Source organism: Bos grunniens, chromosome 23, assembly GCF_055505025.1.
Source record: "Bos grunniens cultivar Pamir isolate PY7600 chromosome 23, Bosgru_T2T1.0, whole genome shotgun sequence".
NCBI lineage: Eukaryota > Metazoa > Chordata > Mammalia > Artiodactyla > Bovidae > Bos > Bos grunniens.
This window is the reverse complement of record NC_141187.1, coordinates 29,710,171-29,985,096: the sequence shown is the minus strand read 5'-3', so window position 1 is coordinate 29,985,096 and position 274,926 is coordinate 29,710,171. Positions and strand designations below refer to the sequence as shown.

The window sequence follows — 274,926 nt, the reverse complement described above, 5'->3', positions numbered from 1 at the left end:
ATCTCAGTAAGCTGTGAGGTCATAGGATGATACAAACAGAGGAGGACCTGCTATGACTGCTCTCTGGAAGGGTCAGCCAGGCTGCTGTGCAGAGGCAGGAGGTGAAGGGCGAGGGAGGAGCAGAGGAGCCTGAGGGAAACAGCACAGGGTCCAGGCTGGGGAGGCTACTGCTTGTCTGGGGTGTGAGCAGGGAAGATAGTAGTGAGTGAGTGGATTCTTGATTTATTCTGAAAATGCATTTTACAGCACATCCTAGAGGATTAAATCTCAGTTATGAGAAAGAGTGAAGGAGGACTGCAAAATTTGAGATTTGCAAGTAAGCATGTGGGGCACCTACTGTGGAAATGAAAGGACTCTGGAAGGAGCATGTTGAGGAGGCATCATCAGCATTTGGTTTAGGGAGGTGGCAACTGAATTGGGTTACTAGTCTAGGGTTTAGTTGAGATCACTTGACTGGAGAAATAGATGGAAGTGGTCACACCATATAAATGATATTCAAAGCCTTGAGAATAGATGAGGTCACAGATGAGGGGAGAATTGGCTATAGAAGCAGAGGAACAAGGACTGAATCCTGAATCCCCTTTGCTATGGGAACTGATCAGACCACACACCTGAGCAGACGGCACCATTCTGACACCTAGATGGCACATGGAAAGGGGTCCTGAAGGACATGAAGGAATGTCCTTCACCTGCACTCCTCTTAGAGACAGAAGGTCTGGAATAGACTTATAACACAGTTGGTGCTGATCTTCAGATCACACATTTCATAGCAGGAACACAGATCTGGATTCCCACCTGGCTGTGCACCAGCCTCCCTGTAGGCTCGTTCATAATAGACTCCCGGACTCTGAGCCCTACACTCTAGATGGTGGATCTGGGAAGAGTCCTGAGTATTTTGTAACAATCTCAACAAGCAGTCCTGAGCAGACTGGGATCCACTGACGTTAAAGATCAGAGAATGATTAAGGTGGGGAGGGGTCTTAAACACACATTTAAATGTTTTTTTTTCCTCAGAGGAAAAAGACAAAACATTTGGTGCGAGTTACATGTTGTTTCTGCCGTGTGCTATCACCAGGCTGAAAATTTAGGAAGTGATTATCAGCTCGCCATAAAGAGAGTCTCTGAGTTGCTAAGAGAGTAAATCTAAATTTTCTCCACACATGCAAAAGAGGTAATTATGGGACATGATTCAGTTGTCAGACAAAGCTATGGTGGTGATAATTTTGAAGTACAGAAGTGTATCAAATCAACAGTTGTACACCATAAACTGACGCAATATTGTATATCAATCATAATAAAGCAGAAGGAAAAGTCTCTGAATCCTTGCTCTCTGAGTCTTCCCTGCATGGTATTCTTAGGTAGTTCTGGGTAGAAAAAAAGATTTCAAATTGTTCTAAATGAAACAGAGAGAGGCACACTTGTGGTTTTGAGTTTATTTCAGGGAAAACCACTGAACAGCCCTGAGGCCACAGCCAGGAACAGAATCCTCAACCCCACCCTGGTCAGGGCCCACCCAGGAACCCCTTCCCCTGCAGGTGAGCACAGTACTCCTGTTCACAGCACTGTCAGCCCTGATGCTGGACAACGGACCCTGTGGTAGACTTGCTCTCTGCTGCTCCTGACAGCTGGACGGCACACTGCCACCCCTTCCCCGTGTGCCATATGTGCCTAAAGTATTCAGTGCAGTTCCAGTCTCTCTATGGCACCATGTCCTAAGGAAGAGTCCAGCATGTGGTAACCTGCCTGGTGGAGCCTCAGCCTCTTTCTACCTGCAGGAATATTTAGGAAGCAAGGTTTTCTGTCTAATGGAGGAAGCTGTCTGCCTTCCACCAAGATCATCAAGTGTGAAATTCCCCTTATTTGGGAAGAGGGTACACATTCTGGGGTTGGAGAAGGAGAGTGAGGGAGGGGAAAAGAATGACAAATTTCAATCTTTTTGAGCAGTGATCTAGATCAGACTTGGTCTGCTACTTTGTAACCAGTCAGGTTGGATGAATGAATCAATGATGTCTTTCAACTTCTTCTGTGACCTTGCATTATGAGGGCGTTTCTGTCTACTCTAGTTTATACTCTCAGTTAAGCAGAGTGCACTTCGGAATGATGAAATGATTACTCAAAATGTCCTCCAGCTGCCATTGTCTCATTCCAGGCTTAAAAAAGAAGATCTATAAGTCTTCATGGGACCCATACATATATACTGACATTTTATTGCATATTAGCTTTTGTAACTTAGGCAATTTCAAAGAACGTTCAAACTACTACACAGTAACCCTCATCTCACATGCTAGCAAAGTAACACTCAAAATTCTCCAACCTAGGTTTCAACAGTATGTGAACTAGAACTTCCAGATGTACAAGCTGGATTTAGAAAAGTCAGAGGAACCAGAGATTAAAGTGCCAACATCCGTTGGATCACAGAAAAAACAAGAAAGTTCCAGAAAAACATCTACTTCGGCTTTATTGACTATGCCAAAGCCTTTGACTGTGTGGATCACAATGAACTGTGGAAAATTCCTCAAGAGATGAGAATAACAGAACATCTTACCTGCCTCCTGAGAAACCTGTATGCAGGTCAAGGGGCAACAGTCAGAACCCGACATTGAACAACAGACTGGTTCCAAAATGGGAAAGGAGAATATCAAGGCTATATATTGTCACCCTGCTTTTTTAACTTCTATGCAGAGTGAATAGTGAAAGTGGCTCAGTCGTGGCTGACTCTTTGCAACCCCATGGACTGTCCATGGAATTTTCTAGGCGAGAATACAGGAGTGGGTAGCCTTTCCCTTCTCCAGGGGGATCTTCCCAACCCAAGAATCAAACCAAGTTCTTCCACATTGCAGGCAGATTCTTTACCAGCTGAGCCACAAGGGAAGCCCAAGAATACTGGCATGGGTAGCATATCCCTTCTCCAGGAGATCTTCCTGACCCAGGAATCAAATGGGGGTCTCCTGCATTGCAGGTGGATTCTTTACCAACTGAGCTATCAGGGAAGGCCTATGTGCAAAGTTCAGTTCAGTTGAGTCACTCAGTCATGTCCGACACTTGCAACCCCATGAATCCCAGCACTCCAGGCCTCCCTGTCCATCACTGACTCCTGGAGTTTACTCAAACTCATGTCCATCGAGTCGGTGATGCCATCCAGCCATCATTCTCTGTCGTCCCCTTCTCCTCCTGCCCCAATCCCTCCCAGCATCAGAGTCTTTTCCAGTGAGTCAACTCTTCGCATGAGGTGGCCAAAGTATTGGAGTTTCAGCTTTAGCATCAGTCCTTCCAATGAACACCCAGGACTGATCTACTTTAGAATGGACTGGTTGGATCCTCTTGCAGTCCAAGGGACTCGAAAGAGTCTTCTCCAACACCACAGTTCAAAAGCATCAATTCTTCGGTGCTCAGCTTTCTTCACAGTCCAACTCTCACATCCATACATGACCACTGGAAAAACCATAGCCTTGACTAGACGGACCTTTGTTGGCAAAGTAATGTCTCTGCTTTTGAATATGCTGTCTAGGTTGCTCATAACTCTCCTTCCAAGGAGTGCTGCTGCTGCTAAGTCACTTCACTTGTGTCCGACTCTGTGAGACCCCATAGATGGCAGCCCACCAGGCTCCCCCATCCCTGGGATTCTCCAGGCAAGAACACTGGAGTGGGTTGCCATTTCCTTCTCCAATGCATGAAAGTGAAGTGAAAGTGAAGTCGCTCAGTCATGTCCGACTCTTAGCGACCCATGGACTGCAGCCTACCAGGCTCCTCCATCCATGGGATTTTCCAGGCAAGAGTAATGGAGTGGGGTGCCATTGCCTTCTCCATTCCAAGGACTAAACATCTTTTAATTTCATGGCTGCAATCACCATCTGCAGTGATTTTGGAGCCCCAAAATATAAAGTCTGATACTGTTTCCACTGTTTCCCCATCTATTTCCCATGAAGTGATGGGACCGGATGCCATGATCTTCATTTTCTGAATGTTCAGCTTTAAGCCAACTTTTTCACTCTCCTCTTTACCTTTCATCAAGAGACTTTTTAGTTCCTTTCATTTTCTATCATAACAGTGGTGTCATCTGCGTATCTGAGCTTATTGATATTTTTCCTGGCAATCTTGATTCCATCTTGTGCTTCTTCCAGCCCAGCGTTTCTCATGATGTACTCTGCATAGAAGTTAAATAAGCAGGGTGACAATATACAGCCTTTTCGTGCTCCTTTTCCTATTTGGAACCAGTCTGTTGTTCCATGTCCTGTTCTAACTGTTTCTTCCTGACCTGCATATAGCTTTCTCACGAGGCAGGTCAGGTGGTCTGGTATTACCATCTCTTTCAGAATTTTCCACAATTTATTGTGATCCACACAGTCAAAGGCTTTGGCATAGGCAATAAAGCAGAAATAGATGTTTTTCTGGAACTCTCTTGCTTTTTCCATGATCCAGCGGATGTTGGCAATTTGATCTGTGGTTCCTCTGCCTTTTCTAAAACCAGCTGGAACATCTGGAAGTTCACAGTTCACGTATTGCTGAAGCCTGGCTTAGAGAATTTTGAGCATTCCTTTACTAGCGTGTGAGATGAGTGCAATTGTGCAGTAGTTTGAGCATTCTTTGGCGTTGCCTTTCTTTGGGATTGGAATGAAAACTGATCTTTTCCAGTCCTGTGGCCACTGCTGAGTTTTCCAAATTTGCTGGCATATTGAGCGCAGCACTGTCACAGCATCATCTTCCAGGATTTGAAATAGCTCAACTGGAATTCCATCACCTCCACTAGCTTTGTTCATAGCGATGCTTTCAAAGGCCCACTTGACTTACCATTCCAGATGTCTGGCTCTAGGTGAGTGATCAAACCATCATGTTTATCTTGGTCATGAAGATCTTTTTTGTACAGTTCTTCCGTGTATTCTTGCCACCTCTTCTTCATATCTTCTGCTTCTGTTATATCCATACCATTTCTGTCCTTTATCAAGCCCATCTTTGCATGAAATGTTCCCTTCGTAGCTCTAACATTCTTGAAGAGATCTCTAGTCTTTCCCATTCTGTTGTTTTCCTCTATTTCTTTGCATTGATTGCTGAGGAAGGCTTCTTATCTCTCCTTGCTATTCTTTGGAAATCTGCATTCAGATGTTTATATCTTTCCTTTTCTCCTTTGCTTTTGCTTTTCTTCTTTTCACAGCTATTTGTAAGGCCTCCTCAGACAGCTAATTTGCTTTTTTGTATTTTTTTACATGGGGATAGTCTTGATCCCGGTCTCCTGTACAATGTCACAAACCTCCATCCATAGTTCATCAGGCACTCTATCAGATTTTGTCCCTTAAAACTATTTCTCACTTCCACTGTATAATCATAAGGGATTTGATTTAGGTCATACCTGAATGGTCTAGTGGCTTTCCCTACTTTCTTCAATTTAAGTCTGAATTTGGCAATAAGGAGTTCATGATCTGAGCCACAGTCAGCTCCTGGTCTTGTCTTTGCTGACTGTGTAGAGCTTCTCCATCTCTGGATGCAAACAATATAATCAATCTGAATTCGGTATTGACCATCTGGTGATGCCCATGTGTAGAGTCTTCTCTTGTATCATTGGAAGGGGGTGTTTGCTATGATCAGTGCATTCTCTTGGCAAAATTCTATTAGCCTTTGCCCTGCTTCATTCCGTATTCCAAGGCCAAATTTTCCTGTTACCCCAGGTGTTTCTTAACATCCTACTTTTGCATTCCAGTCCCCTATAATGAAAGGGACATCATGCAAAATGTTGGGCTGGATGAAGCACAAGCTGGAATCAAGATTGCCGGAAGAAATTTCAATAACCACAAATATGCAGATGACACCACCCTTATGGTAGAAAGCGGAGAGGAACTGAGGAGCTTCTTGATTAAAATGAAAAAGGAGAGTGAAAAAGTTGGCTTAAAGCTCAACATTCAGAAGACTAAGATCATGGCATCCAGTCCCATCATTTCATGGCAAATAAATGAGGAAACAATGGAAACAGTGTCAGACTTTATTTTGGGGGGGCTCCAAAATCACTGCAGATGGTGACTGCAGCCATGAAATTGAAAGTTGCTTGATATTTGGAAGAAAAGCTATGACCAACCTAGCAGCATATTCAAAAGCAGAAACATTACTTTGCTAACAAACGTCTGTCTAGTCAAAGCTATGGTTTTTCCAGTAGTCATGTAGGGATGTGAGAGTTGGACTTCATAAAGAAGGCTGAGTACAAGAAAACTGATGCTCTTGAACTGTGGTGTTGGAGAAGACTCTTGAGAGTCCCTTGGAATGCAAGGAGATCAAACCAGTCAATCCTAAAGGAAATCAACCCTGAATATGCATTGGACGGAGTAATGCTGAAGCTGAAGCTCCAATACTTTGACCACCTGATGGGAAGAACTGACTCATTGGAAAAGATCCTGATGCTGGGCAAGATTGAGGGCAGGAGGGGCAGGGGATGAGAGAGGATGAGATGGTTGGATGGCATCATCCACTCGAGGGACATCAGTTTGAGTAAGCTCCAAGGGTTGGTAATGGACAGGGAAGCCTGCTGTGCTGCAGTCCATGGGGTTGCAAAGAGTTGGGTACGACAGAGCGACTGAACTGTACTTTTGTGTTTCTTTGTACATGCATTTGCTGGGGAAAGTATCTATGAAATTGATTAGTTACATGTGACCCACACAGAAGTCTTTTAAGTACTAGTTTAGACACCAAGCTATAATCTCTAGTCCATGAAGACTAATAATCCAACAGTCTTAGCAGATCCATGATGTGATAAAAACGCTCATCTTTTTCCTGGCAATTACCAGTCTGGGTCAAGATAAGGTAGTTTACTTGCTTATGCTCACTTTCAACGTCTGTATGTTTCTTACTGTGAGCTGATCACAAGCATTTCCCAAACCAGCACTGGCTCACAGAAGACATAAAGTATCATTGGTTTGTGGGCTTATATTCGGGCAACTACCTGGTGCCAGAAAAATAGCAGGATTGACAAAATAGGCTTTGGAGATTCCATTTTAGGTAACATGGTTGGCCTGGTTTTAAGGTTTATGTGGCCAGTGAAAGCAAATAAAAATAATAGATTAAATATAAAAAGCTTCTGTAAGTACAGTACTAAGAGAATAAATATAAATATAATTTAGGCAAAAAATAAATGTGGGCAATATTTCAGAGGGAGTTGTTTTCACCCTTAGGGCATTAGCCAAATCTGGAAAAATCTTACCTTTGGTTTACTAAAGCTTATGAGCTGTAATAGGAAATGTAACCCAGAGCTTGCTCATGTAGGGAGCATAGGTGACATCCCCTCCTTGAAAATCCAGAAACCAAGATTCATATCCTCGGAGAGGATGTGGAGAGTTTGGAAGCATGGAACCTACTACTGGGAATATAAAATGGTGTTGGAAAATACTCAGCCAGGACAGATTATTAAAGGCAATATTGTGTCCTGGGGATAATGAAAGAAATTAATGTCATCCTCAAAGAGTTACAGGATATAAGTGTGGTGGTCACATCATATCCAGTTAATTCTCCACTGTGGTTCTTGCAGAAACTGGCATGATAATTGCCAGTGACAGTGAGACAACTGTAACTCTCAACCTGGCTACTTTCTTTTCATTTCCTACCTTTATGTTTCTACCTACAAAGTTTTCTCTTTTAATTCCAAATAACCTGGAAGTTTGGCCTAGTATTTTTGGAACATAATTTTTCTCTGGATATATGAGGAGTGAGACCCAGAGCCTTGGACTTGAACTCTCTATTGTTTTGGTCTCTGCATTTCTAGCCTTAGTTCTGTGAGAAGCCATGTGGTCAGATGATCCCAGAGTCATCCTGTGCTTGGCAGGTCTAAGGTGCTCCCAGTGTTCCCTCCTCTGGGAGCAATACCTCTGTATAATACTCACTTTAGGAACATAAGCTGGACTAGTGACTCTCTGGTAACATTTAGGAGATTAATAAACATACATTTTGGGATCACAGGGCAAAAAGATATGAGGGACCCATGGTCAGCTGTCTCAGGACTAGCTGTGCAGGCCAGGCTGGGGAAGCAGAGATTCCACAAGGAGGATAAGTGACCTGCATTCCTTTCCCACCTGAGAAGTTCCTCCTCTAGGTCTCAGCCTCCACAGGCCCTGCGCTCAAACAGGAGGACAAGGAGGAAGAGACCATCAGCAGAGATTCTCATCCTGTCTGGAATGTGAAGGAAACTGTCTGTAAAGAGGACAGGAAGGAACATGAAGAGACAAACGCCCCCAAATGGATACCTGGTGACCAAACCCTCCCCTGTCAGACCCCACAGCTGGGAAGATGAGGAAGGTAACATCTCCAGGCTCCCTGTGCTGCCCCCCACCCCCAGCCCAGCTCTCCCTTTCCTCCAGCTCACAGTAATGTCCCGGGAGCCAGGGGTGACACTATAAATACATCTCTGCTCATCTCCCAACACACCATCATGAACACACACTCTGAGAATCCTGTTCTCCCGATATGTATTAATTCACTCTGTGCAGCCGAACCCAAGTAACACTGGTCTCACACACTGGTGTGTGTCTCCCAGGACAGTGAGGCAGGGAGTTCCAGGGCTGCTAGGGTGGCCCTGCAGGGCTGCTTGGGCTTCCCTGGTGTCACATGGTAGAGTCCGCCCCCCTGTGCAGAAGACTCGGGTTCAATCCCCGAGTTGGGAAGATCCCCTGGTGAAGGACATGGCAACCCACTCCAGTATTCTTGCCTGGAGAATCCCATGGACAGAGGAGACTGGAGGGCTACAGTCCATGGGCTTGCAAAGAGTCAGACACGACTGAGCGGCTAACACCTTAACCTTAGGGCGGCCCTGCACACGAGGTTGTCCAGGCATCCAGGTCCCCGGGACCTTTCCTCTCTCTCTCCCTGGGACCTTACCCTTGTTGGCATGGACCGAGGAACCCAAGACCACGTTCATGGTTTGGGAGCAACCAGGGAAAGCAGGAAAGGAGGAAAAGTTTCTTCCCTTGAAAATCAAAATTCAAAAACTTACATCTGCCTCATCATATTGGCGAGAATTTAACCATGAGGACAAGCAGCCTCAGAGAGATTGGAGAATGAGTATATTTTAAATCTAGGTGACTTTGTCTAGGAAAAAATTCTATTATTATGGAAGATGAAGGATTTTTGCTATACGTAAATGTTTAAAATCATCAGTGGAGAATCATTATTATCAATATCTTAAACTGAATTAGATTTGTATTTTAAAAATAGAATAGTCTCAGAATATATTGCTAATTGATAACAAAGTTGTAGATAGAATGTATGCAAAATACCATCTTACAAAATGGACTCTCTCTCTAGAATACTGTCTAAACTGTAACACTTACCTTGTTCTGGGAGGGAATGTGGAAAGATTTTGGATGGGATGGAGGAGGAAATTTACTTTTCACTGTAACCCTTTATGTCATATGAACTTTTTAGACTTTATGCATGTATGAGTCAGTTGAAGAAAACCCCACACTGATTTGCTCATCATTTGTTATGTAGTTACTAGATGTCAGGCTCTGTACAGGGTCTCAGTGAGTGACACACCAAGGGATTCACAGCAGGGTGGAATGAGATGTAAATGCAACCTAGTCTATAATGAGTTGTTGGGAAACAGCTTCCAGGAGGCAGGGAACTGATGGAGAACCTCCTGTGTGCCAGGAGTGGCGCCCCCTGCTGGGAACATGAAGAAAACTGAGGACTATGCTCTGGTGACCTAAACCTCCCACCCTGATGAGGATCCGTGCCAGCCCATGACTTCCCCAGACCCCTGCTAATCTCTGTTGTCCTTGTGTGGTAAGTGAGTAAGGTTCACGAAGGAGATGAAGAGGCAGGAGGCTGGGGTCCTGGGCTCTTAGGACTCAGGGCAGAAGAGTACTCTTCGAGGCTTCAAAGGGTGGGAGGTGTGTGATGCCTGGAGAGGAGGGGTACCCTCCTTGGTGTCCTTCAGTGTACGTCTAGAGAGGGAGAAGGTCATTTTCCTGCCTCTGGAAAATGTTAGGGGGACCCCTGGCCCCCACTCATGCCTGATCTCCTTGTCACCCTTGTGGCCTCCAGGCTCCACTCCAGGTCCTGTCCTTTGATCTCCAGGAACCACCTTCATAGCCACCAGCTGGGCAGATCTTTTTCCCAATCTGTTGGGCCAGTCTTTCTGACACAGTGGTGCCACTGTTATAGCAAATAAATGGACAATGTCCCAGTAACCTTGACTGTGAGCTCAGGATGAGATTTCCCTTCCTTGAGTCTCCCTGCCCCACTGCCGCCCCCAGCATCATGTATGGGGGTGTGTGAAGTGGGGACTGAGGTGGAGGTATTTCTCTGGAAGAAAGGAATTCCTGTAATCTCCTGTGCTCTCTCCTTTTCTCTTTTTCCTTCTTCCACCTGTACTTGAGTCACAGCATACTTGGAAGGATGTGAGAGCTGGACTATAAAGAAAGCTATGTGCTAAACAACTGATGCTTTTGAACTGTGGTGTTGGAGAAGACTCTTGAGAGTCCCCTGGACAGCGAGGAGATCCAACCAGTCCATCCTAAAGGAAATCAGTCCTGAATATTCATTGGAAGGACTGATGCTGAAACTGAAACTCCAATACATTGGCCACCTGACGCAAAGATTTGAGTCATTTGAAAAGACCCTGATGCTGGGAAAGTTTAAGGTGGGAGCAGAAGGGGATGACAGAGGATGAGACGGTTGGATGGCATCACCTACTCAATGGACATGAGTTTGAGTAAACTCTGAGAGTTGGTGATGGACAGGGAGGCCTGGCTTGTTGCAGTCCATGGGGTTGCAAAGAGTCAGACACAACTGAGTGACTGAACTGAACTGAACTGATACATGTAATTTCAGAAAAATACCGAAAACATAAGTATAGTTTACCACCAGAATACAGAGCTAGCACCTGTGTGTTTATCATCCAGGTGGAAAACAGAGCCTCTACCAGCACCCAGGCCCGAAGCCCCTGTGCCTCTCCCCACTCAGACCCCACCTCCCTGTGTTCACATCTACTCAGTGACCCTCCCCCACCCTCTCCTCTCTGGTTCCTACCTCCCACGCCCGTGGCCTCCATCCCACAATGTCAGTGTTTCCTGCCTCTCCACACTTCTCCAGGAGCCTCCCCACCTTACAGGCACTTTGGGATCTCCTCTCTCTCTTCTTTCTCCCCTCTCCTCCTGCATCCTAGGAATGGAGGTTCCAGAGCTGATTCCCCAGAGGAAGAGTCTGTAAGTGTGGCAGTAGCCAGTAGCAAGGTCCCATCCCTTGATAATGAGGACACCCTGTATGTTTGTGGGCTCCACCCTGGACCTGGCATTACGGCCTTGATATCTGATCCTCTCTGAGGCCAAAGTCCTTGGTTATTTAATGGGGAGAGAAATGTCCATGTCAGCGCGTATTTTGGGTGAAATTCCAACTTTGATTTTGACACCGAATGGACACCAGCTTGTGTGCACAGCACTCACCCACTGCTGGGAGCCTAAAGAGAGCCTGGGCAGGTCTCTGGTAAGGAGGTCAAAGGGGAGCTCAGGTGTCCAGTCATCAGCCCGGTGGCCACACTGGGTCATGACCACTGTTTCCTCTCCAGTTCTGCACAGGGAAGGCAGAGGATGCATTGTGGTCTGAGTCAGAGGTGGCTGCCCTGGTCCAGTGAGGGGGTGAAGGTGGTTTCTGAGCAGCTCTGGGGTCAGGCTCGAGGGTACAGCAAGGATTAGAGGAGAGGAGAGCGCTGGAACCCCGCCTGTATCTCAGTTTTCCATCTTTTCTCTCCATGTCTCCTCTCTACAGCTCATTGATGCAAACATCCTGTTGCTGCTGCTGCTAAGTTGCTTCAGTCATTTCCGCCTCTGTGCGACCCCATAGACGGCAGCCCACCAGGCTCCCCCATTCCTGGGATTCTCCAGGTGAGAACACTGGAGTGAGTTGCCATTTCCTTCTTCAATGCAGGAAAGTGAAAATTGAAAGTGAAGTCGCTCAGTCATGTCCGACTCTTATCGACCCCATGGACTGCAGCCCACCAGGCTCCTCCATCCATGGGATTTTCTAGGCAAGAAAACATCCTGGAAAGTTGATAATCGCTTCTTCCATTTCCTGTTCATTTCTAGTTGATATAAAATGTGCTTTCATTTTAGTATAGTTTGAAATTTACCAAAAAGTAGCAAAGTTAGTAGAGAGTTACTATATAGCCCACACTCTGTGAGGACATTTTATGCCACCATCATACAGTCCTCACAGCTGATGATGACCAATATTGATACAGTGTTACTAAACTCCAGAATTTATTTGGACTTCATTAGTTTTCCTTTAACCTGATCCAGGATCCTATGAAAGACACATATTAAGTCTGAATTGTGTCTCCTTCAGGCTCCTCTGGCTGAGACAGTCACACAGACTTCTTTTATTCTTGATGACTTTGATGTTTTGGGGAGTACTGCTCAGAGACATAGTAGAACATCTTTTGATTTGACTGGGGCAAAGGGTTTTGGGAAGAGGACCACAGAGATGAGTGACATTCTCCAGTCACCAAAGGTACACACTGTCCACTGGGATATCACTAATAAGTTCACTTCATCACCTGGCTAAGGTACATTTCCCAGGTTTCTGTGTGAACTTCTATTTTTACTTTCCCACTCCTCACCCTGTGATCTTTAGAAGAAAGTCACTATGTGCAGCCCACACTTAGGGGCGCTCTGATATGCACATTGGTGTACAGTTCAGCTCAGTTCAGTCGCTCAGTCGTGTCCGATTCTTTGCCACCCCATGAATCGCAGCATGCCAGGCCTCCCTGTCCATCACCAACTCCCTGAGTTCACCCAAACTCATGTGCATCGAGTCGGTGATGCTATCCAGCCATCTCATCCTCTGTCATCACCTTCTCCTCCTGCCCCCAGTCCCTCCCAGCATCAGGGTTAGGTGTGTGCAAATATAAGTTTTCAAATGAGTTGGAGAAAATACTAGATTCATCAGTGGACAGGATGGAGAGTTTCTGGGTAGCTTCCTTAGAAACTGCTGACTCTCATTTCTCAAGGCTGCGCTGCTTCCTATTCCTGCCCCAGTGAGTGAGGGTTTCTGCTGCTCTGCGTCCTTCTGCTGCTCCAACCTTGGCGTCACCAGTTCTTGGACTGTAGATGTGCCATCAGGTGTGATGCACGTTACTGTCTTTGTAATTTACATTTCCTAACAACATAAGATGTTTAGCATCTTTTCATATACATTTCCATTGTTATACCTTCTACAAGAGGTGTCTGTTCAAACTTTATTTTTAAAGACTTATTTTCATTTTGTTGAGTTGAAGACTTCTATGTATATTCTAAAACACGTCCTTTATCAGATATGTGAATTTACAATAATTTCTCCCAGGCTGTGGCCTGACCTCTTCTACTGATCTAACAGTATTCATTAATGAACAGTATACTTTTCTGGAAAGAAAAATGAGAAATTTCTAACTGCACTTGTTTCTGAGTAGAGGACTTGAGTGAATGGGGAATGAGGGGAAGAACATGGATTATTTATTTTTGTATATGCTTGAGTATCTCTTCAATTCTCTTGTGTGCTGGTAAATAATGCTTTCAAAAATTACATGAAAATCCCTTACATTTGTAAGCACTTGACAGATCACCCTCAGCTCATACACTAGGATGTACATTCTGATCCTCTAGCTGGGCTGGAGCTCACCTCGCTTCTGTGTTATTCTCCTGTTAGACATAAGTCATCTCACAGAAGATCAGCATCAGACAAGGACATCTGAGTGCATGACACAGAGAGACAAAACAAGAACACGACAGCATTCTGTACAAGCTCAGACCAACCAGGCAGCACGGTGCGCCTCACCGTGGACCAAACCTCTCCCTGTGCTGATCCAGAGACCACTGCTTCCTCCCAGTCACAGCTGTATCCTCGCTCTAGTCTGCCCTCCCTATAGCAGAGGCTCACTGAGGTGCCCAGGCATAGAATTGCCCCCACTTCCTGACCACACCCAATCTAGAGTGAGCCAGTCTCGCATAGACGCTTCTCAAAATCAAAGCCCACATCCTCTATATCAGCGGTCCTCAACTTTTTGGCACCAGGAACTGATTTCATGGAAGACAACTGTTCCATGGATCAGGGGTGGGAGGAATGGTTTCAGGATGATTCAAGCACAGCATTTTTATTGTACACTTTATTTCTAATATACTATTGGCACTGATCTGACAGGAGGTACCGGGCCAAGCTCAGAGTTTGGGGACTCCTGGCTGTATGTGTTCTAACACTTTTCAAGGACACTACCTATCGTCTCTGATACTGTGTAATCTCCCTCGCTGTATCCAGTATAAATCCAACTTGATTGCCCACAGATTTGCTTCTGATGGTCTTTGGCTGAAGAACATTCAGACATGTTACCTGTTCGCCAAAAACTTTTAAGTATCTCCATTGGAACAGGGGCATATGTTTGTAGCCTGTGAGTGTCTGATTGACATAGGAAACATTTTTCTATTTTGATGGCTTTTAATCTTTGGGTCCTAAAACTCTTCATTCCACAAGTATAAAAAATTCATGTATATTTTTGTCTAGGAGAGAGGGGTCCAAGGGTGAAGAGAAGCAGAACGGATTGAATTTGGGAAGAAACTATAGCAGAAGCAGTAAGTAAAAAGTAATAAGGTGGTGAATTCTAATATTCTTCTTTACAACTTTCTAAGTATGTACAAGTCTTACAAAGTATTGATATCTGTTGTGTTCAATGAACACTTTCTTTTGGGCTACCTGAAGACTTCTGTGTCTCCTTATGTTTACCAGGTTAAGGAAAACACCAAGAGATCAAGGATTATATATAGTGATGAGCAGTTTTGAACACTTACAACCTTAAGGTGATAAACCATGGTTTGGCTAATGTCTGAACACTCTATCTGTTAAAATACACATTAAAGAAACTTTCAGAGCACGCTGTATTTAAAGATATATCTAAGACCTGCACAGACAAATCCATAACTTCAATATTAAGATTATTTTAACGTGCATCAACCTATGAGTCACACAGTATCTTTTAGGGGAAAGAGACAGGAGATTAATTAACAACATTCTACATATGCACTGACCAATATGCTAGCTAGTAGCCACATATTGCTATTTAAATTAAATAAAAGTGCTCAGCACAACAGTCACTTTAAGGTGCTAAATAGCCTCATGTAGCTACTGGCTACCTGACTGGACAGCACAGACATAGAACAATTCTTTCAGCACAGGATGTTCTGTTGGAATGGACGGCTCTTCATTATTTGTGGGCCTCGAGTCAGGTGCACTAGACCACGTGAGTTGAAAGGGCCAATATTATTTTTCTTAGACACTATGTCAGATTTCTGTCTGGGATATGAATACACATTAAGCTGGTGTGTAACAAAATCAAACTAGGTTATGAGTGGGTCTGGCCCCTTCAGGTACAAACTGTTCCCAGTTCCTAAGGGGAAACACCTGTCCCCCCACCTTCCTTCCCAGATTGAGGACACTCTCTGGCATCACTTTCTAGGCGGTAAGTTCTCTCCTAGAGCAGCCCAGGCGCAGGGCCCTCAGTTAAGTTTGGGGAGGCAGGGAGTCCAGCTCAGGAAAAAGCATTTTCCAAAATGAAGAGGAGCCAAAGGCAGGGATCAGTCGAGAGACGCCCTGGTTCCTTCAGAACAGCAGTTCTCAGAGTGTGGTCTGTGGAACCCTTGATGTCACTGAGACCCTTTCATGAGATCCCTGAGGTGAAAGCTACTTTCATAGCATCACTCAGATATTATTTGACTTCTCACTGTGTTGACATTTGCTTTGATGTATAACAGCAGTAATGGAGACTATGGTAGCAAACTTAACTAGTAATTATTTCCTCAAAACTTTCTTGCAGAAAAAAACAAAACTAATAATCAGGTTTGCTTTAAAACATCCAGAATGACACATTAAAAATTCTTATCTGTCCTTAATAACCAAAATGGAAAAAAATACGAAAAATAATATATCTATACACATGTATAAGTGAATCACTCTGCTGTACAGCACAAATTAACATTATAAATCAAATATCCTTCAATAAAATAAAATTTTAAAAATAAATGAAAAAATGCTTATGTTTCCTAATCATCAGTCTTAAATACACGTTTTAAAAGTATCTTCTGTGATGACATGGAAAGTACACATCGAGCACTTCTACTACATTTCAAAGTCCTATGGCCCAAGAAAAAACTGTGTGATCTGAACTACCCTCTTTTTCACAGAAAACAACTGTTATTGAAAGAATGAATGAGCAGAAACATCTGTATAATTTAGTGAAACAATCTATTACTTTGTAAAAATCTTATATTAGTATTAGAGATGTTCAATGAGCAAAATAGGCTTATGGATTTTAATGTAACAGAAGAGAAAATAGTCAATGATATTGTTTCAGGTCCACTGTGGAAAACCCTTTGAGAAACTACAATTTGTACAGTTTTAGTTTTGTATCCAAGATGAACACCCACAATTATCTGGAAATATTATTAAAAAATACTACTCCTACCTATGTGCAGACTTTTTCACTTTCACAGACTACCGTCAAAATAACAGATTCAATGCAGACGCAAACCTGAAAATCCAGTGGTCTTCTAGTGAAAGAGACAGGAAAGAACTTGGGAGAAATGTAAAAAGCTCTATGCTTCTCACCACCCTGTTTATTCTGGGAAATAGTTATTCACATTAAACACATGGGTTATTAATATTATTTAAATAAACAAAAATGTTTAAAGTATATTATTCGTAGTATGGAAAATATGCATAGAAGTGGTCACATAATACTATCCTTAGGGTGGTCACTAATTTGTAAGATTATGTAGATATTTTAATCAAAATCACAAATAGCCCCAGAGCTAGGACTCAGGGAGACAGTGGGACAAAGAGCTCTTAGAGGGGAGTTCAGTTCAGTTCAGTCGCTCAGTCATGTCCAACTCTTTGTGACCCCATGGACTGCAGCACACCAGGCCTCCCTGCCCATCACCATCTCCTGAAGCTTGCTCAGACTCATGTCCATCGAGTCAGTAATGTCATCCAACCGTCTCATCCTCTGTTATCCCCTTTTCCTCCTGCCTTCAATCTTGCCCAGCACAGGGGTCTTCTCCAATGAGTCAGTTCGTCCCATCAGGCAGCCAAAGTATTGGAGCTTCAGCTTCAGTATCAGTCCTTCCAATGAATATTCAGGACTGATTTCCCTTCAGATCGACTGGTTTGATCTCCTTGCAGTCCAAGGGACTCTCAAGAGTCTTCTCCAACACCACAGTTCAAAAGCATCAATTCTTCAGTACCCAGCTTTCTTTACAGTCCAACTCTCACACATGACTACTGGAAAAACCACAGCACCATAGCTTTGACTAGATGGACCTTTGTTGACAAAGTAATGTCTCTGCTTTTTAATATGTTGTCTAGGTTGCTTGTAGCTTTTCTTCCAAGGAGCAAGTGTCTTTTCATTCCATGGCTGCAGTCACCATCTGCATGATTTTGGAGCCCCCAAAAATAAAGTCTGCCACTATTTCCATTGTTTCCCCATTTATTTGCCATGAAATGATGGGACCAGATGCCATGATCTTAGTTTTCTGAGTGTTGAGTTTTAAGCCAACTTTTTCACTCTGCTCTTTCACTTTCATCAAGAGGCTCTTTAGTTCTTCTTTGCTTTCAGCCATAAGGGTGGTTGTCATCTGCTTATCTGAAGTTATTGATATTCTCTTGGCCATCTGATTCCAGCTTGTGCTTCATCCAGCCCAGCATGTCACATGATGTACTTTGCATGTAAGATAAATGAGCGGGGTGACAATATACAGGCTTGACGTATTCCTTTCCCAATTTGGAACCAGTCTGTTGTTCCATGTCCAGTTCTAACTGTAGCTTATTGACCTGCATACAGATTTCTGAAATAGGCAGCTCAGGTCGTCTGGTATTCCCATCTCTTGAAGAATTTTCCACTGTTTGTTTTGATCCACACAGTCAAAGGCTTTGGCATAGTCCATAAAGAAGTACATGTTGTCTCTCTTGCTTTTTCGATGATCCAGGGGATGTTGGCACTTTGATCTGGCTCCTCTGGCTTTTCTAAATCCACCTTGAACATCTGAAAGTTCAGGGTTCGGGTTCTGTTGAAGCCCGGTTTGGAGAATTTTAAGCATTACTTTGCTAGCGTGTGAGATGGGTGCAATTATTGGGTAGTTTCAACATTCTACCTAGCAGGAGGGGAGGGATCAGGGCAAAGTCCCAGGTGCCTGGAGGGCAAGCCGCTCAGGATCTCAGGATCAAGGGCGGTGTCTGGGGCTGGAACGCTCCATGTTGGGGATTCCTTCTCCTCGAGTTTCACTGAATCTCTCACAACTTGTGTTTAGCCCAGCTGCCTGGACCCTCATGATGCGGCTCCAGTTCTCACTGCCACTAGGTGCCCGGTTTCTAGAAAAACCAATCAGCGGATCCCGGTTATAAAGTCTCCACCGACCCGCCCAGACGCTGCTTCTTCCCAGACCCAGAGGATGCGAGTCATGGGGCCGCGAACCCTCCTCCAGCTGCTCTCGGGGATCCTGGTCCTGATCGAGACCCTGGCTGGTGAGTGCGGGGTCGGGAGGGAAGACCACTGTGGGGAGGGGCGAGGGGACCGCCCGGGAGTCTAGGGCACTACCCCAGGGAACCAGAGACCCCGACGCCCCTACCCAGACTCGCCCCCTCCCCGGGTCCCATCCTGTCCCTCCCTTGCATCCCGACCTTCTTTTCTACCCCTTTCAAAGTTCGGACAGGTTTTCGACCGCTTCCATCTCGCTGGCCCTACGCCTCCTCCTCCCTCCCGGGTCCGTCACCTCGGACCCGGGACCCGCGCCGGGAGGAGGTCCGGCCTGGTCTCACCCCTCCCCGCCCCCAGCCTTCCACTCCCTGAGGTATTTCTACACCGCCGTGTCCCGGCCCGGCCTCGGGGAGCCCCGCTTCATCATCGTCGGCTACGTGGACGACACGGAGTTCGTGCGGTTCGACAGCGACGCCCCGGATCCGAGGATAGAGCCGCGGGCGCGGTGGGTGGAGCAGGAGGGGCCCGAGTATTGGGATCAGGAGACGCGAAAGGCCAAGGACGCCGCACAGACTTTCCGGGCGAACCTGAACAGCCTGCGCGGCTACTACAACCAGAGCGAGGCCGGTGAGCGACGCGGGCCCGGGTCCGGGTCACGACCCCCATCCCCAGGGACCGGCAGAGTCGCCCGAGTCTGCGGGTCCGAGGGTCACCCCGACATTGCGGAACACACCCGACCCCCACCCGGGGGGAACCGGCGGGGCTTGACCCGGTTTCATTTTCAGTTCGGGTTTAATCACCGCGGGTGGTCGGGGCGGGTCAGGGTTTCACACCCTCCAGCTGATGTACGGCTGCTACGTGGGGCCGGACGGGCGCCTCCTCGGCGGGTATGAGCAGTACGGCTACGAAGGCAGAGATTACATCGCCCTGAACGAGGACCTGCGCTCCTGGACCGCGGCGGACACGGCGGCTCAGATCTCCAAACGCAAGGTGGAGGCGGCCGGTGATGCGGCGCGTGTGAGGATCTACCTGGAGGGCCGGTGCGTGGAGGGGCTCCGCAGATACCTGGAGAACGGGAAGGAAACGCTGCTGCGCGCAGGTACGAGGGGCGCGGGGCCGCCCTGATCTCCCCTCGGGCTGGAGCTGGCTTCCCACGAGGAGAAGAAAGTGGTGTCCCTGTGGGAGCAGCGCCCCAGGTTCTTGTCCCGAGAGCGAGGAAATCCGCCCGGGTTTTCATATTCTGTACAAGACAGTCACCAGTGGCCCCACTTCTCTGAAGGACAATCAAGGAATCCAGTGTCTTTGACGAAGAAGCAGGAAACAAACCATCCCTGAAATAGCTGGTCATCGGTGCCCTGTGACGCTGGCCGCCATCTTGTGATCCATGACTTTCTCTCTCAAGGCCTGTTCTCACCCTGAGAACCCCCTGACTTCAGCTTTCCTGAGTCATTCAGCCTTCACCAGACTCAGGACCTTTACTCTGTATTCTCCCCCTCACATTTTTAGAGCTCCTATTCTAGTCTCTCATTGGAGAAATTTCCAAGGACTAACGTAGATCATCCCTGATCTCTGATTTGAGGAATTTATCTAGCTCTTGTGCTGCTTTTTTCAAAACCATGCTCCTAAACGTTCCATAGCTCAGAGGGTAAAAAAATTTCATAATAAGTCTGGGGATCTGATGTACAGCCTGGTGACTATAGTTAATAATAATTCTGTATTGTATACTTTAAAATTGATCTTAATCATTCTCATTACCCCTGTCAAACACACACACACATAAGGTAAGTTGATGAATATATTAATTAACTTCACAGTGTACATATATATCAAAGCAACATGTAGTACACTCTAAATGTGCACAATTTTTGTTAAGTATACCTCAGTAAACTGGGGGAAAAAATCACTGTTCTGTCCTTTCTCAGGATGGTCACATGATGCTGCTTCAGTGACCCATGGAGGTAACACAAACTATGACTTTTCTGATTCTTCCTCAGACCCTCCAAAGGCACATGTGGCCCATCACCCCATCTCTGACCGTGAGGTCACCCTGAGGTGCTGGGCCCTGGGCTTCTACCCTGAGGAGATCTCACTGACCTGGCAGTACAATGGGGAGGACCAGACCCAGGACATGGAGCTTGTGGAGACCAGGCCTTCAGGGGACGGAACCTTCCAGAAGTGGGCAGCCCTGGTGGTGCCTTCTGGAGAGGAGCAGAGATACACGTGCCGTGTGCAGCACAAGGGGCTTCAGGAGCCCCTCACCCTGAGATGGGGTAAGGAGGGGGATGGGGCTGGAGCGTCCTCTCAGATAAAGCAAGAGCCCTTCAGGACTCAGTTCAGCAAGGTCAGGACTCAAGCCTGAGGTCAGGGCCTCTTCCCTTGCCTCCACAGAACCTCCTCAGACCCCCTTCCTCACCATGGGCATCATTGTTGGCCTGGTTCTCTTCGTGGGGGCTGTGGTTGCTGGAGCTGTGATCTGGAGGAAGAAGAACTCAGGTAGGGAAGGGAGGGAGGGATCTGAGTTTTCTTGTCTCAGTGGGGGTTTCAAGCCCAGGTAGTTTACCTGCCTGTTACTGGAAAGTATGCCCACACACGCATGGAGTCTGGAGCTGATGCTAACATTTTGCTTTTCTAAAGCATGTATGAAAATGAAAGAGAAAATTTTCACCTTCCTAATTCCAGTTAGGGACCAGGTTTCCAGCACTTGAAGGTCAGAGGGAGGTCCTTGCTGAGGACAGACCTCCAGGAGGGCAGGTGGCCCCGTCCTTACACGTCTCCCTTCTCTGTGTTCCTGATCCTAGCATGAGTTTTGACCACAGTTCCAGAAAGTTCTCTGGGGTCCAGGACTAGGGGTTCCTGTAGGGTCTCATGACTCAGCCTTCTCCCGGGCCTCTCACGTGATATTTTCTTCTCACAGGTGAAAAAGGATGGACCTACACCCAGGCTTCAAGTAAGTATGGAGGGGGTGATTCCTGAGACCCTTGTGAGGGTGCAGACAGGAGGCCATGGGGGGCTCACCCTCCTCAAAGTTCCTTCTCTAGTTTCTCTCCTGTGGGTTCTGACCATGTCCTGGTCTTGTTCCCCACCAGGCAGTGACAGTGCCCAGGGCTCTGATGTGTCTCTCATGGTTCCTAAAGGTGAGACCATGGAGAATCTAAATTGGAAGGGGGATTGGGGCAGAGGGGACACATTGGGCAGCAGAGATCTTTTAGTGGGACATGTGGGCATGTGGGGGGCTGTGGAGAATGTCAGCCCTTACGTGACTGACCTGAACTGGTTCCTGATTCTTTTCTCTAACAATGTGAGACAGCTGCCTTGTGGGGACTGAGTGATGCTCGGTCCTGCTTTGTGACATCAGATCCCCTGACCCCTCTTTCTGCAGCTGCATCTGAATGCATCTGTGCTCCTATTAGCATAACATGAGGAGATGGAGAGACTGGTGACCCCTGCCCACTGCGCCCCCTCCCCACCCTGAGCTGTGTTCTCCTCCCTGTTGGACTCCCGTGTTTCGGCAGAGGTGGGGCTGGGCCCTTTCTACCTTTGTCTTAACTTCATGTTGTGCTGAGAAATACTGAAAATAAGAATCTGGATGTGAATTTGTTTTTTCTAATTCATGTCATGAGGGTTGATGGGTTAATAAAGAAAAAGATTCTTAAAGTTTGAGACAGGAAAACAAACGGAAGCACTGAGAATCTTCCAGCATCTACATGTTTGCTGTGCTGAGTCTGATGTCAGTGGGACCAGAGAAGGATACGAAGAGGTATGAGCCCTCTCCAGTGAGTCCTGAGTCTTTTGTGGGCTTCAGAGTGGTCACTGGTTGGATGGGTCATCTTCTCTGTTTCTTTGTCCTTTTCCCTTCAGTAGAAACTTGTCCCACCAGAACCTGTGATCACAGGGACTCACAGGCAATCCGGGAGCTCAGCCAGATTGGGAACAACTGAGGTCAGTGATCAGAGAGCACTCGAATTGGAGAGGAGTCTTAAATCCACACTTCAGCAATTGTAGTTTCCTGGGAAGAAAAGGGCTAGAGATGCATGTTGGTTTCTCTACCCTGAGGTACATAGCCAGGTGGAAGACTGAAGAAGTGTTATCAGCTCAAAATAATGAAAATCAATGAATCCTGCTGTTTGAAACTATTACCTAAATGGATTTCTCACTCAATCCTTAGTGTAAACAACGGAATACAAATTTTTCTGTTACATAAATGAGAATTGTGTATATGTGTACTCATTTCATTTCAGGAAAAGCCACAGAATAAGCTTGAAGTTACACAGCCAGGAACAGAATCCACAGTCCTCCTAGGTGGGGTCCCACATTGGACCCACTGGCCTCAGCTGAGCGCAGATATCACAACTCACACCACTGAACCCGAACTGGGCTGGGACTGCTTTCATTACTTCTCTTGGCCAATGGGTGCCACCTTTGCCAAATGCATTCTTCACTGTTGCAGCTTATGTCACCACACCCTGAGCCAGAGTCAGTATGTGGTCACCTCACTGTGGACTTATGCTGTGTCCACCTGCAAGAATGTTGGGGAAGCAAGTTTTCCTCTCATATGGAGGGAGGTAGTCTCTGCCTTCAACCAGGGCACTTAAAGTCTGGGATTCCCCTAACATGGGAAGAGGGTACAGTTAGTAGGTGTGGAGGTTGGGAATGAGAGATGGAAAAAGAATGACAAATGTCATTTTGGTTTTGGCTGTATTTGAACATTGCTACGGACCAATGACTCTTTGTGCCTCCCATTTCTCCCCTTTTAAATGTGTTTGAGGCTTCCCTGGTGGTCCACTGGTTAAAAATCTGCCTGCCAATGCAGGGAACATGGTTCAATCCCTGTTAGCAGAAGATCCCACGTGCTGTGGAGCAACCGAGCCCACTGGCCACAACTACTGGAGCCCACATGCTCTAGAGCCTGTGCTCTGCAACGAGAGAAGCCACCACAGGGAGAAGCCCCCGCTCTCCACTACTAGAGAAGGCCTTTGCACAGCAATGAAGACCCGGCACTACCAAAAATAAATAGATAATTCTTTTTTAAAGTGTATGAAGGTTATGCCCGTCCCACCATTGTACATTAGACATGATACAAAGGGCAAGATTCCATTATTTTATATGGCAGACTAATATTCCTCTTACATTTTCATATCTGTTCAATCATTGATGGGCACTTAGGCTGTTTCTATATCTTGACTACTGTGGTAAGCAATACTTCAGGCACATGGGGGTGGACATCTCTTTTCTCCCCTCTTATCAAGCTCCCTTTAATTGTTAACACAAAAATTTCCATGTTTCATAGTAAAACTGGCCCTGCACAGGTGTCTGATGAATGACCTTTTGACAACAGAGCCCCCTTTCCCCGTCATGCACCACCATGTTTTAACATGGGTCCCTGAAGAAGCAAGTAATTCAGATGCGGCTCTGAAGAGCAGATTACCTCACCTCTTTCGTGCCTCCAATGTCCTTTTCTCACGCCGAAGACCACCCTGCTTGGGGGATAGGGTGGGGGAGGAGGAGACAGGCATTTGGCTTGTAGGATCTTATTTCCCCCACCAGGGATTGAACTCGGGGCCCTTAGCAGGGAAAGTGCTGAGTCCTACTCACTGGACCACCAGGGAATTCCCCTGGCCTGCTTCTTTGTCCTGGAAATATCGCAAGCCCCTGGCCTTTGGGGAAGAAAACATTCGATCTGTCCTCCCGTCACCTCACTTGGCTGCCTTGTGACTAAATCCTTTCTTTGCTGCCAACCTTGGCATGTTGCAGTTTTGGCTCACTGCTAACTGGGCAGATGAACCTGTCTCAGTAACATCCTCACTTCCAGGAGGGCTCTAGGCTTTACAACCTTGCCTTCTGCCTCCCACTTGCCTTCCAGATAGCAGCAGCGGAGGGAGGTGCAAGCAGAAGGGCTTCCTTTAGTAGAGGCTTGACTGGGTGGGGCGGGCGGGGCATGGCGCTGGCCAGTCAGAGGCACCTGAAGAAGAGCTTGGGGCCTCGGTCCAGGGTGCACCCTTGGGGCCCAGCTGGCAGGAGGGCATCACGGTCTTCAGCAGAGACAGCTGCTGCACCATAATCTTGTTCCAGACGCCCAGGCCCAAGGACCTGGACAGCACAGCCTGACGGTGGAGGAAGCTGAGGCCTCGGGACAGATCCCGGAGGGCAGCCAGGAACTCCTCCAGGCCAGTTCAACTGATCTCAGGGTGGGCAGACAGGTGAGTGAGACCAGTGAGGAGCAGAGACGGAGACATCTGTTCAGAGCTCTTCAGGCCACGTTGCCCAGGTGGTTTGCCGACAGCTTCAGGTACCCCAGGCGCAGCCTTTCCAGATCAGGTAGCTGACCAGGGTCCATGAGGCCTGGGTCACTCTCACTAGCAGCTACAGTGCTTAGCTTCAGATGCAGGAGGCTGTGGGCCGGCAGGCTGCTCAGGGCCTGGGCTAGGGCAGTGGCGCCCAGGCCATTGTAGGACAGAGCCAGTGTCTTCAGGCACTGGGTGTCTTGGAAGGTGCTGCTCAGGGCCACCTGGTGGTTCAGGGAAAAGCTGGGGCCTAAGTCACAGGCTTGGAGGTACACGGTGCTGAGCGAGCGGCAGACCCGCAGGATGGAGGCCAGAGCCTGGCCACAGCCATCCCACCAGGAGTTCCCCTAGCTGGTGGCAGACGGCGGCCTCATCCTGCAGCTGCTCACTCCTCTATGCTCTAGCCTTGGTCTTGCTCAGCTGGCAAAACTTGTGGTCCAGCCTCATACTCAGGGGTTTGTTCACCCAGTCGCCCCACCCGGGGTTCTGGACATCCCACGTTCTCCATCGCCATGGCTGCCACATTTCTTTTTGAGTTAGTGTTTTCATTTTCTTTAGATAAACATCCAGAAGTAGAATTGCTAGATCACATGGTAGTTCCATTTTTAATTTTTTGAGAGATCTCCATACTGCTTTCCATAAGGGCTGCTCTAATTTTATATTCCCACCAACAGTGCATAAGAGTTACTTTTTCTCCACATTCTCGCTCACATTTGTAGAAGACTTTAATTATCTGGTGTATAATTATCCAGGGTATCTGGTGGCTCAGACGGTAAAGCGTCTGCCTGCAATGCGGGAGACCCGGGTTGGATTGCTGGGTTGGGAAGATCCCCTGGAGAAGGAAATGGCAATCCACTCCAGCACTCTTGCCTGGAAAATCCCATGGAGGGAGGAGCCTGATAGGCTACACTCCATGGTGTTGCAAAGAGTCAGACACGACTGAGCGACTTCACTTTCACTTTAATTAAAGTTCAGCTTATCAATTATTTCTTTCATGGATTGTGCCTTCGGTGTTGTATCTAAAAAGTCATTACCATACCCAGAATTCATCAAGGTTCTCCTATATCACCTTCTGGGTGTTGTATAGTTTAACATTTTACATTTAAGTCTATACCCCACTTTGAGTTAATTTCTGTGAAGGGTGTAAAGTCTGTGTGAGACTGATGTTTTTTCATATAGATGTCCAGTTGTTCCAGCACCATTTCTTAAAGAGGTTATCTTTCCTCCATTGCATTGCCTTTTGTCAAAGGTCAGTTGACAATATTTATGTGGGTCTATTTCTAGGCCCCTTATTCTATTCAGTTGATCTACATTGTCCCTTAGCATCCACAGGGGGTTAATTTCAGGGCCCCTCAAAGATACCAAAGTCTGTGGATGCTCAAGTCCCTTTTAAATGATGTCAACTGACACACATCTTCCTGTGTACTTTAAATCATCTCTAGGTTACTTCTAATCCCTGTAATAGGATACCTGTAACTGCTATGGAAATGTTTGTAAATACAATGTAAATGCTATGTGAATAGTTTCCAGTGTGTAGTAAACTCAAATTTTGCTTTGGGTAACTTCTGAGAATTTTTTTTTTTTCATGTTGGGGGCAGTGGTTTGCCCTGTTTCCTCTCTTTGATGAATTCTAGAAGAACTGGTAATTTTTCAGCTCATTCAGGTTTTTACTTGTCTTAAGGACAGATAGGTGATTTCCAAGCTGCTTATGTGTAGAACTGAAACCAGAAACTCCCCAAAGATCTTTTCACGGAACTTCCATTTTCCGTTTCTAGAAAAGATGGGCTATAGTATACGGACAAATCCTTCCACTGAAAAGAGGTAAAACTACTATGTTAAACTCAAAAACCATCTTCTTAAAAGCATCAACGAGTTGACAAGATAGTAATAAATGACTTAGCCTCCCAAAGAAGGGAAAGATCCTGCTTGCCCTTCATAGAGAACAGTGTCCTGGAAATGGAGAAGCAGCCCTGTAAGTTTATTGCACCAGAGTCCAAACAGGCAATCCTGCACTTCCAGCTGTTCGCCCCAAGTCCCTGATGTTTTCACCCATCTGTCTTCCCTTTCAAACTGTAAACCAAGTTTTTAAAATTCTGATTATAATGTATACGGAAATTCTATAATATATATGGTAACGTATGTTCACTATAGAAAATTTATAAAATGATGAAAATAAATGATAATAAAAATAGCTGTAGCCTTCACACTTGGAAATACTCTGTTGTATTTTCTTCTAGTTTATTATATAAACTGATGCTGCCCAGGTGCCAAAGCTCTAAGTTGACGGGCACAGATCTCAGTGCCCCCAAGCTCTCTGTCTATATCTCTGCCTTCCAACCAGTGATGATAGATGGTCCTGCACATACCTAAGGTCACCTCTCAGCTTGAGCATAAGATTGGGCCCCTGCTTCCCCCAATAATCAATTTCCTGGTCTCTACTGTATTATTCATTCTTACATACAAATGTGCTGTAATATTAATACCTCTCATTAGAACAAACAAAATGAAACCAAATAAATGAAAACAAAATGGTCCCATTAAAATCCACCACTTGATGCCATATCCCCCTCCAACCAGTGCCCCATTTCTATGACTTTCCTTATAGAACAATACTTGAGTCCATGCTCTCACCTACTGTGCTGTCTTTTATTTTTATCAGATACATATATGCACATATCTTGAAAAATAAATACCACTACAAGGCCTGTTAATGGAAATAAGTGAGTGAGTGAAAGTCACTCAGTCGTATTCAACTCTTTGCAACCCCATGGATTGCAGCCTCTGTCCGTGGAACTCTCCAGGCAAGAATACTGGAGTGGGTAGCCATTCCCTTCTCCAGAGGATCTTCCTGACCCAGAGAATGAACCCAGGTTTCCCGCATTTAATGCAGATTCTTTGCCATCTAAGCCACCAGGGAAGCCTCCCAATCTTCCATACATCCCATTTCTGATCCCAGAGCCAACCTCTTTAACTTTGTGTCCGTTCCTCTTATTGGTATTTCTGTTCCTCTAAATAGCACATTCAGAATACTCCTTCTTTGTTTTTGTATGTGTATCCTTTTAGTGAATTAGCTCTCTTTAACATACCACAATCCTTCAAATAGTTGTTTTATAATTTTTATTAGCTCAGTGTTCAGTGTCTACATTATTATGACCATATAAACAAATGCTACTCATAGCTAAGCATTTAGTAGACTGTGATAATTTTTCTCCCTTGAATTTTTAAAAACATTGTTCTGGAGTTAATAAATGTCTTATTCCTTCATTTGCTTAGTTTCTGTTGTATTGATTATGAAATCACTCCCAAATTTCCTCCACAGCCTAAGTCCTTATGAATATATTCAAGCACATCAGATATTCTACCAACTTCGTCTCTTTGCACAGACTTTCCCATGGCCCTCGGTGCTGCCACATGGGGACAGGTTCCCTGCTCGCCTGGGCATGGCTGACATTCAGAATCTCCTTCACCTCATCCCAGACTGACCTCTGCCTCTCTTTCCTACTGGCTTGCCCTGTTGCCTGGATCTCACATATTCCTCTCTCTGGTGTTCTCAAACACTTTCCCTTTACTCCATCTAGTTAGTATCCTGAGAAAGGGAACATGTAAAGAAAAATATTGAAACTAAATATCTAAAAAAAATCCCCTGGAGAAGAGCATGCCAACCCACTCCAGTATTCTTGCCTGGAGAATTCCACGGTCAGAGGATCTGGTGGGCTACAGTCCATGGGGTCTCAAAGAGTTGGACACAACTGAGTGACTAGCACATACACACACACACACACACACACACACACAAATATCTAAAAATGTCTTCAGGCCACTAGCACTTACATAGTGACTTGACATAGAATTCTGTGTTGGAAATAATTTCCCTCAGAATTTAGAAAGCATTGCTTCAGCATTTTCTAGCTTCTCCAGAGCAGATTTTTTTTTGCCTCTTGAAGTTTTCAAAGTCTCTTCTTTTTAAAAAAATGTTACTTACTTTATCTTTGGTTGCGCTGGATCTTCATCGCTGTCCAAGGGCTTTCTCTAGTTACACGAGCGGGAGGCGGCTCCTCTTGTTGTGGAGCACAGGCTCTAGGCTTGCGGGCTCAGTAGTCGGGGTGAGCATAAGGGCGAGTGGGCTGTGTAGTTGCGACACACAGGCTCAGTAGTTGTGGTGCCTGGGCTTAGTTGCTCTGGGCATATGAAATCTTCCCAGACTAGGGCTCAGACCTGTGTCCCCTGCATTGGCAGGTGGATTCTTATCCATTGTGCCACCAGGGAAGTGCTCAAGGTCTCTTCTTTGCACCCTTTGCACCAAAATTTCACCTGTGATATATCTTTGTGTGGATCTGTTTTCATCTTCTGTGCCGAGAACTTGGTTGGGACCATTCAAAGTATAAACTTTTGTCTGTCAAACTCTGAGAAACTTTCTTGAAATTTTAAAAATATTTGCTACTTTCCATTCATTTTGAAACTTATGTTCTTGATGTGTTGGAATCCCTTGCTGATAACCCAGAACGCTTATGGTTCTTCTTTCCTTCTTGCCATTTCTTCTCCATTTTGTAGCACTAAATGGAAGTACAACTTAATTTTCTAATTCTTCTATTAAATTATTTATTTCTATGATCATATTTCTAATTTCTAAGAGTGCTTTCTTCTTCTCTGTATACAATAGTATGTAATTCTGGTCTTTTTTCATATGCCATATCTTTTTTGCATCTTTTATATATTATTGATTATAGTCATATGGAATCCATTAGGTCTCTTGATTATCTTCTTTTATGATTTCTGCTGAATGTTCATTTCCCTTATGACAGTTAAAGCACCATATCACCAGGGTCTTACCCTTGCTCTTCCTTCTGTTTCTAGGAACTAGCAGATCCTGACCCACTGGAGGCCTCAAAACATATCCTGGATGATGGACTTTAGTGTGGCTCAGGCAGTTAAGCCACATTGCCACTTGATGTCCTCCTGACTTCTGAACCTAGCAGCCTCTTATCATAGAACATTCTGGAACACTGCAACAGTTCACTAGCACGGGGTACAGAGTCATGCCTGCTACCTGATGGACAGGGAACTAATGGAAAATAGGTCACAAAGGTCTCTGAGGGAAGATATCCTGGGTTCAATCCCAACCCCAACTCCACCACCTCCTTAAACTCTCTCAGTACAAAATGATCACAAATTGGGTGCTTCATGGGTTTGCTGTGAGGATACAATTTGACCATGTAAATCACATGGCCTTATTGCCTGAGACATAGTAAGTGTTCCTTTATCCACAGTTACCATTGTTATAATGGGCTGTCCTGGCAGCTCAGACAGTGAGGAATCCACCTGCAATGTGGGAGACCTGGGTTTGATCCCTGGGTGAAGAAGATCTTCCCTGGAGGAGGAAGTGGCAACCCACTCCAGTGTTCTTGCCTGAGAAATCCCATGGGCAAAGAAGACCGGCAGGCTACAGTCCATGGGGTCACAAAGAGTCGAACACGACTGAGTACACCATCATTATATTGACTACAGCATTTAGAAAAGTTCCACTCTTTTGCTTGTATAAACCACAATTCAGGAAACATCGTTAAACACATATTAATATTTTTGCAACATGTATGATTATCTTCTTAGGATAAATCCTTTTCAGGAATTTAGTTACTTCTCCTTTTTGCTTTTTTTCTGGCCACATCATTTGGCATGTAGGATCTTAGTTCCTCAGCCAGGGGTTGAATCCATGTCCCCTGCATTGGAAACAGGGCCTTAACCATTGGGAAACCAGAAGAGTCCCAGGAACTTAGTTATTTCTGCATCAAAATACAAGCACACTTAAACTGTAGAGATGATTTGCAAAAGTGCCCTTTAGGAATTTTACACTACTTTGGGTGGGAGGGAGGCTCAAGAGGGAGGGATATATCTATATACTTATGGCTGATTCACCTTGTTGTACAGCAGAAATCAACACAACATTGTAATGCAATTATCCTCCGCTAAAAATAATTTTTTTAATACTACTTTATTTCAAAGTTGAAAAAAGCCTAACTGTTTATTAAAATTTAATATACTCAATTCTTTTACTCCCCCCTCCAAATTCTATACTTCAGGATAGAGATAAGCAAAGGAGTCTGTATTTTAGATAGCTTTCTGTGAGTGGTTGAGAAAGTGGGCTTTGTACTTACCACACTTAATTTTATATTATATAATGTTTTGGTGGGCTTCCTTTGTGGCTCAGCTGGTAAAGAATCGGCCTGCAATGTCGGAGACCTGGGTTTGATCCCTGGGTTGGGAAGATCCCTTGGAGAAGGGAACAGCTACCCACTCCAGTATTCTGGCCTGGAGAATTCCATGGACTATATAGTCCATGGGGTCTCAAAGAGTTGGACACGACTGAGTGACTTTCACTCACTCAATCTTTTGGTATCATTTATATTTAGACCATATCTACAGAATCTAATATTCAATTACTCAATTAAATGTTCCCTTTACTTCTTACTTTGCAACCCTATAATATTCTAAGAGTAAACATAAATTAATAGAGTTCGTAAGAAGAGGAGGAAAAAAGAGATTTTGTTTCCCCCAATACTATGACCAGTATATTTTTCCTTATACTGACAATATCCTCCTCATTCACTTTCATCCCTGACTAACTGATCTATTTTGTTTTATTCCATTTCTTAGTCCACATTTTCATTTTTGTTCACATTTATTGCTAATATATTTGTTTGACATTTAACCTATGTTACATGTCAAAGAATTTACACAAATAATGGTGCAAGATAAAGGAACAGCTGGGAGCAGGAGATGTATAAGTACAAGTGGGCAAAAGACAATATGATTGAGAACCACAAGAAACAACAGATAGTACATAAAACTTCAGTATTTTAAATTATAAAACATAGAAAATAAAACAACCCAGATACTTTGTGTAAAGATAAAAATGACAAGCTTGAAAATGCCATCACGGAGCATTAAGAATCAGATTTACTCTCTTGTCTTACACAATGACGAATCCAGATAAACATATGAAACAACAGTATTCAGACCCTGGACATCAGGCAGCACAAGCATTGTGACTTCTACAAATAAGAAAACGAAAGCGGCAAGGCCTACAATTGTCCAGCTTCCTTCCTGGAGAGAGCTTCCAGGACACAGTGTGGGAAGGGAGGAGCCCTAAGAGAGCCCAGCAGTCCCAGTGAGTTAAGGGGACAGAGTTGAGAATTGCAGAGACCAGGATGTTAGAATTAGCAGACAGTGACAATAAAAGTTACTATAGATTATTATAGGACTTCCCTGGTGGTCCAGTGGTTAAGACTCTGCCTTCCAATGCAGGGGGCACGAGTTTGATCCCTCGTCAGGGACTAAGATCCCATACTTTGCACAGTGCAGTCAATTAAAAAAAATTACTATAAATGTACTCCTTATGTTCAAAAAGTTATACCAGAGACATGAAAGATGTTTAAAAGATCACAATTAAAATTCTAGAGATGAAAATGTCTGAGATAAAAATACACTGGATGTGTTTTGGTAGACTGGTAGATTATGGTAGATGTGTAATGGTAGATTTGACATTGCAGAAGAAAAGATCAGTGACCTTGAAGACATAAACATAGAAACTTCCAAAAATTATATGAAATAATAATTATTAAAGTGTATTATTAAGTTTGGAATATACGTTCAAGCAATATTATTCATAACAACCAAAACACAGAAATAACCTAAATGTCTATGAATGAATGAATAAATAAAAGGTGATATATCCACATAATGCAATATTATTTGACCATGGAAAGGAATGAAGTACTGATTCATGCTACAATGGGGATGAACTTTGAAAGTATTTTGCTTTGTGCAAGAAGTCAGTCACCAAAGATTGACATTGTATTATTCCATTTATCTAATGGGTCTGTTTCTTTGAAGAGTCAGACAGGACATGGTGACTGAACAACAATGGGTCCTTAATAAGTGAATCTATAAAGACAGAAAGTAGATTTGTAGTTGCCTAGGGCTCAGGGAATGCTGGATGGAAATGGGGATGACTGCTGAGAAATAATGGATGTGTGGTGATGAAAATGTTTTTGAAAATGTTTTTGGAGTGATGAGAATGTTCTAAAATTGATGTGTGGTATTTGTTGCATTAGCTCTATGAACATAATAAAAACTACTGAGTTTAAATGACTGAATAATATATGTGAATTATATCTTTAAAAAAAAACTGTTCTAATGAAAGTGATGGCTCAATTAAATGAAATATAGATGCCAGAACTGCCATGGCAGTTTGTAGAAAGAAAGATGAAAAGGTTCAGAGAAGGGGGCATGCTAGTCTGAATCTACGCTATAGAACTGGAAAACACACAGGTGACTGTTTCCTTGGAGAGACCCAAAGGGTACTGTTTATCAGGCAATAAGGAATGCACAGGTAAGGGGAGTATCAAGCTCATTGTGTCTGTCCTTGGTGAGCTGGGGCTGACTGTAGGAGATAATATCACAGAACTTAGCATTAATGTCTCCTTAGCATTAGTGGGGATAATAAGATCCCAGAAAGCCAGAGGACAGGTGACAGCAAGTAAGAAACAAAGTGAGCAGAATTGTCAAAATAGCCATCATTGTCAGAATTGAAACCAGAGAAATTCTGACTGTGAGGAATTTTGGAAATGGGTAACAGACTATTATACTCCTTGGGGCAAGATAGAAGGGCAGCTTACAAGAGTGTTGCCTAATATTTGAACCAGTAGAAGAATGACAAATAAGCTGAAGGCTGAGATAAACGGCCTCAACAGAAAGTTATGATTCCTTGACCAGTTTCCAGATCTGAGCCATATCTCAGACCCAGAATCCATTAATTAGAGGCCCCCATAGTTTCTGTAACACTATAGCAGGTGTGGTACATTAGTAATTCCCCAAGTCCTTCACTAAAGGAATCAACGGCCACAATACACTGAAGAAAGAAAATGCCCAGATCTTTGCTAGGCTTATTAGACACAGAGTCCAATTTGACACTAATTCTTAGGGAACCAAAGCAGCGCCATGGACTCCCATTAGAAGAGAGGTATGAGGACTCAATGGACGTGAGTTTGAGTGAACTCCAGGAGTTGGTGATGGACAGGGAGGCCTGGCGTGCTGCGATTCATGGGGTTGCAAAGAGTCGGACACGACTGAGCGACTAAACTGAACTGAACTGACTGATACAAGGACCGGGAAACAGTTTGTGTCCTGTCTCAGGTCAACCCATGTCTCAGTGGATTCTCTGTGTCCACACATCCCCCGTTATTATTTCCCCAGTTTCCAAATGCGTCATTGGAATGGCCATGTTTAACAATTGCTGGAACCTCACATTTGTTTGACCTGTGCAATAAAAGCTTGGTAATAATATAGGCCAAGTGGAGGCCCATGAAATAGCCTTTGAACCTTAGCCAGGATAGAAAATTAAAACAATTTTATATCTCAAGGGTAAGAAAGTGCTTAATACCTCTCTTGAATACATAAGGGATGTGGGGTGGAGTGTGGTCCAAACATATTAGCAGTGAATTTGCCAGTCCGGTTCTAGCAAAAATTGGATGGATCATGGTAGATGACAGTGGACTTCTAAGAACTTAACTCGAATTAGCTTAATTGCAGCAGATATGCCAAATGTGAATTTTTAAATTAATTTATTTTTTACTGCACTGCTGGGCTTTTCTCTAGTTGCGCCAAGCGGGGCTTACTCTCCATTTGTGGTGCGCGGGCTCCTCATTGTGCGGGTTTCTCTTGTTTCAGAACACGGGCTCTAGGGGGCGCAGGCTCAGTAGTTTTGGAGCATAGGCTTAGCTGCTCCGCGCATGTGGGATCTTCCTGGACCAGAGATGGAACCCACGTCCCCTGCATTGGCAGGTGGGCTCTTAACCACTGGACCACCAGAGAAATCCTGCAGTTGATTATACTGTTACTCTTCCATCCTGGAAATATCTCGGATTGATCTTGATCTGGGCTGACTTGTATCCCAGGTAGGATTCTTTCTGCCCTTGCTTCCAACAGAGCATCACTCAGAACTATTATCCAAGGGCTCACATAGTAATGTAAGTATAGAGGTTATACTTCTAGTCATTGGAGCTGAGTGATGGAGAGAACACTAAATTCTACTGGGCCCCCATTAAAAATAACAATATTTGCCTTTTTGGAGGTTCTAGCAGGGGAGTGCAGCTACTCGTGATACCCTTGACCAAAGACCGGCCCTCTTCTATCAGGGATGGTCATCTTATTTGGCCATGCATGCAGCTTCGAGAGGGACACACATGGAGCAATGAGGGGGGAAGGAGACTCCCACCTAACCAGCCAGATCAGCTGAATCAACCCTGGCGATAAACGAGGTGACAGATGTCGGAACTGGATTGCCCTCACATCCAAAATAATATCAATATTCACATTATTGTGGCAGGACTCTTTCAGTCACAAGTTAATGGTTTTAGCAGAAGAGATTAAATGTGTTGATTTACCTGAGAGGGCAAGGATGGGGCTGACTTGAGACATGACTGGATCCAGGGACTCAAACTTGTCATCAGATCTCTCTCTGTTCTTAGGGAAAGTACCCAAGGTCATCTTTAACCTGCTTCACACTGCCCCGCTTAAACAACTTAAGCAAAAAGATAAATCTCTTTCTCACTGTGTCCATACATAAAGGACCAGAGACAGTTACCCTTGGACCAATCCCTGTTGCTAGGCAGATGTGGTATAATGTGGTTACACCCTGATTGGTCAGGTCTGGGTCATGTGCATCCCTTGGTACATAATAATACTTCCTAAGTTATTTAAGGTCATACTGATTATTAAACCATGTCACTATTAAATAAAAATACCCTTGAGAATTCTTTGGTCCATGAGAAAAATGAGAGAACATTAACTATTAACAAAGTTAGCTTCTTTTCATTTCTTTACCTTTAGTTTCTAGCTAACAACTTTTGACTCTTTTCATCACAAAAGTACTGGGTAGTAAACAGACAGACTTTAAGATCCTCCCCTAAATCTTCATCTTCTGGCATCCATGCCCATGTGTAACTTTTACCCTTAGAGTATAAGCTGTAGATAGTGACTTACTGGTAGCAAATAGAATTCAAGAAGTGGGTGATGGAATATTTACTTGGGGATGACCAGGGACAGGATATGAGGGAACTGGGATCAGTTGTCTCAAGTTCCGTTGTCCAAGCCAGGCTGAGAAAGCAGAAATTCCCAGTGAAAACTATTGTCAAGTGACCCTGCATTCCTTTTCCATCTAAGGAGCTCCTCCTCTGGATCTCATCCTTCACAGTCCCTGCGGTCAGACTGGAGGAGGAGGAGGGAGAGACCACTAACAGAGATTAAACAACAAGGACTGTTGTATATTGGTTTGAAATTCAGACCCCCTCGTTCAGATCTTCCACCTTAAGTGGAGTCATTTTAATCCACTTGTTTACAGCTAAAAGCAAAAAAAATTTTTTTCTTCTAAGTACAGTTGTTTTGATATAAGAATGAAGTAAATTGTGAAGGATGTCATCGTGTCCTCTGCTGTTGACTGACAAGAACTTAGCAGCCCAGTTGCTCCGAGGCTTGCTGGGGACTTACTGATAAGAACATGTGCAGGAACAACTATGACAAAGGGACAGCTGGAATATAAAAAAACAAGAGATAGGGAGGACTATCTGAGAGTTTCAGTCAGGGCAAAACTATCCTTTGTAGATCTAGCTTTCTGAAGTTATTGAGACACTTGCTCCTGCTTTGGCCAAGGCACCCCTTTGGTCGGCAGTGATATCCAACCATGCAGCAGTCTCAAGAAGGAAAGGGACGACAGTTACTGCTCCACAGAGGCCCTCATTATTGGCAGAGACATGAGCCATGCAATGTCCCTGGAGAGATAACCCTCGGAGCAGCCCCCTCCGCCTGCCAACGCAGGGGCCAATGTTCCCTAGCCACACACTCTAGCAAAACCTCTCCCGAGAAACCAAACTGCTATAAAAGATGCACCTCACAGTATATTTGGATATTATCTCTGTCATATTTCCTTGACTAGAACAACAGTGTAATCATTTGTCTGGAGTATGTTATTTCTTTATTAGCTTATTAAAAGACATTATCCTGTATGCTATTGGCTTTTGAAATTATTATGATTTTCACAGTGAACCTCTGTTAAACAAACTATTTTCAAAGACAATCTCGATCTCTGAGCACAATTTGCCGCCTCCAAAACAAATCATAAAACAAACAAGGAATCTGATCTGTAGTGAAAACAGGAAGTGTAGAAACAAAGACTTCCAATCTAGCACCTGGTGAGTCCCAGGGCCGGAAAGATTAGGAGGGTAAGTCTCCAAACTCCCTGTGCTGCACCTGGGACCCAGCTCCTCTTACTTTAATTTAGAATAATGTCCCACCCAGGAGCCCAGTGGTGACACGGCAACTGGATCTCTGCTCAGAACAGATCACCACTGCCACACACTCCTAGGAAGTCCTATTCTCTCAACAAGTATTAATTCAGTGTGTGTAGCAGAAACCCAAATAGTGATCTAGACAGGATGGAAGTCTCCCATGATAGTGAGGCAGGCAGTTCAGGACAGGCAGTTCTAGAGGGGTTCTGGACCATGAAGGTATCTAGGCATCCAGGATCCCTATGATCTACCTTCCTTCTCTGTTTTTGCTGAGGTGGTGCCCTTATTGGGATGACCCAAGGCACCTGAAGGTATTCGTGGCCAAGTGGTTAAGGCGATGGACTTAACCATCCATTGGGGTTTCCCCACACAGGTTCGAATTTTGCCAACTACGGTTTTATCCACACAAGGAAGACCAAAGACTCTCACTTTCATGCCACAATCATCTGAAACCACTTGGCAGTTAGTCAAGTCACTCTTGGGCCAAACAAACTGCCCTCCAGTTCCATTTGGTCTTGGTCATCTGGTGGCTCAGACAGTAAGAATCCGCCTGCAATGTGGTACACCTAGGTTTGATTCCTGGGTTGGGAAGATCCCCTGGAGGAGGGCATGGCAACCCACTCCAATATTCTTGCCTAGAGAATCCCCATGGACAGAGGAACCTAGCAGACTACAGTCCATGGGGTCGTAAAGAGTCGAACATGACTGAGCAACTATGCACAACATACCTAAGACCATGTTCAGGGTCCATAAGCAACCAGGGAGAGCAGGAGAGGAGAGCAGAAGCCCTTTAAAGGCAAAATGGAAAACTTAGTATCTGGGTCATCATATTGATCATAATTTAGTCACACAGACATGGTTAAATTCAAGGAAGGCTGGAGAATGGATAGTTTTTAATCTGGGTGACTTTGTTCCCCAATAAAACTATTATTATGGAATAAGGATGATTTCTGTTACACTTGGTAATTTTTTAAAAACCAAGAATGTCATAATTTTTATTATCTTAAACTACATCAGATTTGTCTGTAAAAAAATGGAATATTTTCAGAATATATTTTAAATTGAAAAACAAAGGTACAGATAGAACGTGTGGTAAAATGACACCTGATTAAAAAGGGAAATCTCCATCTATAACATACAGAAACCAGCAATAGTGGTTGGGTCCAGGAAAAAAAATTGGAAGAACTGTAGATGGACAGGGGAGAAAAATTTACTTTTCACTGTATACACTTTTTATTATTTGAGATTTTTCAACCTTGTGCTTGTGATAGCTTATGGTGAACGATGTCGGATTCATGACCGCCAAAGATTCAACTTCGGGACCAGAGACCAAGCTTGACCACTCGGGGCTCTTGTGTGGCAGAAGTTTTATTACAGTGCAAAGGGGCAGAGAAAGCTTCTGACACAGATATCAGAAGGCAGGCAGAGAGTGCCCCCCTCACTAGTATTAGCAAGGGAATTACATACTTTCAGACCTCCCTCCCATCTCTCTCCCCACCCCACCCTTCAGCCTGTCGCAGAGAGTATCTGTTTGAGTTCTCTGAGTCATACAGCAAATTCCCATTGGCTATCTGTTTTATGTTACAATAAATCTCAAGGTTGTAAAAATTACAACTTATTACAATAAGTCTCAAGGTTGTAAAGATATTAGGAGACCCACTCCTACAACTTACATTTTAGGATAACAGGATTAGAACTTAACAATAGAAAGATCCTACCAGATCCACTCCCATAATATACATTCTAAGATATCAGGATTAGTCAGGTTTTCAGGAAGGAGAAACTGTCCTCAAGCAGGATACATTGTTGTTATATAATCCCAAGTACAGTGTTTAAATTGAGTTGTTTGTTGTGTAATCATCAGTTCAGGACTTAAAGAAAAAACTGTTTTATGTGACTAAGACTAAGGAATGTAGAGAAAAAAAAAAAAAATCTGTCGTTTCCTCCTGGAGAACCCCAGACCTTTCCTGGGTTGCTGCATGAAGCCTTTCTCTAGCTGCAGAGTGAGGGCTACTCTCTAGTTGCGGTGCTTGGGCTTCTCATTGCAGTGGCTCCTCTTGCTGTGGAGCACAGGCTCTAGGCTGCGTGAGCTCAGTACTTGCAGCACACCGGCTTAGTTGCTCCGTGGCATGCGGGATCTTCTTGGACCGCAGATCAAACAGGCAGCCCCCATGTTGCGAGGCAGATTCTTAACTGCTGGACAACCAGGGAAGCCTGTATGTCTTCTTTGGAGAAATGTCTTCTGCCTATTTTCTGGTTGGGAATTTGTTTTATGATATTGAGTTGTATGAGTTGTTTGTATATTTTGTATATTAACTTCTTTTTTTTTTTTTTAATTTTTTATTCCTTTATGTATATTAACTTCTTGTCAATCACATCCTTTGCAAATATTTTCTCCCATTCTGCAGGCTACATTTTTCATTTCATTGATGGTTTCCTTTGCTATCCGAAAGCTTTTTATTGATTTCAGCATGGGAGCTTTTTTCTTTTTTTTTTTAAACTTTACAATATTGTATTAGTTTTGCCAAATATCGAAATGAATCCGCCACAGGTATACCTGTGTTCCCCATCCTGAACCCTCCTCCCTCCTCCCTCCTCCCTCCCCATACCCTCCCTCTGGGTCGTCCCAGTGCACTAGCCCCAAGCATCCAGTATGGTGCATCGAACCTAGAGTGGCGACTCGTTTCATACATGATACTATACATGTTTCAATGCCATTCTCCCAAATCTCCCCACCCTCTCCCTCTCCCACAGAGTCCATAAGACTGATCTATACATCAGTGTCTCTTTTGCTGTCTAGTACACAGGCTTATTGTTACCATCTTTCTAAATTCCATATATATGCGTTAGTATACTGTATTGGTGTTTTTCTTTCTGGCTTCCTTCACTCTGTATAATAGGTTCCAGTTTCATCCACCTCATTAGAACTGATTCAAATGTATTCTTTTTAATGGCTGAGTAATACTCCATTGTGTATATGTACCACAGCTTTCTTATCCATTCATCTGCTGATGGGCATCTAGGTTGCTTCCATGTCCTGGCTATTATAAATAGTGTTGCGATGAACATTAGGGTACACGTGTCTCTTTCCCTTCTGGTTTCCTCAGTGTGTATGCCCAGCAGTGGGATTGCTGGATCATAAGGCAGTTCTATTTCCAGTTTTTTAAGGAATCTCCACACTGTTCTCCATAGTGGCTGTACTAGTTTGCATTCCCACCAACAGTGTAAGAGGGTTCCCTTTTCTCCACACCCTCTCCAGCATTTATTGCTTGTAGACTTTTGGATCGCAGCCATTCTGACTGGTGTGAAATGGTACCTCATAGTGGTTTTGATTTGCATTTCTCTGATAATGAGTGATGTTGAGCATCTTTTCATGTGTTTGTTAGCCATCTGTATGTCTTCTTTGGAGAAATGTCTATTTAGTTCTTTGGCCCAGAAAATTACTAGAACTAATCAATGATTATAGTAAAGTTTCAGGATATAAAATCAACACACAGAAATCCCTTGCATTCCTATACACTAATAATGAGAAAACAGAAAGAGAAATTAAGGAAACAATTCCATTCACCATTGCAACGGAAAGAATAAAATACTTAGGAATATATCTACCTAAAGAAACTAAAGACCTATATATAGAAAACTATAAAACACTGATGAAAGAAATCAAAGAGGACACTAATAGATGGAGAAATATACCATGTTCATGGATTGGAAGAATCAATATAGTGAAAATGAGTATACTACCCAAAGCAATTTATAGATTCAATGCAATCCCTATCAAGCTACCAACAGTATTCTTCACAGAGCTAGAACAAATAATTTCACAATTTGTATGGAAATACAAAAAACCTCAAATAGCCAAAGCTATCTTGAGAAAGAAGAATGGAACTGGAGGAATCAAGCTACCTGACTTCAGGCTCTATTACAAAGCCACAGTTATCAAGACAATATGGTACTGGCACAAAGACAGAAATATAGATCAATGGAACAAAATAGAAAGCCCAGAGATAAATCCACACACATATGGACACCTTATCTTTGACAAAGGAGGCAAGAATATACAATGGATTAAAGCGAATTTCTTTAACAAGTGGTGCTGGGAAAACTGGTCGACCACTTGTAAAAGAATGAAACTAGAACACTTTCTAACACCATACACAAAAATAAACTCAAAATGGATTAAAGATCTCAACGTAAAACCAGAAACTATAAAACTCCTAGAGGAGAACATAGGCAAAACACTCTCTGACATACATCACAGCAGGATCCTCTATGACCCACCTCCCAGAATATTGGAAATAAAAGCAAAAATAAACAAATGGGACCTAATTAAACTTAAAACCTTCTGCACAACAAAGGAAACTATTAGCAAGGTGAAAAGGCAGCCTTCAGAATGGGAGAAAATAATAGCAAATGAAGCAACTGACAAACAACTAATCTCAAAAATATACAAGCAACTCCTACAGCTCAACTCCAGAAAAATAAATGACCCTATCCGAAAGCTTTTAAGTTTGATTAGATCCCAGACAACTGCACTCATCTCACACGCTAGTCTGAGAAGGCAGTGGCACCCCACTCCAGTACTCTTGCCTGGAAAATCCCATGGACAGAGGAGCCTGGTGGGCTGCAGTCCATGGGGTCGCTAGGAGTCGGACACGACTGAGTGACTTTACTTTCACTTTTCACTTTCATGCATTGCAGAAGGAAATGGCAACCCACTCCAGTATTCTTGCCTGGAGAGTCCCAGGGACGGGAGAGCCAGGTGGGCTGCCATCTATGGGGTCACACAGAATCGGACACGACTGAAGCAACTTAGCAGCAGCACCAGCAGCAGCAGCACGCGCTAGTAAAGTAACACTCAAAGTTCTCCAAGCCAGGCTTCAGCAATACGTAAACTGTGAACTTCCAGACGTTCAAGCTGCATTTAGAGAAGGCAGGGGAACCAGAGATCAAATTACCAACATCCATTGGATCATCAAAAAAGTAAGAGAGTTCCAGAAAAACATCTATTTCTGCTTCCTTGACTATGCCAAAGCCTTTGGCTGTGTGGATCACAATAAATTGTGGAAAATTCTGAAAGAGATAGGAATACCAGACCACTTGACCTGCCTCTTGAGAAACCTGTATGTAGGTCAGGAAACAACAGTTAGAACTGGACATGGAACAACAGACTGGTTCCAAATAGGAAAAGGAGTATGTCAAGGCTGTATATTGTCACTCTGCTTATTTAATTTATATGCAGAGTATATCATGAGAAAAGCTGGGCTGGAAGAAGCACAAGCTGGAATCAAGATTGCCAGGAGAAATACAAATAAGCTCAGATATGCAGATGACACCATCCTTATGGCAGAAAATGAAGAACTAAAGAGCTTCTTGATGAAAGTGAAAGAGGAGAGTTAAAAAGTTGGCTTAAAGCTCAACATTCAGAAAAGTAAGACCACAGCATCCAGTCCCATGACTTCATAGCAAATAGGTGGGAAAACAGTGGAAACAGTGGCTGATTTTATTTTTTGGGGTTCCAAAATCACTGCAGATGGTGATTGCAGCCATGAAATTAAAAGACACTTACTCCCTGGAAGGAAAGTTATGACTAACGTAGACAGCATATTAAAAAGCAGAGATATTACTTTGCCAACAAAGGTCCGTCTAGTCAAGGCTATGGTTTTTCCAGTGGTCATGTATGGATGAAAGAAAGCTGAGCGCCGAAGAATTGATGCTTTTGAACTGTGGTGTTGGAGAAGACTCTTGAGAGTCCTTTGGACTGTGAGGATATCCAACCAGTCCATCCTAAAGGAGATCAGTCCTGGGTGTTCATTGGAAGGACTGATGTTGAAGCTGAAACTCCAATACTTTGGCCACCTGATTCGAAGAGTTGACTCATTTGAAAAGACCGTGATGCTGGGTAAGACTGAGGGCAGGAGGAGAAGGGGATGACAGAGGATGAGATGGTTGGATGACATCACCAACTCAATGGACATGAGTTTGGGTAAACTCCGGGAGTTGGCGATGGACAGGGAGGCCTGGTGTGCTATGGTTCATGGGGTTGCAAAGAGTCGGACACGACTGAGCGACTGAACTGAACAGACTAATCTAAGAAAATACTGCTACGATTTATGTCCAAGTATGTTTTGCTTACAGTCTCGTCTATGAGACGTATGGTGTCAAGTATTGCATTTAGTTCTTTAAAACCATTTTAAATTTATTTTTGCATATGTTGTGAAAGAATGCTCTAATTTCATTGATTTATATGTAGCTGTCCAGCTTTCCCATGTGCTGGGAAGTTTTTGATTATTGATTCAGTCTTCTTACCTGTTATTGATCTGTTCAGCTATTCTGTTTCTTCATGATTGTCTTGGCAGGTTGTATAAACCCATTTCTTCTAGTTCCTCCAGTTTGTTTGCTGTATAATCATTCATAGTCCTCTTTCATACTCCTTTGTATTTCTGTGATATCAGCTGCAACATGAAAGAGTCTTGAAAGACAGACACTACGTCCTTCCATGAGAGAGGAAAACTCAATTCCCCAAATACACAGCTGGGAAAGAGAGGCACTCTTAGTCACATAACACATGCTGAGTTGTGACTCTGGACATAATGACACATATTTGCTGGGTGTGTGCACAAGGCATTTGCCAAAGGTGGTGAGTGGCAGTAGTGACATTCAGTTGTCAAGAGCAATAGTGATAGCAGTTCTAGCCACACAGTTGAGTGTCCAGCATCACGGGTGTCGTCGTAACAAAGGCAACTGTGTCCAGCAACAGAGCAGTGGTTCCTGTATGTAACTCAGTTTAGAAAAGCATCAAAAATTTTGTTCCCGAATGTGCTGACTCAGTCCCTGAAATAAAATGAGCCAAGTATGTAAGCATATGTACACACACACACACACACACACACGTTTAAATTAGAAAAACTTAGGATTCCATTGATTGCACCAAGAAGTAAGTGAGAAGTCAATGCAGGGAATAGTTTCAGAGAGTAAGGATTCAGAGACGTTCTTTATGCTGAGCTGATAACCACTTCCTCACTTTTCCACCTGGCTACATATCCCAGAGTAGGGCAAACAACATAAATGTCCCAGCAGATGTCTTGCTTTTTTCTTCTCAGGAAAAAAAACAACTTAATTGTGGATTTAAGACACTTCCCCAACCTGAGCGCTCCGATCACTGACTCTTGTCAGTCGTCCTCAACCTGGCTAAGACCTAAGACTGCTTATAGGTACTGCTGCAAAACACTTGGGCCTCTCCCTAGACCCACCATCTCAGAAAGCTGAGCACAGAGCCCAAGACTTGCTTATCCAACAAGTCTACAGGTGAGGCTGATGAACAGCCATGTGGCAATCCTGCTCTACATTTTTGCTACTAAATGTGTGCTCTGAAGATGAGCAGCATCAGCACCAACCTTGTTATAAGTTCAGATTCTTACATTCGACTTTGGACCACTGGAACTTAATGAGATGTCCGGGGAATTCTCATGCACAGGTAAGTCGGGGACTACCTGGTCTCTGCGCTGTCTAGACGTGTGTCAGAATCGTGCAGTCTGCGCACGTGCGCGATCCGATCAGACTGTATAGGGCTGTGAGGTCCAGGGTTCAGTCCTTGTTCCTTCCTCCTCTAATCCCTCTCAGCAGGTTATAAATAGCATTTATATGGTGTCACTTCCAAAATTATTTCTACACCCAAGACATCTCTCCTAAACTCCAAACATGTGCCCCAACTAACAACCCAACTTGAATTTTCTAACAGGCATCCAATTTCAGCATTTCCTCAACTGAATACCCATATTTTTTTGTTGTTGTTTAGTTGTTAAGTCGTGTCCAACTCTTTTGTGACCCCCATGGACTATAACCCACCAGGCTTCTTTATCCATGGGATTTCCCAGGCAAGAATACTGGAGTGGGTTGCCATTTCCTTCTCCAGGGAATCTTCCAGACCCAGGGATCAAACCCACGACTCTTGGGTCTCCTGCATTGGCAGGCGGATTCTTTGCCACTGAGCCACTTGCACAGTCTGAAAGTCTGGGTGTCCTCTTTCTCACAACTCAGACTTAATCCTTTAGGAAATGCTGTAAAGTCCATCTTTAGATATATCCAGTTTTAGTCACTCTGTAATATTTTTCCCTACCCACATGTGAGACAACCACCAACATTTCCAACCTGGACATTGCACTATTTCTACAGTCTCCACTACCGCCTCGTTCACTCTTCACTTCTCAGCTCTGTCCCCAGCACAGCAGCCAGACTGATGCTTCTAAATAGAAGTCACACGGGTCCCTCTTCTCCCAAAACTGTCTTGGAGTGCTACGTCTTCCTCAGAGAAAAGTCAATCCAATATTCTCAAAGCCACATAATCTGCACACACATGAGACCTCATCTCAGTTCTTCGCTCCACCAGCCACACCTCGTCCTCTTCACTCTTCCTTGAACACAGACGCTCTCCTGCCCTCGTGCATTTTCACTGACGCACCTCTGCCTGGAGAGAACTTCGCCCAGACCTCCTTGTGGGCATTCCCCCATGTCCTTCACATCTTCACTCAGAAGTCACCTTCTCAGTGAGGCCCACTGACCACCCTAGTAACACAGCCACCTTCCCTGTCCCTACAGACTCATACTCTGGGTCACCTTCCTCAGAGCACTCACCAACCTCAAAGGGAAACACTCCCTCACTTACTAGGATCATAATGCACACTCTGCCTCTTCTCACTAGAACAAGCTCCACAGGCCAATAACTCTGCCTGACTTTGGTTTTCTGAAATTTCTTAGATGCAAAAATAATGTGTGATGTATCTGACACAACACATAGATTGAATGATAAGTGGACAGCATCTCTGTATTCTGTTGGGCTCTGTGCAACCTCATGGAATGTAGCCCACCAGGCTCCTCTGTCCATGGGATTTTCCAGGCAAGAATACTGGAGTGGGTTGCCATTTCCTTCTCCGGATCTTCGTGACCCAGGGATCAAACCCAGGTCTCCTGCATTGTAGGCAGACTCTGTACCATCTGAGTCACCAGGGAAGTCCATATTCTAAAGGCAGTATCTTTATTAACCTAGCCTAGGGCCACATGCTGTCTTGCGGCAGCTACAGCACAACATTTACTCTGACTGGTGTCAATGCTGCCTTGCTTTTCTCACAAGTGCTGCTCTCCCTCCCTCCCCCACCTCCTTCCTCCCACAGCAACCCTCCTGCACACCACAGCACACAAACTCATGTCCCACTCGAGAAAGCAATGGTCCTTGACCTATGGGTCCTATTTCCCAAACCACTGCAAATCTAAATTAGACTCAGCTTTATAAACCCATGAGTCTGGATTTGAGCCACCACTAGCACTTCTAGAGCTAAGAGCACAGAAAACAGCCTTGGAAGGGGGGTAAGAGCTGGATGAGTCATTTCTTTAGACCACAGACACTACAGTGAGCAGGGGCCCCCTGAGCCTTGGGGGGACAATGACAGGCAAAAATTACTCCTGCTCCTGTAGAGATGGGGGACACCTAGAGGAAATTAAGACTAGAATCCATATGCAAGAACAAGAAGAAGAGTAAGTCTCTATAGAAATAAAGAAAAAAAAAAAAATCAACACCTAAAAGACGAGGACTGAGAACCAGACCCAGTCCTGAGCCCTGGTTGACCCGGCCACATAAGGTCCTCACTGCCCACAGTCCAGAAGACAAGGTTCAGGTGATGTCTCAGTCCTTGTGATCACAGGTCCTGGTGAGACAAGGTTCTACTGAAGAGACAAGGACAAAGATGTTGAGAGGATGATAACAGCAGCAACCATATCAAAGCCCATGATGCTCTGACTGGGCCCAGGCCCCGTCCACACTCAGCTCCTCACAGCCTTCTCCTGCCCCACCTGCAACAGAGTCAGCATAGCAAACACTCAGATTTTAAAAGGTTCTCAGCACTTCCATTCATTTCTCGCACAATTTAAGAATCTTCCTAGCCTTTAATTAACCCACCAACCCCACCTCATGACAAGAATCAGAAAAAACAAATTCAGGACTCCCCTGGTGGTCCAGTGGTTAAGAATCCGCCTGCCAATGCAGGAGACACAGGTTCCATCCCTGCCCCGGGAAGATTCCACATGCCATGGAGCAATTCAGTCTGTGCGCCACTACTACTGAACAGAAGCCATTGTAACGAGAAGCCCATGTGCCACAACTAGAGAAAGCCAGTGGCAACAACAAAGACTCAGGGCCAAAAATAAATAAGTAAATAGAAAAAATGAATTCATATCCAGATTCCTACTTTCAATAAGGAGTAAGAAGTTACAACTCAGTGTAACATGGAGTTAAGACAAGGATAGAGATTGCCCAGCCCCACCTCGTCACAAAGGAGGAGGGTGGGGGCGTAAACAAACCTTGTATCACTCAGTTCCAGACAAAGCCGTTCTCTTAGACTGTGAAAGAAAATAATCATGAACAAATTCAGGTCAGTCATCATAAAAGGTCATTCCCAATAGCCCCCCGACATGCTCAAATGTCTCATCAAAGAATCTCCATCACCCAGTGTGTCCTCTCTGCCCCAAGTTCTCTCCCACTGGGGGTCCCTTAAGAGTCTCACTTTTAGGATCAGTGAGAGCATCAGAGCCCAGAGCACTGTTGCTGCCTAGAGGAGAACAATCCAGAACCTGGCGGAAGTCCAGAGATGGGGCTAAAGAAGGAATCACGGGGTGGGTGAGCTCCCCCATTGGCTCCCATTTGCACTATTCCAAGGGTCTCAGGGTTTGCCACCAGACCCTACCTATACTTGGTACTTACTTGCAGTCTGAAAGTAGGTTCTATTTTTTCCATTTGTAGAGTGATAATATCCTGTGAGAAGCCAGGCAGAAGACAGGTCATGAGCCGCTAAAGAAACCACCTAGTCCCAGACCCCAGGGAAGTTTCCAGAACTGTGACTGAAAACCCAGGGCAGGACCAAAACCATGATGAAAGTAGGTATGCAGGGCCTGAACCAACCACCTGCCCAGAGGCCTGTCCTCATAGTGACCTTCCCTGACCTTCAATGTCCCCATCACCAGATTCATCATGTTGATACTGGTCTCCATTTTCACATGTGCCTTACAAAGAATAAGTGCAAGCAAAACCCCCAGACTTACCAAGCACAAGTGTGTGGAGGGTACTTTCCAGTAACGAGGCAGGCAAACTTCTACCTGGGCTTGAAACCCCCAGTGAGACAAGAAAACTCAGATCCCTCCCTCACTTCCCTACCTGAGAGCTTCTTTATCCAGATCACAGCTCTAGTGACCACGAGGAGAACCAGGACAACAATGATGCCTGTGATGGGGACGGAGGTCTTCAGAGGTTCTGTGGAAGAAAGGAAAGGGGCCCTGACCTCAGGCATGAATCCTAACCTTGCTGAAGTTCTCCTGAAGGCTCCTGATTACCTGATAATAAGGTTGACCATCCATCCCTCTCCTTACCCCATCTCAGGGTGAGGGGCTCCTGAAGCCCCTCGTGCTGCACATGGCACGTGTATTTCTGCTCCTCTCCAGAAGGCACCACCAGGGCCGCCCACTTCTGGAAGGTTCCGTCTCCTGAAGGTCTGGTCTCCACAAGCTCCATGTCCTGGGTCTGGTCCTCCCCATTGCGCTGCCAGGTCAGTGAGATCTTCGCAGGGTAGAAGCCCAGGGCCCAGCACCTCAGGGTGACCTCACGGTCAGAGATGCGGTGATGAGTCATGTGTGTTTTGGGAGGCTCTGTGGTACACAAAGCAGGGAGGGTGCAGGCCAGGTTTGTTGAGTAGCATCGACTCCAAAGACCAAGCCACCACAACTCCTGATGGCTCATCTGCCAACCAGTGGGAGAAAGGGAACTTCCTCTATCTGAGGGTAGAGGGACCCACAGTAAGCTGAGCCAGCTTCAAGTCAAGGGTGCGGGAACTCAGTCTAACGTTATCCTCCAGGATAAGAGCCCCTTCAAAGGCTCTCGACTCTTGTATCAAGTCTTTGGTCAATGTTTTCTACATACAGGTGTGTATCTAGTGGGAAAGCACCAAAAGGATGAGAAATCTTCAAGACTCTATGAAGCAGCTCTGTGTCCTCCTGAGAGTAGTTTCCTTGGCACTAATAAGAATGAGTGGCTCAGGGAACCTCCCTGGTGGTCCAGTGGTTAAGACTCCATGCTTCCACTGCAGGGGGTTTGGGTTCAATTCCTGGTCAGGGAAGTAAGATTCCAGATACCATGAGGTGTGGTAAAAAACAAAAATAAAAACAAAAACCCAACATTGTGAATCAACTATACTTCAGCAAAATAAATTTTAAAAAATTAAAAAATAAATAATGGGTGGATCAGATGGCACTGCCCAGGAGACTCAAGATAGGAAGTCCCCCCACTCCACATCTATGGCTTGTAGGGAAGTCATCATCAGCACATTGGCCCCAGCCATCCCACGCTAAATATCTCACACCCCTGTGCTGGGTCAGTTCTGGAGGAGATACCCTCACCCACACTCTGCAAAGAAAATGGCCCAAGCTGGGGATGGGGGAAGGGCTGAAAGGCTGGGCTGTGGGAAGTCATTACCAGTGCGGTTCAAGCTCTCCCCTCCAAACGTCAAGTATCTCCACAACCACAGGATGCATTCCTTCTCCAAGTAGTTCTTGTCTCTCTCTATGAAGTTCCCACCGGCCTCCCATTTTTGTTTGGTGTACTGAGCAACGAATGTGGCTGCTGTGTATTGCAGAGGGTCCATATGCAAGCTCAGGTAGTCCTCACCATCATAGCCATACTGCCAGTGCCACGTGGTCCTGCCGTCCTCCAGGAGCTCACAGCCGTAGGTGAACTGGAGGGTGTGGGGGCCTGCCCAGCCCCAGGACAGTGGTGTCAGCCAGTGTCAGTTGGGCACAGTCTGCCCCCAAGGCCTCCCACCCAAGGTTCCAGCCCCCCGATACCTTCCCATCTCTTATCTTCTCCTTAGAGGACATTCAAATTCCATAGACAAACTAGTTTTGCCCTAATAACGATCTCTTTTCATTACAGTCAGTTCTGCTTGAGGAATGGTCTATGGTTGGTTCCAGGAGGTATTGAAAAGGCCATGGATTGGGAGTTACAGATTTGAACTCTGCCATGAACTGTGTGATCTGGGCAAGTTATTCATTCTACATTTATCTTGTATAAAAAGAGGGTTAGATTATGACCTAACAGGTCTCTTCTAGGCTAACAGCCTCAGAGTCTAAGCTCAAGTTCCTGAGAACAGGACCACACTACACAGCATTAACACAGGAGGGGACAATGTACTGAGTAGTTTTCCTTGACAGCTATGGACCAAATTTTATCCCTCCAATATTCACTATGTGGAACCCCTAACCCTTGATGTAACTGTATTCGGAGATACTAGCAAGTAATTAAGTTTAAATGAAGTCACGAGAGTGGCGCCCTAATCCAACAAGGACAAGAGGGGTTAAGGAGCTCTCTCCCTCACTCCATGGGCACACACCAAGGAAAGCGAGAATGTGGCCGACTGCAAGCCAGGAAGTGAGCCCTCACCACAGAGAACCCCGCTGAATCTTGACCTTAGACCTTCCAGTCTCTAGAACAGTCAGAAGATAAATTTCTGGTGCTTAAATCATGCAGTCTGTGGTATTTTGTCATGGTAGGCCAGGCAGACTAATATTCTTACTGTTGTTGTTTAATCGCTAAGTCAGGTCACTTGCTGTTTAGTCACTAGGCTGTGTCCAACTCTTTTGCAACCCAACTTAGCGACGAAAGGACAACAACACAAGATACTAGAGAAAGCAAATAGCATCAACAAGCCCAAACTGCTGAAAAATTTCTCAAATGAATTTCAAAGCCAAATATGAATAAATCTGAGATCACTGCAGCCTGGATTCAGCACACATGCTTCTAAGTTTCCACAGATTCCCAGCTCAAGTTCCTAGTCTAACAAACTTGCATACTATAACTTTATTGTGTACCATCACTCTCTTCTTATACTGTGAGCCCTTGAAAGGCAGAGTCTACATCAGTGCCTGTAAAGTAACCATCGGATAAACCTTTGTTGAATTCATGTTCCTAGAAGGATCAACGGGAAAAAGCTGAGCAGCCTCAGTATTCAGCTTGAATTATACTTCTCACTGGCTTATGCCTTGATTGGGCTTCAAGGCCCTTTACAAACTTGTTTCAACAGACCTAAAGTCTCAAGAGCCATTAACTAGAAATGATTAAATTTCAGTCCATCCCTTGAGCTCACTAAGACAAATCCTACCCCACGACTTGCTCCACCCTAATTTCCTACTGCTTGGAACGTCTTTTATGTTCTTCATAGACCTAAGTAATACATATCCACCTGGTTCTATATAAAGTTCTGCCTCATTCATGAAACTCTGACCACTGGGGTATCTCATCTATGAATCTCAGTAAACTATGGCATTCAAGGAGGTTCCTGTCTTTGACATCTCTGGGTATGCAGTGAAGGGTCAATAAACTTTTCACAGAAGTGTGAGTACCTTCCCATATGAATTATAAGCTCTTTGAAGACAAACATCAGTTTATACTCTTCTGGGTCCCCATTTCTAGCACTCAAAAGATGTTCAGCATATATCCATGACCCAGTAAAACTGCTTAATTAATCTATTAATTATTAATTCTCGTCACACAGACCCTACACCATTGTGACCAGACCAGCTCAGCTTTCATTCTCAAGTGATAACTTGTACATGTTCTTCTGCCCCAGCCTGACCCTATGGGAACACTTGTCAAGAGCCTTTCACCCCTGGGGATTGGTACAAAGTGACAAGCACCACTTCCCTCTGCTTTCTCTGAGGCACCTACTTGTTTGCTTTTGTGCCAGCGCTCTGTTCAGACCATCCTCCTTGGTTTGGTTGTAATATTGCTGTACATTCCTCAGATTTAAGTGGAAAATCTTCATCCGACTTGTGAAGATCTTGGTCTCATCATCAAAGTAACTTGGCTCCTCCCTCAACCAATGAACACAAGACTTTGCCTTCATCTCTTCACTGTCATAGCGAATGAAGGGCTGGTTGTCCACGAAGCCAAAAGCCATAAATGAAGGGACTCCTGGACCCGGTTCAGACACAACTGAGTAGAAATACTGCAGAGAGTGTGATCCTGAGGTGAGAACAAGCAACAGTGGGTCAGAGAGAGCTCCAGAATTTACTGTGTGAGGATCTAGGGAATGAGCGTGTGTCTAATAGGAGACATGGCGCACAACATAAAACAATGAAAAGACAATTACACTCCTCTGCATAAGTGAATATATACAGGGTAAGATTGATTTACTTTAAGGAATTAGCTGGCAAGCCCAAATCTGCAAGGCAGAGCTGCATGTTGGATACCTAAGGAAGACACGATATTGCAGCTTATGTCCAAAGGCAGTCTGAAAGTAGAATTCACTCTTCCTCAGACCTGTCTTCCCCTTAAGGCCTTCAACTGATCAGATAAGGCCTACCCACATTACCAGCTAGGGCAGTAGTCCTGAACCTTTTTGGAACCAGATTCATGGAAGACAGTATTTCCATGGCCCCAGGGTGGGGGGATGAGATCGAAGTGCAAATTTTTAAAAACTGAAGTACAGCTGCTTTACAACATTGTGTTGGCTTCAGGTGTACAGCATAGTGATTCAGTATTCTGAAAAATTGTATTCCATAACAGATTAAAGATCATGCGTATAATTTCCTGTGCTGTACAACAAATCCTTGGTGCTTATCTACTTTACTTAGTTTGTATCTACTAATCCCGTATCCCTACTTTGTCCCTCCTCTGTTCTCTCCTCTTTGTAATCCCAAATTTGATTTCTATGTCTGTGAGTCTGTTTCCGTTTTGTAGGTACATTCATTTGTATTATTTTTCAATTCCAAATATAAGTAATCTCAAATAGTATTTTTGTCTGACATTTCACTAAATATAATATTTTCTAGGTCTAGTCACACTGCTATAAATGGCAGTTAAAATACATACATTTTAGTTTATACATTAATTTATGAAGTTATATTGAACATAATTCCATGTTTATCTGCCAATTGAATTCATTCTTCTGTAAATTATTCATAGCGTTTCTGTTTTTAACAGCATTGTTCTTTTTTCCGAAGAACCTCTGCACTTCTACCCCTTGACATGGGCGCCTCCTCTGATGAATAAAGTCCCTCTCACTGTGAACTGACTCTGACCCCACTCAGATCTAGACTCCATTGAGAAGCACCTACTGAGGTCAGAGGTCATTCCTGAGGACCCAGTGGACATGCAAGCCGGCAGTCCCTGTCTGCTCTCTGCTGATCCCTACTGTGACCCTGCACCTAACAGGGGCTATGCAGGGAGCAAGGCTGTGGTTAGATGTTCGGAGACACTGAACTCCAGGGAGTGATTGTGGAGAGGGAAAAACCACAAAAACAAGAGCAAAAGGAAGACACTGAGCACAAACTCCCCTTTATTCTAAGGCTCAGCCAAGCAGCCATAGCTGGATGACTTTCCATTCAGGCAGAGAGGAAATGTATAAATATGGAAATGTTTACACTGTACTCCTATTAAAGCACTCACACCACTTAACGCCTGCACAGAAACTGTTTCCTAAAAATTATCATTGTGCTGGAGCATTTCCTCTGTGGTCTGCCGTTATTTCTTTAATTCTTTTGATGACTGTATGAAGTAGCTGCTTAAATTCCATGTTAGAGGTGAGAAAACTGAAGCTTAGTAGCAAAGCTTTATTTAGAACCCATTTCTCAAAAAAAAAGAACCCATTTCTCCTCCTCTCTTGCTCATAAATAGGTAAGACTTAAAAAAATTCACCCTGCCAGATATGTTTCAGATATGTCAAGAATTTGTTTCATTTTCCACGAGTTGTTACTTGTTGGTCTGGAAACATTTTACCCAGTAATTAAGTCATGAGTCTGGCTTTCCTTCTGGCTTTCTTGGTACACTTCTAGAGTCTGGAGCGCAATAATAGCTGCTGAGAAACTGTGCTAGGAGACCTGTGGCTGGGAACAATGGTTTTGCAAATAACCTGCATGTAGGAAAATGCAAAAATTGTAGCTTAGTGGGTGGTGAGAGTTTTGCATACTGTCCCTATGGGGTTTTCCTGGATGAGCCATATTTAAACAAACACTTCAGTGAAGCCCTTTCCCCATATGAATAAAAGATGAATGTGTGTGCTACGTTATTTTCTTTCAGTTCTGTCATTAATCAAGCTTGTGATCAATTTTTTTAAAGTTATTTAAAATATTTTATCTCATCTTTTTGGATTTGTTTCTGTAAATTCGTATACTCAACATAATGTACTGCTATAATGGAATATGCACATACTTTGTAAATAAATAAACACACTCTAAATTGTAAAGAAAGATGATCTAAAACCTTGAATACCATCCACACCAAATTTTTGCTTCTGGCTGTGCCTTTGCCCTTCCAAAGACTTTAAAAGTAAAAGCGAAAGTGTTAGTCGCTCCCTCCTGAACGACCGCATAGACTGTTCAGTTCAGTTTAGTTCAGTCGCTCAGTTGTGTCCGACTCCTTGCGACCGCGCATAGACTGTAGCCCGCCAAAATCCTGGGGGATTCTCCAGGCAAGAATACTGGAGTGGGAAACCAGGAACATCTATTCTGAGCAAGACTACAGAATTATGACTTCTGACCTGGTTCAGAGATCTGCCAACTTCTTTCTTGTTTACACTGCTGCTGCTGCTAAGTCGCTTCAGTCGTGTTCGACTCTGCGACCCCAAAGACGGCAGCCCACCAGGCTCCTCCACCCACGGGATTCTCCAGGCAAGAATACTGGAGTAGGTTGCCATTTTTCTCCTCTTGTTTACACTAGCTGCCCTTATTGACAGAGCCCGCACAAATAAGCCAGTGACGGCCTGCACCAAGATTTTCGAAAGTCACCACTAAGCTTCCAGTGATCTGAAAAATTCCACTCTCGGCCGGTTTCAGCTTCTTCCACTCTCCCAGCCCGCCACCCCTCGCTCCCAACTCACGGGTTTGTGTCTCTGGCAGGTATGCTAGGAAGAAATACAAGAGGACAGGGCCCCACAGCATCGCCTTGGCTGTTCCGATTGGCCCCAAGACTTCCGGGCACGGCTGTGGCACACAGCTCGGAGACCACCGGCTTCACTCGAGCTCTGGACCGCATTAGGGGTGGCGCCTTACGGGAACTGAAACCGCTTGAAAGCGCAAGAAATAGTCGCAGTGGGGGGCGGAAACTACTACAGAGCACCAGTCACTCAGCGATACGCTGGTCAGGAACACATCTGCGGAACTGAAGCTGAATTTGGAGAAAACGAAAGCCCCAGCATATGGCATCCCGCATAGCCAATGCCACAGCAAGTCAGCCAGTAGCCCAGGACAGGTCTAGATGGGACCCACCAGCTTGGACTTCAGATCCTAGCCGGGCCTCTCCGCTTCGGAGCCTTGGTTTCTTCCTCATCCAAATGCAAATAAGGTTAATCTGTATTTGGAAATCTACGGAGAAGTTAAGAGTGACTAGCAGGACTGAAGCGACTTAGCAGCAGCAGCAGCAGCTTGGAAAAATGTAGCCATATATATGTTAAGTGGGGGAACGTGATAAACAAATAATTAAAACTGAATTGATAGCCATGTCAAAACAAAAAACAAAAACAAGGAGCATTAAGGAATTCCCTGGCGGTCCAGTGGTTTGGACTAGGCGCTTTCCCTGCTGAGGACCGCGGGGCAAGAAAAAAAACAATTACGTGTTTAGGGAGGAAATCGACAATAAAGACACAAAAATAAGGTTCTCACTTGGGGCGATTTATGGTGTGAACTGCCACTCATTTAAAATGTCCCATTAGGTCCCTCGCGGCGGGCGGCGGGCGTCGGGACTGAGCCGCGCACTCGGATCCGAGGCTTCGCGGTCAACGGCTTCTTTGCGGGCCCCGCCGCAGCCGACCCGGCTCCTCGGTGGAGAGAAGATGGTGGGCCGGAACAGCGCCATCGCCGCCGGCGTGTGCGGGGCCCTTTTCATCGGTTACTGCATTTACTTCGACCGCAAGAGACGAAGTGACCCCAACTTCAAGAACAGGCTGCGAGAACGAAGAAAGAAACAGAAGCTTGCCAAGGAGAGAGCTGGGCTTTCCAAGTTACCTGACCTTAAAGATGCTGAAGCCGTTCAGAAATTCTTCGTAGAAGAAATACAGCTTGGTGAAGAATTACTAGCTCAAGGTGAATATGAGAAGGGTGTGGACCATCTGACAAATGCGATTGCTGTGTGGACAGCCACAGCAGTTACTGCAAGTGTTGCAACAAACTTCCACCACCAGTGTTCCAGATGCTTCTGACTAAGCTCCCAACAATTAGTCAGAGAATTGTAAGTGCTCAGAGCTTGGCTGAAGATGATGTGGAATGAGAAACAAATGTCAACATAATGATCTCAATTAAAACATATTTTTAAAATCTTAACTCAGAAGATGATCGGCTCTGGGGGAGTAAGGGCAGATAAGCTTGTTATGGACTGTCCTCCACAGTGAAGTCTACCAAAGTTAATTTTTACTTTGTGTAGATCCATTTGTCTGTTTTATTTATTTTTCCCAGTGAAGTGTATTTTGATAGAGAGCTTTTCATTGTATAAATACACTACGAATTACTGAAATTTGCATTTTGTTTATTCTTAAAATGTGTGATTAGAATGTACATATAACATCCCATTACTTACATTAAAAATACCCGGTGCTCAGTTTTGAAAGATAGGCCCTAAAAAAAGTAGAAGAAAACTGAAGAATATACTTGTTTTGCTCTACATCAGAAAGTTGGCTGGAAACTTGTGTTGATCAAAACTGAGCATTAAGAGATTATTTTTTTCCATTTAATCTCTTAAATATGTGTAATGTGCTGCTATGCTATAATAACAACTTCACCCCTCCCTTGAAATGTTTTCTTTAAATCAGTGGGTTTGATGTATTCTGGATATTTACCTCCTTGTATTTTAGATACATGTAGTTGCGGATAGCACCAGGAATTGGATGTCTATACATTCTTAATCTGGCTGAGTAAGCTTTACCAGTTAATGTCTGCCCACTTGCCTCATATATAAACTGAGGAAATGAGTGTGCTAATTCAGCTTCTAATTCCTTTGGTTCTGTGCAGCATTTTCAAATCCCTCTTTCTGAGGGAAATACCTGTTTGGGCAGCCAGCCCTTGCGTTTTTTTAACTCTGAATTTCGCATGCTTGCCTGACTTAGTATTTCTGGTTTTTTAAAAGGTATAATGTGTTGATTTTCACTGAAATCATGGTTCTGTCACTACTTTTGTAAATTAACCTGAAACGTAACCTTCACGGTAACTGGGACAATATGCTTGTAAAAGTGTTTGTTCCCTTTTGCTTTTATCCTCAGTGTACCTCCTTAATCCCCTACCAACCCTTATCTTGTATGAGAATAAGGTGTAACTTTGTGGCTGAAGACTTGAATGAAGATAATGGGACCTTTTATTCTCTAAATAGTGACATATTATCTTCAGCCACAGATTAAATATCAGACCTAAGAATAAAGATCCTTGGTACTTAAAAAAAAATAAAAAAATAAAATGTCCCATTAGTCACACTGGCAGTCCTGTTATCAGTACAAACATATATCAAATCATCATTCCTCCACCTTTAATGAATATGTTATAGGTTAATTTTATCTGAAACACTGGGGGGAAAATAAAATGTTCAATTAAAATAAATCCAGCAGGATTACTGTTTAAGCCAGAAACTACTAAGAGGAATTTGGAAGGGGCAGTTCCTTCCCCTGCTCTGGAGGAAATGAGACCACCACTGAGTCAGAGTTGCCTCAGAGTAAGCTCTTTTCCATGGCTTGGCAGTTTAAGGGGAGAAGGTTCAAACCCCCACATTAGGGTTGAGGCAAGGACGTGGAGCCAAAAGAAAGATGAAAAAAACAAAGTACATCGCCTTTCTATCTCCTCCTGGCTTTTTGTCATCTAGAGAGAATTTTTAAAATAAGCCAACCCTGGTTCCTGTTTATCTCTTTCCTCTCATGTTCCTGTAACATAAACAGGAACAAGCAGCACCAACTGTGCTCAGAAATCTCCTTAGCTATATAACCAGTTTCATTTCTTACAAATTCTCCAGGAGATAATTTAGCTAAGCTTTCCACTACTATCAATACTTAACAAAGATTTCCCCCTTTTCTATTTTCCAATAAGATGTTCCTCATTTTCTTCTGAACTCTCACTGGCAGAGTTCTCAAAGCCCTGGTTTCTACCAAGTCTGTTCACAGAAACGTAGGCTTTCTCCAACAGGCTTTTCTTTTGGCAGCGCAGGAAGGCTTGCAGGATCTTAGTTCCCCAACCAGGGATCAAACCCAGCAGTGAAAGCACAGCCAAAAAATAAAAATGTTAGAAGTCTGTCGTGCTTCAGTCCATGGTGTCCCAGAGCTGGACACAATTGAGTGAGTGAACAACATGATATTAGTTATAGGTTTTTCATAAATGCTCTTTTATCAGGTTAAGGAAGCTCCCTCTGTGGCAGACAGACTCTAAGATGACCCCCAACGATCTTCTTCTAATATTTATGACCTTTTATCATCCCCCACCTCGAGACTGTCTCTGGGACCTTTGAATTGTTTCTAACCAAGAGAACGTAGCAGGGACTTCCCTCATGGTCCAGTGTCGAAGACTCAGAGCTCCCAGTGCAGGGGGTCTGGGTTCCACTCCTGGTCAGAGAGCTGGATCCCACATGCCACAACTAAGACCACAGGCAGCCAAATTAAAAACAAAAAAATTTGTTTTTTTAGAGAATATGGCAAGTGATAGGATGTCATGCCTATTATCACATGACCAGAGTCTGTTTTGCTAGCAGACTTTCTTAAGATATCCTGCTGTGCTGTCTTTGAGGAAGTAGCCATGTTGAGAGCCCCATGTGATAAGGAACTGAGGGGTGGCCGACAGGAGCTGAGGCAGCCTCCAGTCAACAACCAGTCAAGTCCCTCAGTCTTATGATATAACCACAGGGAACTGAATTCTACTGATGTCCTCAGTGAGTGTGGAGGTGGATCTTACAGTCAGTCCTCCAGATAAGAACACAACTGACATCTTAATTGAAAAAAAAAAAGGCTTGCAGAGACTCCAGTTAAGGTATGCTTGAAGTCCTGAGCCACAGAAATTATGAGATAACAAATGTGTGTTGATTTGGGGTGCTAGGTTTTAATCACTTATTATGTACCATAGAAAACTACATTTAATCCATTCACATTTATTATGAGTGGATTTGTTTACCATTTTTCATTTTTTCAATGTGTTTCACATCTTTTTCTCTATTCCTTCCCTTACTGCCTTTTATTAAGTATTTGCTATGACCCATATAAATTATTTTGTTCAATCTCAGTGTAATTTTGAATTATAGTGATTTCTTTAGAAATTATAATCTCCACCTTAACATATCATGATATACTTTGGATAAATACTAATTCCAGTAAGCACAGAAAACTTGCTCTGATAAAGTTTTGTGTCCTCTCCTTTGTGTTATCATATATATTACATCTATGTATATATTATAAAGCTGACAATATAGTGTCATAAATACTGATTTATATCAATTTCTTTTAAAGAAGTTGAGAAAAGAAAAAAAACATACTTGAGCCTTTCATTTTAAACTTTGTATTTAGCAGTTCCAGTCCTCTTTCTTCTTGTGGATTCAAATTACCACTTCTGTCATTTCCTTACTCCAAAAGTTCCATTCCCTCCCCCATCCTTTGTCCAATTATTCACATGAATATATATCTGTAGGTGTTATAAGCTCAATACAATAAATTCATTGTCTTATGTAATTTAAATCAGATAAGATAAAAATACATTTATTTTTCATAATTACCTTCATCTTACCTTTCCTGGTGCTTTCTTTCATGTGGATTGGATAATCTGGTGCCATTTCTTTTCAGTCTAAAGAACCTGACTTTAATATTTCTTGTTAAGACAGCTCCATTTTTTGAATTAATGTAATTGGAGGATAATTACAATATTGTGATGGTTTTTGCCATACACCAACATGAATTGGCCACAGGTATACAGGTGTCCCTCCCATCCTGAACCCCCCTCCCACCTCCCTCCCCACAGATCTGCTATTAATACCAATAAATTCTCTCAGGGTCTTTATCTGGGAATGTCTTTGTCTTCAGTTTCAAATCACAGTTTTGCTAGATATAGGATTCTTAATTATCAGGTTACTTGGTGGTTTCTGTGTTTTTAGCTTTTCACTTTGAATATATCAATGCTTTCTGGCCTCTGTTTTTTCTGATGAGAAGTTAGCTGTTATTCTTATTGGGTGTAGGTATGTATATGTTTAATATGCATGTTTTCCCTTATTGCTTTCAAATTTTTCTTTGTCTTTTGTTCGTAATCTTTTGACCTTAATGTGTCTTCGTGTGGATCTCCTTGTGTTTATCTTACATGGAGTATGGTATGTCTCTTGGGTGTACAGATTAATATTTCTCATCAAATTTGGGAAGTTTTAAGCCTTTATTATTTTTTTTTTCTGCTTTTTTTTTTCCTTTCCTCCTTTTCTGAGACTATTATGCATATGTTGGTATACTGATGGTGTCCGACAGTATCTGAGTCTCTGTTCGTACATTTTTTATCCTTATTTCTTCCAGTTCTTCATACTGCATAAACTCTTTGAACTATCTTCAAATTCTTTCTTCTGCCAGCTCAATTCTGCTATTAAGTCCTTCTACTGAACAGGTTTTGGTTTTTGCTTTATATATATGTATTTAAAGACTTCATTGTCTTAGAAAAGTTTTAGGTTTTCAACAAGATTGAGAGGAAGGTATGGAGGTTTTCCACACTTACATCGTCTCCCCCAATTATCAACACCACTCACCAGAATGGTACATTTTTTACCAAGGATGAACCCACATTGACACATCATAGCTACAAAGTCCACAGTTTTCCTTAGTATTCACTCTTGATGTTGTACATACTATGCTTTGAACAAATGTATAATGACATATATGGCTTCCCAGGTGGCACATGGGTAAAGAATCCGCCTGCCAATGCAGGAAACACAGGAGACAGGGGTTCGATCACTGGGTCCGGAAGATCTCTTGGAGTAGGAAATGGCAACCCACCCCAGTATTCTTGCCTGGATAATTCCATGGACAGAGGAACCTGGCAGGTTACAGTCCATGGGGTTGTAAAGAGTCAGACATGACTGAGCAACTGAGTACGCACGCACATGCCATATGTTCATTATTATTACAGCATACAAAGTATTTTCATTGCCCTGAAAATCCTCTGTGTTCTGCCCGTTTGTCTCCCTACCCACCCCACCAGCTGCCACTAGGTTTTCTTGTCTCTGTAGTTTGCCTTTCCCATGTCATATAGTTGCAATCAGCCTTGCATCATTTATACTCCCACCTAGTTCCCCCCAGTAGGTGCAGAATATTTTAAACAAAATTATAAATATATCATTTCACCTGTAATATTTTGACTATATCACTAAAAATAACTTCATAAATTTCATAATTATAATATCATTTCTAAAAATAATAATAATTCTTACCATCATCAAACATCTAGGGCGTGTTCACACTTTTCTAGTTATATTATTATTTTTTCCTTAACAACTGAGGTGTTAAACCAAGATACAAAGAGACATACTTATTGATTTTGATTGCTTTGTCTCCTAACTTACTAATTTTCTCTCTTATGCGTTTTTCCCTCTTGACATTTATTTGGTTAGAAATCAGCCTTCACTCCTACTACAGCTTACCTACAGCTTCCTGTCTCCTCCCCTTTGAAGTCACAAAATTCTAAGTTAAGATACTAACATTTTCTTTGAAACTTTTTTCTCTAATTATTTGGTGCCTTTAACAACTCTGTCTTCAAAGTTAGGTTTCAAGAGTCTAGGAAAACATATCCCTTCATAAGGGGGTTTATAACCCACTATCCTAACTTCATTAACTCACTCTAGTGAGTTAATATTCTCTTTATATTATAAGAAGCAGAACTGTCTGAAAATAACACTGAGCACTCGTGGGTAGCCTGAATAATGAACCTGGGGTTCCTTCTCCCAGTGAGTGGAGCTGCAAGAAGTTCCTTTCTGGGACTTCCCTGCTGGTTCAGTGGCAAAGACTCCACATTCCCAATGCAGGCGGCCTGGGTTCAATCCCTGGTCAGGGAACTGGATCCCACATGCCACAACTATTAACAAGATCCCACATGCTGCAACGAAGAACCAGTACAAATAAATAAATAAAAATAAATATTTTAAAAAAGAAGTCACCTTCTAAGGGGATCAATGGTGTTTTTAACACTTGGCAGAGGAGACTGTAATTTGCCATGGGCCCCCAGGTCTCCAGTTACTGGGCAGTTAACATTTCCAAACACCTGCAACGTATTATCTCCTGCTGCTGCTGCTGCTAAGTCATTTCGGTCATGTCCGACTCTGTGTGATCCCATAGATGGCAGCCCACCACGCTCCTCTGTTTCTGGGCTTCTCCAGGCAGGAATACTGGAGTGGATTGCCATTTCCATCTCCAGTGCATGGATGCATGCTAAGTCACTTCAGTCATGTTCAACTCTGTGCAACCCCAGAGGGCACCCCAACAGGCTCCTCTGTCCCTGGGATTCTCCAGGCAAGAATACTGGAGTGGGTTTCCATTTCCATCTCCAATGCATGCATGCATGCTAAGTTGCTTCAGTTGTGTTCAACTCTGTGCAACCCTACAGACAGCAGCCCACCAGGCTCCTCTGTCCATAGGATTCTTTAGGCAAGAATACTGAAGTGGGTTGCCATTTCCTTCTCCTGTATTGTCTCCCACTACATAACAAATTACCCCAAAACAAGAGGATTGAAACAACTCAAAGCATCTCAGAGTTTCTGTTGGTCAGCAACCCAAGCACAGCATAAGCTGGGTCATCTACTTTAGGGTGTCTACAAGACTGCAATAAAGATGTTGGCAAGAGTGGGGCTCATCTGGACTCAACTAGGAAAGGATCTATTTTCAAACTTACATTTTTTTTTAGCAGGATTCAGTTCCTTGAGGGTTGTTGTACTGAGGGCCTCAGACCCTCACTGGCTGTTGGACAGGGGAAACCTCTCAGTTCTTTACCACATAGGTCTCTCCAACATGGCAGTTTGCTTCATCAAAGACAGTAAAGGAGTTTCTTAGAAAGATGAAAGTCACAGACTTTTATGATCTACTCAAGGAAGCGATGTCTTTTCCCTTCGCCATAGTCTTTTGGTTAGAACTAAGTCACTAGATCCATCCCACACTCAAGGGGAGGGGATTTCACAAGTATGTGAATACCAGTGGAGGACCATTAGAGGACACTGCAGGAGTCTGTTCACCACATCCTGTCAACAGCTGACACTAACCCAGAATGCTTGGTGCCTAAGCAGTTTGTCTCTCCTCATTGATAAGGTGGCTTCCCCTCCCTTTGTTTTAAAAAAGGGTATTTGGCTGCACTGAGTCTTGGTTACAGCATGTGAGATCTAGTTCCCTCACCAGGGATTGAACCTGGACCCTCTGCATCAGGAGCCTGGAGTCTTAGCCAATGGACCATCAGGGAAGTCCTGGTAAGGTGGCTCTTGCACTGCTTGCCTTACGATGAGAGCAGTAATGTGGCAGGATCCCTCCACTATTCCATGCTCCCACCCTGCCTGCCCAGAAGGGTGCCCAGTTTGCTTGTTTATGGAAAGAAGAGGAGGAATGGGACTCGTGCCCTCTTTTTACTTGCTGACGCTGAATTGAAACCTATTTCTTAACCTATAGCATATGGTACTGTGGTTTTCTGTTGAGTCCTGGTGAACAGGTGGTGACCCTAAAGGGACCCACTCTGCATGACAATCACATCTGATTTTCCTCTCTCAGCCTTTTTGCTTCCTGAGTCATTTCACCCCTGAACACTGCTTTCTGGCTGTTTTCATGGCTTCTGTCTGTAGCTTGAAGGACAGATTCTGCCCATCCTTTGCTCACCAGCCAATTCTGAAACCCTAGTCTAAGCACAAGATGTCTAGGAGCATGGTTCTGACATTCTTTATCAACTTTCTTCCACACCACCAGCACACGCACGTGAGTGTACACACACACACACCCGCACATTCTAGTGGGAACTGATAGCTATAGTCCTATGTATATACTCCCTTAAGTACACACATATGTATCTAACAATATATACATCAAACAGTCTTCATGGTTCCCTATACTATTAACGCACAAACTAAATCATGCACTCTTCCTTAATTAGTATTTCCTTTTCTACTAAGTGTAGATAAAATCTCCAGCTTTATTTTTCTATTGTCCACACCATGCAGCATTCAGAATCTTAGTTCCCAGACCAAGGATCCAATCTGTGACCCTGCAGTGGAAGCACAGTCATTTGTTTGGGCAAGGGTGGGCCGGGTGAGGCAGCGGCGGGGGGGGGGGAGCGTTGTTTTCAATAAGGTTTTTGTATTTTTATTTTTGGCCACACTGCATGCCATGTGGGATCTTAGTTCCCCAATCAGGGATCAAACCTGCACCCTCTACATTGTAAGGCAGAGTCTTAACCACTGGACCGCCAGGGAAGTCCACTTAAATTCAGTACGGCACCTGACACACAATAAACACAGAATAGATGTTTAGCTCACTTAATGCTCACAACAACCATAAGTAGTTACCGTTGTTTTGTTTCAGGGTGAGGAAAATGAGACATAGGTGGCAATTGAGGAACTGAGTACACTAATATATTTGACTTACTGGATTAAATATACTAAAATTATTTTCACCTTTTTTTTCCCACTGAATATGGCTACTACAAAATATTAAATTGCACACATATGCATTCTACTTCTATTGAACTGTACTCATCTAGATAACACAAATTATCTCCACACTGCCCACATCTTACTTAATTCAAAATGTTCAACTTTGACTAATTTCAATTTAGATTCTAAATGTATTAATAATTAGGGGTGGGTGCACTATGCAGCTTGTAGGATCCTAGTTCCCTGACCAGGGATCAAACCCAAGTCCGGCACTGGTCTAACCACTGGACCACCAAGGGATTCCCTAAATGTAAATTTTTAATTTTTTAACAGCTTTCTTGAGATGTAATTTACATACCATATAATTCACCCATTTAAAGTGTATAATTCAACACATTTTAATAAATTTACAGAGTTGTTTCAACCAGCACCACAATTTTTGAAGATTTCCATCAGCCCCCAAAGAAAGCCCTTATCCATGACCTTCCCCCACCTAAAATCCCCCAATCCTCTGGCAACCACTATTTCTATTTCCATGGATCTGCCTATTCTGGACATTTCATAGAAATGAAATCATTTGTCATCTTTTGTGTCTGGTTTCTTTTACTCAGTATATTTAAGACTCAACTAGGCTGTAACACTTATCAGTACTTGACTTTTTATTACAGAGGAATATTCTATTGTATGAATATATCATGATCATTGCTTAAAATTTATATTTTAAGGCAGGACAAGAAAACACTAAATTTTCTGTTTGGATCTCCACCCTCCCCTCCCTAACCACATTCTAGAAGTGTGAGAGAACCTCCTCTTTCATAACATGCTATTTTCTAAGTGTGAAATAACTTGCAAGAATGACAGTCAATCCCAGTCTTGCACTAAGCATTTAATAACATCTAGCTGCAAAGAGGAGAGTGAAAAAGCTGGCTTGAAACTCAACATTCAAAAAACGAAGATCATGGCATCTGGTCCTATCACTTCACAGCAAGCAGATGGGGAAACAATGGAAACAGTGACAGACTTTATTTTCTTGGGCTCCAAAATCACGGCAGATGGTGACTGCAGCCATGAAATTAAAAGACGCTTGCTCCTTGGAAGAAAAGCTATGACCAGCCTAGACAGCATATTAAAAAGCAGAGACATTACTTTGCTGACAAAGGTCTGTCTAGTCAAAGCTATGGTTTTTCCAGTAGTCATGTATGGATGTGCTAGTTGTACCATAAAAAATCTGAGCGCCAAAGAATTGATGTTTTTGAACTGTGATGTTGAAGAAGACTCTTTAAGGTCCCCTGGACTGCAAGGAGATCAAACCAGTCAATCCTAAAGGAAATTAGTCCTGAATATTCATTGGAAGGACTGATGTTGAAGCTGAAGCTCCAACGCTCTGGCTACCTGATGCAAAGAACTGACTCATTTGAAAAGACCCTGATGCTGGGAAAGATTAAAGGCTAGAGAAGGGGACAACAGAGGATAAGATGGTTGAATGGCATCACTGACTCAATGGACATGAGTTTGAGCAAGCTCCAGGAATTGGTGAGGGACAGGGAAGCCTAGCGTGCTGCAGTCCATGGGGTTGTAAAGAGTTGGACACAACTGAGTGACTGAATAACAACAAAACTGCAAATTATTACATAACCACCAATACCCAGGCCACCTCATCTGACTTTAAAAATAAAGTGAAGACACTTTCTCATTTTTATTCAGTCTACTTTGTTTATTCAGCCAAAAAGAATCAGAAAAAAACAGAAAGACCATACCCTCCCCTCACTCCACAAGAGCCATGCATTAAAAGCAAGTATCCTAACTCTTGAGGCCCCTTATTAGTGTAATTTCTAAATATGCCCCACCTGACTTCCAAACCTAACCAGCTCAATACTCAAAAGTCATGCTGTTGTTTAGTTGTGTCCAGCTCTTTTGCGACCCCATTGACTATTGCCCGCCAGACTCCTCTGGCCACAAGAGTTCCCAGGCAAAAAGACTGGAGTGGGTTGCCATTTCCTTATCCAGGGGATGTTCCCCAACCCAGGAATCGAACCCACGTCTCCTGTATTGGCAGGTGGATTCTTTACCATGGGCCACCAGGGAAGCCCCTAAAAGTCATAGTAGCATATTAACTAATGTTCATAGCCCTCTACAGTATTCTGTTCCATACCGGTATTCAGTTAGTATACACTAGTAAGCCATCGGATAAGGCAATGAAACCCCACTCCAGTACTCTTGCCTGGAAAATCCCATGGACGGAGGAGCCTGGTAGGCTGCAGTCCATGGGGTCACTCAGAGTCGGACACGACTGAGCAACTTCACTTTGACTTTTCACTTGCATGCATTGGAGAAGTTAATGGCAACCCACTCCAGTATTCTTGCCTAGAGAATCCCAGGGACGGGGGAGCCTGGTGGGCTGCCATCTATGGGGTCGCACAGTCAGACACGACTGAAGCAACTTAGCAGCAGCAGCAGCAGCAGAAGCCATACTGCTTGCTAAAGAAAACAAAATAGCAACTGATAAACAGTAAAATAAGTGATATAAATCCTAACATATACTCATTAGCAAAGTCTAGGTTAACACAGGATCTATCAACAGAGGAGTTCCTGTCATTGCAGGAGACACGTTCATGGTACCAATTGCCAGTTCAGTCACAAGCTCCGTGGCTAGGGTTGTACATTCTTCATTCTACATTTATAAAAATCATCTCTTTGTTAAATCCTCATACTGCTAAAATTCCTAAACAATATATTTTTTGGCTTCTCCTTTGTTCTTATTGTTACTGTACTGCTATTCTTGCAGTAAACAGTTGTGCAGTGTTTTCATATCTATAAATGCCAAGAACTTAAAATATGAGGAATAAACAGAATGAAGTGAGGAAGTCTAGACACACTTTTTTGTATTTATTTTCATTATTTTTGTTTATTTGGCTGCACTGGGTCTTAGTTTCAACCAGGCATCAAACCCAGGCCCCCTGCATTGGGAGCCCCCAGGAAGTTCCTGGATACATTTTTAACATTGCTTTTAAATCTTATAAACATTAATCTCGTGGATCTGAGAGGGAACAAGGAAACAATGACATGCATCATAGTCTGAAACACATGATACTGTACAAAAACTATGACAAGCAGTAATGCCTTTAATACTGTGTAAGATTCAGTTCAAAGTAAATAGTAATTGGCTTTTCTAATACCTAAAACAAATGATTTTGACAAAACTCACCTGTGGCTTATAATTGTTACCAATGTAAATACTGGTTCTAAAGCTGTGTGAAAGTTAAAAGTACTCGACACATTGTCAGTGCTCAGAACTCAAAATTAGCAATGATCACAAAGAATTTAAAGAGTATTATGAATCAGATTCACACAACAAAGTATCTGCTCTAAAACTCTTGAAATAAGTATTATCATAAAATCAACAAAACATTGAAAAGGTGCCATAAGAGTCTTAGTCCAACTTTTTAATTTTACTGGAGTATAGTTGATTTATAGTATTTTATTAGTCTCAGATGTAAAACAGCAAAGTGAATCAAAGTGAAAGTGTTAGTTGCTCAGTTGTATCCAACTCTTTGTGACCCCATGGCCTGTAGCCTCTGTCCATGGAATTCTTCAGCCAAGAATATTGGAGTGGGTAGCCATTCCCTTCTCCAGGGGATCTTCCTGACCCAGAAATTGAACCCAGATCTCCCTGATTGCAGGCAGATTCTTTTACTGTCTGAGCCACCAAAATCCCAAGCTCCTGATTTATCCTCCCACCTCTAACATTTCCCATTTGGTAACCATAAGCTTGTTTTCAATATCTGTGATGATTTTCGTTTTGTAAAAAAATACATTTGTATAATTTTTTAAAATTAGGTTCCACATATGACTGAAATCATCTCCGACTTCTTTCACTCAGTATGATCATCTCTAGGTCCATCCATGTTGCTGCTAATGGCATTCTTTTGTTCTTCTTTATGTCTGAGTAACGTTTCATTATATATACACGTACCACATCATCTTTATCTATTCCTGTCAATGGACACTTAGTCTGCTTCCATGTCTTGGCTATTGTAAATAGTGTTGCAATGAACACTGAGGTGCATGTATCTTTTCTAATTATGAGTTCTGTGGAAATATGGCCAGGAGTGGGATTGCTGGATCATATGGTAGTTCTATTTTTAGTTTTTTAAGGACCCTCCACACTGTTCTTCACAGTGGTTATACCAATTTACATCCCCACCAGCAGTGCAGGAGGGGTCCCTTTTCTCCACTTCCTTTCCAGTATTTATTGTTTGTAGCCTTTTTTTTTTTTAAGAACTAAATATTTTGTATTTTATTGGGTATGTATTCACTTTTTTATTTTACCAATTAAAGTACCCTTTATTGGCATCTTCTCTCTTTTCATGTCCCTACTTTTTATTTTTAATTGGAGGATAATTCCTTTACAACACTATGTTGTTTTCTGTGTTTATAGACTTTTTGATGATGGCCACTTGTCAGAATGGTATGAGGGAATACTTCCCTATAGGTTTGATTTGCATTCTCTGATAATTAGTGATGTTGAGCATCTTTTCACGTGCTTTTTTGGCCATCTATATGTCTTCTTTGGAGAAATGTTTATTTAGATCTGCTGCCCATTTTTTGAAAAGTACTACAGAAGGAGAAAAATGCTAGGTCTTATAAGGTAGGTAAATCCTTTGATTCTTTTGTCTAAACTAGGTATGAACCTTGGGATGGCCTGCTCTGTTACTTTTGCATAGTTACAGAAAAATTAACTACTGTATTCTAAATACAATTTTAAATGCAACAAAATAGCTTTCAATCCTGGATTATGTTGCTAAGAATTATCTGTGAATGCATACTATAGTACTTCACTTCTAAAATTCCCAGGCACTAGAGAATTGAAATTTCTCTATGTGCATGACACAGAAACATCAGTGTTACTGTAAGATTTCACATTACTCTCTAGAATCCTCTAGAGGATTCTGGGTGTGAAGAAAACATCACCAGACGCAAAGTTGAAAACAGCAACAAAGCCCTGAATAGATATGAAGATTCTGTCAGAGGTTCACAGGAGAAGCAAGTAGGGTAGGGGTAAAGGTGGTGGGGAGAACGGGAGAGACTGCGCAAACTGGACTGTATCCAACAGTGCTCTGAGACTACGGAGGGAGAGGCCTGAGTGGAGTCAGGCGCCGCAGAGAAGCCTAGGGAAAGGCCTCTGAGGACCCCTGGACGACAGTGTGAGAAGAGGGGCGTTCAGTGGCGAGAAGAGGGATTGCAGAAGCCAGAGAGGTGAGAACTGAGGAAACTAAAACGTATACCATTTCTTTCATTGCAGAAAAGGGAAGACTGTTGCTACATAGGTCAGCAGAGTCAATAAACGCTTTGTTAAATGCTGATTTGAAAGCAAAAAAGAGGAAGCACAAGAGGGACTAATAATCTTAAGAAAAAAGACGACTATGAAGACAGTAACTCTAAAGGAGTTATGATCAAGACAAAAGATAGTTTGGAACTGGTTATATCTCCAGAGAAATACTTCAGAACTAGCTGTCTGTTTTCCAAGCTATGAGCACAGATTCCTGAAGGGAATACGTCTGTCTTGTTCACTGGTATCCACGTGACTGAGCACAGTGCCTAACATAGTCTTTTAATAAAAGTTTGTTTCTGATGGACTCTCTTTTCAGTATTTTGGGAGTACATGCTTAATGAGTGTCCTCAGTGGTCTGTGGCCCACCTCTGTTAGTACAAAGAGAAAGAGTAATTTCCATGAGCAGTTTGTAAAGATTTTGGTTTCCCTAGAAAGTACTCAGTTTGACAAAAGAGAAGGATTCCTTTGCTTCTTTCATCAGCTAAAAAGAAGACTGTAGAAAGACTTTCTCTCCTCACATTTTAATGGGATCACATATGGAATCCCCAAAAACCTAAGTGCACAAAGATGCAGTTGTCTATTTCTCTGCAAATGGTCTGTTCTTCCTCACAAATCCCCCATCTATAAACTTAGGACCATCCACTGGACAAGATCATCAAGAGCCTTGTAAGCCATTCCAAAGAGATTTAGATTTTACCCAACAGGTGAAGGATAAAAGTCATCATTAAAATGACTGAGTAGTCAGATGACAAGAGTTTTGAGTCAGAAACATCACCAAAGACATAGTACAGAGGAAACACTGGGAGTGGGGCAACAGAGTGAGAACAAATGCTCAGATAAAGGTAGGGAGTCAGCGGCTACTATCTAGGAAAGACCTGAAATGGAACAAAGCAGAAATGGAAGGAGAAGGCTAAGATGTTTTAAAATGTCAGAAACTGGCAATTAATTAAATGGGAGGGATACAGGAGAGGAATAACATAATTAACAAAATAGTGAAGCACTGAATATCAATAGCAAAGAAAATACTCTTTAAAAGAAAAAAAAAAAAAAAAAATCTCATCCTGGTAGTTTCACATCCTGAGTCAGGCTCTTCATCTGAATCTTTCTGTAGTTCTCTGTGGGAACAGGGAGAGGACTTTAGGACTATCACTTTGGGGTCATTTCCTAAGCAGCAGAATTCTTAGGATGAGAGGGAAGACATTCTAGTTTCTCAGGGATTCACTGAGGTGAATCCTCAGGGTGTGATCAATGACAACACTGTGTTGACCCCAGACCAAGGTCTGAGTATGAGAGATACACTTTCTTAAGTCTCTCTGATAGATAAACCCATGAGCTTCTGGACCCTACCTAGTCCTCCAGTCCTAATCTCCTTAATGCTTCATCTGAGTTCAGTCATGCCAGCACCCCTAGAGTAAAGTCTGAGACCTCAGCAACAAGAGAAGCAGAGGTGGACTCACTGAGGCAGCCAAAGAAAAGAGGGAGAAGGAGAAAGACAAAATAACAGAAGATCTGACTCTATCACCTGAGTAGTGCCTTTAATTCTCCCGTGTTTTCCAATAATCAGATCATCTGCCATCTTCTTTTTCTTTTTTTTAATTTTATTTTTAAACTTTACAATATTAGTTTTGCCAAATATCGAAATGAATCCGCCACAGGTATACCTGTGTTCCCCATCCTGAACCCTCCTCCCTCCTCCCTCCCCATACCCTCCCTCTGGGTCGTCCCAGTGCACCAGCCCCAAGCATCCAGTATCGTGCATCGAACCTGGACTGGCGACTCGTTTCATACATGATACTATACATGTTTCAATGCCATTCTCCCAAATCTCCCCACCCTCTCCCTCTCCCACAGAGTCCATAAGACTGATCTATACATCAGTGTCTCTTTTGCTGTCTAGTACACAGGCTTATTGTTACCATCTTTCTAAATTCCATATATATGCGTTAGTATACTGTATCGGTGTTTTTCTTTCTGGCTTCCTTCACTCTGTATAATAGGTTCCAGTTTCATCCACCTCATTAGAACTGATTCAAATGTATTCTTTTTAATGGCTGAGTAATACTCCATTGTGTATATGTACCACAGCTTTCTTATCCATTCATCTGCTGATGGGCATCTAGGTTGCTTCCATGTCCTGGCTACTATAAACAGTGCTGCGATGAACACTGGGGTACACGTGTCTCTTTCCCTTCTGGTTTCCTCAGTGTGTATGCCCAGCAGTGGGATTGCTGGGTCATATGGCAGTTCTATTTCCAGTTTACAGCCACTATGGAGAACAGTGTGGAGATTCCTTAAAAAACTGGAAATAGAACTGCCATCTTCTTTTTCTTCAGGAACCAATCAGGGGATTTCCCTGGTGGTCCAGTGGTTAAGACATTGCCTTCCAACACAGGGGGTGCAGGTATGATCCCTGGCTAGGGAGCCAAGATCCCACATGCCTTGCAGCCAAAAAAACAAAACATAAAGCAGAAGCAATATTGTAACAAATTCAATAAAGACTTAAAAAAAAAAGAAGAAGAAGAAGAAGAGCCAATCAGAACTCAAATCTGCATTCCGGGAAACAGGAATTTTCAGGAAGCCCAGGGGTATCTTTTCAGGACCTTGGAGAGCAGAAGGCAGTTGCTCCTGAGGAAATCGCACATCTCAACATGCAAAGAAGATAAAGAATAAAGGGTAGTGGAGTTACCTATGGAGAGCATACAGGTAAGGTACAAAGACCTGGAACATAAGATCCAAAAGCACCTGAACAACTCTCTTCAGCTGCTTACCTTAAAATGAGGGAATTGAGACTTTTTCAATTTCCTTGGAAGAAACACATACAAAAAGTACCTTTGGTTGATGGTCCTAAAAAGAGCATTACAAACAAGAACCAAAATACCATAAAGGTAAAGAATCACACCCAGGCAGGATAACACAAAGAGCTACCAACTCAAGATTAGTCCTTGGGTCTCCTGACACCTGTGCAGCACTTTTTTCTTTATAGCTGTTGAGTGATTTAGGATCTAGATTCTCCTTCTGGTGCTGCCATACACCAGCTGTGTGACCTTAGGCAAATTACTCTTTCAAGCCTTGATTTCCTTCTTTGAACTAAGGCTTCCCATGTGTCAAGACACTATGAGGTGACGGGAAAACAAAGACAATTTCTGTTCTCAAGTAGCTCCCAGTCTAGTGGAGGACAGATATAAAAACATCAATAATTCAAGAACACTGTAAAAGTACAGAAGTATTGCAGAGAAAAATGTTAGTAACTTGGAAGTGGGAGCAAGATTAGGAGGAATCCAGAAGAAACAACAAATATCTAACTGCAAAGTAGGGCACTAGATTCAGGGAACTGCAAATAACTTAGTTCTGACGGACGGTACGTTGGCAGTGAGGAGAACTGGAGTAATAAAGCCTTCCACATACTGCTGTTTTGGAAGTCAAAGGAGTCAAAGCACTATTCAGGTAAACATTTAGCTACGTACTATGCCAAGAGCTACCCCGTGAGGAAAAAATTCCTTAATTCAACACGCGTTTATAGAATACCATCTATATACTCACTGCACTAGGAGCAGACTCTTCTCCTTTTGGTCCCCTCCCTAAAATACAGCCAGCTTGAAAACCAAGTTCTGCACCCTTTCCTAGGAGGTAAAAGTGCCTCTTCTGTCCATATCAAGCAAGGGGAGTGGAGGAGCGCTTGACAATCCCATGATTCCTCTACTGAAGTGTCACTCAGATTTGAAAAGAGGCTTTGCCTACAGACAGAAGGATGCCAGATATGACCTCTGGTATGACCCCTTGGCACCAAGTAATCGAGCAAGGTGGTACGATGACACAGAGCCAGATGATCAAAAGTGGCAAATTTCCCAGGCTCAGCTGACAATGAGAGCATACATAAAAGTGGTTAGAAAAGTCATCTTTATGTCTATTTTCAACTTCCTCTGCTTAGTACCAATTCTCCTAGCTTCCCAGAACCAAATATGTACATATGAATGAGTAGCAGCCAAGGCTCTATTCTACAATCTGACTAGTCCACTGACCAACTCAATGTCTACACCGAGCACCTCTGGAAATCGTAATGTCGTGGAAACTTCTCTCTGGTGAAGTGTCTAGAGATTCCAGTGAATTTTTAAAAAAGATTTATTTCTGTATTTGGCTGTGCCAGGTCTTCACTGAGGCATGGGATGCTTTAGTCATGGCATGCGAACTCTCAGTCGTAGCAAACGGGATCTAGTTCCCTGACCAAGGATAGAACCAGATCCCTTGCAGTGGGAGCGCAGTCTTAGCCAGTGAGCCAGTGGACCACCAGGGAAGTCTCGACACCTGTGAATTTTATTTCTATTATACTGTACTGGGTTGAATAGTGCCCCCTCCCAATTCATGTCCACTAGGAACCTCCGAATGTAATCATTTTTGGAAATAGGATCTCTGTAGGTGTAATGAAGTTAAAATAAGGTCATACTGGACTAACACGGGTGTTAGTCCAAAGACTGACATTCTTATTAGAAGACGGAGTTTTGGACACAGAAACACAAACACACACACACACAAAGAACACCTTGTGACAGTGGAGAGAGGGAGACTGCCAGGGAACACAGGACTGCCAGCAAACCCAAGAGCTAGGAGAGAGGCATGGATCAGATTCTCCCTCAGAGCCTCCAGAAGCAATCAACCTGACCAACACTGATTTCAGTTTTCCTCCAGACCTGTGAGAGAATAAATTTTGTTCTTCTAAGCCACTAGTTCATGAAACCTTGTTATACCAACCCTAGGACACCAATATATACCCCCCAGAATACACGTTTTCCTCCTACATGCTCTAGGATTTAGGATATTTTCCATCTTCTTGGACAGAAAAGGATAGATATCAATGCTAGTAACTATCTCAGCACATGGAAAGGGGTACTGGTGAGAGCAGCAGAATGACTCAACAAATCAAAACAGCAACTTCACAGGTGATGTAATGGGCAAGGGAATTTATTTCTGAAGGCTCTATAGTGAGACCTTTTAATTTCTGCAGTAGTTTTTAAAATATCTACAAATTCTTTGATACTCCAGAGGGGGAAAGAAGGACAGCAGTTAAGAATTTCTGGAACTCAGTAACACATTAGTCGTGCAAGAGAGGGAAAAACCTCAGGTTGTACATGTTGAGCTCCAGATGTCTTAGTTTCAGGAAAGCGAGATAAGCCAGAAACAAATTTTGAGAATCTTTAGCATACAGATTTGCAGATCTCAAATGAGCTTCTCTGGCCAAATGCATAAGAATGAGCTGGGGAAACACATGAAAACATAGAGTGCCAGTAATACTTAAACTCTACAGTTAAAAATTTACTATTAGTAAGAGACTATGATAGGGGTCTAGATGTAAGAAATAGTCAAATATCAATTATTTCTTCTTTATCCAAGCAATGAAGCACGTGGTTTACTTATTAGAAATTGGGGGGGGGGGGGGGATCTCCATGCATAACAGCCAAAAAAAAAAGATAAAAGAATCTGTTTTTTAAAAATGAGGATCTTATTGAAGAAATAAAACAAGACCTGAATAAATGGAAGGCAAACCAAATTCCTGACTGGGAAGACAATATAAAAAATGCCAACTATACCCAAATTAAATTATACATTAAACCCCTTTCTGTTTAGAATCACAATAGGTTTTTTTAATTCCTTTGAGGGGAGAGAACTGTGAAAAAAAAAAAAAAACTGATTTAGAATTTATATATGGAATACATGTCCAAGAACATCCAAGAAAATTCAATGAAATAAAATCTGTGGTGTTGGTGTAAGAGACAAATAGATTAGAATCAAAAATCCAGAAACAGATCTCACTATGAAACAATTTCAGGTGTGACAAGTGTGAAATTTAATTCAACAAAAACAGGATGATTATTTAATAAATGAAGCTAGCACAACGAGCCATCCATCCAATCCATATAACACACGCTATTCAACAAAAGCCACTAGCCACACGCGGCCACTGATCAACTAAAATGTGCCTAGTCTGAACTGAGATTTGATATAAGTGTAAAATACACACTGGATTTCAAAGACATCGTTTAATAATTGTTCAAAATAAATTATATGTAAAAATAATATTTTTATATAATGGGTTAAGTTGGTGAAATAAAATATACTATTAAGATTAACTTCATCTGTTTTTACTTTTTTTTTAATGCGGCTTGACTGAAAACTTAAAATTACATAAGTATCTTGCATTCCATTTCTATTGGACAGCACTGCTCTAGAGAAAAATAAAGATCTTCCTTTTACATCATATACTTTTAAAAATTTATTTAATTTCTACAACTTTTTATTCATGGAAAATTTCAAGCTACATCATATTCTAAAAAATAAAGATCTAAATGTAAAAAATAAAAAAACATTGTAGGAAAACGTAGGAAAGTAAATTAGAATCTGGAGTCAGACTGGATTTCTTAATGAGGACAGTATGTCATGTGTGGTATGTATGTATAAATTGATAAGCAAAAGACAGACAATGCAACAGGAAAAACAGCCAAAGATTGGAAATGCACAGAAAACAAACCCCAGTAACAAACAAATAACAACAAAAAGATACTCAAAATTACTAAGGAAGAAAAAAAATATGATTCAAATAACCAAACATCTCTTTTCTGGCCAGAAAGAAATAAAAACATAGATAATAACCATCTCTTCTGGGATGTGGGAAACAGGAAAGCTCAAATACTGCTGTCAAGGTAAATGTAAATAATAATAGCCTTCTTAAAAATCAGTATGGAAATATTCATAAAAATTAGTACTACAGCTGTTCCCCATGGATACCAAAATCCACTGATACTCAAGTCCTTTCTAAAGAATGGCAGCTCTCCACATCCACAGATGAGGAGCCCACAGATACAGAGGGCTGATGTAAATTATAGCCTTCAATCCAACCTTTTTCACAGTAATAAATCCACTAGCACATAAGGACAAATGTTCAGAGAATCTTTTAACACTGTTTATGCAGCAGCAAAATTAAAAAAAATTTTTTATAAAGGAAATTAAGTAAATGCCCATCTGCTGAAAAAAAGGCTGGAAAATGTACATTACCTACAGAACAAGATCTGTTATGCAATCATTAAAAACTTTTAATGAAAAATATTAGCAAAAAATTTAAAATATGAAAACATCAACACAGGCTCCACTGTAAGCAAAGAGGTCATCTCATTACATGCTGGTGTGGGCATAAATAGGTACAACCTTATGGCAAGGAAACTGAAAAGACGATTAGGATTTTAAATTTCCATGCCTTTTCACAAAGAAGCTCAGTTTTCAGGAGTTTGTCCTACTAATACAGATGTTATGACAAAATAAAGATACATGTGCAAATATGTCAAATAATTATGTTGTACAACCTAAACTAATACAGTGTTTATACGTCAAGTATTATCAGAGTAAAAATGAGGGAAATAGATATATTACAAGTATGTCCACTATGGCCTTTAATAAGACTTGGGGGATATTCCCTGCCAGGCCAGAGGTTAAGACTTAGCGCGTTCACTGCTAAGGCCTGGGTTTGATTTCCGGTTGAGGAACTAAGATCCTGCAAGCCGCGTGGCCAAAAAGTTAACACCCGGAAAGGCCCTAAATGTCTTATTTAAACAAATGGCTGAATCAATCATATGTCTACACAAAGAAGTAATAATGTAGACTTGAAAAAGAACAAAGTAACTCCAATGTTACTGAACGGGAAAGATAAAAGCCAATGTAACCTATAAAAAGACTGTAATTTAAATTTTTCATAACTAAAAAAAAAAAAAAGGTGGGGAAAAATTAGATGCTTTGCCTTTTTCTGAGTTAGAATTTCAGAAGTATGGACAGCTGAACTCTTTCCCTCCTCAACCTACCACATCGTATATCCGACCTCCACCAGTTTCCTACCTGCAGTGCTGCTGCTGCTGCTGCTGCTGCTGCTGTCGCTTCAGTCGTGTCCGACTCTGTGCGACCCCACAGACGGCAGCCCACCAGGCTCCCCTGTCCCTGGGATTCTCTAGGCAAGAACACTGGAGTGGGTTGCCATTTCCTTCTCCAACCTGCAGTGCTAATACCCGCTTTTCCTCTATATGACTCAGCAGTTCCACAAGATCCTCTATATAAAAGATATAGCAGATATATCGTTCCCTGATATAAAAACAATATTAAAGTGTATATTTAAAATTTTTGAATTATCCTTCACATTACTATTTATTTTTGCATAAATTATAGTAATATAGTAATATTTACTATATAGTAATTATTTTTGCATAATAGTAATAATATTTTACTACTATTATTCCAGCATATTCCTGTGCTGGAAATCCTTTGGTCTAAATCAACACCACAACTCGATGTTATTCCACCTCTCCTGAACTACAATCCCTTTTTTAGACAAGGAATACTTTTTCTTGTTTAAAGAATGTACTTGTATCTTATTAGTATATTCATAATTCTCACGTGATCAAGTTTCACAGGTCATAAAAAATACAAATTTGTGTTAAGATCTCAAATTTTCTTTATTATTTTGTGTGTTATCATATAGACAGATGAAAATAAGAGATCATAGCACTGGGATCACCCTCTTTCTCAATTATTCTCTCTTGAAAAATACCGAGTACTTCTTTATTGTTCTATGTAAGGGCTCAGCAAACTATGGTCTGCCACCTGTGTTTGTACAGCCCACAAGCTAAGAAATGTGTTTATATTTTTAAATGATTGGGGGTAAAATAAAAAAGAGAATAAATTTTCAAAACAAGTGAAGAATTTATATGAAATTCAAACTTCAGTAATGCTCACCATTTAGTATAATCTGATGCAATTTTCATACCACAAAGACAGTATGGGCAATATCTACCCCTGGCCTATGACAATAATGCCCTCTAAACTGTATTTTTATAGTATAATAAACTTCTAAACTATAATTTTATAGTTTTACCTATTCTTCCTCCCTTTTCTTCCGTACTTGGCATGAAAGTTAAGTAGCTCAGTCATGCCCGACTCTTTGCAACCCGTGGATTGTAGCCTACCAGGCTTCTCCCTCCATGGAATTCTCCAGGCAAGAATACTGGAGTGGGTTGCCATTTCCTTCTCCAGGGGATCTTCCCAATCCAGGGATCCAACCTGGGTCTCCCGCATTGCAGGCAGACGCTTTAACCTCTGAGCCCCCAGGGAAGCCCTATTGGGCATGAAGTCCCCTTAAAAATCTATTACTCGAGGCCAACACATTCTTCATACTCCTAGGCAATGTCCTTGCTCCTGATAATTTCCTTAGTACCACATCTGTTTTTACAAACAGAAAGCCAGAGTAAAGTGCTAGCCAACACCTTAAAAGTTACAAATCATAAACCAGAACCAAACCTCACCACTCTCCCCATAAAGCAAGGCTAAAGAGGCTGACCACCTAGTTAGTGGCTTTCACTACATTCGAATTGAGGCAGTCCGTAAAATAGAAAACGTACTGCTTCTAAAATTCCTAACAATCAAATAACAATGGGGTGGAGAAGAGTTAATGTAATTTTATCGAATTTAATCTTCAACCACTGGCTACTGAAAAAAGAAAAGTGAACAAAAAGCAAAGAACAGTGAAGAAAAAGCAGATCAACTGTACTTAGCATGTCTGACTCTAAATCTTCATACCTCCCATATTAGATATTTTCTGCAAGTAAACAAGTTCCTGGCTCCCAGGATGCTCTGAGGTTAAACACTGCACAGTGTTTGTAAACAGCATCACAACTTACACAGGAACAAGCTGGGCCATATGGCCATTTCCCCTCGAAGGGGACACCAAAATTTGCTTATTTCTTTCAGTCAGCATTCTGTATGCCAAATATTGGGGGAAGAGGGGAGGTGGGCTGCCTTTTCTACCAGCCGTGTCTGCGCTTAGAGCACTAACTCCTACCCAGCCGCATCACCCATTTACCCAGCACCCACCCTCCGCAGCTCCATCAACTCCGCACCTCCTCCCAGTCTCATCACACCTCCATCAGCAGACTCTTCCAGCCTCAACTCACCCTCGTCCTCCAAAGTCACAGACCTGCGAAGCTTCCAGCAACAGGAGAGGAAAGTAAGGAGGTAATAACGCAGGAGTCTGGAGTCTCCATACAAGCATTATCTACTCTTGGGGAGAAACTCAAGTCAAAGCTCCCAAACTGGAAAAAGACAGGATTCTCTCGCATTCAGAACCCGAGTTCAAGGCGCGCTCACTGCAGTCGGGCCCCGAGCAAGGAGCCGAGGATGCGAAGGTGAGCAGCAGAGTCGCAGTACCAGCTCTTTCGAGGCTCCCACTCCAGCGGAGACAGCAGGTAATTTCCATAAAGCCCGCCTAGAAGGGACAAGGTAAGGAATATCCGAAGCCCAAAGCAGGACTGAGCTAATCCTTGAATGTTAAAAGCCTAAAACTCAACTAGTCGGAAATGACGTGCCAGCTGAGACCAGCAGGACCGCCACATTATTGGCCGCCGACTCGGCGAGCCACCTTCTCCCGAGACTGGCCAGGAGAGAGGAGAAGTGTAGCTCAAAGTCCGCAACCCGCCCCTGCTCCGCCCTCGACGGCTCCCAGCGCCACCTGGGAACAACCGAGCCAGGCCAGAGTCCGGGCGCGGACCCTGGGCGGGACAGTACCGCTTGCCCCGGCGCCCGTAGGCGCCCTGAGGGCAATGGGCTTCAGCGCTCCGGCACGCGCATGCGCGGCTGTCTTTCTCCAGCGGATTCCTCGGGTCACCTGGACGACCGCATTCCAGCCACCTGCCCCTCCGGGTCTCTTCTTGCCCCTGACTCCTCCAGCTGGTGCTCACCTCCGGCCCCCCGCCTTCTTGTTCGGCAGGCGCCGCTAGGCCCTCCCGCTGTCGCCCGCCTACACCCCAGCTTCCACTGACACGAGCCTCTCGGCGAGGCTTCCGCTTCCGGCGAGTATTGTGTGTCGCGCTGCGGGGCGGGGGCGGGGGGGAGGAGGAAGGAGGGAGGCAGCGCTCCGGCGGCTCCGCGCCCCGCACTCCCGGACCCGAAGCCGGGAAGGTAGGTGCTGTCCCGCCGCCGCGCCGGGACCCTGGGGCCTGCCCCTGCCCGCCGGCTCCGCACGCCGCGTCCTAGCGCCCCGCGACTGCGTCACCGGCCCCCCGCACGTAACCACAGCTGCCTCCGCCCGTTTCAGGCCCGGGCGGACGTTTTGCCGCCCCGGCGACGTCAGCGCGTCCGGCGTTGCTTGGCTACCCCGCCGTTACCCCGTCCCGCTGCCGCTCGCCTCCCCGGGTGAAACTGACGCCGTCACCGCGGGTCTCGGCTGCGTCATAGCGGCGGGCATCCCATCTTCACGTCACACCTTCTCACCTGGACTCGCATCCCTCCCTCCCTGCCAACAACGACGTTTCCTCTCCCCCCTCTCCAGCCCCCCTGCGCCTGATCAGGCGGGAGAAGATGGAGACGGGGGTGGGACCGAGTTGTGGACCACGCTCAGGAAAGGGGCGCAAGGTGGGACCCCTGACAGTGGTAGAAACACAATGAGGACCTCTCTGAAGTTTGTCCTTCTACTGAGACACGAGGAATAGGGGGGAAATGACCCAGGCCTCACTAATGCTGTAGCTCCAAGCCCTCTCCCCATACTTCCCTAACCTTTTCCCCCATCTCTCTCTAACGCTACTTTTTCGCCAGTCTAGATCCATCCTGGTCCCTAACTCAGCATACAATTCAACTCATCTCGGGTGAGGCGACCATCTAATTTCTAGATTAGGAAAAGGGAAGGGGTACTCGTCGAAGTTGGATTCCTGTAGGTAGAGAAAAATCATCTAACTGAACTTCTCTCGTGGTTGAGGGAGAAATTCAGGTCCAAATATGTTATCAGTTCCTACTCCAAATTAAACACTTTTCACGTTTGCCATCAGTATATACAGATACAATCATTGTTAACCCAACTCACTACATGGCCACTTCTCTCCTAACACATAGATAGACGTATTAAATTTTCTTCTGTTGGGTTCCTTAGAAAGAGAGGTTAAGGGGTAGAGAAATGAAATATTTCATGGATAATAGTGGTTATGTTTTAAGGATGGACCTTAAAGAGGACCAACCTTCTGCTTTATACATCTCTCAGGCGCATTTCCAATTCTTTTGAGGCTTCATTAGAGTTTTTGATTGCCATTTTACTTTTCTCTCTTAATTCCCGACCACCCCAGAACCTATTAGTTGAAAGTACAGTATATCCAAGGAATTAGTTATCAACAACTATTTCAAAAGACTCCAGTCCTCACTGAATACTTAGAATAAATTTGTCAACTCTTCTTTTCAAGAAATTATTGCCCTGGGCTCAGTAATAAACTCTTTGGTATAGCTGCTGTAAATTTATCACTTTTACAGCAGCTCCAAACATCCAAATGCACACAAATAGGAAACAGTTGTGTGAATCGTTTCATTCCATGATAAGTGCACACTTCCTCTAGGCCTGGTGAAGGGAAGCATAGTGTCACACTTTTCTGAAGAGAAGAGGTTGTTACCCTTGCCTAACTCATTCCAATATCTACCATTTGAAAGACTGAGGGAACAGTGGCAGAGAATCAAGCTTAGGCTTCAGTGGGCTATTGTAGTAGAACTCTTCTGTAGCATTCAACTTTAAAATATACTTGATTTAAGCAATCTTAATGCTTTGACTCTTAAGGTACTTTTCACTTTCCCATACTCTTTTTTCATCTATTAGAAAAAGATGTCAAACTAAGAATACATTTTTCTGAAACTGTTACAATACTAGTGGAATGAACCTGGATCAGGATGAATACTCTGGGCTAGACTTGAAAGAAGCCTCTGCTTCTAACAAGAGAAGGCAGTGGAGAAAGACAAGACTGAGGGTTGTGTGTCAGTTTGCTCATAGCTGGGAGTCACAATTTTTGGAAATGGAGAAACCGAAGAGATTGACTGGTGGAACAGAAGATGTAAAAATACCAAGACAGTGCTAAATCTGGAGTTAGGATTTAACATGGGGGTAAATGTCAGGCCAGGGATGCAAAAAAATTAACCCTCCCAACTAACTTTTTTTTTTTTTCTCTTCTCTCTTCTTAACCTCAAGTTAAATAATGGCAGAGACAAGTCTCTTAGAGGCCGGGGCCTCTGCAGCCTCCACAGCTGCAGCTCTGGAGAACCTACAGGTGGAGGCAAGTTGCTCTGTGTGCCTGGAGTATCTCAAGGAGCCTGTCATCATTGAGTGTGGGCACAACTTCTGCAAAGCTTGCATCACTCGCTGGTGGGAGGACCTAGAGAGGGACTTCCCTTGTCCTGTATGTCGAAAGACGTCCCGCTACCGCAGTCTCCGGCCTAATCGACAGCTGGGCAGTATGGTGGAAATTGCTAAGCAGCTGCAGGCCGTCAAGCGAAAGATCCGAGATGAGAGCCTCTGCCCCCAGCACCATGAGGCCCTCAGCCTCTTCTGCTATGAGGACCAGGAGGCTGTGTGTTTGATATGTGCAATTTCCCACACCCACCGGGCCCATACCGTCGTGCCACTGGACGATGCCACACAGGAGTATAAGGTAGGGAACCAGACACTTGATTTCAATGCAGGGCAGGAAGGAGGAGCCCAGAGGATGGGAGACTCCCTGGGTAGAAAGTCATAAGTTCCTGAGGGCAAGACAGTCTCTGGTCCTCACTCTGTAGTCCCCTTGGAGCAATGTACTGGGCCGGCAGGGGCGGGTGGGGGCGGGGGCGGGGGGGTGCGGGGCGCGGACAGTGCACATAGTCCCCTCTGATTGGTTGTCCTCAGGCATGAAGAAGAGCAGTAAGAAGTACCCGCCAAATTTCTTTCTTGACTTTTGTAACACATTTGAGTATGTGTGGTCTTAGAATGTACCCTATTTTTCATAAATGAATGAAACCACACAGAGAATCTCAGACTTAAGAAGAACTGAAAAATGGTCTGGTTCCTTCATTCTGTCCCCCTGCTCAGCACACCGCTTATTTACCCACTGGTATTGGGAACAGGTAACATCATTTTAGAATAATCCCAGCCAGGCTAAGCTAAACCAGCCTGTTTTCATCTTCCCCAGCTAATGGGTAACATGACACCTGGTTTAATTTACTGCTGAGACACAGGGTAAATGTTTGAGTAATAGGAACTAGAGATTTTACTGTCTTAGCACTTTATCAAGTAGTTTGCCTAATTATGTTAATGAAGTCTTACAAACAAGACTTTATGGTAGTTCACAGAATAATCAAGATTTTATTTCATTTGCAAGTGGTTAGAGTTGTATAGGAAAACAGATTTAAAAGGATATCAGGGACTTCCTTGGCAGTCCAGTTGTTAAGACTCCATGCTTCCAGTGCTGCAGGGATTCAATCCTTGGTCAGGGAACTAAGGTCCTGCATGCCATGTGGCCAAAAACAGAAGAAGGATATCAGGGTACATAAGGTCACTGTCAGTACAGGCAATTCCTTCAGTTAGAAAATGAATAGGGCTAGGGAAGAACGGAGAGTTGGTGACAACTGGACACAGTGAGATTCAATGAAAGTTTTGCAAGCAAGGAAGGCTTGGAGACAGGCTGGTGGCAGGAGGAGGAACCTATAGGAAGTTGACACTTCATGAGCAAGGGACGGAGTTGGATTAAGAGGTGGTCAGATGAAAGAGGAGAGTGAAAAAGTTGGCCTAAAGCTCAACATTCAGAAAACTGAATGGCATCTGGTCCCATCACTTCATGGGAAATAGATGGGGAAACAGTGGAAACAGTGTCAGACTTTATTTTGGGGGGGCTCCAAAATCACTGCAGGTGGTGACTGCAGCCATGAAGTTAAAAGACGCCTACTCCTTGGAAGGAAAGTTATGACCAATCCAGATAGCATATTAAAAAGCAGAGACATTACTTTGCCAACAAAGGTCCATCTAGTCAAGGCTATGGTTTTTCCAGTGGTCATGTAGGGATGTGATAGTTGGACTGTGAAGAAGGCTGAGCACCGAAGAATTGATGCTTTTGAACTGTGGTGTTGGAGAAGACTCTTGAGAGTCCCTTGGACTGCAAGGAGATCCAACCAGTCCATTCTAAAGGAGATTATCCCTGGGTGTTCATTGGAAGGAGTGATGCTGAAGCTGAAACTCCAGTAATTTGGCCACCTCATGCGAAGAGTTGACTCATTGGAAAAGACTCTGATGCTGGGAGGGATTGGGGGCAGGGGGAGAAAGGGATGACAGAGGATGAGACGGCTGGATGGCATCACCGACTTGATGGACATGAGTTTGAGTAAACTCTGGGAGTTGGTGATGGGCAGGGAGGCCTGGCGTGCTGCGATTCATGGGGTCACAGAGTCGGACACGACTGAGCGACTGAACTGAACTGAGATGAATAGGAAGCAAGTAGTTTAAAACAAATGGATTAAGCTCTGAACATAGGCTGTACCAGCCAACCACAAATGTTGTTCTCCTACTTCACACCTCTCAGGAAAAACTGCAGAAGTGCCTGGAGCCCCTGGAGCAGAAGCTGCAGGAGATCAGCCGCTGTAAGTCCGCTGAGGAGAAGAAGCCTGGCGAACTCAAGGTAAAGGCAGGCAGTCCCATTTGGCCTGCCCTACAGGCAATAACTGAACATTGTTAGTCACTCAGTCATGTCCAACTGTTTGTGACCCTGTGGACTGTAGCCCACCAGGTTCCTTCTCTTCATAGAACTCTCCAGGCAGAAATACTGGAGTGGGTTGCCATTCCCTTCTCCAGGGGATCTTCCTGACCCAGGGATCAAACCCAGGTCTCCTGCATTGCAGGCAGATTCTTTACCATCTTAGCCACCAGGGAATCCCTGAACATTAGCCACACATTATTTAACTGAACATTATTTAACTGAACATTAATGACGCATTATTTAATCCACCATTTTTGGTTTATTAAAAAATGCTCTTCTCTCAAAAACGATGATATTTTATTAAGCTTGATTGTCATTAAACATTGTACTTAAATTATTTGCCATGGATTAAGACTTGAGGAGAAGGATATAAGGGGTGAAGGATTTGGCGAGTTGAGGGAGTTCATGGCCGCTGGTCTCCTTTTCTTTGTAGAGCAGGAAGGAGGCTCTTTGCTGGAGAATGTGGAAGGTGCACTGGGGAGGAAGGATGAAGAACCTGCCCGAGAGCTCCCAGAACCCCCCAGCCACATTAGGACCACATTCTCTTAATTCACATAAGCTCGAGTATGCTAGGTAGTATGGTTTCCTAGAATGTTCTTCCCCTTCCCATCTTCTACCTATAGGATTCTGTCCATCCTAAAATGAAAACCATTTACTATGTAGCCTTTCCTGACCCTTCAGAAATTCACTTTCTTAATTTTCATACAATTTCACATCTTTTCTATAGTATTATCATATTTGTAGCCTGGTATTTTGGTATCTGCCTTATTTCTTCTATTGGATAGTGAAACATGTATGAATTTTAACAGTAAAAATAACTAGTATTTATTGATTCCTTGGCATTAATTCATTAGGTGTTCATGACATTCCAAACTTCAAGTATTGTATTAGTTCTTATGCTTGGTTCTGCCCAGTTTTAAGTTCTAAGAGGTCAGGCTAGCCTTGGCCCCAGTGGAACACAGAGAAGGTACAAGAAAAGGAGAAGGGAGTCCAGCAAAGCATATTAGGCAAGAGTGAACTTAGATACCCTATAGGGTAAGTCTTGTTATCTCCAGTTTACACAGAAGGAAACAGAACTTGAATCAGTGTCTAGTCCAAGATCATACAGCCATTATGTGGCAAAACCAGAGATACTAATTCTGTTGTTGCGGCTAAGTCGCTTCAGTCGTGTCCGACTCTGTGCGACCCCATAGACGGCAGCCCACCAGGCTCCCCCATCCCTGGGATTCTCCAGGCAAGAACACTGGAGTGGGTTGCCATTTCCTTCTCCAATGCATGAAAGTGAAAAGGGAAAGTAAAGTCGCTCAGTCGTGTCCGACTCTGAGCGACCCCATGGACTGCAGCCCACCAGGCTCCTCCGTCCATGGGATTTTCCAGGCAAGAATACTGGAGTGGGTGCCATTGCCTTCTCCGACTGATTCTGCAGGAATCAATAAATATTTATTAAGCTTCCAGTATAGGCCACACCCTGTCTTTGACACCGGGCCATTGATGACCAAAAACACGGTCCTTGCCCTCCTTGAGCTTACTGTCAGGTAGAGAAAATAGAAACAACAGACACAAAAAGCACAGCTGCAAATTCCCAAGAATATGGCAGAGAAACTCAACGTCATTAAAGCCTTCCAGAAGAAATAAATGAGATTTAGGGATTACCAAGAACTAAACAGGTTTGACATTAGTGGGAACACTAGTGTGTGTTTGTTTTTTAACAATGACAACATTTCAACAGGAAGCAAGTATTATTACCTTAGTCCTTTATGCATTTTAAAAACACACATTTGAAATTTTTAAAAGTTGAACTAATTTTGATTGCAAAGGTAAACTTTAAAAAATTATTGTCTTGAAACACTTAAAATCTGTGAAAATGAAGCTTATTCCTAATCATTAGCTTTCCTCTTCCTATTGATCACATTCTTAAGGGTAAAGGATGGAGAAGGAAATAAAAGGTTTAAAAACCTGCTAAATGCTTGAATAGAACTGTGGTGTGGGTTTTTTTTTTTTATGTAAATTATCATTTCAGTCGTCTCAGAAACTGTCACCAATCACCAACTTTCCTTCAGTGACTTTTGAATTCTCTTTCTTCCCTCTCCCTCATCCCCACCTCCAGACCCAATGCCCCTTTTATTTTTTCACATCTATAACCCACTCCTGGGGTGTAAACTGTCAGTCTCTGAAGTGACTTGAAACTTTAGCAGGCTCAGCCCTGAAATCTAAATTTATATTTTATAACAGTCCATTACTAAAATCTTACTGATTCTGATACTTTTCCAGTTTTTCCATCTATGGTTTTTATCAAGTAGATGTCTTGCAGTGTACAAATTATGACAATCTCTAACTTTCCAGTATTTGTGTTTTGCTTGTCTTGACAATTTGCGTTAGCTAGAACTTAAGAGTAAGAGATAGCAGAGCCATCTCTGCTATTAGTACTTGTCATATTATTGCAGTAGTATTACCGCGGTATCTCTGTAATAGTACTTGTCATATTATTGAGTTCTTATGTCTTGAATTTTTTTACTACAACATAAAAGTATGCTTTTTAGAAGTTAATTTAGTAAATAAAATAATTTTTTCAGCATTGGTTTATTTTTTTATCTCAATGATCTTCATCCCAAGGTATCAGTAAGGGTGCTAATGGGGATAGAGCCGTTCTTTACAGAAGGAAATATCAATGGAGAGAAACATGAGTGTCCTTTTAAACTCTTTCCAATGACACTTGAAGTCTGTGAATTCATACACATGGTGGGTGAGGAAGGTATCCTATGCCCCACTGACCCTGTTAAACATAACACCCACCCTCTGTTCTCAGAGACTGGTGGAAAGTCGCCGACAGCAGATCCTAAAGGAATTTGAAGAGCTTCACCGACGGCTGGATGAAGAGCAGCAGGTGTTACTTTCACGGCTGGAGGAGGAGGAACAGGACATTCTACAGCGCCTCCGAGAAAATGCTGCTCACCTTGGAGACAAGCGCCGGGACCTCGCCCACTTGGCTGCTGAGGTGGAGGGCAAGTGCTTACAGTCGGGCTTCGAGATGCTTAAGGTTCGACCTTTGCCCCTGCATAGCCACTCAGGCCGAGCGCAGTCTAGCTTTGCACAGGTCATTCTGTCAGCCTGCAATGCTCACTCCTCCACTCTGCCTCTCTAAATCCAGTTCTTTCTTCCAGACATGCTCAAAGGATTTTTCTCTACAGAAAGCCTTCTCTGATTTCTCACATCCCCTTTTGATCACTTCTGTGTTCTTATGTCTTGTCAACAATTACGTGCTTAATTTGTACCAAAGAAAAAACTCACTTTTTTGAGAGGAGGGCAGTCTAGTCTAAATTAGTGAAAAATCTATGCATTAAAAATTGTGTAAAATGCAGTAACTGTTACTTTTAAGTCCTGGAACTTGATTTACCTAGTGCTCAAAAAGAATAGAAAAATAGTGTGATGACACTTGAAATAATGTATAGTAACATGCTGCTTTTGATATGTAAATAGTGCCTCTAAAATGTTTGAAATAGTCTGTTTTCTTAAGCAAATGAATGGTGTTAGCAAGATTCCAGGAAACATATTTCTTATCTTAGAGATCACATTACCAGCATTTGAATCATTGAGGCTTTGTTGTATATTTACCTGCATGTTATATATTGCTTGGTATTTATTCTCATGTCCTTTCATGTATGTGTGTTCTGCCTTCCACATTAAACTGGGAAATCCTTGGCGGGGCAGAGATTTGTCTTCTTTGTCTTCTGGACCCCAAGTATTCACAAATCAGGATTGGCACGCACTTATTAATATTTATTAACCAATACTAGACAAGGGATACCAAACCACAATGGGAGAGAGTGATTCATTCCTATGCCAGCAGTCTAGAACTATCTCTACTGATTCTCGAGGAGGCAGGTGTGTGGTTGGTACTTGGGGGACAGAGCAAAGAGCAGACAATCCTATCCCTGGCATTAAGCTCCCGGTGTTCTTGAGGAACAAAGACAAACACACAGGAAACTATTTGGAAGTGACATCAATTACCAAGTTTCATGATGACTGAGAGCTGAAGGTGGGGGTTAGGTTGGGAAAGATGTACTCAGATCCCTCTGGAGTTAGTCCCCTTTGCACTGTGACCCTTAGGTTGTCCTGTGCCTGTTTAATAGTTCTAGAACTTTGGGGAGGAGGGGAACCTTTTGCCTGTAGGGCCCTTGACTACCAGGACCAATATTGCTTTCTTTTCTCCTTCCTCTAGGATGTCAAAAGTACCCTGGAAAAGTAAGTGATTCTTGTATCTCTTCGAGTGAGTTAGGTCTTGGCTTAAAGAGTAGGGGTGCAGTAAGGAGCTGGGGGAGTAAGAATGGGAAAGTCATGCAGTGTTTGGGTAGAAAAAGGGAGAAGGGTTTTTGCATCCATGAAGCCAATTACAGAGCAAATGATTGGGAGTACTAGTCTGTTCCCCTTTACCGTTTGAGCATCAGGACTTCCTTGGTAGGGTAGATACCAACATAATGTAATAGAACCAGATTCAGCCTGGGCCTGTGGGTAGAATCATGTCCAAACAAGATGGAAGGAGGAATGGGTTGGGGAGTAGGGGTGATATCTCTTTGCATGAAATATAACAATACCTCCAGAAAGTTCTAAAACTCATTCTTAAGGATTTGTCCAAGGGACCACCTTTCTTTCCATAGATAGGCAAAAGAAAGCAGTGAGTACTTATCTTGAGAGAGGAGAAAGTACAAGGATGAATGATTTTAGTTTCTCCCTAAAGATGAATAGTGACTAAGCTGGAGCTTCCCCTGACCCTACCCTTTCTTCCCCTATCTCCCCATCCCTCCTAGATGTGAGAAGGTGAAGACCATGGAGGTGACTTCAGTATCCATAGAGCTGGAAAAGAACTTCAGCAATTTCCCCCGACAGTACTTTGCACTAAGGAAAATCCTTAAACAGCTAATTGGTGAGTTGTTCCCAAAAGGAAACTAGCAAAGGGAATCAACAGAGAGAAGGAAGTCTTTAGGTCCTACTTTATCTGGACTTCAGTTATCCCTGCTGTCACTTTTCATGCCTGTATCCACATCCACTCCTTTACCTGGCTTCTAATCTCACTGAGTCACAGAACTCAAAGTGAGAAGCCTCAGGTGTCATCTGCTCTTAGTCCCACATTTTGTAAATAGGGACCCAGAGAGGTTAAATAATTTGCCAAAAACTGGTCTCCTCTTAGTCCCACACTTTTCTAAATAGGGACCCAGAGAGGTTAAATAATTTGCTGAAAACTGGTCTCCTCTTGAGAATGAAAGGGAGTCTCATTAATACTTACTCAGAAAACAGGCATAAGCCAGACTGTTGGAGGAAAACAGACACATGGTAACCGTATCGCCAGACTGTAATGCTCTCTTGCTCTGTATCCTTCTTAACATTTTTCATTGTTTCTGGCCCTTGGTCTGTGCCTTGTACTTCTCCACCCAGTGAAATGCATGGTGATATCAGAGGAATAGAGGGAGGACCAGGCAGGAGCCTCAAGCACCAGCCCTTGCAGAGTCAAGAGATCATTACCTGTTTATTTTAGGGCCAGGATGAGAAGCCATTGTTCCCTCCCCTCTCCACCCCCGCCTTAGGTGACACTGAGGATTGAGAAGGTTAACCAAACCATGGGGTTCTGGGGGCTTTCAGGGGGCAGGCTCTGTAAAGGCAGGCTGGAAGAGTGAGGCGGGGGCGTTTAGCTATTCCCATCCTCATCTAGCTCCCCACTGTGGCTTCTTCCGCCAGCGGATGTGACCCTGGACCCTGAAACTGCTCATCCTAATCTAGTCCTGTCGGAAGATCGTAAGAGCGTCAAGTTCGTGGAGACAAGACTCCGGGATCTCCCTGATACACCACGGCGTTTCACCTTCTACCCTTGCGTCCTGGCTACTGAGGGTTTCACCTCGGGTCGACACTACTGGGAGGTGGAGGTGGGCGACAAGACCCACTGGGCAGTGGGCGTGTGCCGGGACTCCGTGAGCCGAAAGGGTGAACTGACCCCGCTTCCTGAGACTGGCTACTGGCGGGTGCGGCTATGGAACGGGGACAAGTACGCAGCCACCACCACGCCTTTTACCCCTTTGCACATCAAGGTGAAACCCAAGCGGGTGGGCATATTCCTAGACTATGAGGCCGGCACACTGTCTTTTTACAACGTCACAGACCGCTCTCATATCTACACCTTCACTGATACTTTTACTGAGAAACTTTGGCCCCTCTTCTATCCAGGCATCCGGGCGGGTCGGAAGAATGCTGCACCACTCACCATCAGGCCCCCAACAGATTGGGAGTGACAGGTCGGGGCATGGGAATCATCAGGGTGAGGCAGGGTCAAGATCTACAGGCCTTCCTTCCTGTGACCTGCTGGAATGTCTTCGTGTCTGCCTGGTTCTGGTTCTGAACCATGTGGGAGAACACCTTGGTTTCCCGAATGGTTTATGTGGAGGAGTAGGTAGGACTGGACTAGGTCGAGAGCACTGCAGTGTCTCCCTCCTGACAGGGTGGAGAGCTGGTCCTCGGGGGGTGGTCTCCCCTGAAGTCCATCGGGTTTGCTATTGCACAAGGACCGGTTGGGAAGGAAGGAGAGACTTTTCCAGAAACAACAAGTCTGTGGAAGGGTCTGACTTGCTCAAACCAGAGAAGGAAACAGAAACCCCTGTACAGCCTTTCAGGGGGTTCTTTGACCCAGAATAGACTTGTTTTTTTTTTAGGAAGATCTCAGGGGTCTTTGTACCTCTAATTGAAATAAAGGTGAATGACAGTTGTTCTCATGGGTCTAGAAGTTGAGGAGTTATTTTCAGGGCAGAGATTGGGCATCAAGAAGTTTAGAACGAAGGTCAGGAAAGAGGGCTAAAGGACCCGATTCCTAGAGACTAATGAAAGAGAGAAGGGTTTCTTCGGTTCCATTATGAGTAGGATTGGCCAGAGGTAGGAATGTGAGGAGGAGGGAGTAGGAAGAAAGAGAACCCAGGTCCCTGCCTCCATCTTCAGCAGGCCTGGCTTGTCGCCTGCTTTCTTGTAGTTGTTTGTTTCCAAGAGCTGTTACCTTGCTCATCTGGAGGGGCAAGATGCAAGAGATCATGCAAGACATGTCTACCCTCTCACTGCTTCCCCAAGGGAACTTGGAAAGGAGAGTCAGGTATTAGAGGAAAGAGAAAAGCATTCCTATCCAAAGCCCTGGCCTTAAAGAATGGCTCCAAGTAGTTGCTCCCAAGTTGTCAGCCTTGTTACCTGGCTAAGGTATCCAAGCCAGACAGGGAGAAAGAAACTGGTGTCTTCCTTACCCTGGGGACAGGGTAGAAGAGGGTAGCATGTTTAGGGGAGAGCCAGACAGGCAACTTCCTTTGGCCTGTGTGCATCTGGCCTGAAACTAGTGTTCATAAGAGCCGGTTTTTTGTTTGTTGCCATCCTTCACGTTTTGCCATTTCTCCTATCAGAGAATGTAAATCATTTTAATGTTAGGGCAAAATAAACAACCTATAGGGTACATATGTTACAGAAAAGGTAACGCAATGCATGCCAAACCAAACTAAAATGACTGGATTATCTGCTACTGGCTAATCAGGGGTTCACAGAAGACTGGGACAAGAAACTGCAGTTTATTGAGGGCATTTCAGCTCCTCCTACCACCTCAACAGGACTTCGTCCAGACTCTCCTCTTACCTTTGTGCCTTGACTGTGGTTCTTTGTGGCAAGATGCTTTGGTTGGTAAAACATAATATGGAACAAAGGATCCACTGAAGTAATCTTTGTGTCCTGTGGTAATTTGACAGTAACCTCTGTTGATGTGTTAGAAACTTGAATGTTAAAAATGCATGTTCCTTGGAGTTCCCTGGCAGTCCAGTGTCAGCACTCCACATTTTCACTGTTGGGGGCCTGGGTTTGATCCCTGGTGGGGGAACTTTAGATCCCACAAGCCTTGTAGTGTGGCCTCAAAAAAAAAAAAAAAAAGCATATTCCTGGTGCTTGCCCTCAGTGATTGATTGAGGTCTGGAGTGGGCCTGGGCATATCTGCCTTTTAAACATATGCCTTATTTGAGTCTGGAGGCCCTTGTGAAAGTAATCTGAGAGGAAATTTCAGCCTTTTCTTTCAAACTGGAGTCCTGATTGGGGCAAGGTGTGGGGGGCGGTAGTTGAGAGAGGAGAGAATTCTCATCCTCTGCTGACATCGCTACCCTCTCCCCATCTCAGGGTTTATGCATATTCTGCCCCTCTACTTCTAATCTCAGGAAGGAGTGGTATTAATTATGAAGCAGAAGCAGGAGGTCAAACAGCAAAGGAGAGGCGGAGATCGAAGGGAGGGATGTGAAGTACTACAGGGGATGTTTCTTCAGGGGTAGGGGATGCTGTTGAAAGGTTTCTGTGCTCACTGCATCTGGTAAGTGGAAAAGATTGGGAGGAAGCTGTGCTTTCTAAGGGCCAGGAGCCCTCTTCCCTCCCTCCACTACCCTCATGATCCTTTCCAGCATCACTCCCACTGGCACCAGTGCCTTTTTTTAAAAAAAAAGGGAGACCTGCTGCTTCTGTCTGTAGGTCTTCCAGGCATCTGCCTTTGCCTTCAGGAGCATAGGGCAGAAAGTCTAGCTGGGTATAAACTGCACCTAACCATCTCCCATTGGAGAAGGCAATAGCACCCCACTCCAGTATTCTTGCCTGGAAAATCCCATGGACGGAGGAGCCTCTTAGGCTGCAGTCCATGGGGTCACGAAGAGTCGAACACGACTGAGCGACTTCACTTTCACTTTTCACTTTCATGCTTTGGAGAAGGAAATGGCAACCCACTCCAGTGTTCTTGCCTGGAGAAACCCAGGGATGGGGAAGCCTGGTGGGCTGCCGTCTATGGGGTCACACAGAGTCGGACACGACTGAAGCGACTTAGCAGCAGCAACCATCTCCCAACCTATCTGCCTAAAGAAGAGTCTTCTGTCCTGACGATGTTTAGGGGTTTAAGACTTCTGCTCAACTAACTTCTCCAGTCTCTGCCTAATAAAATTATTGGCTTGAGAAAGACTAGGGGGAGGCCCCTGGACTCTGCAGGGGCGGAGGGGATTTGCAAATAGTTGGGTCTGTGAGGCCACAGGGTGGCGCCAGAGAAAGGAAGGCTAGAAAGAAAGGAGCGCACATGGCTCCCGGAACCACAATTCCCAGGAGGTCTTGCGCGGACGCCGGGGGCGTGGGTATCCTGGGGGCGGGGCCTGTGGACGGTCGCGTGTGGAGAGCTCGCGCAGCGCGGATGGCGGGGCCGGTGAAGGACCGCGAGGCCTTCCAGAGGCTCAACTTCTTGTACCAGGTGAGTCCACGGCGCACGCACGGCGGGGAGCCCAATGAGGAGAGCCCCCAGTGACGGCTCACTCCCCCAGGCCGCCCACTGCGTCCTCGCTCAGGATCCAGAGAACCAGGCGCTAGCGAGATTTTACTGCCACACGGAGAGGACCATAGCGAAGCGGCTTGTATTACGGCGGTAAGAGGGGTTATGGAGCCCGGCAGGGAGCGGGACGGGGGAAAGACTAGAGAGGGAGAGCGGGCGTCCAGACCACCACCTGCCTCCGCCCCCAGGGACCCCTCGGTGAAGCGAACTCTCTGCCGTGGCTGCTCTTCCCTCCTCATCCCGGGTCTGACCTGCACCCAGCGCCAGAGACGTGAGTACTCCCTCTTGCTGAGGTGGGATGTATGAGGAACACCTGTGGGCTGGGGAGGGGACGGGTAGTGATCCCTTTCTCGAGGCAGACGCGTGCCAGGTGTGGGATTTGAGTCGGTGGCTTTCTCTGAGTTGTTAACTCTACTTGGACAGACAGATCTGGGCAGTAGAAAAATGATGTTGCCCTGAGAGGCGACCTCGCCCGGCCATGATAATAGATGTTATTTGACATCATAGAGGATGATTCCCATCTTCATTCGTTCACTCAAGAATTATTTTTCTGAGATGTGTCAAGGATTTCTCTAGAATCAACATTCTCATTGAAATATGGTCTCATGGGATGGACTAAGACAGGAACAATTAGAATAGCCTAGAAAAATGCTTCGGAGAAGGCGATGGCACCCCACTCCAGTACTCTTGCCTGGAAAATCCCGTGGACGGAGGAGCCCAGTAGGCTGCAGTCCATGGGGTTGGTCAGTCAGACAGGACTGAGCTACTTCACTTTCACTTTTCACCTTCATGCATTGGAGAAGGAAATGGCAACCCACTCAAGTATTCTTGCCTGGAGAATCCCAGGGACAGGGGAGCCTGGTGGGCTGCCGTCTATGGGGTCGCACAGAGTCGGACACGACTGAAGCGACTTAGCAGTAGCAGAAAAATGCTTCAGTTAGGGGAGTAGAATACTAAGTTATTTAAACCAGTGATGGTGAGGTTCATTACAAGAGCAGGGGAGTAGGAGATGGAAGTCCTTGCCATTTGTGAGGCCTCAGGAAAGAAAATGGCAACCCACTCCAGTGTTCTTGCCTGGAGAACCCCAGGGACGGGGAAGCCTGGTAGAATGCTGTCCATGGAGTCACACAGAGTCGGACACAACTGAAGTGACTTAGCAGTAGCAGCAGGAAAGAAAGCCTGTGTTGCTGTCAAGGAACTGAGAGTTCAGGAGGTGGGCTTTGAGGTGGGCAAGGGCAAGACCTGAGGTGGGAGAGGGAAACAGGGCAGATCTTGAAGAGTCTTGTTAAGGAGTTTGGACTTTGTCTTAAAGGGTGCCAAGAAAATGATAGACTTTGTTCAGGGACCTGACGCCATCAAATTTGCGTTCAAGATGGGGAGGGAGGAGAATCCCTACTAGAAAACAATGGAGGCAACACTGGGTTCAGGAGACCTTTTCTTCTCCTAAACCTGGGCACTGTCTTTCTCCCACATGCATTCCAGGCTGCAAGGGTCAGCGCTGGACTGTACAGACCTGCCTGACATGCCAGCGCAGCCAACGGTTCCTCAACGACCCGAGGCATGTGCTCTGGGGAGACCGGCCCGAGGCCCAGCTGGGGAACCAGGCAGGTGAGAGGTGGTTGAGAAAATGGGGGTTAACCCAGGGAGTAGAGACAATGGGTAACAGATAGCTGCAGAGGACAAATGGGTGAGTTTTGGGTTGGTGTGAAAAGTGCCAGTCTTCAAAAACTAATTCTACTCATCTACTTAGATCCCAAACCACCACAGCCCTTGCCAAACACAGCCCACCCCATTCCAGCCCAGCTTTCTAAGGAGAAAGTGCAGCCTCAGAGCTCCAGTCACCCGTGATGGACTCACCTTGTCTTCCAAATAAATTTTAATTCTGCTTAATTTTGTGTAATTCCATTCTGTGAATGTTTTAGCTCTTTCCTGTTTCTGTTGCATTTCTCTGTCACCAGTTAACCTCTTCTTTGTCCTTTTTGTCTTTTGTTTTTGTCATCCTCTTAGTCCCACCATTCAGGAAGATCCCAGTTACCACTTGGCCTTGAGAAGTAACTCTCGTTTCCAGGACCCTGCCTCCCAAGTGCCCCTCCACCCTTGCCTCCTTGGTGCAATACCATGGTTGGAACTCAGGCTCCAGGGATGTTTGCAAGGCCCTGAGCTTAAGATAGTCCATTTTTAGGTAGTTCTGACTGTTGACTAAAGGGCTGGACAGACAAACTGCTGATGACACTGATGCTGTTTTTGTTTTATTTTGTTTAATATCTATTCGGCAGCACTTGAACTCTCTAGCTGTGGCATGCAAGGCTCAGTAGTTGCACCCAGGCGTGGTTTCTTCGTGGCACTTGGGATCTTAGTTCCCTGACCAGGGATACAACCTGCATCCCCTGCATTGCTAGTCAGATTGTTAACCACTGGACTACCAGGGAAGTCCCTGATGCTGTTTTTATTTTATTCTTTTTTAAATGTTATTATTGGAATATAACTACTTTACAGTGTTGTGTTCATTTCTGCTGTACAACAAAATGAATCAGCTATGTGTATACATGTATCCCCTCCCTCGGGAACCTCCCTCCCACCCCCTTATCCCATCCCAGTAGGTTATCATAGAGTACCGAGCTGAGCTTCCTGTGCTATACAGCAGCTTCCTCCTAGCTAGGTGTTTTACACATGGTAGTGTATATATGTCATTGATGCTGTTTTTAACAGAAGAAAAGAAGTTAGGGTGGGGTTGGCGGAGGGAGGGTTCAGATTCTGCAGGCCACTTTGTGTTGGGTCTTTTCCCAATCTCTATTTTCTTCTATAAAATTCTAACAAGAGACACTGTTCAACCTGAACTAATTAAAGTCAAAAGTACTAACAGAAGGACATTGGCTGATATTATACAATAAGTTCTGTAGGTAAACCTTCAGGGTTTTCTTGAGAATCAGTAAACAACAAAAATTGTTTTATTTGATATCCCTGGACAGTTTACTTGAGGACAGAATATCAGACTGACTTCTTTGCTGGATGCCAGCTACTCAGCTTACTCCAAAAGTAGACAAATAAGATTCACTATTCTCAGAATGCAGTTTTCTTTCTTCCCTTTCTCTTGTAAATCTTGGTTGCAGTTATTCATTGCTGCATAAAAATCACTGCATGATGTTGTAGCTTAAAACAATAGGTTATTTCCCCTGATTCTGTAGGCTAGACTGACTGACGGCTTGGCTGTGTGGTTATTCCATTCTGTATGGCATCAGCTGGAATCACTCAGCTGCATTTAGCTGGTGGCTGGTACCTGGTCTGGAAGACTCAAGAAGCTTCATTTGCATGTATGATACCTCATTGCTTCTCCGTGTGGCCTTGCTATGTAGCTGGCTTTGACAGCCTCACAGCTTGGCTGTCTCTGGGTGGCTGGACTTCTTACATGGCTCTGGCTTCCACAGAGAATAATCCAAGAAGACAAGCTCCAAGGTATGAGTGCTTGTCAAGCCTCTGTTCTCATCACGCTTGCTAATGTCCCCTAGATGAGAGTAAATCACATGGCCAAGTCCAGGTTTAGTGTGGAAGGGGCTACGCTGGGGTGTGAATACTGGGAGGTTCACTGATTCCCTAAGGACCACCAGTGTAGCAATCTACCACATCCTCATTTTGCCTTTGTGCCTAACTCATTCTCTCCACTGATTCGCTCACATGTGGATACATTATTTGCTTGGAAAATACTAATCTCCGTGCGAGTAACTATTCTGAGTTATTCTTTAACATTTGTTTCTGGAGATAGTGCCCAGTGAGTAAACTATAGCAGCCAACACAAATGTGTAGCCTGAAGCTACACTCTGTGCAGGCCTGGACCCTTTGTGGCCTCAGCTCACCTTCCTTGGCTCCCTCCTTGTCATTTCTGAGCTGGTTGGTTCGGGCACACTAAATCTGACTCTTGGCCAAGTGGTTTCAAGTGTGATTTATGAGGCCACATGACTGAACATGTCCACAGTGAGATAGCAGTGGGGTTCCTCTCACTAGAGATCATAGCCTCTTCCTCCTCCCAAAACTCTGTCCTTTTTCTTGTTTACTTATTATGACACAATAGTCAATATGTGCAAAAACAGATTTCCTGTAACAAAGAGGAAATCAAAGCCCTAGTATGCAGTAGTCAGCTTTCTTTAATGTTTCTAAGCAATTTAGTAGTCCAAAATCTGTGCTCTTTTAGGACACATTAGATAAAATTAAAGGAGAAGAAACTTATGTCATCACAATTGGTTCAAGAAAACAAGGTCTGAGAATTCCTTGGCAATCCATAGGACTCAGCACTTCCACTGCAGGGGGCACGGGTTTGATCCCTGGTCAGAAACTAAGATCCCATATGCTATGCAGCACAGCCAAAAAATAAATAAGTAAGTAAATAAGGTCTCCCAAAAGCCATAGCAACTGAGACTTAATTATTCCTGAACCTTAGATATGCTTGCTGCTGCTGCTGCTGAGTCATTTCAGTCATGTCCAACTCTGTGTGACCCCATAGACAGCAGCCCACCAGGCTCCCCCGTCCCTGGGACTCTCCAGGCAAGAACACAGGAGTGGGTTGCCATTTCCTTCTCCAAAGCGTGAAGGTGAATTCCCTCAGTCGTGTCCGACTCTTAGCGACCCCATGGACTTCAGCCTACCAGGCTTCTCCGTCCATGGGATTTTCCAGGCAGGAGTACTGGAGTGGGGTGCCATTGCCTTCTCCACTTTTAAAACTGGTAAAAAAAGAGTATTGTCAGGGGACAGAGAGGAGTTGAGAGACTGTTCTGAATTCAGAAGGGAATTCAAAAATTACTTAGGTTCTCAACAAAGGGAATAAATAGTAAATAATTTTAGCTTTATGTGATAAAGTTGCTTTACCTATCAGATGAGATAATATATGTGGTGACACTTTGAAAACTGAGTATTAAGGGAACTACAGTAGAGTTTAATTAGTAATCAAAATTATACTATGGTTGTAATAACAAGCAGCAAAGTATTTTAGAAAAGACAGGTCCTGGACATCAGTGAATCTGAGTTATTGTCCCCATAGTACACATTTGTACATGAGGCAGTTTGACTGTGTTCTTTTCCTAAAGCTTCTTCCAACACTTCTTCCAACAAATGAAGTTATCCAGTTTTCCCACTGGGTATCAAAAAGCCAGGATTTCATGCATTTATTTAATAATTACTTTGTGAGGGCCTACTCTATGCCAGGCCATTTGGTTAGGAATTAGGATATACATCAATGAACAAGAGTCGGAAGTAAGACAAGAAAAAAAAAGCAACGTATGACAATAAATTATGTATTCTAAAGGGATACGTGCAACAGAAAAGGCCAAGAGAGCAAAGAAGCTGTGAAATACAGGTTCCAGGTTCAGTTAGAGCAGCCTAGGCAGGCAGCACTGAGAAGGTGTCCAGCACACTCTGAGGGTGCCTCTTCCATACCCCCTCAGACAACCTCAGACGAGGCTACCTCTGGCAGATCCTTCCCACCTATGACAGCAGCTCCTATCTCAGGCTGAGACTATTATCTGGAAACAAGCCATGCAGGGTAGGCCCAAACTGCCAGGGAGTAATATTCCTGGGAGCAACTCCGAACAGTGAGGGATGAGTATCAGTGGGTAAATGTTCTACATAGTCTCAGGGCCTCCAGCAGAGTGGAGCCCTGATGGCACTATTATTTAGACGTGCCCTCTATATACTTGCCTCCCTCTCTCCTTGTTTTACTCCCTATTCCCTCACCGTAGTTCCTGGGATCATCTTCCAGGTAAACTACCTGCACCCAGGTCTTCGTCACTGAGTTTGCTTTGAAAGAATCCCAATTAAGAGTGCCACTTGAAAAAAAAGATTTGGGACTTCCCAAGTGGTCCAGTGATTAAGACTCCATGCTTCCACTGCACAGGGCCAGAGTTCCATCTCTGGTTGGGGGACAAAGATCCCACATGCCACCAGCTGCAGCCAAAGAAAAGAAAAAGACTTGAGGGAGGTAAAGGACCTAGTTGTTGGTTCAAAACCTCCAGGGCTTCCTAAGTAAACTCTGAAAGCAGCCCCCGTTCACAGAGGGCAGGGAGAGATGAAAGAAAGAGGTAGACCGCTCCAGGTTGGTAGGTGACAGGTTTAAAATAAGCAAGGGAACTTATTATAACAATTGAAGCTTATTCTGGACAGCAACAAGAGAAGTAGATCTCCCTACTCACCCACAAGAATCTTTATTCTATAGAGGCCTTGACAGGCTTCAGTCACGCCTTTAGTCCAGATGATTTCAACCACACCTCGCTCTCAAAGCTGTGTCCTCGGAACAGCTCCCACTGTGGGTACGGTGGGCAGAACCCACACTTGAAAGACAGGGGAGGGCTTCCCTGGTGGTCCAGTGGTTAAGAATCTGCCTGCCAATGCAGGAGACACGGGTTGATCCCTGCTGCTTATGCCGGAGGGCGACTTAGGCCTGTGCGCCACAACTACTCGGCTTGCGGGATCTGTCATAACACTGATGGGTATATCATTTAGCATGCTAGTATGTTACAGTGAGTGTATACCGAGGCTTAAGGTCTACTGGAGGTTGACTTGTCTGCCATCTTGGACCTAGTTGGTTCTGACCAGTTTTTGTCATGTCCTATTGCTGTGTCATTTTTGTAAAGGTTGTGCCCTGCCTCCTTCCCTCCTGTTTCATATCCACTTGTTTCTCTCAAGGCCTCTTGCCTTCCAAGATGGCCCACACTCTGGGGAGTGTGTTTTTCTCTAAATAAATCCACTTCTTTGCTACCACTTTGTCAATTGCTGAATTCTTTCTGTGATGAGACATCAAGAACCTGAGCTTCATTACGTCCTCAGAACAGGTGTGTGATCTCCATCAAAAGATCATGGTTTCAAGTCCCAGTCTGAGTTGCACGATTTCAGTTCCTCACAATCAATCAGTGTTCTGGCCTCTTAAAACAATTGCTGGGACCTCCCTGGTAGCCCAGTGGCTAAGACACCACGTTCCTAATGCAGGGGGCCTGGGTTTCCCTGGTGAGGATACTAGACTCCACATGCCGAAACTGAGAGTTGGCATGCCACGGTAACTAAGACCTGACACAGCCAAATAAATAAATAAATACTTTTAAAAACAATTGCTCATGTAAGAAGCACTCAAGATCTCAAAGTTCTGTCTTGAGTTTTGTCATTTCTTGCATCGTTGCTGTTTTCCTGATGCGTTTCAGCACTTATCTCATTGTGTCTAGTTTAGTAAGCATGTGATTGGTCCTTGACTTTCTGTCCCAGCTGCTACATTTGGGTTCTGCCCTTTCTGTTGTATTATACAAGAATTAGGAAGCATTCCCTGAATACAAGAATTTTCTGTCATCAGGACTGAATATGAATTGCTGTTAATATCTTGGGTGTTGTGCAACCAAGCCTCTTAAACTTGCAAGCTCTCCAGGGTTATCTAAACCACAGTGTCCAATTTCCTCCAGTGTGCAGGAGGAGCTGATAACATCCATTCCAGAGATGTGTTTTTGCCAGAGTGAATGATCCTGAACTGTTTTGAGTTCTGATAAGCATATAGCCAACGTGGATTCCATACTGACTGCAGGAGTCCTGATCTCTTAATATTCTTGCACGAAAAATCACCAGGAGCTATGACTTAGGCATTTACAGGTTTCTTGGGTGGCAGCCTGAACTTGTCTCAGACACCATCAATTTCTTTCTTCTTCTGGCGTTGTTGGGGCTTCCACTTGGCAGAACCTTGCCAAAGCAGGCGAGGGCTATGGACTGGGAGTGGCAACTGGGAGTGACTCCCCCCCGCCACCCCCAGCGAGTAGTAACGGAGCCCCGAGGCACGTGGGTCTGCTTGCAGCTGGCCATGGTGCCAAATCCGTGTCACCAGATTGATGTCGCTGCAAGAATTCCTGGAGTTCTGTACCTGCACAGTCCAGCATTGTGGCTGGTAGGTAGAGGATGTAAAATAACCATTGATGTAAGGAATAAGCGACGCAACGATGTGTCTGAGCTGCACAGCCAGGAAGCCGCAAACACTCCCGGAACACGTCAGGGTCTGGCTCTTGCCCAGCTGCTGAGATTCTTACCATCCATTTCACTTCATTTTCGCTTGGAGGTCCGGCTGACTCCCACTTGAGAGCTTCCACAGGTCTCCCCCTATTGTCATACTTCATAGACCCCTGTACTATCCCCGCCACATGCACGGATTTGGGATCCTGTGTCTTGCAGGTTTCTTGGTTCTCCCAGCTCAGATGTGTTCCCCAAACTTGGGTGTGCCCTTTGCTTCCCAGAGATGTAGGTGTAAAAGAAGAAATTCCACTTTATCCTTTGAGCTTCTTGTGTCTGGGAAGTGTGGGAAGCTGTGGGTTAGTGAGAAACGTGGAGATTCAAGGGACAGGATTCACTGCCCTTATTGTCCCTTAACTCCGGGAGATGGTGGAGGACAGAGGATCCTGGCGTGCTGCAGTCCATGGGGGTCACAAAGAATCGGACATGACTTAGCGACTGAACAACAATTGTCCCTTATTGGAAATTTGCAATATCTCAATAGGAAGATTTTTCCTCAATATAAGGGAAAACGTCAAATTGTAGAAAGAACCAGGAGGAAGAAGAAAGGATAATGTGGTCCAATGGTTCACAAGAAACCTAACACAGTTGAAAAAAGAAAAAAACAAGGAAAAGTGGCTTTCCTGAAGTTCCTCTGCAGTTGGCGTTGGTCACAAGTTGTCAGCGTCCCTCACCCAGAGTCCGCTCCTTTAAGCGCCACCTTGTGGCATCTCCATCCCCTGATTTTGCTCTTATTCTCAGCTGATGTTGCATCCCTGCCCTCATTCCACCTACCACCACTCATTCCAAGTCCACAAATATTTAGCACTCAAACCCAATATACCTAACAGTGCCTCAACCCAGGAGATCCATGTCCCTTGGAACCTCTGACTCAGCGTGGGCAGGCTTCTGCCCAGTGCTGCCCTGGAATCTGGTTCAGCCTTCCCTCCCACCTTTTGTGGCTGCTTCGTCCCAGGCGTTTGACCCTGGCAGGGATGCCAGTCACAGTGTGTGGCCACTGCCCTAGCTGAAACCGTCATTAACTGTCCCTGAGATTCTGCCAAACTTTCCTAACACATTTCTTTGCTTCCAGTCTTCCTCTCCTCCAAAGGCACTGCCAACACACAGAGATTTGTAAAGCAAAATGTCATTTGGTCCTTCCTCTTATAATTTTCAGTGGCCCCCACAACCATTTCTAGAAAACATAGCTCCATATTGCATAGTCTTGAATACATATATAGCAAAAGCTATCGATATGTAGTATACATCTTCAAAGCATTTTAATTGCAGAAAATATATTCCAAAGTCATAGTAAATAAGACTGCAGTGCAATAGGATGTCAATAATTTGCTTCCCTTTAACCATTTTACTTACAAATAATTAATCCTACCAGTAGCAGACTGAATAAAAGCCCCTAATCATATCTTAATACCTGAAAACTGTAAATAGTGCCTTAAATGGTAAAAGGGACTTCCCAGATGTGATGAAGTTGAGGCCCTTGGGGGAGGGTATCATGAATTTTCAGGGTGGGCCCAAATGTAATCATAGGGTCCTTATCAGCTAAGGAAGGAGGAGTCAGAGACAAGAAGGCAATGTGATGATGAAAGAAAAGACTGAAGGGATGTTGTTTGAAGGTGGAGAGAGGGCCTACAAACCAAGAGACGTAGGCAGCCTCTAGAAGCTCTAAAAGGTAAGGGAATGGGGTTTTCCTTAGAGCCTCCAGCGGGAACCAGCCCAGCTCACACCTTGACTTTAGTCCCCTGAAACTGACTGTGGACTTCTGACCTCAAAACCTCCAGACAACTGTGTTTGCCCCTAAGATTTGGAAGACCCAACACAACTTTTCCAATTCAAACATGTGGTTCTGTTCTGATTGGAACAATGCTCTTCCAGGATCTTTCTTTTTTTTCCCAGACTGTTCAGCACAATTTATTTCAAACAGACCCTGTGTTTCAGTGTAGCTGGGAGCAGTCAATTAAAGGGATTAAAGGCAGAAAAGCTACTGCAGCAAAAATATTTTAAGTTTTTGTTCTTGTGCAGCTGTGCTTTCTCCACTTCACAGAAATCGGAATTCCCTCACTCAACACTTTTTCTGGCTGTTGGAATTGAATGGAAGACCCTTCTTTTTCTCCTGTTGTTCAGTCACTAAATCATGTCTAACTTTTTGCAACCCAATGGACTACAACACACCAGGACTTCCTGTCCTTCACTATTTCCCAGAGTTTGCTCAGATTCATGTCTATCGAGTCAGTGATGCCATCCAACCATTTCATCCTCTATCGTCCCCTTCTCCTGCCTTCAGTCTTTCCCAGCATCAGGGTCTTTTCCAGTGAATCAGTTATTCACATCGGGAAGCCAAAGTATTTGAGCTTCAGCTTCAGCATCAGTCCTTCCAATGAATATTCAGGGTTGATTTCCTTTAGGAATGACTGGTTTGATCTCCTCAAAGTCCAAGGATTGAAAGCATCAATTCTTTGGTGCTCAGCCTTCTTTATGGTCCAACGCTCACATCCGTACACGACTACTGGAAAAACCATAGCTTTGACTTACACGAGCCTTTGTTGGCAAAGTGAGGTTTCTGTTTTAATACTTTGTCTAGGTTTGTCATAGCTTTTCTTCCAAGGAGGAAGCATCTTTTTTTCTCCTATGTATACATTTTTTAAAAGAAATCTTAAGGTCACAAAAGATTTACATATTTTCAATAGCTATATTATGCATATGGTCTAAGCATCGGAGTGGGGTTTTTTTTTTTTTTTTGGTCTAAATTCCCTTAGCATGCCTAAAGACCTCATCCTTCTTCCCAGTTTATAGCTGAGCAAATGAAACTTAAAGATTCTCCTAAAACACTGTAGGTTAGGTACTGTCAGAAAAAAAAAATAATTGAACCTTTGTTTCCTATTTTGTTGACCTCTCCAAACAAATCACATTTCAATTCTTGTTGACTTAACACTAGAAAGTATCAGGGAAGTCATTCCATTCTACCTCTTCCTGGTACTGACGAAAGCTCACCCTGGGTAATGCCCTTCCCAAAGTCTAGTGGTCATAAAACTTCTGGTCATCAACTGAGTCAGCAGTTTGATCCATTGTGAGTTAATTTTTGTATGTAGTGTGGAATAGGGATCCAGCATCATTCATTTGCATGTGGATAGCCAGTGGTTCCAGCACCATTTGATGAAAAGACCCCTGTTTTACCCCCACTTAATTGTCTTAATATCTTCTTTGAAAAATCAATTGATCATAAATGTGAGTTATTTTTAGACTCTCAATTCTACTCTTATTTTATTCTTGGTGGTGGTATTATGAATTGTCTTCTTAATACATTTTTGGTTTATTCATTGATACTGTATAGAAATACAATAGATTTTTGTATGTTGATCTTGCATCCTGACAATTTGCTGAACTTGTTTTTAGTTCCAATGATTTTTTAGTGTATTCCTTTGGATTCCTATGCATGAGATCATATCATCTGCATATGGAGATAGTTAATCTTCCTTCTTTCAGATATTGATAATTTTAATTGTCTTGCTTGTGGTAGTTTTGTAGTTTGTGTTTTGTTTTATTGGTTTTTTTGGGGGGGGTTGTTTATTTGATTTGTTTTGTTGCCATGCCTCACTGATTGTGAGATCTTAGTTACCCAATCAGGAATCAAAGGGCCCTCGGCAATGAAAGCACTGAGTCGTAACTGGACTGGCAGGGAATTCCCATTGCTGTAGCTTTTTGAAAATGAAATCATTCTATTCAAAGTGCCCTGCTCTTTGCTGTTTTACATGTACAATATCATCCTGCCAGTGGTATCTCATTATAAGTTTGACTTACATTTCAAATTGGCCATTGTGCTGGTGTCACAAAGTAAACTTTAATACGTCATTTTTAATACTATTCCGTAGTATTATAGCTTCCCTAGTGGCTCAGATAGTGACGAGTCCACCTGCAATGCAGGAGCTGCGGGTTCAATCCCTGGGTTGGGAAGATTCCCTGGAGAAAGGAATGGCAACCCACTCCAGTATTCTTGCCTGGAGAATTCCATGGACAGAAGAGCCCAGCAGGCTGCAATCCATGGAGTCACAAAGAGTTGAACCTAACTGAGCAACTAACACTTTTATCGTATTATGTTTGCAACTACTACCCTATCAATAAATATTTAGGAGGTTTCCTTTATTTATCACTACAGTGAAAGCTCTGTACATATATTCTTACACATATATCCTTACACAGCCGTCCCAAAATCTTTTGATTTTACGTAATACTAGACTGTGGTAGTTAAACTGATTATCTGACTGATGACTGACTGAAATCCCATTTCTACTGTGTATAACTTAAAAATAATAACTATAGGACTTCCCTGGTGGTCCAGTGGTAAAGAATCTGCCTGCCATTGCAGGGGACACGGGTTTGATCCCTGGTCCAAGAAGACCCCACATGCTGCAGTGCAACTAAGCCCTTGAGCCACAACTACTGAAGCCCATGCACCTAGAGCCCATGCTGTGCAACCACAGCGAGAGGCCACCACAGTGAGAAGCCCATGCACTGCAATGAAGAGCAGCCCCTGCTCACTGCAGCTAGAGAAAGCTCGAGCACAACAGCGAAGACCCAGCACAGTCAAAAATTAATTATTTTTAAAAAACAGTAACTACATCTGGAACTCAGGTTCTCTACGCCCAGCTACACTTGATCTTTCCCAGTCTCAGAGTTTCCCTGTCTGCCTACTTCTCTGTCCCTGAAACCGCCCTTGTTCTGCAGTCCAAGGAGTGGTCTGCTCCTTTAGTCCTTGTTCTACTGCTTGTTAGTTTACTTACATCGCTGGAGACGGGAAATAAGGATTTTTATCTGCATTCACTTCAAATCTGGTTATCAAATCTCAATATCAAACGTAGCTCGCACAAGTTGAACTGAAAACATGTTTGTTTTTCTCTTGCCACTACACCCATAATTATACACTTTTTCATACCTTAGACCTACTTAAAGATTTGTAACCATTGTCCAGATAGCGTAAATTCCTGGGCATGCATGCTAAGTCACTTCAGTATGTCCAACTCTGCGACTCCATGGACTGTAGCTCGCCAGGCTCCTCTGTCCATGGGATTCTCCAAGCAAGAACACTGGAGTGGGTTGCCATGCCCTCCTTTAGGAGATCTTTCTGATCCAGAAATTGAACACACATCTCTTAAGTCTCCTGCATTGGCAGGCAGGTTCTTTACCATTAGTACCATTTGGAAAGCCCCTGGGCTCCTCACACCCTACCAATCCAGTCCACCTCCTACCTTAAGAATATGTTCCTGCCGGACCAGTCTCCTTGGTATTCCCCACTCCCCATTCCTTAATTATATGTGCTTCTGGACCTTTGGTCTTTCCAACCTTCTTATCAATTCTCAAGAGTTAGCAGTGACCTCTACTTTCAAAGGTAATGGACTTTTCTGCCTTCATTTCCCTCAGCCTTTCTAGGGTTTTTTACAGGGTACAGTTGTCCTTCTTAAAGTGCTTACTTTCGTCTAAATGCTGTTACTGTAGGCTCATTGTAGATGGGCTGCCTGGCAGAAGAAAGAAACTCAAGTGATTTACTGCCCCTGTGATTCACTTGCTCTTCTGCACAAACAGGCTTTTCTGTTACAGTGACATCATGGTTAATGCCATGTTAAAAGTGGGAGAGATTCAGAATTTGAGATTGTGATTAATGGCTGTGTTTAAAATAACAATTTCATGACCATTAAGGTTTTCCGTAAACTTTCCTCTCTGGTATGCCGTTGTGTCCAATTGAGAGAGAGCTCCAGCTCCATAGACACTGCATAGAGTCCACAGACATATAGATCTGTCCAGGGTGCTGAAAGTCTTAAATCGGCAGGTTCCACCAACTCCATGAATAGTCTTCTTACTGTGGAAAACTGCTCTAAAATAGAATTTATAACTCATAATTTATAGGTTTAGATTATCTGAGTTACTGAACAACCCAGCAATAAGTTGAGAGGACAACATACAGAAAGATCCACAAAAGATTCTCTTATGCCCTATACTGAAATGTATAGAACAAAAGAAAAATAGATGACATGAGTGAGAAGTTAACCTTTAAATTTTTTATCAGACTATAAAGAAATTCAGTATTGTGGAGGAAAGAGATAAAGAATGCATAGTGCTTTGCTGGTAGTAAAATATGATCTCTCCTCCACTTCCTCCCAACCATTCCCAGTGCAAGCAAGGGCCCTAAGGCTGCTGCAATGTCAAAGGAACCATGAGGAGACTCTAACCTTCTGACCTGAGTAGGTTGGTACACTCTAGTGCCCCTCGTGGCTCCAGTACTGGAGTTAATGTAACAAATTGCTTCAAAATTCATCTACTTGAGTGGATTCCCCCCACATACACTTTCTATACCCCTTAGCACCACCATTTCCTAGAAGGGTTGTTCTACACATTGTTCACTGATTTGTTTTTGCCAGCTGGAGAGAGAAAGGATAGAAGGGAAGCCCACCCAGCATAGCCAGAGGGAGGAAGCTCCAAGGACCTACTTGAGATGCACAGTGAGATTTTTCAGCTCTAGGGAAGACATCTCCTGCAGGTCCTTATTTTACAGAGAGTGCAAACCAATGGGAAAGCATAGAGAAAAGCAAAGAGATTACCGCAGAAGATGGAACCATGTCTCTTTTTAACTTTTTAAAATATTCATTTATTTATTTATTTTCAGCTGTGCTGGGTCTTCATTCCTGCACACAGGCTTTCTCTAGTGGAGCTACTGTCTAGCAGTGGTGCACAGGCTTCTGATTTCGGTGGCTTTCTCTTGTTGCAGGACATGGGCTCTAGGGCATGAGCTCGGTAGTTGTGGCACATGAGCTTAGTTGCCCCCCTTCCTGCCCCAAATGTGGAATCTTCCCAGATCAGGGATGAAACCCATGTCCCCTGCATTGGCAGGCAGATTCTTTTTTTTTTTTTTTTTAAGATTTATTTATTTTATTATTAAATAAATTAATTAAATCTTAGAAAAAAAAAGATTATTTTTGGCTGTGGTGGATCTTCATTGCTGCACATGGACTTCCTCTAGCTGCTGCATGCAGGCTTTTTCTATTGTGGCAAGTGAGGGCTGCTCTTCGTTTCAGTGTACAGGCTCCTCATTGCAGCGGCCTCTCTTGTTTTGGAGCACTGGATCTAGGCACATGAGCTTCACTAGTGACAGCTTGTGGACTCAGCAGTTGCAATGCCCAGGCTTAACTACTCTGTGGACTATGGGATCCTCCTGGACCAGGGATTGAACTGTTGTCCCTTGCATTGCAAGGCGGATTCTTGCCACTGGGCCACCAGGGGAATCCTGGAACCATGTTTTGACAGCGAGGTTTCAATGGGGAAGGGGTATTGGAACTTCCTGGGCATTGACTGAGGTTATAAATCTTGACTGGGAGATAGATTTAATAGAATTACTAAATGAAGATTACATATATGTTCCTGTTGTTGTTTAGTTGCTCACTTGTGTCTGAGCGACTCCCTGGGCTACAGCACACCAGGCTTCCCTGTCCTTCACTACCTTCCAGAGTTTGCTCAAACTCATGTCCACTCAGGCACTGGCGCTGTGACCTGGTAGATGCCTAACCCTTTCACTTGCAGTTCCTTCTCCTGTAATGAGACTAGCAATGGCTAGAACAAGAGGTGGATGATGGAAGGGCCCCCGGTGAAGCCAAGTCAGTGCCTATATATGTGAAACCCCAGCCTAGCCAGGTAGAGGGTCTCAATCTCCAGAAAAATAAAATTTTTACCCCAACTCGGGTTTTCCCCCCTCAAATCCCCAAGTGCTGAGGGCCAAGACCAGTTGGAATGTCATCATGAGACTCCTTCTCTCCTTGGCTCTGGGACCTCAGCTTTCCCCTTTCTTACTTCAGACCCCCAGATCCATGATACCAAGTTTAGGACCAGCATGGGTACTGCCGATGTGGGGAAACTTTTGGTCCAGCCTCCTCTGGAGGGCACCCACCTTGCTCTTGGCTGACTTGCTGGGACTAAGGGAGGGAAGAGCCTTCCCTGGTGGCTCAGACAGTAAAGAATCCGCCTGCAATGCAGGAGACCTAGGTTCGATCCCTAGATTGGGAAGATCCCCTGGAGGAGGACATGGCAACCCACTCCAGTATTCTTGCCTGGAGAATCCCCACAGACAGAGGAGCCTGGGGGGCTACAGTCCATGGGTCTCAGAGTTGGACATGACTGAACAACTGAGCACAGCACACGAGGGGACTGGGCTGGGACGGAAAGGGCTGCTGTCATAAAATCTCCCCACTGCAGCCTTACTTGGCTCTGAACAAAGAAAAAACCTCTGGGTTTATCAAGTCACAGTGAAAAACTGCAGCCACCACAAACCAAAACCCCAGATGTTTTAAAGCTGTCTACTTGGTTTCAGGGGCTAGCAGTAGAAGAAGAGCAGGTGAGACCCTGGCCATCCAGTATCCCAGGGGCTCAGGGAACAGTATTCTCCTTCTCTCTCCAGTGGAGGAGACTGCAGCATGAGCAAGCCTGACCTTGGGCTCCGGGACATTCTTATGGCTCCAAATCTGGGCTAGCCAATCCTGGAAGCCCTGCAACTCAGCCAGACCAGATTGACAATGAAGGTGGGTAGGTAGAGCCAAGGTGCTCAGGGACCAGGTAAGCCCAGCCTGGAAGGGCCTGGACCATGTTGGTTGCAATCACTGGGTGGAGCCTTCCATGCCAGGCTACCCAGTCTACCCTCCCTCCATGGCTTGGAGCGGGACTGGGCCAGCTGGGTGCTGTAAGGACAGGATCTGCATTCAGCAGGCTGGAGAAACACTCTACGCTTTGAGGGTCCACACCCAGCTTCCCTGGGAGAGTCAGCGCTGTGACAGGGGAGACAGATGGGGCAGGGGTGGGGGGTGGTGTGGGTGGAGCGGGGCTCTGGCCACACGTCCTGGCCATTCTGTTTCCTATTTCCCAGCCTTTCAAAATAGCAACCTCAAAAGGACTGGGATTCTGCTGTTTCTGTCCAATGCAGGCCACTTTCCCCTTTTACCTGAACATGAGGGTGTCACTTGGGGCAGGCCTGGGTGGAGGTGAGGTTTGAGGGGATAGCATGAGCTCAGAGCTGGGGATTGTCCCCAGCAACAAAAATAAATACTCTTGACCATTGTTGTCAAGATAGACTGCATAAGCTAAATTTAAATTTCTCAAAGATCAGTTCGAAGACAAAAAATGTTTAGTTCACCCATGGGAGCCCCCTTCCACTCTTCCTGTACCTCCTAGCTTCTCAAATAGGGGTCTGACTGGCTGGGGCACTTGGAATGAGTCCTTTGAATGTCCAAAAAACATCTATGGGGACAAGTGAGACTAGACATGAAGAATGGGGAAACTTGGGACTGAAGGGTTGGGCTCCTGGAAGAGATGAGAAACCTCCCCCGACCCCACCGAGGGTGACCAGGCTATGGGCACCACAAGCACAGGAACACCAGGGCCCAGTTGGAGCCTCAGAGGCACAGTTTTATTCTGTATCCGAGCATCCAAGGATCAGCAGCTCTGTCCTCAGTAAGTTCTGGCTGCTCTGGGGGAGAGCTCAACCTGATACTTTATTTCCCTGGAAGAACAAGGTGTGGGACAGACCGCTCTGTGCCCAGACAATGAAGCCTTTGAAAATAGTTACACAGAGAAAAAAATGAAATTCATTTTTCTTTGCCCTACTAACTACAGCTTACCTATTAACTGGTCCCAAGGGAGACAGTGCCTGGACTAAAACTGAGCTTCTGGGTTTCCATCCAGTGCCCCTCATAAAGCCGGGTCTCCCCACCTCTTCTTGGGAATAAGTGACCATCCCCCACCCCACCCGCCAGGGATCTCAGGCCCCAGGCCTCCAATTCAGCCTTGGCATGCCCCACACCCGCCACACTGCCCAAAAGTGGAGAAGCACACCTAGCAGGGATTGTAGCTCAAAAAGCCCTGAACTGTGCTGCAGGGCAGTGAATGCAGAGGGTACAGACAAGTATTGGGCTCCCAGGGACCGGCTGGCACAGACTGTCCTGCAACTCCTCACAGGCCCATTTTGGAGCAGGACCGCCCAAGGAAGGCAGGAGAGGCTATAGGCTGGTGAGTTTGAGGCTGCCTGGACTTTCCATATAACGGGGGATGGAGGTAAGAGGTGAGGAACAGTGACCTTGGCATGGAAACCTAGACCACGGTGGAGTAAGGGAATGGGTGCTTTGGCAGTCTAGCAAGAAAAGCAAGGGAGTGGTGGGGGAGGTGGGGAAGACCTGGACTGCAGACCCTGTCTGCATGTGGGATCTAAATGGTACCCCCTGCTTTGGAAGCATGGAGTCTTAGCCACTGGACTGCCAGAGAAGTCCCTCAGGTGACATTTGAATACAGTACACTGTATATCCTTCATGGTAAATATTCTAAAGACTAAAAGAACAGCAAATAAAAATATTAAATTTCACTTAGTTATTTTATTGTCTGTAGTATTAAACACTAATTTTGAAACTATTTTATGAATATTTTAGGATAAAGCAAATAAATGGCAAGCTTACTAAAATTTTAAATTATCCTGATGAAAGACATAAAATACATCAAAAAAGTTAAATTACACCATTTTTCATGAAAAGAACCAGTACTCCCTGGAGAAATGGCTAATTCCATGTTTGGAGCTTGGGAAAGTAAAAACTGAGCCTGGGACATCGTCATGCCAGAAGCAAGAAAGTAGTCACAGACAACTTTGGAGCATGTCAAAAGGACACAGGAGTCAGCTTAAAAGGGCTCCTACTGTACACATTTGGTACTGTTTGAGAACAAAAGGAATAATGGCTGTGATTGGAAAATACTAAATGGATAAAACCCGGGAACCTATAGGTTTTTTTAAAAAAAGACTAACTTTCCAGTTGATGAGGGAAAGCTCCCCTCTAGATAAATATCTCCTTATAAACAGAGTAGTGGGAGAAGTAGAAAAGCACCATTTTGTAACCCTTGATGAAATAACTCATTCAGGCGAGGGTCACTGTGGATGCCAATTACTGGGTGAAAGTTTTTTAGAATATTTACAGTGTCAGGAACTTCCCAGCAGCCTATTGGTTAGAACTCCAGGCTCTCACTGCCAGGGGACTGGGTTCGATCCCTGCTCAGGGAACTAAGATCCCACAGGCTGCAAGATGCAGCCAAAAAAAAAAAAAAATCAGTGTCAAAGAACCATGCATATAACTTGCTAACTGCAAAGGGGAACACTTTATTTTCACAGGACAGTTATTACACTTAACATCACTAGCTATGGGATGACCTGGTATTATGTGCATTCCAATGTGAAACAATGTGACAAATGCAGCACTTTTGAAGAATTAGTCCCCAAATTGGGTAACTAGAATCTAAATTTTTTAATAAAAAAATATGAGCTAGAGGAATAGTTAAATGACAACACGGAAACAATAAGACAAATCCAGAATGTAGTATATTCTATAGAAGAGACTGGCCTAGTCTCTTCAAAGAGTCAATTTTATGAAGACTGGACTGTTCTGGATTAAAAAGAAAAGGGGAGGGACCTCCTGGCAGTCCAGTGGTTAAAGCTTCTCTCTCCCAATGCAGGGATGCAGGAGTTGAGGGTTCGATCCCTGGTCAGGGAACTAAGATCCCACATGCTGTGTGGTGCGGTCAAAAGAAAGAAAAGGGGAAAGAAGAGGACATAATCACAACAAAGAACAATGTGTGGAACTTGATTCCTGGTTTGTTTCTTTAATGCTGTAAAAGACATTTAAATTGGGAAAGCTTGAATATGATATTAGGTTAGATTAGGAATTCACTGACTTGATGGACGTGAGTCTGAATGAACTCCAGGAGTTGGTGATGGACAGGGAGGCCTGGCGTGCTGCGATTTATGGGGTCTCAAAGAGTCGGACACGACTGAGCGACTGAACTGAACTGAACTCATTAGACATGGTAAGTCTAGTGTGGTTGTGCAAGACATATACTGATGACTTAGGGATGAATGAGCATTTCTGCAACTTGCTTCCAACCAGTTTAGGGGACAAAAAAATAAAAGATAAGTAGACAGATGGATAAACGAGATAGAGACTAGTGGCAAAATGTTAGGATTTGTCAAATCCTTGTATGAGTGTTTGGGTGTTTATTGTCCTTTTTTTCCGTTTGTGTGTTAGACAATTTTCAAAACAAAACATTGGAAAGAATTTTGAATTTTTTTTTTAAAGGAAAGAATTTTGATCTTTTTTTTTTTTTTTTTAACATAGTAACAGAAGACATCATGAGCAGCAGCTCATGAATATTTCTTCTTTGTTCTCCCGTGGAACCAAAGCATTCCCATTTATGATATTTCTGAAGGCACATTAAGAGACATTCAAACTTTATCTCTTTATTCAAGTTTGGCTTTAATAGTTTATTAAAAACTCTTAAATTTGTAAATATTAAAACACTGCTATTTACTACTGATGCAAGAATGACAATGTACTAGCAAGAAAATCAAAGCAGAAGCTAAACTATTTAGAAGCAATAGCAACTCCATAATTCAAAGATAATTTGAACAGGCAATTTTAAAGAGTTTAATAAGGCTCAAAGCAGCCGCTTAGCCTGCAGTGACGCTACCCCACCGGCAGATGGCGCTGCAAAGCGTCTCAGGTACAGCGGGAAGCCCATTTTGCCAATGGCTGTCGCGGTCTCTTATACTTGAACTGATGAGTTCATATTATAATGTATTTTATTAATCATTTTTACTGCTTATTGCAGTTACTCTTATACTACTTACTAACTGGTACAGAAGTGTTTTAACAACTGGTTGAACAGTACCAGTGCAAACCGGCTGAATGTCAGCGCTGTCTCCTCCGATTAGGACAGAAGCCACCAGGCTCCCGTGGGAGGGTAATCCCTGCGCCGGGACTGTCAGTGCCGCCCCCGCCCGCTCTCCAGGGCTTGTTCCATCACTAATCCCCACTTTCCTGCATTTTCAGCCTTTCCTCCTCCACTCAACCCTTCTAAACAGTATGTTAAACCGTTCAAAACTTAAAAGCAAATTTTTTTCTCGATTTTATATACTCTGCTCTCTCCATTTTTCTCTCCTTCCAAACACAACCAAACTTCTTTAAAAAGTATCTCCTTTTCTCCACTGCCTTCACTTCTTTCCTCCAAATTATTCTCAATCCCCTGACATCTGGCACTTCTGATCCCACCTGCCCAATGCAGCTGCTCCCACCAAGACCAGCAAGGCTTCTTTTTACTAAACCCAGTGGACATTCTTCCTTCTTGTCATTAACCCTCAGCAGCATTCACTGTGCCCTTCCTTCTTCCTTCCTTGGCTTTCAGTGCACCACACTTCCAAGGTTTTATCCTGTCTACTGGTTCCTCTTTCCCTGCCCTCCCCCCTGCCCTCCCCCCTGCCCTCCCTTTTATATTCTCCACATTCTTCCTCAGCTCTCAAGGATCTCAGCTACCCTCTTCCCACCTGTATGCTACTGATGCCCAAATCCATCTGCAGCCACACCTCTCTTCCCCCAAGCCCTTTAATTCTGGTTTCCAGTCTTTGTCTGGGATCTCTGCAAAAGTCTCTGACCGCTCTCCCTTTTCCAAACCAGTCTCCACAGTGCAACCAAACTGACATTAAGGCACAAATCTCTCCTCCTTGGTCTTAGGCTTGAAGTTCTTCAGTGCCGCTCTGGATAAAGCCTTCATCTTTAGCACGGCTGATGAGGCCCAGGAAGAGCTAACCCAAGCCTACCTCTCCAGCTTCACCTTTCCCCCCTTGCACCCTCTGCCCCAGCCATGCTGAACCAGTTAGTCTTCCAACTGTCGCGTGCTTGTTCCTATCCTTTGCTTTCCCCTCTGTAATGCCCTTTCCCTCTCAATGCCTGGCTAACTCCTGCTCAGTTTTCAGGCCTCAGCTTGGACCTCCGTCCCTCTAGACTTTTTCTGACTCACCAAGACTGGCCCCTGTTGGGTGTTCCCACAGCAATTCTTTACCACAGACCACTGATTTTTTTTTTCCCCAGTCTTATATAACTTGCTGTACAATCAACAGCTTCCAGCTCTGTCCTCCACTTCTCTCTGAGCAACATCACAAGACCCTTCTACATGAAGCCACCACTACCCCACAGAACCCTGTACCACCCTTCTCACAGCACTTATCACACTTTTGGGGTAATTATTAAATTGTTTTCATATTCCAATAAATTGAGAGTTCCACAAAGGACTAGTTCTGTATCACTTACCACTTAGCAGTGACTGACAAATAGTAATTGTTGACAAATGGACAAATGTTCAATTGGTGAATGGATTCTTGGGGTGATTATAGTTCTAGACACCTTACTTAGTTACAATTCAATACTCACGTACAGCAATTCTTCTATAATTTACATGGTGACATGGAGTAGTATCATTAGTATCTGGCTGTTCTGTTCTTGGAGGATACGGTCTATGCCTGTACTCAGTGTTTTTGTCCCAGAACTCAGCATGCCTGACACACATTGTTTTCAACCAATGTTGTTGATTGTATCAATGATCTACTCTGGACCACACACAGCTACTTTGTCCCAGAACCATGACTGGAAGTCAGTCTAGAAAAAGGAAAGCTCAGAAGAACTTGCTCAACATCTAGATGGAATTACAGCATGAATAAGAAGTACTAGTTTCTGGCCATCAAGAGACGAGACTGGCCAGCTGTGCAAACTCCCAGAGCCTGAGACCTCCACAGTCAAGTGTCTCCATAGTGGATATGTCCCAGGAGGGGTGTGAGCACAGGAGTCCTGGGTATTTCAGAACTGGACCCCTGGTTTCCTTTGTCCCCTTTTAGTCAGTTTCCACCTCAGACACTGGTGTTGGGTTATTATTTACCCTTCTCCTCCCAAATCTGTTTGTTGCTAAGATAGTTCTTTTCCCAGTGTCACTTTCCTACAGAGTACTGATTGGGAAGAATCATTTGCCATCTCTAGCCTCTTGGGGATGTTAGCACTGCTTCCATCCAGGTCTTCAGCATAAAAACCCTCTTCCTTGGCTTCCCCTCCAGCATCAGGTCTCAGCTTTCACCTCCACCCCCAGACCTCCCAAATGCTCCTGGTGAAACTCATAAGATAGAACAAGATAAAGACAAGTGAAGAGAAGTGGCACAGAGACAAGGGCTTAAATAGAATTCTGATTTTTCTCACTTTTCTCTACTTTTTGAGACAATTCCAATGTCCCCATCTCACCTCCAGCAGTAGAGAAGTCCCCTGAGCTTCCCTGACCATTACGAACCTTCACAGGATGCTCAGTAAGGGTCCCCCTTTTTCTGTCAACAGACCTAGCCCTGAGGGTACAAAGTGCAAGATGGGAGACAGGTGGGTTTTTCTCTCCACTGAAACTTTTTCTCTTTTACAGCACATTGTGGGCAACTTTCGCACACATTCACATGCTGTATTTAAACTTTGCGCTGGAATGCAAATTCCAGGGCTTATGTCCTCACTGGCACCAGAGGAGGAGGGAGCTGGAAGAAATGACCCAAATATGGGCCAGTTCACCTCAGCCCCTTTTGCTCCTGGGGTGACTGGGTCTCTGCTGGAATGAAAAGTAGCCTGAGACCCAGAACTGGAACAGAACGCTTTAGAGAGAGGAATCATACGCCCTCTTCTCCTCACCCCTACTCCGGATGGCTAACCTATCAAATAACACTTTTTGCTACCACCAACCCAGACAACATTGTGGCAGCCAATGAACCAAAGCTCATTCTTCCTTTTCTCCAAGAATGAAATCTAGGAGTCCAGCTGCTTGCTTATCAAGGGGGATGTACAGCAAGGCCTAAAGCGCCCTGACTCACAGAAGAGCTGACCTCTGCTGAATTGCACCTGATATCATAAGACAGCCCAGACCATGCACTGGGTCTCCTTGGCTCCATCCCAAACCAGGGTAAATGGGATTCAGGAGGCTGGGTGTGTGTCCTCCCATTTGAATCTAGCAGACCCTTAGTGTTAAAGCTCTATAATGAGACTTAATACTGCACTTACAGGGCTCTTCTGCTCAGATCATAAATGTGCACCCCACTTATTTGCCAGTAATTAAGACTACTCGTACACATTTAATTAACATTTTCACAAGCATCAAGTCTTAGCTAAGTATCTCCACCAACAGGAAGTTCTAGAATTATACCGTATGAGCCCTAAGGATTTGGAGAACATTATACACCCATCTTAATTCAAAAAGTTGGGTGCCTGATTAATGAGGTCTTGATCATGGCCAGGCTGTATATTTAGGTCAGGCCTGTTTGTGCAGCTTTATATGCTCAGTGCTTAGCGTAAGTCTAGACACAGTTAGACCTCAATAAATATTTGTTGAATTTGAATAAATCCTGTTAAAAAATCTCACTTGGAGACATCAGCTGTGACATCTCTTACTGCTGCTTCTCCCAGAAGTTCCTGGTATAACCCAGGACTGACAGCAGGGGGCGCATAGGGGTTGTTCCAACACCAGAGGGACCAAAGGGGACTGGACTTTGACCAGGCCTCAGAAGCCTGAAATGACCTCCCCTCACCATGTTGATGACACAGTTCCTAAGGTACAAGTGGGAGCATGAGCAGAGGGAGTGGTTTTGGGCCTCAGAACCCACTGAATTAACTCCTAAGAGAACTCTTCTTTTGCAAAGAGAATGCACGAAAAGAGAAGGGAGAAGAGCAGCCAGCCTCCCACAGCTGTCAGCCTGAGAGCTGCTCTCACCTCAGTCCATCTAGGGAAGGGGCTACAAAGCAGACAATCTTTATTCACAACTGGGGCGGCAGACGGGAGAGACCCCCGGGTCAGTCCAAAAGCAAAGATACTGGGGAGGTGGGGAGATGGAGTAGGGCAGGGACTCAGCACTCGTCCTCGCCCAGCAGGGCATAAGGGTTTCGGGCGGCCAGGCTGGACCCTGGAGCCGAGGTTGGGGTGTCCTCATCCCCTTCCCCCTCCTCATCCGCATCCCGGTCCTCCTCTCCCTCCTCCTCACAGGAGCTGCTCAGCTCTTCCTCTTCCTCCTCCTCCTCGTCACCCGCTGGCCCCACCCTGCCCTGCAAAACCACCAGCTCCATGGTCTCTGGATGGGACTCCCAGGTGCCTGGGGAACCAAAACAGAAAAAGAATGGTGGAGAGTTTTGAGCAAGAAACTAACGCCAGGCAAAGATGGGGAAGAGGCAAAGACTAAGAATGACAACCATTTTATAGCTGCTGGCATTCATTTGTGCACTCATTCATTCACCCTCTCCTGTGCTGGGCACAGAACAGAAGCTTTGCACACATTAACTCCCATCTTGACCACCTCCTTGCCAGGAGCAACTAAGCACCCTGGTTTTGCAGATTGGAAAGTCATCTCAGACCTACTTAGTCACACAGAGCTGGCCGATGGGGGCAGAATCCGAATCCTCACACAGTGTGGCCACAAAGCCCACACCCTTCTGCCTCTCCTACAGCAGGGGCTGGGGAGGATCACCGGCTGACTGACCTTTCTGCTCATTGTAGCCCGGGGGATGAAAACACAGGCTGAGGCGGCCATCCAGCGCCAGCCGCAGGAGGCTGTTGGCCGCTCTGTACACATCGTTTCGGGCGGCCTTGGCTGTCTTGTAACCACGTTTCTCTGCCCAGGCTGGAAGGAGAGAAGGATGGGGATGGAAGACCATCAACTGGGCCCAGTCACCATCATCCCACACCCCTAATACAGTCCTTCCAGTTTCTCCCAGAATATTCCAGGCCCAAGATCTTGCTGGCCCTGAGACAGGGTCTATGGGTGACCAGCCAGCTGCCCCATCAGGATGGCAGGACCTCTGAGGAAGGACAGAAGAAGAGATAGGGCCAGGGAAGGAAAGCCAGGCACGTGGAGCCCACCTTCACAGATGTCCCAGGCACACCAGGGGTGTTCTGCAGAGGGGTCCTCGGCCTCTGGGTGGCGCAGATGGAGCAGGGCCTGCACGGGGATGCGGGAGGCCAGGTAGCCCACAGCGGTGTACGGCTCCTGGATCTGGGCGATAGGGTAGATCCCCGCCAGGACCTGAGGGGAGGTAAGAGCACTCAGCACCTGCCTCGATCTCCTGCCTTCTCCCCACTGCTGGCCCTCTGCCCTCGTACCTGCAACTGCCTGGGCAGAAGCGAGGGGAATATGAGGCCGGGACAGTCACAGAGCTTCACGGAGGGAGTGAGAAAGTAGGTCTGAAAGTATCGGGTGTGGCCCGGAGTTCTGGAGACACTCACAACCTTCCGGCCTACCAGCCCGTTGATCAGCGAGGACTTGCCCACATTGGGGAAACCTAAGGAAGACAAGGAAAATTAACACTGACAGATCCTTACTCTGTGACAGGTAGGACATGGTGCTGTAGCTATAGATGAATGGGAAACTAAGGCGCAGAAAGGAAGGACAGAAGCGGTACAACGTCACAAGTTACAAACCAGGCTCTGGCCTCCCAGTGCCAGGATCTCCCAGAGGTTTCCTCCACCCCGCTCTGTGGTCTTACCCTGGGCCTGTCACTTCACACCTTCCAAATCCCACCTACAAGCACCTCTCTCTCTGCCCGACACCTCACCTTTCCAGCTCACTTATTCTGGATCCTCTATTCCAATGAGCCTCTGACCCTGACCAACATGGGCTCATGCTCTCACCTCCCTTCTTATTCAACTTAGATTCCACGGTCCAGCGCGACAGCCAGTCCCTTTCAAGGAGCTTCAACTCCCTGGCCCTGCCTCTCCCCTTCTTCTTAGTCATCTGGCAAAACTCCAGCCTCGTAAAATGCAACTCTGCCCGGTCAGCAGCTGACTGAGGCCAGGCAAAGATGCACCCTGGTGCTGACTGTGCTCTCTTTACAACACACTCACGCACAGCTGGTATATCCACAGGTACCAAACTCCGGGGAGTCTCAGGTCCCTTATATAAAATGAAACAGTACAGTTAGCTCTCCCTAGCCATGGGCTCCTTGATTATATTTCCTCTCGAAAGGGGCTGGGGAGACAACTCTCCTTTGACAACTCCATTCTTCTCTCCCCTTTATAATAAAACTCCTTAATAAAACTCCTTAAGACTTGTCTATTTTTTGCCACCACTTCTTCACACCATCTTCTTTGTGACTATAAATTATAACACACACACAAAACATGTAAAACATAAACATGCCTGATGAACCCCCACGTCATCCTGAGCAGAGTGACTCACTTCCTCAGAGGCCCCATCCGTTCCTTCTTGATCATAACCCTCTCCCTGTGCTCATGGGAGCCTGATCCCAAGGGGTACGGAATTCTGCTTCTTCACTTTCCTTTCAGTTCTGTGGCCTGTGAATCCTGAATGGCTGGTGGAGTTCAATTCTACAGCTTTGGAGCCTTTCACAAATGGGATTGTACAGTATGGATGCTGTTGTGTCTAGCTCCTTTCTCATCCAACATTATCATGTCATTCCCCATCCTCTCGTCCGCCACCCTAATCTGGCTTTCTCTTCTCCACCCACAAAATCGCTGATCTCCATGTTGCCCAACTTGCTGAGCAAGCCTCTGTTCTTACCGCTCTTGACCTGTCAGAGACAGTCAACACGACTGAGCCCTCCTCTCCTCTCCAAACTTTCTTCATTTGCCTGTTGGAACACTCTTGATTTCATTCTGCTTTGCCCAGCCTCTAAATACTAGCCTAGTCTCTTCTCCATCTATCTCCTCTCCCATATCTCATCCCATCCCATGGCTTTAATCACCATTTATGTCCACTACTGGCTTCCCAAGATTAAATCTCATTCAAATTCAAATCTCCAGTTCTCTCCTCTAAGCTCCTGGCCCACTGCCTAGTCAGCGTCTCCACCTGGGATATTTAAAAAGACTCTCAAACTTAATTTGATTCCCTTCCCCAATCCCTCCAAATCTGCTCCTCTTCAGTGTTCCCGCTGCTCAGTATAAAACTTTGTAAGTCCTTCTTTATTCTTTGCTTTCTCTTATGCAACCCAAGTGCAACTCCTCAGCAATCTTGTGTTTTCTACCTTCAAAATATATCCTGACCTGTCTCCCCACCTCTGCCTCTGTTCTGAGCAAGTCTCATTTCTCCCCTAAACTGGGACCTCCTCTGACCACACTCTCTGCTTTGTCTTGCCCATCCCTACCATTTACATTCCTTTATCCCCCATTGAGAGCAGAGACAAAGCTCTTAATTAAGAGAAGATTCTCTTTACAACAGACTAAAAGAGTTAAGACCAAGAAGAAACCTGATACTTGCTAAGCTCTTGCTATGATTTATGATGGACTAATTATTACAACTAAAAAACTTAATATGTAAGTTACATAGCAGTGACCACTTCACATCAGGCATCACACAATTTTAACATTTATTGTTATTACTATTATCACTATTTGTTAGACTTTTTTAAGCTCTCTCTATACTCTTCTCCTGCTTCTTCCCATCCATTCTTTTAACTGAGCATCACTGTCCTCATTTTTCAAATCAAAGTCACTGAGACTGAGAGTTGGTAGATCCCTTGCTCGAGATCAATAAGCTAAGAAGGCAAACTTAACTCAGGTGTCCTGTGATCATTCTGCCACCGCAGACAGCCTCCTCTGGCCTCAGAGACCCTGGAGCCTAAAGAGACCTGACCACCTTCTCTATTTCCCAAATACTGAAACCCTGTGCCTCCTAGGCAGCCGCTACTTCCTTACCCACGCAGCCGATGGTCGCCACCCCGTCCTTGTAGCGCTCCCGCGCGGGGCCTGTCGGCTCCATCGCGGAGTCAGTCTGCTGCTCCACCAGGACGGCGGGCCCGTCCTCCTCTTCCTCCTCCTCCCCGGAGCCGTTACCCCAGGTGGCCCCGGCCACATCCCGGGCAATCTTCTCCCGCCAGCTGCTCAGGTCCACTGTGCAGGGAAGGAGAAAGAGGAGGTAGTTCTCCCCAGGGCCGCTGCCCATGATGGCGGAGACAGTGCTCTGCACAGTCGAGGTAAATGGCTCCCTCTGGATCTCGCAGAGCCAAGCTGCATAAAAGCAACATCCCCAGCCTTCACTTGACCCCACCCTGGAATTGGGTGCATTTCTGAGTCTCTAAAAAGCATCAGCAAGACTGAAGGCAGTCAGCCACAGGGGCTCCTGCCTCCCGGCTGCCTCTCTTGTCCTACCAAGTCAGGCAGCTTCTTCTCTTGGCCTTCCCTGTGGCCTCTTGCCTGAGTCGATACTAGAGGGAAGGTATGCAAAATGATTTGGGGCCCTGGGTCCCCCCCACTGGCCCCCATGCCTCGCCTCGAAGGGGCACATACCTTTCCCAGCAGTGATGGCTTCACAGGCTCTCAGCAGCTGCTCTGGCCCCAGAGCCCGAGTCCATCCTCTTCCCTGCCTCCGACTCTTCTTCAAGACTGAGATCAGAGGGTGCAAAAACATGAGCTCACCCCATGGGGCTCAGGTACCCCCTCTCTCCCACCACCCTCAGACCCCAGATCAGGGCCTCCCTTTTGTCCCCTGCCCCGCCTCCCCCGCCACATCTCCCACACTGCCCTCCTCACTGCCCACTCACCGCTGCTAGGGTCCTGTGGGGTGCGGGGATCCCGAGGGAAAGAGGTGAAAAGAACAATGTGGAGTTGGGGATAGTGTTGATGGAAATAATGCTTCCAGGCAACCACGAGAGCTGGGGGGGCCAGATCCACCTTGTTCAGGACAAGCACCAGGGCCAGCCCAAGCTCTCCAGTCACGTACTCGTAAAGTGCTGGTGGGAAATTCACAACCTGGAACAGGATATAAGAGGAGGGAGTGATGCAAGGTCAACCCACAGTTCTCTGCCTGCAGCGCCCTACTCACCAAGCACAGCTTGGAGAGAAGAACCTGGTAGTAGCAGATTCTGGGGCAACAAGGACAGATCAGCCAAACTGAACTAGGGAGACAAAGCAGCGGTGAGCATCACCTGTATGTGTGTCTCTGGGCATTCCCTGTGGGCCCGATCAGGGATGGTAAATAGCTAAAAACAAGGAAGCGGACCTAGCAACGGGGGATAAATGCTAGAATCACTCACAGGGATGAGGGCTGGGATAAAAATCAATATCTAGTTTTACACACACTTCTGTCTGCATGTGTACACAAGCTTATGTGCCGGCATGCACGTATGAGGTTTGCACTGAGCATGCGTAGCTGTTTAAGTGAGTGTGTGAATGCACACGTATGTCTCCGACTACGTAGGGGGTATGTGTACATGTTAATGATCTCCAACCTAAATATCCACACAGACTTCAGACCTCCCTTTCTCCCCCTGGAGAACAACAGTGAAGCAGCACAGTCAGATCACAGGAGAGCCGTCCAGCAGCTTGTCTAGAGCCTTAACCACTACCCTAGCATCCCAAGTGAGGCTGAGTTCTGTAGAGACTCATATGGCAGGGAAGCCCACTTCACAGACTCCCCTGGAGCTCCACACTGAGACTTCCTATTAGCCCTGGTGTGCTAGGAAACAGGAACAGTTTTCCATCAAAGGGTTAAAGAACAGGCGGGGTGGTTGGCCAGAGGAGGAGTGACAGGCTCTGACACTGATGAATAAAAACCGAGTTCCCAACTGCAGACTTCAGCAGGGTAGAGGAGACTGGAAAGGAAGGGATTACCTGTCTGTCTCCCAACTACTGCCTCTGCCCTTTACCCCACCAGGACCTCCCTCCCTCCTGCCCCTTGCCCACCCTCATCCCAGGACTCACTGGATGTCGGATATCAGTAATCAGCAAAACAATATCAGACATCTCTAACACTCGCCACAGCTGCCTCCATGTCTGAAAAGACAAAATCAGTGAAAGAGAACTTGAGCCCAGAGTCACTCTCCTGCCTGACTCAAACCAATTTGGCCATGGGTGACTATGCCCCACTCCTGCCCCCACTCTAGTCTCACCTCCAGATTGTGCTCAAAGTAGCTGAGTTTCTCAGAGGTGTAAGCCCCATGAATCTTCCCAAGATACTCCTGGAAGCTCCGTTCCTCCTGGCTCATCAGTTGCTCCTTAGACATCTCATAGCTCCAAGGGGGACGTCGGGGAAAGTCCAGGACTGAATAATCAAGAAAAAGTCCAAATAAGTTTCAGGATAGTTTCAAGACTAAAGCGTGCATGTCTCCCAGACCCCTTCTTCCTCCCAGTCGGCTCTTACTCTTCCAAACTCCTTTCCCCAGCCCACTGCCTGTCCCAAGCATCCAGGCGCTGGGCTCTCACTCACCAGAGCCGGGCTGGTAGACCTCTCGGATGTCCAGCTCCAGCAGCTCAGCACTGACGGGCTGTAGCACTTGCTCCCGGGCAGCTCTCTTTCTCCTCTCCACTTCCTCCCGGCTGTCTCGCTCAAAATGCAGCCGGTATCTAACAGGGAAGGGACCACAGCATCCATCGCAATCCTTGGCCACAAACTCTTTTCTCCAGACTTCAGGTCTCGCTTCTCAGTCGGCCCTCCCCCAAATCTCTATCGTGCAACAACGGGCCTTCCCTAAGTTTCGTCCAGAAAAAGCCAAACGCTCTCCAGGTTCTGCGGAAGGGAAGATTGTGGCCCGCTCCACAAGCTTCCCTTGTGCCCTAGCGGCCCGTGGAGAACCGTGGTATCCCAGCCCTCCCCCATCTCCAGTTTCAAGCCTCCACCAGCAGCAGCCTGCTTTCCCCCAACGCTCTGACTTCCGGGTAGGCGGGGAAACCTGGGCCAGAGCCCCCCGCCCACTCTCACCGATTTGGGTCATAGCCTCGCGGGCCCAGCCCTTGGGAAGGTTGCTGGTTGAGCCTGCGGATGTGATGGGTCACAGACTCCCCGTCCGAGGTGTCGGTTTGCTCCTCCCGCCGCTCTCGGCTCCCGCTGCGGCTGTTGGAACTGGATCGCAGCCCATCTTGAAGCCCTGCGGGGAGGAGCCGGTGACGCCAGTGCTGGCCAGTTCTCAGGGGCCAAAAGACCCCCTCCCCGGTCGGCCTGGCTCCTCCCCACACTACCGCACTTCTTTTGAGACCCGGCCCTCCCACCTACTCTGCCCAGGACCCTCCCGGATGTGCGTGGGGGGAGGCACTCCTCCTCCAGGGATCTGCGGGGATGGCGCCCCGTTGGAGCTGGAGGGATTCCCCTCCCCCAACTCTCCATCCTTCCCCACCCCTTCCAGAGGTAGGGGGCTGGGGTGAGGGAATCCCCTCCGCGGTCGCCCACGCGCATCGGCACGCGGCCGCCACCCCCTCCCACGCCTCCCAGAGGTGAGGCGGGCACACCCCTCCTTCCAGATGTGCGGGAGTCCGAGCCCCGCCCCCTCCTCCGGCTCCCGCACTGACCTCGCTTCCGCTCCCGCTTGTCCTGCAACTGCTTTTTCTTCTGCTTCACGCTGAAAGGCTTCTTCCTCGGCATGGCCCGGACCAGTCACCTGGCCCGCCCTCCGCCGAGCTCCCGCCGCCTCAACTGACTCCCCCCGGGGCAGCCCCCGCCGCAAGGGCCCGGGACCCTGGAGGGGGCGGGGCTGGAAGGTGACGTCAGCGGGCGGGCCCGGCCGCTGCGCCCGGGCGGCCCGGGTGGAAGACAACGGGGAAATACAGCCACGTCCCAGTGAGAGCGAGGCGAGAGGATGATGCAGGGTAGGCTACCCGCACGTGAGAGCCAGTGGCACTGAGAGGGCGCTGCGGCGGCGAGGAAGGAGGCGCGCGTGGGAGGATCGGGCTAACTTCGTCACGGACGCTACCAACTCGCCTTCAGAGGAGGGGGGACGCGTGTCATCATTACCTTGCGCGCCGGGGAGAAGCTACCACTCACCTGGAGGGGGCGGTGGAGCGGAGGGCGGGTCCTACCACCTGGGGAGAAAGGGGCGTGGACACGCATAAGCTTCTTTACCGATCCTCCAGCTGGGCCTTAGAGGAAAGGCGCGACTGCGCGTCCCGGGAAGGAAGCTGAGTTACTGAACTACACTGGGGGCCGGGTCAGAGGTCTTGAAGGGCGGGTGGCGGTCTGGAGAGCCCTGGGCAGCGCCCTGCTGGGACCCAGATTCCTTGTGGGAACGATGATAAGGAGCAGGCTTACAGATCATAAATGAAAGCGCCGCCGAGGAGAGAAACCCAGATGGGGCAAGGATTTTTGGAGGGAGGTCATAGGGCACCGAGTTGTGCCTGCAGCTGTTACCATAGAAACCGGGGACCGGATATGGCGATCTCAGGATGCGACAGCCTTCTCTTCTCAGGCCTTCTGGCCTGAGAGTCTGTCGACTCTATGGCAGACTGAGAGGAGCAGCCGGTTGTTTATTTTTTTTTCAGCGAGGGGGAGGAGCTAGCAACTTTTTCAAAGCGTTTATAGCAACGCAGCAACGGAAAGGTTTGAGATTGCTGCCCTGCCTGGCAGAGACTGCGGGAGGCGGCTGATGCGAGAAGAGCCGCACAAAGATTCCCCGCAGCCTTCCGGAAGTGAAATGGCGGGAGCCTCAGCCTCAGTGTCCACCGCGCCCCCCGGAAGCGGAAACAGAATCCCAGCGTGCCCCTTCCTCACTGCCCTCCAAATCCCGCTGCAGCCATTGCCGCAACCACGATGCCGAAACGAAAGAAGCAGAATCAGCAGCAGCAGCTGCAGCAGCAGCCCCCACTGCCAGAGCGGGATGAGACTGGAGACGAGGAGGATGGGAGCCCCATCGGTGAGGAGCCCTGGAGGGGTGCGCACATGCCTGTCAGCCTGTCGAGGCGAAGGGTTAGAAGCTGAAAAGATGCGGGGGAGAGGGCTCTAACGGGAGGAAGGGCGCACGCGCTGGGGCGGGGGCTTGGGGAGAAGCCTGTGTGGGATGGAACACTAAATGAGTTCTTTTACTTGAATCTTCAACTTCAAACTGGCCTCTAAACCTTTCTAAAGAAGGGAGAGGAGATAAAGAACTTATGTGCGCAGCCGCAAAACGTCAGGGGGAGAGGGGCCCTAGAGAAATTGCAGATTGCGATGACTGGGATGACAGTTTGTGACCACACTTGTATGGGGAAGGTGGAAGTAGAGCTTTCTGTGAACTCCTTGCGGGTAGGGTTAGGGGAGAAGTATCTGATTGGCCAGTTAAAGAGAGGGATTGGTTTTACCTCTGGAATCACTTGGGATCTATTGGATAGCAACAATGTAAGGGAGAGAGAAAGTTTGTAGGTATCGTTTTCTCATTATACGCCGTGACAGGGCTAAGTCTCCACGTTGCAAATCCTGAAAATGCTTTGGAAATAGATGGGCGTCAGAACCCATAACACTGTTGAAAATATATCTGGCTTTACTGGTTAAGAAATGAGTAATAGAAGGAAAGCATATAAGAACAGGATCATCAGTTTTTTAGTCCATTCTGATGACCATATTTTCATGTCTACTCTTAGGACCACCCAGCCTTCTGGGCCCTCCCCCCATGGCCAATGGAAAGCCTGGTGACCCCAAGTCAGGTGAGAAGAAAGGGGCTCTGATCCTTTGATTGGGTCCTGAAAAGGGAGCAAGGGAGGGACTAAAACCCACAAGGGATTAAGAAAAAAAAAGATCAAGAATTCTGTACTTAAATGAAAAACTCAATGTTATAAAATGACAGTTCTTCCAAAATTAACCCATAGATCCATTACATTCCCACTTATAATCCCTACAATGTTTTTGTAGAAATAAGCATTCTACATTATTGTATTGAAATGCAAAGGATCAGGGTGAGAAATTGCAAAGACAATTTTTTAAGGGGAAGGGCTTACTCTGAATATCAAGACTTATTTTAAAGCTGTAGCAGTTATGACAGTGTGGTATTGGCCCAAAAATAGACATATAAATGAACAGAATGGCATAAAGAGTCCAGTAACAGGCCCACACACATATGGTTATTTCATTCTTGAAGATGGAATTGAAATAATGGCCTTTTTAGCAAATCATGGTAGGTTAATTGGATATTCATGGGTAAAGAAGTAATTTTAGAAAACAAATGTATTTTATAGTCTTAAAGTAGATTAGAGTTTTTAAACAGACAAGCAACACACTAAGCATAAAGGAAAAATAAAGTGAATTACATTAGAAAATATGAACTTCTATTAATCAAATCACACCATTAAGAAGTTAATAGGAAGCCATAGAGTAGAAGATACTTGAAACAAATACAACCAATAAAATCTTGAATTTATAAAGAGTTAAAATCTTGAATATATAAAAAAACTCTCTGACAATCTGTTAGAAAAGTGGGCAAAGGACTAGAACAGCCACCTAATAAAAACTGAAATCTAAATGGCCAAAAACATGAACAAGAACACAGCATCATTAGTCATCAAATAAGGGCAAGATAAAAGCATATAACTTGGAAACCAAACCCTTTGTGTACTGTTGATGGGATTGTAAAGTGGTGAAACCACAGTGGAAAACAGTATGGAGATTCGTCAAAAATTAAAATAGAACTACTATGTGATCCAGCAATTCCACTTCTGGGTGTTCACCCAGAACAATGCAAAGCACGATCTTGAAGAGGGAGTCACACACCCATGTTCATAGCAGCACTGTGCACAGTAGACAGGATATGGAAGCCACCAGATGCCCATTGATGGATGAATGGATAAACAAAATGTGGTATAATCATGTAGTGGAATATGATTCTGCCCCTCAAAAGAAGAAAGTCCTGTAGCAGGCCACAGCACCAATGAACCTTGAGGCTAAGCCAGTGACACACAAAAAAGTGCTGTATGGTTCCACTGATCTGAAGTATATAAAGTAACTAAATTCATACTAACAGAAAGTAGAATGGTAGTTGCCAGAAGCTGGGGGGAGGCGAGGGAAAGAGTTGTTTAGAAGCTACTAAGTTTCAATTCTGCAAGATGAAAAGTTCTGGAGATCTGTTTTCCAACAACATGAATTTACTTAACACTACAGAGATATACACTTAAGTACTAAAGTGGCAAGTTTTATGTTAGTTACAATCACAATTTCAAAACAAAAGACCGCTTTTCACACCCACCAGAATGGCAAAAATGAAAAAGATCTTTACCAAGTGTTGTCAAGGAATAACAGCTTGTTTGTGGTGGTGGTGGGAGTGTGAATAGGAACAACCCAAGTTCTGAATTTCTTAAACATAAGCATACATATACTCAAGGATCCAATAATACCTCTACTACTTATATACTCAACAGAAATACATCCATGTGTGTACCGAAGACTTAAATAAAAATGTTAATAGCAGCATTTTTTTTGTTATATCCCCACACGATAACAAAAACGTGGAATCTAGTAGCATGTCCACCATCAGTAGAATGGCTAAATCAGTTGTGCGTACATGCGGTAGAATACTACACTGCAATGAAAATGAAGGAACTCCTACTACGAGCAACCTGGATGAAGCTCATAAACACTATGTTGAACCAAAGGATGCAGACAGAAAAGAATGCAGACTGTATGATTTCCTTTGCACAGAGTTCAAAAACTAACCTATGGTGCTAGAAGTCAAGACAGCTGTTTGGGGGAGGAGGGTGGGATAGTAGGCGAGGAGGGGCACAAGAAGGTGGGGCTTCTGAAGGGCTAATAAGGCTCTGTCCCTTCTCTAGCCTGTCTTAGTGGAACATAGGTGTGTTTACCTTGGTAATAATTGAGTTGTGCACTTAAAATTGTGTATTTCTGGTGTATATATTGTACTTCAATAAAACGTTTTTAAAACAAAATCAGGGTTTCATTATCTGTATTAATCTGGTCATTGATCATCTTCCCGTGTCTCTCTCTGTCTCTGTCTCTGTCTGTCTGTCTCTTCAGCTTTTCACAGAGGTCCTCCGGGATCAAGGGGACCAATGATCCCACCACTGCTGAGTCTCCCACCTCCTCCCCGGGGCAGAGGCCCAATTCGGGGAGGCCTAGGCCCCAGGTCTGGCCCATATGGTCGTGGTTGGTGGGGGGTCAATGCCGAGCCTCCTTTTCCTGGACCAGGCCACGGGGGTCCCTCCAGGGGAGGCTTTCACAAAGAACAGAGAAATCCTCGAAGGCTCAAAAGCTGGTCTCTTATCAAGAATACCTGCCCACCCAAGGATGGACCCCAGGTTATGGAAGGTGAGGTCCATTTTTTTATGCCTGCACACATTTAATACCCATCACTCCCAGAGCGACCTCATGCCTAGAATCCCCGTGGCTCTTGTGCTTTGGGTTGTCCTTTGTCCTTTTGAAGTAGGAGTAGCCCTGAATGTGTTTTCTCCCACAAGAAAGACTGTCATTCCATAATACCTGGAAATGGTAGCAAGCAGGAAGTCTGACCGCCTTCTCTATCTCTGCTTTTTGTTAGATATGTTCGTTCTTACATTTTAAACTGCCCGATTTTCGCTTGTTCACAGACAAATCTGACCGCCCCGTCTGCCGACACTTCGCCAAAAAGGGCCACTGTCGATACGAGGACCTCTGTGCCTTCTACCACCCGGGCGTCAACGGGCCTCCGCTGTGAGGCCGCCTCCCCACCCAGACTGGAAGGGGTCCCCGGCCTGGCGGCCACGTTCTCCCCTACAGCCCTGTGCTGGCCACGTGAGGCTGTTGCTCGCGCCACCCCCAGTCAGTGACGCCCACCCCCTCACCGCCCCCTCCCACTGGGGGTCCAGAGTTGTGTTCCATGACTGGTGTGCGGCGTGCACTCTTCTGATCCAGCCTCCAGAGACGTCTCCAGGACCATCATTGCTCCATTCAACTGCCTCCTGGCTCCTCTTCCCCCCTCGCCAGCTGACTGCGGAACAGGAAACCTCTTTGGTGCTGTTTCTTGTGCATCTGTCCACCCAGCCCTGGGTATCGCCCTGGATTCCTGAGAGCCCTGGAGCAGTTTCCTACCATTCCCTCCTCGCTGCTTGTTTTTAAGTCCTTTTCGTGTGACACCCCTGCCCCAGCGTGGTCAGCGGCCCTGTGACGCTCACCCGGTTGGCTGACCTGGGGTCAAGTGCGGATGACTGGTGCAGAGTCACTCCCTGAGAGGCCACGCTCCCCGCTCTTGGATCTGGTAGTTCCTGCGTCAGTAGCATGATCCCCACCGCTGTGGTCTGTGGTCACTGTGCTTTGTGAAACTCTGCATTCCCCTGCCTCCAACCCCCGTAGCCTTTCTCAGTGTCCTTGGCATTTTCGTGACTTCCCAACACTAGCGTAGGTTTTTCCGCCAAAATGCGTGGGGCCGTTGGTGCCCCCTAGACTTTCCCCACCTCCCAACGAGGTAGAACTGAAACTTCACAATACCGCCTCCCTGGTCGTCTCACCCTCCCCGTGTTGGTTTCTCGGGATTGACACAGGCCCGAGCGATGTCGTCCAAAGGCTCAGATGGGCCTCTCCTCTCTCCAGCCCATTTTAGTTAGACTGCATCATTGTGAGGCCACCAGCCATTTCATTTGAATTCTGTGAATCTCCACCTGGCCAGCGGGTGGAACTCGGACAGTACTGTCGCCCTCTTCCAGCCTTCTTCCCCTGCATCCCTGGCACTGGTTGTTTTCTGTGAAAACGGCAGTGAACAGGTTCAGTTTTGAACTGGCCCTGAGGAAATGGGTCAGGAGTTGTGTGGGCAAGAGGGAGGGATGAGAGCCGTTGGAGAACTGAGAATGAATTTTTTTTAACATTTTTTTATATTAGTAATAAATGCAGTGGAAACAAGCATTTTCTTTAATCCCTGTGTTGCAGCCATCTCGAAGTGCAGAGGAGGCTGGGAGTCAGTGTATGCTTCATTTAGAATGTTGACAGATGTTTCTCCCGGTCTGAAGAAACCAGCAGGGTCCCCTTACCCCGCAGAGATCAACCAGACCAGCTGCATTATATTCAAGGGCTAAGTTTTGTTGGAGAAAGGAATGGCCTATCCATGAGTCATTTTTAAACATTTTACCTGTGTTTATGGTTATATTTATAGAGTGGAGGTGACAAAGCAATCTTTGAGCAAATACTGGTAGAGTGCCTGTGGGCCAGGCAGCATACGAGACACTGTAAAGATAATGGAGAGCCAAAATCAATGAATTTAAAATCTACAAGAGGAGACACGTTCGTCAAGTCACAAATATGTGTAAAGTACCTGTCAAAAGTGAAGAAGCGAGACGTGGGGGAATACGTAATAACTGGAGTCTGGGGAGGTGACAGCTGAGACAAGCTCTGAGGACAAGCAGGAGGCGAGGTGGGAGAGCAGAATCCAGGCAGAGGTGTTGTTAAGGAGATGGGAAGAGTGGGAAGTCAGGGAGAAGGAAGAGGAGCTAGCACTCAGGGCCGTGCAGGATATAAGGATGTGGGTCATAAGACAAGCCTTTGGTTTTGGGTTTTTTTTAACTTTTTAAATATTTTTTTACAATATTGTATTGGTTTTGACAAATATCTAAATGAATCCGCCACAAGTATACATGTGTTCCCCATCCTGAACCCTCCTCCCTCCTAAGACAAGCCTTTGAAGGGCCTGTGATACCTGCCTTTTTAGGCAGGTGAGTATCATAGATTGGTTTTACAAAAAGATCGCCTTTGTATGGAGCTGACCAGCTTGGAAATGGCATTAGCAAGTTGAGTAGTCTGAGTTGTTGGTATGGACTTGGGTAGCAGAATGAAAGAAAAGTGGACATTTGGAAATAGGTCAAAATGAAAGTATTTTAGATTTTTGAGGGTTGTTGGCTTGCGTAACCAAGTGCTGTTCGAAAAGAAAGTTAGTGGAAGAAACAGGTCAAAGGCCACCAACTTGCTTTTGGAATGGTTAAATCTGAGCTGCTTTTTAAGACATCCAAGGAGAGAGACAAAATAAGTAGTTGGATATACAGATTTGGTACTCAGATTAAAACTGGAGACATTAATCTAAGTTATCTGCATTTGGGTAGTGGCTGAAGCTATGAGCATCGGTACATTCATTCACTTTGTAAATATTAAGCACCTGTGATGGCCCAGTGTATCAGTTTTAAGTTCAGTTGTAACAGAAACCAAAATTAGTCTTAAAGCAACATAGTTTATTTTTCTCACAAATCAAAAGACAGTGCAAAGCATGTATGACAGTCATGCCACCAGGCCCTCAGGTATTCATTCAGAACCCTTGCTCCCCCCACTTCTCAGCACCATGGTTCTTGGGGCCAAATCCTCCTATTCACAGTCTGAAATGAAGCTCTAGCTCACTTATCCATGTTCCAAGCCTCAGGATGGAGGAAAGGCAGAGGAAATTACCTCCAAGCTAACATTCAGCTCTCTAACTTCTATGTCATTGGCCATAAGTCGATATGTCCTGTGGCCTATAATACTCAGCTCCAGCGAGGCTTGAAGAGTACTCTTTATCCAGGCAGCCAGGTACTAACCAGCAAACTCTTGGCCCTTCAGCAGGTGAAAACATTAGGGTAGGGCAAACATCCTCTGCCAGCCCCTCCCTGCTAGAATTAGGGCTAGAGATAGAGAATGGGACAGTAAAAGTGTCAGTGTCCACCAGCCAAGGACCAAACAGGAACCACCTCTAGTTAAACAGTTTAACTGCAGAGATCTTATAAAAGAATTAAAAATGACAGGATTAAGGTTTGTGTTAGGTGATTTGGGGGAAGATTCAAGGAAGAGGGGGATCTAGACTGAGCACTCCCAGGAAGTGGGGACAACTCTATGATTGCATATCTTAATACCACTTTAATACTGTTGTCTCTCAGGGTATATGGGGCACTGGTTCCTGGACCCCTTTATGTGCCAACATCCAAGGATGCTCAAGTCTCTTGGCTAAAATGGTATAATATCTGCGTGAAACCTGCACACATCCTCTCCTATACTTTGTCATCTCTAGATGATTTATAATACCAAAAATAATGTAAATGTCATGTAGATGGCTATAAATTCAATGCAAATGCTATGTGAATAGTTGCAAATGTGCAGCAAATTTAGTTTTGTTTTTTGGAACTTTCTGGAGTTAATTTTCTCTCCTAATATTTTAATTCTAGGTTGCTTGAATCTGAATATGTGGAACCTGCAGATACAAAGTCTCCTGTTGAGGGAAGAGATGAAATATGGCTGAAGCTGTAATCAGCAAAAAAAAAAAAAAAGCAGCCACTCCTCATTTTAGCTGAGAGGTACTTGTTCAGAATTTATGGTTTCCACAGTAACCTTGTTTTTGTCTTCGATTAGACAAGATGATGGACTTTATCTTACTTCATCACAGTCACAGGTTGGCCTTGCCTGACTTGGGTGTTCTGTGAGTTTATGACCAGTGCGAGAGCACCATGGCCTAGATGTGAGGGCCAGACCAGCTCTTAGCAACACCAAGGCCTACATTCCAGGGTCAGGCCAGTTTCCAGTTGTCAGGCACTGTTCCTCAAAAGTAAACAAATGAGTAATTACAGGTTGTGGTTAACGATATAAAAGAATATAAATGGGGCACTATATAGAGAATCATGGTTGGGAGCCAGTGGTGGTTAGGATAGACCTTACTGAAGAATCTGTAGCTGAAATCATCTGGAGGAGAGTGTCAAATGGGAATAGGAGAGGGCCCAGGACTTAGCCTAGAGGACAGCGACATTCAACGGCCAAGAGAAGGACAAGAATGACCTGACGAGGAGGAATGGCCAGAGAGGCGGGGTGAGATCTTAGAATGTGTCATTGTCTGGTTGCTAGCCCTGCGCCAGGTACCATGCTAAGTTCCCAATATGTATTGTCTTATTTAAGCCTCATGTTCATCTAATGAATACTTAGTGCCTACTCTGAGCCAGGCACTGTTTTAGGAGCTCGGGATATATCAGTGAAAAAGGCAACATTTCTGCCCATATGGTGTTTATAGTCTGGTGAAGATGGTAGACAATAAATACGTATATAATTTTAAGAAATACTTTGAGGACAAAGTGAAAGGAGAGGTTGGAGAGTGACAGGTGGAAGAGAGGTCAATACTACAATAGGTAGTGGTTCTTAGAGGAGATAGTCTGTGAATAGAGGCAGAAATTAAGTGAGGAAGCAACCATATGAATATCCTGAGGAAGTGCATTCCAGGCAATAGGGAACAGCAAGGGCCAAGGCCCCGAGGCAATAGTGAGTTTGAGGGATTTGAAGTAGAAATAGCAGGCCAGTGGGTCTAGACTGGGAGATGAGACCAGGAAGTTCAGCAGGGGCTAAATGATACAGAGCTACGGCAAAGCGTTTGGATTGTGTGTGTGTGGAGGCGGGTGGGCTGTGCTGGCTCTTTGTTGTGGGCTTGGTAGCCTTTCAACATGTGGAATCTTAGTTCCCTGACCAAGGTTCAAACTGGAGTTCCCTGCATGAAAAGTGGATTCTTAACCACTGGATCATTCTGCATGTACATGCACCGACCCCGACCGCTCTGGAAGTCCCAGAGTGTTCTGGGAAAATGATTTATGTTTTAAAACTACCATTAACTGTAGGTTGGAAGGATAAACTAGAGAAGGAGAATGACAGCAGGAGAACAGGTAGGAGGCCACTTTGGTGGTCCAGAGGAAAGAGACGATGCAGAGGTGGAGAGAAGTAGGAAGATTTGGGATATGTTTTAAAGTCTCAGTTGATAGCATCTCTTTCTAGTTCACACCAGAAGTCTTGAGGTCATCCTTAGTTGTTTTTTTTTTTTTTTTTTTGGTCACACCTGATGTCTAGTTCATTAACAAAGCCTGCTGGCTCTTTTTGTCAAATATATTCAGAAACCAGCCATTTTCACTACCTCCACTACTATCACCCTGGTTTGAATCTTCACCGCCTCCAAGAGGTCACTCTGCTTCTGCCATTTCTCCCATCTCATGCCCCTCCGTCAGTGTGAACCCAAAGTCATCCTTTTAAAATATAGGTCAAGTCAGGTCACTCCTCTGCTCAGAACCTTGTAATGATTTCCATTTTAGTCAAGAGTAGAAACCCAATGATCTAAAAACCCCTTTCCAGTTCACAGCCTGCTTTCCTTTTCCATGTGCCTCTCCAGCAAGCACACTGCTTCTACAAGGCACCACACTTAGCTGTTCCTTCTGCCAGAATGCTCTTCTGGAAGTCCTTGTGGCCAGAGCTCTCACTGTCTTCAAGAATTTGCTTGAATTTCGCATCACTGAGGCCTCATGAAGTCTATTTAGTGCTGAAACCTGCCTTCCTGATACTTTTTACCTTGATGTATATTTTAACATAGCAGTAACTCCTCTGCTAGAAATGTAAGCAGAGACCTTCATTTTATTCAGTGATATCCCGAAGGCCTAAAAGAGTGCCTGGCACATACTGTGCACTCAGTATACTTTTGAATGAATGACGCCTGAGGCAGACATGGCTTGCTGATGAAGAGCGGGAATGGAGAGAAGATGACCTTTTCGTTTTGGCCTCAGTAACTAGATGGAAGATAGTGTGATTTCTTGACATGGGGAAACCTGGGAAAGATACAGCCTTGCAGAATAAACATAAGAGCTCAGGGACTTCCCTGGTGGTCCAGTGCTTAAGAATCCGCTGGACAATGTAGGAGTTTGCTCCCTAGTCCAGGAGGATCCCACATGCGACAGGGCAACTAAGCCCATGCACCACAACTACCGAGTCCCCACAACTACTGAGCCTGCACTTTAGAGCCTGTGAGCCATACTACAGAAGCCCGTGTGCCCCAGAGCTGTGCTGCACAGCAAGAGAAGCCATCGCGATGAGAAACCTGTGCACGACCAGGAAGAGTAGCCCCAGCTCGCCACAACTAGAGAAAGCCCTCACACAGCAACAAAGAGCCAGTGCAGCCAAAATAAATAAAATTATTTTTAAAAATTAAAAAAGTAAAAGCTCAGTTTTGTGCATATTAATTTGAGATAGCTATAAGAGATCTCTGGTGGGCTGCCATCTATGGGGTCGCACAGAGTCGGACACGACTGAAGCGACTTAGCAGCAGCAGCAGCAGCAGCATAAGAGATCTCAGGGAGGATGTCCAATAAACAGTTGGATTCATGAGTTTAGGGCAGAAATTTGAGCCAAAAAGAGAGATTTGGGGATTTTCATCAGTTTTGGATGATATTTAAAGTTATGTGCATGTGTGTGTGCTTAGTCGCTCAGTTGTATCCAACTCTTTGTGACCCTTTGGACTGTAGCTTGCCAGGTGCTTCTGTCCATGGCATTTTTCAGGCATGAATACTGGAGAGGGTTGCCATTTTCCTCCTCAAGGGGATCTTCCCAACACAGGGATGTGTAATAAGTCTAGACAAAAGACAGTTGAGCCTGGAGGCACTGCAATATTTAGACTTCAGGAGGAGAAGCCAGGAAAAGAGAAAAGGGAGTAGCCAGGAAAGGAAATTTGGAAACAGTAGTGCCTCTGAAGAAAGCAAAAGGAGAAGGGAGTGGCCATCTGTATCAAGTGCTGCTGAGAAGTGAGTAGGATAAAGACAGAGAACTGGCCCCAATCCATTGACCTTGGCAAGAGTGGTGACCTTGCCAGGGAATGGTGAGGACAAAAGCAAGACTGTAGCAGTTTAAGGAGAGAAGGGAGCTGGCAGAGCTATGGGAGCACTTTGGTCCCACACCTATTTAGCGGTAGAATTCGAAGTGTCCCAAATATTGATTTTGGTGGTGATTTAAGATCATGGCATACGGTCCCATCACTTCATGGCAAATAGATGGGGAAACAGTGGCTGACTTTATTTTTCTGGGCTCCAAAATCACTGCAGATGGTGATTGAAGCCATGAAATTAAAAGACGCTTACTCCTTGGAAGGAAAGTTATGACCAACCTAGACAGCACATTAAAAAGCAGAGACATTACTTTGGAAACAAAGGTCTGTCTAGTCAAGGCTATGGTTTTTCCAGTGGTCATGTATGGATGTGAGAGTTGGACTATAAAGAAAGCTGAGCACCGAAGAATTGATGCTTTTGAACTGTGGTGTTGGAGAAGACTCTTGGGAGTCCCTTGAATTGCAAGGAGATCCAACCAGTCCATCCTAAAGGAGATCAGTCCTGGGTGTTCATTGGAAGGACTGATGGTGAAACTGAAACTCCAATACTTTGGCCACCTGATGCAAAGAGCTGACTCATTGGAAAAGACCCTGATGCTGGGAAAGATTGAGGGCAGGAGGAGAAGGGGACGACAGAGGATGAGATGGTTGGATGGCATCACCTACTCGATGGACATGGGTTTGGGTGGACTCTGGGAGTTGGTGATGGACAGGGAGGCCTGGAGTGCTGCGGTTCATGGGTCGCTAAGAGTCGGACACACTGAGTGACTGAACTGAACTGAACATGTCAAAACTTATAGCATTCACTTTGCAGTTTATTGGTTATCTATTGTATTAATATATAAAGTTTACCTTAAGTCAGTTACACCTTGGAAAAGCTGTTACCAAAAAAAAAGTGAACCCAAGCCCCACTGCACTGTGATTCCTGTTTGTTAGGCTACAGTCCCTCGTTTACATCTCTACACTTCGGGATTTTGTGACATATCTCAGCACTAGACCGACAAAGCCTCTTCCTGAGTTAGTGGACTTTGCTTTTCTGCTCCTTACCAATCAGAAAGGACTGGTAACAAGGTAACGTTCAGTTTTGTCTTGTTTTTTTTTTTTTAAAGACTTCATGGAGAAGGAAATGGCAACCCACTCCGGTACTCTTGCCTGGAAAATTCCATGGACGGAGGAGCCTGGTAAGCTACAGTCCATGGAATCGCAAGAGTTGCACACGACTGAGCAACTTCACTTTTATTAAAAAAAAAAAAAAAGACTTCACTCTTTCATACTAGTTGGAAATGATTATGTTCTGTCACTTAGTCATGCGGCGTCGTAGAATCATTGGGGTTCCTCGACTGTCTTAAACCTGCTGTCGCGACCCGAGTTGGCGGGCACCAGCCACGCCCTGTCATAGCAGGCCACGCCCCCAGCAGGTCTCAGGCACGCCCACTACTGGACGGCGCGGCGGGCACGTGGGCCGTCCAGGGGCGGAGTCAACAGCCTAGAGAGCAAGTCTGGTTCCGGGCCCCACGCTAGAGAGCAAGTCTGGTTCCGGGCCCCACGCTACCGGAAGCGGAAATAGCACCCGGCGAAGCCAGAGTTACCATAACTGCCACCGCGATGCCGAAGGGGCCCAAGCAGCAGCCGCCGGAGCCCGAGTGGATCGGGGACGGAGAGACCACGAGCCCCACAGGTAAGGCTGGCAGGCAGAGGAGAAAGAAGGTAGAAAAGAGAAGAGAAAGAAATGTGCGCTGGGTCCTAGGAGAGGGTGGCGGGCGCGAGACTCACCGGGCCGTTCGGGGGGCTACTGCGCATGCGTGCAGTGGGGCCGGAAAGAGTTTGCCCTGGCAGGAGTGCTTTTGGGATGCCGGCGAAAAGAAAAGGTGTCTGGCTGTGAGGCACGAGCTTCAGTAACACCGCGCAAGAGACGGGGAAGAGCGTATGGGGGACTTCCCTTGGTGATCCATTGGTTAAGAATTGACCTGCCGATCCAGGAGGTGCGGGATCGCTGGTGAGGAAGCTAAGATTTCCACAAGCCTCCTGGCCAAAAAAGACAACACATAAAACAGAAGCATTATTGTAACAGATTCAGTAATGACTTTAAAGAGGGTCCGCGTTAAAAAAAAAAAAAACTTAAAAGATTATTCCAAGAAGAGGATATGGTAGGAAGAAGAGATGGGGGAAATGAGAAAAGCCCTGTTTTCTTCTCTTTTGGATATCTCGGCCACACCGTATTCCACAACCGGCAGGAATATATAAGCTGTGCCTCGACCTAGTCTTCCGTGCCAGCGCAACTCGCACTCACCTGGGGTCCCATCTGCTTCTCAAGAGAGGCTGATTCCTTCATGGAGTCGTGCCTAAGACAGCTTTCATAAGACACCTTTTTGACTCAAGTGGAGCAAGAAAGTAGATACTGGGTGTTGGAATGGAGGATTAAGTTTTACTTAAAAACAGCTAATGTTTGTTGAGCCACTTGTTTTTAATTATGCATTGTGCTTTGGAGAAGGGACAAAAAAATATGAAGACCTTCTCCCAGACTTGAAGGTACTTCAAGAGAGAGATAAGATGGATGGAAATAATTATAGTGGGTAAACAGTGACTAATTTTACAGAACTGGAGATGTAGGGATGAAAAGACTTGCCTATGGAGAAGGGACAAGTCTAGTGTAGGGGACAGAGCTTTAGTCAGGGAATGTGCTTGAGAATGCTGTGGGACTAGAGAAGACAGGGGCAACATATAGGCAGATAGGATGGGAGCGTCAGCAAAGCCTCCCAGGAATATGTGATAGCTGAGTTCATTCTCGAAGGATCATTATGAGTTAGCAAGGGGAAGAAGGTTCTAAGCAAGCAGAGGGTACAGTTAATGCAAAGATAGAGATGTAGTTGAGCCTGGCTGGTTCCCAGTATTGTACTGACTTATGTGATGGTATTGAAAAGATGTGCAAGACAAGATACTGAAAGGCTTTATACAGTATTCCAAGGAATTTAATCCTAAAGACGTTAAGAAGGAAGACCCATTGAAGTGCATAGAAATGATTGGAGTCAGGGAGACCATTTAGGAGGCTCTGGTAAAGATCCCTGTGAGAAGTGATAAGAGAGGAAGTCAGGGCATTGACTAGAGCTGGGAACCAACTAAGGGGAGAAGAATTAAGGCTGACATCACTTGAATAATTCCGTGGGTACTAGGCTCTTCATTGAAAGCTGTAATGGGCTATGGGTTGGAAGCAGGAAGAGGTAAGGTCAGCTATTGAATGCTAAACTGGAGATTTCTGAGATGGCAAGGAGTTTGTTCAGTGGCCATGGAGAGAGCGGTAGACTGGGAGTGAGGACACAGGTGTAGTTGAGCTGTTGGATCCGAGGAGTCCCCTAGAGAGTGTCTGGATTGAAGTGAAAAGAGGTCTAAGATGGGAACCCAAGAGAACGTCAACAATTAAGGGAAGACATGTAGGGAAGGAGGCTGAGGAGATGAGACTAAGAAAGGCGAGCAGCCAGAGAAACTAGAGGCAGACCATTAGGATCCCTGACGCTAAGTAACAACAGGAGAGAAGAATGAAAATGATGAGGGAATTAGCATGGAATGTTGCTGAGTAATCAAGCAAAATAAGGACTACAAAAAAACCCCCACAACAACAGCCCTTTTTGAATTGAACAACTAAGAGGATGGTGGCAGCTTTGACAAAAGTAGTGTTCATTAGAAAGTAAGTCAGATTGTGGTATATTCAAAAAGGAATGGAAGACGAGGGCGGGGGCTAGTGTGGACTGCACTTTTGAGACTCAGTGAAGACAAGAATAGAAACAGTAATTGGGTGGGGGGGAGTGTAAGTTTTCAGAAAGTGCCTCACTTGGCTTTGAAATGAAGAACCGCTTCAGTGGTGTCCTTACTAAAGGCAGGAGCCATTGTGGTGGGGTAAGACATGGAGGGTACAGAGTAGCTTTAGCCACACTTAGCCTTTTCCTGCTCCTGGGTGATAATACTTCTCACACTTGAACCAATGGTCAGGAGGCGTGGTTGTATTAGTCCGTGGAGAGAAATTAGTGTCTGAGTCACTTCTGAGTGTTGTCAGAGTGAGCTGATCGCATCATTCCGGCTTGTGTACTACAATGGGTCCTCCCTCTTAGTGGCTTTAGGATTAGAGTCCTCAGAATAGCATATATAGGAAGTCTTTCATTATTTCGCCACATCTTTTCAGTTCCATCACACTAGTCACCCCGTACAGGGATCAGATTTTGAAGTGTGTTCAGGGTGGAGGTCACTGATTAAGCAAAGACAGGCATAAAAGCATGCCTGGGAGTTACCAAGGAGCAGGGAAAAGCCAGTGTCCACAACATGAGTATGGATTAGGGAAAAAGGAGAAGAAATAGGATACGCCCTTCTCGTTTGTGAGGCCCTAAATTATAGGGCTTGACCTTCATTTTATCCACTTTTTGACACTGTAGATGCTCAGCATCTGAATAAATGATTGTTTTGGACTCGGTGGCATTCTGGTCTGAGAATACTTAATGTGGTAGATAGCAGAAGGCTTTGTTTTTGTTTGGGGATGGGGGAAATTAAGTGACTCCAGGAGTGCCTTTGGATAGAATCGAACAGCAGTAGGCGGTGGGATGGTTAGGGGTGAATGTGATGGTAGATAGGCCTAGGAGTAGAGAGAAATCACGAGGCTGCTGGCTGCCTCCCCGTCTTATGTTGGGAAGGAGTTAGACGTAACCCTCCATCTTCAGGGAAAAGGAAAGGAGATGGACAGAAAGGAGAGGCTGGGATTTGTCAGTGAACTTTTTTCAACTTCCCACTTTGCTCCCTGGGAACACGAGCTAAGCAGTGTCTCAGGTCACTCTGAGATGAAGGACCGATGCCCAGTTAAGCCTAACACAGCGCAGTTTGTGCCGGAAGTGCAAGCGGAGCAGGTTCGGCAGAGACCCAGGTGTTTGTTGACTTAGCAGATGGCTTTGTTTTCATGGTCTGCAGGTTCTAAAAATGACATATAATACTTTGTCCTACTTTTCTCCCCCATGGATGACTGGAGTGGGGAAAGGTCTTTCTCTCTCAGTATATCCTGAGTTATTCATGGTACCACTAGCTCAGCTAATTTTGCCACTTAATAACATTGGCATCATCTCTGAAAACTGTCTTACTTCCCACCTCTGCCATCACCTTGTGGATTCTCCTTTGCTGCCTCCCACTAGACCAGCCACGATTGTCTGTCTCATGGGACAGTGTCCAGGGAGGGAGCTAGAAAAACAGTGACTAGGGAGGGTAGAGTCCACTGAGGATTGGCAGGTGAGATCAGGGTGGCTTTGGAATTTGCACATCATCATTTACAACATCTGCTTTAACCCTTCTAGACAAAGTGGTGAAGAAAGGGAAGAAGGACAAGAAGACCAAAAAGACGGTGAGGCAGTGAGGGGTGAGGAGAGGGGACTGTGGTGTTTCCGAGCAGAAGGTGGCACTGTGAAGTCGGTGGGGGCAGGAGGGAGGGGAAGAGGTCTTGTCGGGAGAGGGAGCAAGGTGGGATGATGTGCATGGCAGGTCCCTGGGTACATGCGTGGTGGTGAAGGGCTTGATTGGTCTCTGAGCTGTGTTTACTTAGATCTTAACTCCTGTTGTAGTTCTTCGAGGAGCTGGCAGTAGAAGACAAACAGGCTGGGGAAGAAGAGAAAGTGCTCAAGGAGAAGGAGCAGCAGCAGCAACAGCAGCAGCAGCAGCAGGTACGGGTGTCAGCAGACCCACCACTCCCTGGAGGCATCTTCGGTCCGCCAGCCCCTCCACAGCCCACGCTAGTTCACTCAGCTGACGGGGAGCGCACTCTGGGGCAGAGATACAGCAGTGGCCCAGGCTTCATTCTCTCACCCTGTTTGGCTTTCAGCAGCAAAAAAAGAAGCGAGACACCCGAAAAGGGAGGCGGAAAAAGGATGTGGATGATGATGGAGAGGAGAAGGAGCTCATGGAGCGTCTTAAGAAGCTGTCAGTACCAGCCAGCGATGAGGAGGACGAGGGTAAATGCACTGAGGGGAGATGGGTACCTGGAACCCTTGAGTCAGGAAGAGTCAAGGGTTCATTCCTTGATCTTGGAGTTGGAGTAGATTGAGGGGTGGACATGGCCATTCTCTTTCCCAGCTCACCTCCCCTTGTCATTTCAGTACCTGCCCCAGTACCCCGAGGAGGGAAGAAAACCAAGGTAAGCCATCTGTCTCAGTGGTAGACAGAGACCCCAGGGGTGCAGCCTTGACCATCCTACTGACTTCTGCCCTTTCATTCTCCAGGGTGGTAATGTTTTTGCGGCCCTGATTCAGGATCAGAGTGAAGATGAGGAGGAGGAGGAGGAAAAACATCCTCCTAAGCCGGCCAAGCCAGAGAAGAATCGGATCAATAAGGTGATATGGCTCTGTCAAGTCCCTCCCACCCCATGTGGCACCTCTGGCTACAGTGTGGTGATTCCCTGACTTCTTTTCATGCTTTCAACTAGCTTTTCTAGGCCAGGCCAGTCTTGCTTATACTGTCAGCTTATCCTGTCAAAGTCAGCTTTTTTAAAAGTATTATCACTCCGAAATTTACAGTGATTCTGTTGCTTTCAAACTCAAAATCTAAACCAAAGACTTTGAAGTCTTTGCCCTTCCACCAGGACCCCCCTGCAGGATTGCTTGGGACTTGCCTTGTGTACCAGTCAGCCTCATCACGTTTTAATCCGGCCTGACTGTGTGCTGGAGCCTTTATTTTTTACCACTAAGCCACCAGAGAAGCCTGAAGCCTTTATTCTTTATGCTTTCTCTTCTTCCTAGAACACCTTCTCCAAGCCCACGACCACTCTCTGCTTTCAACATTTGCCCTCTGCAGGAAGCCCTCCAGTGTTAGGGCCATCCCATCTGCGTGGCTCATTTGTCTAACTTGCAGTCCCTCAGCTTTGCCATTATTCTCTTCTCGTCTCTTCACTGTCTGTCTCCCGCTGGAGGCCAGGTTTTTTCTGGGTCTCATTTTCTCCCTGGCAGACTTAGTACAGTTAACTGCTACTCCTGGACTACCTAGAAATTCTTGTCAAGCTATAGTATAGCAGATTAATTTGTGTGTCTGTGTGTGTCTTTTCCAGGCTGTATCTCAGGAACAACAGCCAGGGTTGAAGGGCAAAAAGACAAAGGAGGAGAAATCAAAGGGGAAGGCCAAGGTGAGGGAACACTGGTGGGAGGTGGGCTGGTCTCAAGAATCAGAGCATTACATCTGACCTGCTGGATTTCCCCTGTAGCCTCAAAATAAATTTGCTGCTCTGGAGAGTGAAGAGGAGGAGGAGGATGAAGAGGAAGTAACAAAAGAAAAGGAACCGCCCAAGCAAGGGAAGGAGAAGGCCAAGAAGGCAGAGCAGGTGTGTGTTTCGGTGCTGGGGGGAGGTGGGCTGAGGGGCTCAGGCTTGGTGGCCCTTGGGCCAGGGGCAGGACGTGAGCTGTGACCTGGGGCGCTCTTACTCCCCAGAGCAGAGGTTGGCAAACTTCTGTAAAGGACTTCCTAGTAAACACTTTGGACTTACCACATACAATCTCTGATACATATTTTTCTTTTCTGTTTTTGGAAAGACTCTTCAAAAATGTAAAAGCCATTCTTAGTTCAAGTGCCCTAATTTGCACCTCTTGATCCAGAAGAGGAAGGGACACAGCTGGCACCCTCAGCCCAGGTTCTGGCTCTGCCACTCCCTGTGTGATCTTGAGTACGTCTTGCCACCTCTTCAGGCCTCACTCTTCTCATCTGTGTCGAGTGACCTCTGAGCTCCCCTGTACCGCCAGCACCTGCTAGTTCTCATTCTGTTGGCTCTGCACAGGGCTTCTGGACCTCTGCTTTGCATGTTTACCTGCAGAGAAACTCGTCTGATACATGAGGAAGAGAACCTGTTCCTTTTGTTTTGCCTTCAGTTACAGTGTATTGACAGTTACATAGGTACAGGTACATACACACCTTTACACTTCATGTATACATACGCAGGTACCTTCCTGGTGGCACAGATGGATACAGGGCTACAAGGAAACCAGAGTGGGTATGAGAATGTGAGCACCGCCAAGATATTTCAGGATTCTGGGAGAGAGACAGAGCTGACCGTGGAGCTGGCAGTGGATGACGTGAAGTTCTCAAAGGGCTCCCTTGTTTTTACCATCGCCTGGTTCTCACAGGGCTCAGAGGAAGGAGAAGAGGAGGAGGAAGAAGGGGAGTCCAAAGCTGATGACCCCTATGCTCACCTTAGCAAGAAGGAGAAGAAGAAACTCAAGAAACAAGTAAGACCTTGGGTTCTTAGCAGTCAAAGGCGGGAGAAGTTTTTGTTTTAATGTTTCAAGTAGGGGACATGTGAAGGGAGAGCTTTGGGTGCTGGGTTGAATGCAACAGCTGGAGTAAGGAAACAGTTGTTCTGTGAGCACAGTGTCATGGTGTCTGGTGACATGGGTCTGTGTTGTGGCAACGGGAAAGTGGCAGGCAATGGCCTCAAATGTGATCTTTCCTTCCTTCTCAGATGGAGTATGAGCGCCAGGTGGCTTCGTTAAAAGCAGCCAATGCTGCTGAAAATGACTTCTCTGTGTCACAAGCAGAGGTGTCTTCCCGCCAGGCCATGCTAGAAAATGCCTCTGACATCAAGGTAAGGTGCGAAAGGGCCCCTCCTACCAGCTCAGCCAGAGACCTGCCACTTCTCCCCTTCCCTTGAGAGGCCACGGTGACTGAGGAAGTGGGTAGGAGGAGGAGGTCCACTGGGAAGAAAGCTGGGAGGTATTCTCCACATCTTGAATTCTCCCAGCCTGTGCAAGAAGTTAGAAGAACCAGCATAGGAGTCCAGCTTTGGAGGGAAGCAGGTTGGGACAGGCTGGTCACGCTTAGGGTGTGGACTCTGATTAGAGGCAGTGAATGGGGAGGGGGCTTCCCTGCAGAGAAAAAGGTGCAGCTGCTAGACGTACGGAAGGGAGTTCTCTTGTACTCACTCTTTGCTGACCATCGCAGCTGGAGAAGTTCAGCATCTCGGCCCACGGCAAGGAGCTGTTCGTCAATGCAGACCTGTACATCGTCGCCGGCCGCCGCTACGGGCTGGTGGGACCCAATGGGTGAGGAGAGGAGGGGCTGGAGCTGTGAGAGAGGAGGGGCCAGAGGGAGAAGAGACTTGTTCTGGGAGGCGGCCTGGTCCTCAAAGCTCTCATTCCCCAGCAAGGGCAAGACCACTCTCCTCAAGCACATCGCCAACCGAGCCCTGAGCATCCCTCCCAACATCGACGTGCTGCTGTGCGAGCAGGGTGAGGCTGCTAGTGGCAGAGGAGCTGGTGGCGAGGGGGAAACTCAGGGGCTTGCGAGGGGCTGCCACTGGGGTATGTGAGCCAGCCAAGAACAGAAGAGCCCGTGGTTGTGAAGTTGGAGGGGTTATGTTGGGAGACTGGGGACTGGGAAACGGGTGCCACAGAAGTGGGGGGTGCGGTGAGAGGCTGGAACAAGTGCCGAGAGCTGGGCAGGGTCAGGCAGTCCAGAAACGGAGCTGCAGGGAAGAGGGGGTGGGAGCCTTGCCCCTGGGTGCACCCTGACTGCTCCCCGGCCCCCAGAGGTGGTAGCTGACGAGACGCCAGCCGTGCAGGCTGTCCTTCGAGCGGACACCAAGCGCTTGAAGCTGCTGGAAGAGGAGCGGCGGCTTCAGGGACAGCTGGAGCAGGGCGACGACACGGCTGCTGAGAGGCTCGAGAAGGTAGAGGAGATGGCGCAGGGGACACGGGCTAAGACTGGGGGCTCCCGGGACCCCCCAACATGTGTCCTCTTCTCCCTCCTCCCAGGTGTACGAGGAATTGCGGGCCACCGGGGCGGCAGCTGCAGAGGCCAAAGCCCGCCGGATCCTGGCTGGCCTGGGCTTTGACCCTGAGATGCAAAATCGACCCACACAGAAGTTCTCGGGGGGCTGGCGCATGCGTGTCTCCTTGGCCAGGTGGGCTCCCACCCCCTGCCCTCCCGGCCTCTGCCCACACTTCCGTTCTTGCTGTCTTCTTCCTCCCGTACTGTCTGACTTGTCAGATTCGGGGGGCTTCTCTCCCTGTCTTGGGGTGTGTTCTCATCTGTCTCAGGAACTCTTAGGAGAGATTGGGAAGGAGTGTTCATGGTCTCAGGCTCCACTTAGCAGAGGCTTCTGTGGGTTGTCTGAGCAAGGGTCTTCCTCCCACTGACCCTGCCTTCTGCCGCCCACCCTCTAGGGCACTGTTCATGGAGCCCACGCTGCTGATGTTGGACGAGCCCACCAACCACCTGGACCTCAACGCTGTCATCTGGCTCAACAAGTGAGTGGCTCTGGATTATAGGTTTGTATCGCTGGTCTCCACTCTGCCCCTGACAGCTCTCACCCCAGCCTTTCTCTTTCACTTCCTGCCCCTGTCTGCACTCTAACCTGGAGATTGTGACATTTCCACACTCTTTAAAACCCAGCTACCTCCAGGGCTGGCGGAAGACGCTGCTCATCGTCTCCCACGACCAGGGCTTCCTGGATGACGTGTGTACTGACATCATCCATCTTGACGCCCAGCGGCTTCACTACTACAGGGGCAATTACAGTACGTGGGACGTTCGAGGGCGAGGAAAGGGATAGTTCCTGGAGAAGGGCCTGGGAGGGAGGGACACAGGGATGCGGTGATAATTCTGAGTATTTCAGAATTCTGGACATGACCCCTGCCCCCCCCTTCCCCATCCTGCTGGGGACAGGGACAAGCATTGATGACCCCCCGTCCCCTTGCCCCAGTGACCTTCAAGAAGATGTACCAGCAAAAGCAGAAGGAACTGCTGAAGCAATATGAGAAGCAGGAGAAAAAGCTGAAGGAGCTAAAGGCGGGTGGCAAGTCCACTAAGCAGGCGGTGAGCGCTGGCTCTTCCTGGGCAGGGATCTTCTCAGGAAAAGGAGGGGGGCTCGGACCCTGCCTGCCATTCAAGGCCTCCCGTCCAAGGCTTGGATGTCTCCCTTTTCCCGTCCTGCTCAGGAGAAGCAAACCAAGGAAGCCTTGACTCGAAAGCAGCAGAAGTGCCGGCGGAAAAACCAGGATGAGGAGTCGCAGGAGGCCCCCGAGCTGCTGAAGCGCCCCAAGGAGTACACCGTGCGCTTCACGTTCCCCGACCCGCCGCCGCTCAGCCCTCCGGTGCTGGGCCTGCACGGTGAGCGGCCTCAGTCCTGCCTCACCGCCCCGCCAGGGCTCTCGGGTGCCCTCGGGGGACTCTGAAGAGAAAGTGCTGCTTTTCTTGCCTTCTCAGGTGTGACCTTTGGCTATGAGGGGCAGAAACCACTCTTTAAGAATCTGGATTTTGGCATTGACATGGACTCAAGGAGTGAGTTGGGGGGAGGCTCGGTGCAGGGTTTGGGGTGGGACTCGGGCTGTGGAGCAGGAGCCCCGGGGAGTTTCTGGGGACCTCCCCTCTGACCTCTGTTTTCCCTCTGGCAGTCTGCATCGTGGGCCCTAACGGCGTGGGGAAGAGCACCCTGCTGCTGCTGCTGACAGGCAAGCTGACGCCGGTGAGTCCAGGAGTCAGGGAGGGGCGTGGTGACGGGCGAGCAGAGGCATGAGCACACGGCTATCCCTGGAGGCTCCAATGGGGGAGCCCTCTCTTCTATGGAGAGTTAAATACAGAACTTGTCATGGATGGTTCTTTTCCTTAAGAGGTGCTATAGAGGAGGACAGTTTAGATCAGTCAGGGAGACAGACCTGGAGAAGTGGGCCCAGATGAAGGGCATGCCTCCCCCATCCCGCTTGTGTGTTCTGGTTATATAATCGTTAGAAATTGTGTGAACCAGGGAATTCCTGGCAGTCCAGTAGTTAGGACTCAGGGCTTTTACTGGCATGAGCCCGGGTTAGATCCCTGATCAGGGAACTAAGCAAGGGACAGATGAAAAACAAATTGCATAAGCCGCAGAAAAATCTAGAGATAACCCGTATTAATTTTAATGGATCGTTTTCCTTTTTTTTCCTTACAAGCATATATGTAATTATTTTTCTTAACAAAAGTGGGTTATTCTGTGAATTGTTTTGTAGCTACCTTTTTTCAGATAATGTATTTTAAGCATTTTTTTGTGCCTGTAATCTTACATGCATTTTTCTCATGGATCTGTTATAATTTGTTTCACATCTGTCGTTTAGAACATTTCTGGTTTTTCACTGAAGGACAGTACTATAGTAAAGAGTCTTACTATACTTGTTCATGAATTTAGTTTTTCCTTAAGGTAAATTCCCTAGAATTGCTTTGGGGACTTTTGCGGTATATGTAGTGCTGCTGCTGCTAAGTCGCTTCAGTCGTGTCCAGCTCTGTGCAACCCCATTGACAGCAGCCCACCAGGCTTCCCCGCCCCTGGGATTCTCCAGGCAAGAACACTGGAGTGGGTTGCCATTTCCTTCTCCAATATGTAGTGCTAGGTGGTTGTAACCATCTGTCTGCCCTCCAGGCAAGTGTGGAGAAGGCACATTGCCTCACACCCACAGAGTAGATCTTTAGAAAGGTGTCCTAGATCCTCGCGCAAACTCATTGCCATCTGAGGTGGAACCCTGAAAAATTCTGGCTGGAAGGCGGGGACAGGGTTTTTCTGCTCGTGGTCAGCCTGCTCCTGGTTCTGAATCTCCACTTACCTCCTCGCTTTTCCTCTTGCCTCTGATTTCCTGGCCTGCCGTGGTCCTGTCAGGGACACACCTGTATTATCTTGCTTGGCCTGGCTCATTCCCGGCCCCGTTCTGGTGTTCATTTCCCTTCAGAGTTGGGAGGTGGAGCTGTGGCTCCTCTCCACCCCGCTTACTCCGCCCCACCTTGCTTTTTCCTTGCAGACTCGGGGTGAAATGAGGAAGAACCACCGGCTGGTAAGTGGCTTTGGGAATCAGGTAGTCAGAGGCCCAGAGGAAGTCTGACTTTCATTGACCACCCTCCTCTCCTCTCGGGCAGAAAATTGGCTTCTTCAACCAGCAGTATGCAGAGCAGCTGCGCATGGAGGAGACGCCCACCGAGTACCTGCAGCGGGGCTTCAACCTGCCCTACCAGGATGCGCGAAAGTGTCTGGGCCGCTTCGGCCTGGAGAGCCACGCCCACACCATCCAGATCTGCAAGCTCTCTGGTACTGGGGCCCGAGCAGGCGTCCCCCTCCTCAAAATTCCCTCCCGCACACTGTCCCTCGAGGTGGGAGGGAAGAGGAACCGGGACTCAGGGGACCTCAGCATGCGCGCATGCACTTGTATGCACACGCAGGCGTTCAGGGCTCACCTGCAGACATGTCAGGTGGTGGAAGGTGCAGTGGTTCTCCTTCCCCTTTGCTCCAGGTGGACAGAAAGCCCGAGTTGTGTTTGCAGAGCTGGCCTGTCGGGAGCCCGATGTCCTCATCTTGGTGAGTGAATGGGGCTGCGGGGCGGGGCTGACACCAGGAAAGGTAGGGGTCGTTAACACTTGGTTTCGGTATGCCTCCTCCCCATAGGACGAGCCCACCAATAACCTGGACATCGAGTCTATCGACGCTCTAGGGGAGGCCATCAACGAATACAAGGGTGGTGAGTCAGCTCGGGCCTGCCCTCCTCCTGCCCCGCTTGGGGATGGGACTGTAGGTGTCCTGGGGCTGGGCACCCTCCTCGCAGGTTTTGATTCCCCTCTTCCTTTCTGCCTGTCCTCCATTCTCGCTGTCTTGCCTCGAAGCTGTGATCGTCGTCAGCCACGATGCCCGACTCATCACAGAAACCAACTGCCAGCTGTGGGTGGTGGAGGAGCAGAGTGTTAGCCAGATTGACGGTGACTTCGAAGACTACAAGCGGGAGGTGTTGGAGGCCCTGGGAGAAGTCATGGTCAGCCGGCCCCGAGAGTGAGCTTTCCTTCCTGGACATCCCCTGTCTCCTCTCCACTCGGAAGCTTGCTCTGGTCTGCAGCCGGAGTGGCAGCTGCTCGGGCGTGTGAAAGTGGAGTGTGGTCTTGATGTGACCAGGATATTTGATTGCTTCTTTTTCTCTGAATGACTCGTCCGTTCTGCTTCTCTTGAGATAACTGAGTGGTCCTTGTCCTTGAAGTCCCTCTGTACAGGCAGAGGTGACATTTGTCATCATGGGGTTCCATCCAGCCAGCTCACGCAGCCAGTTGTCTGAGCCTCTGTCCTCACCGGGAAGCCTGCCTCTGGGCCGCCCCAAGCTTCGGGTGCAGCTGCCGTGTGGTCTGAGTGGTGCTGCACTCCTCCGGTGGATTCAGTGCTGACCTAACGGATACCAACAGCTGCTGCTGCTCCTGCCACCCAGGATCTGGTGCCTGCAGTATCTGGTCTGATGGGGGACTTGGGGACAGGAAAGGAATGCTGCTGAACTTGAATCACCCTTTACAAGGGGAAGAAATAAAGGAAAGGAGTTGCCGCCGCCTTGTTGCTGTTTGGAGATTCGTGAGAGCTGGAACTCTTGTGAATCTTGATTTGCTGTGTCCGCTTTTCTAGCAGTGGGTGGCAGCCTGTCTTCCCCACTGGTGCAGGCGGGTGTCACTTGCAGTCTTACCTCACTTTAGGTAGTGCTCGCTGTTTGAGGAGCCTCTCCCTTCCCCCAGCCCTTCAAATGAGTGCTAGGGAAAGGGAGTCCTCCCTTCTAGCTAGGACTAGGACACTCGGGTTTCTCACTATCCAAGCTCCACCCCGGGGTCAGGGACCAGAGTGTCTGTCCCCACAGACACTGTGTAGCACTGTGGGGTATACGGGAAGGGCGCAGACGTGGTCTGCCTTCGTGCATAATCTAGACAGAGAAGACTTAGAAGATGTGAGTGTACAGCGTTGATACAGGTAATTGCCAAATGTGCAGAGTTGTAGATTCTAAGTGGCCTTGAGCTCATAGATGAGAAAGGTTACTCAGAACTTGGTTTTGTGGCAGGATCACTTGAGGGAGGACCTTGAGAAATAGTAAGGCTTTTAACCATGAGCAGGGAGCCATTTTTGAAATGTAGGAAAAAGAGCGGATCTAAGGAAGAAAGAACTGTTTTGGGAGTTAATGAAGAACATGGCTCGTGTGGCCACTTTTTTTATTAGTGTTAGATTGGAGAGATGGGTTTGGAAAGTAAAACCCAAGTGGTTGGTTGGTGATCATTTCAGTGAGTGATGGGTGAGGTGGACTATATAGACTTACAGCACAGGCCCCAGAAACTTCCTAGTGCGGATGAGGTAATACATCCTGAATTAGGATGTGAGAGGGGTGGAAAGGACGGACAGATGGATAGAGCCAGGTGTGTAAATTGCAGAGAAAACAGGTGCATCCAATTCTCAGGGGAACGTGAAGAACCATCTCAGGGCTTCCTGAGGTGGGATGTCTTAACTTTGGGAAGTTACATTCTGGCCGGAAATACTACTGGACTGCAGTTACAAGGTTTATACTGAAAGTTAAGATTTGGTATGAAGATAGTCACAGAGCTAGTACCATCAGGTATGTGTCCAGCCAGATTAGAAAGGATCTTGGAATTCGAGGGAAAAAAAATCAAGGTCTTATGCCAAGTAAGATGTTACATGTTAAAGTAGTCTCCATAGTAAGGTCCTTTGTAAAACAATGAGAACAGACTTCAAGTCCATGACTAACGGAGTGACCTTGAACTTAGCTTCTTCGTACCTGTTTCCTCATTTGTGACATGAAGGTGATAAAAAGTACATACCTCACAAGGTTATTAAGATTTTAGATAAGTATTTATAAAGTGTTTTTTTTTTTTAGTTACATGTATTTCATGCACAACTTAACACTTTGCACTTCAGTTGTTCAGTAGTATAGATGAGATGATATATAAAACAGAGGAATGTTATAAGATGAACACCAGAATTTTGCATTTCAAGTATTTGATGCTAATTTCACTACAAATACTTCAGATACTGAAAGTAACTTCCATCCACAGGCAGAAGTTTTGTTTCCTCAATATATGTACTGTTGTAATGCACCTAAATCTGGACAAAAGAATGCGCTTCTCCAGAAAGGGGAGCCTAATACAGTACAGTGTATGGCTAACCCAAAGCCTGAAAAATGAAATTTCATTAACAAAATTAAATGTTTGTATTCATGACAGTCTTTGTCACCTACAAATCAGGCACCAATGTGGTTCATAATGAGCACTTTGGAATGGTTCAAAAAATTCCTGATTATTCTGCACACCTTCCCAATGAGGAAACAGAGACCCTGAGCTGCCCCTGGCCACCCAGCCTGGAGGAGACTGTTCCTGCGACGGCAGCCCTTGTTTTCTGACCCCAGCACCCTGGGCATTCTCCCTGGGCTGTAGGATGTGGACAGATCCTCACTATTTCTCAAGGTCCTCCCTTACGTGATCCTGCCAAATCATCAGATTCTAGGTAATCTTTCTCTCTTCTGAGCTCAAGGCAACTTAGAATCTACAACGCCACACGTTTGGCAGTGTGGACAAGGTGACCGAAGGATGAGTCCTCAGGGGGCACAAGAGCCAGGACAGGTGTTTTAGGGAAGACTGTCACGTCAGCAATACAGTGGGAAAGGGGAACGCCAGGGAGGAGCACCATGGCCATGAGCGCCGTGGCCGTGCAGAACTCAGAGGAGGCCTGGGTACGTGAGAAGTGGCCCTTGTGAGGCCAGTGCTGATGCAGCAGCTCAGATGCTTGAACTAGCTGCTCTAGGACCATGGTTCTCAACGTGTCCTAGACCAGCAGCAGCAGCAGCACCCAGAGTTTGCTAGAAATGCAAAGATAGGGTTGACACAGAGGTCAGAAGTTACAAGGTTATTTGGGGGGTGGGGGTGGAAACGGAATAAGAAGGAAGAAGAGGTCAGTTGGAACAGGAGAGCTGTGCCTGCAAGGCTTGGTGAAGAAGCAGAAATGGGCACAGTAGCGCCTTTGGAGTTTGTCACAGGAAATGGTGTTAGAGTGGAAGGTAGGGTCGCCTTTAGTGTGAGTGATAAGGGAAGACTTCTCAGGAAGTAACACTAAAGACAAGGCCTGTAGGTGGACAAGGAACCAACTAGATGGATAAGAAAGAGCCTTCATGGAAGGGACCAGAATGTGCAATGGCTCAGAAGCTGGAAAGAGCTGGTCCTGGAAGATGGCTTGAGCTTAGAGCTTGAGCAGCAGCTAGGACACATGAGGCCTTACACACCTTGATAGGGAGTTAGGATATGGTTCTAGGAGCATTAGAAGGCCATCGGAGTGTATGCAGGAGTGTGAATTTTCACAAAATTGTTCTGGCTGCTGGGTAGAGTGGTGGGTGGGGGGTGATAGGGAGAGGAGATGCCAGGAGTGCTGTTAGATATTCCTTTGGGCAGGAGAAGATACCCTCCCTCTTCTAAGAAAGGAAGGGAGATAACGTGAATGCAGATATTTTCAGGTGAAGAGAAGAAGCGGTGCTCACTTGGCATGGGGCTGACTTTCTCAGAGGATTTGGTACCAGAGAGTCAGTAGGAGTTAGGAAGTTTGCCAGCCAGCTGTGAATGTTGAATCAGTGCTAGTAATTTGTACTAGGCCAAGATGGTAGGATTTCATGATTTTTCAACATTAGGTGTACTGCCTGGGAGCAGGAATGGGAGGAAGAATAATGGTGATTCAGAATTGGAGATGGAACCAGTGTGCTTAGGGAAGGGTTGACAGAGGAGTCAAAAGTTAAAAGGTAATTTTGGGGCTGGGGGTGGAAATGGAATAAGAGGAGGAACAGACCACCTGAAACAAGGAGAGATGTGTCTGCAGGGCTTCACTTCAGTCGTGCAGTCGTGTCCGACTGCGACCCCATGAACTGCAGCACGCCAGGCCTCCCTGTCCATCACCAACTCCCGGAGTTCACTCAAACTCACGTCCATCGAGTCGGTGATGCCATCCAAGCATCTTATCCTCTGTCGTCCCCTTCTCCTGCCCTCAATCTTTCCCAGCATCAGGGTCTTTTCAAATGAGTCAGCAAGGCTCAGAGAAACAGAAATGGGTACGTGGGTACAGTGACATGGACCAGATGCTCAAGCTCTCTCCCTGCCTTAAAAAAGGAAACTCTCAAGTGACAGGTTATTTTGGATTTTCATGGAGAATTTGCAAGAAAAATAGCTGAATTTAGTTTTAAAATAGAAAAAAAGGAGTTCTCTTAAAAGGTTTTTGTGGCCTGTTGCAGGAGATGGAAGAAGGGGAGAAGCAGGCAGTCGATGGAACCAGAAGCACAAGAATTTTAAACTTTTTTTCACTTGAGCTGTGTACTTAGTTATTTCTTAGCGTGGCCCTTGTATTATGTCTTCTCAGGTCCTCTCCCAGTGCACAGAGCAATAGGATGACTGAACACTCTCCCAAGAAGGGGCAAAAGGATAAAATAAGCCAGTGCAGGTGGCACGTGTGACGTTTAGGGAATTGCTGTCCTCTTGTGGCCAATCCTGGAAACAACAGCCAAGAAACTTGTGTTCTAGGGCTGTGTCCTTTTAGTGTTTTCCAGATCAGCAATCAGCAACACTTGGGAATATGTTAGAACTGTAGAATCTTGGAATTCATCCCAGACATACTGAATCAGAAAATTTGCTGAACCCCATTCCCAATTCCAATGATGCTGAAAGGTTGGAAACCACTGTTCTCAACCTATAGCCCCAAATCCCCACCCTCCTTTTCCCTCTCCCTGCAAAATGTAATCTAATATAGAATAGCAGAACTTCCTATTTAAAGTTAATCCTCCTCATGCCTCCTGTCTCCCTAGGAGTGTTTTTGTTTTTTTTTTAATATACTTTTTTTCTTCTTGGCAGCACAGCGCAGCTTGCACGATCTTAGTTCCCCAACCAGAGATCAAACCCAGGTCTCAGCAGTCAAACTACTGAATCCTAACCACTGGACCACCAGGGAATTACCATCCCTGGGAATCTTACTCCATCAGTTACGCCCTCAATACCTAGCCTTAAGATCTAAAAATAACTCAGTCTACACCTAGCAGCAGGCCTGTTTCCCTCTACACTGCAGAGCTGCGGGAGTAAGCTGTCTACACTCTAAAATTTTTCCACTGGAGCTGCTCGTCTTGCAAGAATCCACCTGTTTTTCCTTCCTTCCCTCCCTAGGAACTGCTCTTGGATTTTTCCTTCTTCACTTTTATCCCTCCCCTAAGCTAGTCACAGGGCTCTTAGAATCAACTAGACTCAACATGCCTGTACCTCCCGCAGTGGGTGATCTGTGAGCTCTGCCCTCCCCAACGCTGAACTGCACGCCACCTACCCTGTACCCTGTGTGGTATTTATAGTCAAAGCACTCCTTCACCCGTGTTTCACTTACCAAAAACAAAGGACTGAAAACCACTCCAGAGGTACTGATGAACCTTTGACCACAGCTAATAATGGTTTCTAACAGAGTCCAAACACACCGGAGGTTAAATACTTCTCTTTCCACTGTTTATTATTAATGTACAAAATATACAAAACCAAAAGAAAAAGAAAATACTCATCCTCAAATCCATTGTGGCTCTAACCCAAGACCCTGCACAAAACCTAACCAATCCACTGTTTTCATAGAAAACAACTGATGCTGAGACGGGTGAAGGAGAGGACTGGGAGAGGGCAGGTCATCTTATCGAATCCACCCAGGAAGGCACCTGGTGGGGATTCAGAGGTGGCTGACAGGGCAAGGGAGCTGGAGGCCTCACACCTACGAGGTTCCAGGTGGGGACCAGGAGCACGCTCACTCCCAGAGGCAGTGCATGTAGTGTGACTGTCAGGCCCAGCATGCCAGGCTTCAGTTGATGAAAAGCTGGTCTCACTGTTTTACAGTTTCCAGAAAGAGCTGTAGGCAAGGGTGGACCACCACCATGGCCTCACCTCTGCCAGCTACAACTTTCACGGGCTGCAGGTGTGATCTGCCATCACTGAACCTAGCACACTCAAGGCGCAAAACTTGAGTGTCCTTGAAGGTTGCAAAAGTCTCACTTGAGAAAGGACTCAATGTAAAAAGCCTGTGTTCGGGGAGGGGTGGGGACGATGTGTTCCAGAACTCAAATCCAGCCTGATTGAGCCCTCTCAGTGCAGTGGGGTACACGGTACCCCTTTACATCCCCACCCATGGGGAAATGAACGTGGCTGGGAGGATTTCATAAGTGCAGCTGATCCCACGTCAGAGTTCCTTGTGCATGTCGAAGACCCACAGCAGGAGAGCAGAGGTGTTCTCCAGGATAACCAGCTCTAGGTTCTCAGGCGTGAAGGGCAATACTGGAAAGGGGCTTGGGATACAGGGCAAAACTCCTCAAAGAGTGAAGCCAACTGGGTCTCCTCTTCAGCAGTCCAGGGTACAGAATGTGTCCAGTCTCTCTCCTCCCCAGACTGGAGGAAAATATGTACATTGATGCGCACCAGTGATCAGAAAACCCCCAGAACCCAGGCGTGTGGGCACTGAGGGGCCGGCTCCTCATCAGCTGGGGGAAGGGGAAATGGGCCTCACAGAAGCCATAAGAGAGTGGAAGGAGCAAGGCTGCAGTCCACAGGGCGGGGCGGGCGGGGGCCTAGGGCAGGGGCGGCCCGTTGACGCCCGGGTGGTAGAAGGCACAGTTGTTCTCGTAGCGGCAGTTGCCCTTCATCATGAAATGCCGACACACGGGGCGGTTCGACATGTCTGTGGGGATGAGGATGGGGTCGTTAGACAGGAAGGCTCAGAGGCCAGTGCCACTCACCCCCCCAGTCCAAGGCATCCTGAGCGCCGTCTTTCAGAGACCTAGTCTTGGGGGCCTGGGAGAAAGGCAAAAGGGGATGCTGGGAACTGGGACTGAGGTGACCTCATGTCCTGCCTGACATACCCCCAGTAGTGAGGCCTCCCAGAAACTTGTACGGGACACCAAGAGCTGTATGTGGGGGACAGGGAGCAAACTCACCTCCTCCGTGGCTGTGGCCGCCATCATGCCCTCGGTGGCCCCCTCCTCCATGGCCAGGGCCATCATGGCCACGGTGCTCGTGAGGGGGTGGCCCTCGGTGGTCGTGGCCTCGGTGACCAGGGACATCATGAGGCCGGTGGCCATGGGGTCCCCCGTGTCCAGGGCCTTCATGGGGCCGATGGCCACCACCAGCACCCATTCCTCCACCAGGGCCTTCATGGGGGCGATGTCCACTGCCTCCACCCATACCACCGCCGGGGCCTTCGTGGGGGCGGTGCCCCCCACCCATGCTACCACCAGGGCCTTCGTGGGGGCGATGCCCACCACCCATGCCACTGCCAGGGCCTTCATGGGGACGATGTCCGCTGCCACTGTTCATGCCACCACCAGGGCCTTCGTGGGGACGATGTCCACCGCCGCCAACCATGCCCCCACCAGGGCCCCCTCGTCCATTTGGGGGTCCGCCTCCAGAGCGACCTCCTCTGGCCCCCCGGAATGGAGGAGGAGGAGGGGGAGGTTCATTTCCTCCTCGGCCACCGCGGCCTCTATGGTATGGCCCAGGGCCAGGTCCTGGCCCGCCCCGCATCGGGCCACCCCGCATAGGGTCACCCGGGCCATCCCAGAAGGGGTCACCCCCCCGGGGCGGGGGTGGAGGACCCAGGAGACGTGGACCCACCGGCCCACCAGGGCCCCCAGGGCCTCCATGGGGACCTGTTAGGAGGGGAAAAAAAGGGAGAGACAAGGTCAGCTACCTGAATTATACCTAGGGACCACCATCTCCCAACCTAAACCACCCCCAGGTCTAGTCAACCCTGCGCTGTTACCAGGCCCAATCCAGCAGACAAGCCCCTTCTAACCGCTTGCTCTCCACCTACCTGGCATAGGCCCCCCAGGTCCAGGGGGGAAGTGCTGCATGCCCTTGGGGCCCCCAGGACCTCCAGGTGGGAAACCATTGGCTATCGGACCAGGGCCTAAGAGTCCATGTGGCACTGTTGAATAAGGAGTGAAGCAGTCAGCAAGAGAATTCGAGAAGAGCGGCATGATGTCCTCCCGCTTAGGCACGTCCAGCCAGCCCTTCCCACCAACCTGGCATAGTGCCACTCTCTATCCAGTCTTCCCCTCAACACCCGAGCTCCCCCAAGTCCACTGCCGGTCCCCTCGCCCAGGCCCAGGGGCTGGCCCTGAGCATTACCCAGCATCTGCTTGATCTTGTCTGAATAGTCTGCTTGCTTCAGCAGTTCTTCTGAGGGGTGACTGTTGGGGCTACCCTGTAAGGCAAGGACATTGAGGACAAGGTCAACAGAGAAGAAGGGTAATACCCTGAGGCGCAAGCAGATGGGGAGGCGAGCAGAAGGGGAGTGAAGAGCAAGGGAGGCAGGAGAGGGGCAGGAGAGAGGCTCGTACCATGATGGAGGTGAGGATCTCCTGCACGTTGATGCCCCCTCCTCCAGGACCCTGCGGGCTCTTCCCGGCGCCCATGCTCCCCATAAGATTAGCCAGAACGGGAGGCAACTTGGAACCACCTGCTCCATCAGGTGACCCACCGGCTCCCCCAGGTTCCAGGGTCTCAACATATGGGGTCTCATCCATGGAACATTCCTGGAAGAACAAGTGGACAATCGGGACCAACAAAGAATGAAGAGACTGTCTCACATGAAAGAGGCATTAACAATCACAACCTCCATCAGCATGCAATACTCACCTCATCTAGGGGGATGAGCTTTGGAGGGATAGGCTCATAGGGCTCAGGATCCGGCTCATGAGGGCTGTCAGGAATGCCGCAGGCGATAGAAAAAAGTAAAAGAATGACAGTCAAATTATTTACTCAGGCCCTCCACTTTCTTCCTAACCCCCACCCCCTTCTGATTACCTCAAGGGCTCAATACCTCAGGGAGCAACCCCACTCCTGCTCACCTTTCCTTGTTCAGGAAGAGCTCCTGAAGGATCCCCTTCTCCCGCTCAGCCTGGATGTACCGCTCCTGGCTGTTGCTTCCAGGGGTGACGAGGGGCGAGGGCAGCACCAGGGGCCGGGGGCACACCCAGGGCACCTTCTCCTCCATGTTGTCATGGCTCAGACGCCGGGCAGTCTCAAATGCGTGTCGGTCTGACAGTATCTCTCGCTTAGCTGCTTCGCCAAAGTCCTTGATCTTATTCACGTTTACTATCACCCAGGAGAAGAAAAGCAAGAGGGGAAAGTAAGCCCAACCAAGTCCGTTTACCAACCAAGTCCTTCAACCCCACCTCCTACAGAGGAAACTGGATCGCTCACCTCGCTCAGTTTCATCCAGTTCAAAATAGAAATACTCTCTCAGCTTGCCCTCCTCCGGCCACGTCACAGTTTTCCTCTTCCTGCCTTTCCGGGTCAGCTGGCTAGGATCACTGGGACTCTCCACTGGCTTCACATCCAAAGCTCCTGGCTCCAAAGAGGCTGAAAGCAGAAGTGATTTCAGACCAGTCCCTTCCTTTCAAAGAACCCCCAAACCTGATCCAGGTTCTGAACTCACCAGTATCCATGAGCTCTGGGACTTCAACAGGGGGAACTGGGGTCCCGGGACGTTCTGTGTCCATAGTCTCAGGAGGTGCTGGCTCTGGGGAAGAAGGTTTGGCCACGCTTGGTTCTGTGCTTGTTTTTCCTTCAAATGGGCTTGGCTATTGTGGAAGAAAAAGAAGTCACTGGGCACACAGGAAAGGCAAGGTCAAGGCAGGGCAATCAGTTCAGGTTCTAGGAAGGATCCCGACACTTCCTGTCAAGGAAGACCACCTCTGACAACACTCTGCTGCTGCCACCAGTCTACGTCTGAGACAACGTCTCTTGCATCCCCCAAGCGCTCCAAGCTGCTGGGCCCTTCTTTTCCCTGTACCTTTTCTACCTGGTCACTGGCACCTACTGCCCAGTGCCCGTACCTTGGCAGCTGTGGGTGACAGCACCTTCTTCTTCTTCTTAATTTTGATGCCTGGGACAGGAGCTGAATTGAGTGCATCCAGAAAGCCCAGGCCCTCCATAGCTGCAAAAGAAAAAAAACATAACATAGCATCATCAGACCTCTTTATGAGCCTATTCTTACAAAGTCTGGGCAGAAAATTGGTCAATAGAAATTCTGCTGCCTGAATGTTGGATACAATAAGCTCAAGGTGACCAGGAAGCGTATGTAGGAGGATTTGCCCAAGAAATTCTTGTCATTCTTTCTTCTAAAGGCAGGTAAGCCATGGCTCTGGATATGAATCACAGCTCAGGTAAGTGACAAAGCCAGCCCCCACGAACGTGACAGCTGGGAGCACCCCAACCAGTCACTGAGCAGCAAGCCTCCCTAGTCCATCTCTCAAATCACTCCTAAGCCATCCTCTGAACGATTCCCATGGAGGGAATTTCTGAGGTACCCACGTCAAAAGACACCAATAAATCAAATGAAAATGGAGAAAAGCGTTTCATTCCCATGAAGAGTTGGCTCCCAATTCAAAGTACGTCCTCCCACTTTAGACTCACGTTGTGGTGGAATGATCTTCACTTTGATCTCTTTGGTGGCGTTGGGTGTTGTGTTGAGTGGTTTGTATTTCTTCTCTGCTGGCGGGGCAGCATCTCCTGGGGCAGCTGCAGAACTGTGAGAAAGGGAACCGTCAGCACCAGACTTGCCCCTTCCTTCTCCCTCAGGGCCACAGACCCCGACCATTCAGAACCCAGAATGTGCTCCGTACCTCTGACGCTTGAGGGGGATGGGTTTAAGGTTGTACTTGTCAGAAACCACCACTGCACTGGCATTCTTCTTCACGGGCACCAGAGACGGGGTCTCCAGCTCTAGTCCTGAGGGAAAAGACATGATGTTGGAGATGGACTTTGCCCCCTTAACCTTCATCTAGCCGTATAAACCCCCGTGGCGCCTCACCCACTAATGTCCCGTCTTCTACAGCTGCGGCAGAAGTCTGCAGGCCCGGCTGTGTGCCTACCCACAGACCCTCCAGAGGCCAGACGGCAGTCTTACCGGTGGAGCGGAACTTGGCGTGACTGGGCGCTGTGGTGCGGAGAGACTTGGGCTTCTCCCTCTTCTTTTCGGGGGCCTCCTCAGCCCGAGTCTCAGCCTTCACCTCAGTCACCGGTCGCTCAGGAGGGGTGGTTCGACTCTTTCCCTCTTCTTTCCGCTTCTTCTTATCTTTCTCTGTTGTGGAAAAACAGAGAAGAAAAGGATTTTACTTAGACAAAGAGAAAGACTGTCAGAAATAAAAAGCAGGCTATGGGCATGGAAGGCCACAACCCAGTGGGAAAGAAAGAAAGAAATCCAAGGGATCAAGGGCCAAAGAGCTTACCAGCAGGCTGGGTACTGCTCTGGGAGCGGATGACCGCCATCCAGTCGCTGACAAGGACTGAGGCCAATTTCCGGAGTTCTGCAGGTAAGAGAAAGAGGAAATGCCTAAGTAATGTAACATACTGCATGGAGATTCAAGTCATAAAACTAGAAGATGGCAGAATAAACCCGTGCCTATGCTCTTCCCCTACCCACTTATTACAATAAAATCAGGAGAAAGGTGGGCAGAGTTCAAGTATCTGAAGGGCTATTAGATTTAAAAAGAAACTGTATTAGTCTACCTCATCCTAAAGGGAAACTTAATGCAAAATTTCAAGGAGGCACATTTAGATCCTCTTTAAAAAGCATTTTCTAGGCAATCTTTTTTTCCTAGAATGCTGCTAGTGACAACAGCTTTTTAAAAAATCAATTAGATGTTGCAAGAGTGAAAAAAGAAATTGAAAACCAGACCAATTTAGAATGAATGAAACAGTTTATCTAGAGAAAAAAGATGGTCAGAGAATTTAAAGATAAAAAACAATTTATTTCTAAATACATGGGAGAAAAATTTGTTGCCTTTTCTTTCCTTCTGTACTTGGCAAATAACATCTCCTGTCTACAGGACCTCTTTCCGGGCCAACGTTCCAATTATGGGCTCATTCAATGACGAGATTATGGTAGAACATCAAAACAACTTTTCAAAACAGTCACAAAACCGGTAACTTCTATACTTAGTGCAGTGTGAACCCCAATGCATCCCCAATGAAGAAATATAATATCCTAACATGGCAATGGCACCCCACTCCAGTTCTCTTGCCTGGAAAATCCCATGGACAGAGGAGCCTGGTAGGCTGCAGTCCATGGGGTCGCTAAGAGTTGGACACGACTGAGAGACTTCACTTCCACTTTTCACTTTCATGCATTGGAGAAGGAAATGGCAACCCACTCCAGTGTTCTTGCCTGGAGAATCCCAGGGATGGGGAAGCTTGGTGGGCTGCTGTCTCTGGAGTCGCACAGAGTTGGACATGACTGAAGCGACTTAGCAGTAGTAGCAGCAGCAACATCTTTTGGGAGCAACTGATACTATGGTCCAGTGACACAGTTGATAAGGAATGTACAATTTCAGTATCTAAAGTCAGCACAGAATAATGAAGGCAGCGTAATTAAGCCAGCTGAAAGAAGAACCAATACACCCTAGCAGATACTCAGAAGATGGGCAATGATTTAACGGGATTTCTGTGTTATATACCACCCTACAAAACTACTCTGAGATGTCACAAAAATAGTGAAGTGCTCATTATATAAAAGGATGGAAAGCCAGGGAATATTTTTCACTTAGGCAACACAATGTAAGTTACAACAAAATCAAGATCGTTTATCCTGGAAAATGTTCCCAGGGTTTGCTGCTGCAGCTAAATGGAACTACAGCTAGGCCTGCTGAGGCCTGGATGCTCCCACCACACCAAAGCCATAGCCTCTTTCCAAAGGGACCAAACACATCATTGCCCACAGACAAAGAGCAGGCCTATATTCTGATCAGGAGAGCAGCTCTGCTGCAAGACTGTTCACTTGCAGGAAACTAGTATCCTTTGCTCCTGGATTACACCTTGGGTATAAAATCTGGGGTGAACTCTTGGATGGATGTAAATCCTTTTCTTCTCTAAAGAAAAGCCAGGGACTTCCCTGGTGGCACAGTGGATAAAGAATCTGCCTGCCAATGGAGGGAACACAGGTTCAGTCCCAGGTCCAGAAGATTCTACAGGCTGTGGAGCAACTAGGTCCGTGCGCCACAGCTACCGAAGCCCATGCGCCCAGGACGTGTGCTCCACAATGAAGAGTAGCCCCTACTCAACGTAACTAGAGAAGCCCCTGCACAGTAACGAACACCCAACACCACCAAAATAAATACATAAATAAAATAAAAATACAAAAAAGAAAAGCCAGAACTGTATGACCCTTGCCAGGAGCTCCAAAACCCTTTGTCTTAGAAAAGGAAAGAATCTCTTGCTATCAAAGCTAAGACATACCCCAGGAGTCGCGATTCTGCCATGCCCTAACAGCAGGGTGTTTACTGGGAAAACTAGCACATACGTTGTTAGGAAAGGACAGGCCCTCACCTTCATCGTCACTCGACTTGCTCAGCTGCTTCACCAGTTTGGCTGTGTTGTTCTAGCAAAGAAAGGGAGCAACAGGACGGTAAGTGACAGGAGGAAAAGCTGCCCCCTCAGAGCTCACCACCCCCAGACTCACTCACAGTCTCTCAACAGCCACTAACACCGCACACACTCTTTCTCTTATAAAGCCCTGGGAGACATATTCTTACTCTAAATCAACCCACTTAGGTAGATTCAATCACTCCCATTTTACAGATGAAAGAACTGAGGCTTGGATGTACACAGTGCCTCATGTCACACACCTATTAAAAGAGACAGATTTGAACCAAATCTTGATTCTAAATTCCTCTTTTTTTTTAACCATTCTACCTCACAGGTCCAAGACTGCAGCCACATCAGAGTGGATGTGGGGTTTTCATCTGTTAGGCTAAACCAAAAAGGAAGAATCAGGATTCTAAAGACCGAAGGTACCTGCTTGAGATGGTCAACAGTGAGGGGCAGGTGCTGCAGGGTCAGCAGAATTTGCTGTAAGAGGGGAATGTTGTTGGTCGTCTTCGAATACGTCAGCCAATTGTTAAGAAGCTTGTAACCACCGACGTCAATAAACCTGCAGACAGGCAGGAGGATCTGTGATGCCCTTCTTTCGGGAGTACACCCCACCCTTCTTGTCCCCCATCAATGACCAAAGAATTCCATGCCTCAGCACCCCACTTCTAACTACATCTCCCCATCCCAGTCACCCAGGTCCCCACTTACTTGATCAGTACTTCTGGTGAACGGGTCTGCAGGAGAATGTTCAAGTATGTGCACCGACTCACCATCTTTCGTGCCTCCTTCATCAGGCTGTAAAAGAGGAAGTGCAGTTAGAAATGAAGGGTGTCTAATCCGCAAGTGCCCAGACATTCCTGAGAACTTGGGATTCTGCTCCCGGGTGAGGGAATCACACAGGCCCCCAGAAGGATGGGGTGGGTTAGGGGAGATGTGGAAACACCCAGAAGAGTGGAACACAATGGAGGAGACGCACTGAGGTCTCCAATCTGGGGAGGTGGGTGTCCCTGCTTCCCTCACACATAGGACATGTCTGATGCTGCTTCTAGGTGAAAGCCTTTGCCTTCAATTACCATCTCTCAGGACTGACTCAGTCCTAAGTCGCTTTCTCTGGAAAATGTGAGGATTCCTGAAGAAGACATAACCAAACCAAGACTCCTGTCACCCGGCTCCTCTGCTTCCTTCCTTTGCTTGGGACTGTGGCTCTCCAAATATCCAGAGGCCATTAGGGCCAGGGGCCTACTTTACTATCACCAGTTCTAACATAATTGGATTTGAATCCTAGTCCACTGACTCCCACTCCTCAGGAACACACTTCACTATCTGCCTTAAGGATAATCATATTCAGTTCAGTTCAGTTGCGTCCAACTCTTTGTGACCCCATGAATCACAGCACGCCAGGCCTCCACCAACTCCTGGAGTTCACTCAAACTCATGTCCATCGAGTCGGTGATGCCTTCCCGCCATCTCATCCTCTGTCATCCCCTTCTCCTCCTGCCCCCAATCCCTCCCAGCATCAGTCTTTTCCAGTGAGTCAACTCTTCGCATGATGTGGCCAAAGTATCAGCTTCAGCATCAGTCCTTCCAATGAACACCCAGGGCTGATCTTTAGTCGTATTACAACACACAATATCCTCTACTCACAACAAATTCAAAGGGTACACACTCACCTGAAGATTTTCGAAATCCCATCCACACTCTTGACTTCCCCATCTCGGTTAAGGAAACTATCCAGGCCCTTGAGAAGCTCTTTGGGGTCTATGGGACCCGAACCCATGATCAAGGTTTTCTAAGAGGATAAAACAAATACACAGAATAAATGCGTGGCAATAACAGCTCCAACTGCCTCTAATAAATTCCATCTCTACATTTGTCAGATTAGCAGTGACTCGTTATTCAATCTACATTCAACTATATTCACCATTACCCAGATAAGAAAAATCAACACAGACCATTGTTTCCACCAAGAAAACAGCCCTGGCAAGTGAAGCACTGTGTTAACACTGACTGAAGGGATAAGAATTAGACTGGAAGACTGAGGCAGCACCTGTCCTCTTGCTCCAAGTGACATCCTTCCTAGGACAGCTGAACTTCACAATGTGTAACAGGTAAGGTTCACATTCCCAAAACACTCAACTCTCCAAGGCATTTTTGCTTATTATGTATGGTTTCTCCTTAGTTGTTAAAAAATCTACCTTAAAACACACACACCCCAAACTACTAGCTTGAGAAGAACTGGGCCAATCATGGGTGTTGGGCTAAGTGTCTTTCGTGAGTCAATTATTTTTTGTCTTAGCTCACAAAGAGTCAACTGCCAGAGGTGGCAGGATAAGGTATGTTTCCATCAGTAGATAATCGTTCTAAGTTGTAGGTCAAAGAGAAGGAAATAAAACTTGAAACAGATCCTCTCCCCCAGGGGGGTTAGAGGTGGCTCCCAGAAATCAGACAACTGGAGGTAACAAAAATCAAGCAGGTCCTTTTAAGCCTTGAAAAAAAAGATCCCTCATTAAACAAACACTGCACAAGTTTTTATTGTTTCAAAGTTAAGGGCAAGATTACTTTGTGGTTTCAAAAGCAAAGAGGAGGCTCTGATTCCTAACTCCCCACCTAAATCAAACCACCACCCACTATCCCTGAGTAGGGCCTGAAATTAGATACCATGAAGGGAAAAAGAAAGGAACAAATAAAACCAAAAGATGGAAAAATGCCATTAAATTTTAAGTAGCTACTTTAGACCAGGTTAGAAAAGGAGTTAATTAAAAGCTAAACACAGATGTTTTGGGACAGAGAAGGGTAAAGCCATTTCTAGGCCAGAACCCAAGTTCAAGAGAGGTAATTTAGAATCAATATATGGTTCTGATTAGGATTTTTATCCACAATGCCCCTAAACACTGGCTCCTGAGAGGCAGAACAGGCACCTTAGTAATATCGACATCTGGGAAACAAGACACTGGGCAGGAAGGTGGCAAAGTGAAAACAGCCTCCTGCACCCAGTGCAAAGACAAAGACAGGAAACAGTGGCGCTCTACAAAGATGACTATGCTTTCTGCAGAAAGCAGGCTTCTTTTAAGATCACGTCAATTAGTGATATTTAGTCTCAAGCTAAAAGAGAAAAACAAGCATAACAATCTCAACCTTTTACTCTTCCCAACAAAAAAGTCAATGAACTGCTAAATTTCCAGGTCCTAACAACCTAGGCCAAGAAGAGGCAGAGGCAGGGGTTGGGGGTGGCGGTGGAGGAGAGACTTGGTTCCCGAGACCAGAACCTGTGGGCTGAACACAAGGAGCGAAGAAAGGTGAGCACATCTGGGGTAACTGTGCTGCTGCTGATGCCCTGCAATCTCCACAAGGGCAGGTAGAACCTAAGGTCAGAGGAAAAAACATTCAAGTCCAATGCCACATAAATTAGAAGTCCAGAGGCCAAACCCACTGAAGTGGTGACTCTTACACACAGAGACAGACACGGGGATACAGGAATTTTCCCCAGGTAGTAAGCCACTATAAAGTAATATATAGACACAACAAAGGAATACATAAAACAGATTTCCCATGTGCTAGAGCCTGGAAAAGCAAGAGTGACTCCCAAGTAATATATATCATTAAGTAACCAATGATATGCCATTTGACAAAAAGCTTTCTATGTAACTTCATTTCAAACCAATACCCCCTAAATATAGCTAGACCCTCAGATTCAAAGCCAGAGCTGAATACACAGCACCTTGGAAAAGTCCCTTTTGCACCACCAGTTAGGCCAACAGACCCATTTGCCCTACTTCCTTCACACACAGACATAAAAAAACCTGTCACCTGAGCTCAAATGTTCCATTGCTTAAGTGGGTGGGAGATCAGAGAACTTTCTTTCGAGGGAAACCAGTGAGCACACGGAGAAACTCTGTCCAGTGCCTTCTACTAGGAATGGGACCCAGGGACAACTTTTTAATTCCCAATCGTTACAAGCAAGAATAAAATAGCCAAGAAAAGCTAGAAAACAAAGCAGAAGAAATGTTAAACATTCATTTTGTACTAGTCTTCCTATTATTTATATTCTGGAAATATAATTAAACTTATCTCACAAACAATCATGTGGCTTTAAAATCTAGGTGGATTTTCTTATGATGGTTTTTCTTCAGGGAGAATAGCTTTCACTCGCTTAGAAGGACCCCAAGTGGCTTAAAACCTAACTGCCTTATTTTGAAATCAATACATTTAGAAAGAAGGTCCAAGGCACTCAAGTGGAAAGGAAAGAGCCTAGAACTCTGGCACAGGCCTACAGCAGAAAAAGGCAAAGGAGCTGACCAGGAAAGGAGGGACAGTGACCATGTGTCATAACGTATCAGGATCCTGGAAGGAAAGCCTAAGGAAGTTTTCTGGCAACAAAAATAATCCAGGGCACGACATGCTTTGATTTCCTTGAAGGCAGAACATATAGGAGGCTGGTGGGCAAGCAACCTCTGGCATCATCTTTGTCCTAAACCTGGGCTCTCCTTTCGGAGAATGTTGCTGGCAGAGACATGCAGACACAAGGCAATGGGCACTGTTCCACCTTTCTTACCAGAGAGAAAATTAAGTCCAGAAGTGACACCAACTCCTGCCTCCAAAATACATTTTACTGAAGAGTTATCAAATAAGGTGAAAACTTATCTACCTTAGCCAGTTATTCCATACCCATCACCCATCAATCAGAACTGAATTGGTTCAGGACAAAACTTCTATGCAAGTTTAAATTCACTACTCAAAGGAGGAAGGAGTCCAAGTTTAACTTAAGAGGCCTCAGCACTTCTGGAAATGAAGGCCTTTGTAGCTTACATTCCCCACTTCTAAGGCAACTGATGCATTTCCTAGTCTGTCTCCACAGTGAACTGAATTATGTCTCAGGTGATTCACAAGGTTGCACTTCTCAAGTTCCTCCCCTTCAAAATCATTCTTGAAACCTGGTAGCCCCTGCCCTCCTCCAAAGCTTATTTGCTTTTCAATAAAAGTGTAAATTCACTCCCCAACCCAAAGGACAGGGTCCCAGGATACAGCTCTGGCCACAAACTCTAATGATCAGGTTGTCCGACGTTCTCGGGATGGATGTGGGTCCCCTAGAAGACCTTTTTCCCATCTCCCACGTTAAGGCAGATCTTCTTTATTATAATCCCCTGCTCACTAGAGATCAGGAACCCCAGTGGGTAGAATGTTCAGCTCCCAAGGTAGGTATGCTGCAGAGGCACATGGTAAACTGCTTAAAAGATAAAAAACTTGTGGTCAATAGGACATGTGGAAGAGTCCCTCCCACCAATCCAGAAGTTGAATCATTGAGAATCCATACCCAAAACAGTAGCCCTATAGTCTCACCAAGTCAGCACAAAGCAGTTGTACAGAACTGCTTTCCAATTCTGCCTAGACCCTTCACGGCTTCAGGGCAGGACTTCAAAAAATGAAAACTGTATGTAGAGTCTGATTAAGATTTGACTTGGAAAAACTTGAGAGGAAGAAAAAGGTAAGAAAGGGACAAGACCCTTAACACCACCCTCAACTCAGGCATGGTTTTCAAACATGCACCAAATGCTACAGCACTGCCCAAGTTGAAAAATGAGGACATTATTTTCCCACTGTTTTTAAGGAATTTTAGAGGGAAGGAAAAAGAAATTCAAAAAAGGGTGGCTCTTTGGAAAAAAAGAAATGAAGATTGTGAAATTTAATACCAGAAAGGTTTTGCTTACCAGAAACCGTAGCTGGAATCCCCCTGCCTTGAGCTTACACCTGCTGCCTCCTTTCCTAAAGATTCACTTCTCATCTTAGTACCAGTGTACAGGAGCTAAGCAACTGGAGAACTGTGACACAGCACTGAACACAAAGAGCTCACCCCCAAACCCAGAGGCGGGAATAAGGGCCATTTAGAAGTAAGTCCTCAAGTACCCACTCTCCCCCAGATTTCCATTATACAAATCGACCAAACGCAGGAGGCCCAAGGACGGACTGATTCCTGAGCACAAACGGCACATTTCAGGGTCATCAGGCCCCAGCTGTTTACTCCTGTTACTTTCACCATCTTTGTGTCTTTCCCCAGGATCCCCCAACACACACTCACACACACACACGCTCCCGCTAAAGCTTCCAGTCCTAAAATACAGCTGTTTGACTGGTTTTCCACCCCAGGCAACTAAAGCAGGGAAAACTTCCAAGCAGTAGTGATGAGTGAGAAAGGGTGAAAGTAAAAGCAACAGGCTCGGGATCCTTATATACAAAAACTAGAGCTGCCCAAGGAGACAGCTTCAAGATCTAATTGCTACAAGCTTTTTTTTTTTTTTTTCAAGATAATGGTTACAAAAGGTTAAAGAACATAAGGAAAATGGCTTTTCCCGTCTAGCAGCAGCGTGCATGAGGAATCCAGAAGGCATCTGCTCGGGGGCGGGGCTTCGAGGGTGGAGAAAGGAAGAAAGCTGATTACATCACCTTTCAGGGCGGCTCCTCCCCCTTGACCAAGTTTCTAGGGCGGCCCTAAGCTCTGGATGGCAAACGGGGAAGGAAAAACAAAGAAGCTGGGACGCCATTTTGTAATGGAGAAGAGGACTCAAACTTAAAGCTATCCAGGCTCCGCCGGTAGCTCTTTACATTTAAAAACACCTTTTTAGTAAAAAAGAAAAGAAAAAGGCAGCCCCATCCTGAATAGTCTGACCTATTTTGAATCAATAAGAGTTTTGTGAGAATACAAGCAATTAAAATATTTAAAAGAACAATTTTCTGCGGGGAGGAACGGAATTTGCAATTGAGGTTCAACTTGCTACTAACGACCACCCACCGCCCCCCCCCCACCGCATCTTCCCTATAAAGGGAAAGGGGGGGGTGGACTTGGACCCCTCTCAACAAATAGGGTTGAGGTGGGAGGACAGGAGAAAAATGGGTCAAGACACAACCTGCAACGCCGCTTGGAAGACAAAAGGACAAAGAAAGTCGCCATATTGAAGCAGGGAAGAAAAAAAAATTCCTTTTAACGACACAAATCTTTTAGATAGCATTCAATTGCACTAAATGGCTTGTAAAATTAATACGCCTGAATTCCACATTTCCCCAACCTTTCCACCCTCTAACTGTATTCCCCCGACCAGAAAGTATCAAGTTAAAATGTTACTTTTTCTGCTTTTAAATAACCTATGCAATCTGCAACAATTACAAAACATTCTTTACCTCCCCAGCTATCAATCTTGTATGTATTGGCACTAAGATTATATTTTGCCCTGAATTACGTGTCTTGCAATCTTTATTCCTAGATTGCCACCTGAATTAACCACACAAATATACCCCAAGCATATTACATTAAAATTGAGAGGAGTTAACAATCATTTAAAAATATACCCAACTATCACTTCTCTCCGCCCATCTCCTTACCCTGCAATCTTTATGTACAGATTGCTTATTAATCTGGCAAATTGAAAAGCGCCCTGCTTGTCTCACACACAAAGAAGTGGGACTTCTGGGCCACAAGATCCACCATCTTTTGTATGTGAGCTCATTAACCCTTTTGAAGACTGCTAACGAGAGGAAGGTAACCATTCCTCCTTATAAAAAGCAAACACTTATAGCTTTGGCAGTCTGGAAATTGGCTGGATTACCAAGGGTTAACCATCAAAATCCTAACTCGCAGGCCCTCCCTCCACCCTCTCCTTGCCTGCAGCAGAGCAGGGAAGAGGTAGGTGGTAAGGGAGAGAGAACACTGTTTTAGACCCAAAGGCTCTTTTTAATGGAGATTAAGTGACCGGATCGGTCCTTCTCCAGATCTCTATTTGTTCTATGGTCTCATTTCTTCCTCTCATTATTTTTGGTTTCACAACGGGAAACGTTGATTTCTTGTTGCAAGGCTGGTTTTTGAAAATTCGACACTTACTATCCAATTTTTTTGCGACGTCAGCACCTCGGGCTCAGGGGGGGAGGGGATTAAAATTTTGGAGAAAAAAATAAAACAACCAACCAGGACCCAAAACTCAATTATTTGGGGGGCCTCATTGGATCAAAAAATCTCTTTAGAAAAAATAAAGGCCAACTCAGTATTCATATCCCCCCCACCCAACTCCATTTAGGGAGGGGGGTCGTAGAAAAAAAGTTCTGAGTGGATTAAAAAAAGTAAACGCTGGATGAGTGGACTTGGGTGAGTTTGGGAAGGGTGGGTGGTTGATTATTTTTGAAGTTATGTGGTGACGGTCCTTCGGCCACAGATTTCAAGTCCCAGGCAGCGTGGGCTGGTGGGGTGGGCAAGATAGGTGGGAAGGGGCAGAAGACACAAGTGGTTGGGCTGGTGGCTGCTCTTTTCCCTTTCCCCCCTCTGTCTGGATCCTTTCAAGGGCTTAGATGTTGCTGCGGCTTGTTTCTTTTCTCCTGGTGGCCGGCCTGTCTTTCTCCGAGAAAATTCAAACCTGGGATAAAAGGAACACAAGGGAGAAAGATAATCAGTACGGGCTGCTATTACAACACCCAAAAGTACCATTTTTGTTGTCCCCAAACACTTCCATGTCCCACCCCGAACACAGCCGCTTAATACGAGTCATGGCTCTCAACTGAGCCCGCGTTTGACCCGTTCCCCAGGCCAACTCTCCGAGCAAAATGTTACCCACCAACCGACAAAATGGCAACACTTACCTCTAAACGAACCCCAGAATGGCGGCTGCCCGCTCGGGCGGAGTCTTTTATACGAGGACACCGCCCAATGCGCCCAAACGTGCTAGTGAAACGCCCTCTTCGCGAGACAGTATGCGCGAGGCGTGAATTCATTGGTCAACCCGATAAACCACTCACCAGCTGATTGGATATCCAGCCTTAACCTTCGCTCAGCCCCTTCCCCCGGGCACCCTCTTCCGCCTCCTTCCTTGGAGGGGGGTGCCCCCCTAACGCGTGCGCGTGACCAAGCAGCCTAGTACCGCCCTTTCCTCTGCTTCCACCACTTCCGCCCTCCAGAACATCTCTCTCCAAGGGTTGGTAGAATCGGACCGGCGCATGCGCAATGAAAGGATTACGGTCAAAAGCGACTTCAAAATTGCTTAAAACACAGACTCTAAGAATGAGAGTTAAGAGTCATAGTGACTGGTCCAGCAAAAACGCAATTTTAAGGCCGAATTCGATTGTGACGCAGCTGAAATTGCCCTCTCCCTACGCCCGCCCCTCACGCTTCCGTCCTGACGCAGACGCGCGTCCGCCTTTCGTACTGCGGAGTCGTCCTTGGCCCCACCCTACTCTGGTTCCTGGAACATGCGCAGTCTCGTTTGCGGGCTTTCCTGCTTTGCGGGTACGTCAAGATGGCTGCCTCCGTATTGAACGTGTTGCTGAGGCGCCTTCCTTACTTTTCGCCCTTCAGAGGTGCCTACGGAGTTCAGGTAACTCCTTGGGGCACATTTTGTACAACCTCAGATTTGGTTGTACTTTCTCTAGGTCGTCGCTACACTGCCGGGAATCCAGGAACGGATACCCTCCCAAGGGCTTATACATTGGCTGTCAAGGAAACGCTCTGCTTCCACCATCCTCCCCCTTCCCCTCTCATTCCTCAGTACAGCGCGTTTTCTAATCTCGAGACAAGTGTAAAGAGCCAGGGTTGGATGTCATTCTCTTCCCAAGTTTCCGTCTCGGCTGAATAATTAGACGATGGAATGGATTGGACCCCTTGGCCAAACACAAACCAGCTGTTACCTGTATGTGTGTCTAAATCTTTGATGCCCGAGGGTGTCATTGGGTTGTGAGGGACACTAACTACTACCAGCCCGGCTATCGCTCAGTAAAGCCAGAATACATTCTCCCGCCCGGGGGACCAGTTTCTCGGCTCTTTATCTCACTAAATCAGTTTCTTACCAACATGAGAGCATTAACTACTTTGGATTGAGGTTTTCCCTCAGCCACACGTACTCACCACCCTGGAGATTCTTGGTAGGGCAGATTCTTGATGGGGCAGCGTGATTTTGGAAGGCTTGCCCATCTGCCACTCCCAAAAGTGAGACTGAAGAGTGATGAGAGGGGCTACCACAGCGTTAAATATAGACTTGGTAGCTTCGGACATAGCGTTAGGACTCAAGTTTGTTCTGCCATATGGAATGTAGACCATCAACTTTTTATAAGACCGGGCAACTCAGTGATTCAGGATTCAGTTGAGTTGGGAGACTCACCTGTCCTTTACATCCTTTTCGTAGTACACATCTTAGCTCCCAGAAGATAGAAATTCTCCCTTTTTTCTCCATTACACTGAGTTCATTTCAGGAAACACAGAAACCTTATGTGTGCCTGGTTTTTGAGTTGTATTTTCAAATAAATTTGCTTCCCAGTCACCTATTTATCTTCCAGTGTTACCTTTTCTTGCAAGATCCAGCTGGAGGCAGGGATACTGGTTGTTGATGGTGTAGACTTAATAAACCAGTCAGTTCTTGTCCTTGAACTCAGTGTCTCGTTTTCCTTCTGTTGTTCAGTCGTTCAGTTGTGTCCGACTCTGCGATATCATCAACTGCAGCACACCAGGCTTCCCTCTCCTTCACCGTCTCTTGGAGCTTGCTCAAACTCATGTCCATTGAGTTGGTGATGCCATCCAACCATTTCTGCTCTGCCCCTCCTTTAATAGCTTCCCGTCTGTTGCTGATGGTGTAAGTTTAATAAACCAATCATGTTGTGTCCTTGAACTCTTGTCTCATTTTCTCTCTGCCCCTTCTTTTATAGGTTCCCCTCCAGACTCTTTGCACCAAAGCCCCCCCTGAGGATGATTCTTTGCCCCCAATTCCTGTTTCCCCTTATGAGGATGAACCCTGGAAATACCTGGACTCAGAAGGTACTTGTTTATTTTTTTTAATATTTATTACTTATTTATTTGGCTGTACCAGGTTGTGGCTGCGGCATGTGGGATCTAGTTCCCTGACCAGGAATCCAACCCAGGCCCCCTGCATTGGGAGCACACGATTTTAGCCACTTGCCTAGACCACCAGGGAAGTCCCCAGACGGTACTTCTAAATGGACAAGGGGCGTGTCAAGTGAGGTCTGAAATAAGTGGACAGAGACACCTCACCATCATCACCCAGGAATAGCTTGTATGGTCTTTTCATTTCAGAATACCACAACCGCTATGGTTCTCGCCCTGTCTGGGCTGACTACCGTCGAAACCACAAAGGTGGAATACCCCCACAGCGGACTCGAAAGATGTGTATTGTGAGTTTCTGAGGATGGCACATGGATGGGATGTGGAGTGGGGCTGAAGGCCATAGTGACAGAGGCTTTGAACGTCTTCACCTGCCTGTTTCTTTTCTCTACAGCGTGGAAATAAAGTTGCTGGGAACCCCTGCCCCATCTGCCGGGATCAGAAGCTGCATGTTGACTTTAGGGTAAGGAGAATCTTGTCTTCGGTATAAAAACTTAAAGGCTCTTTGCAGTACTAAACGAGATTACCTTAGGTGCCCCATTCTTCATATCCTGGGCCCCTAAAGTCCATTTTGCATTGACTTTCTGGCAATGTGAAAACATTAATCTTTTCAGCTTTTAGTATTTATTTAGTTATGGCTGTGTTGAATCTTAGTGGCAGCACATGGGCTCTTCACTGTGGCGAGGGCATCTCTCTACTTGAGACAAATGGATTTAGTTGCCCCAAGGCATGTAGTGTCTTAGATTAAACCCTTGTCTCCTGCTTTGGAAGGTAGATTCTTAACCACTGGACCACCAGAGAAGTCCCTCCTTCCAGACTTTTGCCTTCTACTGTGGGTTATATATAAAAGATTCATCTCTTACTTGTGAAGTTTTCAGTCTAAATCGGCAAGAGAAATGCTCATTTCTAATGAGAGGGAAATGCCCAAAGGTTCAATTGTATCAATCAGTTACTTCCAGGTAGATTGGACTAGTTTTTTCCTGAGATTTTCTTTATTTTGTTGTCATTGATGTTTGATTGCATGTCAAGACTTGGGCCAGGAGGGCAGATACACGAAACAATGGATAATCTAGTTATTTAAAAAAAAAAAAAAAATCTTCATTGTGAGGAGGAGAGGACTTGTTTCTTGAAGGATTCAGAAACTGTAAAGATGACAGTGGAAAAGTGCTCTTTTGCATTTGCAGTATTAGAAGATAGTAGAGCAGAAACTGACTGGTCATCAGGGAAGTTGGAAGGCATTCATATGTCAGTCAGCAGAGGCAGGTATCTGATTGCTTCCAGGCTTTTTCTGATACAGGTTGTAGAGGAGTCCAGGAGATACTTGTCAATTTCAGCTGTATGTTACTAGTTACCAAAAAAAGGCTGTAATCATTTGATACAATTTATAAGAAATTACTTGACTAAGGGAGAGAGAAAGGTTACAGATGGAATAGTGCAGATGAATCTGCGTGCCATGGCACTCTGCCAGTATACCTGCTTTTCCTTTGGGAGTCTCATCACCTGTGATTAATTGCTGGCTGGGAGTCATTCTAACTATTAAAATCTTTAAAATTGATGTTAACAAATATATACATTACACATAACATACCTTCATATAAGTTAGTCACGTACAAACATATAGCACATACTACATTTTTTAGGTGATTTCAAGGGTTTGCCACCCCGCTGTCCCTAATTTGTTGCATGAAGAGCTGACTTTTGAACGTGACCCCTGCAAAAGAGAATTCTTTGTGAGTCTCAGTGACAGAATGTAGGATGTGCATGTGAAATGGTAAAGAGGCCAGGAAAGAGGAAAAGTTAGTAAGAAAACGTGTTCAGTAAAGGGATGGGGCTGAAACTGGGACATGGTGATTAACCTCTAACCATTTTGCTGACTTCCCTTTCCTCTCTCTTGTTTTTCCACCACTTTTCTCTACAGAACGTGAAGCTCTTGAAACAGTTTGTCTGTGCCCACACAGGTATCATCTTCCATGCTCCATATACAGGTGAGCCCATCATCCCCATCACCACCAGAATAGCTTTTTCTTACAGCACCTCTTATATTTATTAAGACAGACGACAGGTATTTCTTTGATGGCTCTTACTAATGGCATAAAAAGTGGGATGGAACCTTTTGGAAATCTTGATCTAATGGGAATAGTCATATACTGAATAAATTACATATGGACAAAAGATCCAGGTGAGTACTGATATAAGCAGACTATCTAAATGGAGCTCTTAAAAGATAAATGGTGCTGATTGTTTCCTTTCTCTAGGGTCTCTTCACTTTTCTGGAAGGCTTTCTCATAAATTGACTGTTCTTTAATATAATTGACACTTCAGTTAGATTTCCCAAATTTGGTGTAAACTCACCAATTCAAGATTACATCTGTTTATTCCCTAACTACAACCACAGGCCAAATCCAGCTCACTCTCATGTCCATTTATTTCCATACTGTTTATAACTGCTTCCAGTCTGCAATGGCAGAATTGAGCTGAGACAGATGATAATATATGCCTAAAATATATGCCACAGTGCCTATGGTGTATGGCCCTGTACAGAAGCAGTTTGCCAGCCTCTGTTCCAAAGCAAGATAAATTTGCAAAGAATAATCAGAATCCACCCTTTTAGGGGGTGGTAGCCTGGTCAGTCGGAGAAGGCACTGGTACCCCACTCCAGTACACTTGCCTGGAAAATCCCATGGACGGAGGAGCCTGGTAGGCGGCAGTCCATGGGGTCGCTAAGAGTCGGGCACGACTGAGCGACTTCACTTTCACTTTTCACTTTTCATGCATTGGAGAAGGAAATGGCAACCCACTCCAGTGTTCTTGCCTGGAGAATCCCAGGGACGGGGGAGCCTGGTGGGCTGCCGTCTACGGGATTGCACAGAGTTGGACATGACTGAAGCGACTTAGCAGCAGCGGCAGCAGCAGCCTGGTCAGTGGAGTTTGGTTTTTCAAGGAGTTGGTTTTTTTTCTTTGGGCTGCACGTGTGGCTTGTGGGGTTTTAGTTCTCTGACCAAAGGTCAAACCCAAGCCTTCAGCAGTGAGAACAAGGAGGAGCCCTAACCACTGGACCCCCAGGAAATTCCCAGGGAATTTTAAAAAGATTTTTATAGTCAAGCTGTAAAAGGCTGAAGGAACTATTTTGCCACTTTCTCAGATAATCTTCCCCAGATCTGAAATCCTTTCTTCCTTTATTGAATCTTTCTCTGTGGATTGTTCAAGTCAGCCCTTTAACCACACTTTCCTTTTCTTTTTAATATTTATTTTTATTTACTTATTGGGTTGCACCAGGTCTTAGATGTGGCACACAGTATCCTTGAACTTCTAGTTGTGGCACGTGGGATCTATAGTTGCAGCATGCAGACTCTTAGTTGTGGCAAGTGGGATCTAGTTCCCTGACCAGGGATCGAACCCACGTCCCCCGCATTGGGAGTGGGAGTCTTAGCCACTGGGCCACCAGGGAAGTCCCATCACACTTGCCTTTTGAATGGTGTTCTGCTCCTTGTCTTGAAGCCTTTACCATTTAATGGCTTCTCTGTACTACCCAGACCCTCCTAAGTCTTCATCCTGATTCTCAGAGAGCATTCTTGCCACTGAGCAGAAGGGGAAACCAAGGCTCATGGCGAGGTCAGGGGAATGGGGTCATTAGGTAGAGCTGGTCTTCCATAACTAGCCCTCAATCACCATAAGGAAGCAGGTATGTTCTTTATTTACTGTGCCTTATCAAATGAGCTGTGAGTTACCTTTTTTCTCCCCACAGGGGTCTGTATGAAGCAACACAAGAAGTTGACCCAGGCTATCCAGAAAGCCAGGGATCATGGTGAGCATGAGAAGGGGCACAGGGTGGTTTTCTTAGGCATAAGGATAGTGACTTAGGGCTGGAGAGTGGATATAAATCTTCCCAGCTGTCTGAGAAGTAGCACCCAACATGTTCTTCTCAAGAGTCTCTCCTTTCGTCATTCCACTGTCCTTTAGTTTCCTCTCCTGAATCTCTTACCTTGTCATTGCCCTGTCCCTTTGTTCTTTCTCTGCTTCTTATTTTGTAACTGTTGGTCCCAGTGCCATGGCTAGATCATAAGAGCTTTGTATAAATTTTTGACCCTGGGCTCCATGACACTTTTACACAAGTTAGGAACAGGTAGCCCTCTGTTAGGGCAGATGCAGCTTCCTCACCTGGCACAGGACTGCACAGCTTGGCAGGCAAGAGCCCAGGCAGCACGTCAGCCCACACTTGCCCCCTTGGCCAGTTGCCTTTGGGTGGCACACCACATGCATAAATGTACCCAGTGGCTCTGATTGGTCCCTCCTTCTTTTACAGGTTATTTTCCTTATTATCTTTGTTAATCTGAATTACCCCTTTCCTCTCCCCTGGCTTTCTCTTTTATTTTTAACCCCCTAGGTCTCCTCAGTTACCACATTCCCCAGGTTGAACCTCGGGACCTTGACTTCAGTACCTCTCATGGAGCTGTGAGTGCTACTCCACCAGCCCCCACTCTGGTTTCTGGTGACCCCTGGTATCCATGGTACAGCTGGAAACAGCCACCAGAGAGAGAGCTGTCCCGCCTTCGCCGGCTCTACCAGGGCCATCTGCGAGAAGAAAGTGGCCCTCCACCTGAGTCAATGCCCAAGGTGCCACTCACGGCCCCCACTGAAGCCACCTCCACTGAGCAGGCGGGCCCCCAGAGTGCTCTGTAGGTACAGACTGGGATGGGAACAGGCAGGTCTCCTACACAATACTTCATCCTGAAGAGTTGTGCCTACTTTGTGGCCAGTGGCGAGCTCAATCACCAGAGATGATTGTTGGTGAAAGGGATGAATACACATGAGGCTGAGGGAAGGTAGTACAGATTTGTATGGGAAACCTCAGTCCTTGCTGTTGTAAATAGATGGGTTACACATTCAGTTACTATTTCAGACTTGTACCAGCTGCATTTTCTCACAATAAAGCTGTATCCTGTCTCTGGGCTGAATTTCAAATGAATGAATGCTGTGGTGGGGGTTGGGGTTGGTGAGGGAGTGGGCAGTGGGTGCTGCTGTGCGGAGAGGGGTGGTCAGGTTTGAACCAACCCTGCCTCTGGGCTCTTGGGACCAGAAGGCACCTGAAATGAGCAGTTGTACCATTCTCTCTTGATCACTTGTGGCCCCCTATGCCGGAGGCACAGCGTTCTCACTATTGTCAGCTGTTCACTGAGGGGCTGAAAGGTTTGGAGAATGAGACACTAGGCCCCAAAAATGGGTTGCTGTGGCGCCCGCTGCCGTGGGAGGCGAGGATGGGCTGAGTGCTGTTGCTAAGCGACAGCTGGTCTGGCAAGAAGATTGGGGTCTCCGGGGCCAGCTGCTGCGATACAGGCGGATGGTGGAGGAGGGGAGCGCGGGGAGGGGCGGTCCCCTGGGGACCTGCAGGCGCGGCAGGGGAAATACAGATTGCGGTGGGAGGGGCGGAAGTGACGTCGCGCGGGGCGGGTCCGACCGCGCACAATGGGCCATGGAGTTCCCGTTCGATGTGGACGCGCTGCTCCCGGAGCGGATCACGGTGCTGGACCAGCACCTAAGGCCCCCGGCCCGCCGACCCGGAACCACAACGCCGGCCCGGTGACATCTCAAATCTTCCCCACGGCCCTTCTCTCCCGGTTCCTCTTGGAACCTGGTCCAGGCACCACGCCCCCTTCTCGCGTTGACTAGTGACCACTCCTTTCGATGTCCAGGCTCGCCTTTTTGGTGACCTTTGACCCTAGACCTTGTGGGGTTGATCGGGGCTTGAATCTGCCACCTTTCACCGCTTGGCCCACTGTGTGGTCCCAACCGAAGGATATGGTTGACCTGCCCTTCCTGCTTCCCCACAGTAATTTTAATGGAGAAGGGAGTGTACCACCCTGAAAAGACGTGTGGCAAAAGTTTGGGTTTCAGAGTAGGGTGGGAAATAGGGTTGGAAGACCAAGATAGAGGGAGGGCGTGAAGTACTGACCTGGGGTTATGGCCCAAGTTCCCAGGGAGTGATTGCCCAGGACCCTTTAACTCAGTGACTATCTGACTCTTCTCTCTTTCTGTAGTGTTGATCTGCAGCAGCAAATTATGACCATTGTAGATGAGCTGGGCAAGGCCTCTGCTAAGGTACTGGGGAGTCTACATGTGGTAAAGGGGAGGCCTCTGGGGACAGCCGGTAAGGGAGGCAGGGGTCCTTTGGAAGGGACTTGTAGAAAGTCTGCCTTAAAATTCCTGGCAGGCCCAGCATCTTCCTGCTCCCATAACCAGTGCATCCAGGATGCAGAGCAATCGCCACGTTATGTATATACTCAAAGATACTTCAGCTCGGCCGTGAGTGTCAAGTGCTCTTCCATCCTGTGCTTAATTCCTTCCTCCCCCAGCCCCTTTCCCTGTTTTGACTCTACCTCTTCCAAATAGGTGCTCACTACAGTTTGTTATTTTCTCCATCCTACAGGGCTGGAAAAGGAGCCATTGTTGGCTTTCTTAAAGTTGGATATAAGAAACTCTTTGTACTGGTAAGTGTCATTGGAAACTGAAAATTCATATGCCTTGGCTTCTGAGAACAGAAGCGCTGGAGGTCGGAAGGTGGCAGTAATGTTTGAGTCCTAGAAGATCTTTTTAAGTTAAAAATTATTATTGGCTGCTCTGGATCTTCATTGAGGTGCATGCTCTTTGTTGCAATGCAGGGGCTTCTCCTATTTGTGGGGCATGGGCTTCTCTTATTGCTCTAGAACAAAGTTGTGTTGCATGGGCTTAGTTGCCCTGCAGCATGTAGGATCCTAGTTCCCTGACTGGGAATGAAACCCTCGTTCCCTGCATTAGAAATCGGATTCTTAACCACTGGACCGCCAGGGAAGTCCCTAGAAAATCTTTGTTGTTCTTTTACCTCCTAGGATGATCGTGAGGCTCACAATGAGGTAGAACCACTTTGCATCTTGGACTTTTACATCCATGAATCACTTCAACGCCATGGCCACGGACGAGAACTCTTCCAGCATATGTTGCAGGTATTGCTTATCTCTTTGCCAGCTCTTCCCAGAGGCCTTCAGTCCTCCCAGAGGCCCTGCCTCCCATCCTCCCACCCCCACTATGTTCCCATATCCTTCCCAGGATTCCTGTTGGCCTGCTTTCCCCACACCTTCTCCTACCCTAGTCTCTTGTTCCCTGCAGAAGGAGCGAGTTGAACCACACCAACTGGCCATTGACAGACCCTCCCAGAAGCTGCTGAAGTTCCTGAATAAACACTACAACCTGGAGACCACCGTCCCACAGGTTAGAAGTTTCAGAGAATAGATCCCCACTGAGCATTCCCACTGAATTACCTAGTCTTTGGGGGGCAAAGAAGAGGTACCTTCCAAGCAGTCCCTATTCCCCATTGTATAGGACTTCTTTTATACAGCTAAGCTCAGGGTGGGATCAGAGGATACCATCTCTCATCCTGGAGCTGTTTCATTATCATCTCATCTATTTTTATTCTTCATCCTGGACTGTTGTGTACACCTAAAAGCATGTTTATATCCCAAACATAGTAAAAGTAAAGTAAGTAAAAAGTCACTCAGTCGTGTCCGACTCTTAAGGCTCCTCCATCCATGGGATTCTCCAGGTAAGGATACTGGAGTGGGTTGCCATTTCCTTCTCCAGGGGAGAAGTTACTGCTGCTGCTAAGTCACTTCAGTCGTGTCTGACTCTGTGCGACCCCATAGATGGCAGCCCACCAGGCTCCCCCGTCCCTGGGATTCTCCAGGCAAGAACACTGGAGTGGGTTGCCACTTCCTTCTCCAATGCATGAAAGGGAAAAGTGAAAGTGAAATCTCTCAGTCGTGTCTGACTCTTAGCGACCCCATGGACTGCAGCCTACCAGGCTCCTCCATCCATGGGATTTTCCAGGCAAGAGTACTGGAGTGGGGTGCCATTGCCTTCTCCAACCCCAAACATAAGTCAGTTCATTTTCATCTCTTCATTTTCACATAGTCCATTACTTAGTCAATCAAGATTTAATTTAGTAAGGGCTCAGAATAATATACGTTCCCTGTCCCCAGAGAGATTTGGTTTATTTGGGGGGAATGTGGTTTGTTTGTAAGTAGATGCAATATAATGTTGCTAATACTGTCTGTCTATTCAGCATATATTTGTTGAGCACCCAGCAGTATTCTGGGCTTTAGGAATACTTGGTTCAATAAAACAGAAACAAGTCTCTGTTCTTACAAAGCTTATATTCTAGTTGGGCAGACAAACATAATAAACAAGTAGATACTCTTGTCGATAAGCACTCTAGGAAAACAAGAGCAAGTAAGGTTTGGGAATGCCCTGGTGAGGATGGGAATGTGTGTGATTGCAAGTTTAAATGGGATAAGCAGGAAAGGCCTCACTGAGAAAGTGTCACTTGAGCAGTAACTTAAAGAGGTGAGACTATGAGCCATTAATACCTGGAGGGGGAGCATCCCACGCAGAGGAAATGGCTAGTGTGAAGGCCATGAGGTGGAGTGGGCCTAGAAATTTGGCTGGTGTGGCTAGAGCAGTGTGAGTGAGTGGGGAGTGCTGTAGAGGAGATAAGAGCAGTAACAGGGAAAGAAGGACACTTGGGGCCCTGCAGGCTATTGCAAAAACTTTGGCTTTTACTCTTAGTGAAAAAAGGAGAGCCATCATAGGGGTTTGAGCAGAGGGGAAATATGATAGGACTTACTTTAATATTCATTTGGCTGCGCCAGGTTTCCGTCAAGGCTGTGGGGTCTTTAGTTGTGGCATCCGGGGTCTTATCTGTGGCACGTGGGATCTAGCTCCCCTACCAGGAATTGAACCCAGGCCCCCTGCACTGGGAATGTGGAATCTTAGCTACTGGACTCCAGGGAAGTCCCTAATGTGACGTACTTTAAACCAGAGCACTTTGCTTGTTAAGAATACGCAGTAGAGGAGTGAGGGTGCAAGCAGATTACGAAGCAACAATCCTGATGATAAATGGTGGTGGCTCAGACCAAGATGGTGGCAGTGGAGGTGGGAAGGTCAGATTTTAGGTATTCTGAAGTTAAAGCAAATAAGGTTTCTTGACTCATTGTGGAGAAAAAAGAGAGGGAGTCAAGGGTGATCCCAAAGTTGTTGGCCTGAGCACTTGGGAGGATGAAATTACGTCAGCTGAGATGGAAGGTAGAGCAGCTTTGGAGGGGGAAATAGTAGAGTCCACCTTGAGTATGTTAACTGGAGATGTCTGTGGCGAGTTCAGGTTCAGTACACAGTTGGTTGCTCCCATAGTGTTGGGAGAAGAGGTTTCAGGTGGAGAGTTTTCAGCACCTGTACGATACTTGAAAGCAGCGAGACAGGATGAGAATCACCATGGAGTGAGTTATCAATCCAAGGACTTGAGCCCTCAGGCACTCTTAGAAAGTCTGGGAGAGAAGTAGCAGCAAATGCAGCCCAGAAGTGACTAGTGAAGTAGATGCAAAATTAGAAGTGACCTGGAAGGCCAGTGAAGAAACTGTTTGCAGAAGGAAGGAATGGCTCACTGAGTCAGATGCTGCTGATCCATGAGGTAAGAAGAGGTCTGAGAAGTGACCATTGGATTTAGCTGCCTGAGGCCACTGGTGATCCTGACAGGCAGTTTCAGCACAGTGGTGGGTGGAAGCCTGGATGGAGTGAGTTTAGGCCACAGCAGTCCTCAACCTTTTTGGCACCAGGGACTGGCTTTGTGGAAGATAATTTTTCCATGGACCCAGTGGATGTGGGGGAAGGGGGGAGTGGTTTTGGGATTTTTCACACGCATTACATTGATTATGCTGCCGCTGATCTCACAAGAGGCAGAGCTCTGGCAGTAATGGGAGCAATGAAGAGCAGTATAAATACAGATGAAGCTTCGGCTCGCCTGCCACCACTCACCTGATATGTGGCTGGGTTCCTAGCAGGCCATGGACCTGCTGTGTGGCTCAGGGGCTGGGGACCCCTGGTTTAAGAGATTAAGAAGCTCAGAACTGGAGACAGCAAGAATAGGTGACTCTTAAATCCTGGTTTAAGGTCAACAGAAATAGAGCAAGAGCTCGAGAGGGCTATGGATCAAAAGAGTTGATTCTTCTTAGCTGCATAAGAACAAACAGCATAAGAATGACTCAAAATTTGATGATGTCAGAGAAAGTGGGAAGAACTGAGAAAATCAAGAGAACTGCTGAAGCAGTGTTGCTGAGTGGGCTTGGGATGGGATGACAAGCGAGCCTTGGATAGGAGCACAGACAGTTAATCCATTGTAATGAGACTCATTGATGTGCTTACAGAGGAAGCATAAAGTGAGTGCTTACTTGGGTAAAGGGAGACTTGACTTAATCTTGAAAAGTGTTTGTCAGGGGGACAGAAGTGGACAGGCTAAAGTGCTTTTCATGCAGGAAGAAACGAGCAAAGTCAGAGAGGTCTTAATATACTTTTCAGGGCACTGCAAGCAGTGTTTTGTTTGGCTGGAGTGCTGAGCATATGCTTGTTGGAGGCGAATAATGTCATGGTAGACATTACAGCAGGGTCAAGGCAGGAGATAGACAGGGTCTGCTTAGAATGTGCAGGACATCATTTCTCCATTAAGAGGCAGCAGAGAGCAACAGAAGGAACATAGTATCAGTATCTGGCATCAAATGTATTACCCAGGTAACATGTAAGAGCAGGGCAGTGTAGAGTGTATGCATGCTAAATCGCTTCAGTCATGTCTGACTCTGCATGACCCCATAGATGGCAGCCCATCAGGCTCCTCTGTCCATAGGATTCTCTAGGCAAGAATGCTGGAATGGGTTGCCATTTCCTTCTCCAATAGAGTGTATAGACATAGATAGATAGATATACAGTATCATAACGACTAATATTTCATGAGCTCTGTGTGGTATCTACATTGCATTATCTCTGTTGATCCTTGTACATTTCTTTGAGGTAGGTCTTATTGACCCCATTTTGGGTTTATGTAGATTAGGGACTTGACCAAGTGTGCACAGCTAATGTTAGAGTTTGAATTTGAACCCATAGCCCACTCTGATGACTACACTGTATTCCTGACCGACATGCCTCAGCTAGAATCAGGAGTCGGGGGTTTGAGTCCCAGTTCTCCCCTGTGTAGCTACTTAGCTTTGGGCCAGCCATGTCTCCAAGCATGTATATTTCTAGTTTTCTTGGGTATATATCTAAGAGTATTTAAGAGTAGAATTCCTGGGTCATGTGGTTAATCCGATGTTTAACTTTTTGAGGAACTGAGAAACTTTTTCCACAGTGAATGCAGCATTTTACATCTCCATCAGCAATGCATGGTAGCTCTAGTGCCTTGACATCCTCACCAAAATTTGTTATTTTTCTTTTTATAATAGCCATAATAATGGTTGTGAAGTTGTTTCTCTTTGTGGTTTTGATTTGCATTTCCCTTTTGACTAATGATGTTGAGCATCTTTTCAAGTGCTTATTGACCATTTGCATTTCTTCTTTGAGAAATGTTCACGTCCATGCCCCTTTTTAAATTGTGTTTGTTGCCTGTTTGTTCCTGGGTTGGAAGAGTTCCTTATGTTCTAGACACAACACCCTTATTAGATATATGATTTGCAAATATGTCCTCTTGTTTATGGGGTTTCATTTTCTTGATAGGAAATCAATGTCCTATTTAAGAAATACACCATTTATTTCTTAAACCATGTCCGAAGTAATCAAGATTTTCCCTAATGTTTCCTTCTAAAAGTTTCATAGTGTTAGCTCTTACATTTAGGTCTTTGGTCCATCTTTTTCTTGTTTTCTTTTTTATTTTTCTTTGGCCACGCTCCATGGCACACAGAACTTCCCTAACCAAGGATTGAACCCATGGCCCTGAAGTGGAAGTGCAGTGTCTTAACCACTGGACCACCAGGGAACCCCCTTTAATCCATTTTTAGTTATTCTTTGATCCAAATTCAGTATCTTGCATGTAGATATTCAGTTGTCCAAACACCAGTTGTTGAAGAGGCTATACTTTCCCTTTTGAAAGGTCTTCTACTTTTATTGAAAATCAGTTGACTGTTTCTGGACTCTGTTCGTTCCAAGGGTCTATTTGCCTATCCTGTGTTTCTACCACTGTTTTGACTACCATAGCTTTGGAGTAAGCTTTGAACTTAGGAAGTGTGAATCCTCCCCGAATTTATTATTCCTTTGTTGATCCTGAAGATTATTTTGGCTACTTGAGGTCCTTTGCAGTCCAGCTTTAGGATCAGCTTGTCAGGTCCTAAAATTCTGACTGAGTCTGTCAACAAGGACAGGAAGGCTGGCTTTTCTTCCTGCTGTGGTTTTTCTAGCTCAGGGTTCTATACCCAAGTATGTGCTGAGTAGCTGAACAGACAGCTATTATTTCTCTTGTTTCATCTTACAGGTGAACAACTTTGTGATCTTCGAAGGCTTCTTTGCCCATCAGCATCGTAAGTTTTCTCACCTGTGTGTGTTGGTCAAGCAATCGGGGTGAGGGGAAGGAAATAGGTGAATTCTTGGTCCCCCCCCACGCCGCCCCCTCACTGAGGGGCACCGCCGCTTCCTTCCTCACAGGGCCCCCTGCTACCTCCCTGAGGGCAACTCGACACTCTCGTGCTGCTGCGCTCGATCCTATGCCCGCTGGTAAAGCTGCATTGAATGGGTGGATCTGTAGTGCTGTGATGGCTAGTCACTCTGGAGGCCACCAGGAGCTCAGTGTGTGATCTGTGGGCCATTTGAGAGAATTCTAAAGCAACCCAAGTCTCCAGCAGACATTACCCATGGGAGCTCAGTGTATTTTACACCTGGCAAGACTTTAATTAAGCAAGCTCACTGGGAGCCTGTTTGACCGTAGACATTGATGGAGCCTCTTCCTGCTGCAGGCCCATCAAAATAGGCCAGAGTCATGTTCCTCCCTAAACCCCTCAGGCTCTGTCAGCCAGTGAGCGACAGGCAAGTGCAGTCTCCCCTTCTGCTTCCAGTCATAGAAGAGTGACGTGAATGGTCCAAAGCTTAAATACTAATTTCTGAAGATAACACTCAGAATTTGTAACACTTCCAACCAAATAAGGGAGAAACCTAGCCTAGGAGGTACTGAAATGTTGCCCAGGTTCCTCATTCCATCCTCATCCGCACACATGCTCCCTGCCAGGCTGAGTCCTATCCTTTCTTCCTTCTCAAGGCGGAGGGGTGCAGCCTTCTGCTGGCTGTGCAGTGCACACCTGCACAGAAGGGCCCCCTTTCTGAAGGAGCTGCTCTGTGGCTAGTTCTCACCTCCTCTGTGGCCAGGAAACAGAGAAACCACCACCCAGACAACAGTGTCACCAGTGACTAGCATCTACCAGTATCAGGCATGGAGAGGCAGTTCATGTCTGTGACTGGCTTTGATTTCTAAGACCTCCCCTCCGTCTAGCTCCTACTGACCAAAGGCTGTGAGAGGGAGAGAGCCAACAAGGACAGTGAAGACCAGGTCTACAGGGGAGGGGACCCTAAAGCTTAACTGGATCCACTGGGCAGTCTCCTTTGCCACACATGATGGAGAAAGAACCTCTTGAGAGGGAAAGGGAAGGGCAAGTAGAAAAGAGAGGACGCAGAGGCTGAGCTTCGATAGTCTATTAGCCTCCCATTTACTTTCTCTGGTAGCTCCTTTCCAGATGTCTGTGTTTTTTCCTCATCCCTTTTTCCCCCCTAATAAAATGTAAATCTCTTCTATCTTTGCCCTGGAAGGAGAGGTTCTGCCCCACGCCAACCTCCCCTAACCTCTCCACAGCAATTCCTGATTAACCAAGGGCTTTGTCCATCTTATCTAGAGGGACCTGGGGTCCTCGTTGGCCCGGCTGGGACCATTCCTCTGCCCCCGAATCCCAGGGGTGCCTGACAGCGCCCACTGACAGTAAGAGCTTGCCTCCCTTGGCCGCCCTTCTCCTGTACCTCCCAGGCCCCAGAGTCTCCCCCGGATCTTTCCCCCAACTCTGCATTCGGCCTACTCCTTCTGGCTCTCCTCAAAATGCTCCAGCCTTCCCCCCAAATTCCCTTCTGGTGTGATGGCACTGCCACAGAGCTGCTCCCGCGGCGGAGCTGACGTCTCCTTGCCCAGGAGGAACTGTGGTGTCAAGGACCAGAGGTTTGGGGTCGCGGGGGTGGTGGCCAGGAGGAGGGTACACAGTGTGTCTCCCCATGCTTACCTCAGTGTCCTCTCCACTCCCAGCTCCAGCAAGGAAGCTGCCACCCAAGCGAGCAGAGGGAGACATAAAGCCATACTCCTCTAGTGACCGAGAATGTAAGACTGGGCTGGGGGGTCTGGGCCTGGGGCCCTCAACCCAGGGGAAGCATTTGTTCTCTAAGGCTCTGACTTCTCTTTTTCCTTCCCTGATCTTGGCTCTCACAACTCCCTTCCCTGTCCTTTTCCTTCTTTCTCTGTCTTGCTCTGCTTTCTCCCTCCCCCAGTTCTGAAGGTAGCTGTGGAGCCTCCGTGGCCCCTGAACAGGGCCCCTCGCCGTGCGACTCCTCCAGCCCACCCACCCCCTCGCTCCAGCAGCCTGGGAAACTCACCAGAACGGGGCCCCCTCCGCCCCTTTGTGCCAGAGCAGGAGCTGCTGCGTTCCCTGCGCCTCTGCCCCCCACACCCCACCGCCCGCCTTCTGCTTGCTACTGACCCTGGGGGCAGCCCTGCCCAGCGGCGCCGCACCAGGTAACAGGAGCTGGAGAGTTAGGGAGCCTCAGGACTGTCAGACAGGGCGGTTAGAAATGGCAGAGGGCAGTGTAAATCAGAGACATGAAGCATTGGGACAGGAGGATTGGAGACTTCCTAAGACGTTTTGAGAATATACTGGAAGATACCTGTGGAAATAGTCTGGAAATAAATTACAGTTAAGGAGCAGAATAGGACTTCGGGGGAGCCTAGGGATGCTAGTGCCTAGAGGAAGGTTAGAAAGAACGCAGACCCACTGGTGGGAGGGGCGGGAAATTGTGGTTTAACACTTGCTGGGAGGGGGCAGGGTCTCTGACAGCCTGGGGAGCCACTGGCCCCGGCTCAGTGCCTTGTGTGGCGGGAGCCCACCCCGGCAGGCAGGGACTGGGCCTCTCCTTTATTTCTCTCCCCAGCTTTCTCTTCACCTCTGACTTCTCTTTCTGTTTTTCTCTCCCCTCCATTTTCCCTCTCCCCCTCTCCTGTCCATAACATCCTTCCCCAGTTCTCTTCCCCGCTCTGATGAGAGTCGATACTGATAGACTGCTAACCCCCTCCCCTCCCTGGGAGACCTGGCGAAGGTGGAGACCCTTCTCCCTGAGAACCCCAGACCCAGTCTCCCACTGCATCCCCCAGCATCTAGGGGGACTTGACAAGAACCCGTAGGATTCCCTTTACCCCTTTCTTGGACAACTGGGTGGTCAGGGTCCCAGGTGGCCTAACACTTCATAGCTTTTCTTACCACAGAAAGCAGCCCTTCTCTCCTAACTTGGGCTCTGAACACTCCCACAGACAGCCCGATTTGCTGCCAGGCCTCTTGGTTGGGCAGCTCATACTAATTATCCAGAGAAGCACACTCTTGCTTGCTGTCAGATTCTAGAACATCATGGAAAGTCCAAAGGCCTCCTCTGCCAGGGAAACCTTTGTAAAAGAGTCTTGTCCATGGAATAACTCCTGTAGTCCTCTACACTGTCTGCTGGTAGTTCTAATACTGCTTTGTGCTACCGGCTGCAGCTACCCTATCAGCCTGCTGACGCCAGCCACTGAACGAACTCTGCTTCATAGCAGTCCAGTCAGGTAGGACAGGGACTTAGCAGCTCCCCACGGGATCCACTCAACATTGCCAAACTCTTAATCTCCACGTTTCATGTATGTGTTAATCTGTCGGGACCCCTGAGCTGATGTCTGCTGTGGGACTCTAGACTCATCACACTTCTATAGACACTACCACCTCCCTAGGTCCAGGTTCTCTGAAGGAGTCTGTTTCTTGGCAGTAGATCCCAGCCAACACCCTAGGATCACTCTTAGCCAAGTTTCAGCAGCTAAGCCTGAGTTTCAAGGCTCTATTAGCTCCTGGAATACCCTCTTACATCCATTCCTCCCCGGTAGCTAGATATACTGATAGATTCCTGTCTTGTGAGATTGTCTTGATGATGATGGGGGAACTCTTCCTCTGGCCTTCCTCTCTTCTTTCCTCCATAGCAAGAATCCTCCCCTGCTCCATACCCAGGCTATAGAAATCCTTTCCCTCCCTACCCTCTGGATGTGTGCTAGTTCAGGTACCCCTACTGTGTTCCCCCAAATCCTTGGGAGCAGGATCTCCCTCTTTTCTGACTCACTCCTCCTTTTTCTTCTCCCTCTCAGTGTTGTCTGAATAAAGCGTGAACTCTTTTGTGTTTTTTAAATGGACATTTTCAATGAAAAAACAAACAAACAAACCTTAAGGTCTCAGCCTCGTTTGTGCGTCACCCTGTATTTTCCTGGGATCTCAGGACCTCTGGCCCTCTTCTTCACCTCTGAGATCTGCAGATCTTCCAGCAAGGAGGCTTAGAGCTCCCCTCGCAGGATCTGGTGTCTGCCTGTCCCCATCTTCACTGCTGGATTTTCTCCTGCAGATTCTGTCTCCTCTAATGTAGTCACTGGATCCCTCCATGTAGGCTTCTGTATCTATTCCTCCATTCTCTCCATAAACCTTTAGCTCTCCCTCTAGTAACTCCTACTGTTTACCCAGGCCAGCCCTTGCTGAGATGTTAAGATTTACTAACATCTCTAGGAGCCAATTAATTGCCTTCTGATAACAATCCCCTAATTGTTTCTTGGATTATTCTTCTCTAAACCCTTTGATCTCTTTCTCAAGACAATCCTTTTCCTAAATTCAGCCTTGCCACTCCTTCTTCCCCTCTGGCTAAGATATCCCATAATTAAGGTAAACGTGTTTTCCAACTCAAAACATCAGAGCACCTGGTTCAGCAAAATTTTGCCTTTATGTGAATCCATTTTTTGTTTTTGGCTGCACTGTGTAGCTTGTGGGATCTTAATGTCCCAACCAGGAATGGAACCTGTGCCCCCCGCAGGGGAAGCACAGAGTCCTAACCACTGGACCACCAGGGAATTCTCCTGAATCTTTTTATAACATGATTTCGATCACATTTAACCTTACGGTTAACACATTGCCTCAACTAGAAATAATAAAGCAGCAAATTAGGACTGCTCCAGAAAACCTTGGGGTATACAGTGCTCTCCCTTCCCTTTTCTGGGGCACAACTTGTATTAAACCCCATAGGAATGATAACTACCCCCTCTCTGTTCCTGTGCTGTTCTTTTATTCTTCTCCCCTGATTGCTCCATACCCACTCATCTTTCATCCTGTAGCCTCTTCCCCATCATTTCACATTTCTTCTACAGCGGGACTCCCCCAGGGCTGGTAGCCCAAAGCTGCAGCTATAGCCGCCACGGGCGGTTGAATTCCTCATGTCCCAATACAGGTAAGTTACTCATCTCCTTACCCTCAAATCAAATAGGCCATATTCACTACCTACTCTAGCCTTCCCATATACATGCCTGGTATTTCCACAGGCAACCAAGAACTGAAGCAGGGGGAACAGGAAACAGAGAATAGGTGAGGTCTGAGCCCCTTCCCTGCCAGCCTCTCACCACCTCTGACCCCTTTTCTAACATCATTCTCAGCTACTTCCTCCTCCTAAATCTCACTCTCTGAACTGGAAACCAGCTCCTCCCACAAAGCCTTCCACCTAACATCCTACAAGCCTCTTTCCCCATAGGTTCAACTCTGGTGCTTCCGTTTAGCACCACTCTGTGGGGTTTCAGGTTTGGACATAGCACCAATGGTTCCAGCCTCATACCCCATCATTTGTCCTCCTCACAAGAGCCTGACAGACCTTGAAGAAGCTGTGCTCTTAATCCTCACTTTAGTACCCGTGTAACCCACTCTCCATCTCCCTCCCACCTACTAGGTGTGCCATTGAGGAGCAGGTCTTGTCACAGCATGGGTCTGGGGAGGAACCCATGCACACAGTTCCTCCACAGGCCCAGGTTCCACCAGCCCAGGCTTGGACAATGGGTGGGGACATGTTCAACGCCAGGTTCATTCGAAACTTGCATGAACGTCGCAGCACCAGGCCTTGGTGACCGCAGCCCCCTCTCACACCTTCAAAATCATTATTATTTCTATCTCACACAGGACTTAGTCAAAGCTTGCCCTCGCCGTGTATGTATGCATTCATTCATTTATTCATTCTACAGGCTTTTTTTTTTTTTTAAATCAGTGCCAAGTCATTTGTATCTTATTTTTAACCAGAGCAATAAAGTATTTTTTACCACGAGCGTTACTGAGAACTGCGGATGTCGTTATTTCAGTCCCACTCCTCACCCATCAGCGCCCACTTTTGCGCAAGCGTACAGGTGAGAGCCTGAGAACCGTACTCTTAGGCCGCTAATTTACTGCGCAAGCGCCCTGAGGCTGCCTCCGATTCGGCGAGCGCAGGCGCACTTTCTGTAGACCTAGCGCCTCACCGCCTCCCTGGAACCCGCCGCAGTGCGCAAGCGCGCAACATCTCCGTTTCCCTCCCCTCAGCCCCTCACCCCCCCCTCCTTTCCCCTTCAAGAAGCCGGCTCCGGGGCGCGCTCACCCCTGTGAGGAGGCCGGAGGCCGGACACAGGAGACGCTCTCTCCGTTCCCGGAAGATCATGTACCAGCCCAGCCGGGGGGCGGCCCGGCGCCTCGGCCCCTGCCTTCGCGCCTATCAGGCTCGTCCCCAGGTGAGCGCCGAGAGGAAGCGGGAGGGGAGAGGAGGGGGCGGGGAGAGACCCTCCTCAGCCGGCGCGTGGGGCGGAGCGCGCGTCCCGTTTCGCGCAGGCGTACTGACGTCCCACCACTCCTTCCCACCTGTGCGGAGCGGCGCGTGGAGGGGCGAGGGGTCTCAGGGACCGGAGGGCGGCGCTGCCAGCCCTGTCGCGCACGGGACGTCTGTCTCCCGGAACTTGGGGGGCAGGCGGGGTTGAGGCTGGCGCGGTGGGGCGCGGCCGCATTTCTCCCGCGTCTTCGCGGTTACCTGTGTCTGGAGGTGATTTGAAGGACAGAGGGCGGAGAGGTTCGCGGCGCCTCCAGGGAGCCGACCAGACGGACCTGCGGGCCGCGCTCTGCAGCCCACGCATCTTGCACCGGGATAGCGGTCCCGGCGGGAAGGCCGGCCCGAGTGGACCCGGTTCGGGCCCTTGTGCCCGGGCGGGCAAGATGGCCACGCCCCCGGCGGAGACGGCGCCTCCGGGACACCGTCGGGGACAGAGGTACCCGCGCGGCCTGCCCGCCTTCCCCGATAATAAGACCCCTCGGGGGCTCCTTGAAAACGCAGGAGCTCGAGTCAGGCCTGACTTTGAGTTACTTCTGCCTCATCGCAGTTTCAACATCAGTAAATCAGGAGCATCATGAGGTCCATCCAGCCTTTAACAGTCTCCTGGGCTTTTTCGTGTCATTAGAGGAGCCCAAGTGATGAGCTTACATTTATATACTACTTTACAGGTCGCAAAGTTTTATTGACATTTATTATCTCTTAAAGTCCTCATTGTGATTCAGTGTGGCTTCATCGTCCTTATTTATAGTACATTTATGGAAAACTCAGGCTGAGGGAATTAGAGTGCCTAACGTTACATTATAGAATTGGAACTCCAAAGTCTCCTAGTTCCAGTTGGATGTTCTTTTCTCTGCAACAGCCGCCTCACATACTCCTGGAGTTGTGTTAGAGGCCACATCATTTCATCCACAATATAACGAGACCTGTCTGGTGTTCATTCATTTGTTCATTCTTAAGTATGCACTCTTGTGATTCTTGCTGTAAGAGACAGACCTGCCCCCAAAGAGGTTTGGAATCTTAAATCTAAACGTATTTGCTATTTTGGCTAGGTATTTGTACTTAAGTCACAAGAAAGTATATCCTCCTGTTTTAAGCAGAGATGGAAATGAATTTTTCCTCTAGTAATTTGATCTTTTCTGTCAGAAGGAGCAGGTGGATTGGAAGCGTGTTAATGGGCAGAGTTTGGATGGAGGGGCATTAGGCAGCTGGATTCTTACCTTTTTTCTCTTTTGTTCTTCCTCCTCAGGACCAGTCTTCTCCATGGGCTCTACCATTCCCACCCCTTTGGCCTCACTCCACAACCACCACTTCTCCATCTTTGCCTCTTTTCTGGTCTCCCCCACCCCCAAGCCCTCCCACCCGACTGCTTCCCCCAGCTCCCCCACTGCCTCTCCCTCAGGTCCAAGCCCTCACCTCACCATGGGTGGTTCTCCCCCCAGGAAAGGGGGAGGAGGGGCCAGGACCCGAGTTACTTAGCGGCTGCCTGGATGGGCTCAGGAGCCTGTTTGAGGGGCCTCCCTGCCCCTGTCCTGGAGCTCTGATACCTTTCCAAGCCCCTGGAACCGCCCACCCTTCCCCTGCCACTCCATCAGGAGATCCAAGTATGGAGGAGCACCTGGCTGTCATGTATGAGAGACTGAGACAAGAGGTAAGTCCATTCAAAAGTGGCCTTTGTCCAAAATGGGGAGAGATGTAGGTAATTCTTAAAAATAGGAAGTTAGTCAGTCAGCTGGATTGTTTCTTGGAACCATGAGACAGGCATCGAAATATGTTTCAAACATTTCCCAAGGAAAAGATACTCCTCGGTTTGAATTAGGGATGAGATAACCTTTCACTCAGGAATAAGGAGACACTCGATATAGAAAATTGAGGAGTAGGATCATCTTTTCTTTCCTCCTGGATTCATGCCTTCTTCTTCCACCTAGCTTCCCAATCTCTTCCTTCACTCCCACGACTACACTCTCTACTCATCGGATGTGGAATTCATCAATGAGATCCTCAACATGCGTACCAAGTGAGAATCCATTGAACGGGTAGGGCCTTGGGCAGGAAAAGGACCCAGTGCTATTTTCACTTATTAGAGACGGTCCTAAGTTGCTTCTCACCACCGTCCCCAATTCCTCTGTCAGAGAACAGTTTGGTTTTCTGATTGTGTCGTCATGAGATTTCTTCCCCATCTCTTCCTGTCAGAGGCCGGACATGGTACATTCTGTCACTGACTCTCTGCCGCTTCCTGGCCTGGAACTATTTTGCACAGCTTCGGCTGGAGATTCTGCAGCTGACACGCCACCCTGAGAATTGGACCCTGCAAGCCCGCTGGCGGCTTGTGGGACTGCCCATTCACCTGCTCTTTCTTCGTTTTTATAAGCGTGACAAGGAGGAGCTTTACCGGTAAGAGAAGTGAGAAAAGAAACACCACAACTTTCTAATCTTACCCTTTTGCGAGTCTGCAGGCTAGTCTCCTAGACAATCCTCCCATCTACCCTGACTAGACTGCAGGCTCCTTGAAGGCAGGCTTTGTTTTAGTCTACTTTAATATAGAAAAAAATAGGGACTTTGAGTATATAGGAAGCTTCTGAACTCAGTTTCTTCATGTACATTACCTGGCACATAGTAGGGACTCATATACTTAATGAACAGATGAAAATACCTGTCTCTTAAGTTTTGCTTCACAGCCTTGGGTAAACTACTTGGTAAATTTCCAGCACAGAGTAGCATCCCTAGAAATTCTTAGCCTAAGCCCACACCAGTAGTTTCTAAACTTTGCTGCACAGTGGATTCTTGGATTTTTTTTTTTAATCCAAGAATCTTTTTTAAAATATTGGTGCCAGACATCCTGATTTAATTGGGCCCAGGGTAGAACTCAGGATTTTTAAAAGATCCTCAGGTGATCTAACACATAGCAAAGGTTAAGAACTACTAGTTTAAACAAATGCTTGAATTAAAACTTTAGGACCAATAACCCTCTCTCTCAGTGAGCCTCTTTCTCCCTTCACCAGGACCTATGATGCCTATTCCACCTTCTACCTGAATTCCAATGGCCTCATTTGTCGCCATCGCCTAGACAAAGTGAGTGCTAGGGCTGTGGGGGGCGGGGGGTGGTGTGCGGGGTGACAAAGTAGAACATCACACCAGCTACATTAACCTTTCTCGCTTTAGCTGATGCCTTCACATTCACCCCCCGCACCTGTGAAGAAGCTGTTAGTGGGAGCCCTGGTGGCTCTGGGGCTGTCGGAACCAGAACCCAACTTACACCTGTGTTCCAAGGACTGATCAGGAACTGGGGCAGAGGCAGCACTGATGACTTTGCTACGCACAAAAAGAGGCGGTGGAGGCAGCTGAGAGCCTCAGAGCCAGTTACCTCCCCAATTCGCTCTCCTCCTCTACTTTCCATCTCATGCTATGTAAAGCTGCTGTGTAATTTAACTTGTAAATAATAAAATCTACATGAATATATGAGATCCAATTTCCATGTCACTTTTTTCTGAATCTCAAAAGTTCCCCATGGAATTTCCCTGGTGATCCAGGGGTTAGGACTCCACACTCTTCACTGCTGAGGGCAAGGATTCAATCCCTGGTCAGGGAACTAAGATCCCACAAGCCGAGTAGCCAAAAAAAAAAGTTCCCCATAGCTTTACTCTAAAAATATTTTTATTAATAGATATTAAATAAGGTACAGAAGGAAAAGGAGCTGGTGTTAGGTTCTGATTGTTCTGTCCCCTGCTCTTCACCCTAGCTCTTCCCGTGTCTTGCCTATTTTTTTGGGCATTTTCTTAGCATGGGGATCTTCTAGCTCCTTGGCCTTGTAATAGTGGGGCGCCACTTCGAGAAGCCAACTGCTCTCAATCTCCAATACCTGCAAGAGGAGAGAAAAAAATCAGCAAGATTCTCTTTTGTCCAACCTAGATTCTGAGATGTGTGTGATTTTTAAAAAGGTTCTCTTCTTTCCCCTTTGTCTGTAGGGCAAGGGAAATGGGTATCTGGCTCTAATACTCTATATCCCAACACTCTGTTATATGTTGTTCAAGAGCACAAGTAAGCTAACTAAACAAAAGCCTGAACCTAAAGACTAAAATACACTCAAGACAAAGGCCACACCTGCTTTGTTCACCATTATCACTGCAGCCCCTGAAGCACTGAGACAATACATTCAGCACTTAGTGAATGAACAGTTAGATCTTAGCGGATGCTGAGACAGCTTTAGAATGGATGCCTTTCTACCTTATCCTACCTTAAACCAAGTTGCTTTCCTCTTTCTCTGCCAGTCCCAGCAACCTGAACCTGGGTTTTTCGCATGCCAGAATACCATCTCCCACACAAGCCACCTGCCTGGGCAGGCCAAGGTGCCCTCACCTGTCTCATGAACTCTTTGGTGGTCAAGACAAGTTCATGGTAGAGCAGCCAGCGTGGCTGTTCCTCAAAGAGGGAAGAGTTGGGATGAATGAACACCGTCTGCTGCTGTTTGACTGTGCGGTAGCCGCTGCGAGTCAACCGTGCTGTGTGGTAGAAGTAGCCAGCGGTGATGGCCTGGAAGCAGGCGGGAAAGGAAGTCAATGGGAAAGGCTGGCATCCAGGGACCCTCAGCACTCGCTACCTTTTTAGTGCAGGGTTTCACTTCACTTCACTTTGGGAGACCTAAGAAGGTAAGGACCTCCAGTGCCCCAGGAAGAAAGAACAAGGGGAACCCATCTTCCCCAGGGAAAGGGGCACATTCTCAGGTCGCTGGCCCCAGACAAGCTTGCTCCTCAGGAGATAATGGGTGGATGGCAGGAGACTAGACTAAGGAAATGCTGACCTTTCGAACACGGATGTAGTCCCCTTGGCAGGAACTGAGACCAACTTCCACACGTTCCAAGAGCCCCTCCAGCTGCTCCCGCACATCCCGGGCTCGGCGCATGGATCTGAACTGAACAAAGTTCTCATAGCACCACTGGGAAGAGTAACCACTCTCAGCCCACTGTGAAGAGAGAGGGAGGGAAAAAGGGGATGTTAAGTGTATACAGCAGGACCAGAGTCCCCTGTGCCCTCCTCATTCCCATTCACCCAAGCCCAGGGACCTGTGTATAAACATTCAGCAGAACCAGGTGGTCCCCACCAGGGAGGAAGAAGTTGACCCGAGCGTTGTCAGCATGGACGACCTTGTCCTTGGGTCGGTAGAAGATGGAGTTGTTGACAGAGAGCATGGCAGCCACTGTCAGGATCTCCTCTGAACAGCTGTACCTGGGGCAGGAAGGGAGAAACATGAGAGCTCAAAGCAAGACACAGAGGAACAGACCCAGTGAAGAGGAAAGGGACCGCGGTATGATGGATGTCCTCATGCGGCGGCTGCAGGCTGGGCTGACGGCTACAAATCAGAGCGTAGACTGCTTTTGGTGGCAGGGGCAGCAGGATGGGGGTCCAGGAGGGGAGGTCAGGCTGTAGATAAAACAGTAACAGGAGAGACGTGCAGGGAGGCAGGGGTGGGAAAACGTCGTGAGGGTAAGAAGGTGTGCATTACAGCAATTTTTTAAGTTCATGTAATGACCTTTAACTTCAACCACAGCCAAGGGATGGCCTTAAAAAGTGGTCCCCCCACAGCTGCACCTAAATGCTCTAGTCCGAAATGGGAGGAGAGACTAAGTCTCCAAGCCAGCCCTCCCTCAGCACTCCTCACAGATAAAAAGTCTTCCACTTTTGTTCATGCCCCCAAATTTTCTACATTCTTGGCTATCTCACCCATTTGATATCATAACCAAAGACAGGACGGTGTCTGACTGACCCTTGTGGACCTCAAAAGGGCAATAGGAGTTATCCAACAACTTGTTATTAGTTAAAGAATAATGTGGTGGAGAGGAAAAGGAAGTGCACAAAGATGGCCCCAGAGACAGAAGCAGGCATGGCCAGTGTGTGTGCCAGAGGCCCGGCTGAGTCAAGGGCTTACTTCTCAGAGGCCAGGATCATTTTAGACAGCATGGGGTCCACAGGCAGCTCTGCCATCTTTCGACCAGACTAAGGAGAGGAAAGAGAGAGTTGAGGCCACTCCTTCTTCAGGTGTCCCCCTGCCCCTCAAGGGGTCACCCTAGCCTTCCTCCAACCCCAGCCCACTGCCCTCCCACCTCACCGTGGTGAGCTCCCCAAGGTGGTTGAGGGCTCCTAGTGCATAGAGCTGCTCCAGAGCCAGCAGCAGGGTCTCGTATGGCGGGGGGTCCAGGAAATCAAAGTGCATTAGGTCATGGATCCCTGGAAAAGGATGGGTGGGGTTAGGACAGACTCCTTCACATGACCAGTGATGGCAGCCCCACCCTCCCCTCTCAAGAGGACTGGGGAGCCCAGTCACCTAAGCTCTTAAGCAGCAACACGACGTTGCCCAGGCTGGTCCTCTGAATCTCGGGCACCGTGGTTTCCTCCAGCTCGTGCTGGTAAGCCCAGGCGGTATACAGGCGGAAGCACTTCCCCGCAGCCACCCGACCCGCCCGGCCAGCTCGCTGATTGGCAGAGGCCTGGAAAGAAAGGACCGTTTGTCAGGCCCATTGACACTCTGGTGATAGAAAAGAGAAAGGGTGGTATTTCTGCAAGAAATATGGGGGATATGGGTGCAGACCGCTAACCCCCCTGCTCTGAGCTATCCCCACTGCTTCTGAGTTGGCCTGTTGTCCTCCTCGCCCCATGGAGATCCCACTCCGGCCCAGGCCCACCTTGCTGCAGGGTGTGACAGTGAGCGATTCCATGCCTGTGCGGGGGTTGTAGCTCTTCTGCTTACAGAACCCTGGATCCAGCACATAAATGATGCCCTCAATGGTAAGCGAGGTCTCAGCGATATTGGTTGCCACAACCACCTGAATGAGAGGATGTGGGGTCACCCAGAAACTCCACCCACCTAGTTACCCAGAAGTCATTCTGGAAGACAAGGAGTGGACAAACGGGGGCAAAGGAGCAGGAGCTGAAGCAATCTGGCCAAGGTCAGGAGAGGGGAACAGACCAGCAGAGAGGGGAGAGAGACGTGGGGATAAGCAGGGCATAACAAGGAAAGAAAACGAAGAGGGTTCAGCAGTTTTTTTCAGAGATGGGAGCTGAGGGAGTTAGGCTCCTGCCCCATCTTCCCCACTGTTGCTTTCATAATTACCTTCATATGTTAGTTCCTAAAATAAACCCCCTGATGAGTCCCGCTGCTCTACTCCTGCCCCTGGTTACACAGCATCCAGAATGATCCTTTTAAAATGTGAGCCTCTTACATCACTCCCTGCATCCTTCAGTGGTTCCCATCCTACCTGACAATCACAGCCAAGATCTTTTAGGCCCCAAGTTCTCCAGACCCTGGCTACCCTTCCGACCTCATCTCTGAGCACCAGCGCTCCTCACTCCACCCCTGCCCTCACACCCATCCTCCACGTGGGTTATTCCCTCCACTTGGCGCATCTTCCGGATCAGATGTCAGCCTGGCACCCTCCCTTGCCTGGCTGAGGCTCCAGTTTCACACTCACCTCATCAGACAGGGGGTGTCCCTACACCCTAAGGAAAATACCTTCCTGCCATTCTTTCCCCCCAACCTTGACTCCCCTGGATGTGCACTGTACTTCTTCAGAGCCTTTGTCACAAATTGACATTATGTATTTATGTGTTACTTCCTAACCTCTGTTAGTCTAAACTCCCTGAGGCTAGAGACTTCGTTTAGTCCATCACTATATCCTCATCCCTTAGAACAGTTCCTGGAAAGTGGGAGGAGCTCTATAAATATTTGTGGAAAGTTACATCTTTGCTCACAGTCCTTTGATGACCACTCACTGGTCTGAAGTCCACACTCTTCCTCCTGCCATCAAAGGCTCTCTCTAACCGCCATCCCAAGTTGTTTTCAGCTGTCTCCCCTTCCTTTGCCATGTGAGCCTTCCATTAAGCCTGCTAGATTACTCTGACCTCAAACACCCCTTAGGCCTTCCTCTGATACTCCCCCAGCATCTTCCTTAAAGATCCAGTTCAAATCCTGCCTCCTGGCAAACCCAGACCCTCCCTTCTCATTGCATCTCTGCCACACTCACTTTCTGGACCATGCATTTGACTATCTCTCTGTCCCTGCTGTTGTCACCCTCTCCAGCGCCAGCAGTGACGGGCTGGCTGACTGCCACCCAGCCTCGCAGCTGTGCCAGGAAACACGTTGCACAGGGCATGCGCGTTCCTTCCTTTTCACTACTAACTGCATGAACCATAGGGAATGATGAATGTGGGCTTCTCCAACTGACCTTCCGTGCCCCCGGGGGCGTGGGCTGGAAGATCCGCGCCTGCATGTCGGAAGGCAGGTTGGCATAAATGGGCAGCACCAGGAGCTCCCGGATTTTGGAGCCCAGGCGGCGGCAGCGATCCTGGAGCATCTCGCAGGCAGCCTCGATCTCCTCCTGGATTTGGGTCGGGGAGAGCAGCACGGAACCCTGAGTCACGCAGGGCTGACCCGCCAGCCCAGTCTTCCCCAGGATACATACACCAGCCCTGCCCCACATCGCACCTGTCCTGTCAGGAACACCAGGATGTCCCCGGGGGGCTGAGTCACGTGGATCTGCAGCACGGACACCACACAGGCCTCCAGGTAGTCCGCCTCCGGAGCCTGGGCAGGAGGACGCAGGGTCACGGGAGGGCCACCTGCTCCAGCAAACCCTTCCTCTCCTCCCACCTCGACATACACTTCATCCCGGTTCCCCTCAGGACTCTCATCCCATCCTTCCCTCCAAGGCCAATCTCCTCCAAGGCTCTGCTGCCTTCACACTTAAGCCCGCCCTCCCTAAGGGGGCACCTTGGTGTAGAAGATGTCAACTGGAAATCTGCGTCCAGGGATTCGGAAGATGGGGGCGTCATCGAAGAAAGTGGAAAAGCGGGCCGTGTCCAATGTGGCTGAAGCCACCAGGACCTTGAGCTCAGGTCGGAACCGTGCAACATCCTTGATCAAGCCAAAGAGAATGTCTGTGTGCAGGGTCCGTTCGTGGGCCTCATCCACCATCACCACACTGGGGAAGGAACGGGTGCAGCAGTGAGCTGGGGGTGCGGGACACTGGGACCTCCAGAGGAGAGAAACAGAAGAAAGCAAAGAGCCAAAGGGTGAATGTGGGAGGAAGGGGCTCCAAAGAGAGGCCAGTCATCGCAGTTAAGACAGACAACAGAAAGTCAGAGAAGGAGGGGGCTTGTGAGTGTACAGCATCTCCCAGCCTGGGCAGACAACAGCACCCACGATCTAACCCTAACTCTCTGGGCCAATCTCAGTTCTAGGACGGTTAAAACCATAAAGATTCACGAACTGGTGGATAAGTCAGAAGAGAAGACAATGGCCAAACTGGCTGTTGGAAGTGAGAAAACAGGGTGGGAAGAAATGAGACAAAAGCCAGAGATGAAAGGATATGATAAAGGAAGATGCTGAAGGTCAGAAGAGCAGCAGACGGGAGGGAGACGAGGGTGGGTGGCTCCCCTTCCCATGGGAGCTGGGGGAGCTGTGCGGACCTGTAACTTGCAAGGTCAGGCTCAGAGAGGAACTCCCGGAGAAGCATCCCGTCCGTCATGTAGCGCAGGACGGTTCGCTCTGACGTGCAGTCCTCAAAGCGGATGCTGTAGCCGACCTGTTGAGGGGTCCAGGAGTGATGAACAGTTGGGCTGGTGCTCCCGGGAGGGAGGGCCAGGGGACAAGGGCAAGCACCTGGACCGGTGGGGGGCAGGGGGAGCCTGTGGGCAGCTGGGACTGAATCCCAGACCCAAGGGGCTCCCCGCAACCCTCAGTCCCCACAGGTCTCACCTCATTGCCAAGCTTCACACCCATCTCCCGGGCCACTCGGGCAGCCACGCTCATGGCTGCTACTCTCCGGGGCTGGGTACAGGCGATCTTCATACCCTTTTTTGTGTAACCCTGCATGACAAGAATAAAGAGGAGGCTTTCCCTTTGCTAAATATGCAATTCAGAGAAGCTGGAAATGCAGGCCAGGGCAGCAGGAACGGAGGAACAGACAGAAGCTGAAAACCAGACAAAGATCAACAAATAGGATGGCAGACGTGGAGCTCCCTAAGGGTCCTCACCCAGCCCTGGCAGTCCCAGCCCGCTGGGTCATCAGGTTCAGGGCTCTACGAGATGTGAGCTGGAAAAGGACTGACCGACTGGGTAGACCCCAAAGCAAGGGGAACAAAGGAAGGCACAAAAGCAGGCGAGGTCTTTTCAGTCCTCATTCCCTGGCCCTGCAGAGGCCAGGCTGGTGGAGCGCGGGGTCCGCATTCACACCCACCTGCCGTCTATCCATCTCCACCTCCTGCCTACGTGAAGGCACAGCACGCCTCCCAGGCATGGACCCCATGGCAGGAAGTGAGAAGGGAAATGGGGAAAGGGTGTGGTCCTTCCTTTGAAGACCCTCACTACCGAGCAGAAAAGACTAAAGGAGTGAGACGAAAAGGGAAAGCAATGACATAAAACCCCATGAAAAAGAGCTACCAGCACAGCGCTGGTCAGTGGCAACTGAGGGTGTGGCTGCCGTACCTCCTCAAAGAGGTACTGAGGGATCTGGGTGGTCTTGCCCGAGCCTGTCTCGCCTTCGATGATGAGGACCTGATGATTAGCAATAGCGGCCAGGAGCTCCTCTCGAAATGGGAACACAGGAAGGCTGCGGCGCACGGCCTGGATGGACTCCTTCTGCTGGGCCTGAGTGGGGGCGGGCGGGGCCGACGGCTCCTAAGGATGGGAAAGAGGGCTGTGAGCATCAGGGCCAGTGCCAGCCTCCTCAGGACGTCCCTGCGCCCCCTACCCTCACCTCATCGCCCTGGAGCTGAGTGGCCCGGACAAACTCAATGGTCTCCTCCTCCTCCAGCACCAGCTGATACTTGGGCTCCTGGGAGGCAGCATCTCGGGCCCCAAACTTCAGGGATGCTGCCCCGAGCCGGGCCTCCTCCCAGCGCCGCTGCTCCTCCCCAGGGGCGCCGGACTCCTCCTCCACTAGATCCACTGTGCGTGCAGGCTACGGAGACAGGGGGACGTGGAGACAGAGCTGCCCTCTCTGCCCAGCGCCCCCTCCCCAGCCGCTACTGCCACAGAGAAAGGCAAGACAAGGGAGGGCCCGCCAAGCCGCCGCCCTAGTCCCCGAAGCCTTCCCTCCCCTCCGCTCGGGCACCTGGGCTGAAGCGGCGACCCCTCGCCTCACCTGTCCTCGGGTCTCCTCGGGCATGTGGTAGCGATTGGTGGCCTCCAGTTTCTCCTGCTCCCCAGCCGCCCGGTACTCCCGGGCCAGATCCCGCACGCGCCGCTTGTACCTGAGCTCCCGGCGCTCGTGTCGGCTCAGCTCCACGTCCCCAAAGAGGAACTCCTCGTCCGCCAGCTCGGCCTCCAGGTCTTCCAGCTTCTCTCGCTCCCGCTTGGCCAGGTACTCTCGGCGGGATTTCTTCCTCAGCTCAGGGACCTGGGTCAGGCCAGGGCAGTCAGAGCCTCCCCTCGCTAGAAGAGTGACCCCTTTCCCCTGTCCCCTTAAGAGGCACAACCTCCTGGGCAGGCCTGCCCGGGAACCTAAAGATGTGTCCTCCACCGTCCTTCCCTTTTCACTGAACAGCCTAACGAGGAGCCCAACGTAGGGCCCACACGCTGCCTTCCAGCAGCTCGGACGGTCCTTCCAGGCAGCCTCACCATCTTTGCCAATATCGATTCACCAGGATGATTATGCGTGTATTTTCTATTCTACCCTTGCTATTTTGTTCAACCCAGTGTAAAGGGGGAAAACATGACGGCTGACGCCACGATGTGGAGGCAGAGGTCTCCAACTGAAAACAACTGAGACACTCAGAATCCGCCAGGGGCCCTCCCCTGGGGGGCCGAGTGTATCCGGTTGACCAAAGAGTTCATTCGGGCTTTTCTGTAACATCTTATGGAAAACACTTGAATGAACTTTTTGGCCAACTTGATACTTAATTGCTTGGTTTTTTTGTTCCATGATACACTAAAATGGAGTTTATGCTCATGAGCTGATCTGAGTACCACAATCGAATTCTCCTTTGGCCTGACAGGCACACCGCTGGACAGTACCCGCCCTCGCCCCACCATGGGATGTACACACCACCACCCAAGAAGCGCTGCTGCTACAGCTGTTTAATCTGAGTCTAAGCGAGCTGCAAGACCCAATTTCCACTTTAAAGTAAGCACTGGGACAGAACTTAACACCGCAAGATACGGATCAGATAAATCCAGAATGTAGGACATGGTGTACAAGATGAGACAGAAAGCAAGAGAGAAGGGGAAAATGAAACAAACTGAAGAGACCTCACACTCAAATGCAACGCATGAATGCAACTGGCTTCCAGTTTGGAAAAAGCAGTTATTAAAGACATTTGGGGATAACTGAGGAAATCTTATTGTGGGCAGATTCTTAGCTGATCCATGAGAATCATCTTCTTGGGTGTGACAGTGGCGCGGTGTGAGAATGTCTGCAGACACCAGGGACACGCTGATGGCATAAAATGCCACGATGTCTAAAACTTCCGTACGGTTCAAAAAGGACCAAAAAAGCTGCCACTTACACAAACACTGAAAATGCTGCAATTTTTTAATCCAAACAGTCTGGATAGATGTTGTTACGCTATTCTTTCAACTTTCCTATTGGTGTAAATTATGAAAATTTTCATAATTAAAAAAGGAAAGAAAAGTTCAAGAAAGTAAAAATACTACATCAGCACCAAGAGACATCTCAGAAGTCTCTGGCTACAGTCACTTTCTGGGGTGTAACCTGAGATGGATACATCAGGGGAGACCCGATGGCCACTAAGGCATTGTTAAGACACCAAGAGTCTCGAAATTCTTTGGGGGAAATCTAAGTGTGACTTACATGGGAAAGCCAGGCCTTCAGAAAACTGCAACCCTACCGAGGCTCCCCTGTAACAAGTCTAGTGCATGAATCACAAAGGCTCAGTCCCTGTGCAGTGAGAAGACCAACTCTGAAAATCAGTGGGTGATCACAAGGCCCGGGGGAGTGGGAGATGGGGTGGGGAAATGGAGGGATTAGACCGTAGGAAGGTATGTGGAGATGGTGTGCACAAGCTCAGCAGTCAGCACATCCCTGCCCTGCCCCTGTCCTCCAGCCAGCCCCTTGACCTTCCAGCTGCCTTTTGAGTATACCTCTTTAAGTCCCAGGAACAGGGAAATACTCCCTCACTAACATACAGTCTGATCTGATCCTAAGGAGTGAGAGGGTTTCTGGGCCATTTCCTTCCCACTACAGTTTAAGTCTATCCTTAGCTGGCCCCTCAACCAGAGACCCAACACCCCCCACCCCACTTCCTCTGCATCTTTCCTCCCTACCCCTAACCACTCCATCAGGAAGTCTTTCCCTTTGTCTTTCTGGGCACAGGGACTCACCATGGCTTTCCGGTCTTCCTCAGCCATCTTGAGGCGTTTCTGAGCCTCTTCGTAAGCCTAGGAGAAGAAGGCAAGACTGGTCAAAGTCCCCACGCCCACAGCCATTCCTGTCTAGAATCACAAGCATCACTCAGATGTTCCCTAGCACAAAGAAACGTCCCCCCTTCACTGAGGAATCTCTGTGGTTACAGGTTCAGCAGAGAGCCACTTTAGCCCAAAGACCCAAAGAGATAACCAGACTACTGGAGGTGTCCCCTTGTCTTCCCAGAGATCACTATCTGCGGTCACACCCAACCTCAGACCAGATCCAGGGGTCTGCGTGGGAACTGAGGGAACGTGCTGCTCCAACGCACCTTCTTGTCTGACCGCTCCAGGACGTTTCGAGTCCGATCCTTGTCCCGCTGCCGAACCCGCTCGGCAAACGCATCGCGTTCCTCCAGGTCCTGAAGGCGCTCTCGCTCTGTCCGCTCCCACTCATCCTCTGACTCTGGCTTTTCCGTCTGCTCTTTCTTCTCCCTGCAGCCCAGCCCAGAGGATTAACTGAGGGCACTCAGAGGCTTCCCGTCCCATCAACCACCTGCCCCATTCTCTCGCCCCCTACTTCTGACTTACCCTGTCTTCCTCTTTCCTTTCTCAGAAACTTGTTCCTCCTCCTCGTCTTCCTCTTCCGCCTCACGTTTCTTCCTGAGGTGTTTCCGTTTTTTCCGCTTCTTCTGGATACTGCTCCCGGCCCTGCCCACAGTCTCCTCGCTGCTCTCCTCACTGTCCTCCAACAACATATAAGAGCGGTTCTTTTCCAGCAGGGCTCGGGCTTCTCGCTCAGCTGCCCGAGCTGGCTTTTCCACCACTGCCTTCCGTGGGACCTGTCGGGAGAGAGAGGAAAAGTCAAGGGGATGTGAGCAACTCCTGATCTCTGCCCACCTACTCTGCCCGGTTCCTAATTTAAGGAGTAACTGATCTTAAGCCAGCTGTCATTCTCTCTCTTCCCCAAGGCTTCACACCATGTCCATCAGCCCAAATGGGGTCTCTCAGTTTCTAAGCCTATCCCGTGCACCCCCTGCTAGGTACTAGGGATATAGGGATAAAGAGACAAAACTTCCTGCCCTCACGGAGTTTACATTCTCACACCCAATTCTCGACTGCTCAGCCTCTGTTCTCCCCAATGACTAAGTCATTCCTACCCAAGGACTGGACAAGGATTGTCCAGATTGTTTTGCAGAGCCCTGTCACGGGCCGGCACTGTACCAGCCTCCAGAGATACCCTGGTGAACAGATTAACACTGAGCTCCTACCCTCACATCAAGTACATTCTAACTTCATCTTTCACCAAGTGCATATGGGACAGCCACACCAGGTTATCTGCCATTCTCTGAACAAGTTCAACACTTTTAGTCTTACTGTATATTTCTGAGCTCTTGTTCTGCAGGGTACAATTAGATGGTATGAATACAAAGACAAAAAACACAGTCTTGTCTTCCAGGAGCTCACCATTACACCTTTACTCTTCCCCTTTCTCTACCCAACAAATTCCAGAGAATCTTTGGGCTGCTTTTCGCCATCACCGCTACACCACTTCTACCCTCCCACAACACTGCCCACACATCTCTTCTATAGCCTCACTCTTCGAAGGGTGGGTAAGTTTCCAGCATCACCCGGAAACTTGTAAGATTTGTTAGAAATGAAGAAAGGAAGAAACCATCCCAGACCTACCGAATCGGAACAAAAGCCGTGGATGAATCCTAAACCTGTTTGAGAAACACTGCTCTATAGACCCTTAAGCCCTCCTCAATCTTCTCCACGGGAGTGGTCGTCCAGCCCGAAAGTAATAACTGCTTGCAAAGTGAAGTCGCTCAGTCGTGTCCGACTCCTTGCGACCCCATGGACTGTAGCCCACCAGGCTCCTCCGTCCATGGGATTCTCCAGGCAAGAATACTGGAGTGGCTTGCCATTTCCTTCTCCAGGGGATCTTCCCGACCCAGGGATCGAACCCAGGTTTCCCGCGTTGCAGGCAGACACTTTAACCTCTGAGCCACCAGGGAAGCCCAAACTGAGCTTAATTCTCCGTTGGACAGTTTGCCCAAGTGAGCCCAAACTCCGTTGGACAAGTAACCTGGGGGCCCCTCCCCTGCTCCACCCACTCTCCCGCCGCTCCCACGCCCGGTCCCGCCTCTCCCAGCACCTTGTTCCAGAGTCTGAGGGCGAAGTCCCGGGCCGGCCCACTGAGGTCCAAGGTATCGGTGTCTCGCAAGCGCTGCACGAACTCCTCTGCCGAGGCACAGCGCTGCGCGGTACCGATCAGGAACTGGGCCACGTGCCGCTCGCTCAGCCCCAGCACCGAGTGCAGCTCGTCTTGCACCCAGCGCTCCAGCCCCGCCGGTGTCGCCATGGCGACACACGCTCCCTATTCCTGGCCCTGAAAGTGTCTCCAGCTGCCACGTCGGCGGCCGGGCGGATCGGAGGCCTAGAGCTCCAGGATGGAGCCTCTGCTCCGGAATGGAGCTGCCTGAGAACCTAGGACTTCAGTTTCCGATAGTCCAAAGCAATCTTCCCGGACCGCAGAGGCCGGAAGTGGCTGCTCTTTTTCGGCCTACGCACTACGGTGGCCGAGCGAGTTCAAATCTCGCGCAATTGTACGCGAAGCTCGGAATAAAACATGTTCATTTCTTCCCCTACTGAATTTCTGTCGCCCTCTGTTGGTCATTAGTGAATATTACATTCATTCATTTCATTCAACTATATTGAGAACCTTGGAGAAGGCAATGGCACCCCACTCCAGTACTCTTGCCTGGAAAATCCCATGGACGGAGGAGCCTGGTAGGCTGCAGACCATGGGGTCGCGAAGAGTCGGACACGACTGAGCGACTTCACTTTCACTTTTCCCTTTCATGCATTGGAGAAGGAAATGGCAACCCACTCCAGTGTTCTTGCCCGGAGAATCCCAGAGACGGGGGAGCCTGGTGGGCCGCCGTCTATGGGGTCACACAGAGTCGGACACGACTGAAGTGACTTAGCAGCATATTGAGAACCTAAAGTGCCTGGTGGCTCAGGTGGGTAATGGCACCCCTCTCCAGTACTCTTGCCTGGGAAATCCCATGGACGGAGGAGCCTGGTAGGCTACAGTCCATGGGGTCGCGAAGAGTTGGACACGACTGAGAGACTTCACTTTCACTTTTCACTTTCATGCATTGGAGAAGGAAATGTCAACCCGCTCCGGTGTTCTTGCCTGGAGAATCCCAGGGACGGGGGAGCCTGGTGGGCTGCCGTCTCTGGGGTCGCACAGAGTCAGACATGACTAAAGCAACTTAGCAGCAGCAGCAGCAAAGTGCCTGGTGGCTCAGGTGGGAAAGAATCTGCCTACAATGCAGGAGACCTAGGTTTGATCCCTGGGTGGGGAAGACCCCCTTGGAGGAGTAAATGGTAGCTCACTCCAGTATTCTTGCCTGAAGAATTCTATGGACAGAGGAACCTGACCTACTACAGTCCATGGGGTCACAAAGAGTCGGACATAACTGAGAGACCAACACTTCCAATGTGGGCCAGGCACAGTTTTAGTACCCAGGGATATAGCAAAGAACAAATCAGAAACAAATCCCTTACTGAATTTACAGTGGCAGAGGGTTGGGGGTGGGGACCAGCCTGACAGAGACAAGATACATAAAAATATAAAATACTAAGTTATATGGAGCCAAAAATAATGCAAGGTGTGTGTGGGCGCTTGTGGGGTGGGGCATTCAAATTAGAAGATCAGGTCCAGCTTGTTACAGATCAACTGATTAGGAGTGACCTTTGCTAGGACAGTTACCTTCTGCAAGAAGTGAATACAGGTTAGGCTTAATCGAGGACTCCAGGCAGATGAAAACTCAGGATGTGGAGAAAAAGCAAAGGTACCCTCTTTTCTTGGTGCTATCTCATAATGTTATTTTAAAAGATCTGCAAACTAAGAAATATGCAAATTGTATTCTGCTTTTTTTTTTTTTTTACTAACAGCTTGAGAAAGTCACCGGTGGCTGCTTAATTTTAAATAAGCAGAACTTGTTGCTTGACTACTGTCTGGCCTCTGATTCTGCTTCATACTTTTACAATTAATTGGATTTATCTGACACCGTGTTGGGAAACTAAACATTTGTTATTCCAACTAACAGCCACAAGTAGCTCCGAATCATTGACGTCATGAGTGCACTGTTTTCTGTTTCTGAAATGGACTGTGAACACCCCTGGCATCTCAGAGCTTCTTACTTCTGCTTTCCTGGGTCAAAACTAATTATGGTCTTTACCTAATTAGCTACTAATGTGAGTACTCTCCCTCCATACTCACACCTGCTCTGAAGTAGCCTATTCTTTTGACACCTTGCTTATTCCCTTGCTGGGAACATCTCTGGCATGTGTTTAAGATCAATTTTTCTAATACATTTTGTTTTTAATAAAGAAGGACCTTCCTCTAGTGATAGGACTCTATCTGCCATATCTTTATTAGCCTGGAGAACTGGAAAAAAAATCTGACAAGTAAAATGTAAATATTCCACACGTAGAAGATACAAATTCACCGAAACGGGAAAGTGTCCCAGTGCCAACTATACTTGGGCCACAAAGCCATGAATTATCTATGGTTCTTAAAACTTTAGGAATGTAAACCCGTTGTCTATCAGAGGAGACCTTTTTCAGGAATCTGCCCCTCTGTACTATTCTGCAGCAGTTTCAAGAGACTTATTACTTACGGTCTTGAGTCTTGGAGTAAAATCCCCTGGATTAGCCACTTCTAATCATACACTCTCTGGCTGCTTGCCTTGCACTAGGCTTCTGAATACCAGAATCCTTCAATTCAGAGTGTCCTCTGCTTCCAAATTTTTATCTCCTTTCATCTGCTCATTCGTTCATTCATTCTAAAGATAATTGTGTGTGTCTATCAGGTGCCAGGCATGCGGACGCCGCAGTGAACCCAGCTGACTGTTTGTCATCATGGTATGTCCAGTGTGTGGGTGCTCCAACTGTCCTTCCTCACACCAGCCCTAGACTTACAAAAATAATAATTTTTAAAATTACTTTTTAATCATTTAAAAGTATTTATTTTTGGCTGCACTGGGTCTTCAATGCGCATGAACTTTCCCTAGTTGCAGCAAGTCGGGGCTCCTCTTTGCTGAGGTGGCAGGAGGGCTTCTCATTGTGGTGGCTTTTCTCGTTTCAGAGCACGGACTCTAGGTACCCGGGCTCAGTACTTGTGGTACACCAGCCTAGTTGCCCTGCAGCAGGTGGCATCTTCTGGAGCAGGGGTCAAACCTGTGTCCCCTGCATTGGCAGGCAGATTCTTAACCACTGGACCATCAGGGAAGTCCAAAAAATTTTTAATTAAAAAAAAAAGAGAGAAAACAAAACAGGGAGTTCCCTGGTGGTCTAGTGGTTAGGATTTGATGATTTCATCATGGAGGCCCAGGATAAGTCCCTGGCTGGGGAACTGAGATGCCGCAAGCTGAGAGGCACAGCAAGAACAAAACCAAACCAAAGCAACAACAAAAAATCCCCAGTCCCTCTCCTGCTGGTCCTTGGAGAAATCGGTGCCAGGTTCTCCCAGAACCCTCTCTCCATGGCCAGTGCTGAGCTTCTGGTTCCCTGTCATATTTTCCCCTCCCACAGCCATGGCTGCTTCCTCCTTATGGCTAGTAAGAAGGTGAGAGAGGCCTGGAATGAGGAACCCAGAACCCACTCCATCCCACCCCGACCCCATTCCCTTTTTCAAAAGAAAGAGAAGCAGCAGGAGAGTTGGAGAGAGCTCCATTTTATTATAGAAAATAAAAACAAAAACAAAAACCCAGGCAATTGAGAAGAAAGGAGACACAGGGGGAAGAGAGTTGAGGTCCCTCATGACTCACCCCACACCCTCAAAATTCAATTCAATTGTGAACCACCAGGAGGAACAGAATTAAATAACTAGAGGGGGATACAGAGTTAAGATTCCCAGCCTTCCCTCTGGGGGAAAGTGAGACACGGGAATACTGAGCAAAAGTGGAGGAAGCCATACCCCAAGTCCCCCCAGTGCGGGGACTCCAGGGGACAGGGAAGAGGATTCTACATGGACACGCAAGTAGGCGTGGCTTGTAAACCCAGGACTTTGGCAGGTGGGGCTGGGGATGGCGGGGGTAGGGGGCTGTAAACCAGGCTGTAGTCAAGAGAAGCAGCAGGAGCTGTAAACAAAGGGGCAGGGACCTAAGGAACAGGAGGGAGAGGTGCTGGAAATGCAGTGGGGGCTGGGTCTCCTGGGGAGATGGGGGAGCCTCCAAGGGGTGGTAGGGAGTCGAGGAGCGTGTACCCTGCCAGTGGAGATGGCAAGGGTGCTCCATCTCTACCCCCGCCCTGTGAGCTCTGTGCTCCTCCCCAGGACTGCATGGGGGTCTCGGATCACCTAGGAGGCACCAGCGTGTCTGAGGAGGGTGGAAACTGAGCGGTTGCCTCTGCCCCCAGAAACAGGAAGAAGAAAGCGAGGTGGAAGATGCTGGTTGCCCTTCCCTGCCAGGCTCATGCTGAGGGTCTGTCTGTCTGCTCTGAACCTTCTGGGTTCCAGAATCTTCAGTTCCGGGAAGAAGGGAGGTGTATCTCCGTGTGGGAAGAGGGTCACCTCCGGCAAGACTCATCTGTGCGAGAGGGGGCAGCAAGGATAGAGGATGAGAGAGGTTCTCCGCCGCCCGCCTCCCTACCCGCTCCCCACACTGAAGGCCAGTTGGCATGCGGAAAATCTTACAACATCTCCCACGTCCTGAGTGCCTGTTGCTACTACTAGTCATAGCAGCCATCACTCATTTCATTTAGCTTGGATTCTCTGCCAGCCATTCTCATAACTTGTTTAATCTTGCAATAACCCCAGGAGATGTTAAGTTATTCCATGTCCAGCCATAGTTCCTAAGTGCTTCCCAAAAAGTTCTTAACCCTCTCAACAATCTCAAGAGGTGGTTATTATTAACCTCATTTCAAAAATAATAAACTGAGGCCAGAGGTCAGGCAGTTACCCTGAGGTAACACCACAATTAAGAGACATGATGGAATTCAAACTCAGGCCTGTCTGATCCAAATCCTGTGTTAACTACACTGTAGCACTCAGAAAGAGTCCTGGTTTAGAAATGTGGCGATCTTATGTGCCCTTCGCTTCTCAGGACCTCAGTTTTCCCATCTGTTAAAAGGAACTGTGAAAGAGGAGAGTGAAAAAGTCGGCTTAAAGCTCAACATTCAGAAAACTAAGATCATGGCATCTGGTCCCATCAGTTCATGGCAAATAGATGGGGAAACAGTGGAAACAGTGACAGACTTTAGTTTTTGGAGTTCCAAAATCCCTGCAGATGGTGACTGTAGCCATGAAATTAAAAGATGCTTGCTCCTTGGAAGAAAAGCTATGACCAACCTAGACAGCATATTAAAAAGCAGAGACATTACTTTGCCAACAACAGTCCGTCTAGTCAAGGCTATGGTTTTTCCAATAGTCGTGTATAGATGTGAAAGTTGGACTATAAAGAAAGCTGAGCACCGAAGAATTGATACTTTTGAACTGTGGTGTTGGAGAAAATCTTGAGAGTCCCTTTGACTGCAAGAAGATCCAACAAGTCCATCCTAAAGGAATCAGTCCTGAATATTCATTGGAAGGACTGATGTTGAAGCTGAAACTCCAATACTTTGGCCACCTGATGTGAAGAACTGACTCATTTGAAAAGACCCTGATGCTGGGAAAGATTGAAGGTGGGAGGAGAAGGGGACGACAGAAGATGAGATGGCTGGATGGCATCACGGACTCAATGGACATGAGTTTAAGTAAACTCAGGGAGTTGGTGATGGACAGGGAGGCCAGTCCATGGGATCGCAAAGAGTCGGACACGACTGAGAGACTGAACCGAATGAACTAAAGGAGCTGTTGGGCTAGAGTCCCCACCAAGCTCCTTCCAAGCGCCAACATTAAATCCCCCTTCCTCCTGAACCGCAGTGCCCGCTCCGACCAGCAGGCGGCGCCAACGGGACGGCGAAGTCTGCGCTCACCCACTATCAGGGCCTTGGTGCGCAGCCCGCCCTGAAGCTCTGGCTGCAGCAACAGCAGTTCCTCCTCCTCCTCTTCGTCGTCGGCTTGGGCCGCTGGGGGACTCGGGGCGCTGGGGGCCTCAGGCTCCGGGCCCAGCTCTTCTAGCACCGAACTCTCCGAGGGATACTGATACGTGGTCTCCAGGGCTGTCTCGCTGAAGGAGATCTTGAGCTGCGGGTGGGAGAGAAAGCGGGGAGGAGGCGAGGTCAGACCGCAGGGTAACAGGTGCAGGACCACAGGGAGTGGGGACTGGGTTTGGGCACGACTCGCTGACTTTGCCCGCCCCAGCCACTCTGGAAGCCAGTTTTCCTTTCGGTACTCGCTACTCGCTGGCCAATCCCAGATTTCCCCTCTTCAGTCATATCGTTTGAAAAACATTGACTTTGGCCTGAGCTTAGGCAGGGGCCTGGGTAGCAGGAGTAAGGAACCCAGGATCAAGGTTTCTACTTTTAGAGTGTGGGAGGTGGAAAGATAAAGAGAAATTAAAAACCTGGATATAAGTCCTGTGATCAGAACTGAGTCTTTGGGCACCCTGGGGGCAATCAGGGGGGCTCCCCAGGGGAGGTGAGAGCTGTCTCCTGGGCAGGAAGGAGCTGGCTGGGAGGGAGTCACAGGCAAAAGCCAAGACAGGCACATTGGTTTCCAGAGCCTTGATCCCTTGCTGTTCGAGGGAGAACCCAGGACCCTGAACACCAGCCTCTCCCACCTCACTCACTCCTCTCCTGCAGCTGAAGTGAGCTCCCAGGAAAGGGTCTTGGCTCTGACAGGGGAGCAGAGACCAACAGAAAAGCCAGAGGAAGGGAGACTGTCCCCCGAAACCCATTGAGATGATAAGCCCAAGTCCCTGAAAGCAGTAGCTGTGGGGGAGGTGACAGGGCAGAGAGGAAAGTCCAGACAAACACGGGACAGGGGTGGAGAACGCACCAGAAGGGACGTGCAGTGACAGAGACAGGCGACCAGAGGAATCTGGAGGGGGCAGAAAATCCTCGGGAACATACTGGCGCAAGAGCCGGCGAGCCCCAGCTGTTCTCACCACCTTTTTACCCTTCCCCTCTGCCCTCCTAAGAAGCTCACGGGGAAGGGGCAGGGTGGGATTAACTCTGGGAGCCAAAGCGATTAAGGAGACAAACAGGAGGATTCCATGCGAACTGCTCGGAAAGGTCCAGAGGATCTCCTTGGGCCTTCTCTAGCATCCGTTGGGGAACCTGGGGGTTGGGGGCCCTGCATCCCCGAGTCTCTGCATGGACTGGCGTATGAGAAGAGAGTAACCAGGATGGTGGCTGGACAGATGGTTGCTAACAGCTGGGTCCCCATGGGAAGCGAGAACTCAAGAGACGTGTGTGTGTGTGTGCGTGCACGCGTGCACATGCGTGTGTCACTCTAAGCGTCCAAACCTGGCATAGGCCCACCTCTCTGGGAACAAAAGCCAGAACCTGGCCAAGGCCTAGGAGGGGCTCCAATGTGCCCCTCGCCACTCAACACTGCATCCTCCTCCACTCCAGCCACATGGGCTGTGATTTCTTCCAGGCCCACCCCAGGCACTCTTACCTCAGGGCCTTTGCACTGGCTGTTCACTCAGCTTAGAATACTCTTCCCCCAATATCGCCGTGGCTCCCTCCCTTTGGATCATGCTATTATTTGCTCCTCCTACCATCTGGCCCTCAAAGTTCCATTTGTCCCTGTCCTAATTTTTTCCCATAATCACTTAACCACCTTCTAACCTAACGTACCAAAAAGAAAGTTAGTCGCTCAGTCGTGTCCAACTCTTTGCAACCCCAAGGACTATAACCCACCAAGCTCCTCTGTTCATGAAATTTTCTAGGTAAGAATACTGGAGTCGGTTGCCATTTCCTTCTCCAGGGGATCTTCCCAATCCAGGGATTGAATCCAGGTCTCCTACATCACAGGCAGGTTCTTTACCGTTTGAACCACTAGGGAAGCCCTAACCTACCAGAGGATTTACTAATTTGGTTACTTATTTTTGTCTGCTGTCAATAGAAGCATGGAAGTTGCTTCAATGGGTAAGGAAGGTTCCATTCATCCAGACATCAGATGGCGTCTCAACATACCAACCCTAGGGGAACACTCTTGCGGGGTGGGGGGGTGCAGGCCAGCCTGCACACAGTCGACCCCCAGTCCGCGTCTGTGGAACAGCCAGCTGGTAGAATTGAGTGACAGGAACCAGACCCCTTATATCCTAACTTCTCCAAAGGAACCACGTCTACTGCTGACAGGTTTACCCAAACTTCTGGGAACCCACTTCTGTTTTCTTTTCATGTCACCTTTTGAGATACCGAGCTCTGTAGTTTATTATCTGCTCTGGTAAAAGGAGCCATTTTATTTGCTCTCTGTCCATGTTTGTCTCTCTCCCCCAACCCTGCTTCTCTCCTCACCACCCCAACTTCTGACTGGGCTTCTCAGGAATGCACAGCCTTCATGGGGTGTGTGTGTTGAGGGGGGTGGGTACGGATGGGATGACTCACTCACTCCTCTCTCATCAGCTATATAAGGTCACAAGGGGGCTGGGGAGAGGAGGGGCCGACCTCCCAGCCAGAGGGGCCTCTGGGGAAGGGCACGGGCCATGGCCCAACCCCTGGGCTCCAGTGGCAGGGCTGGGGCTTCTTTCCCAGTGCAGGGACACGTTTGATGGAATTAGCCTGCAAACAGGAGTTATTTAGGGAAAGGGGGACAGTGTTAGATGGCAGGGTCCTCCTATCCCTGATCTGATAGGCAGGGCTGGACATGCCCGTCCCTGACGAGCAGGGTGCTGGGAGAGAGGAGGAGGCCTCAGGGAGAGCTGAGGGGAAAGTGTCTGGGCCCAGAGAACTCTGCACTGCTTCTTCCCCACCCCCACCTGAAGCAGCCGCTTCCTTATTCTCTCACCACATCCTGAGCACAGTTCTGGCCAGGCCCATGGCCCCATGTTCGCCACTCAGCCCCACCAGCCTTCCGGCCCCCACCCCAGGCTTCCTGTTTGGGCGATCTGCTTCCGGCTCCCTCACTCCCTGACCTAGGACCTAGGACCTCCCTCACTGTCACAGGTCCTGCCCTGCACTCAGTCCCCGGCCTTTGGGCCCCAGACTTCATGTCTTCCCCTCTTTGTTCCTGCCCAGAGGCACAAGACAGCCTCTACAGTAGTGACTTCTCTGAACATCTCACCCTGGCTGTTCCTGACCTAGTTTCTCGCCCAGCCCGGAGGCAAAAGGGTCACCTAGCAGTCAGCTCAGGACAGACCCAGGGACCACGGCTCTGGGATGGGAGCTTGAGCTTCATGTGAAGATGAGCTGGGGTCTCAAGTGACTCCCGACCTTTGTGCTTTCCCACTGACACCGGGGACACGAAAACCAATCTGAGGATGACACATATGGGATGAGGGCTGGAGCTGTGTTAGATACAGAACTTCTCTTTCCTTGGAGATTTTCAAGCTGGAAACTGGTGTATGGGGCAGGAGTTGGGCCAGCGCCAGGGAAGAAGTCAGCTTGGCTGTTTCCAACTTCCCCGCACCGCCTTTTTTCCAGTTTAACCTCTGACCTTCTGCTGGCCCCAGTCCCCAACCCTGCCCTCGACTCCCATTGTGCTCTCTGCTCTCAGCACAGTGCCTCCAAATTCACTTCTCTTTCTTTCTACCCCAAGAGGAGGGAGAGGCCAGGAAGAAAGGGGAAAACCAACTGCTGAGCCAGTTCTGGGGAGGGAGGGGATGCCCAGGGAGGAAGGACTGGGAGGGAGTGGTGGGGGGAGTATTTTGGAAGAGGAGAAGGCTTTTCTTGTCCCAAGAGAGAAGGGAGCACTGTCTGAAGCTGTGGCCCAGCTGGGGGTGTGCAACCCCAAGGTCACCCACTTCAAATGGCCTCTGTGTGAGTCTCTCCCATGGGGCAGACTCGGGGTTCAAAAGCCTTCTTCTCTCTGCTCCTTGGCCAGCCCCTGTTCCACTCCCCTCCCCCACTATCCTAGGATGTCCCCACTCCGCTCTGCAACACCCCCTTCCTTGGGTCTGTGAGCTGTTCCTCCACTAGCTTCTCCCTGCCATTTCTCCCTAAAACCCCAAACCCTTCTGCCTTCCCAGGCTTCCTACCCCGGCATTCTTTTGCCCACTTTTGCCCTGCAGACCCTGCCCGCGTAGACTCCGGGCTGTGGCCTCAACTCGGGTCTCCCACCCAGATGGGCTGGGCTGGGTCACAGACTCGGGAATGGAAAGCATGGGGGGGAACTCAGAGCCTGAGGGAGAGAAGAGTGAGGAGCCTGGGCACACCCTGAGAGAGACACACCCAGGACAGCGAGCCTGATTGTGGAGCAGGCTCCTTGGGCTGGGAAATGAATGGAAAAGAAGGGCCACAAAAAGGAAGGGCGTGTGTTCAGAGGAGGAAGGGTGGCAGCAGGAATGAACAAGAATAGACGAAGACAAGGATACAGAGGTGTAAAAAAAGGGAGAGAGACAGGAGTCCACAGAGCAGTGATGGTGGGCTGGGCGAGAAGTCTGGGTTGGCTGCTCCCTACCTGTTTGTGGCGCCTTTCAGGGGACCCCTTGACAAGGCAGCTTCGGCTGAGGCGGAGGTAGCCCCCCAGAACCAAGATCTCCTCGGCAGTCGGGTACCGCTTCTTCCCAGCCCCAGGGACCGCCGCGTCAGCTGTGGCTGGGGTGGCTGGAGTGGCGGGGGCTGCAGGGGGCGCGGACCGCCGGGGGTTGACTGTGAAGGTGTGTCCGCTGCGGCGGGGGGCCCCCACCCCTGGCCCTGCCTTCACCCCGTAGAAGAGCCGGCTCATGAGGGGATCCCCAAGGGACTGGGGGGCAGGTGGGGCTGGGGGTGGGGGAGACAGAGGGGCTGCAGGTGGGGGCCGGAGTTCCCCTGCTTCCTCTTCCTGCCGTCTAGAGGCTCCAGTCCCGGCGTCCTCTGGGGAGAGGGGGGAGGGCGCAGAGCAGCGGTCCTGCAGGGCGCCCAGAGGCCTGCTCTGAGTGCCCGCCTCCTCCTTCTCAGCCTCCCCTTCTCCAGCCTCTGCACCCAAAGGCCCCACGTGCTTCTCGGCAGACTCTGGAGTGTCTGGTTTCTGGGGCTGAGGCTCTGTGTCCCTGGGTGTCCAGTCTCGGACCTTCCCAGAGTTCAGGGTCCATTTCCAGCCTTCCAGTGGCCGCAGGCCCCTCTCGCCATCCTCCACAGGACTGGGCCTTTCCTCTGCTCCCTCCGGTCCTGCAGAGCGACTGTCTGGAGCCTCCCTTGTCGGGGTCTCTGACAACACTGTGGTCCCTTCTGGGACCATTCTTGGAATCGGCCTCTCGTCTTTTCTCCCCCATTCCTCTGAGCAGTCTTTTCTTTCTTCTCCTGAACTCGGCCTCCACTCTGATGCCTCCAGTTGTGCCAAACTCTGTCCCTGAGACTCTCTGGGGTCAGGCCTCCATTTACGGGACTCTGTCAGGCCCAGCTTCTGGTTGTCAGACTCTTCGGGGCTCAGTCTACTGTCCACCACCTCTGTTCTCCTGGGGCTTTGTTCTCGGGGCTCTGCCAGTCTCAAACTCCGCTCAGGAGTTTCTCCAGGGCTCAGCCTCCATTTCCGCACCTCTGACAGTCTGGAGCTCCTGTCTCCAGCCTCTCCTGGGCTCTGCCTCCAGTCCCGAGACTCCAAAGGCCTGGGGCTCAACTCTCGAGCTCCCCCTATCCCCAGCCTCTTCTCTCTGAGCCACTCTTCCCTGGACTCTCTTCCCTTGGGGCTGGGATCCCGTGTCTCCCCGGCGCTGGGTCTCCGCCCCCGGGTCTCCAAAGGTCCAGGCCGTCTGTCGGTGAGTAGCTCTTCACTCCGCTGCTGCTGCTGCTGGCGCTCTTGCCGGATAAATCGGTTCTGGTGCACGGGCCCAATGGCCTCCAGGAGGACAGCAGACTCGTCTGGGTTTGGAGGTCCAGCCTCCGTAGTCCCAGGCGCAGGGCTAGGCTCCCCAGGAGACAGACCAAGCTTGGCCCGGCGGCGCTCCAGAAGGCCCCGCTTCCAGGCTGGCATCTGCGACAGCCGCTCCCGCTCTGCAGTCTCACGGCCGCGAACGGCTGCCTCTTCCTGCCGGCGCCGGGCTAGCAGCTGTAGCTTCCAGTCTGGGATGGTGGCCATGGTCGCCTTGGGGAGGGTGGGGGAACGCTGGGGGGCAGAGAACAGGAAGGAGAGGCTCCAGAGGGGCCCAGGAGGTGAGAATGGGGGTGGGGGGAGAGGAAGCAGGGGGAGAGGTGGGACACAGAGGAGCTGAGGGTGAGGACAGTAGGAAAGGGGGCGGCGAGGGGGTGGGCAGAGAAAGGGGAAAAACTGAGAAAGAGAAGAGGAAACTAAGAGCCAGGTGATGGGGTTGGGGGAGGTGGGTCGAGAAGAAGAGTGGAGATTCAGCAAAGAGACAAGAGTCAGATTTGTGGGTACAGGTTACTGGGCATCAGAGACAGTCCCCAGGTTGTGAGAAGAGGGAAAAACGAAAGAAGTTGGCGCGAGGGAGAAGAGAGAAGAGAGGCTAGGGGTGAGCGGGGCAGGATCCGAGCGAGGTTGCCTGACCGCTACCCCAGGAGCGGCGGGAGTGGGAAGCGAGGTCAGCGGGATCCCCGGCGGAGAGGGGGCAGTGGCACCTGAAAGGGTGTCGGGAAGGTGGGAGGGCGGAGAGTGGACAGGTCCAGGGAAGAAGGGGGAATCGGGGGCAGAGGGGCAAGGGAGCTCGGCGGCTGCAGCCGGCGAGTCTCAGCGCGGGCCCCGGAGGTCCGGGCTCCCCTTCCAGCTCCGCTTGAGCCACGCCTCTCCGACCCCCCAGCCCCCACCCCTCCGCCCTGCACTCCGCCCCGGGGCGGGCCAGGGGAAATACCCTCCCCCGGGGACTTTCGGAACCCGGCGATCGGAGCTGCCAGCTCGTTCCCAGAACCCTGGCGTCCACCCCCCACCAACCCTAACCCGGTCCCGGCCCCGCCGCCGGCCTCCCCCACCGGCGATGCCCCGAGGTCCCGGGCGAGCGAGCGCCCCAGGCGTACGAAGCACCGGCTCCACACCGCTTCGCTCCGGAGCCGGCCAGTCTTGCGCCGGGGTCTTGGCGCTCATGGAACCCCGACCTCGCCAGCCGTCCCCACCCGGCTATGACCGCACTGATGGGCAATCTCGGCACAAAGAGAGGAGAGACAGCCCGAGGTCCGCGCCCGGGACGGAAGGGAGGGGACACCCCCTCCCCAAGTCTGAAGCCCCTGGGTCAACTCACACGCCGCGGGGCTCCCGGGGGAGGGGGAGCGAAGGAGCCTGACGTCCGGAGAGAGGAGGAGAGAGGAAGAGGAGGAGAGAGGGATAGAGGGAGATCCGGGGCCGAAGGTGGGGGGGGGGGGGTTCGGGGCGGGGGGGGCGCGGGACGGGGGAAGGGAGGAGAAGGGGAGGGACGGAGACTGAGACCCGGGGGCCGGGCAGGGGGCGGCCGCCGCTTTGTCTGAGGACAATGGGGAGAGGGAAGGGGGCGCAGGGCGGAGCCGGGCGCGGGGGCGGAGCCTCGCTCTCCGGGTCCCCCTCTTGGGGCCTCGGCCCCGGGACTCTTTTCCCGCCGCGATCCCCGGCCCTCCGCGGTCCTTCCCCAGGGCCTCTCACGCGGCTCCCGCCCGGTAACCCTGGACAACCCAGGTGTCCAGACCCCCACCCCCAGCTCGCCAACCCGGGGCGGCGGCCCGTGACTCAGACCCCTCGAGGGACTTGGGGAGGAAGCGGCAGCTGCTCGGAGCCGGGCCCGCCCTTCCCATCTCCTGCCGCTCCTCCCCACGCTTTTGCCTATCCGGGCCAGCCTTTGTTACCGTGGGGGCGCTTGCGGGGCCCGTGGGGAGGGGGCGGCCGCAGGAGCAGGGCTGGGAAGACAACGGTTTCGGAAGCTCGCTCCCTTACCCGAACCTTTGCCCCACTCTTCCGTTTCAGCCCGTCCCCCACCCGGGTCTGCAGCGAGAAAATTGGGAGATTTGGAGGAAAGGGGACCGGGTGCTCCGGGAAGGGGGTGGAGGGCTGGGTCCGCGGGGAGTGGCCGCCGCCCAGCGGTCACCAGAAGGCGCGGCCGATGCCCAGACTCCAATGTAACTCGCCTTTCCCAGAGCCAGCCCTGCAGCTTTGAGAGACACTGACAGACTGCATTCTACACGTAGAAAAACCAGACTGAATTTTATTTTCCTGTAGCGCGAGTTCCTCGGGAGAGCAGGGAGCCTTTAGTCACCTTAGCTAAGAGCGGGAGAAACCGCTCAACTAGGTTCAGGAGGATGGAGCCTAGGGGCGGGGCCTAGGGACCTGGAACGGCCAGACAGTGGGCCTTGGTCCAGCTCCTGGGAGGGAGCTAGACGTGGAGAAAGGATCCCTGAGGCGCAGAGGGTAGTAACAGGGCTAAGGGAGTGGTCAAGCCAGACTCTTCTCTTGGTGAGGAAATTGTTAATGGAGGGTCAAGCCCTGAACTGTAAGTAGAGGGATAAGTTCCCAGCCACTCCTTCCTGGCTGGTGAGAAGTGGCCCTTGGAGTCCAATGGCTGAAATTCAGTATGGAGCTGGAACCAAGGAGTGGAGGCTCAAGCAAGGAAAGGGACCACTCCTTCAGTCCATTGATTTGGGCCTCTGGTCTGAAGCAGTCAAGGCCTGGATGTTAAGGGAATTTGGGATAGGAGGGAGAGAGGAAGTACAGGGCTTGCAACCAGGGTTAACCCCTTACTCAGCCTCCCCATCCTGGGGCCGGGAGAGCAGGTGGAGTTTTCTTTGTAGCTGGGCCCGGAGGTAGCGGAGATCATGCTGGTCCAGTCCGTGAGCCAGGCCCAGGTAGAGGGTAAGGAGGAGAGCAAGGAGCAGGCGGTCAGTGCCCAGGGTGGGTACCACCCATAGCACAGTCAGCAGCTCCACGCACACTGGATGGCGCAGGTGGGAGAAGAGTCTCAGAGCCCGGGGCGACTTCAGGGCCAGAGGCTCGCCCAGCCCCAGCACATGGTAGTACACCTAGCAGAGGGAGAATGGCTTAGAAATGGAGTCAAGCCCTTGTCACAACTTAACTGCCTCTTTCCTCCCCTTCTGGGCACCCTCCTTCTATGACAGGCTCAGGAACCACCCTTCTGAGACTGGGGGTCCCTGACCCTCATCTCTGGCCCATGAACCTTCCCAGGCCCAAGAAGCCCATGATTCCTAGCCTTTGGGGGAGGGCCGGGGGGAGACTATCTTATAAGAAAGGGAGGTGGAAGACAATGGGAGGCAGAGGGACATCCTTGGAGGGGAAAGAGGTATTCTAGAAAGGATCAAATGTCTTGGGTATGGATCTGGGAGCCTCACCTGTTTCAGGCCCATGAGCTCTGCATAGTCGAAGACAAGAAGGATGCTGAAGATGAGGAGCCAGGAAATGACATGGAGGACAAAGCAGAGGAGGGGCACCCAAGTGGCCCACGGCTCAGTCCGAGTCTCCCACAACACAGGACCCCTGGGCACGGGCTCCCAGTACCGCATCACCAGCTGAGAAAGGAAGAGGGACTGGGTTTTCCAGCAGCCCACCCTTGACAGACCCAGACCCAGGGGCTGCCCCCAGTCCAGGCTGGCCGGCTGTTCTCCCCACCTCTATCATGAGCATGTTCACCATGTGGAGGGTGCTGGGTGGGGTCCTAAGGATGTAAGAATGACATGTCTCTACTCTGAGGACTTAGAGAATGGATGAGAGTGACCAGATAGGCACGCACACTAGTCTATGCCAAGCACCCACTGAGAAGACAGGTGAGTACTAACTGGGAAGCTTTCTCTTGAGATCTAGGGAAGTGCTTTTGAAGAAAGGATAAGACTGAAGAGGTGTTAACAAGGCACTCTCAAGCGGGACAACATGAACAAAGTTGCAAAGGTGAGAATGCACACATCGTGCCCAGTGGATAACAAGCAGTACATACTTCTTAATAAAAAACAGAATGTGTGCTGTGAAAGAATGGGAGCTGAGATTAGTCCTGAACACCCTCAGTTCTCCTCCTAAACCCACACTTTATCCAAAGCCTGAGGTTCTTGCAGCTCCAATCAATGACATCCTTCACACATGCTGTTTCCCTTGAGGACTCAGCTGCTAGGGCTTCATACCTGCAAGGCCAGGGCAGTGCATGCCACGTACAGTGACCTCTGAAGGACCCCAAAGTACCGGGACATCCATTCCTTCACGGTCTCAGTTGCCATGAGGCTGTGCTGCCCCACAAACAGTAACAGGAGCCCCAGATCCCAAACCAGCGGGACAAGGATGCTTTGGTCCTGCAGGGCAGCCAGCCATCCCTGGCGGGCATCTAGCGGGAGTTGGAAAAAGGTACAAAAGATCAAGAAGACTGTGGGAAACACTGTCTACCTTCATCTCCTCCTGGGGACCCCAGGCCATGTCCCTTAATGCTTTCAAGAGCCCTATCGCTTCCTCTCTAGGCTTTGCCCACCTCATTTTGCTATTCCCTGTTTCTCCCCTTTTCCCCATGCTTCTTTCAGAGCTGGGGAAGAACATTCCTGTTGGGCAGTCACGAAAGGCATGGCTGGAGTGCCCTTCTTGTTTCAGTTCTCCAAATGCTCCCTCTTTGTAACACCCTCTATAGTCCTCTCTAAGAAGCACTTTTCTGAGAATATTCTGTTCATTGCCCTTTCCCTCCCTCTCGGTTCTCACTCTCCCGCCTCTCCAAACCGCTAATCCCAGAGTTCCTAATTTAGCCCTCCAGTCTCCTCGGCCTTGTCTCGGCGGCTTTCAAGGCTCTAGTTCCCTCTCCAGGACTTCCCCTGTCATTTGTCTCCAAGCCCCGCCCCACGCTCCCTCTGCTCCGGCTCCACCTCCCTACCCTAGAGCTCATCCTCCGTCCCTCCCGCTCACCTGGACTGCCAGACTCCGAGATTCTTCCAAGAAGTGGCCGAAGGGAGGTAAAGCGTACGAACTCCACTCCAGTGCCAAAGGCCAGGATGAAAGAGGCGAGGGCAGCAGGGATCAGGAGCAGTGCAGGGGCCATGGCGAGAAGTGGAGGGGTGGGGAAAGGGGCGGGTTTGGGATTCCCGCGGCCGCAGGCTCCGCCCCGGCCCCGCCCCCAGCCTGGAACCCTTCCTGGCGTGGGGCGGGGCTCCCGCGCGCCTGCGCCGGGTTTCCGGCCGGTGCGCGCAGCTCGCTCACACCCAGCTGCGGAGCAGCTCCTCTGGGTTCCTTTCCCCACCCGACGATCTCCGCGTCACAGAAGGGAGTGTTAGAATCCTGAGTAAGGGATGAAAAGGGCAGAGGTTGTGCAGTCACTCACGTGGGTTGAATCGCAGCTGGGTTACTTTTCTCATTCAAAATGAAGACTATTTCCCTCTTGCGGGGTTCTTGCAGAAATAGCATTATGAACCAACCCCCTTTCCTTTAACAGCTTTGACTTGAAAACAGCCAGAGTCAGAGGTTACAAAGCCTCAGTTAACACTTTAGTAATGAGCGGTGAGAGAACGGAAGACTGTTGACCTAGGCTGAGAACCCAAAGCTCTGAATCACCGATTGCAGCTTGTTAGGTGAAAAAGAGTGACTATTTTACCACAAATTAATGCTTATTCTGTAATGTGTTATAAAGTTGCCTCTCCACTTGCCAAGGGCAGAGAACTTGTCTGTAACACTGAAAGACTGGGTCTAATAATGCCAAAGGTGGCTGTTTTGTAACCATGAGTGTAACAATGTTAAAATATTTGTGATAGAAAACTTTGTTATAGTTGTAAATTTTGTAGTAGGTTAAACTTGTGATAATTAACTACCTATGACTTTAGTCTGAAACCTCATTAGTTTGACTCCACTTACTAGTCAGAAAGCACTAAGATCTTTTGTCCAAAATGTTTTCCTACAGATCTATTTGTAATACCTACGGACGAACATTCACATCTAAAAATCAAAATAAAAGCAAGGTTTTTCTCCACTAAATATCATGTAGCTAAGGACCTAGGCATAAGCTAGTAAGGACCTTAGAGATCGTTAAGCTAATTCTTTCAGATGATAGACGAAACATAGGCCTAAAGAGATAAAGAAAATTTCCTAAGATAAGGAACTGCTAGTCCTGTGGGCTCAGGGATGACAAAATTGCCCAACAGCATGCCACAGGCTCTACATTCCTTTCCACTCCCAGACTCAATACTCCCATTCTCCTCTGAATCAAAGCTGTTGTGAACTGTGCTACCAGACAGCACGTTTCCCTCCTGATTCACTCTCCATCCTGCTTTCTGCCTCCGGAAGCTGTCCTGAATGTACCTCATCAAAGAACATCACAGCTTTAGAGGGAAGCCTCTCTATATAACTGTTCTGTCTTGGCAAACCTTTTGGGTTCACAGGTGGTCACAACAGACCTGTGGGTACTGGGATACTGCAATATTCTTTGTGATTGCTCTACACTCTGCCTCCTAATTTTCACTTCATTAAACGCTCTCCAAATTATCTTGACTGTGCCGTTTGTTGTTAGGATCCTGATGGATTGACATTACACGATGTACTACGTATGAGCTGTAGGATTCATTGGCAGTGTAAGAAAAGATGTCTTCTCTAGAAATTTGAATTGGGGCACTTAAATGTTACCAGTCATAAGTGGATGTGCACATAAGTGGTAAGCGGGGCTATAGAGGCAGCAGGTGCTGTAAGAAATCCAGAACCTCAAGGACTCAGACAGCAGCAGACAATACAGGCCTTTGGGTAGGGCAAGGGGACTACTATTTATCTAGGTCCTACTGTGGGCCACACCCACAATGGCTGTGCTTAATATATAGTGAGGTTGGGTATGTTTAATTTTTTTAATTTATGTTTTATTTGGCCAGCAGCATGTGGGATCTTAGTCCCCTGACCAGGGATCGAACCCATGCCCCCTGCATTGAGAACACAGGGTCTTAACCACTGGGCCACCACAGAAGTCGCAAGATTGGATATGTTTAAAAGCTAGCACAGTGTTTGGCAAAGCTAATGCTGTTTCTACTACACCAAAGTTTTCCAAACTTAAGTATAACTTAACTTGCAGAAAAGTGCACAAAACCAATCTATTTTTTTTAATCGAAGTGAAATTCACATAACATAAAATTAATCATTTTAAAGAGAACAGTCCAGTGGCATTTAGTACATTCATAATGTATGCATCCACCACCTCTATCTAGTTCCAAAGCATTTTCTCTTCACCCCAAAATAAAACCATGAACCTGTTAAGCAATTACTCCCCATCTTCTCTCCCCGAAAGCCCTTGACAAGCACTGCCTACTGTCTCTATGGACTTACCTATTCTGTGTATTTCCAACAGGTGGAATCATACAATGTGACTTTTTGTGTCTGACTTCTTTAACTTAGCATGCTTTTGAGGTTCATCCTCAAAATACTGTAGCACAATTAGTACCTCATCTCCTTTTATGACTGAATATAATACTCCATTGTATGGATATGCCACAATTTGTTTATCCATTCATCTGCTGATGAACATTTGTGCTTTCATCTTTCGGCTCTTGCGAAAGTGTTGATATGAACATTTGTGCAGATGTATTTGTTTGAACATCTGTTTTAATTCTTTTGGCTGTGTATCTATGAGAATTGCTGGATCATATGGTAATTCTATATTTAACTTTTGAGAAACTGTCAAACTGCTTACCACAGTGGATGAATCACTTTACATTCCCATGAGCAATGCATATGGGTTCTAATTTCCTCAAATCCTTATAATCAACCAACTTTTAAGATTTACAAAATAAAACTGCACTACACCATAAGGCACAGAGTGAATATTTATTTATCACAGACATTAAGCCTAGGCTTTAAATTTATAAATACTAGAAAAGCAAGCCAAAAAAAAAAGAGATAAATTGCAGAGATTAGCTCAATGTCAAAGCTAAAGGATGCTTCTAACAAGATGGGGTAAGGAGAAAGGAAAATATTTTAGGGACGTTCCATAACTCCACCCTCAAACTTACTCACTCCAAGCATCTTTTCAAGTTCCTGACACTAAAATTGTTTTCACTATCTTGTACAGGATGAGTAAGAATCCCAGAAAGAAAAGATGAGGAGAAGTAAATGGCTTCCAAACAGGAGGCAGGACACTGTGTGTGCCACAAAGCAATCGGTACATCCGGCCAGCTAAATATGAGCAGTGACTTAAGATATCTGAGCCTGGGACTGGCCAATTTTAAATGGCCATTTAAGAAAACCCATGGCTCCCAATCTCCCTATCTTTGTTTACCAAAAGGCCTGTTTTGGCCCCACGGATGTTCCAAGACAAATCAGATCAGACACCCCAATCTTTTCTAAAGCCCTAAGTTCTTTCTTCTGAATATTTCTAACATTTTCTGTATTGGTCCGGGAGGGAAAAGGGTACCAGGGTGGGGTTTTCAGGTGGATGACATTTCCACAGTGGAGAAGGCAAAGGCCTCTGGCTTGACTTCCTGCTTTAGTACTCCCGTCAGCAGGAACTCGGGTGAGAGGACAGGCAGCCCAACCCGATATGGAACGGCACATCGAGGGAAGTCCTGGGAACATGTGATCACGACCCTCTGAGGCTGGAGAAAGACAAAGAGCGAAAAGAGAAAGTCAGGGGTGAAAAAGAATCCAAGAAATAGGTTCAGGACTCATTGATCACTCTGAGCATCACTAAGATAATACCTCCTGATGGGAAGTCACATGGCACACACTGTCTACGCAGAACTCTTGCCAGAAAGTTGAACCTGAATTTGTTCAAGCTTTTTAAATGAACTATGATTTATAGGAAATACAGAAGATAGAAAAACAAGGTAAATGATATAACAAGAGAGCAAACAGAAAAATCCAGACCATGAGACATCCTAAAGGAAAACTGACCTAGTTTCTGCCAGAAGTCAGTTGCAGAAAAAAGGCTGGGTGGGTTGGGGTGGATGCTCTAGACTAAAAGTGAATTAAGAGATACAGCAATTGTGGCAATACATGGACTTTGCTTGAATCCTTACTTGAACTGTAAAAAGACACTTTCAGATGACTGGAGAAATTTGATTAATGGACTATGAAAGTGACAGAAAACAACTTAATTTTGTTATTGACTAAAAGCGACATGTGATTGATTATACAGAAATGTGCCTATTTCTTACAAATGTATATTTTAAGTATGTAGGAAAAAATAATAATGATGTTTACAGATTCCCTTAACAACCTCAGCGAACAAAATGAAAAAAAAAGAAAAAAAGGGAATGACAGAGCAAATGCAGCAACATCTAAATTAGTCTGTTGAATCTGAGTGATTGGTATACGGAGGTTCGCTGCATTGTTCCCTTTGTGTACATTTGAAAAGACTGTAACTATAAAAAAAACCAGCAGACCTCTTCCCTCTTCTCCACCCGTTTCTTGTACCACAGGACTTCCCCAGCCTCTCACTGCTCCGTGCTGCCAGCTGCACCTCCATTTCTCCTCTCACCTGTACCCATTCTAGCCACCTCTCTAGACCCTCAGCACACCACCCCTACCTTGTAGGACCGGGGCATGCTGGGCAGGATGGCGCCTCCACAGCAGTTGATGATTTCTCCCATCTGAGGTGGCGGTGGCTGGACTCCGGGGGTCACGTGAATCTCATAGCCCTAGGAGGGAGGAAACAGTGGAGACAGTAGATTCTCTGAGAGGCTGTGGACGGCTGGGAAATGGCTGAACCGGGGGTCAGAAGACAGCCTCACCTCCAGCAGCCTTCGCTCCCGAGCTCGGCTCAGGGCCTCCCGAAGGCTGAAGCCGAAGTTCTTCTCCTGCTCAGGATCAGTCACCAAATATTCGTCCGGGGGCAAGAAGCAGCCTGCCTTGCGGGACTAAGGACGGTAAAGGTCAGCACCAAAGCTCAGCCCAGCCCTTCACCCAGCTCTTCTGTATAGAGTTTACAATAGGGAGCTCAGGGAATGAAGCCTTCTGCTTCACTAACCTCATCTTCCTGTAGCCACGCTCCTCCCACCACTTCTTAAAGCCTCACCTGAGCAGCCTTCTCCTGTCACTGTCTCTGCGAGTCTGTCACCATCTCCTGGCTTCTCACCTCATGCAGCCAGGCCAGGGAGAGGATGGGGATGCCCCGGCCCAGGGCACACAGAAACTTGACCGTACGGCGGATCCGATCAGTCACCAGGTGAGAAGCCTCAGCCACTGAGCTGGCCAGACTGCCCCCCAGGGCCAGCACCGTCCTCTCTCCGCGAGCATCCACCACGCCCGTGAAGAGCACCTGTGAAGGGGGTTAGCCTGAGCTGGTACAGCAACCAGCTCCTCCCTCAAATCCCCTGGGTCTCCTTCCGTCCTCCCACATCTCCACCTCCCATGAGGCCCCGTGGCCCGTCTCCTCTACTTTGGGGGCCGTGGACTCCTGGACAGGTTTGGTCCGTCGCAGGCTACGGCTCGGTCTTCCCTGGGACTCTTCCTCTGTCTGCTCTCTCCTTCTCTTGCCTGGACCTGGAATCACTACACCCTGGGGGATTGAGAGAGAACTTGGTGGAAGTTTCCGAGCCCCCAGGCCCTTTCCTAACTTCGTGGCCCCAAGCCCTCTCCTTACCTCTTCCTTCCTCGGCCTTACTGCTGGATTTTCTTCTTCCTTAAGGGATGCTGCCTTCTGAGGGACTCTCCCTCTCTGGAGCCGTTTTTGAAGTGGAGGTGAATGTGCAGTAGCTGAAGGCCTCTTGCGGTTTTGAGAGGCCCTAGGCTGGGGCTCTGGGGTGAAGCCTGACCCATCAGCTGCCTCCTCCTTTGGCATCTGGGGAGTGTGAGGCGGTGCCTCAGGGAGCTGGGCAAAGGCAGGCTCAGGAATGGTGCTAAGGGGCTTGGCTGCCTTCATTGCCCCATGTGTTTGGTTCCTTGAGGAGCGGGAGTTAGGTTCAGGGGGTGTGGTGCAGGGCTCATGAACATGAGCTGTGGGAGACCCATGTTTCCTAGTGGCCCTCGGCCTCAGGCTGCAGTTGACTTCGGGGATGGGGTCAGGGGAAAGAGGCTGTTCTGAGCGGACTGGAGACTGGAATTCAGGGGTAGTAGGAACCAGCACAGCACTTGCTGTAGAAGCCCTTCGTGTCCTGCTTGGACCACCCTGAGCTATGACCTTGGGAGTGACAGGCTGGTCTGTGGGGGAGGAAGGTTTGAGGTCAGGGGCTGTGGGTTCAGTTGGCTGGGATGTCTTGACAGAGGACCTATGTGTTTGGCTCTGAGTGGCCTGAGATGTGGGTTCAGGAGCGACAGACTGGTCTTTAGAAGTAGAAGGCTGAGGTTCAGGGACTGTGGGGACAACTGGTTCCGGGGTCTTGACAGAAGACCTATGTCTTCTACACTGAGTGGCCCAAGGACCAACAGGCTGGTCTGCAGGGGCAGAAGGCTGGAGCTCAGAGGCTGTGGGAACAACTGGTTCAGGAGTCTTGGCAGACGACCTACGTGTCCTGCCTCGAGGGGCCCGAGATGGGCGTTTGGGGGTGACAAGCTGGTCTGTGGAGGTGGAAGGCTGGAGCTCAGGTGTTGTGGTGGTAACTGGATCAGGGGTTTTGACAGAGGATCTCTGTGCCCTGCCCCGAGTAGCCCTAGATGTGAGCTCAGGAGTGATAGGCTGGTCTGTGAGGGCAGAAGGCTGGAGCTCAGAGGCTGTGGAGACAACTGGTTCAGGAGTCTTGGTGGAAGACCTAGGTGTCCTGCCTCGAGAGGCCCGAGACGTGGGTTTGGGGGTGACAGGCTGGTCTGTGGAAGTGGAAGGCTGGGGCTTGGGGGCTGTGGACGTATCTGGTTTGGAAGTCTTGATAGAAGACCTCTGTGTCCTGCCCCGAGTGGCTCTAGATGTGAGCTCAGGAGCAACAGGCTGGTCTTTAGGGGCAGCAGGCTGGAGCTCAGAGGCTGTGGGGACAGCTGGTTCAGGAGTCTTGGCAGAAGACTTAGGTGTCCTGCCCCGAGGGGCCTGAGATGTGGGCTTGGGGGTGACAGGCTGGTCTGTGGAAGTGGAAGGCTGGGGCTTGGGTGTTGTGGAGTTATCTGGTTTGGGAGTCTTGACAGAAGACCTCTGTGCCCTGCCCCGAGTGGCCTTAGCTGTGAGCTCAGGGGCAATAGGCTGGTCTATGCGGACACTGGGTTCAGGGGTTTTGACAGAAGATCTCTGTGCCCTGCCCCGAGGGGCCCCAAGTGTGGGCTTAGGGGTGACAGGCTGGTCTGTGGAGGTGGACGGCTGCAGTGCAAGGGCTGTGGGGACAACTGATGAGGCAGTTACATCAAAGGAACTATGTGTCCCGCTCCCAGAGACCCCAGATGTGGGTTCAAGGGCAATAGGTTGGCCTGTGGGGGTGGCAGGGTGGGGCTCAAGGGGTAGAGAAGAAACTGGAGAGGACCCCTGGGGCCTGACTTTGGGTTCTGGGTGGACAGAGTTCAGCTCTGAGGAGAAGGGAGTCTCTGGAGCTTCCTGACTCTCATTTCGTCTGGTCCTGGGAATAGGCAGTTCTAAAGGAGCTGGAGAGGGAAAAAGGAGGGACTGAGGTGCGGGATGTTTTTGGATCTGAGAGATGAGGGAGTTTGGGAGTGCGGCTGAGGCTTCAGGCGCTGCAGGAGGCAGACAAGCATCTGGGGATTCCTGATCACCCTGGGGAGAAAGAGAAGCCCGTGAGGAAGAGGCAGAGAGAAGGGAGAGAGGACTTGGATAGTGTTCTCAATACTTGTTCAGACAGTGTGCTCATGGCACTTCTCTTTCTGTCTGTTCCATTAGACTGGAATTAGAATTCGAATTTTATTAGTTCCATTAGAACTGGAATTTCCTCTTTCCCAAAGACCTCGCCCCAAAAGGCCATATATGGACAATAGTAATAAAGAGGATGGTTGGGAGAAAAAAGGGAGGGAAGGGACATGAAAAAAGGAACGTTCTGAGACGGGTAGAGGGAGACAGAACTTGGGAAATAGATATGGAAAATAACAGGTGTCAAGTTAGACAGACAGAAGCTAACTAAGGAGCAGTGAAAATGGAAGAAAAGTAAGAAGAAAAGGAAAGGAGTAGATGAAAGCAAGGTCAGGGGAAGGGGCCGTGCAGGCAATGTAGAGATGACCTGTGGAGTGGGGTGGGGGTAGAGACAGCAGTTCTCACCCTGGAAGCCTTCTCAGCAGGTGGCATCTCGAAATTCAAGTCACCTGGACAGAGGGAAAGACAAACAGCTGAGGTCTAAGCAGTGAGTCACCTAGGAGTCAATTATCATAGGGATGTGAACCACTTTGGGCTCCCCTCTACCTTCACTTACCTCTCTGCTGCCTCCTGGGGCTCCCTGGGGCTCCCCTTCCTCCACCTGCCTGGCTCCCAGAAGCTACTGGATCTGAAGTAAATCCCTGAAGGTCTCCTGCCCCTGCTCCAGGCTCTGATGGCGGACCAGAGGCTTGGACTTTCTGGTCCTGGCCCCCTGCCTCTGTCTCCCTCATCTGTGGGCCTCTGTCCAGTAGCTCTTGGGGTCCCTTGACTTCTAACCCACCTACCTCACTCTCTCTCTCTGCTACCAGTTTCCCTGCTTCACTCTCAAATATTTCCCCTGCGAGAGTCTGCTTTTCTCTCTCTTTCTCCTGTGTTTCCTTGGGTGTCTCAGTTTCTAACTTTACAATCTCCATTCCCCTTCCAGTACTTGCACTTTTCACTGTTTTGTCAGATTCTTGGCTCTGAGTATCTCTAGCTAACACCTGATTTTGTTCTCTACCCTGTATCCCCCCGATTAATTCTTCCTCTCCCGTCACATCTTCCCTCTCTCCTTCCGAGGGCAGTTTCTTGGTTTCATTCTGCGGTGGCCCTCCCTCAGGGATCACCCTCTCTGCTGTTTCTCTTTGGGTACCCATGTCTTTCTCCACAGTCTGCATCCCTCTGCCTTCCATCCCCAGTGCTTCTGCATGGACTGGGCTCTCTGGATGTTGCTCTTGCTGTGCTGTCCTAGATGGAGGGGGGCAAGATGCACGGGTGTCAAGGAGGGTGACAGCGGTTTGGGTCTCGGAGGCCTCATACTCTCTCGGACAGAATGGCTGTGTCGCCAAGACCTCCCATGCCTCATTCAGGGAACCTGGAAGCAGAGTCAGAGAGAGAGGGATGCAGGTTGAAGAGGTAACAGCTTGAGAAAAGATTAAGACAAATTCATGCATAATAAATTTAAGTGAGTTATTAAAGGAAAGCTGGGAATAAGGAAGAGAGCCATAACATTTCACTGGTGGTCCAGTGGCTAAGACTCTGAGCTCCCAATGTAGAAGGACCAGGCTTGATCCCTGGTCGGGGAACTAGATCCCACATGCCACAAGTAAAGAGTCCTCGTGCTGCAACTAAAGATCCTGTGTGCCGCCGCTAAGACCCAGTGCAACCAAATACATAAATTAAGATAAACTTAAACTAGTTGCTAGAGTAGTTGCTCTCTGGGTCTGACTTAATGTAGCGTTCTTTTCTGACGAGATGGAGGAACATCAGCAAAAAAATGTCAAAGGCTATAAAGACAGGTACAGAGAGGGGAAATACGGATGCCAAGTTGAGGGCACGGAAGAGGCGTGAGTTTCTCATACCTGTGGCCTGGGAGCTGCAACAGGAAGGGCCAGGCTCTTGGGGCAGAGTAAACAGGAAGGCCTGGGTGGGCTCATCCTCCATGCTGGGGGCTGCTGCACAAAAAAGCATGGCCTGAGCACTGCCTCTCCACAGAACTCTGAGGGCCCATTCCCAGTCTTCTACGCTGCCCATGCCAGCCTTGACATCCTTCAAGGACCACCAGTCTAATCTCCCAGCTCCTGCTTGTACCAGTATCCACACAACACAGATGGCCTCACCTTCCAGGCTCTGATTCTCTCTGTCTGCAAAGCACTGGGTAGCTGGTAGGTCCAGATCTTCAGAATCTGGTGGGGAGGAATGCAGGATAATTAAAAAACCGAGGTGATCCTAACTCCTTTTTTATAGTTCTCTCCACAGCCCCAATCCTATGCAATAGCTTGAATCTGTGTCTCCCCAAAAATTATGTTGAAACCTAATTTCCAATGTGAGGGCATTAGGAGGTGATTGGGAGGTGACTAGGTCATGAGGGCGCAGCCTGCAATGAATGGTATTAGTGCAGGCTCAGCCGGGGCTCAGTGATAAAGAATCTGCCTGCCAATGCAGAAGACACAGGTTCAAGCCCTGATCCAGGAAGATCCCACATACCCTGGAGCAACTAAGCCTGTGTGCCACAACTACTGAGCCTGAGCTCTAGAGCCCGTACTCAACAAGAGAAACCGCTGCAATGAGAAGTCAGTGTACTACAACTAGAGAGCAGCCTTGGCTCCACATAACTAGAGAAAAGCCAGCGCAGCAAAGAAGACCCAGAACAGCCAAAAATAAAGTCATTTAGAAAAAATGAGAGAAAGACTCCAGAAAGCTCCCTTGGGCCCTTTTGCCATGTGAAGACATAACGAGAAGACGGCTATCTGTAAGAAGGAAGCAGGGCCTCGTCAGACACTGAATCTGCTGGTGTCTTGATCTTAGACTTCCCAGCCTTTAGAACTGTGAAAAATAAACTTGTTGTTTATAAGCTACCCAGTCTATGGTCTTTTGTTATAGCAGCTCACATGAACTAAGATATGCTAGAAGCTAGAAGCATTCTTTATCGCAGGCCTCCAAGGAGGAAGAAAGGCCAGCACTTACCATGGAGGCTCTCTCCAGAGTCTGTGGCCCTATTCCCATGTGGTTCTTTCTCCCTTCCTGTGGTGGTCTGGGCCCCCTCTCTCTGTGGCTGGGGCTCCCGTGGAGTGCCTGTATCCACCACCGGATTTGCTAGGTTTTCCCTTGAGACCGGGAGAAGGTCCTGCTCCCCTGGTGCCATGGATGACCCACCCTGGGTCCTGGTGGCAAGTGTTCTGTCCTGTTCAGGAATGGCTGCGGCCCACGTGGTCCCAGCATCTTTTTCCGCCGGAAGCTGGCTCTTTCTGACACCAGCTGCTGCTGAGGATGTGTTCTCCGCATCCAGCTCACAGTCCCCAGCTAGAGGAGGCCGGGCTTCCTCTAGACGCAGCACGGGGAGCTGTGCCGGGCCCCCTTCTGCCTCCGCATCGGTGTGATGTGTCCACACTATGCCTTGTACCTGATGTTTCTCCGGAAGTGCAACAGCTGGCCCCAGTGGGACCTCGTCCTCCACTTGTGCAGAGGCCTGGCTTCTCTCCAGGTGGACCCCCGGAGAGCTCTCATCTTTCTTCCCCTCTGTATCACTGTCCCTGGGAGGATGCTGGCTCTTTTTTGAATATTCCCTGTCCATGTGACCCTTGGGAACCATTCCCCTCCTTCCCACTGGGAGCCCCTCTTCCTCCACATCTGTGTCACTGTCTCCCCTAGCAGAGGCCTGGCTTCGCTCCAGAAGGGCCACTGGTTGGGCCCTGTCCTCTTCTGCATCTGGATCTCGGTTCCACTTACCAGCCTGGCTCTCTCTTAGACGTGCCAGTGTCAGTGCTGCCGAGACTTCTTCCTCATCGTCTGTATTGCTGTCGATCACCATGGAGGCTTGGCTTCTGTCCAGGGGGGCCTCTCCCTCCTCTATATCTGTATCACCATCAGCTGGGCTCTCCTGCCGACATGCCACACCAGGTGCCTGGGGGCTCTGTGTACCAGCTTCGTGGAAGATCTGCCTCTCCTTCATGGGAACCACTGCTGGGGCAGCAGGGATCCCCTTGTCCTCCCCATCAGTATCACTGTCTATGAAGTTACAAGACCAGGCCCTTTTCGGACGGACCCCAGCAAGCCTTCTTGGAGGCCCACTCTCATCACTCACATCTGTGTCACTGTCCTCCCCAGAAGGCTGGCTCCTCTCCAGAATCACTCCAGTCGGAACCACCCCATTCTTCACATCCCTCTCGATTTCTGTGTCCCTGTTCCTCTCCTTCACGGAACACTGATCCTTCTCAATCTGGATTTCGGCTGTGACAGGTTTAGGCTGTTCTGTCTCTGCAGCGGTACCTCTTCTGGGAGCTGAAGAGGCCTCCCCTGCTCCTGATTCCTGACTTTCTTCCTCATCTGTGTCGCTGTTCAAGTTGAAGGCAGAAGGTGGCCCGGGCCCATCTGGGGCAGGGGAAGGCCCTTCTTCATCACTGTGAAGGGAAGAGAAGAGAAGAAACCTATAGAATCGATTCCCCCAGAAGGGATATTCCATTCAAGTAGAAACTCCTTGAGAGCAGACTCAAGGTAGTACTTGCTGTTCTGTCTCTAGTAATTAGTTCTCTAGTTGGCACATGAGACGCTCAGTAAAAATTCAGTTAAGTGAAGGAGTATGTGTGGTTCCCCAGCCCAGACTTTGATGGTAATTAGCTCTCCCAGAGATGGCTCCTCCAGCCCCTGCTTCCTCATCCACTTGAAGACTCAGATGCCTGGCCCTTTGACACTCACCTCTCTGGAACAACTGTTGCCAAAGAGGAGGTCCTTGGTCCTTTCACCACACACTTGTCCAAAAGGGAATCTGTCATGAGTAGAAAGGAGTAAGTGGAGAGCTTTACACTCACCGTCCCTGTCTCCTCACCCACCTTCCTGATACACAAACTTACCTACTTCTTCCTCTGAGTCCTCAGCCAACAGAAGCCTGGGGGGTTGAGTTCCTCCCTGTACCCTGGGTGTCTCCTCTACAGTTAGAGGGCCCCGAGAGACAAAAGGCCGGGGGACATCCAAGCGATGGTACTGGCAGGGCAAGTCAGCAAAGAGAATCAACTCCCGGTCCCGCAAACGATGACTCATCCCAGGGCCCAGGACCTTAGGAGGCCGCAGGATTTGAGTGCCATTGAGGCTCCCGCAATCCCGGAGGACAGGCGCCTTGTCCCAGGCAGAGATTTCAATCACTGCATGTTGTTTGGAGATTGATGAAAAGGGCAGGGCCACAGAGCAATCAGGCATTCGGCCTATCATGTTCTTCCCCAGGTAGAGTGGGAAGTCTAAGAATTAGAAAGGTAGGTGAGTCCCAAAGCCATAATCCTAACTTGCTATTAAGAAAAAAGTTTCTGTAAAGTTCCCCACGACTCACTCAAGGTCTCCCCCATGCATTAGAGAAATAAAAGGCCCTAGAGTAACTAGCTAATAAAGAATATATGCAATGCATTATTCATAGTGAGCATTCCATCCATCTACAATGGATTGTTTCTATTGTGGTAAAATATACAGAAAATTTGGGCTTCCCAGGTAGCTCAACTGGTAAAGAATCTCCCTGCAATGCAAGAGATGCCGGTTTGATCCCTGGGTCAGGAAGCTCCCCTTGAGAAGGGATAGACAACCCACTCCAGTATTCTTGGGCTTCCCTGGTGGCTCAGACTAGAAACAATCTGCCTGCAATGTGGGAGACCTGGGTTCGATGCCTGGGTTGGGACGATCCCCTGGAAGAGGGCATGGCAACCCACTCCAGTATTCTTGCCTGGAGAATCCCATGGACAAGAGTCTGGTGGGCTACAGTCTATGACAAAGAGTCAGACACGACTGAGCGACTAAGCACAGCACAGCATACATAAATTTACCGTTCAGCCAATTTTTAAATGTATAGCACAGTGACATCAAGTACATTCACACTGTTGTGCAAAACATCACCACCTTCCATTTCCAGACCTCACTGGATTTTTATCTGAATTCCTTCATCTTCTCCTAACAAAGTAAAATCATCCCCATGGAGTCCAGGTCTCTTGCCTAGAGCAATCAGATAATCATCCCCGCTTTTCCATCCCCAGTAAGACATTTTTTTCAGACCTCACAGATGCATATCTAAGCTTGCAACCATCCCATTACCTCCCCACAGAAATAAGAGGCCTATACCAGCACTTTAGCACGAAATTACTCCTGACCTTTTTCTGGTCCGTAGGAACTACTGAAGATACGCAGCTGCCCTAGGGGCTCCAAGCTACACCTCAGAGATTCACTGGGTCTCTCTTCAACCTCCTCCTCTTCTTCAACTTCCCAGTTTAAAATCTGGGTGTCTTCCATGATCTGGGAAAAAAACACATTATCCCTTCCTTCAGTGGCTCACATACACAGCCTCAGGGAGGAGACTGGTTACTGCAGTCTCCTGGATAGCTATGGAGGCTGGTGCTTCTCTTTCTGCCAATCATTCTGTTGTTATTTTTCTGACGCATTTAAGAAATATCTTTGACCATGACACAGAATAAGAAAGACATTTTACACAGTTCCAAGTACAGAAATATAAGGGTCTTCCCTGGTTGTCCAGTGGTTAAGACTCTGCACTTCCACTGCTGGGGGGGTGCAGGTTCCATCCCTGGTCAGGGAACTAAGATCCTGCATGGCCAAAAAACAAACAAAAAAAAACAACAACAACAAAATGAACAAACAAAAACTGAGTTGAGAGACTTCTCTGGTGGTCCAATGGCTAAGACTCTGTGCTCCCAATGCAGGGGGCCAGGGTGCAACGCCTGGTCAGGGAACTATATCCCACATGCCCCAACTAAGGCCACACAGCATGTGGGATCTTAGATCCCCAACCAGGGATTGATCCCCTGCCCTCTGTAGTGGAAGCACGGAGTCCTAACCACTGGACTGCCAGAAAATTCCTTATTTTACTTTCCATTTCTCAGATAAAGAAACTGCAACAGGGATGGATTAACAGATTTGTCTAATATCACTCAGATAATGGGCTTCCGTTGTGGCTCAGCTGGTAAAGAATCCGCCTGTAATACGGGAGACCTGGGTTCGACCCCTGGGTTGGGAAGATCCCCTGGAGAAGAGAAAGGCTACACACTCCAGTAATGTGGCCTGGAGAATTCCAGGGACTGTAGAGTCAGACAAGACTGAGTGACTTTCACTCAGATAATGTCTCTTCCTGTTTAATATTCTTTGATGGTTTTCCACATCCATAGGATAAAATAAATCTAAACTCCTTAGCAAGACCCTCAAAGATCAGAACCTCATCTCCTGAAATGTGTGTCCCACCGCCACCCCATCCAAGCCTGTGGTTCTTCAACATGGACCTTCTCCTTAATCTCTTAACACACTGTCCCTGTTGTCTCTCACATCTGCAGGCCTTAGCTAGCTCCTTAGGACGTTGCCCCTAGTGATCCAACTCCTATCCATCCTTTTAGCTCAAATGTCACTTTCGCAGCAAAGCCTTGCCTTTAGTCTTCTCTGTGTTCTGGTACTTTTCCCTATTACCCATGTATCCTAAGTGTTTCACGGTAGTGGGTGGACTTGTATTATCCTAATAGGTGTCACCATAGTGTAACTATTACATTCCATTTCTGCCTCACACATCCCCCTTGAGAACTGGACCAGTTAGAACTGTCTTTTCCCCCAAGGGTCCATCATGTTAATTCAACGGTAGTTACTGTGTACCAGATACCACAAGAGGTATTCCGAATACATTCATGAGCCAAACGTAAAATTAACTCTGCTCTCCTGATAAAATAATAAAATGAAAAGTCAAACTAGTATGGGTGGGAACTAAATTTGAAAGATGCTACCCTAAAGGGAAAATGTTGACAAGTAAGGAAAGTGGGACACCTCCACGGAGAAAGTGTTAACATCGTTTCATGATGGCGAAGTCAGCTGGCGCCCATGACCTTCGGCTCCAATCCAATGGGCCTTCATCTTTGATCTCGATCCCAAGGGTTCCCTCAGAGCCCAACCTCTCCCAGTGTCTTCATACCTAAACTCAGGGAGGGCCGTCAAGTGAAGATGAGGGTTATAATCCGAGAAGCAAATTTCCAAGAATCCTCCGCCCAGTCGTACCCAAGGCACGCCCCTCCCGCCCTCCGGGAGAACCAAGATGGCATCCGGGGAGTCGTGGGCCAGGCCCCCCAGAACTCACCTACTTTGAGTCCCCGCGCGCGCCACCAGTAACGGCTGCGACAGGGGCGGTGCCAGTGCCTGAGCGGGGAAGGGGCCGATTAGCTGATTGGCTGAAGCCTTTGTCTTTCTCGGCCCTGCGGCAAGCAGACGGAGCAATCCAACGCGGAGGCAAAGCCGGAGCCCCACCCGACCCGACCCGCCCCCTTACGGCTCAAAGGGGCGGCTTCTCCGGGGAGACTGAGATCCGTTGGGCGAGGCGGTAATCGGAAGCCGCGGAGGCGCACTGAATGGCGCACTTCGATTGGGCAGCTCCAAAGGGACAACCCACTGCGGTTTCACCACCCACTTCCCGCGTATATTTCCAAGTTGCGACCACAGAGTCTGGATGCCAGCAGCGGATAGAGGGGCTTATCACAGTCGTCGACCTAAGCATGTAGTGCGGCCAGAGCGCCTTCTCGGTCCTCCCAGAAATGGTGTCCGCTGACTCATGAGAAATATAAGGGTTGCGGGCTGCAGTCGTGGCTGAAGACTTCAGTTTGGAGAATAGCCCGTAGGCGTGGCGCTTGAGGACTCACTACAATGGAAGTTCATTTCCTTTTGATTTAACTCATCTAGAAGTCATGTCATTTCCTCCCTGAGAATCCATTCCTGATGGACACTTTGAGGTCATTTTCCTAGAGTAAAGATATCTAGGCAAACGGAGAGAACTCTTTTGTTAACCATATTAAAGGCTGACCGAGGTCTTTGAAGGGCTACAGAATGATAATTTTTATTTTGCTAAATTTCATACTAAGACAAGACAATTTCACAGGAATAATTTAGGAGGACCTTTTGCATTCGTATTCTCACTTCATTCTGACCAGAAATAAGAGTTCTGCGGAGTTAGCTTGCCTAGGCTCCTACGGCTATTGTTAGAGACAAATTGAAACAGTTTAATCGTGAATTCTGAACTCTCTTCACTACCACAAAATACATAACTACTTTCACTGTGATTGTGCCTTCAAACATGAACGTTTTAACTGGGTGCAAGTGAAGTCGCACAGTCTTGTCCGACTCTTTGCAACCCGATGGACTGTAGACTATCAGGCTCCTTTGTCCATGGGATTTTCCAGGCAATAGTACTGGAGTGTATTGCCATTTCCTTCTCCAGGGGATCTTCCAAACCCAGGGATTGAACCCGGGTCTCCCGCATTGTAGACAGATGCTTTACCGGTCTGAGCCACCAGGCAAGTCCTTTACTGGGTAGACGAGTCTTAGAGAAATTTATGTTCTTTTATTTAGAAGACGAGAAATGTGTGTTGAAGCCAGTGTGAATTGACACCTTGCTATCATCTAACCAAGTGCCTCTTAAGTAAACAGCCCTCTTGCCAATTCAGGAGATGCAGGAGACACGGGTTCGATCTCTGGGCCGGAAAGATTCCGTGTAGAAGGAAATGGCAACCAGCTCCAGTATTCTTGACTGGAAACTCCCACGGACAGAGAAGCCAGGCAGGCTGCAGTCCATGGGGTCGCAAAGAGTCGTACATGACTGAGCACACACTCAGGGAGCCTGATATCCCATGTCCTTTATCATGGTGCTTACCACACTCTAGTGTTTGTTTATACACTTCTCACCAAATTGCAAGATCCTGGAGAACAGTGAGCTAATCCTTAATCATTTTTGTATTCCTAGCTCCTGGTTTGGTAGACATTTAATATCTCTCAAGTTGAATTAATCCCTGCGAAGAAACATGCCACTCAGATTTGAGCTCATCCAATTTTTTTCCCATCCCCCTCCCTACCCCTTTTATTTTAATCCCGAGGTTCTTGAAAGGTTGCAATAGTCAACCACCTCTCAGTGAAATCAGCGAATTGAAAAAACACTGACTTCATCAAAGTGCCTATCAGGTATCTCACCCCACAGTTCGCCTCTTAACAGTGTGTTAAATGCGGCTGTAAGGCGCAGATCCCCACATGGACGGAGACTTCCGGCATATCTGCTTCTCTATTCTTGAACATACCTTCCAGACAATTAGTTTTTATACTGAAAAGTCCTTGATGCAATTTTGTTTCTTTCTAAATATTATCATTAGAAAGCTCCCAAGGAAATAGCAGGAAGGCAATGCCCTCCTCCTTCCCGAAGTATCTGGGGGAGCCGCAGCTTACTGGAGTTCATGCCAGTTGGGTCACCAGGGACCAGCTGTTAGAGAGCAGATCAGGGTGCCGCATTTCTCCCCGTTTTCGCTGAGCTAAGCAGTCCTGTCTTCCCAAGAGCTACCGCAGCGGGGAGCTTTCAGGGCGTGCCCCCACTCCACCTTCCAAAGCCTGGCACACCAGGGTTCCCAATTCCTGTACCCTCGAAAACTACTCTCTTTTGATACCAGAAGAGTCTGGCATAGAGGAAGGAACCTTAGCGCCAGGCCGTTTTTCAGTCAAAACACCCAAACCAAAACCCCCAGACCCAGTACCCACCCATTCGTCCTTTCATTTTGCAGCGTGGACAACAATAGAGAACTACAACTCCCAGGCAGGACTGCGCTCGTCCAGCAGGGACCAATGGACGTGTGATACAGGACCGGCACGGACTAATCAGGGCCAGCCTAGTGAGGCTTTGTCTCTCCACCGCGGCGCGCGGCGAGTTCTCCCGCCTCCCGGCCCCCGCGCACGCGCGCCCCGCCCTGCCCGCCTTTCCTCCCGCGCCCTCCCCTCTCCTTTCTCCCTCTCAGAACCTTCCTGCCGCCGCGTTCGGACCTCGCTGCTTCAGCCTCCGGGTCCCGTTCCATCTTTCCACCCTGCGACTAGCAGCAGAGAAAAACTAATTCCATAATATTTTTTTGCCCCGTATACACTTTGAGGCGAGCAAAAAGATTAGAATAAATTTTAACAATGAGGGAAATCGTGCACATCCAGGCCGGTCAGTGTGGCAATCAGATCGGTGCCAAGGTAAGGATTTTTAACCTCTTTTGACTGTATTTATTTTTAAGGGAAAAAAAAAAAAAAAACAGGTATATTATGACGGATGGTTGTAGAACGTTTGCATCTTCCATTCTTAGTCAAGATTTGCCCCTCAAAACTTTTCTATATAAATGCACCTTTGAACCTTAGGATTTGCTTTTGAAAAATGAGGAATTCTTTTTCTTGGCAGGTTCATTTTGGGGAAGCTGTAAAAAGCACCCTTCAGGGTTAGGGGGCGGGAAAACCGAGTTTCTGTAAAATTTTACTTAGAAAGGGGATCTCCTAACGGTCCGAGGACCGGGAAGCGAGGGAGATGCGGAAACGGCCCGAGACAAAAGCTAGATGAGGTTTTCCCCATGTGCATCCCCCTTGGCGGGGCTTCGTGGGGCTAAGCCAGAGGGGGAAGGGGCGAGGATGGCGGGCAGCTGCCGAGAGGTCAGATCCAAATGTGGGGGCGCGATGAGCCAGGTGGGCTGGGCGACATCCTTTACAAATGATCAGGAATCCCCGGGCGCCCGCGATCCCCAAGGGGCGGTCCCGCAGTTATTCGTGCATGGAAGGCTAATATGTGCTGGACTAATTTGTTCCTTTTATTTCCCCTTAACAGACTCTTGAGGGCGTGGACAGATAGGGAGAAAGGGCGAGGGGGAAAGAGTCCATTCTTTGAAAGGGTTCCTCAGAACTAGAGAATAGGACAAAGGGAAAAAAAACCTCATTTAAAGCAAGGGGGTTAAAAGCTAGGAAAGAAATGAAATGTCGAGGCCAAGGGGGAGGGGTGTTTTTTTTTTTTCTTTTTGCGCGCGGTTACAGTGTAGCGGGGGAGGGGCAGGGAGGAAGTGCGGCTGCTACGTTGTAGCAGAAGGGCGGGACCCGGGCGCCCCTGGCGCGCTGGGACAATGCGGCCAGGCCGGCGGGCGGGGGGCGCGCGAGCCCGCGCCAAGCCCCGCCCCTGGCGCGCGGAATTCGCCCTTCGGCCCCGCCCTTGCGCGGCACCTCCCTTTGTCGGCCGCCTGGCGCGTGCGTGCGCCGCGGTCACGTGCAGGGCGGGGTGGGCTCCTGCTGCAGTGGCTCCTTTTCTCTGCCCCCCGTCTCTTTGTGACCAGGGTGACTGCCTCCATCTACCCAGCCCTGTGCCTGCGATCGCCGGGCCCTTTAAGCCACACAGCATCTCACGTCCCAGGCAGTGAAAGCTGCCGTTTTTCCGAAGGTGCATGTGGCTAGTGGAAGGGTGTGGCAGGCAGGCAGGCAGAAGAAATGCTAGATCCTTGGGGAGGGCCCGCCACAGGCGAATCTGGAGCTAAAATGGCAGTAGGGGAGCATAATTGGCTGGACCCTGAGATGTTGAAGACTTTGCTCTTCCCTGGCAGTTCTGGGAGGTGATCAGTGATGAACATGGCATCGACCCCACCGGCACCTATCATGGGGACAGCGACCTACAACTGGACCGCATCTCCGTGTACTACAATGAAGCCACAGGTGAGGGCAAGAGCTCGGGAAGCAGGGGTCCCATCACTCCCACTTCTCTGGGGTCTCTGCCTCCCCCGGACACCCTTTACCCCCTTAGAATGAATCCATCTACACTCATTGGAGACCTTTCTCGCTTTCCCAGTGGCTCTGCTGCCACCTGGTGGCAGTGTCTGAAATCACACATTTGGGTCCCCGGCTCTCTCTTGGCCCCAATTTATTTACCTTTATGTCTTCCAGTTTTCATTCTTTTACTTTATTTCTTCTAGGTGGCAAATATGTCCCTCGTGCTATCTTGGTGGATCTAGAACCCGGAACCATGGACTCTGTTCGCTCAGGTCCTTTTGGTCAGATCTTCAGACCAGACAACTTTGTTTTTGGTGAGTTAGGGAGATATCAATAGATACTGCTATTCGAGTTATTTGGGTGCAGCAAGAGTTAGAAATGATTGTACTGGAGTTTATACAGCCTTGTGTTTTTAAATCTAATGAAGAGTGGAGGTAGTAATTTAGATAGTAAATTATACAGGGGCAGATATATCATCGGGGAGTTAAGAAGGAAGATAAATCCACTGGCTGTAATCCAAAAGTTGAAAGGTAGAAATGGGGCTGTGTATCTTTCACACTTGACTGAACAAGCTTGCCTTATAACCTCATTGCAGGTCAGTCCGGGGCAGGCAACAACTGGGCCAAGGGCCACTATACAGAGGGAGCCGAGCTGGTTGACTCGGTCCTGGATGTGGTTCGGAAGGAGGCCGAGAGCTGTGACTGCCTGCAGGGCTTCCAGCTGACCCACTCGCTGGGTGGGGGCACTGGCTCCGGAATGGGCACCTTGCTCATCAGCAAGATCCGTGAAGAGTATCCCGACCGCATCATGAACACCTTCAGCGTGGTGCCCTCACCCAAAGTTTCCGACACTGTGGTTGAGCCCTACAACGCCACCCTCTCTGTCCATCAGCTGGTGGAGAACACTGATGAAACCTACTGCATTGACAACGAGGCCCTTTACGACATATGTTTCCGCACCCTCAAGCTGACCACACCAACCTATGGAGACCTGAACCACCTCGTCTCGGCCACCATGAGTGGAGTCACCACTTGCCTCCGCTTTCCTGGCCAGCTCAACGCTGACCTCCGCAAGCTGGCCGTCAACATGGTGCCCTTCCCACGCCTCCACTTCTTCATGCCTGGCTTTGCCCCTCTTACCAGCCGTGGCAGCCAGCAGTATCGGGCCCTCACTGTCCCTGAGCTCACCCAGCAGGTCTTCGATGCCAAGAACATGATGGCTGCCTGTGACCCCCGCCATGGCCGGTACCTCACCGTGGCTGCTGTGTTCCGTGGGCGGATGTCCATGAAGGAGGTAGATGAGCAGATGCTCAACGTGCAGAATAAGAACAGCAGCTACTTCGTGGAATGGATCCCCAACAACGTCAAGACAGCTGTTTGCGACATCCCACCCCGTGGTCTGAAGATGGCAGTCACCTTCATTGGCAACAGCACAGCCATCCAGGAGCTGTTCAAGCGCATCTCGGAGCAGTTCACGGCCATGTTCCGCCGGAAGGCCTTCCTCCACTGGTACACAGGTGAGGGCATGGACGAGATGGAGTTCACCGAGGCTGAGAGCAACATGAACGACCTCGTCTCCGAGTACCAGCAGTACCAGGATGCCACCGCAGAAGAGGAAGAGGATTTCGGTGAGGAGGCCGAAGAGGAGGCCTAAGGCCAAGTCCCTATCACCTTAGGCTTCTTAATCCCCTCAGCCTTCTTCCTCAACGACCCCTTTCCTCTCCCTCAGAATTTGCATTTTCTGCATCTATCTTGTTTTTCTTTTTTGGGGGGGATTCTAGAACAGTGCCTGGCACATAATAGGCGCTCAATAAATATTTGTTGTTTGTTGAATGTCTCTTCTCTCTTTCCACTTTTGGGGAGCCTAGATTTTCTGCATTCTGGGTAACCCTGTCAATTTTCTTTCTGGTGCCCACTCCTCCCATCTGTCCAGTTAACATTTCCCTCTCTGTTTTCGAGATAGCTCTCCAAGAGGCTGGGGTTCCTCAAATCTCATTTAGAACCGTGTGCTGAAAACCTGGATTGGTGACTGCCATCCTAGGCCGATGTGCTGGCCCAGGGGAAGGAAACTGAGCGAGTAGAAGTCCCTACCAGAAAGGGTTGGGTTTGGAGAGGGGCATCCAGGGTACTGAAGTCCTAGGTGCCAGGTATCTCCCCGCTCCTCTCAGCTTGTGCAGAGGTGTTGACAGTATTATCTTCATTTTCAGTCTCCTTCCAAGTTCTGTCCTAAGCTATTACCTTTGCAAGTTTCTGGCCCCCACCCTATCAAGTGGGAATCCCTTCCTCTTCCACTTTATCTCCTTCATAATAACGTTGAATTCCCTCCTTTCTCCTGTTTGAGAAAGGGGGTCAAGAGAAGCAAGAGATAGCCTTGGTCTCTTAAGTCTCCAGAAAGCCCCTCCCCACCCCATCTTATCAAAAAAAAATGATACGTATCAACCCCTTCTGTACTTATATGGAAAGGTATGTGCTGCCACCTAAACGTCATTCCCCAGACAGGGGACAGAACACCTTCCATCTTTTGGCAAACATCTCATCTCTCCTGCTACTGCTTCCCCACTTCTTGATTTTTGTCCTATTCTACACTTCAGATTTCTATTGTGTTGAACTTGCTGCTTTTTTTCATATTGAAAAGATGACATTGCCCCAAGAGCCAAAAATAAATGGGAACTGAAAAGAATCTCGCAGCACGTGTGCTCATTCAGGGAAAGATCGCTGGTGAAGGAGGCATGGGGCTCCAGGTCAGTTGTACAATATACTCTGCTCTCTATAAACAGGTGAGAATATCCTTACACCTTAATCCCTGGTACCCTGTCTTAGTAACTGGGATAGATGCTCAGATGTGAGGAGATCTAGGGATAGAAAGGAGAAATGAGGTGAATGTCATATAAGTGGTTGCCAGATAAGCATCCCCTTGAACTTGGAGAAATAGAGATTCTCCCACCTGCCCAGATGTACTGAACCAAAAGTGGGTTGGACCCCAGCAGTCTGTTTTTAACAGTACTCCAGAAGAATCTTGGGAGATGCACAGACACTGTTTACCACTTGGAACACACAGTACCTCCTGGGTTCCTTTCAGTTATGGATATATGGGTTTTCTCAGCCTAAGGCAAAAATCACCTGGGGAGGGGTGGTGTCATATCATAGTCCCATTCTAAACTGACACTAGTGTTCCACCTAATAACTCCTGCTACAAAGAGCACAGTGTTAAGTCTCAAATATCCCTTTATTATCAGTAATTCTAGGGACTAACATAATTACTGATACTGCTGCTACTTAAGGATGCTCTTCTGACTATAATGAATTTCAGGGTAGAGTGGGGGTATTCTACAACTCTTAACAGTACAAGTAATTACTGCTTCGCTCCCACTGTAAAAAGCACATTGAATGCAAGAGAGAAAGCTACACTCTAGCGTTCATTTTGAATTAGTTACACCGAATTAAGTATCAGTACTTACTGATTTATTTGACAAAGTTGAGACCTGCAGACCATCCCTTAAGATTTGGTCAGGGAAGAATTCTGGACAACAGGCTTAGTTTAAATAAGTTGGGGGTAGGTCATCAGAAGGCATGGGAGCCCTAGGGGATTGGCAGTCTTGGCAGTATGGGATTGGGAAAGGGAACAATTCCCTTCCAAGGCAAGGCACAGGCTATTTGGCAAGGAGAGGTGATGTGCTCACGGAGCCAGCTGAAGTGCGTGCAATAACGGGACCATTCAGGCAACTTGAGTTATGAGATGGGGCATCACGAAGGTCCAGGGTTCAGGCTGTTCGCAGAGGCTTGTGGTTCACCTGGCAAAAAAACAACAGTGGTGACTGTGTGAACCAGGTACCTGTTCTCCCAGGCTCCCATCTGGACAAATGGGCTGCAGGGAAGACATTCTTACAGAAGTATTCTAGTTTTTCCTAGTACCCTATCTCACTGCCTTTGCCAGGCAGTCATTCAGATTCTTGCATGAGTGAAGAAAGGGGTGAAGGGGGCCAGATCTCTGTACAGGCCCTCAGGGAGACTCCAAGGAACCCAGCTCAAAGGTCACTGATTCAGCTCAGTGCTTTTATTTACATAGGCATTTATTTAACACACTCTTCATATAGTACTATGTGCTAGGCACTAAACACTCCAGGTATTTACCCATTTAATCCCCTTAACAATTCAACAGGGTGGTTACTTTTTGACCTGGCTTTAAGGTGAGGAAACAAGTGCAGAGAAGATGAACTTGTCTAAGGTCAGCTGGCATGCACTTCAGCCAGGATTCACACAACAGTCTGGCTCCAGATCCCACTCCCTGATCTCTACCATAACCAACAGGTGACTAAACGGGCACCAAGGAAAGCAGTGATACACCTTGGAATTCAACGTCAACAGGCTGTCACCAGTTCCTTCTGCTAGTGGGTTAGTTCCCTAGTGACTCAGAAGATAGTCTGCCTGCAATGCAGGAGATCCAGGTTCGATCCCTGGGTCAAGAAGATACCCTGGAGAAGGGCATGGCAACTCCAGTATTCTTGCCTGAAGAATTCCATGGACAGAGAAGCCTGGTGGGCTACATACAGTTCATAGGGTTGGATCGAGTTGGACACAACTGAGCTACACACACACACAGCCACACAGCCACAGCCACAGCCACACACACACACGTGTGTGTGTGACCAAGAAGAGCAGAGGCTCTAGAGACAGCAGGCCTGGGTTTGAAGCCCAGCTTCACCATGTATGAACGACATGGGCTAAACTGAAAGTTCAGTCACTTTGTAAAACCCTACACACCCCAAAGGAAGTTTTAAAAAGTTTTTTAAACCATTTGTGCAGGAGCTTAGCACTCTGTCTGGCACATGGAAAGCAATGACTAAATGTCAGCAGCCCCAGGCCTCCTGGGTGCTAGCCCCACGCTGGGCCCGCTGTGTCATGTGCCACAGGAACCTGGCAATTCGGCTCCCAGCCCCACCCTAGAAACCCTCACCTGGGAGATGCTGACGCCTGTGAGTCTCTCAACACTCTCTGGCAGGCGGCTCAGGATGTCCAGCACTTCCCCGGTCACTTTGGCTGCTCCCATGGCCCCACTTCCACTGGACACCAGTGTGATCTTATTGGCTGAGGTCAAGGGACCACTGATCTCCTCTGCCACCTGGTAGGTAAGATGTCCACTCAGCACCAGGGTCTTACCACACCCATCCTAAGACTCCTTACTCTGGGTTTTTAAGACCTGTGTTCTTCGCTTTTGTGAGCATCACCCTTCCTTGTTCTGGTCACTGGCTGGTAATTCCCGCCCCTAATTCATGGCCCCTAGCCTGGTTCTCCCCTGGCCCCTCGTTCCCTCCTGTCCCTCCACTGCTCTTGTCCATATGCCCTCCACCGCCCCCACCCCCATCCCTACCCCAGACCTGGGGCAGCTTCTCCAGCAGCATGTCCAGCTGAGCAGCCTCCTGGTACAGCTGGAATGCTTCTGCCTTCTTGGCCATCTGCTCAGCCTCGGCCCTGGCTCGGGCCCCTATAGCAAAGGCCTCGGCTTCTCCACGCATCTGAGGAGGGTACAAGACACGTGAGATACGGTAGGTAAGGATGAGAGACCCCAGCACCAGCAGCACCCCACTCCCTCCATCAGTTGGCTAACTCACCCGCACAGCCTCGGCTTCTGCCTCCGCCTGCATGATCAGCTGGGACCTGGGCAAAGGGGAGTGGAGGGGGTAGTTGAAGAATAGCCCTTGCTCTGGGAGAAAGATTCGGCAGGAGGAGGACAGGTAGAAAAGGCCTCAGCTTTTTGTCTGGGGGCGCCCAGGTGGTGAAAGAACCCTGAGGGGGGCAGGGAGGGGTGTTTACTTCTCTGCCTCCGCCAGGCGCTCCAGCTTGTAGCGCTCGGCTTCCGCCGGCTTGCGCACGCGGGCCTCCAGCTCCTTCTCCCGGCGGGCGATCTCCTGCTCCTGCACTGCCACCTGCTGGGCCCGCTCCACCACCTGCACCTGCACCCGCTGCTCCTCGATCTGCTGTTTCGTCTTGGCCACCTGCGTAGGAGGGATGCTCAGAGTCAGAGTTGCGGAGCAAGCGCCTGGGAAGCAGGGAGGGCCAAGGCTCCAGGGCAGGATATTAACATAGAGCACACCACGTGCAGCTGGTCTCCGTGGGCTCAGCCTGCCCAGTGCGGTCCATTTCTGGGACAGATCTGAGGTATGGCCTGGGGAGGGGTCTGGTCCTCCCCCAACAGGGCCAATATCCATGGTTAGGGCTGTTCCCCAGGCAGTCTTAGCTAGCTTCAGGGCTGGATAGGGCTGCAACCCAGCCCGTTTGCCCTCAGGCCAGGTGAAGCATCTCTCCACTGAGCTCCCCATCACCCTATTTCTCCACCAAGTCTTCCTGTAGAGTATGAGCGCCTGGAGGGCACTGCACGCATGGTGACCATCCCTCACCTCCAAGGCCAGCCATTTCTCTCCATCAGTGTAGCGGTTATCTTAGTGGCAACTGGCAACTGGCTTCTGAATAGCCTCTCGCCAGCTTTTGGGGAGTAGCGGGACGGTGTGTGTGTGTTTATCTTTTGTAGGTCGTCCAAATTCAAAAGAAAAAAAGTAAAGCAAGATCTCTTCCCACCTATTTCTCAAGCCACCTGGTTGGTTGCCTTCCTCTCAAACAACCACTGTGACCAGCTTGTTGTGTATCCTTCCAGGGCTACTGTAAGCAACCACAAGGGTATGTATACATCATAGACTACTTCCTCTTACTTAGGCAGATTTCATTTTCTTGTTCCTTGGAGAGTACAGGGGTCAGAAGGCTCTTGCCAACATGTCGGTGAGCAGAGGTCTGGAGGAAGAACATACTTCTTGCCTCATTGCTCTGGCTTAGCCATGCACCATCTTGCCTGTGATATATCCACATGAGAGATGGAGCCCCTGCCTTTAAAGGGCCCATGTGTTCATTCCAGAGGAAAGGGGCTTCTAGACATGGTACCTTGTCCTCTTTGACCCTAAAATTTCAAACCTGTTCCAAACTGGACTAGTTAACGCTTGACCTCAGGGTGCAGCATCATGGTGCTCCTGTGTTAGAGCCCCCACTTCCACCCCCTTCTTTCTCTTCTTTAGACCCAGCCTCCAGCCATTCCCTCAGAAAGAGTACATGGGATATGTTTTTTGAGATCTTGCTTCTGTGGGTTTTTGATTTCGTTCTTTTATTTGAATGATGATTAAGTTGAGTACAGGTTGTGAAAGTGAAAGTGTTAGTCGCTAAGTCGCGCCTGACTCTTTGCAACCCCACGGACTGGTAGTCCACCAGGCTCCTCTGTCCATGAGATTCTCCGAGCAAGAATACTGGAGTGGGCTGCCATTCCCTTCTCCAGGGGATCTTCACAACACAAGAATCAAACCAGGGTCTCCTGCATTGCAGGTAGAGTCTTTACCGCCTGAGCCACCAGGGAAGCCCCCTGAGTTCAGTTTACTATGCTGTTATTAATTTTCCACCAGAATTTTGAAGGCATTGCTCCATGGTCCTCTAGCTTCTTGAGAAATCTGAAGTCATTCTGCTGCTTGACATCTCTTCATTCTCTCTGGAAGCTTTTAGTTCTTTCATCCTTGGTGTTCTGAAATTTCACAGTGATGTGCTTCAAGGCAGATGTTTTTCATCCACTATGTTAGGTACTTGGTGGATCATTCAATCTAGAAAGTCAGATAAACATGTCTGATTTTTTTCACTGATGATTTCCTTCCATTTTGTTCTGTTGCATCTCCTGGTCTGGCCTCTTAATATTCTTTCCCAATTTTTCCATCTGTTTTGTTCTATTTTCCGACAAATTTGTTAGAATTTCTCTTCCATTGTTTTTTTTTTTTTTTCCATTTCTGCCACCTTATTAATTTCTAAAAGCTCTTTGTTTTCTGTGTCCTGATTTGCTGGATATGAATTATTCTTTTATCTTACTGAGGATATTACTTTTTAAGCTTTCTTCTCTCTGCATAGCACATATCCTTCAAACTGCTTTGCTCTGCTTGTGGTTTTGGCCTGTCCTTGTTGCAGGATCCTTCATATGTCAGGGAGTCTGTGCTTGTCTGCTCACAGGGAGGAAGGTCAGAAACACTGAAGGGAAGCTCTGGGTATGTGGGTGAGGCTCGGAGGCTTTGAGCTTCACTCTAGGGTGACCCGGGTAGTTCATCTGCTGAGGAACCTCTGATTCAGGACCTTCAAGTCTTTCATATCGGGTTGGTCATGTTCCCCAGAGCAATCTTTTGATCTCTTCTTTGGAATATGCGGGTTCTGGGAGCCATGTGGAATAAGGGGCTGGGGAAGCGGTCGGTATTCAGCATTCAATAGGCAGTCTCTTCATGCCTGTTACTGGGAGAGGGAGCATCACTCAGAGGCAGACAGCTCTGAGAAGTCACTTTTCACCTGTTTCTCCTTATTTCAACCAACTTATCCCAGCTCCAGAGGCCCCTGGCGCTGACAACTTCTGTGCCTCAGGTCATTTCATTGTTTTCCCCCCTGCAGCTTTGTGCTCAGCTGTCTCGGACACTTCTTGAGTCGTCAGTTGCCCCGACTTTCCAGCTCCCACAGTGATGCCATGGTTTCTGTTCCTTCTGTTCCTATTCGCTCCACCTTTTTTTTTTCTCTCCCAATTACTCTATGTGAATTTAATGAGATTTTAAGAGGGAGTGCAATTAGCTGCATTTATGCCATTCACAGCTTTGACAAACCTAATTCATCTTCTTGCTTCCTCTGTTTTCTTTTGACAATCAATTCTCGATGCAGCAGCTGGACTAATCTTTGTAAAAATGTAAACTAGACCAGAGTACTTCCCTTCCTGAAGTTCTCCAATAGTTTCCCATCGTGCTTTCAATCTTCTTCTAAGTTTCCATCTGTTGTTGTGTGCTTAGTTGCTCAGTCATGTCCTACTCTTTGCAACCCCACGGACTGTAACCCACCAGGCTCCTTTGTCCACGGTGACTCTCCAGGCAAGAATACTGGCTCCCCAAATCCTAGGAGATCTGCTTCCCTCTGCCTCTCCTCACTCACAGCACACCAGTCATGCTGGATCAGAAACCTCCTTTGTGTTCCTGGGACACAACCCCTCTTTTTTACATCAAGATCTTTGCATGTGCTAGTCCCCTGCCTAGTCACTTGCCATATATATAAATTCTATTTGAACAGCACTGGACTAGAACGTTCTTAGCTCACAACTCTTTACATTGCTGGCTCTTTCTCATCTTCAGGGTTATCTTATATATCATTTTCTCACAGAAGGTTTCTCTGATCATCCCCAACCTAACAGAGTACCCCCTCCAATAGAATACCACCAATTTATTTCCTTCATAGCAGTTAAACAACTTAATTAGAGCCAATGAAGATTATTTATTTGCTTATTAGTTGTCTCATATATTATAATGTAAAGCTCCATGAGGGCAGGAATTTTATTCTATCTCATTCATACTTATATACTCACCTCCAAAACAATGCCTGGCATATAGTAGGCATTTAATAGATCTCTGTTGAATAAATCCTTATTTTTCCAGCACCTAGCACAAAATCTGACACAAAACGAGGGACTAATAAAAGTTGAACAGAACCCAAACCAGGCTATCCTTTGATTAGCAGACAAGGAAAGCCATGTTGAGAAGATAAAGTCCCACCCAAGCTGGTGGTTTTCACTAAATCAATACTTCTCAAACTTCAATGTGTACATGAATCACCTAGAGATTTTGTTAAAATATAGATTCTGATTTGGTCTGTTGGGCTGGAGCCTCGGATTTTGTATTTATAACAAGCTCCCCAGGGATATGCTGTTGCTGGGAGGCAGACCACACTTTGAGCAGTGAGTACTATGCCACACTCAGGCACCTATCAAGCCACTCAGGGATTTAATATCATAACTAAAGATGTGTTACACTTAATGCTTTCAGCCTACACCAACTCTTGGCAAAAATGAATTTCATAATATTGGGTAAAGGTCTCAAAGTACAGTTGATTCTCATTATTCATGGTAGTTCCGGTTTTCACAAAGTAGCCATGAACACTGAATTAACCAATACTTATTGTGGGATCTTAGTTCCCCAACCAGGGATCGACCCCTGCACTGGAAGCACAGAGTTTTAACCACTGGATTGTCAGGAAAGTCCTATGTATCTTTGTTTTATGCATTTCTGCGTAAAGACACCATATGTAATGTATTTGTTGATTCATTAGCAATGAACTCACATCCAACAGCACTATAACTCATGCCCGAAAGCAGCTTATCTAACACATGTATATTCTCCATCAAGCACATCAAGTCTTCTTGGACTTAGGAACTCTAGACGGCACTCAGCACCACACTTGGGGGCATTTTGAACTGTGAAATCACCAACACAGAGCACAAAAGTGCAAAATATGTAGCAGTGAACATACTGCGAAAATGACATTGTTTACAGTAGGAGCTAAAACAAGGAAAAAACATCTTGTTCAACTGAGAGGCACGTTATCAGGCAACTCAAATTTTTCTCCACTCTGTGCATGTCTGCAAATGGTCATCAAGACAAAGAGCACTAGGGAAACCATTACTCTTTTAGCATTTAAACCAGTGCTCATTTAGCATTAGCTCTTTAGAATATTTTAGCATTGAGGCAAATTCTCAAATACAAGATCTGCAAATGATGAGTATCAACTACACTTTGCTGCATTATCAAGGCCCCCACAGGTCACTTTGTGGGATTCAGAGTCCAAGTCCATGTTTCTCTTCCTCACACCCTCTGTGATCACCAGGGCTGCTGGGAGCCTTGGAGGACTGTCGTGCAAATGAGAAAAAGGCACCCGTTCCTCTGGGGAGATGCAGACCCATTCACGCACAGCTTGGGGAGTGGAGCACAGGCCGATCTGAGCTCTGGTTCACCCTTCATCCAGGTGCCCTTGCCCAGGACACAACCCGCCCCAAGCCCCTGATCAGCCCTATCTACACCCCCTTTCTAGGCCTTTTCTTTGCTTGTCAGCTGAAACATTTAGGTCTTTTAAATCTTCCTCATATGGAGGAGTTGGGTCAGAAACCGAGAGTCAAAATAAGGGGATCAAAGTCAGGATATGAGAGAGAGTGGTGGCCTGAGAAGAACAGGGAGGGAGTGAAATCCAGCCTGGCCACAGGGCCAGCATGGGGACTCTGACCTGAAGTTGGTAGGCCAGGTCAGCCTGTGCTCGGCGCGTGTTGACTTCGATGTCGTATGCGGCCTTCTTCAGCTCGTAGTCCCTCTGTGCCTTGGCCATCTCAATCTCACTCAGGTACTGAGCAGACACCTTTTCCTGCTTGGCTTTGGCCTCCTGTTCATGCAGAGATTGGGTAGGACATCAGAGAAGGCAGAAGAAGGCCCAAGGGAGAGAGCCTGCTCTCCGCCGAGCTCCTCCATCTTCGCCCTGGGCCCGGCCTCATCTACATCCTCTGCCAACCCTGCTTCACTGGCCTCACGCCACCCCCTCTCCCATCAGGTACACAAAAAGCCCTCAGAAACCAAGCAACCCCCAGCTCTCTCACCCGGATCCCGGCATCTCTTTTGGCCTCTGCTTCCCCAATCCGAGCATCTTTTTGGACCTGAGCTGTTCGAGCCTTCCCCAAGGAGTGCAAATAGTCCTGTGGGAGAGATGCAGATGTCACAATCCTCAGAAGGGAAGGTTTACCAGATGGGAGCAGGGAAGTAGGGAGGACCAACTGCTGAGGTTCACCTGATCGTCGTGAATGTCCTTCAGGGTATAGCTGACCACGCTGATGCCCATGTTGACCAGGTCTGAGGAGGCCACTTTGAAAACCTGCTCTGAGAATTTCTGCCTGTCCTTATAGATTTCCTGGGATAACAGGATGGAAAGAAGAAGGAAGGGACATGCTCAGATCCTCTGGCCACCATCTTCCTCAGACGAGTTGGGTTCTTAGGCCCCTTGCACTCTGGCATCCCTTCCCGATCTCTCCCTGCCCTCAGGCCCACCTCCACAGTCATGTGGGCCATGATAGCCCTCTGGTGGCCCTCCAGTGTCTCCAGCGCGATGTGGGCGATCTCTGCCTCCGTCTTCCCCAGGAACATCTGGCAGGCGGCGGCCAGCATCTCCTTGTTCTGGCCCTGGATCTTTACCTGTAGCCAGAACAGAGTTGGGGAGGGTGTGGGGAAGACCTCCTGAAACCAGAGTACAGGCAGGTGCCTTGGGGATCCCTGGAGAAGTGGAGACTCGCAGAGAAATTTCTCCACAGGCAGAGATAGGGAAAGCCAATGTGAGAAGATTCTTAATGTCTGGGGACACAGAAGATGCTGGGTGGGGGAGTGGGCTTTGGGGGAAAGGCTCTGAAAGCCTCACCTGGGCAATGCCAGTGACTGAGATGGGGACCCCATGGCGAGTGTAAACCTTTTCACTCTTGACATTGAGGGTCAGTGTGTTGAGTGAGATCCTAAGGGAAAGAGAAGGGATGGACAGCGTGAAAAGGAAGAAAGGGAGAAAACGGGCGTTCCCTTTCCCCAGTTTTCTTGCTACCTACCTCTGGATTTGCTGGATGCAAGGCAGGACAAAGACACGGCCTCCAGCCACCATGACTGGGGGGCTCCGGCAGAAACCTGCAAGGGGAGGGGGCAGTGAGCTGTGGTGGCCCGTGGCCGCGGTAGAACTGTAACGTGGGGAGACAGAACTTGGGAAGGGAGCGCGAAGCAACCTCCACGAGGAAAGCTGGAAGCTGACAGGGGCCAGGGGCAGTCCAGGCCTTGGAAGGCTACGCAAGGAATAATCACAAGTGGGTGGCATGCAGCCATCGTGGGCGGGGTGGACAGAAGGCCTGGCTCTGGGGAACTGGTAGGGAGACAGGGAAGAGACCTCTGCAGTGGGGGGGGGGGCTCACTGGCTGAGCAGAAAACAATACTTACCGGAGACCACCATGGCCTCATTTGGGCCACAGGTGAAAAACATGGCTCAGGCTGGAGCTGGAGGAGGGGGAGAGAAAGCCTTTGCGGATGCGAAGGGGCGCCGCGCAGTCCACAGGAGCGAACTCTTTCCCTTTCCAGTCAGTCACGCCCAGCCTGCAGACGCCGAGGCCCAGGATCTTCCGCAACCCCGGATCCGCTAAGGCTTTTTCTGTGAAATTTCGCAGACAGCCAGCGATTCTCAGCCGCTCACCGCGCCCCACCTTCAGTGATATGAAGCTCTCTGGACCCGGAGAGGTCCCCAGACCCTTGCGTTACCCTCCCTGTTCCTCTGCAACCCACTCCATCTCCCCTCCCCCACCTACCTTCCCGGACTCGGGCGGCGGCCCGGCTGGGGTCCCGGGGAGGGCGGGGCTACGTAGGGGACCTGGGAGTCTAGCAGGTGCCACCCGTGTAGGGTCTCCCTGGGAGCTGGGCCCGCGCCCCCAACCCAGCCGCACCCTACTGCTGCTGCAGACGCGACCCCGCCCCCCGCGGAGGACCACCCCCTCCACCCTACCCCCGGCCTCCGGCGTCCGACCCGCCCCTTTCCCGGCAGGCCCAGCTCAGATCCGCAGCCCTCGAGAGCTGCAGAAGCGGCCCCGGAAAGGGGGAGGAGGCCCCACTTAGCCGCCCTTCCGGGGCCGGAAGTCCCGCCCAGGCCGCCCCACGCCCCGCCCCGCGCGACGTGACTTCCCTGAGTCCCGCACCCGGGGAGAGGGAGATTGACTCATGTCGGATTTGCCCCTTGTCAACTAACTGAGAAAAACCGCAGATTGGGCAAAGACTGACAGCATCACACGGTCACAAGATGCTGAGTTCCGTGGCTCCGGGAGGAGGGACTCAGGGGCCCGGGGAGGAGCACCGGCTGGGGACTTGGCCGCGGCTCCTCCTCCTCCTGGCGCTTTGAGGAGAATGGGGGACCGCCACTTGTAAAGAGACACTCACATGACTGCTGACAGTAAATCAAGTTTATTTGTGTTCATAGAACATACGGGGCGACCCCAGAGCAGCCTCCTGACAGCCCACCGACCCCGCAGCCACCCCCTTGGAGGCAACTTCAAGGAGAGTGTAGGCCAGGGACCTTATTCTCAACGGTTCCCCGAATCTTCACAGACTCGCGAGTTGAGATGCTGGAGGACTGAGAGTGTCACTGCGACCCACCACCATCCTTGACTCCCAGCCTGGGCGCCTTCTCGACCCGGGTTTCCTCCATCCCTTTTCCCGGCCTCGCTTAGTTCTGGGTGCTTGCCTCCACCAACCCCAAAGAGCCCAATAAATACCCAGAGACCTGCATTTGCAGCAAGGTGCACATCTCGCACTCCTGCATAAGTTAAAATAAATATTACATACACCCCTCCATCACCTAGGGGGACACACATAAATACACATAAATATTATTAGGAGCAATGAGAAATAAGTTAACGACGCACTCATTCCCCACCCGGCCTAGCCCCGGCGTGCCGGTGCCTGTCTCTCCCAGGCTCGGACTGGCGTCTCAGCCGTAGTGTTGTGTGTGCGAGTTGCCTCGCGAGTCCCAGTTTGGGATACGCTCTCGCGCACCAGGTACACCCAGTGTTTCTTGGTTTTTCAGGTTCTTTAGGGGATGTGGGGAGTCCCGGTTAGAAGGCGGCCGGGTGTTGCTGGAGAAAAGTGCTGAGATCCAAAGCGTAGTCCGAGGGCTCCGAGGTCAGATTAAGGGGCTCGAAGACCGGGGTTGCAGCGGTGGGCGCGGGGGACGGCGCGCTGGAGATGTCCTCCGGGGCCAGGGGTGCAGACGCACTGTCTTCAGCCATTAGGATCTGGCAAAAGATGATGGTCAGCAGGACAAAGAGCAGCCTTTTGGCAGGGTTCGGTTCCTCGACTGGCAGCTGACGCCGGACCTGAGGGGAGGTGATAAAAAGAACAGGTCAGATCGGGGCCCCGGCGTCCAGTAGTTCACCCTCCTCTTCCCCCGGGATTGTCCACTTCGGCGACACTCACCACTCGTGGGTAGAGGACCCTACGGCTGCGCTTTCGATGCCCGCGGGTGGCGCTAGGGCGCGCAGCGGGGGCCACCGCGGGCTCCGGGAGAGGGTCGAAGGTGAAGATCTCGGGACCGGAGCCCCGTCGGGGTCCCGGGCTGGCGGAGGAAACCGGGGTCGGAGCCCGCAGGACGGTCATGGTGGGGAGGGAGCTGCGAGAGTGACACATTGTGCGCTGCGCTGAGCCGAAGGACGAGTGGCCCCGCAGTCCCGCAGAGCTAGTTATGTACCCCGAGAACTGGGCGGGCCCTTCTCAACTCCACCCTGGGGTGGGAGCGGTTGGAAGGTCGGCTGGAAATTCCGAAGATTAAGCATAGAGAGGGGGCGGGGACTTGGCTAGTGCCAACCGTAGGCACTCCTCAAGTGTGTGTTGTGAGTTGTGAGTGGAGGCGGGTGAAATCCCAGACTGCGGGCACATGTCAGGACATGTGGCAGCTGGAGAGGGGCCCACAGACAGTTTGAGACGGTTCAGCCACAAATCCCCATCTCTGGGGACGTGCAGAAAGGCTTACATAAGGAAGTCTGGCCCTCTTGCTACAATCCTGATCCAGCAGAGTCTAGGAACCACAGTTACAGTGCATATTTACACGTTTGTAGGGACTGAGAAAACAGCAGCCTAGGAAGGAAGTCATTAAGAAACACTCAAGAAGCCCAAGAGAAATGAACACAGTAGCACACACAGACACAAGTCTGTCTGCTTTAGCTCGCACACGCACACACACACCACGTTGTAGAGGTGGAAAAATTTCTCCTTTTCTTCCAGTTTCTTTGGCTGGTTCAATAATTAAATTGACCTAGGACAGATTAACAGGAGAAAACAAATTTAATTGCATACTTAACAGGAGCCCAAGAAAACTTGAGACTCAAAGGCAGTCAGGCAATTGAAGTTTATATGCCATCTTTAGCTAAGGAATGGGAAAGAGGCCTGGGGCTTGAAGGGGAGGTGGGTAATTCACAGGAAGATGGGAAGAGCAGGTGATTGTTAATGAGATGTTTGTCCTGCCAAGCAGGTTAAGTTTTTCCGATCAATGTCATCGCTGGACCAGGCCCCCTACTTCAGTTATTTAGGCCGTGAAATGAGAGGTGCAAGGCTTCTCTTGATTCTGCTGGATCTTGATTGCTCCAAATAATTCACATGCCAGAGGAGCACATTTTGGGGTGGCATATTCTGTCCCCCTTCAACATGCATATTACATACACACATGCACAGAACGAAAGTGCAGTGACTGCACAGGGGCAACCCCACGATGTGCAGAAATGTGCGTGCATGACTGGAGCAGAGGACCACAAAACACAAAGGCAAGAAGTGAGCAGCCACCTGGGTTTCAGTTTATATGAAGAACATTTAAACTGTGAGACATTATGCAAATGTTGTAGTGATGATAATAACACAAGAGAGAATGGACACATTTTCATAACTGCCTTAGAGACAGCTGCTCTGGACACAGAATTTAACATCTTTTGAGCATTCAACAGGGCCAGTGTGTGTGTGTGTGCGCTAAGTTGCTTCAGTCATGTCCAACTCTGCAACTCTATGGACTGCAGCCTGCCAGGCTCCTCTGTCCATGGGATTCTCCAGGCAAGAATACTGAAGTGGGTTGCTATTTCCTCCTGCAGGGGATCTTCCCAACCCAGGGATTGAATCTGTATCTCTTATATCTCCTGCATTGACAGGCAGGTTCTTTACCACTAGTGCCACCTGGGAAGCCCCAACAGGGCCAGACGCCCTGTTAAAAGGTACTATTGAGTACTGGGGTAGGTTCCAGCATGTGGGTTGGTGAGTGAGCTAAGCCAGATAAAGCAAGCACATCAGATTCTAAGAAAATGGAAGACTAAGTCTAAGGGGAACCCAACAGAGCAACTGTTCCTGTGTGTCTAATCAATCAGACAAGGCAACAGGGAAGAATGGCATTTGAGATAACCTTGAACAGTGGGTGGGATACCACAAAGTCAGATGTGGAAGATGACTGAGAAAGAGAATGGAATCAGCAAAGGCCTTGAGCTGGAAAAGTACAGGATGTGTTTGGGGAATCATAAAAAAAACAATCTCAGGATAAGCTTCCCGTCAAGCAGTGGTGGTGAAACCCAGCAGGACCCTGTGGGGCCCTCCTGGGGACCAAAACCTTTCTGTGTCCCCTGTTTCTTGTTTCTAGGAAAAAGGCTTCAGCTTCTTAGACCGTCCCTGGGCTCCAAAGGGCAGATGCAAACAGTTACTAATTAGGGAAGGAAGGGAATGCAGAAACAGAGGAGGAGCAGTCAAGAAGCAGTGCAGGGCTTCCCTGGGGGTCCAGAGGTTTAAGACTCTGAGCTTCTACTGCAGGGGGCGTGGGTTTGATCCCTGTTCAGGGAAGATGCCACATGCCTGCACAGTGTGGCCAAACAATTAAAATATATATATATATACTGCAGTTAAAGCAAGGTCCTGATTCCTCCTCATTGGATACGCATGAGTGCTAAGTCGCTTCAGTCTTATCCGACTCTTTGCGACCCCAGGGACTGTAGCCCCCCAGGCTCCTCTGTCCAGGGGATTCTCCAGGCAAGAATACTGGAGTGGGTTGCCATGCCTTCCTCCAGGGGATTTTCCTGACCCAGGGATTGAGCCCGTGTCTCCTGAGGCTCCTACACTGCAGGCGGATTCTTTACCACTGAGCCACTGGGGAAGCCCCCTCAGGGAATATACATACCAATATATCTTAGTTCCTTATACAGGAACTGAGGACCCCATTCAATTGGAGGATGGCAACTTCCGGCTGAGCACAAGATTCCTGGAGCCCTGTCCTGTTACCACCAACGAATGAGAAGAAAGTCACACACCCTGCAGCCCTGACCCCAAATTTTGCCTATAAAAACTTTCCCCAAAAAAACTATCAGGGATTTTTGAGTACGAGCCACCTGTTTTTGCTCAGCTTTGCAATAAACCTTTCTCTGCTCCAAACTCTGACATTTCAGTTTATTTGGCCTCACTGTGCATTGGGCTGGTGAACATGAACTTTGTTCCTTAACAGTATCTTCAAAATCTCATTTCTTCCTCTCCAAATTCATTTTAACCTTTCTTCCCCTCTTCTGCTATGCTCCAGCCACCCAGAGCCTCAGCCTTTCATCTCCCAGGACTTACAAAGCTGTTTCTCACCTTAGGTCCTCTGCTTATATTGCTCTGTCTGGGCACTTGCAGCTTTTGGCACCTTCTCATCCTCATCATAAAACAGGAGGGAAGGAGACAGGGCACAATCTTTAAAAGAATGACGTAGCCCTTGAAGATCCAAATTTTGCCTTTAAAAACTCTTCCCCGAAAACTTGGGGAGTTCTGGTGGAGAGGGGTTGTTCTTGCTTGGCACTTCGCATAAGCCTTTCTCTGCCCCAAACTCTGATGTTTCTGTTTGTTTGGCCTCGCTGTGCATCAGGCACAGGAATCTGGCTGGGTTCGACAACAGTGGGAAGTGACAATGGCCGGGAAGAACTGGGCGGTGAGGAGGGCTTAGCTGTCAGGCCAAGGGATAGTGTTTGACTGTAGACCATGGAGCTTGTGGATCACGGGCTGACATCAAAGGAGGGCAAGTTCAAAGTTGGGAACTGAGTGGGATGAGGAGTATGCCCTGGATGAGGAGACACTGAGCCGGAGACACTGAACCAGAGACGGAACAATTGGAGAGGTTCGAGCAAAAGGAAACAGGGGCCTGAAATGGGCTATGACACAGGAAACCAAGAGAAGGAGTGGCTTCAAGAGATATCACCAGCATAAAATGACCAGAATTTAGTAATAAAATAGGTAACATTAGAGTCAGGAAGCATGGTGAGTTGGGATGCTAACAGTGAGACGTTGAAGAGACCAAAGCTGGTTCCATAGATGTGAAGTGCCTCTGGCACAGAGCTTTGTACCAGATTATATTATGCCTGGGGCACAAAGATTGAAGGCAGGAGGCGAAGGGGACAACAGAGGACGAGACGAGATTGATTGGATGGCATCACCGACTTGATGCTCATGAGTTTGAGCAAGCTTCGGGAGATGGTGAAGGACAGAGATGCCTGGCATGCTGCAGTCCATGGGGTCGCAAAGAGTGGGACACGACTGAGCGACTGAACAACCACACAAGATGAGCACATGTCTGACTGACCTCTGCCATCAGAGGCTGTGTCACACATGTCTTTGTGTCTTCCGTAGAGCCTAGCGGAGTGCCGGGCTTGTCCTAGTTGTTCAGTAATCTTGATAAATGAAAGATGAAAGCACAGAACTAAAAATGCACATATAGTATACATACACTGGCTGGATCACCCCAAGCTTTTGAGACAGGTATAAGTGAAGTGAAGTCGCTCAGTCGTGTCCGACTCTTTGCGACCTCATGGACTGTAGCCCACCAGGCTCCTCCATCCATGGAATTTTCTAGGCAAGAGTACTGGAGTGGGTTGACCATTTCCTTCTCCTGGGGTTCTTCCCAACCCAGGGATTGAACCTGGGTCTCCTGCATTGTGGGCAGACGCTTTACTGTCTGAGCCACCAGGGAGTCCCTGAGACAAGTATCCACTCCTTCAAATCCCACATATGAATTTCTTAAGAAAAGCTTATACACTCCTTCAAATCCCACATATGAATTTCTTAAGAAAAGCCTTACACAGACAGCAAACAAGGAACACCTAAGGGCATTTTCAATCAAGAATGTGTGTGAATGTAAGTAAGAGAACAGCCCCAAACTGGGCTATAAATAGAGACATTCTTGGTGTATTGGGCTTATAGGTTGCTTTATTTTACACCCACCACTTCCGTCTAAACACATGAGAGACTTCCAGCATTGCACACCTCTTCCTGATGAGGTATAAAACATACCTTCTCTACAAAGACATATCGCTTTCCCACACTTGCCTTTCACACCTGCCATCAACCTTACATTTACTCCCAAGCACAGTGAGCCTACCCACCTACCCACGCCCTCATTTCAAGGCAACCTGGACACAAGGATCAGCATCAATACACGACGATTTACATGTGTAGACAGGCTCACATGCTCACACAGACATAAATTGGGGATGGGGGAGATAGTGATGTTAGAAGAAAACTGCCTGTGGGAGAAGGGGAGGTCAGGAATGCATAACTTGTTTATGATGGAAAATTTCTCCAGGGCATTAGGCAGGGGAGGGGAAATGAAGGGGATGTCAGGATCCTGTTTCGCACTACCTCCCACATCTGGAATCTGGGGTTCCAGCTGGACCTAGTTATCCTCAGTGTCCTCCTGGCACAGAGAGACCTTTCTTTGCGGCAAAGCCAGAATGGGACCAAGAGAAGCAGCAGAGCGCCCAGATGGCTCTCCATTCATTCCAACCAATCCTATCTCCGGTCCTGGGATCCTCGGAGAGCCAGGGCTCTGCCCCACCCACTCCCTGCCACACAGGAAGCTGGGGAAGGTTGAGAGTGAATCATTAAGTCAATGACGGTGCGGGGGTGGGGGCTGGGGGATGAGTTAAGGCCAGAAAGGGCCAGGGGCTGAGAGCAGCAGCTGCATGGGTTCTCACTGCCCTAAGCCTAGGGAAAGACCTTTGCCCCTTTCCATTTCCAGTTCTCCTCATTTCCTCCCCATCTGCCCAAGATCACCAAGTTTCTTCATTCCTCTCCTCTGACCTGTGTTCTTGACTTCCCATTAACCTTTCTTAGCCCCTTGTTTGTTTCCTTCTTGACTCTGACCACAGTAGGGAATCATTGTATGTGTTTGTTTACTTTCTGCTGTTGTCTCTCTTCCCCACTGGAATCTCATCACGAGTATATAGGACCATATCCTCCCGCTTCCTCTGTGGCTTCTCTTGAAAGTACTTGGCCTTTCACCTAGTGGGGGCATAATAAATATATGTATTTTAAGGGAAGTATGTTTTATGTACAATATTCTATTAGTTTCAGGTGTGCAACATAGTAATTCAATATTTTTATAGATTATACTCCATTTAAAGAAAGTTACTATAGGGACTTCTCTGGCGGTCCAGTGGTTAAGACTCCACGCTTCCACTGCAGGGGGCATGGGTTCAATCCCTGCGCAGGGAACTAAGATCCCATATGCTTCATGGCACAACCGAAAAAAAAATTACAATAAAAAATAAAGTTCTTACAAAATAATGACTCTGCTTGCCTGTGCTATACATCTTTGTCATTTATAACTAGTAGTTTATATCTCTTAATTCCATACCCGTATCTTGCCCCTCCCTCTTTCCCTCTCCCTATTGGTAACCACTAGTTGGTTCTCCCCATCTGTGAGTTGGTTTGTTTTGTTATATACATAAGTTTTATTTTTTATATCCCACATATAAATGATAACAGAGTATTTTCTTTCTCTGTCTGACTTATTTCAGCGAGCATGGTACTCTCTAGGTCTATCCACATTGTTGCAAATGGTAAAATTTCATTCTTTTTTATGGCCAAGTAATATGGCTAAGTGTGTATATATATATATATATATATATATATATATATATATATATATAGACACACACACATATATATATCTCATATCTTCCTCCATTTATCTATTGATAAACACTGAGGTGGCTTTCATATCTTGGCTATTGTAAATAAGGCTGCTATGAACATGGAAATGAATGTAGCCTTTCAAATTAGTGTTCTTGTTTCTTGTTTTCTTCAGATATGTACCCAGGGGTGGAACTGCTGGATTATACAATTCTATTTTCAGCTTTTTAAGGAAACTGCATACTGTTTTCCATAGTGGGCTGCACCAATTTACATTCCCACCAACAAGGAATATAAATTTACTAAGGGAACCCTTGATAAATATTCCTAAATCCATCTCCTTTGAGGAGACACCCCCAGAGGTGTCTGTTTATACATCTGTGTCTCTTCAGAGGCCCCTACATTTCCTCTTCAAAGAGGGAGTTGGGGGATGCTAAACTGTGGCTCAGGGTGACCTGCCATTGAATCAGAAATAATTGTGCAGTTGGTGGATGGCAAAGCTGTGCCCCTCACCCTTTATGAGTGACATAAGATTGAGTCATGCCTGCTGCCCCAACTGGAATACTGCTGCATTGTGGACCGCCAGCTAGGATAGGGGACAAAGGTAATGGGAAGGAAGCAGAATGGGCAGCAGAGAGGGAGATAGATATTTGGAAGTGGGAGCTTCTGAGAAAGAGAAACAAGGGGAGAGGGATGGATCCAGGGTCTTGGGGTCAGGAAATGAAAACTGAAAGCTCTCAGCTGCTCATGGCATTTAGTAGATGCTCAATAACTATTTGTTGACTTAAGATGGGTTTAAGATAGAAGGGAAACACGGGGTAGCAAAAACAGTATGTTATCGTCTAGTGGCACTGGAAGAAAGTGGGTTTAAATTCCAGCTCTGTTACTTATTAACTACAAGGTGCTGGGCCAGCTACTTAACTTCTCTGACAATGTTTTCTTAACTGAAATATGGGTCAGTTGACCTTAAGGTTGTTTCAAGGATTAAGAATATGAATAGGCACAATGTAGGTGCTTTTTCCAATGTGGAAGTTGTTATGATTAAGGGAAGAGTGGCTGCTTTGGAGCTGAAATGGACAGTGATAAACTAGCCCAGGAACAGAAGAGCAGGATGGGAAAATAGCCTCCAGGTACCAAGATCATCAGAGGATACAGCTTCTTTTTCCATTGACCTTTCCCTCCCTCTCTCCACTTCAAGTAGGTTTTGTACCTCTTCCTTTTCTCCAGAGAAACAGAGCCTTCTGCATTCCTAGCTTTTGTTCAGCCAATGAGCATGGCTGTAAATACCTTTCCCCTGTTTCCCACATACACACACATTCTAGCCAGAACAGTTCTTGCCAGAGGCATGGTAGTGGTAGGGAGCAGTGGTGAGTTCTAGCCAGCAACTTAATAAATGACCCCCAAGACTTTCATTTGGGCCTTAAAGAGGGCCAAGATCAGGCCGTGGCAGTTTTCCCTGATGCAAAAGGACGGCTGGGGTGCCTGGAGCCCCAAGGTCACCTTGATATCCCCTGCCCTGGATGCATTCCAGCCTGGCCTGGCCCAGCCCGGTCCCACTCAGCCAAACCTCCCCAAAAGCTGCTCAGAGTGGGGAGCTGGGAAAAGAACCCAGCATCCCTGTACTGGTCCAAAACTGGCTTCCTAGGACCCCAAGGTTGTGACTCCTCTCTCTGGCCTCAATTTCCTTCCGACCAGATTATAACTCCTTGAGAGCAGGACTTTATCCATCTTATTAATCATTCTGTTTTCAGTGTCTAGATCAATACACGCTGCCTGGATGGGAGGGGAGTTTGGGGGAGAATGGATACATGTATACGAATCCCTGAAACTATCACAACATTGTTAATCGGCTTTGTTGTTGTTCAGTCTCTAAGTTGTCTGACTCTTTGTAACCCCATGGACTACAGCATGCCAGGCTTCCCTGTCCTTCACTATTTCCTGGAGTTTGCTCAAACTCAAGTCCATTGAGTCAGTGATGCCATGCAACCATCTCATCCTCTGTCGTCCCCTTCTCCTCTTGCCCTCATTCTTTCCCAGCATCAGGGTCTTTTCCAAGGAGTCAGTTCTTCCCATCAGGTGGTCAAGGTACTGGAGCTTCAGCTTCAGCATCAGTCCTTCCAATGAATATTGATTTCCTTTAGAACTGATTGATTTGATCTTTCGCCCAAAGGACTCCCAAGAGTCTTCTTCCACACCACAGTTTGGCTTACCCCAATGCAAAATAGAAGTTTAAAAAAATACAGGCTGCCTGAAAAGGCTAGAAACACAGGGTTCTTTCACTCATTAATGCTAAAGTTGTTCATGTGGATATTGCTCTGTCCACTGCTCCAGTGTCAGCACTGGAGTATATGATTGAGATTTAACTCAAACCATGATCATGGGGGGCTTCCCTGGTGGCTCAGATGGTAAAGAGTCTGCCTCCATTGCAGGAGACCCGGGTTCAACCCCTGGGTCGGGAAGATACCCTGGAGAAGGAAATGGTAATCGACTTCAGTATTCTTGCTTGGAAAATCCCATGGATGGAGAAGCCTGGCAGGCTACAATCCATGAGGTCGCAGAGTCCGACACGACCGAAAGAGTCCGACGTGACCGAACGACTAACCCACATAATCATGGCGGGGGGCGGGCAGGAAGTGCAATAAATAAAGTATTCCCCTTTTTGTCTTGCCTTTTCAGACACCCTGTATTTACCGCATGAGTTGATTCGTAAAGTCGAACTTAAGATTAAAGGCTCTCCTAGGGGCCTCCCTCCCCTGCAGCTCTGTGATTCATTGGCGTCTCCTCTGGTTCAAAATTCAGCCGTGCCTCCCTGCTGCCTCCAAAGCAGCGGCCATAGGCCCTTTTTCTTTGAAGGTTGGGAGAGACCCACGCTCCGCCCAGAGAGGCCTCGCGGGGCGGGGCGGGTGCTCCCGGCTATCCCGTTTACAGCCCCAGAGGATCGCGTGTTAGGACTGGGGCTTGACCGGCTGCCAGGGGGTGAGCCTTGAGGCGGTTTTCTGGGAAGGAAAGTTGCCCTGTGTGACTCAGAACCAAGTTAGGGAAAAAACAAGCTCACTCAATCGCTGGCACCCCCCTGGTCTGGCCTGGCTTTGACCATGAGCTCATGAAAGAGGAAGCTGGGCCTGGCTGGCCGGTAGCCCTGCTTTCCCTCATGTTCTCTCTCCATCACCTCATGGATTCCCCGGAGTGTCTGGGCCTCATGCTACGGTCATCCTGGCTCAGCGGCCCTGGCCCTTTTATGACACTTTCTCTTCCCAGACCATTGGTCACTTGTTTCCCCAGGTTGGAAATACCACCCAACAGTGAAGGGGATTGCTCACAAGGGGAGGCTGAAAATATCATTGCTTCCCTTGACTCTGATGATCTCCGCTGCAGACCATGACTACTTGGGTTTGCTCCTGTGATGGCTGCAGCTCCCACACAGACCAACTGATGCTAACCCTGGGAGTCCAAATGAAGAGGTTGCTTGGGACCTAGGGTTCCCCAGTTCAGGAGAAAAGCAGAGGGTCCCAAAGTACTGGGCAGCTGAGCCACCTTCAGGGCCGATGTACCCTGGTTGAGACCTACTTACCTAATACTTTTGGTATTCAGAAAGTCCACAACCAGAAAGGCACATTTCATTTCAATGGAAATGATGACAAGGACGGGCTGCAGAGAACACTTCTAACTCCTCTCCCTGCATTCCATCTTCTGTGCATTCTCCAGAGCTTTCTTATGAAAAGATGGACTGGACCAATTCAGTGTCTGGGTGGGTGACTTCAGTGTCTCCAGACTCTCTGGTGGGGCTGACACTGGCCTCCCATCCTGAATCCAGGCAGCTTCACAGGCTTCTCTCTCAACTCCCGCATTGCTTTCCCTACACCCTGAGCTAGGGCACTATATACGATTTTGTACTTTTTCTCATTCAGGCCAGACTCTTATCCACTAGACCCTTCACACGTGCTGTTTTCTCTCCATCCTCCTGAGAAAACCCCACTGGTGACTCCTTGGTGTAGACCAGTCCGTCTATTAATACTTTCATATAAATGTCTTGAAGCATCGAACACAGTATATTATAGACATTTGTCTGTAGATCTTTCTGACTGCTTAGAAGTGCACTTGCGTTGTGATGCAGCCATTTTGATGCCAGGGACCTTTTGACAAGGCCTTCTAAAGTTATTAAATTGTCAGCATTTAAAGCAAATCAGTAAAAATGGGACTTGCCTGGTGGTCATGTAGCTAAGACTCTGGGCTCCGAATGCAGGACCTGGGTTTGATCACTTGTCAGGGAACTCGATCCCACATGCCACAACTAAGAGTTCCCATGCCATGACTAAAGACCCCATATGCTGCATCGAAGGTCAAAGATCCCGAGTGCTGCAAGTAAGACCTGGTGTAGTCAAATAAATAAAATCAGTAATTATAAACAAGATAGTCTCAGCCCATCCCTGTGGATTGTGCTCATCCTGTCTCTATGACTCCTACCCTTTCACAGAGAATTTGGTAGTGCTTGATTATAGTACTTTTTGGGGGGAAGCACTGCGTGTCATGGGGGATCTTAGTTCTCAACCAGGGATTAACCCTGAACCCCCTGCAATAGAACCACCAAATCCTGACCACTGGACCTACAGGGAATTCCCTACATTTTCTTTTTTCTTTTTTAATGCCCGGTATATTGAAATATGGTTTCCCAGGTGGCTCAGAGGTAAAGAATCCACCTGCCAATGCAGGAGACCTGTGTTCCATCCCTGGGTCAGGAAGATCCCCTGGAGAAGGAAATGGCAATCCACTCCAGTATTCTTGCCTGGAAAATCCCATGGATGGAGAAGCCTGGCAGGCTACAGTCCATGGAGTTGCAAAAGAGTCAGATACAACTTGCCAAGTAAACAAAAACATATTGAAATATAGCTTCTTTTACAGTAAAATCTATCCTTTTTAGGAATGCAATTTTATGAGTTTTGACATACTCATATAGTTGTATAAATGCCACTACCATCATGATATAGAATATTTCCATTGCCCCAGAAAGTTCCTCACACCCTTCTTCACTCCTAGCCTCTAGTGACCACTGATCTGAGTTCTGCAGTGTAGTTTTGCCTGTTCTAGAATGTCATATAAATAAAACTACAGTAGGCACTCTTTTGTGTCTAGATTCTTTTGCTCAGTATTTCAGTGATTCATCCATTTTCTTGGTTGAATCAGTAGTTCTTTCCTTTTGATTTCTGAATAGTATTTCGTA

The 274,926-nt window shown here is 47.7% G+C and overlaps 19 protein-coding genes, 1 long non-coding RNA gene and 1 pseudogene across 109 annotated transcripts in view; 12 read left to right on the top strand and 9 right to left on the bottom strand.

The window, feature by feature from the left end:
* The window catches only part of LOC147347153 (BOLA class I histocompatibility antigen, alpha chain BL3-7-like), an 11,183-nt gene extending 5,159 nt beyond the window's left edge, over nt 1-6,024 (top strand). For 4 of the 7 annotated variants that reach the window (XM_086369548.1, XM_086369545.1, XM_086369544.1 and 1 more), the window contains one exon: nt 5,693-6,024. In XM_086369548.1, coding sequence (XP_086225674.1) covers nt 5,693-6,009 — 317 coding nt within the window. In that variant the 3' untranslated portion in view covers nt 6,010-6,024. The remainder of the gene's footprint in view (nt 1-5,692) is intronic. The other 3 variants (XR_015152151.1, XR_015152144.1, XR_015152137.1) reach the window with 1 other exon arrangement.
* Nucleotides 6,025-6,319: 295 nt separating this feature from the next.
* Nucleotides 6,320-14,688, top strand: LOC147347152 (uncharacterized). 2 transcript variants are annotated; one of them, XR_015152180.1, is made up of 4 exons: nt 6,320-8,268; nt 9,619-9,753; nt 11,737-11,852; nt 13,563-14,688. It is a non-coding gene; the product is annotated as an uncharacterized LOC147347152 (long non-coding RNA). The 2 variants fall into 2 exon arrangements; XR_015152181.1 differs by lacking the exons at nt 6,320-8,268; nt 9,619-9,753 and adding an exon at nt 10,190-10,612.
* A 3,624-nt stretch (nt 14,689-18,312) lies between these two features.
* Nucleotides 18,313-22,665, top strand: LOC147347151 (BOLA class I histocompatibility antigen, alpha chain BL3-7-like). Its single transcript, XM_086369582.1, is given in 9 exon segments — nt 18,313-18,368; nt 18,370-18,507; nt 18,687-19,087; nt 19,284-19,559; nt 20,455-20,730; nt 20,849-20,953; nt 21,375-21,407; nt 21,547-21,594; nt 21,840-22,665. Coding segments are annotated over 9 exon segments (1,374 nt in total). The 3' UTR covers nt 21,881-22,665.
* A 19,918-nt stretch (nt 22,666-42,583) lies between these two features.
* Nucleotides 42,584-80,478, bottom strand: LOC147347149 (BOLA class I histocompatibility antigen, alpha chain BL3-7-like). Of its 12 annotated transcripts, none has more exons than XR_015152171.1 (9): nt 80,029-80,478; nt 51,844-52,140; nt 49,597-49,872; nt 48,498-48,773; nt 48,286-48,381; nt 47,836-47,886; nt 47,436-47,474; nt 46,656-46,928; nt 42,584-43,916 (listed from the first exon to the last, which is right to left on the bottom strand). XR_015152171.1 is itself a non-coding variant. In XM_086369608.1 (8 exons), the coding sequence occupies exons 2-7, from the start codon at nt 52,073-52,075 to the stop codon at nt 47,470-47,472; spliced, it is 936 nt and encodes a 311-aa protein (XP_086225734.1). In that variant the 5' UTR covers nt 52,076-52,140; nt 80,029-80,478; the 3' UTR covers nt 42,584-43,916; nt 47,436-47,469. The 12 variants fall into 12 exon arrangements, 4 of the variants coding, with proteins under 4 accessions (XP_086225734.1, XP_086225733.1, XP_086225731.1 ...); XR_015152170.1 differs by lacking the exon at nt 80,029-80,478 and adding an exon at nt 55,776-56,396; XR_015152173.1 differs by lacking the exon at nt 80,029-80,478 and adding an exon at nt 54,995-55,169 and having other exon boundaries at nt 48,498-49,228.
* On the top strand, nt 55,909-56,432 carry LOC147347150 (mitochondrial import receptor subunit TOM20 homolog pseudogene; annotated as a pseudogene).
* Nucleotides 80,479-80,783: 305 nt separating the features above from the next.
* Nucleotides 80,784-93,329, top strand: TRIM39 (tripartite motif containing 39). Of its 6 annotated transcripts, none has more exons than XM_086369566.1 (8): nt 80,784-80,922; nt 81,168-81,484; nt 83,070-83,529; nt 85,426-85,521; nt 88,406-88,636; nt 89,819-89,841; nt 90,405-90,520; nt 91,330-93,329. In XM_086369566.1, exons 3-8 carry the CDS (start codon nt 83,077-83,079, stop codon nt 91,875-91,877), a joined length of 1,467 nt encoding a protein of 488 aa, XP_086225692.1. In that variant the 5' UTR covers nt 80,784-80,922; nt 81,168-81,484; nt 83,070-83,076; the 3' UTR covers nt 91,878-93,329. The 6 variants fall into 6 exon arrangements, with proteins under 6 accessions (XP_086225692.1, XP_086225697.1, XP_086225693.1 ...); XM_086369571.1 differs by having other exon boundaries at nt 91,304-93,329; XM_086369567.1 differs by lacking the exon at nt 80,784-80,922 and adding an exon at nt 80,946-81,031.
* A 1,476-nt stretch (nt 93,330-94,805) lies between these two features.
* RPP21 (ribonuclease P subunit p21) lies at nt 94,806-101,692 on the top strand. Of its 6 annotated transcripts, none has more exons than XM_086369629.1 (5): nt 94,806-94,873; nt 94,968-95,044; nt 95,140-95,222; nt 96,434-96,559; nt 96,959-101,692. In XM_086369629.1, exons 1-5 carry the CDS (start codon nt 94,817-94,819, stop codon nt 96,997-96,999), a joined length of 384 nt encoding a protein of 127 aa, XP_086225755.1. In that variant the 5' UTR covers nt 94,806-94,816; the 3' UTR covers nt 97,000-101,692. The 6 variants fall into 6 exon arrangements, with proteins under 6 accessions (XP_086225755.1, XP_086225754.1, XP_086225753.1 ...); XM_086369628.1 differs by having other exon boundaries at nt 94,944-95,044; XM_086369627.1 differs by having other exon boundaries at nt 97,228-97,436.
* Nucleotides 101,693-119,613: 17,921 nt separating this feature from the next.
* Nucleotides 119,614-127,716, bottom strand: GNL1 (G protein nucleolar 1). Of its 2 annotated transcripts, none has more exons than XM_086369540.1 (12): nt 127,578-127,716; nt 126,522-126,687; nt 126,030-126,166; nt 125,713-125,864; nt 125,525-125,596; nt 124,366-124,573; nt 124,112-124,207; nt 123,521-123,715; nt 120,971-121,149; nt 120,731-120,893; nt 120,351-120,491; nt 119,614-119,966 (listed from the first exon to the last, which is right to left on the bottom strand). In XM_086369540.1, exons 4-12 carry the CDS (start codon nt 125,824-125,826, stop codon nt 119,725-119,727), a joined length of 1,410 nt encoding a protein of 469 aa, XP_086225666.1. In that variant the 5' UTR covers nt 125,827-125,864; nt 126,030-126,166; nt 126,522-126,687; nt 127,578-127,716; the 3' UTR covers nt 119,614-119,724. The 2 variants fall into 2 exon arrangements, with proteins under 2 accessions (XP_086225666.1, XP_086225665.1); XM_086369539.1 differs by lacking the exon at nt 127,578-127,716 and adding an exon at nt 127,106-127,231.
* PRR3 (proline rich 3) lies at nt 127,264-133,379 on the top strand. Of its 7 annotated transcripts, none has more exons than XM_086369618.1 (5): nt 127,264-127,402; nt 128,072-128,442; nt 129,146-129,208; nt 131,526-131,816; nt 132,095-133,379. In XM_086369618.1, exons 2-5 carry the CDS (start codon nt 128,340-128,342, stop codon nt 132,199-132,201), a joined length of 564 nt encoding a protein of 187 aa, XP_086225744.1. In that variant the 5' UTR covers nt 127,264-127,402; nt 128,072-128,339; the 3' UTR covers nt 132,202-133,379. The 7 variants fall into 7 exon arrangements, with proteins under 7 accessions (XP_086225744.1, XP_086225743.1, XP_086225749.1 ...); XM_086369616.1 differs by having other exon boundaries at nt 127,342-127,402; nt 128,072-128,460; XM_086369617.1 differs by lacking the exon at nt 131,526-131,816 and having other exon boundaries at nt 128,072-128,460.
* A 7,278-nt stretch (nt 133,380-140,657) lies between these two features.
* ABCF1 (ATP binding cassette subfamily F member 1) lies at nt 140,658-153,422 on the top strand. Of its 2 annotated transcripts, none has more exons than XM_086369538.1 (25): nt 140,658-140,782; nt 144,429-144,475; nt 144,693-144,791; nt 144,953-145,079; nt 145,224-145,261; nt 145,347-145,457; nt 146,168-146,242; nt 146,321-146,437; nt 147,234-147,335; nt 147,569-147,691; nt 148,048-148,148; nt 148,249-148,334; nt 148,635-148,774; nt 148,860-149,008; nt 149,271-149,354; nt 149,500-149,624; nt 149,810-149,922; nt 150,045-150,216; nt 150,313-150,387; nt 150,501-150,571; nt 151,869-151,901; nt 151,984-152,152; nt 152,355-152,419; nt 152,507-152,579; nt 152,722-153,422. In XM_086369538.1, exons 1-25 carry the CDS (start codon nt 140,710-140,712, stop codon nt 152,886-152,888), a joined length of 2,535 nt encoding a protein of 844 aa, XP_086225664.1. In that variant the 5' UTR covers nt 140,658-140,709; the 3' UTR covers nt 152,889-153,422. The 2 variants fall into 2 exon arrangements, with proteins under 2 accessions (XP_086225664.1, XP_086225663.1); XM_086369537.1 differs by having other exon boundaries at nt 144,950-145,079.
* Nucleotides 153,423-158,360: 4,938 nt separating this feature from the next.
* PPP1R10 (protein phosphatase 1 regulatory subunit 10) lies at nt 158,361-196,233 on the bottom strand. Of its 2 annotated transcripts, none has more exons than XM_086369536.1 (20): nt 196,097-196,233; nt 174,155-174,680; nt 167,958-168,076; nt 166,996-167,082; nt 166,711-166,846; nt 166,243-166,294; nt 164,148-164,225; nt 163,826-163,999; nt 163,542-163,647; nt 163,333-163,445; nt 162,753-162,853; nt 162,353-162,497; nt 162,118-162,276; nt 161,763-162,009; nt 161,551-161,614; nt 161,253-161,447; nt 161,041-161,116; nt 160,724-160,837; nt 159,849-160,559; nt 158,361-159,592 (listed from the first exon to the last, which is right to left on the bottom strand). In XM_086369536.1, the coding sequence occupies exons 3-20, from the start codon at nt 168,062-168,064 to the stop codon at nt 159,483-159,485; spliced, it is 2,775 nt and encodes a 924-aa protein (XP_086225662.1). In that variant the 5' UTR covers nt 168,065-168,076; nt 174,155-174,680; nt 196,097-196,233; the 3' UTR covers nt 158,361-159,482. The 2 variants fall into 2 exon arrangements, with proteins under 2 accessions (XP_086225662.1, XP_086225661.1); XM_086369535.1 differs by lacking the exon at nt 196,097-196,233 and adding an exon at nt 174,904-175,016.
* Nucleotides 175,111-182,097, top strand: MRPS18B (mitochondrial ribosomal protein S18B). 2 transcript variants are annotated; one of them, XM_086369609.1, is made up of 7 exons: nt 175,111-175,546; nt 176,956-177,064; nt 177,341-177,438; nt 177,543-177,611; nt 179,067-179,133; nt 180,894-180,953; nt 181,533-182,097. In XM_086369609.1, the coding sequence occupies exons 1-7, from the start codon at nt 175,265-175,267 to the stop codon at nt 181,826-181,828; spliced, it is 981 nt and encodes a 326-aa protein (XP_086225735.1). In that variant the 5' UTR covers nt 175,111-175,264; the 3' UTR covers nt 181,829-182,097. The 2 variants fall into 2 exon arrangements, with proteins under 2 accessions (XP_086225735.1, XP_086225736.1); XM_086369610.1 differs by having other exon boundaries at nt 175,536-175,634.
* On the top strand, nt 182,607-195,367 carry ATAT1 (alpha tubulin acetyltransferase 1). Of its 14 annotated transcripts, none has more exons than XR_015152164.1 (13): nt 182,607-182,725; nt 183,184-183,244; nt 183,357-183,448; nt 183,573-183,633; nt 184,012-184,125; nt 184,289-184,390; nt 189,462-189,507; nt 189,632-189,700; nt 190,867-191,336; nt 191,504-191,747; nt 194,430-194,509; nt 194,601-194,643; nt 194,999-195,367. XR_015152164.1 is itself a non-coding variant. In XM_086369572.1 (13 exons), the coding sequence occupies exons 1-13, from the start codon at nt 182,619-182,621 to the stop codon at nt 195,171-195,173; spliced, it is 1,266 nt and encodes a 421-aa protein (XP_086225698.1). In that variant the 5' UTR covers nt 182,607-182,618; the 3' UTR covers nt 195,174-195,367. The 14 variants fall into 14 exon arrangements, 9 of the variants coding, with proteins under 9 accessions (XP_086225698.1, XP_086225700.1, XP_086225699.1 ...); XM_086369572.1 differs by having other exon boundaries at nt 191,265-191,336; XM_086369574.1 differs by having other exon boundaries at nt 182,607-182,975; nt 191,265-191,336.
* Nucleotides 195,372-199,354, top strand: C23H6orf136 (chromosome 23 C6orf136 homolog). Of its 2 annotated transcripts, none has more exons than XM_086369611.1 (6): nt 195,372-195,803; nt 197,142-197,543; nt 197,821-197,909; nt 198,086-198,286; nt 198,895-198,964; nt 199,055-199,354. In XM_086369611.1, exons 1-6 carry the CDS (start codon nt 195,732-195,734, stop codon nt 199,166-199,168), a joined length of 948 nt encoding a protein of 315 aa, XP_086225737.1. In that variant the 5' UTR covers nt 195,372-195,731; the 3' UTR covers nt 199,169-199,354. The 2 variants fall into 2 exon arrangements, with proteins under 2 accessions (XP_086225737.1, XP_086225739.1); XM_086369613.1 differs by lacking the exon at nt 195,372-195,803 and adding an exon at nt 196,193-196,331.
* Nucleotides 199,355-199,528: 174 nt separating this feature from the next.
* On the bottom strand, nt 199,529-212,132 carry DHX16 (DEAH-box helicase 16). Its single transcript, XM_086369534.1, has 20 exons — nt 211,405-212,132; nt 209,838-210,088; nt 209,579-209,741; nt 209,226-209,282; nt 207,028-207,282; nt 206,641-206,844; nt 206,370-206,561; nt 205,641-205,751; nt 205,352-205,467; nt 204,654-204,864; nt 204,369-204,467; nt 204,109-204,261; nt 202,570-202,710; nt 202,212-202,374; nt 201,996-202,114; nt 201,816-201,883; nt 200,953-201,115; nt 200,691-200,852; nt 200,249-200,422; nt 199,529-199,751 (listed from the first exon to the last, which is right to left on the bottom strand). Exons 1-20 carry the CDS (start codon nt 211,609-211,611, stop codon nt 199,623-199,625), a joined length of 3,138 nt encoding a protein of 1,045 aa, XP_086225660.1. The 5' UTR covers nt 211,612-212,132; the 3' UTR covers nt 199,529-199,622.
* Nucleotides 212,133-214,979: 2,847 nt separating this feature from the next.
* On the bottom strand, nt 214,980-225,251 carry PPP1R18 (protein phosphatase 1 regulatory subunit 18). Of its 2 annotated transcripts, none has more exons than XM_086369543.1 (4): nt 225,139-225,251; nt 221,770-223,392; nt 217,236-217,446; nt 214,980-215,848 (listed from the first exon to the last, which is right to left on the bottom strand). In XM_086369543.1, exons 2-4 carry the CDS (start codon nt 223,363-223,365, stop codon nt 215,829-215,831), a joined length of 1,827 nt encoding a protein of 608 aa, XP_086225669.1. In that variant the 5' UTR covers nt 223,366-223,392; nt 225,139-225,251; the 3' UTR covers nt 214,980-215,828. The 2 variants fall into 2 exon arrangements, with proteins under 2 accessions (XP_086225669.1, XP_086225668.1); XM_086369542.1 differs by lacking the exon at nt 225,139-225,251 and adding an exon at nt 224,477-225,006.
* Nucleotides 225,252-225,380: 129 nt separating this feature from the next.
* On the bottom strand, nt 225,381-228,383 carry NRM (nurim). Of its 2 annotated transcripts, XM_086369614.1 has the most exons (4): nt 228,085-228,383; nt 227,325-227,521; nt 226,545-226,721; nt 225,381-226,217 (listed from the first exon to the last, which is right to left on the bottom strand). In XM_086369614.1, exons 1-4 carry the CDS (start codon nt 228,215-228,217, stop codon nt 225,936-225,938), a joined length of 789 nt encoding a protein of 262 aa, XP_086225740.1. In that variant the 5' UTR covers nt 228,218-228,383; the 3' UTR covers nt 225,381-225,935. The 2 variants fall into 2 exon arrangements, with proteins under 2 accessions (XP_086225740.1, XP_086225741.1); XM_086369615.1 differs by lacking the exon at nt 227,325-227,521.
* Nucleotides 228,384-230,951: 2,568 nt separating this feature from the next.
* On the bottom strand, nt 230,952-244,346 carry MDC1 (mediator of DNA damage checkpoint 1). 25 transcript variants are annotated; one of them, XM_086369507.1, is made up of 16 exons: nt 243,939-244,143; nt 243,632-243,776; nt 241,966-242,107; nt 240,691-241,071; nt 240,536-240,605; nt 238,808-240,240; nt 237,961-238,026; nt 237,703-237,795; nt 236,418-237,215; nt 236,267-236,310; nt 233,726-235,771; nt 233,522-233,641; nt 233,219-233,401; nt 232,875-233,000; nt 232,671-232,781; nt 230,952-231,737 (listed from the first exon to the last, which is right to left on the bottom strand). In XM_086369507.1, exons 3-16 carry the CDS (start codon nt 242,102-242,104, stop codon nt 231,570-231,572), a joined length of 5,778 nt encoding a protein of 1,925 aa, XP_086225633.1. In that variant the 5' UTR covers nt 242,105-242,107; nt 243,632-243,776; nt 243,939-244,143; the 3' UTR covers nt 230,952-231,569. The 25 variants fall into 25 exon arrangements, with proteins under 25 accessions (XP_086225633.1, XP_086225641.1, XP_086225647.1 ...); XM_086369515.1 differs by having other exon boundaries at nt 236,994-237,215; XM_086369521.1 differs by having other exon boundaries at nt 239,570-240,240.
* A 2,271-nt stretch (nt 244,347-246,617) lies between these two features.
* TUBB (tubulin beta class I) lies at nt 246,618-251,062 on the top strand. The gene is made up of 4 exons (XM_086369583.1): nt 246,618-246,841; nt 248,221-248,329; nt 248,587-248,697; nt 248,979-251,062. The coding sequence occupies exons 1-4, from the start codon at nt 246,785-246,787 to the stop codon at nt 250,034-250,036; spliced, it is 1,335 nt and encodes a 444-aa protein (XP_086225709.1). The 5' UTR covers nt 246,618-246,784; the 3' UTR covers nt 250,037-251,062.
* A 760-nt stretch (nt 251,063-251,822) lies between these two features.
* On the bottom strand, nt 251,823-261,874 carry FLOT1 (flotillin 1). 12 transcript variants are annotated; one of them, XM_086369590.1, is made up of 13 exons: nt 261,763-261,874; nt 261,207-261,466; nt 260,828-260,903; nt 260,650-260,740; nt 260,286-260,429; nt 260,029-260,148; nt 259,841-259,936; nt 259,477-259,629; nt 254,194-254,375; nt 253,992-254,037; nt 253,758-253,895; nt 253,337-253,501; nt 251,823-252,173 (listed from the first exon to the last, which is right to left on the bottom strand). In XM_086369590.1, the coding sequence occupies exons 2-13, from the start codon at nt 261,247-261,249 to the stop codon at nt 252,144-252,146; spliced, it is 1,284 nt and encodes a 427-aa protein (XP_086225716.1). In that variant the 5' UTR covers nt 261,250-261,466; nt 261,763-261,874; the 3' UTR covers nt 251,823-252,143. The 12 variants fall into 12 exon arrangements, with proteins under 12 accessions (XP_086225716.1, XP_086225711.1, XP_086225714.1 ...); XM_086369585.1 differs by having other exon boundaries at nt 261,207-261,414; XM_086369588.1 differs by having other exon boundaries at nt 261,207-261,263.
* Nucleotides 261,875-262,195: 321 nt separating this feature from the next.
* On the bottom strand, nt 262,196-263,464 carry IER3 (immediate early response 3). The gene is made up of 2 exons (XM_086369630.1): nt 263,226-263,464; nt 262,196-263,125 (listed from the first exon to the last, which is right to left on the bottom strand). The coding sequence occupies exons 1-2, from the start codon at nt 263,433-263,435 to the stop codon at nt 262,865-262,867; spliced, it is 471 nt and encodes a 156-aa protein (XP_086225756.1). The 5' UTR covers nt 263,436-263,464; the 3' UTR covers nt 262,196-262,864.
* Between the last annotated feature and the right edge of the window lie 11,462 nt (nt 263,465-274,926).

Excerpts from the sequence above, each read along its gene's own strand:
- LOC147347149 (XM_086369604.1), bottom strand. The coding sequence starts at position 55,055 with ATGCTGTGGGGCCCTGTCCTCTTGTATTTCTTCCTAGCATACCTGCCA. Across the intron at positions 48,774-49,596 it reads GGAGAGCTTGAACCGCACTG|AGCCTCCCAAAACACACATG; the intron begins GTAATGACTTCC and ends TGTGTACCACAG. Across the intron at positions 48,382-48,497 it reads GCCCCTCACCCTGAGATGGG|AACCTCTGAAGACCTCCGTC; the intron begins GTAAGGAGAGGG and ends TTTCTTCCACAG.
- TRIM39 (XM_086369566.1), top strand. The coding sequence starts at position 83,077 with ATGGCAGAGACAAGTCTCTTAGAGGCCGGGGCCTCTGCAGCCTCCACA. Across the intron at positions 83,530-85,425 it reads ATGCCACACAGGAGTATAAG|GAAAAACTGCAGAAGTGCCT; the intron begins GTAGGGAACCAG and ends CACACCTCTCAG. Across the intron at positions 89,842-90,404 it reads GTCAAAAGTACCCTGGAAAA|ATGTGAGAAGGTGAAGACCA; the intron begins GTAAGTGATTCT and ends CATCCCTCCTAG.
- RPP21 (XM_086369624.1), top strand. The coding sequence starts at position 94,817 with ATGGCGGGGCCGGTGAAGGACCGCGAGGCCTTCCAGAGGCTCAACTTC. Across the intron at positions 95,223-96,433 it reads CTGCACCCAGCGCCAGAGAC|GCTGCAAGGGTCAGCGCTGG; the intron begins GTGAGTACTCCC and ends CATGCATTCCAG. Across the intron at positions 96,560-96,701 it reads CCAGCTGGGGAACCAGGCAG|ATCCCAAACCACCACAGCCC; the intron begins GTGAGAGGTGGT and ends TCATCTACTTAG.
- GNL1 (XM_086369539.1), bottom strand. The coding sequence starts at position 127,178 with ATGCCGAGGAAGAAGCCTTTCAGCGTGAAGCAGAAGAAAAAGCAGTTG. Across the intron at positions 125,865-126,029 it reads GGTCTACCAGCCCGGCTCTG|TCCTGGACTTTCCCCGACGT; the intron begins GTGAGTGAGAGC and ends TTGATTATTCAG. Across the intron at positions 125,597-125,712 it reads ACTTTGAGCACAATCTGGAG|ACATGGAGGCAGCTGTGGCG; the intron begins GTGAGACTAGAG and ends TTGTCTTTTCAG.
- PRR3 (XM_086369616.1), top strand. The coding sequence starts at position 128,340 with ATGCCGAAACGAAAGAAGCAGAATCAGCAGCAGCAGCTGCAGCAGCAG. Across the intron at positions 129,209-131,525 it reads GCCTGGTGACCCCAAGTCAG|CTTTTCACAGAGGTCCTCCG; the intron begins GTGAGAAGAAAG and ends CTGTCTCTTCAG. Across the intron at positions 131,817-132,094 it reads TGGACCCCAGGTTATGGAAG|ACAAATCTGACCGCCCCGTC; the intron begins GTGAGGTCCATT and ends GCTTGTTCACAG.
- ABCF1 (XM_086369537.1), top strand. The coding sequence starts at position 140,710 with ATGCCGAAGGGGCCCAAGCAGCAGCCGCCGGAGCCCGAGTGGATCGGG. Across the intron at positions 145,080-145,223 it reads CAGCGATGAGGAGGACGAGG|TACCTGCCCCAGTACCCCGA; the intron begins GTAAATGCACTG and ends TTGTCATTTCAG. Across the intron at positions 148,775-148,859 it reads CTGCTGAGAGGCTCGAGAAG|GTGTACGAGGAATTGCGGGC; the intron begins GTAGAGGAGATG and ends CCCTCCTCCCAG.
- PPP1R10 (XM_086369536.1), bottom strand. The coding sequence starts at position 168,064 with ATGGGTTCGGGTCCCATAGACCCCAAAGAGCTTCTCAAGGGCCTGGAT. Across the intron at positions 161,117-161,252 it reads AGATCCTCACCTCCATCATG|GGTAGCCCCAACAGTCACCC; the intron begins GTACGAGCCTCT and ends CTTGCCTTACAG. Across the intron at positions 160,838-161,040 it reads CAAGATCAAGCAGATGCTGG|TGCCACATGGACTCTTAGGC; the intron begins GTAATGCTCAGG and ends CTTATTCAACAG.
- MRPS18B (XM_086369609.1), top strand. The coding sequence starts at position 175,265 with ATGAAAGGATTACGGTCAAAAGCGACTTCAAAATTGCTTAAAACACAG. Across the intron at positions 177,439-177,542 it reads GGACTCGAAAGATGTGTATT|CGTGGAAATAAAGTTGCTGG; the intron begins GTGAGTTTCTGA and ends TTTTCTCTACAG. Across the intron at positions 180,954-181,532 it reads CCAGAAAGCCAGGGATCATG|GTCTCCTCAGTTACCACATT; the intron begins GTGAGCATGAGA and ends TTAACCCCCTAG.
- ATAT1 (XM_086369572.1), top strand. The coding sequence starts at position 182,619 with ATGGAGTTCCCGTTCGATGTGGACGCGCTGCTCCCGGAGCGGATCACG. Across the intron at positions 182,726-183,183 it reads GGAACCACAACGCCGGCCCG|TGTTGATCTGCAGCAGCAAA; the intron begins GTGACATCTCAA and ends CTCTTTCTGTAG. Across the intron at positions 189,508-189,631 it reads CTTCTTTGCCCATCAGCATC|GGCCCCCTGCTACCTCCCTG; the intron begins GTAAGTTTTCTC and ends CCTTCCTCACAG.
- C23H6orf136 (XM_086369611.1), top strand. The coding sequence starts at position 195,732 with ATGTACCAGCCCAGCCGGGGGGCGGCCCGGCGCCTCGGCCCCTGCCTT. Across the intron at positions 195,804-197,141 it reads CCTATCAGGCTCGTCCCCAG|GACCAGTCTTCTCCATGGGC; the intron begins GTGAGCGCCGAG and ends CTTCCTCCTCAG. Across the intron at positions 197,910-198,085 it reads ATCCTCAACATGCGTACCAA|AGGCCGGACATGGTACATTC; the intron begins GTGAGAATCCAT and ends TCTTCCTGTCAG.
- DHX16 (XM_086369534.1), bottom strand. The coding sequence starts at position 211,611 with ATGGCGACACCGGCGGGGCTGGAGCGCTGGGTGCAAGACGAGCTGCAC. Across the intron at positions 210,089-211,404 it reads CCCTCAGACTCTGGAACAAG|GTCCCACGGAAGGCAGTGGT; the intron begins GTGCTGGGAGAG and ends CTCTCCCGACAG. Across the intron at positions 200,423-200,690 it reads ACTACATCCGTGTTCGAAAG|GCCATCACCGCTGGCTACTT; the intron begins GTCAGCATTTCC and ends GCCTGCTTCCAG.
- PPP1R18 (XM_086369543.1), bottom strand. The coding sequence starts at position 223,365 with ATGGCCACCATCCCAGACTGGAAGCTACAGCTGCTAGCCCGGCGCCGG. Across the intron at positions 217,447-221,769 it reads CTGAAAGGCGCCACAAACAG|CTCAAGATCTCCTTCAGCGA; the intron begins GTAGGGAGCAGC and ends TCCCACCCGCAG. Across the intron at positions 215,849-217,235 it reads CACCAAGGCCCTGATAGTGG|ATGAGTCTTGCCGGAGGTGA; the intron begins GTGAGCGCAGAC and ends CCTCTCGCACAG.
- NRM (XM_086369614.1), bottom strand. The coding sequence starts at position 228,217 with ATGGCCCCTGCACTGCTCCTGATCCCTGCTGCCCTCGCCTCTTTCATC. Across the intron at positions 227,522-228,084 it reads CTCGGAGTCTGGCAGTCCAG|ATGCCCGCCAGGGATGGCTG; the intron begins GTGAGCGGGAGG and ends AACTCCCGCTAG. Across the intron at positions 226,218-226,544 it reads AGCTCATGGGCCTGAAACAG|GTGTACTACCATGTGCTGGG; the intron begins GTGAGGCTCCCA and ends TCCCTCTGCTAG.
- MDC1 (XM_086369506.1), bottom strand. The coding sequence starts at position 242,104 with ATGGAAGACACCCAGATTTTAAACTGGGAAGTTGAAGAAGAGGAGGAG. Across the intron at positions 240,606-240,690 it reads GGACTCAGAGGAAGAAGTAG|ATTCCCTTTTGGACAAGTGT; the intron begins GTAAGTTTGTGT and ends TACTCATGACAG. Across the intron at positions 237,216-237,702 it reads TTGCAGCTCCCAGGCCACAG|GTTCCCTGAATGAGGCATGG; the intron begins GTATGAGAAACT and ends CTCTGCTTCCAG.
- TUBB (XM_086369583.1), top strand. The coding sequence starts at position 246,785 with ATGAGGGAAATCGTGCACATCCAGGCCGGTCAGTGTGGCAATCAGATC. Across the intron at positions 248,330-248,586 it reads GTACTACAATGAAGCCACAG|GTGGCAAATATGTCCCTCGT; the intron begins GTGAGGGCAAGA and ends TATTTCTTCTAG. Across the intron at positions 248,698-248,978 it reads ACCAGACAACTTTGTTTTTG|GTCAGTCCGGGGCAGGCAAC; the intron begins GTGAGTTAGGGA and ends ACCTCATTGCAG.
- FLOT1 (XM_086369590.1), bottom strand. The coding sequence starts at position 261,249 with ATGTTTTTCACCTGTGGCCCAAATGAGGCCATGGTGGTCTCCG. Across the intron at positions 259,937-260,028 it reads AGGACATTCACGACGATCAG|GACTATTTGCACTCCTTGGG; the intron begins GTGAACCTCAGC and ends TCTCTCCCACAG. Across the intron at positions 254,376-259,476 it reads ACCTGGCCTACCAACTTCAG|GTGGCCAAGACGAAACAGCA; the intron begins GTCAGAGTCCCC and ends CCTCCTACGCAG.
- IER3 (XM_086369630.1), bottom strand. The coding sequence starts at position 263,435 with ATGTGTCACTCTCGCAGCTCCCTCCCCACCATGACCGTCCTGCGGGCT. Across the intron at positions 263,126-263,225 it reads GGGTCCTCTACCCACGAGTG|GTCCGGCGTCAGCTGCCAGT; the intron begins GTGAGTGTCGCC and ends ACCTCCCCTCAG.